Genomic DNA, 280166 nt, shown 5'->3' with positions numbered 1-280166 from the left:
AGTTTATTAATCCTTCAAGAATTTTCTTTGTAACAGCAATGGGGATTGAACCCAGGGCCTTGCACATGTTAGGCAGTATTCTATCACTAAGCTACATCCCTAGCCCTCTTTGGAATTTTTAATTTTCAGTTTAGGAAAAGTGATAGCTATTAAATTTTTTATTCAAGGACTTGTTTATGGTCTTCTGTTATTCTGATCTTTTATGTATTTCAGTAAAGCTAGTCACTCTATTGTATAAATCTTGCATTATTTTTTACCAAGTTTATTGCTTGATACTTCACTTTTTTTTTTTTTTTTTTTTTTTTTTTTACCAATTTTGAAAGGGATTTTTGTTGATTTTTACATCTTCTAATAGGTGTGTTGTCTGTATGCGAATACTTTGGTTTTCTTTGTTTTGGGGGGTGGTTTGGTTTGGTTTGGTTTTGGGTACCAGGGGTTGAATCCAAGGGTGAGCCACATTCCTAGCCTTTGTTTGCTTGCTTGCTTGCTTGCTTGCTTGCTTATTGTTTGTTTATTTGAGACAGGGTCTCACTAGGTTGCTTACAGCCTTACTAAATTGCTGAGGCTGGCTTAGAACCTGCAATCCTCCTGCGTCAGCCTCCTGAACCATTGAGATTACAGACATGCGTCACCACGCATGGATTATGTAATACTTTGTTATATCTAATCATCTTACTGAACCCTTTTTGATAATTATTCTAAGTTTTTCAGTTGATTCTTTTTTATTTTCTAAATATGTAGTAAGTAATCTACATATGAATTTTTCTCTTAGCCAATATTTATGCCTTTTTATTTTTATTTTTCTGCAGCATAGACTGCCTGAATGGCACTTTGTTCTTGTTTTTTATTTTGTGATAGAAGTTAGAAACATTTTTACATAACTTGCATTAAAATTAAGATTAAATTTAAGATTATTATTGGCCAGACTTTTGGGTTCTTATTTAAATGTAAAGCCTAAATTACTTTAAATTTTTCAAATTATTCGGTCATACCTGCAATTCTTTTCTTTTTTCTCTCTTTTATGAACTGAGCTTTACCACTGAGCTATATCCCCAGCTAAGTTTTCCAGACTGATTTCAAATTTGCAATCCTCAGCCTTTGGAGTCACTGACAGGTGTGTACCACCACATCCAGCTCCATACCTGAAATTCTGCCATTAAATTCTACTATATCATAATGTATTCTTTTAGTTCACTACTGGATTTCATTTGTTAAGTCTACTCTGTTTGGTTTGTTTGTGTTTGTTTTTTGTACACCTTGCCTGGTTTGGATATCAGAATTATACTACTCTGGCAGAATGCTTTAGAAAAATCTTTCACTTTTTTTCTGTGTACTAAGTAACATTGGCAGTATCTGTTTACTGGAGCCTTGTTGGTACAACCCCAAGAAAATGGTCTGGTATGTTTTTGAGTGAGATGCTTTGATTTTTTTATGATATTTCCATTTAAATTTTTTAATGCCTTCATAAGTTTTTTTTAATAATTTATAGTTCTGGGAAGTATACATTCAATATTATTTGGGCTTATTAATATAAAATTAGCAGATTACCTTATGGTATTTGCTTTCTTTTTTTATTTTGAAATAATTTATGACAAAAAAAAATTGGAAAAAATACCACAAGAATATTTGTAAGCATTTAATTCATGTTTTCAAATGATAATATTTATCTCAGAACTATTCAGAAATAGACCCATAGTTATCTGCTATCACCATAATGTTGCTATATTTATGATAGTACATACTGCTATTTAATTTGGGGTGTGAGGGTGCTAGGTATTGAATCTAGGGCCTTATGCAAGCCAGGTACATGCTCTACCACAGAGCTACATCCCCAACCCCTTAATTTTTTTTTTAATTCAGCTAAATATTTTTTAAATTAAAATTGATTTGTAAAGGAATTTCAAATATTACCATAAAAATTATGCCTTTAATATTTTATACTAAAAGAAAAGTGTATTGGGCTGGGGCTGTAGCTCAGTGAAAGAGCACTTGCCTAGCATGTGTAAGGCCCTGGGTTCAATTCTCAGTACCACATATAATAAATAAAATAAATAAAGGTCCATTGACAACTAAAAAATATATTTTTTTAAAAAAAGTGTATACTCATTACCTAAAAGAATGCTACATTCTACACTTTAGGAAATGAGTGGGTGGGAGCTAGGAAATAAAACATGGTAAGCTGTGTACACTTGACCAGTATAAGTTATCACAGGAGAAGATGCAAGTGGAGGAGGAATTTCCCAAAACAGATTGGGATAAGAGTTTCCAAGAAAGGAAAGAGCATTTAATAAGACACAATGGCAAAAGAAACCCAAGGATATTTAGGTATCAGTTAATGTCGAATTCACGGAGAAACTGCTAACATTGCAGCTAAAGAGGAAGCACAGGCTCCTATTCCAAACTGAGGAATACTGGCTATAGCCTGATCATAGTAGGAGTTTTTCAGGCTTTGGAACTTGGGAAAACCCAAGGACTGTATGTGTATCTCACATACACACACACACCAAAAAAAAAAAAAAAAAAAAAAACTTTTAAATGAATAGAATAAAAACCTAGGATATTGAGTTTTTTTAACAGACTTTGGCAGAACCCATAGTAGTTCACTTCTGAGATTAGGATATAAAAAACCCATAGCTCCCACTTGTGTACTGATATGCTCTCTTAGATTGCTCACCCTGGGGGAGGCCAACTTTCACATAGACCCTCTTGGTGAACCACTGAGGCCTGCAAACAACTATAGGCATGAGCTTAGAAGTGGATCCCTCACGAGTCAAGCCTAGATGAGACTCAGCCCCAGCAAACAGCTTAACTGCAAACTCACAAGGGGCAGTTGAGTAGACAGGCAGCTAAGCTGACCCACAGAAACAGAGGTAATATGTAAATATTGTTTTAACCCAGTAAGATAGGAATAATTGGTACACAGCAGCAGAGAAGCAATACTATACAATAACCAAGCTAAGGAGTCTGCTAGGTTCACCTGGTTGACCAAAACAAAATCTGAGTTTGGACTTATCATCTGTGTCTGACTGATCAAGAATATAATTTCTAGATAATTGGTGAACCATTGTTTCTTTACTCTTATTTACACTTATATCTTTTTTGGGGGGTGGGGGGGTACTGGAGATTGAACTCAGGGGCACTCAACCACTGAGCTACATCCTCAGCCTTGTTTTGATTTGCTGAGTGCCTCACCATTGCCGAATCTGGCTTTGATCCTTTTGTCTCAGCCTCCTGAGCCACTGGATTACAGGCATACACCATGGCGCCCAGCTTACACTGAGATCTTAATTTGGGCCACCCTTATCTCTGGCATCAATTTCCTTTTTTTGGTACCAGGGATTGAACTCAGGGATGCTTAACCACTGAGCCACATCTCAAGCCCTGTTTTATATTTTATTTAGAGGCAGGATCTCCCTGAGTTGCTAGGGGCTTGCTAAGTCACTAAGGCTCCTTTGAACTCTGATCATCTGTCTCAGCCTCCCAAGCTGCTGGGATTACAGGTGTATGTCACTGCCCCCAGCTTCTGGCATCTATTTCTACCATGGCCACTTAATTGTTCTTGGGCTGTTTGCTGTCAAACTGTCTTCCAACTTTGCAGCCAGAGCAAGAATATTAAAACTCTTTTAACTGGGGGTCTGTCTCTGTGGTGGAGCATATGATTAGCATGCAAGGTTCAAGCCTCAGTACCAAAAAATAAGTGAGCTCTTTAATGACTACTCTGTCCATCTCTTTGCCCAAGTGAAAATGCTCAGTATTACTCCTGAATCCACCTTCAGATTGCTCTCATGGTAGGTTAAATGTCTTCTCAAGGCCTCCTCCTGTGCTAATCTACTGCCGTCAGTTCCCCATCAATTGTGCACAGGCTGCATCCCCTCAGCTGGAACGCACTGCCATGAACCGCACTACACTGCTTGACTCTCAAGGCTTAGCTCCATCTCAATTCTTCAGTAGACCTTCCTTGTCATGTACCTGTCCCATCTTCAAACTTCTGTGGGGTCGTCCTTCCCTGAGATACTGGGGCTCCCTGTACTACCCACCAGAACACCTCCCACACTGCCCTATGACAGTTTATGGACTGCTGTTTCACCCTGAAGCACTGAGCAGAAAATCAGCTAAAATATAAAAATCCTGAATTAATTACAGCCTTTCATAGTTTAACTAGGAATGTTATCGTTGTCCTTTTTTTTTCCCGAAAATACACCAAAATAGCAAAATTTTTTCTTCTTACAGATTGCTCCAATACATGGCAAGTACGGTAGCATCATTAAATTTTTCAGTTTAGAGAAATTGAGGTTAGCCCACAGTCACATAACCAATGAGTTCCAAAGTCAAGAACAGTCCACACAATTATTTAATCTTTGCCTTCTGCCCTGAACTCTTAGGAACACTTTCTCTCGCTTCTCATGTTCATCTATCCATTGATTTCTCCTTTCTGCTTATGAGAAAGGCAACACCACCCAGCATTACAAACACCATATGCCATGGTGCACACCTGTAATCCCAGTGACTCAGGAGGCTTAGGCAGGAGGATGGCAAGTTTGAGGCCAACCTGGGTAATTTAGCAAAACCGTCTAAAAAAATAAAAAGGCTCAGATGTAGCTTAGTGATAAAGTGCCACTGGGTTCAATCCCCTGTGCCAAAACAAAACAAAACAGTACTTATGCCTCAGATATATGCTTGATTGGAAGTCTTAATATTTTTGCCATATTTAGAAAATTCATATCACAGAACTCAATTTACTTTTCCTATCAGTGAAAAAAAATGATTTTGAAAAAGAGTTTTTCAATCCCTGTGTGTTTGATATTTAAGAGACAGTTTGAGCTTGCTTTCTAGTATTCTATCAGATTTTTCACTGCTCATGCCTGAAAAGAGAATTTTAAAGATCAAAATGTACTACTTTTGAAATAATTATAAAATTTACATTAAACTCATTGGCTTATTTGTTTGTTTATTGGTACTGGGAATGGAACCCAGGAGCACTTAACTACTGGACTACATCCCCAGTGCTCCTTAGTTTTTATTTCGAGATTGTGGAAGCTGGCCTCAAACTTGTAGTCTTTCTCCCTTAGACTCCCAAGTTTTCATTTATGTTTTAAGTAATTTTTTAGTTTTTGAATTTGTAGAAGCCTGCTTTATGAAAAGTGTTAAAAGCTGCTTCTCTGTCATTTTTTCTAGAGGAAAATTACCTACCCCTATTGAAGAACTGAACTATAAATCATGAGAACACTATGTAATTGAGACTGTTTCATCACATGGGAAAACACAAAATGCGTAAAGCAGTCTATAAACATCCAGAGAATACTTATGGCAGCAACTATATGTTGTAGCCATTAATATCTGTGTAGTGCTTTCACAATTCCCCATCTATCTTCACATAGCTGTCTCACAGAGATCCCAGGAAGCTGAGATCACTAGGTCTTACACATGCACAGGCACTGAAAGTTATCAGGCCCAGTTGCAAAAACACAATTGGAGACCTACATACAGCATACCTTTCAGTGAGTGTTTCCAGTGGGTGCTGTGTGGCACACGCTAAAGCACAGGGCCAAAAGGCCAGCTCTGAGAGCAGATCTGTTATCAAAAGCTAGAGCAACAGACTAGGGGTATACTCAGTAGTAGAGCACATGCTCAGCATGTGTAAGGTGTAGCTTCCGTCCCCAACACCACAAAAAAGGAAACTAGAGCCACAACTTCAGTTCACATCTTTTTAAAAAAACATTTTTTCAATATTCTTTAAGTTGTAGATGGACACAATACATTTATTTTGTTTGTTTATGTTTATGTGGTGCTGGGGGTCGAACCCAGTGTCTCACGCATGCTAGGCAAGCGCTCTACCACTGAGCCACAATACCGGCTCTTTTTTTTTTTTTTTTTTTTTTGGTACTAGGGATTGAAGCTGGGGACACTTAACCACTGAGCCACATCCCCGGGCCTTTTTTATATTCAGACAGGGTCTCTTGATAGTTGCATAGAGTCCCACTAAGTTGCTGAGGCTGGCTTTGAACTTGCAATCTTCCTGCCTCAGCCTCCCAAGCTGCTGGAATTGCAGGCGTGCACCACCACACTCAGCAGTTTACATCTTTCATTTATTGATTGATTTGTGGGCGTGTGTGTATATGATGCTGGGATCAAACTCATAGCCTTGCACATGCTAGCAAATTGCTTGACCACCAAGCTACACCTCCAGCCCAGTTTGGGTCTCATCCAACATTAAGTTTCTGAATCAGATTTTGTATTGTAGGCAAAGGGAAGACTCATATCAGCATTTGAATTAATGTGCCCAAAATCAGTGACTTATAGGTCATATTTGGGGACATTTTCATTTAAACTGATTTGTCATTTCCTAAATTACCCTATGAAGTACAATGTACATAATTTTGTGTTAATAATCCACACACACCTATAAACCCAGCAATTTGGGAGGCTAAGGCAAGAGTACCATAAATTCAAGTCCAGTAATTTAGCAAGACCCTCAGCAACTTAGTGAGACCCTGTCTCAAAATGAAAAATAAAAAGGACTGAAGATGTAGCTCAGTGGTAAATCACCCCTGTATTAAATACTCAATACCAAAAAAGTAAATAAATAATCTGCATAGAGGACATAATTAGGTGGCTGGCAACCTAATTATAAATAAATAATAAATAAATAATCTTCCATAGAGGACATAATTAGGTGGCTGGCAACTTGCCTCTTTCCTGTGTTTCCCTACCATAGGATTTGGATGGGTGGACCTTGACTTCTGTTCTAATGATGAGCCCTAAGTAGCCAGAATAGATCAGTGTAATTCCATCTGCATGTCACCATGATTGGATGGGAAGTCGACACACAACCCAAGTCACCTTGGTCAGCAGGAAGGCAGGACTCCTATGTGGTGAGAAGCAGCCATCTTGCCACCATGCATAAGCCACAGCCACAGATTTCTAGTCCAATCATGCCTACAGCACACTGTTGATAAACTCTACTATTAGTAATAAAGGCCCTTTATTTATTGTTGAAGTAAACTGGGTTTAATTTTTTTATTGCAAATGAAGGCCCCTTAACCAACTTCCTGTACCTAAGACTGTGCCTGTCAACAGTGGGAGACTGAAAACAACTATCAGGGATGACTGTAATTCCATAATTTTATGTGGGAGAAAGTCCCAAAATATATAGATTAAAAACAAAACTTCATTGGAAATGGAGGGGACCACAGAGAGGAAAGGGGTTTCTACCTTTTGCACCTTACTACTCTTTTTTTTTTTTTTAAGGATTACTTATGTCTTACTGAGTGTGATGGTGCACACCTATAATCCTAGCTACTTGGGAAGTTGAAGCAGGAGGATCACAAGTTCAAAGCCAGCCTCAGCAACTGAGAACTGTCTCAAAAATAAGAAGGGCTGGGGATGTAGCTCAGTGGTAGAGTGTCCCTGAGTTACATCTTCAGTACCACCAAAAAAAGGATCATTTATGTCTTAATGACTTCCCATTGTTCCTGTCTTGTAATGTTTATCCCTTTCCTCTTCTACTGCTTTCCTGCCCCAAAGTCTATGCACTCTCCCCCACAGATTTGAGGAGTCTTTTTTCCCCACAGGAAAAGCAAAGGAAAATGGTCTATTTAAAAGTGAAGAAGATACACAGAAGAAAGAGAAGAAAAAAGAAAAGAAAGTTGAGGGCAGATGTCACAGGAATCAAAGGAAGACCCATAGAGGAAAAGAACAAAGTTTGGGAGGCAGGGGCAGGGGAGTGCTGGGGAGTGATATTAGCCAAATCATATCATTGTAGTGTGTGCATGTAGGAATATGTAACAGCAAACCCCATCATTAGGTACAACTAATGCACCAATAAATAACGTGCAGAAAATACTCAAAAAAGAAATTAAAGAGAGGCAGGGAGAGAAGAAAAGGGACAAAGGAAAAAATGGAGTAGAGTATGAGGATAACTTGTAACTCATATTCATAGTTCTTGTTTTATATACACACAAAATATTGAATGATTCCACTTATAGGAATTATTTTGAATACTCAAATTCATAGGGACGGAGGGTTGCCAAGGAGTAGGAGAAACTGGGAACGGAGAATCACTGTTGAACTAGTACAGCATTCATGTTGGGCATGACAAAAAAGTTCTGGAAATGGATGGTGGTGATGTTGACACAATCTTACGAATGTTCTTATTGCCAATGAATTAGGTATTTTAAAATAGTAAATTTTATCTGTATTTTACCACAATAGAAATGCAACATACATACACATATATACACACACATATCTGTATATGTGTATATACACATTTATGTGTGTAAAGGGTGTATCTGATCCCCCACTTAGGGTGATTCTACTTATAATTTCTCAACTTTACTATGGTATGAAAGCAATGCACATTCCATAGAAACGTCACATTGTGAGCTTTGATCTAGCCCAGTGCTAGCTGTATACAGTGTGACCTCTTTCACAATGCTGGGCAGAGACAGCAATTCACAGATACGAGGATGCCCCACAGTCATGAAGTAAATAATCAACACTCTACACTGCATCACGTTGCTAAGCTCGGATGTCCTATAGGTTAGGTGTGTTCCGTGCACATTTATTGGGATATAATCCCATGGTAACTAGAGAAGCATCTGTGCACACCCACCCACACACATCAATATATAGTATTTAGTACATAATTATACAATTATAATTTTCAATCTGGCTTGGCCTACATCACTTCCTCATTAGGTCCTTTTGTCAACTCAGCCCTTACAGGGACCTGACTAGAGAACATAGATAACATTGGCTCAAGCCATCATCAGGCAGAAAAATGCAGCTCCGTGAGACAGATTGTACCTGTAGTGAGACTGTAATAACGCAATATGCACAACAGGCAGAAACTATTCTCAATGCTCAATGTTTACCCACTTAACACACATAGAGCTCTATGAAATCAATAGTATTTTGCTTATTTTTGCAAAACAAGGAATGAAATACTGAAAGATAGTCTGTGCAAGTTTAAAGAGCTAGTAATCCAACTAGCCAGGATGCAAACCCAGGTCCTCTGTCTTCAATATCACTACATTCCTCTGCCTAAATGAGACAACAAACTGATAAACTTCCATGCCCTAGATCTGTGGGGATACAGAGATGAGTCTTAAAAATAAAACCTCCTTCTCAGTGCGTTAGTTTCCCTATCTGAAAAATGAAGGTAATAATGACATCCATCTCATAGGGTGGTCTTGAGGGTTACATGAGTTTATGTTTGTAAAGTGTTCTATGTATCTCATCCATGGTAAGCACTCACTAAGTTTTAGCCATTCTTTTTATTTTTTTTTTCCTTTGGTACTGGGGGATGATCCTGGGGACACTTTGCCACTGAGCTACATTCCCAACCCTTTTATTTGCTTGTTTGTTTACTTGTTTGTTTTGAGATAGGGTCTTGCTAAGTTGCAGAAGCTGGCCTTGTCTTATGATCCTCCTTCCTCAGCCTTCTAAGTAACTAGGATACAGGCATGTATTATTATTATTATTATTATTATTATTATTTTATTGAAAACGAATCAAAAATGGTCATCAGAGTGCTAGGGGAAAAAATCTTTCCTTTTCATTATATGAAATTATATTCTTAAGAATTTTACAAATGAGTGAAGTCAGAGGGCTGTATATTAGAATTATTGTCTTCTCATTTCTGACCACATTGGTTGTTTAATTTTTTTTCTTTCTTTCTTTTTTTTTTTTAACATAAGGTCTCTGTATGTTGCCCAGGCTGGAACTAAACTCTTGGTCCCAAGAAATCCGCCTGCCTCAGTCTCCCAAACACCTGGGACTAAAGCCATGAACTACCAGGCCCAGTTATGATCACTTAAAGAAGTATTAAGCCCTTTTCTTCCCTGGCTATCTGAGGATTGGCCTCCACCATGAGTGATAGACTAGGAAGTTCATAACTGACTTTAGAGGAAACAAATAGTCATTGATGTCCTTCACCCCAGAAAGACAATGGAATCTAAGGCAGAAATTCAGAGAAAACTATCCAAATTGTACAAAACAAAACTAAATGTCATTCTTGTATTTGGACTCAGAGCCCATTTTGGTGACGGTCAGACGTCTAAAAGTGAACCCAGACAGACTTTCAAGACATGGCCTATAGGAGAAGAAAGAGACCTCAAAAAAACATTGAAAGGAATACAAGAACAGAAGGAGGAATGTCAGGGGGACAGCAACCCCCAGCGATGGTGCTAGCCAAAAACAGGAGTGCCAGGCACTGCGGAGCCCACCTGTGATCCCAGCTATTGGAGGGGCAGAGGCAGGAGGGTCACGTTCCACTTGTGCAAGGCCTGCATGAGCAACTTAGTGACACTCTGTTCCGTACACATTCTGCGGTGATTGTGCAAATTTTTCAAGAGGGTTTACAAACTGTAAAACCTTTTAAAGAAGGAAGGAGGAAGTATTGATATTGGACTTGGGGACACAAGATGGTGGTAACTGATTCAATTTGGACACTTGCTGCATGATTTTAAGCAAATCACTCAATATTTCTAACACTTTGCTCATTAAATTGGAACTAATAATTTCTGCTTCACAAAACAATCAGAAAGATAAATTGCGACAGTGTAGTATGTAGTAGTTGCATACCTGTAATCCTGCTTTTGGGGAGACTGAAGCAGGAGGATTGAAAGTTGGAGGCCAACTTGAGTGAGTTAGTTTTTTATTTTCAAAATAAAAAACACTTTAAAAAGAGCTGGGGTCTAGCTGGGGATATAGCTCAGTTGTAGAGTGCTTGCTTTGCATGCACAAAGCCCTGGGTTCAATCCCCAGCACTACAAAAAAAAGAGGGCTAGGGAATGTAGCACAGTGGTAGATTGCTCCCAGGTTCAGTCCCCAATTCTGAAGGGAAAAAGAGAGAGAGAAATAATGTTGTATAATGGTGAAATTTTCCAGAGTCATTCATGCCCTTGTTTAAAACCCAGCATCTACCTAAACCTGCTTTGCATAAACTGTGAGATGCAGCTGATGAGGGAAGTGTATTTCATAGGGTTGTTGTTGAGCAGAGAGGCCCCAGATGGCCTCAAAACATAGGAACTATTATTAAAAGAACGGTGATGACAGTGGTGCTGTAAGAAAACGAGTTATTATTTCTGTTGCTTCCTAAACAACTCTTTCAAGAAATGAGACGCAAGCCAGGCACAGTGGCACACACCTGGAATCCCAGCAACTCTGGAGGCTGAGGCTGGAGGACCACAAGTTTGAGTCCAACCTAGGCAACTTAGCAAGACTCTGACTCAAAGTAAAAAATAAAAAGAGCAGTGATGTAGTTCAGTACTAAAACACCCCTGGATTTAATCCTTAGTCAACTGTGGGGAGAAAGAGAAGAGAGAGAGAAGGGGGCGGGGGGACGAAGGAAAGTGGGGAGAAAAAGAAAGAAATGGGACTCAGTGTGGAGCCCACCGTAATGTCAGTTATCATTCTGAGGCAGCTTTCCCATCTGGGGAAGTCTCCTGGATGCCACTGTATCACTCAGTGTGGAAGGACCCCAGGTGTCCTCTCCTGTGGCGCCCTCAAATAGAAATGTGAAAACAGATTCATTAATATCGAGCTGCTGCTTTTTTAGTTTCACTACCGGAAAAGCCTACTTGAATGGAAAGATCTCATTTGCCATGCTTTTTGCCTTTTGGTCTGGTTAGCATTGTAAGCAGGTGTTTTTTCATTCAAAACATGTTGTGGCCCTTGTTGAAAGCCATCATGCAACAAGGAGCCATGCAACCAGGGGACCCAACAGTTCCATACTCACTGTGGCCATAGCCAGTGTCTAGAATCACTCGAAATGAGAAACTTCACCCCTGGCTGGTGAGCTTCCCTTGCACTGAGCAGCTGTTCTTCAATTTCCTGTAACTAACTGGAGGGTAGCGTGAGTATTTGAAGTTTCTCAGTTCTAGGTTAGGGTTTAGCAAATGACAGCCTGTGATCCAAGTGTTATTCTACCTCCTGCCACTTTTTTTTTTTTTTTTTTTTGGTGTGGCCTGAAGGCTAAGAATGGTTTTTACACTTATAAGAAGTTAAGTAAAGAATAATAATTTGTGAGGTGCAGTGGCACATGCCTCTAAGCCCAACCACTCACTCAGTAGGCTGAGGCAGGAGGATCTCAAGTTCAAGGCCAGTCTCAGTAACTTAGCAAGACCCTGTCTCAAGATAAAAAATAAAAGTGCTGGGGATGTAGCTCAGTGGTAAAGCACCCCTGGGTTTAATCCTTAGTACCAGAAACAAATAAATAAAATTAATTATGACACATGAAAATTCAAAGGTTAGTGTCTATAAATAAAGTTTTATTGGAGCACAGCCATTTAACGCACTATCTGCAGCTGCTTTTATTTTTCTTGGCAGTACTGGGGATTGAACCCAGTGGACTTTTACCACTGAGCCACATCCCCAGCCCTTTTTAGTTTTTATTTTGAGACATGGTCTCACTAAGTTGCAGAGGCTGGCCTCAAACTTGTGATTCCTCTGCCTCGGCTTCCCAGCACCACTATGCCCAGCTTGAAGGCGGCTTTTCTGACCCAAATGCAAAGTGATTAGCAAGTCCATTTCCACTTTCGTCTTACAAAAATGAATAAAGTAAAAATAGGGAGTCCTACTTTTTTGTTTGACAAATTCTGAATTTTTTTTTTTTTTGGTGATTCTATAAATTGAAATTTATTTTCAAAATTTAATGTCAACATTTAGAGGCTGACTTACAGAGAAAAAGTATTACTATTCTGTAAATAATAATTTACATTCTGTCTCATGACTGTCTCTGAAACAGTCAAAAAGGAAAGAAACGATTGTTCTAGAACGGGCATAAAGCTGAACTTGATACTGGAGAAATGAGATGAAAGGTGTCAGGTAAGACACTTGGGATTTTAACAGAAGTCATTTGAATATTCCCTGAATTCTGTTTCACTTTGGGACAAGGCATGCTGTTATCCAGACCAAAACCCATGGCATTCCAAAGGCTTTTCTTTCCCACGCGGCTGATGCAGTGCTAACCTTGGGTGCATCCACAGTTCCTTGGATGTCTCCTGAGCTGTATCAGGCTTGGGTGTTCCTTCCGCCCATGACCCCATAGAAGACACCAGTCATTAACTGTGTGTGCTTGTGTATGTGTGAGAACATGTGTGTAATGGCCACATGAGCTCAGCAACTGAGTATAATCCTGACAGCTAAACACCAGGAGAAACCATCAAAGACATTGTTGGCCCAAAAAGCTCAGGTCTCAGAGAACTTGGGTCCCCATCCCCCATCCCTTCAACCTCCATATTAGGGATAGAATCCGGGGGCACTTTACCCCTGTGTTATATTCTCAGCCTTTCTTTCTTTTCTTTTTCTTTTTTTTTTTTTTTTAAGACAGGATCTCACTAAATTGCTGAGGCTGACCTTGAGCTTGTGTTCTTCCTGCCCCGGCCTCACAAGTAGCTGAGATTACAGGCGTGCGCTACCAAACCCAGCTAGAACTTTGCATATATAGACAGCCCTTCATATTCAACGGTTCTGTTTCTGTGGATTCAATAAACTCGGATCAAAAGTTTATTTTAATTGCATCTGTGGGCCAGGGATGTAACTCAGTGCATTTATCATGCTCAAGGCCGTAGGTTCAATCTTTAGCACCAATAAATAATAAGTAAATAAAAATTATGTCTGGCCAGTTGTGGTGGCACATGCTTATAATCCCAGCCGCTGGGGAGGCTGAGGCAGGAGAATCACTAGTTCAAAGCTAGCCTCAGCAAAAGCAAGGCGCTAAGCAATTCAGTGAGACCCTGTCTCTAAATAAAATACAAAATAGGGCTGGGGATGTGGCTCAGTGGTCCAGTGCTCCTGAGTTCAATCCCTGGTACCAAAAGAAAAAAAAAAAGTCTGTACTGAAAATGTACACTTCTTTTTCCTTGTCATTATTCCCTAAACAATGCAGTTTAACAGCTATTTAGGTAACATTTACAGCACACCAGATATTGTAAGTAACCTTGAGATGATTTAAGATATACAGGAAGATGTGTATAGGTTATATGCAAATACTATGCCATTTCCTATAAAGGATTTGAGCATCTGTGGATTTGGGTATCCAAGAGGATACTGGAACCAATTTCCCTTGGATATTAAGGGACAACTACAATCAGAAAAGTCAGACTACAGGACAGTCAGAATTTGAATTCAAAGCTAGGTACACTGGTATGCACCAGTTACTTGGGAAGCTGAAGTTTGAGGATCACTTGAATTTAGAAGCTTGAGACCAGCCTGGACAATATAGTGAAACCCAGTCTCAAAATTATGAACTTTAATGTAAAATAAAACTCATAATATAGATGTTCACTGGAACACTTTCTGGGGTAAAGAGTTGAAAATGGCCTAGATGTCCAAAAATAGTGGCTTTCTAAACAGATTGTGGTACATCCACATAGAGAAAAAGTCCATACAACTGTCATAGTGATATTATGTAAAATTCAGAGGAGATGTCTCATTGCAGCCATATGACATTGTGACAGAAGTGAGTCTATGGATATGTTGTCCTCAGTTTCAGGGCTACCTCTAAAATGAGGTTCCTCACCCCAAGTTTCCCTCAATCTCTTCTGTCCCTTGGTTTAGCATTCCTTGTCTATACCAAGTGATACATAACATAGCCCGTCATAGCCAAAAGTCTCCACAGGGGCTGGGTTGTAGCTCAATAGTAGAGTACTTGCCTAGCAATTCCAAGACCCTGGGATCAATCTCTAGCACTACCAAAAAAAAAAAAAAAAGTTTCCACAACCAAGCTGGGCACAGTGACACATGCCTATAATCCCAATTACTCAGGAGTCTGAGATAAGAGTATCACAAGTTGGAAGCCAGCCTCTGAAATCTAGTGAGACCCTGTCTCACAAGGGGTGGGGGTGTGTGGAAGGTATAGTCTGGTGGTTGAGGGCCCCTGGGTTGAATCCCCTCCCCCACCAAAAAATCTCTACAACCTGCAGGCCCTTCCCATTTTAAAGGATTAAAAATGGAAGAGAGGGGAAAGATGAATAAACATACTGTTTTGCTAAAAAAAAAAAACAACTTTTTTTTTTACAAGGGAAGTAGTGAATTCAAATAATTATTCAAACTCTTGTCAATTTGAATATTTGATATAATATCCAATAGCCATAGAAGTAAACCAGGGATTTTATTGAACTTATTTAACTAGAGTATAGTAAATTATTTAAATAGCATTAGTTTGCAGACTACCACCAAAAGAACCAAAGAAAGACTTGCACATGTTAGTAAATCCTTTTTGAGCCAGGAATAATGATGCATGCCTGTAATCCCAGCTATCCAGGAAGCCGAGGCAGGAGAATCAAAGGTTCAAGGCCAGTCTGGGCAATCTAGCAAGATCCTGTCCCAAAATAAAAAACTAAAAAGTGGTAGGCATGTAAGTCAGTGGTAGAGAATGAGTATGCATGAGGTCCTGGGGTTTGATCCCCAGTATCATAAACAAAACATCTTTTCTTTTATTATTTTCGTTATTTTGGGGTATCCTGGAGATTGAACAGAAGGGCATTTTACCACCAAGCTACATTCCCACCCCTTTATTTTTAAAAAAAAAAAAAATTTATTTTTTAGTTGTAGTTGGACACAATATCTTTTATTTATTTTTATGTGGTGCTGAGGATCGAACCCAGACCCTCGCACGTGCTAGGCAAGTGCTCTACCTCTGAGCCACAACCTCAGCCCTGATTCCCACCCCTTTTTATTTTGAGACAGGGTCTTGCTAACTGCTGAGGCTGTACTCCAATTTGCAGCTGACCTGCCTCAGTCTCCCAGATTGCTGAGATTACAGGTGTGCGCCACCACACCCTGAACAAAACATCCTTTCTGAACTTACTAATGGAAGTACCTTTGCAGCCCATCAAGAAATTCCCTGATAGCATCTAAACTCCTGTCTACACTATTAGTTGGTAACTATTCTAGGCTCAAGTGTGTACCTGCCTCCCCCGCAAATATTTAGTATCCCAAAATGTGACTATTTTTTTAAAAAGGGTTTCTTGCCCTGCATCTCTCCCTGTACCCTCTTCATGGATATGGGACCTTTGAAGAGATAATTAAGATAAAATGAAGTCATAGAGTAGCAGGGGCGGTGTTAATCCTTACAGTTGGCCAGTGTCCTTATATAAAGAGGAAATTAGAACATACATAAAGTACATGAAGACACAGGAAAAAGATGGCCCTCTACAAGCCAAGGAGAGAGGCTACAGAGAAACCAAGCCAGCTGACATCTTGATCTTGAACTTTCAACCTGCAGAACTGTGAGAACATAAATTTCTAATGCTTAAACCACCCAGAGCCAGAGTGGTGGCCACACACTTGTAACCAAAGTTACTCAGGAGGCTGAAGCAATTTAGCAAGACCCTGTCTCCAAATAAAAAATAAAAAGGACTGGGCCTAATTGAAAAAAGATATATTCCATGCTTGTACAATTTTATCAAAATGGATTCTATTATGTATAACTTTAAAAAAAATTAAAAAGGGGGGAAAAGAGGACTATGATTGTAGCTCAGTGGTAGTGCATCCCTGGGTTCAACTCCAAGTACCACAAAATAATAATAACAATAATAATAATAATTAATAAAAAAATCATAAATATCACCCAGTCTATGGTATTGTGTTATGACAGCTCTGGAAAACAAAGATAGTAATTAAATCATGCAAACAGGGAGAGAGGCCCCATCCTTATTTATTTATAATTTGACAGAAATACCATTTTAAAATGTCTAATATGTTTATGTTTTTTCTCACCCCCAACTAGATGTTGAGTTTCCTTAAGGCACTTCAACCTAAACCTATTTAGTTCAGTGTAATATGTAAAACTACTAGATGTTGATTAATTCCATGTAATGGCAAAATATGTAACTTGATTCTATGAAAAAGAAGAAGTGAGAAAAGAGAGGGGAAAGTTAGTTTGGGGGAGACATTGACATTCTCTGAGTGATACTTTCAGCCAATAGTTAATAAAGGCCTAAAATGGTGCTTTAAACAAACGTTACCAAGTAGTTTTCAGGAACCTAATTTCACTTAACTCTTCACAACAGCCTACAGAAGAAGCACCATACAATTTGCAGAGAAGGAAACTGAGCTCAAAGTTGTCAAAACAGTGGCAAGTTTACCCAGGAACAGAAGTAGAGCCAGGCTAACTCCACTGTGGGATCTAAGGCCTCTCTTGCTAAATTGCATCTACAGAGCTCACCCACGCCTTCCTTCAAAGCCAAGATAAAGGCCAGGCATGGGAGCACATGCCAGCTACTCAGGAAGCTGAGGCAGAAGGTTCACTGAAGCACAGGAGTTGAAGATCAGCCCATGCAACATACAGAGACTCCATCTCAAAAATAAAAAGTCCAGGGATGTAGTTCAGCATTGAGTACTTGCCCAACTTGCCCAGCATGTCCCAGGCCCTGGGGATTCTCATTTCCCAGGACCCCCCAAAAAAAAACACCAAAATGAAGAGGACTTACAGATCCCTTTCCTTTCTCAACAAAACCTTTTATAACACTCAAGACACTCAGAACCTTGGGGCCTAACAGGGAGGAGGTCCCTGCAATTAAAAAAAAAAAAGAAAGAAAAAGAAAGTGTGCATGTGTTTTAATTCAGGCAAGGAAATTGAGCTCTGGCCCTGATATTGTTCACTCATTTTAAGTTGTGAAAGGGTTTCTCAGGGCAGTTTTTCTTTTTCCACTCGCGGTTTTCCGGCCACGGTCAGGTTGGCTGTGCACTTAGCTACGTTCTTTCTCACTTCTGCATTCGATGGGCTTCCTCCTGAGTGACCAGCTGGCTAACAGCTGGCTGGCTCTCTGCAGGCCTGATAAGGATCCCCAGCCAGGAGGAGGAATTGTTATCAGATTTAGCACTGCTCTCTTCCTGGGGAGGTTGGAGGGCTACAGAGTAGGTTCTCTGGGGTCCCCCTGGCTTTCTTGGAAGTTGAAGCCCTAATTTTCTCTCTTTCCAAACTCTAACGGATTGGGTTATTTGGTGGTGGTGGTGGTTTGTTTGTTTGTTTTGGGTTTTTGTTTTGTTTTTTTTTGGTGTTAAGTTTTTTTGAGTTATTTGTATATCCTGTAAATTAGCACCCTGAGATGCAGGTGGCAAAGATTTTTTCCCATTCTGTAGGCTCTCACTTCATATCTCTCTCTCTCTCTCTCTCTCTCTCTCTCTCTCTCACACACACACACACACACACACACACCAATCAATCAATGGGAAAAGGAACTAAATAGACACTTCTGAAAAGAAGAAATATGGGGGCTGGGGTTGTGGCTCAGCAGTAGGGTGCTTCCTAGAGCATGCAGGACACTGGGTTTGATTCTCAGCACCACATAAAAATAAAAAAGAAAGGTATTATGTCCAACTACAGCTAAAACAAGATGTTTTTAAAAAGAAGAAGAAATATGGTCAACAAATATATAAAAAAAAATGTTCATCATCTCTAGCAATTACAGAAATGTAAATTTTGACTACACCAAGATTCATTTCCAGCCAGAATAGGAATTATCAAGAATACAAGTAACAATAAATGTTGGCAGGGATGTGGGGAAAAAGATACACTCATACATTGTGAGTGGAACTACAAGTTGGTGCAACCACTATGGAAAGCAGTATGGAGACTCCTCAAAAAACTAGAAATGGAACCACCATTTGACCCAGTTATTCCATTCCTTGCTATATATCCAAAGGATTAAAAATCAGCATACTACAGTGAAGCAGCCACATCAATGTTTATAGCAGCACAATTCACAATAAATAAGGAAATAAGGTATGGAGCCAACCTAGGTGTCTCTCAACAGATAAATGGATAAAGAATAGCTTTTATATATATATATATAACTTAGCCACAAAGAAGAATGACTTAATGGCATTTGCCAGAAAATGGATGGAACTGGAGACCACCATGCTAAGTGAAGTAAGCCAATTCCAAAAAAACAAAGATTGAATGTTTTCTCTGATAGGTGAAAGGTAACCTACAATAAGAAGGGGAGGGAGAGAATAGAAGTTCGGAGGGTTAGACAAAGGGAACTGAAGGGAAGGGTGAGGGAATGGGAAAAGGAAAGACAGTGGAATAAATCTGTCGTGACTTTCCTATGTGTAATATGAATATACCACAGTGAATCTCGCCATCATGTATATCTACAAGAAATTAATGAAGCAGACATTCTTACTGCATGTGTATATGAGACTGCATGACCAATATGATTCTGCAACATGCGCACTCCGAAAAATGAGAAATTATATCCTATCTATGTATGATATATCCAAGTGCATAAATGCCTTCTACTGTCATGTATAACTAATTAAAATAAATAAAAAATGTAGAATAAGTGAATGAATTGTAGCCAAATTACCTAGACTGACTCAATTCCAACTCGGTAAATATGCCACGTAAAATCCCACACACACAAAAAAAAGTGGTTACATAGTGGAGCTTGAAATCAACAGAGATGGTAAAAATCAAGAGAAAAACTCAAAGTCAGAATGGTGAACAAGACTGAAACTGAAATGGCCTAGGATTCTTGGATCTTTGTTTAAGTCCTAATAGCTGAGGGGTGGTCTAATAGCTGAGGGGTGGTCTAATAGCTGAGGGGTGGATCTAATAGCTGAGGGGCGGTCTAATAGCTGAGGGATGGTCTAATAGCTGAGGGGTGGATCTAATAGCTGAGGGGCGGTCTAATAGCTGAGGGGTGGATCTAATAGCTGAGGGGCGGTCTAATAGCTGAGGGATGGTCTAATAGCTGAGGGATGGATCTAATAGCTGAGAGATGGATCTAATAGCTGAGAGATGGATCTAATAGCTGAGGGATGGATCAAATAGCTGAGGGATGGATCTAATAGCTGAGGGGTGGTCTAATAGCTGAAGGATGGTCTAATAGCTGGGGGGTGGACCTAATAGCTGAGGGGCGGTCTAATAGCTGAGGGATGGTCTAATAGCTGAGGTGTGGATCTTTGATGTCTGTAGGGAGGGAAGGTAGACCAATGGCTTTACGCTCTTCAAAGGATAAAACTGATCCTTCCAGCACCGATACAGGTTCTAAGACAAGTTCACTCACTGGTCCAGGGAAGCAGAAAGGAAGTCTGACAGCCACCAGACAAGAGCAAAGTACTATCCACAAGAAGTTGGAAGCTTCTGTCTGTACCATGTAAATGTATGAAGTCTAAATTCACAGTATATAAATTCTCTATTACCCCCATGCTATCTGAGAAATTAACATAAACATGGATTAGAACCCAGGACACTGGACAAGAACAACCACCCAATCACCATAGGCCCCTGGGGCTGCCTCTGAAAGCAAGCTCCCTTGGAAGTTGACTTTCTAATTCAATATTACAGATAATGCAAGATAAAACAATATCCTGGGGAAGAATCAGCTGAGGCAACTATTGTGCAGAAACAATAAAACCATTTGAAAGAAACCTTAAAATAATTTTGATTAATGTCTTCAATATATTCAGGTAGATATCCTATAAAACCAACAAAGCTAAAGCTCTAGAATCTCTCACCCGCAGTCTCATTCCAAAACCCTGGCAGAGACCCTGGCAATGTACGTACATGACCTTTTTTTAGAATAAATTTATAAAAATATGTTTTGACCTTCATTGCTTAAAATCATCGCCCATTTCTATTCTGATTTCCTATTTTTATTTGAAGGTACTGGAATGGCAATGGGCCTTTGGGGGGTGGTTTAAAGTTGGAGATACATTTAGCTTAGATGTAGTGGGACTTTGTAGTCATGTCCATGCAGCAGCAGGGGGTACAGAGGTTGTATCTCAGTCTAAACTTGTCCAGTAGTACTCCACACCACAAACATGTAGAGAAGGAAAAAGCTGAAATGTATAGAGCCAAAAGTCCATGGGTACAGTGTCTTCTAATTCGTGTTGCTATACATAGAAGAAATCTGATAAAGCTTTCCCAAAATTGACAACGATTATAAAATGGTATGATATCACCAATAACTATGTATGAAACTGAATCTAATTTTTCTCAACAACAAATAATGAGATTGTGATCAAATATGTTATAAAAAAGACTGAACTATTTTCTCTATAGAAAACAACAAAAGATCTTGTGAAGAAGTAAAAAAATAATAATAAAAATAAAAATTAAAGTTACTATGGGTAAATTGTAGAAAGATCCATACAGGGAAGGAAGCAGGGGATGGGGAAAGGGAGGAGGAAGGAAGGCACTAGGGCGCCCTATTTAGAATAAGATATATTCCATGTTTGTATAATTATATTAAAATGGATTCTATTGTCATGTATAACTAAAAAGAACCAATAAAGTAAAAATAAATTCTCCCCAGATATGGTAATAGCTGCTTAACACAAGGAATAGGAAGGATTTATATGCTGACAAAGGGATTTTTTTTTTCCTCTAATAGTTAACCAATTGGGAAAATATATTAAAATCATATCTCTAGCTGCGCATGCCTATAATCCCAGCGGCTGCAGAGGCTGAGCCAGGAGTTTTGTGAGTTCAAAACCAGCCTCAGTAACTCAATGATATCCTGTCTCTAAAAAAAAAAAAATACCAAAAGGTATGGGGGTGTGGCTCAGTAGTTAAGTGCCCCTGGGTTCAATACTCAGTACAAAAAATAAATAAATAAATAAAGGTTATATCTCTGCTCAGGAAAGAGATCACAGAAAGCCCAACCCCACCCAGAGGCACTATGACCTTGTGCCACACCCCCTCCTCTCCCAGCCCAGAGGTGACACAAACTAAGACAACACCTCTGGTAGGGTAGGCACCTAGAAGACTAAGAATGTTCTACCTTGATGAAAATAATGTAATGCCGCCGTCTGGCTGGGCACAAATCATGAGCCACTGAAGCAGGAACAAACTTTATTTCTGAACTCCACCAGCACACTCCACACACGCTCCCAGGAACTCTCCCGAACACCACCCAAGCGGCTCCTCCCAGAACCACCAACCGGAAATCCCTCCTCCGGCACTTCCCCAACCAATGGGAACTCTCCGGGAATCCCCGCCAGAACTCCAAAGTAGCAGGCCGAGGTGGACAGCAGGGGTCTAATATACACAGCTTAACATAACCATTATCATCTCAATGGCTTGCTGGCGTCACCTCTCAACCACTACTTCTGGCAAAAATGTCATGCGTCATCCCTACTCGGCTGTGGCCCTCAACAATGTAAGGGCTTTCAAAGAACTATCAAATCCATTCTCCTATTACCTAGGTTTGCTTTGTTGTGAATTTGGATAAGAGCCTTTGGTTATCATTAAATTACCTTTCAGAGTACAAACTTTAGTCTATATGATCTATTATTGAACACTTTGAGAGTTTCTTAAAAACAAAAATCTTGAGCCAGGTGCTGGGTGCACCCTTGTAATTCTAGCTACTTAGGAGGCTGAAGCTGGAGAATCTCAAATTCAAGGCCAGCCTCAGCAACTTAGATCCAATCTCAAAATAAAAAATACAAAAGGCTGGGGATTTGGCTCAGTGACAAAGTGTCCCTAGGTTCAATCCCCAAAACTGCTCTTCTACTTTATATTCCTAATGCTGTCACTTACCAAGAACATGTTGCATACTTATCTAGATATATGTGTCACATAGCAGAAAACCTACCCTCTTTTCACCTTGTCTAGTGTGCATATTTAATGCTCTACCTACAGGGACTTCCTTTTGGTGGCTGAAGAGCTGGCTTCCTGGCCAGGTGGAGCTAACAGGTCATCTTTCTGTCCCCAGTGCCTAGCATTGTACCTCCAACAAAGTCGTACTCATGGAAGATGCTGAGCAAACAAAGTCCTCTGAGCAAGAAATAAGTTGGCATGGGATTCTACCAGAGAATCTCATGTCCCTGATGCTCACTGTCTGTCTCCGGGGTCTCCACAGTCTCTTTGTACAGATACAGAACATTCTACACACATAGAAGTAGACAGAACTTCGCATAGTTAAATGAACTGTATGCACACGTACCTGAAATGGTAGCACTATGTTTTCATGAATAGGTAGTTGCAGAGTCTATTTTTAACCTCACAGACTCAAGTTGAGGCATGAAGAATCCAGGAAAGGCCTGGAGAGATTGTGAGGTAGAGATAGTGGCTCCAACTACCACTCGGATGCTCTCTCCAGAGAAGCCGCTGATGGCTTCAAGGGACAAGTAAAGAGTGGTGTAGGATCCCAAATGCCTTTTGTGTAGCATCCTCTTCTCCCAGAGATCTTGCCGATTCCTGGTTTTGGTCACAGACCTTAGAATGATTTCAAAGGGAAACCTCAACAGCATATCATGGTATCCAAATCACCCCTACAAACTTCTCATTGTGACTCTTTGAACAAGGCTCTGTGGTTCCCCCTATGAATCTGAACTCAGTAGAGATATGCAGAAAGAGAGAAAAACTGCTCCCACCAAGAGAAGCTTCCCCAGGGCCAAAGGCAGAACACTGTCCTTTGTCTGAATCTGTGATCTTCCTTGTAGCTTTGCAGGAAAACCACTGACCAGCCACTCCTACATGGAAGCCCAAGAGCAGGTCTCAATTTGCCCCCAGGGGACCTCCTCCCTGGATAGGAACTTCTGAGCAAGTTGCCACAGTTCTAAATTGCTGTTTTTCTTAAAAGTGCTCTAATCCCAACACCTGCTCCCCAGGAGCACTTGAAATGACTGTTTGCGCAGTTTATGACGTTTTTTCAAATGCCTGGTCTGCAATGAAGTTTGGACACAAAGTATTTTCTTTCTCAATAGGATTATATTTTGTCATTAATACATTTTTTTATACATTACCTAGGATATAGTTTTCGATTACCAGGAGATGTCAACAGCTTTGCCCAAACAAATTGATTAGTGTAATTATTTCCTTATTGCCAATGGTGATCATCCTAGGTGTTTTATAAACACGGGGCCACTTGGGATAGGTGAATGGCCCAGAAAAGTTCCCAGGGCCATTCCTTTGGGTGCAGCCCTGCAAGAGGGTTTCTTCTATCATAATTATTGATCTACTCTTTTCTTTCCAGTAGTTTGAAACACACTCTGAATTACTCGTGCCACACGGAGCTGCAGTCCCAGCATGTGACTTCTGTCGGCTTTGGGTGACAAACCAGCTTGGTGTTTCTGTGTCTTTATCTTCCATCTGGCACCGTTTACTGCACTCCCGTTCCACTTCATCTTTGTCTGTTTCTGGCTCCGCATATCAGGAGTCCCTCGAAGAGCACTGGCTCTACTGCTTTCCTGGATGTCAGCAGAAAACACTGGAAGGAAAAGTTCTAAGTGGGCAGGGGAAGTGCAAACCCCTGGATGAAGATTTGTGTCCTTGTACGTCTCTTTTCTGATTGCCTCATCACCCATCCTACATGTCCCCTATCCAAGGCCACTTCTCTCTCTCTCTCTCTCTCTCTCTCTCTCTCTCTCTCTCTCTCTCTTTCTCTCTCAATACTAGAAATTGAACCCAGGGGTGCTCTACCACTAAGCTATATCCCCAGCCCTTTTATTTTTTGAGACAGAGTCTTGCTAATTTGTTGAGGCTGGCCTCAAATTCTCAATCCTCCCATCACTGGGATTACAGGTGTGTGCCACCATACCTGGATCCAAGGTCACCTCTCTTTACAGCATTATTCTAAATACAGTCATGCATTGCACAATGATATTTTGGTCAACATCAAACTGCGTATACAATGATGGTTATATAAGATTACAGCCGTCTTGGTTTGTGTGAGTGTACTCTGTGATGTTTGCACAATGACAGAATTTTCTAAAGATGCATTTTTCAGAATGTGTCTCTGTCTTTAGGCAACATGCACCACCTTTTGCCACCATGCTCTGGCTCATTTATAAAAACATGGCTGTTAGAACACTTAAAGGGATGGGTGTCAACTGGGTGCAGTGACACATGCACTTAATCCCAGCTACTCAGAAGGCCTAGGCAGGAATATTGCTTGAACACAGAAGTTTATAGCCTGCCTGGGCAACATAGAGAGACCTCATCTCAAAAGAAAAAAATATATATTTCCAGGTGTGATGGCACATATCTGTAATCCTAGTGACTCCAGAGGCTGAAACAGGAGGTTAGCAAGTTCCAGGCAAGCACCAGCGACTTAGTGAGATTCTCAGCAACTTAGCAAGACCCTAAATAAAAAATAAATAATAAAATAAAAAATTTAGAAAGGAACCAGGGATGTAGCTCAGTGGTAAAGTAACCCTGGGTTCAATCCCCAGTGCAAGAACAAGAGAGAGAGAGAGAGAGAGAGAAAGAGAGAGAGAGAAGACAAGAGGTGTTATATTTCTGTTGGATGTTGCTTTTCAAACAATGGCTTTATCTCCTGCCACGAAGGCGCCTTCTCCAGGGGAACTTGCCTATTTCCTCAAGCACAGGGACAAAAATTCTCTAATTGGGTCCTCTACCTCCATAACCCTCCCAGTCCATTCTGCTCTTCAGTCCAAGACAGTCACCTTATTTACAGATGGTCAAATGGGCCATGGCAGTTGGGCCTCTGCAGATCCTACCTACCCTCTCTGTATTCTACAGAATGTTCTTTCCCCTTATAGGCCAACTTCACCTTTCTATAATCCAAGGCCCTACCATCAGAGTTTCAGAATATCCTTCCCCTGCCACACCCCCACATCCATCGCAGATATTTTCTAAAGAAAAGGTACCATCTAGGCTGTGAATTTGTTGTCGAACATTTAAGACCTCTGAGAAAGAAAAAAAATTATGATAGTTTAGTTTAATTGATTTTATTCTAGAATTGTGCAACACTGCACTCCATAAAATAGGAATAAATGTTTCCACAGACTGAGCAGACGTGGCTATTTATTTATTTATTTATTTGACCAGAGATTGAACTCAAGGGCACTCGAGCCACATCCCTAGACTTATTTTGTATTTTATTTAGAGACAAGGTCTCACTGAGATACTTAGCACCTTGCTGTTGCTGAGGCTGGCTTTGAACTCGAGATCCTCTTGTCTCAGCCTCCTGAGCCACTGGGATTATAAGTGTGAACCACTGTGCCGAGTCAGAGGCAGGTTTTATAAATAACAACAACAAAAAAAAAAGGCTCAAGAAAGCAGAAACAAGGAACAAAACCCAGACTGGTCATTTCAAAGTCACATTTTTTGTAAGGTGGAGACAGGACAATAGAAAATTAATTAGTTAATATCAGTTTCCTGAGATTACTTCTTCTGTGGATTAAGGAGGAGGGAACTTCTTTATCTCGCCAATTGAAACTGTATTTTTTGGGAAATTTGGCTCTCTCTCTAATTTTGATTCCTCTGAAGGTTAGATAAATGGTGATGATGTTTCAGCTTGGCGATGTGGAACTTTAGCATGAATAACTCTATTTTGATTCTTGGCCCTGTCCACTGGGACCCAGTTCAGGAAGTTAGTCCAAACAATGGCCTCTGGGATTTTTTTATTTGACAGTCCATCCTATAGACACACACTCTACATGTTTCCATATCTCAAGGGAGGAATCACAGGTTTCAGGATACAGTCTTTTGCCATATGAAGGCTGTGTCCTATCCAGTACCAAAGAGTTAAACAACACTGAGCCCAAGAACCAGGCATCTCAGTGCTTGTCTTGTTTCGATTCCTATTCAAATTCCTAATTCAAATTCTTTTAGTGCCTATATTTTATTTTATTTATTTGCTGTGTTGGAGATGAAGCCCAGTGCCTTGTACATGCTAGGCAAGTGTTCTACCTCCGAGTTTCACCCCTAACCACTCCGGGTGCCTATAAAAGAGGAAAGTTAACTTCACATTCTTTTGATGCCAAGTATGGTGGCACATACCTATAATCCCAGCAACTCAGGAGGCTGAGGCAGGAAGATCACCAGCTACAGCAACTTAGAGAGAAACTGCCTCAAAGATAAAATAAAAAGGGTTGGGGATGTAGCTCTGTAGTGAAGCACCCCTAGGTTTAATCCCCAGTACTAAAAAAGTAATTTCTCACTGACTTGCTTGTGGGATAAGACTTTCCTGGGTAAGTAAAGAGAGACAGAGAGAAACAACAAGCTCTTCAGCCCTGTCTACATCATGCTGAACAGGTTGGTGTCTGGAAACATCGAAATGGCCCTCTTTATCTACCCCCTAAAGTCTGGTGAACAGATTAAATGCTTTTTAATTTTTCATTCAAACGTTTGGACCTGGCATAAAGACAGCAGTAGATTTATGAAAGTTGTGTAATCACCCAAAAATGCTGTTAGGAAAGTAGATTTACACTGACCTCTGTGATAGCACAGCATGGGCTGCGTGGTTCCTGAGCACAGAAGCGTGAGGAAACAAGCAGAAACACCCAAATGCAGATGGCTCCTGATAATTGACCGGCTGCTTTCCAAGTGGCCCAAAGTGTTATTTCCGAAACAACAGCACAGAGCAAACCATCTGCTCAGGTTCTGGGAGAGGATTCAGCTGGTCTTCCATGGAGAGCAGAGCAAATTAGCCCTACCTTGAGCACAGGAGAGAGACATGTCAGAGTCACCCAACCATCAGGCTGATGGTGAGTGGCACTTCTCAGAGCTGGGGGCGGGCAGAATGTGGACACCTCCCAAGAGGAACTGTGGAATATCTGCAGTGTCTGAGGGGGGGTCTTACTGCCAGCCCTCTGTTGCCCTGTGTGTCTTGGGGACACATTACCTTGTTATCTATTTTCAATCACCAGAAGGCTATGGCTTTGATCCAAAAATTGTTTCTCTAAATCCAATTATATGAGCAAATATACCCCAGGGATGGTTGGACAAGGATCGTAACATACAGTGAGTTAATGTTTAATTCTCTAAAGGTCTGAAGGAGGTGAAGCTTTTCATCTCAAGTGTAAAATTCTGTCTTGAAATGCTTGAAAGTCCGGGGTGATCTTCTTAAATACACACTGCACCTCCCCAGGTCAGACCAGTGGGGCCTTTGAGCTCTGTCCCCTCACTGATGATGCCTCTGGGTGTTCTGGGGGTCACCTCCCTTCTGGACGTGCCCCTGTCTTGCTAGTGCCCGAGGCACCTGTAGAGTCTAACTATTACACACCCCAGCTTTGGTGCCACCAATCTTCATGTGCTTTCATGAAGCTCATTATAGTTTTATCTTCCATGAATGGAAGTTATAAAGTTATAAAGATTAAAAGTCTCGCTTCACATAATACTCCCTTAATTGGTTTTGATCATCCCTGGGATTTCTAAGGGTGGTACTGTGGGCCCTTATTAACTCTGGTGGCCTCTGGTTTATGTGTCCCAACCCACTATCATCTATTGAGAAACTAATGTGACTCCATTTTTAAAAATAAATAAATAACAGCAGCCTCTACTTCAAGGCCTGTCCTAAGGAAGGGGGCGTGACCCTTGTCCTTGGAAAAACCCACAAAGCACTCCTAAGCACATATCCACCCTGCTGAGTTGTTTGTCTGTAAATAACAGGAGAGGTCTGCAGTGCCAGGTGCCCCTGACTCAGTTAGGTTAGATGAGGACCCATAGCAACCCCCTAGCAACATCCAATCAGCATGAGACAGGGAAAATACCTGGGATGCCAGATGACCCCCCAGTAGTTTATGGTGGTTGATAATGTGTTGGGAAACCATGTAGTTCAGCACATACACCCCTCGTGGCCTAAACCAATCAGTCCAAATGAATCCCCCTCTTGTACTAACCAATCACCCCTACCCAACTTGTTCCCGCCAGTGAATGTGCTAATCAATGTTAAGAGTTGTTGTTTGACTTTCCCGCAGTGTGGAATGATCTGCTGTGTGATGTTGTGATGCATAGAGTATCCCCCCAAAACCTATAAAATCTCCCTGGGACCGCTGCGTCGGGAACGGTTGTGAGTCCAGGCTCGAGCTTGCAATAAAGACTCTTGTGTGATTGCATCGGATTCGGCTCCTGGAGGTCTATTGGGGTCCCACAAATCTGGCATAACACTATAAATAGTGACAGACGAGGGAACAGCATCCCCAGCAGATGGTTCCATGAACACAGGTTTCCTTTTCCTTTCCTCAGCATCTCAGAACATCCCTCCCTTCTTCTCCTTCCCTCGCCCAGGGCATCCTCAGGATCAGTGGAGAGTCCATTGGTGGGAAGGGAAGATGAACGACCCTCACCAACCATCCTTTCCCTTCCTCCTCCTCCTGCCTCAACACGGGAACCATCACAGCGTCCTTACCCCTTGCCATCCCTTCCCCATGAAGACACATGGTTAACACAGATGGTATAAATGGAGTAGAAGTGCTGTTCTCCTCCATTCCATCTCACATAAATCCAATGACCAGATTCTCCTGAAACTCCTAATTTAAATTTTTCCATTTGCCAGCCTCTAACTCTCATTTTAGATCCACTGGCCACTTTTTCAGTACAGAAACTAATGGAAGGCTGCAGGTAGCACTTCCAAGAACATTCTGATTTTGGACTTTTTAGGGTCTAAGACCATGTCAAGTAGCAAAAGAAGGAGGAATAAAATACAGATTGAAGGTGTTTGGATTTCACGTCTGATTGCTCATACTTGCTAGAAAATCTCGAGAATGTAGTGGACTTTAATTTAGGAGGAAAATACAAGTCATAACACCAACCCAACGCCCATATGAACAGAAAGGACAGACAGTTTAATCGGAAGCACCAGAAGTTAACTGCCCAAAGCGGTCAGCAAGCCTCTCCTTTCACCCTCTCTCTTATTCAGTTCACATTTGGCTCTTGCTGTGTGCTGGAATGTTTTGAAACCTTGGGGAATGCAAAGTGCAGATTTTCCTCCTTGCCTCCTAGCAATTCAGTGTAGTGGGGGAGTGGGGTACAGCTGTGAATCATTCTCTCTTTTCTAGTTTAAAACTATCCCTAAATGTACAGAAAAATTGCCAGTTTGATACCAAGACATTTTCCCTCAAGCAGCTGACATTGAGTTCCTGCCCTTTATCCCATCTGTATTAACCATGTTGCTTATTTCCTGTATTCCCATGCTTTGACATCTGAGGTGTTGCTGGCTGTAGAGGGACTGTCCCTTCCGGGGTTAGCCAATTCCTAGAGATAGCAAGCAACTCACCTGGCAGCTTATTTGTCATATTCAAACTAGTTAATCCAGAGTCTACTCCCCAGACTCACTCCAAGGGCCACTAACCTCCCCCACCCCGCCTAATCACCCCAGGCCAGGTCCCAACTAGGGCCACCCCCTCGTCCACAAAGCCCACTGAAATGACTCAAACCAGCCAGGCACACGCCCACTTAGCCTGCTTCACCTGTTCCCTACCATGGAAATTACAATAAATGTCGTTGCACACATTTCCCCCTCTCCCTCTGCCTCCTGACTGACCCTGGGGCTTCCCATGTGTCCTCTCAGGCCCTGTGGTAGCAGGGCATGGCCCCTCCTCTTGGGAACTGCAACTGATTCTCTTTTCAATGGCCTGATCTGTTGGCCTCATCATACTTAAATAATGATAAAAAATATTAATATTAAAACACTACCACTGTTTCACACTTGCAAACGATTCCTACATAATTAACAGAGAAACTATAAAAACTGGGAAATTAGAGCCAGTCATGGTGATGCATGCCTGTAATCCCAGTGACTTGGGAGGCTGAGGCAGGAGGATTGCAAGATCAAAGCCATCCTCAGCAGTTTAGTGAGGCCCTAACCTTGTCTCCAAATCAAAAGTTAAAAGGGCTGGGGATGTGGTTCAGTGGTTAAGCACTCTTGGATTCAACCCCCAATACCAAAAAATAAATAAAATAAAAATAAAAACTGGGAAACTAGGGGCTGGGGATGTAACACAGTGGCAGAGTGCTTGCCTAGCCATGCACAAAACCTTGGGTAAACCAGGTCGGTCCCTGGAACTGGAAATCTAATTTAAAAAATAGACTCAGAAATTAATATTAATACTTTAGGCAACATACATCTGTAATCCCACCTATTCTGGAGGCAGAACCAGGAGGATCACAAGTTCAAGGCCAGCCTGGGAAGTTTAGCAAGACCCTGTATCAAAATAACTACAAAAAAGTTTGGGTAGCTGGGGATATAGCTCAATGATAGAGCACCCTTCTGTTTAATCCCCCGTACCAGAAAAAAAAAATACATACGTGTGTCTGTGTTTGTGTGTGTGTGTGTGTGTGTGTGTGTATGTGTGTATGCTTCACTTTCACCTAGTCTTCACATCCCCTTTGAACCTTGCCAGTTGTCTCAAGAATGTTCTTTAGAGCAGAAAGTTCCAGATCAGAACCAGGTACTACATTGACTAAAGTCTCTACCATCATTTAAAATTGGAACCGTCCCTCTGTCTTTCCTTACCTCTCATGACTTTGATCCTTTGAGGGATTACAAGCCTTTTGTAGAAAGACTCTCAATCTGGGCCTGTGGTGTTTCTTCTCACAGTCACACTCAGGCTTTGGCTCTGCAGATATCACAGCTGTGATGCTGCATCTTTCTGTGTGTCCTGGAGGATCATTTGGTCCCCAGTTTGCCTCATGCTTTGATGCCTTGATGAAATTGACATCTGCAGGCTTTCCCCACTAAACATGTTTTTTTCCCCCTTTGTGATTAATAAATTACCTTGTGGATAATTTAAACTTTGAAACTATGGAAACATTCTGTTCCTCATCAAGCACTAAACTTTCCATGTATATATCACATAATCTCACGGTTTCTCTTTTACCCTAGAGGTTGTGATCCATTATACTTTGTTCCTTTCCCTATTTTATATTCAAGTTGACCCAACTTTGGCAAGAGGGAGCCCCTCCTGGCATTATCCCCATCGTGTTTAAAGCATTTTCTTTCTGTTTCAAGAGGGGCGCTCTCTCTTTGTCTGGATTACTTTCCCGGCCCAGCCCTGGAATGGGCCACTTCTCCGTGAGTCCTGGGTCTTTTTGGAGGAGAATGATACTTAGAAGCCAAGATGTGGGCACTGGGTGTGCTCATTTTGATTGCAGTGTTGCTCCTCCCAGGGTCTCTGGGTAAGCAGAACAAGGAGATATGTTTGCATACATGTGTGCACTTGTATACACAGGCAGCACACTATTTCTCCAATGAGTGATTCTATCTGGAGAGAAGGAGATGCTAGGAGAGGTGCTGCCACTAGGATTAGGATCCTGAGCGTCTGGTTCTCCCATGACTTTTTGCTTGTTTGTTGGTTTATTGGTCTATTAGTCTGCTGAAGTTGCCACAGCAAAGTGTCACAGCTGAGTGGCATGAACAACGGAAATTTCTTCTCTCATAGTTCTAGAGTCCAGAAGTCCAAGATCAAAGTGTCAAGAGGGCTGTTTGGCTTCTCAATAGTCATCTTTTGCCTGTGTGGTCACATAATCCTCTGTGTGGTTGTGTGTGTGTGTGTGTGTGTGTGTGTGTGTCCTAATTTCCTCTTCTTGTAAGGACATTAATCATATTCTGTTAGAGCCCACCCTCATAACCTCACTTTAACTTTATCATCTCTTTAAAGATCCTGTTGCCAAATATAGTCACACTGAGGTCCTGGACTTTTCTGACTTTGACATGTAAAGTTTAGAAGGACATGATTCAGTCATAATAGTTTACCAGAAAAATCAATATCCAATTTGGCAAAAGTCTATGTGTTCTAAATCAAGAGAAGTTAAGCTTAAACAAGACCAACAAGTAATAATAAAGATTTATGAGGAAACAATCGAGATGGAAGTTCCCATTCTTGTTAGTGGGGAAGCCCAGTCTAAACTGGGCAATGGGCCAAATCTGCCCTCAGCTCATGACCTCCTTCATTTCAAGGCATTTGCACGTCCAAGGGGAGTTTGTTCTCCCTGGTATTTATCATGTGGTTATTTAAGATGCATTACTTTTGAGAGTTTTTTGTTTTGTTTTGTTTGGGGTATTGAGATTGAGCCCAAGACCTCGCTCAAATCTAGGCAGGTGCTTTACCACTGAGCTACCTCCTCAGCCCTTTTAAAATTTTATTTTGAGGCAGAATATTGCTAAGTTGCCCAGGTTGGCCTCAAGCTTGCAATCCTCCTGCTTCAGCCTCCTCAGTTGCTGGGGTTACAGGTGTTGGCCACCCTACTCAGCTTAAAATGCATGACTTTTAACCTTCAAGCTAAGCAAATACGGAGAGTTTTGCCTGTTGAAACTTTTATTCTTGTTTCACAGAATTGTCAGTTCCACTGACAATCAAAAGATTCACTTTTTTTTTTTTTTTTGGCACACTCATACATTGCTGGTGGGATTGCAAACTGGTGCAGCTAATCTGGAAAGCAATATGGAGAATCCTTGGAAAACTGGGAATGGAACCACCTTTTAACCCAGCTAACCCACTCCTTGATCTATACCCACGGGACTTAAAAACAGCATACTACAGAGACACAGTCAAATCAATGTTTATAGCAGCACAATTCACAATAGCTAAACTGTGGAGCCAACCTAGATGCCCTTCAGTGGATGAATGGATAAAGAAAATGTGGTATATATACACAATGGAATATTACTCAGCAATAAAAGAGAATAAAATCATGGCATTTGCAGGTAAATGGATGGAACTGGAGAATATAAGGCTAAGTGAAGTTAGCCAATTCCAGAAAACCAAATGCCGAATGATGTCTCTGATTTAAGGATGCTGATTCATAATATGCTGTGTTGTGGGGGAGGGGAGAGGATTAAATGAACTCTAGATAGGGCAAAGGTGAAAAGGGGAGGGAGGTAAAGAGAAGAGGCATAGGAGTAGGAAAGATGGTGGAATACGATGGTCATCATTATCCTAAGTACATGTAAGAAGACACGTATGGTGTGACTCTACCTTATGTACAACCAGAGACATTAAAAATTGTGCTCTATATGTATAATATGAATTGTAATGCATTCTGCTGTCATATATAACAATTCAAATTTTTAAAAAAAGTAAAAAATTTTAAAAAGATTCACTTTTTTATCATTCAAACTGAATTAGATCAGAAACAAATTTATCACCATTTATTTCCATCTCATTCCCTCCCTCTCCTCCTCCCCTCCCACTTTTTTTTTTTTTTTGCAAATATTCATTAGACTGATACCAACAACCTCAAAGCCAACTAGAAAGCTATTTTTAGTGGAAAATTTTTTTCATCTTATCATGAATTTAGAAGTTGATCTTATGGTTAACCAGATTTTCATTATTTCCTTTCCTACTCTCTTTTGTCTCCTTCTTGTGGCACAATGTTTGAAAAAGATCAGAGAGTTATTTCCTCTCACCTGGGTTTCAGTATTCTAATGAGAGCATTGGGGGGGGGGGGGGGCCGGAATGTTAATATAAAAGTAGCTCCAGACGTGGATTGTTTAGGCATACCCCATGCTCATTTCCATTTTGCCCTTTGTAAAGCAATGTGCTAGTTGGCCTTCCCTGGTCAAGGTTGATTCCTGTTTGCCGGGAGAGATTTCCCCATTGCTTCTCTGCACAGGAGCAGCCGCCCAAGCTGGGGAAGAGAGAGTGTGCAGAGGACACATCAGGCTGAGAGCTGGGCTCACCACCGCTGCAGGGGCATTTGGGGTGAGCTGCTGGGTCTCAGAGAGATTCTGTTTCCTTTGCTATAAAATGGGGATCATCTTCACCTGCCAGGAAACCTAGCAGATAGCAAACGTTCAACAATAACTGAACGTTGAATAATTATGTGAATTAAAAAGAGATCACCTGAGCATATGCTTTAGCATGTTGCCTCAAGGATGCAAAAATTTTTGCAATGATACTCACTAGCCCAAGAGTAGAATCAGAAAGCAAGGCAGTTTTAAAAAAGAGAAATAAAAGGCAAATTTTATTTTATATAAATGTGTGTGTGTGTGTGTGTGTGTGTGTGTGTATAGTGTCTTTGTCAGTTCAGGCTGCTATATAAGATTTCCATAGACCAGGAGGCTTATAAATAGCAGAAATTTATTTCTTACGGTTGTGGAGGCTGGAAGGTTGAGATCAGTGTGTCAGCATGGTTGTGTTCTGGCAAAGGCCCTTGCCTTGTTGTGGTTCCAGTGTCCATCCCTAAGGTTCAATTGCAAACGAAGGCATGGTCTATTGGTTGGTGCTACTGGGAGGGAGTAGAACCTTTGGAAAGTGAGGTGCAGAGGGAGGTCCTTTGGTCATTGAGGATGTTCCCTCACAAGGTAATTCTTTCAAGACCCATTGGTTGAGGTCTGAGTTTGGCCCCACCCAGCCCTCTCGACTCCTTAGTTGAAATGTGGCCACTTGCCGCACCACGTGCCCTTGCCACTGCCACCCACTGTCTGCCATTCACCAGGAGGTCCTCAGTAAAACCATTGCTACAGCCATGTCCCAAACATCCAAAACTGTGAGCTAAATAAACCTTATATCTTTTTAAAGTTAGCTGCCTGGCTATTTTATGATAGTAATACAAAGCTGGTTTATACAGCTCTCTTCCAGGCTTCAGACTTTAGATTTCTTCCTGTATCCTCACATGGTGGAGAAGAGATCAAGAGAGTAGGAGCAAGTCTGCTCTGGTTTCTCTTCCTCTTGTTATCAAGTCACTACTCCCATCGTGAGAGCCCCACCCTTATGACCTCACCTCACCCTCATTACTTACCAGAGGCCCCCACCTCCAAATACCCTCAACATGCAAGCCTGAAATTAAGTTTCCAACACATGGGCCTCTGGGGATGTAAGGGTAAAAGAAATTGAAGTTAAAGTGTAAAAGACCGGGCTTTGTAAAGTTTCTAAGCTGCAAGGCCTGAGTTAAAATGTAAAGGACCAGGCTTTGTAAACCTGCTTCTAAACTGCAAAGCATGGGTTAAATTCCTGGGGCAGTTAAGACAATGCCCTACTGGCCATTTAGTTGATTTATAGCCCAAGATCCTGTGCAGCTTGTCACGTAGGCATTCAGGGCCCGAACCAATCAGTTTGAATGTAACCCCCTCCTTAGGAATGACCTATCACTCCAGGCTGACCTGTTCCCGCCAATGTATGTACTAATCAAGTTTAAGAATTGTTGTTTGACTTTCCCGCGGTGTATGGTGATTTGTTAAAGGAGACTGTGATGTATGTAAAGTCCCCGCCCTCCCCCAAAAAAGTGTACTTAAGCAGTGCTCAGCCCCTGCTCGGGGCTCTGGGCTGCTTTCCCTTCCTGAGTGAGCCTGGAGCCTCAGCGCGCTGAATCGGATCCTCAATAAATCCCCTTCTGCCAATTGCATGAGTGGTCACTTGGTGGTCTCTTTCTCCGACGCTTCGCCGGACCCTTACAGGGGGACATGTTCAAACTATAGCAAACTGCACCCCACTTCCTGTGGATGAACCACCCTATATCATTCTTGTACTGATGTGGCAGATGCCACAGGACATCACTTATTTCATTTTGCATTCTGGACTGACATCCAGTCGTCCAAACCCAGCTCGTCACCCTGAAGAGGGATTCTGTATCCCCCACGCCCCCACATCTTGGTGAGTCAGCCTTGCCTGTCACCACAGGAAGAATCAGTTTGGGTGGACAACACTTCTCACTGGTTGGCTGGCACACACTGTCCCACATAAATAAAAGGGCACGTCATCTTCTTCCTTCATGGAGCTCAGATGTGAGTTATGTTGAAAGTGCTGTTCCCAGCAGTCTGGAAGTATTCCGATTTTTGAATTCGACACAGCAGAAATGGTTTGAAAGGTCGGAATATAAATAGGTTCTATTATTTCTCAAGCAACATGAAACACTCCCTGCAAGTCACTGTATTTTCTTCTTTCTCTTCTACCTCTTCTATTTCATGCTTGAAAATTTTTCACAAGCCAAGATATGCTAAGTCATTTGTGTGTAGTATCTAATTTAATCTTCAGTCCAGTTCTACGAAATTTTGGTCTTTCCAATTTAAAAATCAAATACTTGGGGCTGGGGTGTATCTTAGTGTAGAACATGCACTATACTTATTAGTGTAGATCATGCACAGGGCCACGGATTCAATCGCCAGCACCCAAATATGCACGCACGCATGCGCGCACACACATAAACACACACACACAATAGTTATAACATTTTTAAAAATGAACATCAGATGTCCAAGTTTTAGTGAGTTCAATCATTTCCCAAGTTTGTGATGGGGTGGAAATTTAAGTCCAGGCCCTTCTCAGCTGTGGTCCCTGGTTGAGGAGAACCATGCCCTTGTCCTCTCAGAGGGGACCTCTTGGGCTCCCATAATCTGGATCTTTACCCTCCCTTTCCCTGGTACTTGCCACCAGGGCCATCAAATCCAACTTAGTCCACCTGGACAGCCGCATTTCAGTGATTCTTTAGACTGTTCCTATCGTTCCCTCCAACTCTCCACTGTTTGTCCACAGTCTCAACTCCTCCCTTGGTTCTGAAGTCTGTACCATCCAGCCTCAGCTACCCTCTCGTCTTTATTGACTAATTTCACATTTACTCCTCCCCAGAGCAGACTCATTTTCACAACTTTTCCCCCAGAATACTCCCTACACAGGCACACACACACAGGTATATGCATGTATACATACATATGCATGTAACCCCCCCCACATGCCTGCACACCCACACTCCGACATAAACACACACAAGCACTTTTACATACAATGCACTCCTAGTATGTACCCATAGCCACACACTCATCTTCAAATGCAAACACCACACACACACAAACATGCTGCACATACAAACATGCTACACACACACTCACATCCTTAACACACATATCTGTGTGAATATGTTCCTATACACATGATTCCCTACATACATACACCTCTGCATATGTACCTATGTACACACACAAAGCACATACTCCTCCACACTCACCCTAAATACATGCTCTACCTACACATACATAGCTGTGTAGAATCCCTACTGTACACACACACACACAGGCACAACTGGGTCATATCTGTTTGAAAATGGATGAAAGGTAGAAACACTAGGGCCAAATTTTATCGTTGAACAATTCCAGTGACTGACGGAGGGAAATTTTCTCTTTATGAAACTATTTTTTTTTTAATAATATGATTTGGCAATACATATATACTGAAAGCAGCAAAATCATATGAGGTAATGTGATCAAGAAGTTCTTGTGCAGAGGAGACGTTTTAGACTCTCTAAATAATTAGTGTAAATAACTGCTATTTATTTTTAAAAGAGGAAGAAATTGCCTCTGGGTGTTCATTTTGTTTTTCAGTTTTTTGTTTGTTTTTTTTTTTTTCTCCAAAGGATTACAGAATTGAATGCATGGATTTGTTTCTAGTTGGTCACAGTGAGAAAGTCTTATGGTCCCTTTTTATGCAAAGCTGCTTTTCTTTTTGGTATTATTATTATTATATTACTGTTGAGTGTTTTTTTGTTTTTTGTTTTTTGCCAGACATCACTTGGTTTGGTTTTGTTTGTGATGCTGGGGTTTGAATACAGGGCCTCAAGCTCACCGGGCAAGTGTCCTACCACTGAGCTACACTACAGCCCAGGATACTGCACTTTTCTGAGGGTGAAGAGCTGAATGAGAAGTTTTTAGTTGGTCAAGTGCCACCCAACCTTTGCAAGATAATGGCAAACACTCAGCGATTCTATCAAGAGACATTCTCACACTGTTGATCATCATTAACTTAGGAAGGGGGACCTGAGGAAACTCAAAATACTTGAGCCTCCTTGAACTTTCTGAGTGATCACCTACATGTCTAACGCTCCTTTCACCTCTGCCAGGCATGGTGGTGCATGCCTGTAATCCCAGCTACTGGGGAGGCTGAGGCAGGAGAATCCCAAGTTCAAGGCCAGCCTGGGCAACTTGGCAAGACCCTATCTCAAAATTAAAAATTAATATAAAGGACTGGGGATGTAGCTCAGTGAGTATGCCTAGTTTCAATCCCCAGTACCACAAAAACCCAGATAGATAAATAAATGAATTAATAACATGAAATGAAAACAAAGTTTCACCTCAAAACAAATTATATCAGAAACCTTTATATTAGGACAAATATAACTTGTTATCCTCAAATCAATGTGTTTAATATTTATGGGGAGAGAAGAACCCTGCACAATAAAACCATTTCCGATGTGTCAAATTTTATAGTGAGTCATGGGTCTGTCCTACCAGATAAATGTAACAGGACATCCTGTAGACGCAGTGCAGTTCCAATGCTTTTATTTTTTTTTTCCCTTTTCTGGCTCTGTAAAAAATACAGAGGCAGCTACACATTAATCTAATACTAGAACACATTATAACTTTAGTTGAAATTGCACTCAAAAGGAATATTAAAGACACTTTTGAAAGATTACTCTTTCTGATAACATCCCTGACTTGATGGATTGATTATTCTGGAGATTGAACCGAGGGCTTTTTGCATGCTAGGTCGGTGCTCTACCACTGCACTACATCCCTTTTCACTTGTTAAATTTTGAGATAGGGTCTCACTAAGTAGCTGAGGCTGGCCTTGAACTTATGATCTTCCTGTCTCAGCCTCTCAAGTAGCTGGAATTAGAGATGTGTGCCACTGCACCTAGCTTTGATAGTTATTCTTTCCTGCTATTTACTGACTGTGTGACCTCGGGTATTCATTCCTTATCCCCTGTGAGCCTTACTTCCTTATCTGCAATCTAGAGATTGATTAGGCAGATTGCAAGTCATTTTTATGAAAAGCAAATACAAAAATATAAAGCAAATATTCTGCCCGATGTGTAATGAAAATGAAGCAAGAGGCAGGTGGTAGGAAGACCACAAACTTTTGAGTCAAAAAGCCTGTGTTCCAGGGATGAGGACGTAGATCAGTGGTAGAGCGCATCCTTATATGTGTCTGTAGTCCCAGCTACTTGGGAGACTGAAGCAGGAGACTTTGCTGGATCCCTGGAGTTCAGGGGCAGCTCTGGGCAACATAGTCTGTGTTCCATCCTGGAACCCCTGACAAGTTTAACAACATCCAACCAGGATTATTCATTCCTTTGTGCTTTAATTTCCTTACAGTGAGATATATAACAAATATGACCATGTGAGTTTTAAGATCGCTTGGGAAACCTAGCAAGACTGTATCTCAAAAAAATAAATAAAAAGAACAGGGGCATCGCTCAATATAGTAGAGCACTTACCTAGCATGTGTGAGGCCCTGGGTTCAATCCCCAGTACTGAAGATTTTAAAAAAATGCACATGAAGCTTCCAATCTGGATTGTTGTGCCTTTTCTGGTTCTTGTTCTTTCTATTTTTAGTTCACAGTATATGGGATTGAACTCAGGATGCTCTAGCATTATACTTATACATTATGTATAACCATAATGTATTAATAAAAGCATTAAAAATAAAATTAAATAAAAGAACTAGGGGGAAGAAAGGTCCAAAGCATAACATACATCCTAAGGCAGGCTGTACATAGACACAGTTATGGACTTATGCATATAAATACAAATATAAAATTATTATTTCTTCAACTTTTTTGTTTTATAAATTATGCTAAAATTTTAGTTTTCCTCCTTGATCTGTTATTTTTTAATTCCTTATTCTCCTAGTTTCTTGGGAGTAAGCACAAGGAAGAATCTTGCTATGGCTTCAAAATAGCAATTCCATTCCTAAGTCTAAACCCAAAGTGACTGAAAACAGGTATTCCAACAAATACTTGTACACAAATGTTCATAGCAGCATTATTCACAACTGCCCAAAGGTAAAAACAACCCAACCCAGATATTGATCAACAATTAAGTATTTGAATAAACAAAATGTGCTCTTCAGTCATAAAAAGAAAGTATTCATACATGCTACAATATGGATCACCAGGCATGGTGACTCATGCCTGTAGTTCCAGCTACTCAGAAAGCTGAGACAGGATCACTTAAGCCCTGGAATCCCCTTAATCTGTCTTTACCCTGATATGTTTAAATTACAGTAATTAACATAGCCTATTTGGTTAGTTTTCAATCATTATCCGAGCCCATTTGTCTGGTAAATCTTTCTATTAGATTTGCAAACTGGGTTCTGCCAAAGGAACCAATAAGAATTAAAAAATATTCTCTTACAACTATATGTACTCTATCAGCAATGTACCCTCTTTAGCCAAGCTTGATGGTGCATGCCTGTAATCCCAGTGATTTAGGAGGCTGAGGCAGGAGAATCAGAAGTTTGAGGCCCAGCTTCAGCAATTTAGCAAGACCCTGTTTCAAAAAAAAAAAAAAAAAAAAAAAAAAAAAATATATATATATATATATATATATATATATATATATATATACACACACACACACACACACATACACACACACACACACATGTGCCCTCTTTGGCCAGGTATTTTCAGGTTTGGGTCTCAAAATGTTCTTACTTAAATGAACTTAGCACATTTAGTGTTGATTTTCCAGACCATCACAAGCTTTTGTCTTTCTGTTTAGCAGAGGCATCTAGTTGGACTGGTTTGTAAAAGCTGGTGGAGGTCAAATATCCTTCCTGGGGGATTTTCTTAGCACTTCTCTTGTTGCACTCGAACCTCGTGTGTTGCCTTTATTGAAATAAAAAGCTCTGAATTGCCCTAAGCAAAAATATTGTTAAAAGAAAACAGTCTGGTACCTACTGACAAGCTAGCCACAGAGCACTATGACAATGAGGAAGAGGAGGAGGATGAAGATAATTAGGACCTGAAGAGGACATATAGGACATGGACGAAATGAATGACTGAGTTACTTGGTAATGGAGAGGTCACTGAGCTTCTTGTCGAGGTGCACACGGACAGCAAGGGACAGGATGGGGACCAGTGAGTGATCTAGGTAGACAAGGCAGAATGGCCGCAGGGCAAATCCAGGCCAGCACAACCTATTCTATATCCCCGCTGCAGAACCAGCTGATGGACACAGCGCCTGAAAGTTCTCTCTTGGGCACCTTCTCACCAGGATCTGGTCTCCTTGACTCCTCCCAGGCCATCAGTGTGTCCTTGAATCCCCAGAGCCTGATCCCACCCCACTTACCTGGCCAGTGCCTCATCCCTTGGTTGCCAGGTCTGGCTTCTTTCTATTCCTCTTTAATAAAGATACAGGACTGATTCTCTCCCTACAAAGAAAGAAGAAAGTTTTCATTCATTAAGCGCCAAGAGAGATTGTGTAGTAATCTCATTTTATTTCCAGTCTTTATTGTTTAATCAATACTTTGTTTTATTTCCAAATACTTTGTTTTATTTTTTAATCAATACTTTGTTCTATTTCCCTATAGTTACAATAAAGATACAGAGAGTATTAACTACCATACTATTGCAGTACGTTGAACGGTATAAATCTGAACCTGTAAAAAAAGGCAATGACCTTTCTTTCCTGGGCCGAATGAGCTGAGTTCCTGGGGCACATCATCCAAGCTCTCTGAATCTCAGGTCCTCATGCCTATGCTCCTCATGACGATGTCCCATTCCTTACTCAGAAAGAAGAACCCTGGCCTCACCCCCTATGCAGTAAAGGGCTCTATTCTAACCATGTCTCCATGACTCCTCTTTCTAGAAAGGAGTCTGTTGGATTCATACTCTCTTAAGAGAGGGCCCATGTACCCTTCCAGACCATGATCCAGGTACCATAAACCTCAAAGTCCTTGTTCATGTGTTCCCAAGCAAGTCAGGCATATTGTAGATGAGATTAACCTTTCATGCAGTAGATCTTATGTAAAAAAAAAATTAATTGCTTTCCATGGTATAGGTTGGTCATATCCAATCACTTGAGGCCTTCAGAGGAAAAGACTAAGCTTCTGTGAGGAAGAGGGAATTCCACCAGCAGACTACTCTTGGACTTGGTTTGCAATATCAACTTTTCCCTGGATCTTCAATATGCTGACCTATCCTGCAGATAACAAAATTGCCACCTTCCCTAATCCCATAAGTCAATCCCTTTAAATTAGTCCTTTTCTTTTTCTAGATAGAAAAATAGATATCAAGAGATTTCCTATTGATTCTTTTTCTCTGTTAGAACCTTGAATAATTAAAAATAATTCAAAAGGATCAACCACATTTTATTTGTCACTTGATTCATAGGGACTAGACAGGTGGTATTTGGACCTCCATTTTTACTGTCATAAATGGTTCTATAAGTATTAGTGCTGAGCTTGAATACTTTCATAATTCCCATTCTATGGAATGCAGAAGACCTATACATGTGTGCTCTGTGGGTAGCTATCATTATCACTGTATTATTGGAGGAGCTTCTTGTTACAGGATTATGAAACCTTGACATGAGACTCAGAGAAACACCCTTATGACAGAAGGAGGGGAGGAATGGAAAGACACCGTGGAAAGACCACAGGCTAGCTTAGCTAAACCTAGACTCTTAGTCAAACCTAGACTCTATCTCTCACTAGCTGTGAGCAGTCTGTGTGATCCAGGAAAACTTTCCTAAACCCCCTGTGACTCAGTTTTGCCAAACAGAAGACAGGGTTAATGGCATGTGTCTCAAAGATGTCTATGAGCATTATATATGTAATGTACACAAGTGTTTGCCCAGCTGGAGATTCAACCACCATTAACAGTATTTTTCCCCCCCACAGGCAAAGTGTTACCTCTCTGAGCACCCACACAGCAGTAGTATTCTCTCGTTTCACACTCATCTGTCATTCAGCAAACTCACTCAGTACCTTCTGCTTACATGCACTGCCCTTAATACTTAGGATTCCAAAACAACAAAAGAAGAGTTCTGAATCCCCTCCCAGGTTCACTGCCCAATGTAGAAGCTCTGTGTAGAGAAAAAAAAATAATGAAAATAAAGGTATAAAATGATGAGTGTCAACATGTGGTAAAGGCACTTTTCCACAGGACTTCAAGGAAGCAATGCAAGGTAGCGGGGAAAAGATTTATTTGATAATGTGACATTTATACTGGTCCTTCGGTCCTATAAAGATAAGAAAGACTTGGCCACATGAAGATAGAGGGCAAGGGCAGCCTGTAAGTAGAAAGAAAGATGCAAGGGTATCTGCTAGGGCCTAAGCCACATGAAAATGTCCTCCATAGCTTGAGTACTCAGAATATTAGTTGACCTCTTTTTCTTATCTCTTCCCCCACGTCATGTCACCAGCACATTATGCATGGATTAGGGAGACTGGGTCATTTGACTATCTTCATAGGACTTGTACCAGCTAGATGTGACTCACCTTATAGATGAACAGAGTCAAATGAAATATAATTTATCCAGAAAGAATTTATTTTGACATCCATGGGCCATGTAAATGAGTCATTTAGTTTCCAAATCCTATTAGTTCAGACAAAATTCTCCTCATTGAATAGTAGGGCAAATAAATACAGCTTTAAATTCTAACTTCATAAAAATGTTTTTCTTCTTGTAACACTGAACCATCTGACTACAATCATATCTGAAGAATCCCTAAGAGCCAAATACCGTATGTCATAGCAGGGTGTATTTTTAGGATAGTGGTATTCTCAGAGCTCAACAATAACTGATCAAAACAGACAGGACTTCCGAGGAACAGACACACATAAACTATTTACATCAACCAAAAGACACACCCAGAGGAAAAGAAAACCAGATGCCCACCCTGGGATGAACTCTGTCGTTTATCAGGTGATTGATATTTTACTGAGTGAGTTAGAGGAACGCTCAAAATTTCTGAAATATTCTTCTGGAAGTAAGGTATGGAATGAAAAATGGCTATAATGAAGACATAGAGGTCTCCCTAGCATTTTAGCTAGGCACATGACATCATTAGCTTTTTGGTCTGACATCTTCTGGGAAGATAAGACACTAGATCCATGTTAAAGCACACCACCACCTCTTCACACATAATTAGAATCTACAGATTTTTGCTATGAGATCATTCTCATTCCACACCAATGGTGGCCATGTACAAGAAGTCATAACCAAGGTTCATTATCAGGCTGGTTGAGCAGTTGAACTGCTGATGCCTCCTACCAGGACACAAAGGAGAAGTAGCATTTGAGGCCACTGAGAAACTGGTCACTAATCAAACACATGCATACATAAAAAAGGATGAAGTTCTGACCAATGCCAATAAAGGATGTTACCAGAATAAAAAATCATTATCAGCATTACATAAACATCCTCATCAGGCTATACCTTCACCTGATGGCTGCCATGAAGTTGCTTTTGTAGAATTGAATACAGCACCCCTGTTGCTGCTGGCACAAGAGAGGTGCTGAGCAAATGGAAACAAGGGCTGACTGAGAGGGTTGGTGGGTGAATGATGAATGAGGGGCAATGGCATTAGCCAGAACCCAATGGTCTCTCATGGTTTGTGATGAAAGGTTACAATGGGTGAGTTGCATTCACACAGGGTACCAAAGCTTAGGGAAGGAGGCGGGGCTTGTTTTCATACTGGAAAGGGGACTTAGACACCATGTGTATCACTTCACGCTCACAGTTTAATTTAACTGTCCATACCAGTGGCCAAGGCAGTAGCACATCAGTGAGCACAGTGTCAGTGACCTGTGACAATCCTGTCGACTGCTGGGATGTCCGCAGAGACATTGCTGCAAGACAACAGTTTATGAACATCAAGCATTTCTGAAGTTGAACCATCTCAGTAGGTGGCTCTGAGAGGGCTCTATTCACATGAAGGGCTGTGTTTTCCCCTGCGGGTCCCCAGGGCATCTCTCAGCACACCCATTACCTTGGCAAACCTGTTGGGACAAACACACACTTAGCGTCTTCACCAAGATCCACAACATCACTTTGCTAGCCAGAGCTCTGTGACACTACGTTCAATTCAAATTCCCCAATCCTATTTGATCCTGGATACCTTTTCCACTTAATAAATAATACTCAGTCAATGTTTGAAAAATTTTGTTTGGTAGTAATGTATGCATAAATAATATTGTATAATAGTTATTAACACTTTTCTGTAGCCTAAAGATTTCTATGAATTTTCTTTCTTTTTTTAAAAAAATCAGTTCCCTAGTATCTATAATCATTTGTGCTAAAGTTCCTCATTTTCCCTGGTAACACAGGTTTAATTTTTTCAGTCCTTACTTTATTACTTTATAATGTATACATACATGATACCCTCTTTCTCCCCCTTTTTTTAAAATACATTCTACTCTCTCTCTCTTTCCCCCCTTTTTGCAGTATTAGGGGTTGAATCCAGGAAAGAGAGAGACAAATACAAACCCCAAAGGCATGCCTTCGGTGACCCACCTCCCTCAGGCACACCCTACCGGTCTACAGTTACCACCCAATTAATCCTTATCAGAGGATAAATGCACTAATTAGGTTAAGGCTCTCATAACCCAAACATTTTACCTCTAAGCTTTCTTGCATCGTCTCATACATGAGCTTTTGGGGGATGCCTCATATCTTCATAATACTTCCCTTGAATGACAAAAATCCAATTGCAGAAAGTTTTTTTTTATTCAAAAAATCATGCATATAGCATGTTATGGTTTGGATATGAGGTGGCCCCTAAGAACTCACGTGTGAGACAATGCAAGATGTTAAGAAGTAAAATCATTAGACTATGAGAACTTTCACCTAATTAATCATTAATCCGCTTGAATAGATTAACTCGGTGGTTAACTGTAGGCAGGTAGGGTGTGGCTAGAGGAAGCAGGTCACTGGGGGCACTTTGGGGGTTTATATTTTGTCCTTGGTGAGAGAAGCACTCTCTTTGCTTCTTGGCTGTCAGGGCCTGAGCTGCGTTCCTCTCTGACATGTTGTTCTGCCTCACCTGGGCTCTGAGCAATGGAGTTCATTCACCATGGAATGGACCTCTGAAACCATGAGCCCAAATGAACGTTTCTTCTCTAAGTTTTCTTGTCGGGTATATTGATTATAGTGACACAGAAATGACTGAAATATACCATTTGACCATCAGCACAGTCATCTTTGACTCAGGTAAGAATTATCCATGGATGCTAATATTAGTGGGCAAAGGTTTGATGAAAAACAGGAAACTTACAGTATCAGATTACCTCCCTACAAGATATTGGTTACTTATTTTTTTAAATATTATTTTAGTTGTAGGTGGACACAGTGCCTTTATTTTTATTTACTTATTTTTATGTGGTGCTGAGGATCAAACCCAGTGCCTTACCCGTGTTAGATGAGAACTCTACCACTGAGCCACAACTCCAGCCCCAAGATATTGATGACTTATTAAAGGAAAAACAGTGACTTCAGAGCAGAAAAATTGAGAAGACATGCCTTTAACCAAGTGATCAAAGTTAACCTCACAAATGATGGCAGAGATAGAGCCCCTGTGCCTCCTGATACACTGCATCCAAAATACAGCAACACAGCACACCAGAGTAATGCTAACCAAAAGGTATAACCTGACGCTGTCATGAGGAAGTATCACATAAGCCCAAACAGAGAATTCTACAAAATAACTAGTCTATGTTCTTTTGAAAATGCTAGCTGGGCATGGTAGTGCATACCTGTAATCCCAGTAGCTCAGAAGGCTGAGACAGGAGGATCACAAATTCAAAGCCAGCCTCAGCAACAGCGAGGCACTAAGCAACTCAGTGAGACCCTGTCTCTAAATAAAATACAAAATAGGGCTGGGAATGTGGTTCAGTGGTCGAGTGCCCCACAGTTCAAATGCTTATATCATATCATGTACCACAAAGACAGATCTGTTATAAATTAAAGACAAACTAAAGAAACATGAAAATCAAATGCAAAGTGTCAACTGCAATTTTCTTTTACTATAAAGCATATTATTAGGACAATTGCCAATATTTGAATAGGATTTATAATTTAATTGTCACATTCATGTTAGTTTATTGATAAATGTGTATCAATTTTTAAGAAATATACACTGAAGTATTAAGGAGGTAAAGAATCATTATGTCTGTAAATGTCATACAAGAGTCCACATAATTTATACATAGATGGAGAAAGAGAAAGAAACAGAATATGTGCTCATGAATACAAATTGATTAAATGTGAACAAATAGAGAATCTGAAGGATATACATGATTTTTGTGTTTTTTTGAGGGGGAAGTACTGGGGATTGAACTCAGGGGAACTCGACCTCTGAGCCACATCCACAGACCTTTTTTATATTTTGTTTAGAGACAGGGTCTTGCTGAGTTGCTTAGGCCCTTGCTAAGTTGCTGGTACAGGCTCATGATCCTTCTGTCTCAGCCTCCCAAGGTGTTGGGATTACAGGCATACGCCATTTTGCCTGGTTGTGCTATTTTTAAAATATTTTCCTGTAAGTTTGAAATTATGTCGACATCACAAGTTCAAACATGAGTTCCCAGACACCATAAAGTCCACCTAGAAAACAGATTTGGCACTTTCAGAATTCAAACTGGGTACAGAGCACATACTAGGATCTGAGTCAAGCTTGATTTGAGGAGCTGGACATCCTTGCTGAACAGTAAAAGGTGGAGGGAGGTGGAACTGGTCCCAGCCTCTCCTTTAAAAAGAAGCAGAAATGAAGTCACAGTGATGTTCCCTTTTACCTTCTGGACATTCCCTAGCAGACACCAGAAATCTCTAATCTGACTGTATGAGACAATTCTTAATGAGCAATCTACTATTTTGGTCTAATTACTACACAGCACAACTTGACATATCATTGAATGTCAGATTAACTTTGTTGTAAAATAAGTTTCAAACTGTAATTATGCTATTATTGTTACTACCATTAGTATTTGGCTCCATTTTAATAATTTATTGATCCGGTAGCTTGTTTATTCCTTTACAATGGCAAAGAATTGAGAAGGACTCAAGCTAGATTTTACCATGTTTGCTTTTGGGAATGCCATGCCGTTTTTCTGGTATTTCGGGCAGAGAAGTCGAACTTCATAGAAGTCATTGCAATGTAAGGATACAAGCTTTGATGTCAGAAAGAACAGGGTTCAAACCCAACCCATTCACTTTGGTGAGGTGAATTTGGGCAAGCCACTTGCCCCTTGTGAGGCTTTCCTATCTGAAAAGTGGAGGAAAATAGAGCATGGTTATGAGGATTGAGGTTTTAAAATAAAACTACCTGCCCAGTGTCTGGCTGGTGGTGGTTATGAGAGAAAGCCACTAAGATTATCTTCTTTCTAACAAAACTTGCACAAACCAGTGCTTCCAATTCCCTTTGTAAAACAAATAGGGGCTTGGGTTGTGGCTCAGCGGTAGAGCTTGCCTAGCACATGTGAGGCACTGGGTTCAATCCTCCAGGACCACATAAAAATAAATAAATAAAATAAAATAAAGGTGTTGTGTCCATCTACAGGTAAAAATGTATATATATATATATATATATATATATATATATATATACACACACACACATATATGTGTGTATATATATATATTTTTTAATGTGTATATATATATATTTTTTAATGTGTATATATATATATATATATATATATATATATATATATATATATATATATATATTTAAAACAAATAACAACAAAAGACTGCTTCCTTTCTTTCAGCAAAGTGAGCCATGTACTCTCTGGAATACTTCTTTCCAAAGTCATTCTTTTTTTTCCAATGCCAAATGTGACTGTATTGCAAACAGGCAATTTAATAACTATAAACTTAAAAAATAGGAGTGACAGAGTTGTTTCTATATAAAACCAAATTGAATATTTGGAAACAGCCATAGGAAAATGGTAAATGCAAATAATTCTGCTAAATTAGCAGAATGAAGCAGAGGTGAAACAATAGAGATCGTGTGAAGAGATGGCTTTACAGCCTCTTCCCCTACTTCAGCAAATCTGCAATTGGAAATCAGAGATAAGGTATCAGGATGTGCTCTAGGTAACCAAAATGACAGAGTGCCAAGTTCAGGATTCATGCTTAGAGGAAACACCTCATGCTTAGAGGAAACACCTCATTCTTACACGAATCATTGGCAGTAAATTAATGCACTTAAGGTTGAAGTTTAAGTAAAATGTTTGACACGCTTATATCATTTGTAGAATTTCCCCACTTTTAATATATTAGTCTCCAGTGTTTTAATATATTATATAATATTTAATATATTAGTCTCCAGTGTTTCAGATGAGGACTTTTTTTTATTTTATTAGGAATGTTGGTGACATATATATTGACATTCCCCTCCTTTTAATTTTTGGTAAATATACCCCATACTCTCCCAAGATGTTTGGTTGAGACTCTTTGCCAGTGGTTCCCAATCTTTTTATTTTATTTATTTTTTTGGTACTAGGGATTGAACCCAGGACCCAGTGGTGCTTAACCACTGAGTCACATCCCCATTAGCTTTTATTTTGAGACAGGGACTCACTAACTTGCTTAGGGTCTCACTAAGTTGCTGAGGCTGACTTTGAACTTGCAGTTTTCTTGCCTCAGCCTCCCACGCTGCTGGGATTACAGGTGTGTGCCACTGCACTTGACTATGGTTCTCACTCCTGGCTGCTCACATGTACCTATGGAGCCTGAGAATCTCTGATGGGTTCCCCTCCATTGACTTTGATTTCATTGGCCTCCATAAGGCCTGGACGTGGGCATATTCTAGCAGTTCAGCTGATTCTAACCTGCTGCCAGGGTTGAGCACCTCTGTTCTGTTTCCTATTTGGGCCACTTGGGGCTTGTGGATATGTTGGCAAGAGTCAGAGGAAGACTCTTTGGATCAATCTTGTCTTCCCCAAAGGGAAGCCAGAAAGCTTGAGCAAAAATTCTCAAGAGTCCCTGCACTGGCCTTAGGAGTCTGGACCCCTAGAGGGTGGCTCCCAGAAGAATGGCAGTGGCACCAGGGAGAGTTCACAATGTGGCAGTGGGATGGGCTGGACATCAGGTGATGTGAAAGGATACATTGAGAATGCCCTATTCTAACAGAAGCAAGCACCATGATCAGGCATGTGATGAGGATGAATGGTCATCACATACAAGAGAAGTTTCTTGAGGTCATTTCATTTTCCTGCCAATAGATGATGGGATATTCTCATAGTTGATTCTCATTATTTGTGTTCTATGTTATGTTCTATGAACTTACTGTGAGCACTGAATTAGTAAATCCCGAGCCATTGCTCCTAGAGAGAAATATGGAATTAGGTTCTTATGAATCTCTGGCTGCAACGTTTTCATTAACTTATTGATACCTAACATTGTTTTACGTATGTATCTGCTTAATAATATCTTATTTAACATACTGCATTAACTTAGAATTCGCAGCCAACAGTACTATGACTCATGCCTGAGTGAAGCTTATCTAACACACATATTTTCTCCATAAGGCACATCCCAGCCTCTTGTGCCTGGGAACACTAGATAGAAATTCAGTGCTACGATTGGAGACCATTTCCAACAGCAAAATCACCAATCTTAAAAGGCACAAAAAGGTGGAAAACATGGCAACACGTCAACTTCAAAAAAGATACTTGTTTACAGTATGAAAGTAGAAATTAAAAAGGCAGAGTATCATCTTGCTCATCTTAGCTGGGAGCATGGAGAATGGAAGACTCAACATTTTCACTATTCTGCAATATGCATGTCTACAAATGAGCAGGCTAGTGTTGATCTTGGGCTTATAAATAAAATATAGGAAGTAGGTGAATTCACAAATACAGTACCTACAAAATGAGGAAACACTGCTCATAGCCGTGCATTTCCACACTTCCTCCTCCATCCTGTCAGTCATATTCCTTTTTTTTTTTTTTCTTTAAAGTCCTGCCTGACCTGTCAAGGCAGCCTTTGTTGATCTGCATCCTGCCTCCAATCATTCCATTCGGGGCTCACTTTAGAGAATACTGTTTGGACAAATCAGCCAATCAATTAACCGTTCAGTGGATATTAATGGAGTAGTTTAAAGCCTTCTGCAGAACTTTGAGGATGCACAGTGGGAAATAAGTATGTATAAGAAGGAGTGTCTTCCCAAAGAAGAGCTACTATTTACTTGTTTTTGTTGTTCTTATTGTTGCTTTGGGGTACTGGGGATTGAATCCAGAGGGGCTCTACCACTGAGCTACATCCCTAGCCCTTTTTATTTTTATTTTGAATCAGGGTCTCCCTAAGTTGGCTTGGTTGGCCTGGAATTTGTGATTTTCCTGCCTCAGACTCCAAAGTAGCTCAGATTACAGGTGTGTGACACCATGCCTGGCTATTTACTAGTATTTGAGAAGAGAAGGCTACACATGAAAAAAAGGTGAACAATGCCAAAGTACTAAACTTTAAAAGGGTCTACTTTAAATGAATTGCCTGCTATAAGTAATATAAATGTCTAGAAAAAAAAGGCTACTAGTAAAAACTTTAAATAAAGCTTTCTTGAGAAATGGGACTTTCGTTGGACCGTAGGGAGAAAAGACAGATATATGGAAAATCCGTATTCAAGATATATGAATAGAGCTTGAGAAGTGTGAAGGGAAATGGTTGTTGCTTCAAAATAAGAATAAAACCTTAGGTAGGATGCTTGCATGTGAGGAGGTAAAGCAGGGGAGCTGGGTGCAAGCTCAGGTGTGGTTGGTGCTTTATTCCTTACTCTGAGACATTTTACCAAAAACACTGACAACATTCCAGATGGATATTTTCTTTTCTTTTATTTTTCTAATTTTTTATATTGTGGATGAAACCTAGAGGTGCTTTTATCACTAAGTTACATCTTCAGTCCTTTTTATTTTGAGTCAGTGTCTCTCTCACTAAATTGCCAAGGCTAGCCTGGAATTTGAGATCCTCCTGTCTCAGCCTCCAAAATCACTGGGTTTACAGGTTTACACTGCAGAACTGGGCTTCCAAGGTAGATTAACATACAGAAGATATTTTGTATCTGTTATTTTTTGCCACATGCCTTTAGCCAGCATCTCAAGGACTCATTGGTAGTGGTAGATAAGGCAAAGTATTTGAAAGATTATTCTAAAGAAAAGTACAAGATATGGACCCCAGGTAATGAACTGCTTCACAGGATCCTTGATAGATTTAACTCATAGGCTCATCACCTTCCCAACATAATCCACCCACTACTCTTTAGCAAAAAACTGACTACATACCAGTGACCATTATAAGTGTAGATATCCTGTTTTTTTTTTTTTCTTTTCATTTAAGGAAGTATAGTCAAGTGTGGCTTAGCAATGGGGACATGTCCCAAGAAGTACAGCATTACATGATTTTGTCTTTGTGTGAAAATCAGAGTGAACTTACTCAAACCTGGATGGTATAGGTCAACCACTAGACATGGCCTCTTGATGCAATCAAGAGATGTGGTAAGGGGCTGGGGCTGGGGCTCAGTGGTAGTGCACTTGCCTGGCATGTGTGAGGCACTGGGTTTGATTCTTAGCACCACATATAAATAAAATAAAGGTCTACCAACAACTAAAAAAATATTTAAAAAGAAGACATAAACATCAGATGGAGAAAGCTGGTGTTGGCTAACAGAGCACACTGTCAACTTTTCTTTTCCTAAATTTATGCTCTAAAATAATAATAATAATATAGTATATTCATAAACCACAACATAGTTATTTATTATCATTATCAGGTGTTTTATGCTGTACATAATTGCAGAGCAGGTTGGTCGATATCATCACAAACATCTGAGTATTGCCTTTTGCTACAATGTTGCAGGACTACAATGTCATTAAGGTATCAGAAATCTTGTCAGTTTCTTTATAATCTTATGGGACCACTTTCATGGTTGCCCAAAACATCAAAATATACAGCCTAAATGACTGCGGTAGGCAAATTTTTGTACTCCTTTACTAATAACAAATGATTTGCTATATGGGATTTGGTACAAGGTGGCTGCTTTGACCAGTTGGACTGTAGGTGGGGCCAACCTCTTAAGAACATTGTTAAGAAAAGAAAGCAACCCTTTAGAGCAGTGTCTGGCACTCATCTAGCCTTAAGGGTTTGCTCTTATTAGTACAAAGGCCAAGTTTCCTATGGTGTCCCAGTCACTTCCTTGTAAATTCTACAAAGTAGTACAATCCCAGGATCCCAGGAAACAGGAGCTGGCTTGGAACAAGTGGGCATCCACAGTGACTGAGCCTAATTGTACGTTTGGGATGTGTAAATGGCATTTATCCAGTTGAAACATGAGCTTGAATATGCAGTCCATTCTTTCTTTCAGCAAGCACTGGTTAGGCATGAGTTATGTGCCAAGCGCTGGGATACCTGTAGGCATGCAGAGTTAGCCTCAACTACAGCACCCTAGGTAATGTGAGCCCTCTACACAAGGCATTTCATGAGAGTTAAGCGTTCTTCTCTTCATTTTCTAGGGAGGGAACTGAGGCTCTCAGAAATTTTTAGTACTTGCCAGGCATTTAACTCAACAGCTATCCCCACTTCCCCCTCCACCGCCCCATCGAATGACCTGGATATGTCCGTGAACATTCTTAAGAAACTTACTCTGTATTGATTAAAAACCAAAAAAACAAAAACGCAATGAGACCCTTAGTAACAGTTCTGCTCTCTTTCTCTCCAGAGAACTCCAAACGTTGAGCGGGGTCAGAGCATGCCCCCCCTCTACTTACAGGAGCACCCCACTTCTAACACTTTGAGCAGTTAGATCCGAAAGGAAAGGAAAGGAGATGCGAGAGCTTTCGTTGCCCCTTTGGGTCCTTGGGAGACCTTCAGTCTATCCCTACTTCAGACTGTAGGATCCAAGGCTACCAGGTTGCACGGTGGGTCGCTAGGTTTCTTTGCTTTCAAAGCTCTGCGCGACGGCCACACCAAATACCAAACGGTCACTTCCCCGCCCTCCAGGCGCAGTATGCAAATCCGAGCACCAGGAAGTAGCTGGGACCTCTCGGTGGAGCCCAGCAACAGCCAGTTCCTCTCCCACCGTGCCGGCCCGCGCTGCCTCTCGCTCCCCTGCGGCGGAGCCTTTGGGCCCGACGCGCTGCAGCCTCCTGACCGCTGCAGGCGGGGCATCGGTCACTCCCGACCCCGAGCCTGCAACCCCTTGGCCAAGTGTCCCGCGTTCTCTGCCTGCAGCCCCTCACCAGGAGGGCTCCTCTGGGCTGTCCTGTCGCGCTCCCAGCTTTGAACTCAAGTCACCGTGGAGCTCCGCCGCCGCAGACCCGAAACTTTCACCGTGAGCGGGTGAGTCTCCGGCTTGAGCTCGGGGAGGGGGGCGGGCAGAGCAGGGGCCTGGAGGGACTGGGTGGGATAGCGCTGTACCACCGGTTGTAGCCCGGGTTGCGGGTTTAGCTCTGGACCCTGGGCTTCGGCAGGGGCCGCGGCAGCAAAGATCCGTGCGCCGCTTCCTGGCCTCCCCAGCGCCCGCCCCCGCTGGTGGAAGCACACAGATGCTTTAAACCTGTGGGTGACCTGCCCCATAGTGGGGACAGGACGTGGGCGCGGGCGACCGCGGGCGGCCGCAGGTGGCCGCAGGTGTCAGCAGCGCTCCCTCCCGCAGAGGTGCGGTGGAGGTGTGGGCACCGGGGCGGGTGAACCGCGCACTCCTCCAGTCTAGGGCGCCAGGGCCGGCTGCTGTCTCGGTTCCGTCCACTCGCAGTGCGCCGCGGGGAAGCTCCTGTCCACGCGAGTCAGCACGCAGCCGGGATCCCGGGGGAACTCCTTGGATTGAGCGATCGGGTCTCACCACTGGGGCCTGGGGCCCCAGAGGTGAGGAGTGGGGTTCAGAGCGGTCCCTCTTTCAGACCTGCGGAAAACTGCCCTCCTTAGCGGCCCCTGGGAGGATGGTGACGTCGAGCGGCTGTGGCGGAGACTGGTGCTCACTCTCCCACAGAGCCGGCTCCTCTCCCCCTGCAGCCTAGCAGTCCGACGCTCTGGCTGGAGGAAGCGAGAGTTATTTTAAGAATTCAGGGGTTGCCTTTCCTTCGCGTTGGGGGATGGGTGTAAGCTCCAGTCCCCACTTTCCTGTGATATCTTGACCGACTGCGCCGGCTTCTTGAAGCTGTGCATTTGTAATGTTTCTTCTAACAACAGCCCCATTGCCCTGTGGACTAATGGTTGTGACTTTTTAAAAAATTATTTATTTTATTTTTATATATCCGTGGTGTGTGTGTGTGTGGTGGGGAGGAGTTTTCATCAAACTTCTCCGCTATCTTAGAAACCCAAGTTGGAATATAGGACTTGCAATCTCCCAGCTGTGCATGAAGGTGGCCAATTATTGAAACTCCCTGTTTGATTTTTCTCCTCTTTTACAAGTGCCTACCTACCTCCACAGAAAACCCCTAGTAGGTACGTGGCATTCCCTAAATGGTATTGTTATTGTTATTTATTGCAACTAATTCTATTAATAAAAAAACGAGACTCCTTGGTTCTTCAGTTTGTCTATTTTAAACCTAAGACTATACGTCTGGTTTAGTTTCTAACCTTACTGGTAAGTTGCTTAATAAACACTAGAAGACTTTACTGTCTCAAAACAGGCCCAGAGCTGGGCATGGTGGTGCATGCCTGTAATCCCAGTGGCTCAGGAGGCTGAGGCAAGGAGGATCTCAAGTTCAAAGCCAGTCTCAACAATTTAGAGAGGCCCTAAGCAACTCAGTGAGACCCTGTATCTAAATAAAATATAAAAAGGGCTGAGGATATGACTCAGAGGTTAAGCACCCTTGGGATCAACTCCCAGTACCAAAAAAAAAAAAAAAAAAAAAAAAAAAGAAAGAAAGAAAGAGCAGTTTCAATAGTCCAATGCACCCTAAGAACTAGCCAGTAAAGATGTTTGACCCTTGTGTTTTCTGCCCCTAGGGGGCTGTAGGGATGTTCTCTCTGTGTAGTCAACACCTATAGCATTGCTTAAGGAATAGACTTTGACAATACATGAGCTTATGGAATTCTTCCAGGGTTAGGGTGAACCCTGATGGGAAATGGGCTGAGGCAGGGGATATCTAGTTGTTTCTCCATTCTCATTTGGAGGTAAGAAAGTAAGCATTTTGAGGCTTCAGAAATTTAATTGGATCCCAAGAGCCTTTGATGACTGAGCCTCTTTGGCTATAAATGGGGTGACCCTCTTGCTGAGTGAAGGGTAGAGGGCAGTGGATGTGAGGTAAGAGAAAACAGGAGCCAGGAAACCTGAGTTTGGTTTCTTTCACAGTTTACTGGAGCTGTGATTTGAGATAAACCAATTTGGCCATTGAATGAGCCAGTGTTTCCTTCATAGCAGCAATTAGTCATACTATGGTTCATCCACATGTTTATGGGCTGTATTCTCCACTAGAATGGAAGCTCCACAACAACACTTTTGTCTGTCTTGTCCAAAATGATAGCCTGGTGCCTGGCACATAGTAGGTATTCAGTAGAGGTTACTTGGAAGAAGGAAGGAAGTCCTGCCAAGAACATCCGGAGATGAAACAAAGCTAGTCCCTAAGGCATTTGAAGCCTTCTGGGAGCTTTCTGTCCAGGAATTTGAGGGACTTTGTTGAGCAACACTGGTGTTCTAAATAGAAATGTCTGTTCAGGACCGGTCTTCTCTGCTGTATCTGTGGAGTAGCAACATGCCCCCTGATAAGGTAGTTGGGCCAATCTCTTTATCTTAGGATCTTCTTTGTTGCAAAGGTATGCAGAGACTTTGTATATCCAGAGGCTTTCTTTTCTTTCTTTTTTTTAAAGCAGAAAAGTGGTCTGGCATCATGTTGTAAATCAATGTCTTTCAGTTCTACCTGTATTTGTATTCAGAAATAAATCACCAAAACACCTGAGATTCCAGCTGTTTCTCATGAATATGTAGAATTGGCACTTAGCAATATGAAACCATATGACCATTTATACAAACCTGTGCTAATTTTATAAATAAGAATATAGCATATGCATGCCCGTGGCATGGGACATGGTTGCTGCTGCTCACTGGCACTGAAGTCTCTGTGATGCATGGATTAATGCAAACAGTGAAGGGCCACCATGGTCAGTTGGACTCTGGTCAAGGACACACTGAGAGCAAACATGTCCTCAGATATTTCCTGGACAGGTCTTGACAGTGTTGGTGCTACACCTTATGCTTTTCCAAGGTGTTGAAGTTTTCTGAACCCTGACTTCATTTGAACCTTTTGGCAGAACAGATAGGGAAAAGGAGATTCAGGAGCTGGTTCAAGATCACAGGCTAAGTGGCACCATTGGGTGTAGTAAGTGTGTTCTGGCTGTTCCCTCTTGTCTACCTTTGGACCTGTAATAGGTACTTAAAAGCAAAGAAACAAACTTATTATTTAATATATATTGTAGAAATGGAGAAATAGGGAATCATGAAGTCATTGTCTTTTATCACTGGGGATTTACCAGAACCAAGTAGGTAACTGCTCAAGACATAGAAGGAGACCCCTATTAAGCTGAGCACTTAAGCTCTCCCTCTAGAAATGAGTTTCTGTGTCTTTCAGCACAGCCTCCTGTGTGGGGGTATGGGTAGGGCATCTCCAAAAACTGCTAAGGTGACACCTATGTGGCTACTCTCCAAGCAGCTCTAGTGACTGTCTTGGTGGCTGTTAAGATGTTTATTGGTTAATACAGAAATGCCCAAGGAACATTAGGCAAAAGTGCTATAAAGTGCTTCTCCAAGAACCCTACCAGCCTTTTTCTATGGTTGTTATAACAATCAGAGCATCATTCAAAGTAAAAATATAAGGTTAGAAGACAGGGCCTATAGAATGCATGGTATAACACACATCCCATTGTATGCTCATTTGCTATGTGCAAGACATCATTCTAAACCAATATTCTTATAATACATATTCATTGCCTTCCATCCTTTAAGTTTGTTCATGGAAGAGGAAGTCTTTTTTTTTTTTTAAATAGTCAGAGATACTTACAGTTGCTTAGTTTCCTGATACTTTAAATTGTGAAACTTTGAGTTCATTCTATCATCATTTCTAAAATTTATTTTGAGTAATTTCCCATTTGAGGGGAGACACACAAGGGTAAAAATTAGCATGGAAAGCTGCCAAGTGAGGGATGAGACATTGTGTAACACAGACTTTCTCTTATCTTTGCCTTAAATTAGCTGGAAGAATTCTCTTGAAATTTAGAATAGCAATAGGTTTGTCCAAGGTAACAAGTGTAGGGACCTGTAATAGCCCTTATTCTTTATTTTTGGACTTTTTCTTCATTTTTGTTCTACACTTCATTTTCCCTTCTTACTGAATAAGCCATCAACATTCATTATTTGCCACTAAGTGATTTCTGGAAAGTCATATTTATAATCAGGATATAGTTTTCATGGGGACAGATCTCTCTCAAAAATGTTGTTTGTTTTACTGTGTTTTATTAACACTTGATATATTTCCAATTCCCCCTTCTCTCTCTCTCTGTTCGTCAGCTCTTTTTCTCTCATCTAACAAAGCTTCTTTCAAACCAGGAATAGATAGGACATGAGTTTGACCAATTATGGGAAGAGATTATCAGTTAGTCTCATTATTATAACTTCATTACTCATAATTCTGAGATCGCTCAATGGTGTCTGACAAAATGACACTAATGGGGATAAAATATAGCAATTTCCTAATGGTCTAGATTCTGGTTTATGGAGTTGTAGAACACTGGGAAGAAGTCTTTGTGGGTGTGTAGCTCGGAGTCTTTTAGTTTGCTTCATTTCTTTTTGTACAGTTAGTACTTCAGACAAAGTCAAATGCTGCTCTGGCTTTGAGCAGTCTCACCTCTCTCTGAGCATCTACAGTCCCTCTTGTCATACTTTATTGACCCCAAATGGTACTGGTTGGAAACTCCTTGAAAATGTGTTCCAAGTTCCCTCCCTCAGATCCATAGTGGTGAAACTTTGGGTGGGGAGCTAGGTGCCTTTGGGCTTCTCTTGGGTGCTGGGGAGAGTACATAGGGAGTCTATGGGTCTGTGTTCATTCTGCCTCTGCTTGAAGCAACCAGGTCCAGTCTGCTTGGTGTTTGGACCTTGTGGGTGCCTCACTCTTCCTGTAAATGTTAACCCCCCCCACCCCAGGGAGGGGAATGGAGAAGCTTGTCTGTCAGGGGGCCCCTGGAGAAGGAGGACCACTTCTGCTTTCCACGGGAAAGCTGTGTCACTTGAGAACAGAACTGCAGCCTGAGGGAGGAGCTTGAGGGAGGAGGGGGCAAGGAAGTGATACTTCCTCCTGCTCTGAAGCCCTATGCCCAGTCATAGCCTGCAGCCCCACCTTGGCCACCAGAGTTGCTTTCCCCGTAGCATTCTTCACATCACCCCTTTTCTGTCCGTTTTTCGTTTGTTAGGCAGAAAGGAAGAAGGGGGGGATGGAGGGAGAAATGAAGAGAGGGGAGATAAATCCACAGTCACCAGTCTACATCTCTCCCAGGCAAAGGCCACTGTGGCCATACTTGATTTTTTTTTTATTTTTAATTTTTTAAATTTTTATTAGAGCTTTATGGTTATACATAGTAGTTGGATTCATCCCAACATGTGTGCATAGAAATCATTTTCAGTTCATGATTCTGCCCTTTCCCTCCCCCTTTTTCTTCTATTCTCCCCACCCACATGCTTGATTTTTTTTTAAAAAAACAGCAACAGAAAGATGTACATGTTGGAATTCCCCATCATGGAAATGATTGCAAAACTCTAAGTAGATATTTTGCAATCTTTTAATGTTCAGGCAATATCATACTTTCTTGATCCTAACCACAATAGTTGAGGGCTATTTTGAAAATTACTTGAGCTATAGCCCCTTATTAAATTCTTGGGAAGGAGCAATGGCTCTCAGAGTCTGGAGCAGTCCTATGAGCCAGGCTGGTGAGCTGCACCATTTTTCAGGGTATAAAATACAGAAGTGAGCACAGATATTGCACAAGCCCTGTCCAGGAAAGAGGTTTGTTAAAACAAATATGAATTAAGATACAGCCATACAGTGGAAGAACCTATAAATGTCCTCAGAGGTAGCATTCAATTATACTTTTTTTTTTTTTTTTTTTTTTTAGTTACTTGGCTTTGAACTCAGGGGCACTTTACCACTGAGAAATATATCCAGCCCTTTTAATTATTTTATTTTGAGACAGTATCTTACTAAGTTGCTAAGACTGGTCTTTAATTAGTGATCCTCCTGCCTCAGCCTCCTGGATTGCTGGAATTACAGGTGTACACTTCTGTGCCTGACTCATCATACTTATTAATATGAAAAAATTTTTTAAAAGCTGAACATTAACTGATAAGTAATACTCTGATGCCATTTCTAAAATAAAATATTCATATATAAGACACAACCTATAAGCTCTCTCTATAAAAAATTTATACTGAAGTTATGTTTTGTGTGTGGGGGTGGTGGTGGTGCTGGGATTGAACCTACGGCCTTGTGTATGTGAGGCAGATACTCTACCAACTGAGCTATATATCCCAGCCCCAATACTGAAGCTTTAATAGTGGTTATTTGGGGGTGAATGCTGATTCTTTTCCCATTCATCCATCCATCCATTCATACTCTCTCTCTCTCTCTCTCTCTCTCTCTTTCTCTGTTGGGATCCAACCTGAGGCCCAACACATATAGAGAAGTATTCTATCATTGAGCTACATCCCAGCCCTTATTTTTATTTATTTATTTATTTATTTATATATTAGCTGTGGTTGAACAGAACATCTTTATTTTATTTATTTATGTTTATGTAGTGCTGAGGATAGAACCCAGAGCCTCGCATGTTCAAGCTGAGTGCTCTACTGCTGAGCCACAACCCCAGCCTCCCTCATTTTTATTTTATTTTATGAAAAAAAAATTTATATATAAATAAATACATATTTATTTATTTATACTTTAGTTGTAGCTGGACACAATGTCTTTATTTATTTTTATGTGGTGCTGATGATCGAACCCAGTGCCTCACACATGCGAGGTGGGCGCTCTACCTCTGAGCCCCAGCCCCAGCCCTCATTTTTATTTTTAAAACAAAAAGTATCACTTGTGATTTTAAAATGGCAGGATAAGGAGCAATGAAATGAAGCTAAGCTGGGCTCAGTGGTGCACTCCTACAATCCGAGCCACTGGAGAGGCTGAGACAAGAGGATCATAAGTTTGAAGTCAGCCTCAGTAATTTAGTGAGACCCTGTCTCAAAATAAAGAAAAACAAAAAGGCCTGGGGATGTAGCTCAGTGGTAGAGTACCCACTCTTGGGTTCAATCACCAGTGCCATGAATGAATGAATGAATGAATGAACAAATGCCTGTGTGACTTCAGAGGGGCCTGTAGGAGCAATCAGGCAACTTTGAAATCAGCATGGCCAGAATGATGCTCATATGTATATACAGTTGTCCCTGGATATTCCTGGGGTATTGGTTCTAGGATTCCCTGAGGATCTAAAATTCTAGAATGCTCATGGTATTTATATAAATGTCATACAATGAGCATATAACCTATACGCTTCCTCCCATACACTTGAAGTCATCTCTAGGTTACTTATAATCCCCAATACACTGTAAATGCTATGCAGGTAGTTGTTAGACTGTATTATTTAGGGAATAATGTAAAAAAAAAAGTTTGTACATGTTCAGTACAGATGTGTGTGTGTGTGTGTGTGTGTGTGTGTGTGTGTGGTGCTGGGGTTGCAATCCAGGGCCTCGTGCATGCTAGACATGTGCTGTACTACTGAGCAGCTTCACCAGCCACAGATGCAATTGTTTTCTGTATGGTTTTTTGTCTGCAGTTGATTGAACCCATGAACAAGGAACTCAGGGATACAAAGGACCAACTTGTAATTTTAAGCAGACCTGCCCTAGGAGAGCTAATGGGCCAGGAAAGTTGTAAACAGAATTTTTTTTTTTTTTTTTTATACTGAGGATTGAACTCAGGGGTCCTTTACCACTGAGCCACATCCCCATTCTTTTTTATTTTTTATTTTGAGACAGGGTCTTGCTAAGTTGCTTAGGGCCTCGCTAAGTTGCTAAGGCCAGCTTTGAACTTGCTGTCCTCCTGTGTCAGCCTCCTGAGTTGCTAGAGGCATACAAACATGCACCACCATGCTGCGCAGAATGTTTTCTTAAAGAAGCTTCCACTGTTCTGTTTAGTGTTCACTATAGAAGCTCTTTCCTATGCTATTGTTATTGTTATTGTTTGTGGTGCTGTTGGCTGAGCTCGAGGACTCACTTCCTCATTGTAGGCACTGCTCTCCCATTGAACAGCGTCCTGGGGTACCACCTGTGAGTCAGACACAACGTGAGGAATGGGGTACAAATCTGCATGTGTTGGTGGGAATTGGGAAGGAGAGGCCCACATGTAGGGAAGAAGAACCTGACTGAGAAAGGACAGGATGGGATCGTGCAGGGAGCAGTGCTGGGATCTCTCAGTGCCACTTCAACTTGCTCTGGGCAGCTGTGATAAGGCTTAACAGGTAGGCTTGGAGAGTCCTTGGCAATAATACCGATGATGGGTTTGATCCCATAAATGAATCGAATCACCAGAGCCTTTTAATGAGAAGCCATTAAAACAAAAGGCAATTTCTTACTAGCCTTTTTCATGACAAAGCATTTATGATGTAGCCAAAGAATGAAAAGACATGGACACTCCCTTACTTCTTTATAAAGGTAATTAAGCAAGAGACTCCAAGGGACTTCCCCAGAGATTGTCTGGGAGCTATGAAATAACATTTATTGCTATTTGTCATGAGAAGCAGAGGCTTAGTCACATAACGGTCACCTGCAAGTAGGTACCTGAAACCTGCCCTAAATAATGTTGATCTTGCCCTAATTTTGCTTAAAACTTCTTGGTGACGGCAATGTTAGTGAAGAAACATGCCATTTGGAGTAGGGTGTCTACATTTCTGGAGGATTACTAGTCTTTTCCATTCAATTTGAAATAGGAGAATATACTGGAATATATCAGATTGGCATTGGAATTATTCTTATGGTTTAGAGTTTACTAAAAGCCTCACTTTCACTAGAAATAGCAATATTTGGTTCAAACCAAGCAGCCAGCTGCATTTCAGGCACAGCATATTGAACGTCTACCATGCTCAATGCCTGTGTGAGACAAGGAAAGATAATATATCAAAGAAAGTGGTCTACTAAGTTATATCTGAATTTCTGTCTAGGCTTTACCAATTTATGACTTTGGGCAAGTTAGTTAGTCTCATCCTTTCTTCCTTTAAAAGAGGATAATAATGCTACATTCCGTAGTGCATGGCTATAAATCCCAGACACTCAGGAGGCTGAAGCAGGAGGATTTAATTTTGAGGCCAGCCTCAACAATTTAGCAAGACCTTGACTCAAAATTAAAAAAAAATAAAAAGAGCTGGGGATGTAGTGGAAGAGTACCCCTGGGCTCAATTCCCCAGTACCTAATGATAATAATAGTAAGTATAATAAAATTATTATTATTAGACACTAGGGATTATTATTATAAAAATCTCCAGTGGCATTGTTTCTGGTGCACAGTGGGTGAGCTGTATTTTATTTTTTTATCTTCCATTTTTATTTGTGTGAGAATTCCAGGGTTATATTTGTCCATGGGATGGCTGGGCCATACACTTAATTACTGGACCATACACTTATTTTATCAAGGATAATAGTTCCCAGCATATAATTAATACTTTTTCTGTTAATGTGTTGCCCACTTGTACCTACATCCAATTTGTGTAATTTGGTAAGTACAAATATCTGTGTCCTTTTAAGAAAAGAAATATGAAGAGCAAAACAGGAATGTCCCATAGCAAAGATGATACAAAAATAAATCAAAAAATATTTAGGAAATTGAGAAACTGTTCATTTTGTAAGTTATTTATGTATTTTCCTGGTACTTAAACCTTTGGTAAGTTTTCAAATTCAAATATAACATCCTTGTGTGAGAGAAGATAAATATTAGTCATGGTATCAGTAATAACTAACACATAATACTCATTTTTAATAGTGAAGTAAATAAAATGAAAGTTCTAATGAGTGATTTTTTTCTAGAGGTATTATCCAAAAAAAGAAATATCTTAGTCTCCCTACTGAGAAAGTTCAAATGTTGATCTAGGGAAATATAATGATTTCTCCATTTCATTCTGAAATGTCAGGGTAATTAAAGAGACTTTAAAATGGAAGTTTAAGATAGCCACATTGAGGAGAGAAAGGGAGAGAGAAGGGAAATTGCATGGAAATGAAAGGAGACCCTCAGGGTTATACAAAATTACATACAAGAGGAAGTGAGGGGAAAGGGGAAAAAATACAAGGGGGAGAAATGAATGACAGTAGAGGGGGTAGAGAGAGAAGAGGGGAGGGGAGGGGAGGGGAGGGGGGATAGTAGAGGATAGGAAAGGCAGCAGAACACAACAGACACTAGTATGGCAATATGTAAATCAATGGATGTGTAACTGATGTGATTCTGCAATCTGTGTACGGGGCAAAAATGGGAGTTCATAACCCACTTGAATCAAAGTGTGAAATATGATATATCAAGAACTATGTAATGTTTTGAACAACCAACAATAAAAATTAAAAAATAAAAAGATAGCCACATTGAACTGTTTTAAAAACCCACAATGTGGTTTGGGTTAGGCCTTACACTAAAAAGACTAACAACTGCAGTAATAAGATGTAGGCTTTAAAACTGGCTTTGAACTGTGAAAGGGTGAACTAGAATAGTTAAATTTCCATAAAATTAAATCAAAGGATTGAAATAAGCTAAAATCAAAGTTATAAAAAAACGTGGTGACCTGAGTCCAGTGAATATATAGTAAAGAAAATGGGATACATATTTTTAAAACCCTGCAAAATCTTCTGGGCTAATCTAATACAGTATATTTAAAACTATTTTTTAAACAGTGATACAAGAGATATTCTGAAGTCATATGTAGGTTTAGCATTCATGGATAAAGATAACAGGATGTTCACACTTAAAAGTATGTGGACATACTATGATTAAAACAATGAGACCTTTTGTTGTAAAATCTGATTATTTAATTTTAGCATAATAGTGATTTATTATATATTAATATTTCAAAAATATACTTTTATGTTTAATAAACCACCAAATAATTCAAGATAATGTCCTATATGCATGCTTTTGCTCCATACACCAGACTGCTGTTGCACTGAAGGCAGTGAATTCCATCACGGGGATTATAAGATCCAGGGCTGCAGATCACACAGCATTCAGGACATTTTGGATGCTTCAGAGTATTCATTCCATACCCTGGAAAGCAGCGATTGATCCAAACCATTTGGAGAGTACCTTCAATGTAGTATATTTCAGGCAATGGATCTGAACGTCTGCCTAGAACTTCTACTTGTTGACTGAAAAATCTCTCTATGAGATTTTTAGCCATATACAAGATATTTTAGTTGAAGATTTTTAACAGTTTCTTCCACAGTAGGTTTATACTCAAGAAAACATGTGTAAACTCCACTCATAGCCTCCTCGAAGTTCTGGAATATAAGGCTTCCTGTGGATGTTACTTGTGCAGTGCTGTTTTCTGGAAAATGTGATGATCCCACTATTTTCACTGACTCTTGGGTCAAGCGAAAAGTTCTTGGAAATCGAACCAAATATTCAACTGACGGGGGCGCCCGCACAAGAAAAGCGGAGAAGAGGAGGATGGCGGCTCGGGAGAGCGGGAAGCCCGAGGCCCGGGACCGCCGCCAGGTCCGCCACGCCCGGCCAGAAGCCGAGGCCTCCATCAATACGCCGCCGCCTGCCTACCATGAGCTGTATTTTACTACTTGACTGAGCACTTCCGCCTTGGAATGGGGGAATTCTGTTCCTTCCTTCCATTAATAGATAGGGAACAAGAAAGGTTCAAAGTCTAAAGGGGGAGGCATCACCATCTTGCCTGGGAAGTGCTGCAGTATTAGAGAGGGCACAGGGACATCAAGAGTGTGATCAGTGTTGTCCTAGATGTATGTGTGAATATATATGTATGTGAGCAGCAATAAAGGGGTCTTGGGGCCGGGGTTGTATCTCAGTGGTAAAGTGTTTGTCTAACACATGTGAGGCACTAGGTTTGATCCTCAGCACCACATAAAAATAAATAAAAACAAAGGTATTGTGCCCATCTACAACTAATACACACACACACACGTTTATAAAACAATATGTATATTGAATAAAGGGGGGGTGTCTTGGTTGGTGATGGCGCAAACATGGTTTTGTAAGGGGAGAAAGAATTTTCCAGTTGCTGCCTGTAAGAGAAAGGCAAAGATTTAAAAGCCCAGAATGGCTGGAGCTTCATCCATTTTAAATAAGGAGGGGCTTCATGACCTGGGGAGTGACAATCACATTTGGTAATGGTCACATAATGCCTAGCTTCAAGTGAATTTTTAATGCAGAGTAATTGAAGGTGGCACAGTTACAGTTGTTTTGTCTTTCTGGACCACATTGATCTTTTGAATTGTTTGAAGTTGAACAGATGTCAGAGGTATAAACAAGAAATTTTAGGGTAAGGTGAATTTTGTAATTGTCTGTAAGCCTTTGTGGGTGAGTGTGTGTGTGTGTGTGTGTGTGTGTGTGTGTAATATGATGCTAGAGATTGAACTCAGGGCCTTGCACCTACTAAGCACATGCTCTGCTCCCAGTCCCTATGTATCTTCTACTCTATGGTTTTCAATTATTTTTAAATTTTTAAATGAATTAAGGTAACTACTGATGAAGGGCTTAATTGTAATTTTCCTTAAATTCCATTACACATGAATAATCTTGAACTTTAACTTTCAAGAATTTAGTAGAAGAAAATAATTCTCCATTGCTTTGGTGAATGACTTTTTATATACACACACACACACACACACATATATATATATATATATATATATATATATATATATATATATATGTATTTTAGTTGTTGATAGACCTTTATTTCATTTACTTGTATGTGGTGCTGAGAATCGAAAACAGTGCCTCACACATGACAGGCAAGTACACTACCACTGAGCCACAGCCCCTGGTGAATGACTTTTAAATGTTACATTGTTGTTGCTTTGATGGATCATTAACAAAAGCTCTTCTGGGTACCCTTTGACAAGTGATTTGTCCCCTTCTGTGTCCAGGATCAACCACTGGGCTTTCAGAATCACCTGTGTTCCTTGCTGGCCAACATTAGAATCACAGAAATTTATAGAATGTAGAGATTTACAGAACATATTACACAGTCACTCCATGGAACTCTGGCCCTCAAAGGTAATTCTCATGCAGGTGACAGAGTTGACATCGGGAGGACATGCTGACAGGCATATTACTGGGGTTACCCAAAGTGGCTCATTTCATTTTTGGAAGGTATCTTTCCATTTTTTTCTGTTGCAGTAATTTTGTTACTGCAACAAATACCTAATACTGAGTTGAGTAATTTATAAAGAAAAGTGTGTGATTACACTCCTGTAACCCAGGGACTGTGGAGACTGAGGCAGGAGGATCCCAAGTTTAGGATTAGGCAGACTTTGTTTCAAACTGAAATAAAAAGGGCTGGAGATGGAACTCAGTGGTACAGTGAGGCCCGAGTTCAGTTCTCAGTACTGCAAAATATCAGAAAGAAGAAAGGAAGGGAGAAAAGAAAGGGGAGGGGAAAGGAATTTACTACAGTACTGGAGGCTGTAGTACTCTTCCAAGAGTATGGCACTGATATCTAGTTGGCATCTTGCAAGGGCTGCCATGGTGCCTGATAACATCACATGCCAAGACAGAGCAGGTGTGCTTGAGACAGTTCCCTTCTATTACAGAGCCACTCCTGCAAGAACCCACTGTGGATTGACCCCCACCATCTCCCGGAGGTCCCACCTCTCAGTACCATTAACATGTGACTTTGGGCATTCATTTTCCTAGGCATGAAATTTAGGGTATTTATTTATTTATTTATCTATCTATCCATCTATCTATCTATCTATCTATTTATTTATTTATTAGTTTTTTAGGTGGACACAGTATCTTTATTTTATTTTTAATGTGGTGCTGAGAATCGAACCCAGTGCCTCCCGCATGCTAGGCGAGCGTGCTACCACTTAAGCCACATCCCCAGCCCTAGGGCACATATTTAAACCAAAGCAGAAAGCTGTGGATGTAAGCGGGATGCTTTTCCTCTCAAGCCACAGTCTTCTGCCCTTGGAATTTCTGCGCCTTGGTTCTAGTTCTGCCCTCTGGCAGTTCCACACTTTTGAAGTCAGCCCCTGCCTTGACCAAGTAACCACTCTGTGTGGTTTTAAGTGTAGATGTGCAGGGATATTACTGACTGCCCGCCCAGCCCTCTTGCCCTTCCTCCCCTTATCACAGAACCCAAGCTTCATAGGATCCATCTCCCTGGACATTTTAGTAGAAGTTTTCTCCATCCTCGTGCACAGGATGCCCCTGACTGGCCAGAGTTCCTGTTCCTGTCTGTAATTGGTTTGTGAATGGATATACTTTGGATTAATCTGTAAAGTCATGTTCCATAGACGGTCCTGAACTATAAGAATAAAAGGAGTGGGGGAGGGAGAGAAAGAAAGTGACAAAATAGAAGGAGGAGAAATAAACAGAGAAGTGAATGGACAAGCAAGGATTGGAGGAAAATCCTGCAAGTGATCTTGGTTCCTACTTCATGATATTCAAGGTGTGGCTGTCCACTCTGTGCTGCGTCTACTCACACAGATTGGTGTGGGGTTAATGATAATTGGGCTCCATAACCACAGTTTATTTAAAAGTGTGTGTTTTTATTGAGCACAGTGTGTTGAATGCTATTGGGTGCTTTGGAGAAGTAGGAACGTGTGAGGTCCTGCCCTAGTCTGTTGTGCTCTGTTCTCTCGGGGTTGTTCACAAATCCAAATGCTGAGAAATTAGCATTTGGTTGCGGGTGGTACAGTTCCCGTCTTTTCATCTATATAGTAAAAGGAAGGCAGTGCAAGGTAGTGGGTAGAGTACAGGATGCGGAGTTGGTCACACTTTGAGCCTCAAATCTCAAGTCTGTCCCTTCCTAGCTGTAGGCTGCTAGCAAGGTGCTGGACCTGCTAGCCTCAGGGTCCCTATATTTAAACCTCAGACATTGGTGGTGAGGGTTGCAGGTTGTAATAGGTTACAAACTAACCACATAAGAAACACATGGTTGATGGTAGTCATTGTTATTATGGAAAGAACTAAAAAAATAAATATTAAAAAATTCTCTCTCTCTCTCTCTCTCTCTCTCTCTCTTTAAAAAAAAAGATTACTATAAAAAAAAAACAAGGGGTAGTGAGGATATGGTGAAATTGGAACCCTTGTACATTGCTGGTGGGAATGTAAAATGGTGCAGACACTAAGGAAAACAGTACATCGGTTTCTCAAAAAATTAAATATAGAAGTGTCACTTGATACAGCAATTTCACTTCTGGGAATATACCCGAAAGAAATGAAAGTGAAGTCTTGCCGAGATAGTTGTACTCACGTTCATTGAGAGTTATTTACAATAATCAAAGGATAGGAACAACCAAAGTACATGTAATAGATAAAACAAAAGGTAGTATATCCATAAAATACAATATTATTCAGCCATAAAAAAGAAGGAAATTCCAACACTTGCTACAATATGGGTAAACCTCAAGGACATTATGCTCCATTAAATGGGGGTAGTCACAAAGGACAAATATCATTCTTATATGAGGTCCCTAGACAGAAGTAGAGACAAAAAATAGAATGGTGGCTGCCAGAGGCTGTGCCAGGGGCTGTGACACAGACAATTATTGTTTAATGAGCCCAGAGTTTCTGTTTTGCAAAATGAAGAGAGTTCTGGAGATGGATGGTGGTGATGATTATACCACCGAATTATAGTCTTAAAAATAATTAGTATGTAAAATTTATCGTGTGGGGGGGTGGGGGTTGTGGCTCAGCAGTAGAGTGCTCGCCTTCCATGTGTGAATCCCTGGATTTGATCCTCAGCAGCACATAAGAATAAATAAGTGAAATAAAGGTATTGTGTCCAACTACAAATAAAAAATAAATATTAAAAAATTTATCATGTGTGTATTTTAAAAAATGACTTTAGAAGAATGATGTTGATGAACTGAAATGTGTACAAAGAGACAGGAATGATCTTGAGCACATTTCATTAAGTTTGATAAAATGCCTTTTTCTGCCTGGGGATTCGCCTACCAAGCAGACTAGGGATCTGTTTTTAGCTGAGGGGTGGGGGGTAACAGAGTCTCTCACTAAGTCACTTAATACAAGGACTGTGTATTTCTAATTGACAAAGTGCCAAACTGGCGGTGATGTGAGGTAGAGCGAGATGATGGAGAGATTTACGAAGGCAGAGATTTGGGGTCAGAAAGTAAGGAGGAGCTTTCTAACAGATCAGGCTGCCTGTGGGGAACTCAGCTGTGGTACAGAGGGTGCTTGTGCATCCTTGGAGGTCTTTCAGCACAGGATAAGTGACTGTCCTACAGGGCTTCTTAGAGAAGGCAGGGTGAGTTGGCTTAAAAAGCATTCTCTGATTTGACAATACAATACTGCTATTTCTAGATGTGTAATCATGGATTCCATTTTTTAATTTAAAATTTAATTTTATTATTTTCTTATTAATTTATTTTCTTCTTATTATTTTTAGTTGTATATGGACACAATACCTTTCTTTTATTTATTCACTTTTATGTGGTGCTGAGGATCCAACCCAGTGCCTCACACATGCTAGGTGAATGCTCTACCACTGAGCCACAACCACAGCCCCTATTTATTTATTTTGCTGGGAAATTGAATCCAGGGCCTCTTGCAAGTACTGTTGAACTACATTCCCAGCCCTGGAAAGAATATTTCTCATGGAATTGTTCCTCATAGGTTTTTGAGTTGTTGTTGTTGTTTTTTAAGTTTTCTTACTGTGGGAGTTTTTTTTTTTTTTTGTTGTTGTTGTTGTTTTTTAAAACATACACACACACAGAAAAGTACAGAAAACATTGTAAATGTTAAATATATTAAAAAATATATGAATATATAAATAAAAACATATAAAATAAAAAACATATAAATAAAAAACATTTATTTATATATGCTGCTGTCATATATAAGTAAAAAAAATTAATTAAAAAAAAAGAAAGAAAAGTACAGAAAATAGAAAAGTCCAGGTCAAGCCACACCTTCTCATAACCACTGGCAGATCCCCAAGCAGAATGAAGGGGGACCCCTTGGTGCCACCTGAGCCATGCTCTCTCCCCAAGGGCATCTACCACCCTGCTTCTACTTTTAGTTGAGTTTTCAAGGTAGGCTTTTCAACACAACAGGGGAAGCAGTTGAAAAGCACCACAAAGCCAGTTGGTTTGGCAAATGAACCCCTTTTCAAGCTGTGGGTTCGGCTGCATCTGGCATCTCTGCGTTGGATTTCCTGACATTCCACTGTGAAGGGAGTCCTGGTCCTGCTGTAGACCCTAGCTGTTCGGTTGCTATTTCTCACACTCGAGTTCGACCTGAGCCTTATTTAAATACCTTTTTATTCATCCTTTAATTAGTAAAATTATTTGGCAGGAGCCATTCTTAGCTTGTTTTTCTACCCAGGTCTGCATGACTAAATACATTTATAAATGCAAATGTGTGGGTGTGATGGGGTGTTTTCCACTGACCCACAGATAATCAGACATCCTGCTGACTGACATCAAGCCAGTCTCTGCACAGGCATTTGAAAGCACTAACTGGCGCCATGCGTTCAGTGATGCTGTATTCAGTAAAATAGGACTTCTTTTTTCAGATGTTAAGGACCAGCTCCTTTCTGACTGACGGATGGTTCAGCTTTGCTTCATGTAGTTTTGATATTTATTTTGGTTGGGGGAGAGAGAGGAAGAGAGACATAATGTGACCTGTGGAATTTGTTAATCCATGAAGTAATGCTTTATTTATTCATCATTCAGAAAACATTTCTTGGATACTCACTACTCATGAATATGCATGGTTATGGCTTACAGTTATATCCATTAGTTCTCAATAGCAGAATTGTTCCGTATATATAGTTGGCCCTTCATATTCTTGGGTTTTGCATCCTCAGATTCCACCAAATTTGGGTCCAAAATATTTAAAAAAAAGTTATGCATGTGCCAAATATGAACAGACTATTTTTTCTTTTTCAGTCTAAGCAATACAGCTATTTACATAGTGCTGACATAGTATTGGGTATCGTAAGTCATCCAAAGATGATTTAAAGTACATATGAGGGGCTGGTGCAGTGTCTCACATCTATAATTTCAGGGGCATTAGAGTCTGAGGCAGGAGGATTTCAAGTTCAAGACCAGCTGGCACAACTTAGTGAGACCCTATCTTAAAACTAAAAGGCTGGGGATGTGTATCAGTGTGTTTGAGCACCCCTGGGCTTCATCCCTAGTACTGCAAAAACAAACAAACAAACAAACAGGTAAAATAAAAAAACACGTGAATAAAAATAAAGTCTATGGGAGGATATGTGTAGGTTATATGCAAATGCTATGCTACTTTATAAGTGGACTTGAGCATCCATGGATTTTTGTATCCTCAGGGCACACTGGACCTACTCCCCCATTGATATTGAGGGACAACTATGCTCAGAAAGTTAAAACATATTAAAAAGTAAAATGAGGAATTTAAATTTTTGTTTCACACAAACTATGAAGAACATACCAGGCAGTGGAGTATCAGGGAACCCATCTTTTTGTGAAAAAGTTCCAGGTGTGATTTGGAATAATCACACCCCAGGAAGACAAGCTGAGCCTGTGGTCTGACTGTCTGAGCCCCTCGATCTCCAATTTAATACTGACCCCCCCCCCCAACCAACCACAGTTGTTGATATTTGGCATCTCTGCGTTTTCACTGCTGTCTCTGGGAAATCATGGATGCCACAGAGGATTTGAACAAGGAGATAATCCTGAGAATGGAGAGAAATGTTAGACTCTAGAACCTCACCAGAGCAGAGTCATTTCCAAGTGAAGAAGTGAGTTCCCCAGTTGAAAATCAAAGAAGAAAAGATGGGGAAATGACTTGGCCAAGTTGCTTACTCTTCTTGTCGGACATGGGTTAGCATCAAGATAGTGCCTGGTGAGATGTGCTACACTGTGAATTTTGGGATGTTCTAGGTAGTAAAGGGATGTCAGAGTTACTGGCTGAAATTCAGGAATTGGGTTCTAGCCCACTCTATTGAATACTAGTCTTGGGACATTAGATAATATTCCTTAAATCCTCCAAGCCTCATTTTCTTATTACACAAACTAGTAATAACAGCTATTACATTCATCGGCTTCGTATTACTATAACAAAATATCTGACGTAATTTATTTAAAAAGAGAGAAAACTATTTTGGCTTCTGGTTTTAGAAGTTCCTGTTCAGGAATGAGTGGCCTCATTGCTTTGGGCTTCTGACTGGGCAGCACATCATGGCAGGAGCACATGGTGAATCAAACTAACCACCTCGTGAGCCAGACACAGAGAAAGAGGAAAAGACCAGGTTCCACAGTTCCCTTCATGAGCATGACCTAAGGACCTGGGGTCTGTAACTCCCAACCTCCTGTTAAATGCCTCTGTAGCTACATTTTTGCCCAACTTCCTGAAGGTCTATAGTACATCCCAATATCACTACTCTGGGGACAAAACCCTTAACACATTAGAGACCTTTAGAGATCACTTATACAAACTATAGCAATACCTGAGAGTTCTTTGAGGGATTTAGCTCATTATACAACTTTGGCTGTTTATTTATTCATTTATTTATCTTAATGTGTTGCCCAGACTGCCTCAAATTTGCAATCCTCTTGTCTCAGTCTCCCAATTTCTGGTATTAACGGAGTGCACGACTGCACCTGACCTGCAAATTCATTATTTTTTTAATAGTTCATAATATATTTTATTAAATCTGATAGACCCTATTTTTAAAAAATTTGTCCTAATTAGTTATACATGATAGTAGAATGCACTTTGACACATCACACATAAATGGAGTGTAACTGCTCATTCTTCTGGTTGTACATGGTGTAGAATCACACTGGTCATGTAGTCATATATGCACATAAGGTAATACTGTTCAGTTTATTCCACTGTCCTTCCTACTCCCATACCCCCTCCCCTCCCTTACAGTGTTATGGCAAAAGGCGAAGGGAAAACATTTTTTTTTACTGTGAGATGATCCTTAAACATCCTATGGAGGATAAAGCAGTTTTTGGTTTTTTGAGGAGGATAAGTGACTCTGAATATCAATGAAGTCATTTTTTTAAACCTGAAAGACTGGTTACCCTGACATCATATAAAACAGTTCTTTTTTTAAAAAAAAAGCCAATTTTATAGATATAGAAACAAAGAACAACAATTTTTGCCTAATTTGGTAGAGGTGTTCCCCAGACTCCTTGCATCCATTTAAATGGTGAGGAAGTAACTGCCATCTAATTGGCTGGATGGAGAACCATGCTACTTGAGAAAACTGGCTTTGTACAGGTTCAAAGTCCACGAAGATCCTATGACTAACCGCCCACCAACCTTGGCCCAATGTCTCTTGATACAGAGATGAGGAACAAGTATCAGTATGTTAGAACTTTGATTTATATGACTCTTATCATGCCATATAAAAGAAAAATCAGGTTTTAGATTAAGGAAAGTAAAGTTCTCTGTATTGTGTTTTAAAAGGTATGCCCCAACCCCACTGATAATAAATTACTGGCTAAGTTCCCCTGTCTAAAATTCTTGGAACCAGAAGTGTTTGGATTTCGGATTTTTTTTCAGATTTTGAAATATTGGCATATGCAAAATGAGATCTCAAGAGGGGACCTTACTCGAAACACGAAATTCATTATGATTCACATATTCCTTATACACACAGCCAGAAGGTAATTTTATACAGTATTTTTAGTGTACTTCTGTTTTGACTATAACCCATCCCATGAGGTCAGGGGTAGGATTTTCCCACTTGTGGCATCATGTCGATGTTCAAAATGTCTTGGATATTGGTGCATTTCTAATTTTTGAATTACAAATGCTCTGCCTTTCCATCCTTCTCTAAGTCTAGGTTAAAGAAGCCTTGAGAGCAGGAGTCTGCATTTCAATGCTGAATAGACCTCTGTCTTCCTACAAGATGATTCTGGGGGCTTCACTGCAAAGACCCTAGAGACCCCAGTTTGGCTTGGAACTCTGTTCTGTCTCACACTTCAAAATTTGCTTTTTCTTCCTTTTTTTTTCCCTCTTAGTTGAATGGAAAACCTACTACTTCACGCATATACCAAAATATTTCAACAATTTAGTAAAGGAATCTAGTACTCTAAGCCTTCAGATTCATCAGTTTATTAAGGTTAGTAAACAATTTTTTAAATAGAACTTTATAGTTATCCATAATAGTTAGGCTCGTCCTGACAAACTCATACCTGCATGGAACCATTTTTTTTTCTTTTGAAAAGAATAGCAAAATGAAAATATCCTTAATTTTAAGAAAAAACTTTTTTTGGTCTGATTCTGTTTTGTCAGTAGACTTTAATTTTTGTTGTACCAGCTACACATGGTGGTATTCACCTGTAGTTCTAGCTGCTTGGAAGGCTGAGGAGGGAGGATCAGCTTGAACCCAGAGTTCCAGATCAACCTGGGCAACATAGCAAGACAGTTTTAAAAATTTTAATACATGTAAACATTCATGTGACCACCATTGTAATAGGGATCCAGAACAGTTCTGTTACCCACCAAAAAACTCCCTTGTGCTCCCCGCATCCCCATCCCTGGGAACCCCTGATCTGTTCTGTCACTATTGTTTTGCTTCTTCCAGAATGTGTCATGTAAATAGAAACATGCTGTTTGGGACCTGTTTTTGTTGTTGTTTTTTCTTCAATAATGGCTTTATTGAGATATATGTCACACACCATAAAATTCACCCATTTAGAGTTCACAATTCAGTGTTTTTTTAGCTTATTCACAGAGCTGTGCAACCATCACCACAATTTTAGAACATTTTCATTACACCAAAAAGAAATCCTGCACACATTAGCAGTCACTCCCGGTTTCCCCCAACCCTTGCTTTCTCCTTGCCCTAGCCAACCACTCATCTGCTTTCTGCCTGGACAATATGTTCTAGGCAACTGTTTTTAATTTTTTTTCTTTTGCACTGCTGGGAATTGTACCCAGGACCTTGCACATGCTAGGCAAGTGCTCTACCACTAAGCTACCTCCCAGTCCTTTTTAATAACATTTTGTACATGGCTTTTGATGTTTCCCAGACTGAACTGTTTCCAATTTTACTAATTTAACTTTGCAGAATTTCAAGGTGTTAGAGATAATGTGATTTTTCTAAAGTTTAATATTGTTGGATAGGAACCATTATTATATCTTTAATCAGGAACAGTACTGCAATAAAACACTTTTTCTCTTTTTGATCTTCTACTGGAAAAAAATAAAAATAAAGACCTTCTTCATAGGACTCCTCCAGGATATAAAGCCCAGCATTGTTTATTCCTGGAATGAACATTCATTGGAAGGGAGTCTCTGAAAGCTGAGTCTTACACTTTCACACTTTTTTTTTTTTTTTTTTGTAGTGTTAGGGATCAAACCCAACATCTTGGGCATATGAGGCAAATGCTCTATCACTGAACTCTACCTCTAGCCCTGAAAGGTAAGTTCTAAACCTGAGGGTCACACTGTGGACATTTTCAATTGCCACACTCTGCTGGCCACCCATCCTTGCTGCCTGAGATGATGGCGTGCCCTACCTCCCAGGTTTACTTTGGGAGAGTCATTTCAGTGAGCCCCAGCTCCCTAACTTAGAGAATAAACAAAATTACAGCTTCTCAGGGTTCTCCCAAGGTTTGATGCATGCATGCTTCTTAGCCATTCCCTCTTGATGAAAGGAAGTGTCACGTAGGACCAAGCGTAGGGTCCAGTCACAGGACCTGGCTCCATATTTGAAGATAGATTCCCAATGTTGGAGGTATATAATCTTCAGCAAGTCACTTAGCTTCTCATTGTCTCCCTGTGGCCGTCTGTTACTTGGTGAATAATAATAGGAGGTCATTTTGAAATTTCACTGTGTTCATTTGTGTGGACGTACTCCAAATACAACAGAGACTTGATAAAAATATAAACTTTTTTTTTTTTTTGGGTAGTGGGGAACCCAGTGGTGCTCTACCACTGAGCTAAATCCTCAGCCCTTTTTATTTTGAAACAGGGCCTCATTGAGTTGCGCAGCCTGGCCTTCAACTTGTAATCCTTCTGCCTGAACCTCCTGAGTCTCTGGGATTACAAGCATGTGCCATTACACCTGGTGAGGCTTAATAAATACTTAATATTTGCTTTTCTTTTTCTTAAAAGTCATACGATATTTAGGCCCTAGGAATTGTTAAGGAGCTTTTCCTGTGCAACTTTGTAGAAATTAGTGGAAAGTGATTCCCATACTTTTGTGGTGGTTTTTGTTTGTTTGTTTTAGATCTTGATGTTACCTAAGCTGGTCCCGAACTCCTGTGCTCAAGTTATCCTCCTGTATCAGCCGTCTGAGGAGCTGAACCCAGCTCCCATACTTTTAAAATTTGCAATAAGCAAAGCTTTTGACAAGATCGTGGTCTTCTGAACTCACATGCCTGCTTGGGCTTGAGCCAGCACTGCATTTTGTGATGTTTGCAAAAGCATAAAATCAAAGTGTGTTGCTAAAAGGGAAAGAATGTCTGGATGAACAAAGATAGACAGTGGAGAAACCCACAACAGGATGATTTGTTTTCCACACATTGTTTGGTCTCCGTAGAAAGTAAAATAAACTTTCTGGCTCATAAGCCCCGATGTCCTTCCAAGGAGGAACCTAAGCCTTCTGAGAGTGCATGATGACTTGTGCCTCCTAACTGAACATTAGCTGATGGTGAGCCACATGACCCGATCTGAAGTTCTTTTCTTTAGATGAAAGATTAATCTGCGGGGACCAAGGAGAAAAAGAAGCTGGGAAATGATTCTTTTGGTCAAAGAAGGGAAAACAAGTTCCTTTCTTAGTGGAAATTATTTTTATAATGGTGCCATCATAGTTATTATTTGTTTTACTTTTATATCCAGTAATAATTAACTTTCACATAAAATATAATACAATTGCAATTGTGTATTGAATGCATGTCCTCTGTAGAAGATCAATTCCTCAGAATCTGAGGCACAGAGATAATAATTTGCTTATTTAATGACTAAGTAAATGGAATGTGAGTCAGCCTGCTTCCCGAACTGATTTGCTTTTTTTTTTTAACTTTGAAAGGTTATTTTTAAAAAAAAAAATCATAATTATAATATGTGGACGGTAATGTCCCTGACTTTAGTTTTAATCAAGTTGACTTCTGAGAGATTAATAATGAATATCATACTGCAAATATTTATTGAGCACACACCTCATTCCTACATTATTCTAAATTCTTGCCAAGTTTGGATTCATTTAATCGTCCCAGTGACCTTATGATATAAGTACAATTATAATCCCTTTTATGCAAATAATATTGGTCAATGAGGTAGAGGTGGAACTTGAACCCAGGAAGCCTGGCTTTGTTTCAACTTAGTTCTACATCTACATGAATCCAAAGTGCAGCCCTCTGATGTGAGAAGACAAATCTAGACACTGCAAACCCAGGTAGGATAGCCCCAGCAAGAGAGCCTCCAGTTCTGCCAATTGGGTGCACGTTTTACTGTGACCACAGCTGACAAAAAGAAATGAATTCATTGCCATTGCATGGAGGATTTAAGCATTAAATCAGGAGTTTAAATCATGATCTGGTGGAGCCATCGTCTGCATTAACTTCAACTGACAACTCAGTTCACCTCTATTACAACGGTCATTATTTGTTGGTAACAGTTTTCCTCTTCTGGCAAAACAAAGTAAAGCAACTGATTTGTTGTTATATTAATCCCGATTGAATTGAGCCTTCTCTTCATTCTTTCTTTCTCTCTTTTTCTCTCTTTGCTAAATATTTATCTAGCTTGTGTTTTTCTCCCCACTAGACAGTAGTTCTTTGCTATTTTACATTTTTATAACTCTTTCCCTTAATATGCTGCTACCTTGGACTTTGAAAAGCTGTTAAGGTTTTAGTTAATAGATTACTAACAGCAAATGGAGGAGTATGTGATTGAGTGAGTCACTTGGTCATTCCCTTTTAGTTTCTTCCTGGCATTTGAGGCAACCTGTCTCTGCCTGAGCAAACCCCGTTTATTACTTGGGAATTGATGGAATCTCTCTGGCCACTGCTTTCTCTCAACACTCAGCACTCTGTGGCTGAATGTCTCTTGTGTGGTATTCATAATATTCTATATGCATTTTTCGATGATAGCTATTTTAATAGAATAGCAGTTTTTAAAAAATGGGTAAGAGTTCAACTTTTCCTCCAAAGAGGAGGATGTCTGCAGATTCCTGACTTCCTTTCATTATTCAGAGTGTCAAGGTGATTCTTCAAGTAAAACCCCTATTCTCTCTTGTTGTCTTATCCTGATGAAGTCAGTGGAAGTGGAAGTGTTTTGACATTGACTTGAACTTAGAAGAAATTGTTTAATTGCACCATTTAATCTCAACACCAAGGCTTGCAGCCTTGTATTTATTCTTGGGCTCATGTGCAAGATTTTTTTTTTTTTTTTTGTATAACCCATAGTCTAACTGGAACTACTTCTGGTACTTTTCTTGGATTTAATAACTCCCAAACATAGCCATTTAAGACTTGGCATTGGGTAGAGGTGGTGTGTTGTTCTTGCTATCTGTGTGGTTGGGAGAAGAGCTGGGGGTACAGTCTTCTTTCTATCTATCTATCTATACATTTTTGTACCTATGATTGAACCCAGAGTCACTTACTCATTGAGCCCCCCCCCTTTTTAATGTTTTGAGACAGGGTCTCATTAAGTCCTTAGGACCCCAGCCCCCCCTTTTTTAATGTTTTAAGATAGGATCTCATTAAGTCCTTAGGACCTCCCTAATTTGCTGAGGCTGGCCTCAAACTTGCAATCCTCCTGTCTCAGCCACCCGAGTTGCTGAGATTACAGGTGTATGTCACCATTCCTGGCTGTACCAATATTTTTTAATGCTAATTCAGAAGGATTATGGGGCAATTACCCACCAGGGTACCTGAAGTTAAACCATCCCTGCTTTCTGTTGCTATGATTTGCAATTTTGAGGTGCAGATCAGGGGTTGGGTAAGGGTCCTTACACTATTGGACTATGCATTTCATTCTTTTGCAAAAGCAGGGAAGGCTGGAGCCTAGTGGGTTTCACTCAACTCTGAATGCTCATTCGAATCAACAGGGAGCAAGCTGGCTGCAGTGGTGCATGACCATAATCCAAACAACTCAGAAGGCTGAGGCAGGAAGTTTGCAAGTTCAAGGCCAGCCTCAGAAGCTTAGTCAGAACCTCAGCAACTTATCAAGACCCTATCTCAAAATGAAAAAGGATTGGAAATGTAGCTCAGTGTTACAGCACATATGGGTTCAATCCCCAGTGCCACAAAGAAAGAGAGAATCTCAATGGGAAGCATGGCCGTTCTCTCCCAGGTCCTACAACCCAGCCAAGGCAGTGCTGTGTCGGGGAGTGAGGCTGTACTGGCATAGTTCCATCATAACTACATCACTTAGTAGGTTCTTTTTTTTTCTTTGTTTGTTTATTTCTTTTTTCTTTTTTACATGTAAGAAATAATTTGATGTGTTCAAAAATGGGGTACCTGGTTAGTCAGGGGCTGGGATGGTGTGTTCACCCTGTGAACTCTGCTAAGGTACCTCTTCTGAGTTGCTCTTTGTCCATCTATTAGGATGCCTTTCCAGGATTTAATCAGGATTAGTTGTGAAAGACTGGAAAAGCACTGTGTTAAAAAAAGGAGGAGGAGGAGGGGGAGGGGGAGGGGGAGGGGGAGGAGAGAGAAAGAGAAAGAAAGAAAGAGAAGGAAGAAAAGAAGAAAGAGAGAAAGAGAAAGCAAGCAAGCAAGCAAGCAAGAAAGAAAGAAAGAAAGAAATGAACTTTATGTAAAATTCCAGCTTTGAAAGTAGTATAATCCAGCCTGCCTGAAAGGGAAGGAGTAGCCCTCGAAGAAGCCAATAACCTGCCCCTGAGAATTTTTTTTCCCCTCTTTCTATCACAAATACTTGCTCAGTGAGACATTGCTATCTCTCAACAAAAAATGCCTAATGCTGGTGAGGACGTGGGAAGACCAACGTGCAAATAGGTACAGCTACTGAAGGAAGCCTTTAGACAGTTTCTTGTAAAACTCAACAGATGTCTCTGTCACAATCAAGGAATTCCACTCGTAGGTGCTTATGCAAGACAAGTGAAAATGGATGTCCACAAAAGAACATGTACTTAGTCATACTATTAAAAAAAAAAACAAAAGAAAAGAAAGAAAAAGCAAGAAAGAAAAGAAAAAAGAACTGTGGAACTATCCAAAATTTTCTTGGTCAGTAAATTGCTTAATTAAAAAAAAAAAACCTGCTCAATGAATTTTGATATTCCAATATAATGAAATACTACGACTCAGCTACAGAAAGAGCTGCTGCTCTATGCAACAACTGGTTTCCTCTCAAAAACATTACATTCAGCAAAAATAATCCAGACAGCAAAGGCTATAGCTTGTATGAAGTTCAAGGATGGGGACCTGTGGGGGAGGTGACTTAGAAGGGGGCACAGTGGTAACATGAGGGGATAGGAATGAGGGTCTTATTTTGGAAGATGGGTATATGTGGGGGTACATCTATCAAAACTAATTTCAGGGAGAGTTAAGTTCTGTGCCTTTCACTGTATATACATTTTGGAGGATAAAAAAAATCCATTTTTAGAATTTTTTTTCATTGTTGTAAACATAGAATGTACCATTTTAACTATTTTTAAGTGTGTGGTTCGATAGCATTACATGCAGCCACACTGTTCTGCAAATATTACCACCATCTGTGTCCAGAACAGTCTATCAATATTGCCTCAGTGGAAAAAAAAAAAAAACAACTAAGAATAATGTCAGATGAGGAGATTCAGTTAGCCTGAACTGAGAGGCTAATCTTGTGCTTCCATCAGGCTGATTCTGACATTTGGCTGTCTGCTTTGATCTGTGGCCCAGAGTGTGTTGATGTACCTCTGTGGTTGCACATGCTGTGTCTCATTAGTGTTCCCTTCAATTTACCTGTTTCTCTTGCTGTTCCCTGAGCTCTTGAGGGAGGAAGGTGGACAATGTCTTGGGCATCCTCCTGTCCCTGGCTCTCGGTGTGAGGAAGGAGTTCTGAGAAGCATGCTGAATGTCAGATGATCCCAACAGCAGAAGTTGACTTGCTGTATTTATGGTTTCCCTAGAGAAGGTTGTGTGCCCATGTTTTGCACAATTACCTGTGTGAAATGGCTTGACACACTTTGAGAATTTGGAGTCCTGAAATCGGAGCATTTAGTATAACATTTCTGGAACTGTTGGCTTCTGTATATCATATTGGTTTTGTCTCCCTACCCCCCCACTTCTTGCAGGACTCAGCTTATGAGATCCAACACACAAAATCACAACTTATAATCTTCCCTTCCTCCTGTGCCTGATGGCTTCCTGCCCTGTCTGAAAATGGTCCATCTAAACAACATCAAGGGCTGGATGACCACTGCAAAGTTTTTATTCTCTTATCTCATAAGAGTTGAAACTAAAACTTCAATTTTTACTTCTTTAGAGGTTCCAACATTTCCCAGAAAAATAGGAGGATTATAAATCCTGGATTATTGCATGCTGCTCAAGGACCCGGTCACATGGGTTTTTAGCTGTGCAGTGGTGATTCACAGGCAACTCCTTACCTCCTAAGCCTGAAAGCCAAAAATAGAGTTACACATGATAAGGGCTACCATTCCCTGTCAGCTAAGCTGTTTATACCTTATAATTGTAGGTTCAAAGTCAGACATAATTTTCAATATATGTTCAGCATTTTATCCTTGGTCTTCATTTTTACTTCTTTTCTTCACAATAAAGCTATCAGTTTAAGTTAAAAAAGTGTTTTGCTTAAGACAAACGGGCCCCTTCTTTCAGCTCACTTGTGATTTTTAGCTTGTTGCAGTTGAATTAGGTTTATGGCACCTCTGCATTCATACCAACACCTTGGTTTTTGGCTTTCTACAAGGTTTTTCAGATTGCAAGGTTAAAATACAATGAAGCAGTGCTTGCTTTGGCAGCACATATACTAAGATTGGAATGATACAGGGTAGATTAGCATGGCCTCTGTGCAAGGATGACACCCAAATTCATGAAGCCTTCCATATTTAGAAAAAAAAATACAATGAAGTAGGGGCTGGGGTTGTGGCTCAGTGATAGAGTGCTCATTTCGCATGTGTGAGGCACTGGGTTCCGTCCTCACCACCACATAAAAATAAATAAAATAAAGGTTTTGTGTGCATCTACAACTAAAAACATATTTTTTAAAAATGCAATGAAACACTCAAGTAATTAATTGCATCATCTATCACTTCTGTGCAGACTTGAGATGAGGCTTCTGATGATTTGGAACTCTTAGGAATGGCAGCACCACCAGGCAACGGGTGGAAATTTGCATTCACTACTTGGTGGAACTAAGTCTGAATTTGGTGCAGGAAAGATTCTTTAGGGATGTCAGCAGATTACTTTAAAAATTGGGCATGCAAAGGGAAAGAATGTTTAGAATTTCAAGAAATCTGACTTTACAGATGGGAAACTTAGTTATTAATTTATCAGCCAATAGATATTGAGAAGTTCTGAGTTCTCTGGAACAAGAGTCACTACTCTGCTATGATGTGCATGCACTGCCAGTGGCAATGCAAAGGCAATATACGAATAAATACTCAGACTAGATTAAAGGGTCTGAGGAATAAAGTCGGTAAAGGAATAGAGGGCATGTGCGTGTTGGGAGGCTACTTAACTTGACTGGTAGTGGGGGCTTTGAACTGTCATCTCAAGGAGGAGGAAAGGGTTCTAGACCAAGGGCACAGCAAGGTCCTGAGGAGGACTAAAAGCTTGGACATCTTTAGAGAAGAAAGAATGGTTTGTGGCTGAGGTCAGAGGGTGAGAAAAGTTGGAGAGGTAAGCAGGGCCCCTGCCATCCTCTCTCACCCTCTCCATCCAAAGACCCTGATGGCTTTGATAAAGAACTTGAATCTTATTCCAAATTCTGAAGAAAACCATGAGGGGTTTTATTTAATTAATTTACTTATTTTTTGCAGTACTGGGAATTGAACCCAGAGCCTCAGGCAGGCTAGGCAAGTAAGTGCTCTACCACTAAGCTGCATCTTCACCCCTTGGGAGAGAGTTTTCATTAGTAGAGGTTCAGACATGCAGGGAATGCGCGAGCATCTGTCAGATTTAGCAAATAAAAATACAGGCAGCCAGGTTAAACTTAAGTTGTAAGCAACAGATTCCTTTTAGTATAATTAACTATGTCTCATGAAATTTTGGGGATGTATGTACTGCAAAATGATTTGCTGTTTATGTGAAATTCCAGCATATCTGAGTGTCCTGTATTTATCTGACAGTCCTCGGTGCATGAACAGCTGGGCAGCAGAGTTGAGGTGTCAGACTGGGGTTTAGTTTTGTATGTGCATTGAATGACTTTGCTGATAAGTTGGTTTTGGAGAGAAGAGAAATCAAGGAAGATTCCTGGATTTTAAACCTCAGCAGTTAGTGGTGCCTTCCATTGAGAACGAGGAAATGGGAGGGAGTGGATGTGAGTGTGTTGTGATTTGGACAGGTCTGATGTCAGAGGTGTAGATGTCCAAGTGGAGATTTGGAAGTTTGATTCTTCATAGTCTGATCCATTTCCATCGACCTCTTCTAGTAGTCTCCTCTCTTCTTCTACTAGTGTTTTTCTGGAAGGAGAGGGGGAATTCAGAGCACAGGGTGTTGGGGCCAAACAACCTTCTAAACAGACATTCAAACCCAGCAAAGCTGCTGTTTGGGAGAGAAATGGTGGTTAAAATAAATATACTTCAAAGAAGTTGGACTAAAAAGTATTTTGGTGTATCACCGATTTCTCTGTGTGTTGCCTTTTTTGCAATATATCTTTAAGGATAAATTGCTGAACATAAGGGTACAAAATTTTTTTCAGTGAAGTTATTATGCAGGCAGTCAAAGAAAGAAGAGAAATTAGTCTCAAAATTAATGACAACATTTACAAAATCCAACACAATTAGACCACACCAGGCCTGCACTTAAGTATTTTTTGAAATTTTAACCCAAATAAAAAATTTTTTTCTTTATGGGGGGAAAAAAACCCAGGTGCACATAAGCACAGTTGTAATGTTGCATTCCCTGATTAAAAGAGAGACCTTTTTAAAAAGTGGACTACAGATATTATAATTTATCTTTAAACAGCTTTGTGTAAAATATCTATTCACCTTGACTTTGTTCTTATATAGTAATAAAATTCCATATTTAGATCTATACCTTGTATTACCAGCATTTAACCACCAGAAGGACAGACTTCTTAGACATTGCATAGCATGTGGTAGAGTTAGTGAAAGATCTGCCTGTGGGAGCCACTTTGTTAGGTAAAGATAAATAGTTTGATTACGGAGGTTTTATGGATGTAAAATTGACCCAAATTCAGATAATGTTTTGCAAAAATCAAAACTAGACACGTTCCATGGTGTTTTCTTTTTCTGTACCCCCTTCATTAGAAACTTTTTAGCAAGGGGTTTTGGTGCACAGATCACATTAAGCTATAAGTGGTTAATAAAATCTGTCATGTTGCTGCTTTTCCTTAGGAGACAAAGTGTCCTCTAAGTCAAGTCCATATAAGAATTACCTGTAGATGGTGGGGGTGTAGTGCAGCTCAGTGGTTGAACACTCGTCTAGCATGTGTGAGGACTTGGGTTCGATCCCCAGCACCCCCAAAACAAGCAAGCAAAACAAAAACAAAAATACACTACAGAGTTGGAGTTGTAGCTTAGTGGTAGAGCACTTGCCTCGCAAGTGTAAGGTACTGGGTTTGATCCTAGCACCATATAAAAAAACAAATAAAGGCATTGAGTTTATATATAACTAATATATATATAGTAAAATTACACATAAAATGAACTATCTGTAATCCTTGCTGTAAACAAATGCAAAGGGCTGGGGTTGTGGCTCAGTGATAGAGCTCTCACCTAGCATGTGCGAGGCCCTGGGTTCGATCCTCAGCACCACATGAAAATAAAAATAAATAAAATAAAAGTACTGTGTCTAACTACAACTAAAAAATAAATATTAAAAAAATTGCAAATACCGACAACTCCCATATGGGGTCCAATTCAGGATACTGCCTTGTGTAGGGCCCCAAAATCTTTATTTGTAATGTACTCCCTGGTCATTCTTGCAAACTGGTAAATATGGATAACCCTGGCTTGAGCAAAAGGATTAAAGTTGTCAATTGTTGGATCTCATCTCTATTAAAGATATGAGTGAAGACGACTTTAGAGGGGCTAGAGGAGAAATAATTGCACAAAAAATCATTTTACTAATGAAATAATACATCAAGGTGTATGGAGGGGCTGGGGTGTGTCTTGGGCAGCAAGACACTAAGTGAATACAGACTAGTGACCCATCCTAAATAAGCAGGAATGTGGGAGAAGGGATCTGTGATGTCGCCTGGGGACTCAGGACAGTTTTCAGAGAGGATGTGGCTTGTGACATGGGTCAGTTGAAGGAAAAAGGAGGTTGTTTATATGGGGGGTGGGTATTCCAGGAAGTGAGCAGGTGTCACAGCACAGCCTATGAAAGACCTAGAGTCCTAGGTTTATTTTTTTTTTTATTTATTGATTTTTTTAAAAAAAAACAAATGGCATCGAAATGCATTACAATTCTTATTACATGTATACAGTACAATTTTTCATATCTCTGGTTGTATATAAAGTGTGTTGACACCAATTCCTGTCTTCATACATTTACTTTGGATAGAGTCCTGGGTTTCCATATGGCCTTTTTCTAGCATGGAGTGGAAGGACATGAGTAGCTTATAAATGGGCAGGAAGATAGGCTGTTATGGAGGAGTTACATGCTAGGCTCTTTTGATGGAGCAGCAGGCAGTAAGAGCGACAAGTCCGTAGTTGTTTGGGGAAGATAACTGGAATAGCAGTGAGAGGGCGGAGAATGGGGCAGGGGTTGTGGGTGGAGAAAGAGAAGGATAATGGGAAAACAAGAGAAAGGAACACCAGGTCAGAGAGTTTGAGGTACAACCTGCGGAGGTGTCAGGTATGGCAGGGTCCTCAGGCAAGCCTATGGAAGGAGAAGAGAACTGACCCCTAGGAATGGATCCTGAGAGGAACCAGGGTATAAGAGGAGGCCAGTCCTGCTGCTCCCCAGAAGCATTTTATGATTTGATATGACATATGCAGAGATGAGATCTTTTTTTCTGGGTCTTGATTAGATATATAGATAGATGAGAAAATTATTTACTGTATATTTCAAAACCTAGAAGAAAGGATTCTGAATGTTTTTGTCATAAAGAATTAATAAAGAAATGTTGGAGGAGATAGGTATGTTGAACCTGATTTAAACATTATACAATGTATTGAAACATAATGTGGTTTTTTATGTGTTTTACACATCAGTTAAATAAAGAAAAAAATAAATATACTAAGACAACCTTCATACTTTAGAGTGTAAATGTGTGGTGAAGGTGCCAGTGGAAGAAGAAAATACGAAAATGTTCTAATTGGCTAATGTTGAGAAGTGTTGGTTCCTTCTGTGCTCAGAGAGGCCCCAGGCAGGGGATCAGGCCTGGTTAAATCACAAGCCCTTCTGCCATCTGTATGTGCTCCATGACTTGTTCAGTGGAGATCAGGGAGGAATCTTAGGTGGGAATTCAGACTGCAGGATCACTTTGTTGGTTGAGTTCCTTCTACCTCGGTGTGCACCAGCCTCACTCTTTCCTTCCTCTTGTGAGAAAACACTATTTTAGAACCAGATCCTGTAGATTTACCTACTTGCTCCTCCTGTTCATTTTATTTATAACAGTGGAGCCAAGCTCCACACAGATGTAGAAAAGGTATACAGTGCTAGAGGGTTTGTTTCAAATGGGAGTCAGGGTTGGCTAACCTTGAAATTGGCTCTCAGCCATCTGTTTGTGTGCCTGGGTTTCACCTGCTTTGAATTAGGATGATATCATGGTATTCAATTAGACTGGGGGGAGTACAAATGGTTTTGTTAATTAGATGAAAAAGTGACCTTTTATAATACTTATCAGATTAGCCATGGGTTCAAGTCTGCACTCTGTAAAAGCCTTATTGCTCCCTGTCCTTCCTTTTGGAAATCTATCTTCCTGCTTCATTTCCATCGTGCTGTGTACAGCTGCCCGGTCTTTCTGGCATTTTGGAACTGGGAGCTGCTTGCCTTTCCTACTGCTGTTCTTCTGTGTTTCTTTGCCTGATGTGTTGTGAATATTCACACTGCATTTATAGCTATCATTTCTCTGCTCCCTGGGTTTAATTATATTATCTATGGTTTGTTTAAATCTATTGAGTTTTTTTGGAAGTAGATACTACTGTGAAATTAGAAGCAAAGAAGAAGATGTCTTTGAGATCCTGGACTAAGATCTTAAAGACTGGAATTCTTTTTTTTTTTCCACTTTGCTATGTCTGAGCCACAGCACCTTGAACATTACTCTCTTGTCTGTAAACTGAGGAGGCTAGAACTTGAACTTTAGCAGTCTCAGAATCCCCTGGAGAGTTTGCTCAAACACAGATTGCTGGCTCCATCCCCAGGGAGCCTGATTCTGAGGGGCAGCTTGAGAATCTGCATTTCTAACATGTTCCCAAGAGATGCCGATTTGCTAGTCAAAAATGACTCGTTGAAGTCTTTAATTGCTCCTAAATATTGATTTTTACCTTCTTCTGTTAGGCATCAAGGGAGGACTTACTGAAACATTTCTATCATGGAGTTGGTATTTCCATTTCTTCCCTCATCAGGTGTATCTATCTGTAATATTTCTCTTGCTCTCGCAACCTTTTTGCAGTCTCACTGTCATAATTCTGTTTTTCTGCTCCGACAGCCCATCCTACCCACTCAGAAGTCCTCTACCTGTTAGCACACAAAGGCAGTATCATGGGCTATTCACAGGGTGGAGCCATTCTGGGATGAACAGCAATGGACGTGGGTCCTCCTTTCAATTGTGCAGTCTGAAGTGTTGTCTCTTATTTTAATTTTTGCAACACTCTCTGAAGAACAAATGGTGCTTACCCAAGAATGTGCATCTAACTCTGGCTCATTCCTCCACCCTCAGTCTTGTTGGGAAAGTAGTTTTATCTTCTTAAGCCTCAATTGTCTCATATGTTCAATGGGTGTAAAAATAGCATCTAAACAGTTGGTTCAAGGATTGAATGAAGCAGTCATATAAAGTGCTTAACATAACATCAGATACATAGTAAGTGTTAAAATAATATTATCAATTACTCTCACTGGCAGTGTTTGAATTGCAAAACAAGGTCAGAGATGTTGATAACAATTTACCTTAATAAACTGTGTGCCAGGATTTTCAAATACTGTTCATTTCACTGTTAAATGGGAAAAAGAACATATGCCTGCTTCTTACTCAAGTCTAGTAAAACTTATTTTAATATTAACTGAATTTTCTCCACTTAAAAAGAATGAGAAAAGTTGGACATGTAATTCAGTGGCAGAGTACTTGCCTAGCATGTAAAAAGCCCTGGGTTCCACTTTTAGTACTGGGGCAAAAAAGGCATTTATGGATAAAAAAAGAACAGAGATTATGATCTCTAAACTAAAGAAATGAATATTGAGTTAACACATTCTTACTCTACATCATGAACTCTAAGAGATGAGTATTTTTACATTTTAATACCTCTAAACTCACAGTTAATGATACCTTAATATTTTAAAAGGTAGTCATATAGTCATACTTTTTCTTTTAAAAAAGTGGTATATAAAATAATAGCATAAAAAACAGTGGTTCAAAGCCAGGCGCAGTGGCACATGCCTATAATCCCAGCAGCTCTGGAGGCTGACGCAGGAGGATCACCAGTTCAAAGCCAGCTTCAGCAAAAGTGAGGCCCTAATCAACTCAGTGAGACCCTGTCAATAAATAAAATACAAAATAGTGCTGGGGATGTGGCTCAGTGATTGAATTCCCCTGACTTCATTCCTTGGTATTGCCCCCACCCTGAAAAAAACCACAGTTGTTCAGTAAAATATAGAACTTTGAGTAAGTCAGTTTGGTAATGCTACTTTATAGTAAATTATCTCTTGTGATAGTCTCATTTGTTAACTAAGTCTTCAGAAAAAAATTTTACCGAGTTGATCACTGGTGAAAAAAGTAATATTTTATTGGTTTTGAAGAAACTCATTTTATGTTGTTTTTTTTTTTTTTTTTGAGGAGAAAGAATATTGAATGTGTTCAGTGTTAACATTTCTAATGTCAGTCAGTTGGAACTGGTGAGGTGTGTTTTCCATTGCAAACTATTAAATAGCTCTATTTTCTAACTTAGAAGTAGTATTTCTGAGGTGAAACCTTCTACTTCTGGACTTTGTCAGATTATGGACTTTGGGTAATTCTAAAAGATCACCCCTGATCTCTGAACATGATCATGCTCCAGATGATGTGTGGATGTAGATCACCAACACCGTGAGGACAGTTATTTGCATCTGAGAGCAGCTCTGTGGTCTGGGATGCTGGGAGGGTTGTTCTGGGTGGGTATCCTGTCTTTGACAATGATTTCTGAGTGCCAGATGTGAAGGAAGATATAAATCGCTCGTCATGTGCCAAATTTCACAATAGTTCTCCCACCCCCTCCACTGGGCCACCAGTACAGTCTGACCTCTGTCTGGCTCCCATCCTAGAGGGATGTGTGGGAATGGTGACATGGCTTTTTATTGCTATGTACCATACTGAAAATGTCACCTTAGATTGAGTGTGTGTGCTGTGGTTTGGGTATGGTTTGAGAGTGTCCACCAAAGCTTCCCATGTTGCAATTTAATCCCTACTGTGAGATATGGAGAAGGTTGAGGTTTAACCCCACTGTGGGGTCATGAGGTGGGGCCTTTAGGAAGTGATTAGAATTAGAGGAGGTCCTCAGGTTGAAGCTTTCATGACTGAATCCTAGTGGCTTTATAAGAAGAGGAGGCGAGACCAGAGGATAGACACACACACAGGTGTGCCCTGTGATGCCCTAAGCCATATGAAATACCTTCACTCTGAAAGCAAGAAGGCCACCAGCCAATGTGGTCTATTGACCTTGGGACTCCCAGACCATGAGCCAAAATGAACCTATTTATAAAGTGACCCAGACTCAGGTAATTCCTTATAATGATGGAAATGGACTAATATTTTATGTGTATGTCTGTGATATCAGACAAAAAAATAAAACATCAGATTTCTGTTAATTTGGGGGTGATGACTGAAGTCAGAGAATTCTTTCACAACTTGTTTTTCAAAGATTTTTATATCCTGTGTACATACCAACAATATGTTGTTAAAACTCGTGGAGTGAAGAGAGGGGAGAAGAGAAATCAGTGCAAATGAGCTGCTACAGAGACTGAAAAGAAAGAAGAATAAAGTTTTCTAAATACCTGCACACAGGGGTCCTCCATGAGCATGGAGTTTTGAATAGACTCAGCACCTGTCTTGTAGGTATTTCCTCCTCTGGTTGTTAATCTTGTGATATGTCCAAGATGCAGAGATACATAGAATTTGAACTGGAAGAAATGGATATTTTGCTTGACCAATTTGTTTTACAAGGGAGGAGGAGATAATAGGCCCTGAGAAAGCGAAAGGATGTGTTTAAGATGCTTCCTGGTAGATGGTGTGACAGATTTCTCCTGACTTCCCAATCTGTTTGCAGATTGCATATCTGTTTGCCAAATATGATTACATAAATGGAAACGACATGACGTGCTGTACCAGTAGACATTCTTTGGGTTTCTACGGAAACCTCCTCTTACTGGCGTCAGCAAAAAATGAGGAATTTATTGGAAGGAAGCTGAGGTATTGCACACAATTGCACAAAACTGAAGGAAGAGCTGACCAGGCAAGACTGCAATGGGAAGGAACCCGGGGTGGGGGTGGGGGGGTCATGGCAGCAGTAGCTCATAAATCTGAACTCAGACTATTCATCACTCCCTATTTCTCTGATCCAAATAGGAGACTCTGCTGTTTCCTCCCACAGAGGCTTCAGTGGAAGCAAGATGTGCTTATACTGGCCTCCTGGACCCACACTCTCTCTTGTTACTCTGCTTCTATTTCTTTATTGCCCATAAGTCTATGTTCACTTGCATCTCCGTGAATATCTAAAAACACAAAGGCTAAGACCTAACCCCCAGAGATTCTGATTACACTGGTCTGAGGTGGGACAGGGGTGTGTGCGTTTATCTCAAAAGTCCCTGTGTGGTTCAATTGTATAGCCAATGGTAAGAATTCTGGCCTTCTGCATTTTGATGGGAAAATTACAGAATATGTCCCGATACCCACTGCAGCTGAAAATGTGTTTAAGTGAATTGAGAATGACAGATCTAGAAAGGGTTGTTCAGGAACAATAAAGCATTTGTGGGTCACCACACATCGGTGACGTTGACCAGAGTACTCCCAGGCTGAGAGTTTGGTAGGTGCTCTGAGTATATTATCTCAGTTTATCCTAACTATGGCCTTGTGGGTTAGGTAAGCAATATCCTCATTTTCCAAATGTGTCAACTGAGCCTGGAGGAGAAAGTGATTTCCTAAAGTGGACCAGTAGCTTGAGATTCAAACTCAGCCCATGCCCACAGTTCTTTAACAAAGACAATCATGGGGCCAGCTGACTGTAGAGGGATTCTGACCACTGCTTCTGGGGGATGCCCACGAAGGGTTATGCCAGAGCTCTGGTGAAGACTGTCCAGCTGCACTGAGGTCAAAATTGGGGTAGGTGGATCTCCACAGCCCAAATGATGTCAGTCAGACATTCCTGACTGCAAAGACTGCTATGTGTCGGGATGTAGTGCTAAGGGAGTAAGAATATTTAGCAGAAGTGATAGGAGAGAAAGAGGATCTCTGCTATTGCAAGAAAAGCAGAACTTACTTCCCCACAGGGAAAATTAGGGGAAATATGAAGAATGTAAGTGTGCAAGAGTCTGAGCCCATATTTTAAAAAAAAGAAAGAAAGGAGGAGGGAATGAAGTTTTTTGATTTTTGTCTTTTTAGGAAATTGAGATATGACTAGTGTTTGCTTTGGAGTTTAGGTGAGAAGAATAGAAAACATATAAGTACAAATGAACTGGTAATAGAGTGTTTTTCATAAAAGTAATGGAATAGATTTGGGGTGGTTTAGCTTAGTGGTAAAGTGCATGCTTAGTGTGCACAAAGTCCTGAGTTTCATCCCCAGCAAACCCTTCTGGGTAAGAAAATATCAGTGGACTAGAATAGGCTTCACTGAGAAGTCTGAAAATTCTCTCTTCTGTTAGGGCAATTTGGAAATGCACTGATTTTAACATGAAGGGGTAGGATGGACCACAGCTGTGAGTTTCTGGAAGAAAGAATCTCTAATCCTTTTGGGCTTAACCATTAGGCAAATTTAGCTTCCTGGTTTCAAAAAGAGAAAACACACCCACAAAAAGAAAAACTCAGGCCCGTGGGAACAAGAAACTTCCTCCTCTGAAGGCTGCTTGAAAAATCTTAATCTTCCTCCTGAGAGGCCAAGTCCTCTTCCTGCTCAGCGTGAGGCAAGCTGGGGAGACATCCAAGAGGCAACGGGGTGCTAGGGAGAGAGGATGTGCCAACCAGGTCGAGTCACTGAGGTGTGAGGCTTGGAAAATGGTTTTGTGGGTAAAAGAGGCTGCTTTGTAATTCTCCATCCACCTGGGAAAACCAAGGGATTGTGTGGCTTTGCCCCGTGTCCCCCATTCTTTCCTTCTTTGTCCCTTCTGTTTCCATGAAACATGACTCGAGGTGGAAAGAGAAAAAACGTGAAAGCCAATTGAAAAAGAAATATCTGCAGATGAAGAACTCATTTTCCTGCCAAATGTGGTGTGGGCCGTACACTAAAACTGTGGGGCCAAATAATCATAGGGAGGCCAAAGTTTGAGAAGATCTGAAATCTGAACTTCTTCAGTTTCAATAAAGTGAATAGAGAGCTGGAGATGAGGAGGGGTGCATTAGAAATTTTCTGGAGTGGTGCAGTTGTTAGCGGAATCCACACTCAACAAAGGTTCTGCGGCAATTTTTATTTCAGTAATTTTGTTTGTACCAAAGGTCGCGGGAGGGAGCCTTTCTTCACTTAAGTATGGCAATGTCACTCTAATCTGGCTTCCTTGTCTTATGGGAGAGGAAAGGAAATTGGTAAGTAACACATTGTTTACTTGCTTTGAGAAAAGCATTTAACATCTGCTATTTCATTTAATTCTCACAGCAGCCCTTGAAAGAGGAGCATTATCTGCATTCTACAGAGGAGGAAAATGAAGTCTGATTAAGTAACCTGCTTGATGTTTATATGGCTATTAATAAATAGAAGAACCAGGTTGGGTCCAATTTTCCTCCTGTTCCAAAGTCCTTTGAGACTCAACTTTAAGAAAAGAAAAAAAAAAATTAATTGATAGATTTTCAGCACCAAATTTTTGAAAGCTCATAGATTCTCAGTGAATATGGGGTGATGGTGTAGATATGTCTGAAACCAAAATAGTTTTGGGAACTGATGTTTATTGATCATTTGTTATAAACCTAGGAGATTGTGGCTAATATATCTACTTACATAATTGCTGCTGACCACAAAATATAGTCCATAGAATTTCTAACTCGCTTTCATTCAGCAAGTGGTGTTTGTTGCTGATTTGGTACTGTTTTAGTCAGCTTTGCATTGCTGTGACCAATATACCCAACAAGAACAAGTTAGAGGAAGAAAAGTTTATTTTGGCTTGTGGTTTCAGAGGTTCAGTCCATGGTTGGTCAACTCCATAGCTCTGGGCCTAAGGTGGAGCAGAAGGGTGTGGGAGAAGGAAGCTACTCAGTTCATGAAACACAAGAAGCAGAGAGAGAGGTGAGGGAAGGAGGGTGCAAAGAGCCAGGGACAAGGTATAGTTCTTCAAGGGCATACTCCCAACCATTCATCCAACTTATTAATCCATCAAATGAATGAATCCACTGATTGGATGACAGCTCTCATAATCTAAGCATCTTTTTCTAAATATTCCTGCATTGTCCAACACATGAGCTTTTGGGCCTACCTCCTGTCCAAACCACATTAGGTACATGCATGTTTTGGTGGTGTAAGTGGGGTGGTCTACAAAGAGGTAGAATAGATGGTATCTGTCCTTCAGGAGTTATGTCTAGTTGAGAAGAGAGAATTGTACACATGTTCACAGATAAGAGCTCTGCTTTAGTTTGTGTAAGTGTCCCTCAAAGGCCCATTTGTTAAAGGCTTGGTCAACAGCTTATAGTGCTATTGGGAGATGGTGCCCAGCACACTTAGGGACATTGGGGACATGTCCTTGAAGGAGCTATTAGAACTTCTAGGCACACACACCCTTCTGTCTCTCTCTCATATTCTCTCTCTCTCTTTCTCTCTCTCTCTCTCTCTCTGTTCCTAGCTACTTTGAGTGAATATTTTACTTTGCCACACGCTCCTAGCCATGATATACTTGCCTTGCCACAGGCCCGAAGGGGACTGAGCCAAGAGACCACGTACTGGATGCTCTGAAACCATGAGCCCAAATATAACTGTCTTCCTCATAAGTTGACTGTCTCAGGGATTTTAATAGAAAGTAGACTAACGAAGCTCCATAGCAGACATAAAATCATACCATAAGATCTGTCTTGGGATTTGTGACTCAAGTCCCGGGTGGACCGTAGAGAGAAGAAATCAGAGGGAGAGAAAGAGTGAACTGTGGGAGACCAGGCAGGGCCGGGTTTGGGTTACAGTTGGGGGGACTGGTAGGACTTGCCTAAATGGGAAGAGCCTACATGACTAGACAGGCTACTGTGTTAATTAATAGAAGTGTCTGTGACAGAAGTCTTAAGGACAAAGCCACACAGGTGATGGCACAGAGGGTTGGTAAGAGGCTGGAGTAGCAGGTTGACTATTTGAGATATTCTACTATTGGCAATGGCAGTGGTGTTTATTACAGTATTAAAGGTGATAGTAAAATAATAATAATAATAATAATAATAATAATAATAATAATAATAATATCATCTAGTGATTATTGAGCATTTATCCCACTTTATTCAACAAATGTTTGTAAAAGTTTCTGAGTGTGAGCACTATACCTTGTACTGGCAAAACACGGTGTTCAAACTTGGCAAAAATCCCTGATCTCAGGGGCAGATGATAAAATAGATTATTCTTCAACTACTAAGAGGGTAGTGGGTGGGAAGGGTATAGGGTAAGAAACATCATAGTCTCAAAGCCTGGATCTGTGTGTCATCGTATTAACTCATCAGCTGAAAGACAGAAGGCAGCCTTTGAAGAATTTTGAATAGAAAGTAACCTGATGAAAATATAATCTTAATGATAGCGTAGCAAAGAGTAGGGAAAGACGGATGCTGTCAGGTCCAGTGAGGAGGCAAAACCATTCAGAACAGTTATCCTAAGATGGATCTTTTAATAACTAATATCATGGAGGGGTCTAGTAGGAAGAGAAGACCAAAGTAAGGGAAAAAATAAAAATTTACTATTTTTCTGCTGTATGCTTTCTTGTAAGCCTAGAAACCAGGCATAATTATATTGCAAAAGTGATAGGGCTTGATGGTTTTTGTTCTAATGAATAAAATGTAACATAGAGTTGTCAAAGATGACTGAGGTTTTGAGACTTGAGTGACTAACACAATGAGAAAAGTAAGACGTTTTCGATGAGAAAAAGGGAAATTCAACAGAATTTTCTGACAGGCTGTTTAAGTAATTTAAGAATTTCTGAAACATTTGATATATTACACAGGTATGAAATTATAATGTATTTGATTATACTGTTGATATTTTCCATGGTAACATTATATGATCACTTGAAATGTTTACTTGTATCTTCATTTTCCTTAAATAATTCAAGTGTTGCATCTTTTTTAAAAAGTGTTCCCTTATAAGGGAAAAAAAAAAGTTTTTGAAACCAACTGGGTTGTCTTCTAAAGGATTAATCCTTTTTGAAAATCCATAGTTTCTCCCTCCAGTGGTGTAGGCAATATGGAAGCGGGGGGAGGGGGGGGATGGTGGGTCATGTGGTGGGGAGCTCTGTTTCTCCTTCCTGGGGTGCACTTTACCCCACATGCTGCTGCCTTTCCTCCTCACCCATCACGCCCCAGTGCCCGACTGCCCCGTCCTGACCCACTAGCTGCTGCTTCGCATTTTTGAAAATGACTGGCTCACGGTTTCTCAAGCACTCTGCTCACAGCACTGTGAATGTACGGCTTTCAAGGCGACCCTAAAGCAGAAGAAGTTCCATTTAGTGAGTAATGAGGTCCAGCAAACCTTAGTGAGTTTTGGGTATAATGATATGGTACATTTGAAAAAATAATAATGCACATGGGAAGAAAAAAAATCATGTTTTTATATTATTATTAAATGACCACAATTGCTCACAAATGGGATATGTATACCTTCCATATTTCTCAAATAGGGGACACATACCAGGCATGGCCACCTGCACTTTTTTGCTCCATGTTGCTTTCCAAGTGATACTTGCCCTTTTTTTTTTTTTTAATCATAGAAAACACAGTCAACCCAATTTCACAAAGATATGATGATGCTGAAAGGGGCATATCACGATCTAGTGTCGAAATGGAACAACCTTGAGCTAGAAGTGCCCAGGCTGTCTGATAGAGGTCTTTGCCTTTCCCTTGAAAACACGGAAGATCCAGGAGTTCCCCTGAGACATCACTGTTGTGCCCTGGGATGCCTCCACACACAGTTTGAGAACCACTGTACAGGCCTGTCCACCAACAACTCTTTTTCTCTCCTTAATCTTATGTCACTTCTTGATCATCCCCATTTTGAAGAAAATAGCTTTGGATGCAGCCATGTCCTCCAGTTTCCTCCTTTCTATCTTTAAACTCCTGAGATTAAAGGAACTCTTGGTCACTTCGTTGCCCTGCACTGTACTGGTCAGCCACTTGGTAAGCCATGGCTTTGGCTCCCAGCATAGTCCCCGAAAGGTTTCCAAATCTCCCTCCACCTCATTTCTTTGGTGCTTAGAACCTTGGCCCAGGTTCAAATCATTTGCTTTGCTTTGACCATCTACTTTACCACCAGCTCATGTATGTATGTGCCAAGCTTGAGAGAGAAGAATGTTCTATCCCTTTGGCTTCTTTCAATACATTTACACTCCAGCACAATCCCCAGAGGATGCGTGCAATTATAAGCTCCATTCGTACAAGAGGGAACAGGCCAGCCTAATGCCAGGACATCAGAGGGAACCAAAAGACACCTGTAGGCATGTCTTGTCTCCCAGGTTCTGGGAAAGTCCAAGAGGCCTTGTTTGGTGTGGGTGATAAGTTTGACTTGATATGTTTGACTTTCAACTTTTATGATTTTATTTTCATAAAGGTAAAATATTTGCCGTTAATTGTAGATACTTTCAAAACACAGGAGAGAAAAATAAAAACGGATCCACTGTGGAAGCATAAATGTGTTAAAATGTTTATTTCAATTTAATTTGATTTTGAGAGTCCTTCCAAATGTTTTCATGGAAACATAATTTATATAGAACAGCCTTTTCGCAAAACTTACATTATAAATATTTTAATTTAATTAGGTAATTCCTTTAGCCATTCTTAAAAAATAAATTCTTTTTAAAAATTTTTTTATTTTTGTTTTTTAAAGAGAGAGAGAGAGAGAGAGAGAGAGAGAGAGAGAGAGAGAGAGAATTTTTTTAATATTTATTTTTTAGTTTTCGGCAGATACAACATCTTTGTTTGTATGTGGTGCTGAGGATCGAACCCGGGGCGCACGCATGCCAGGCGAGCGAGCTACCGCTTGAGCCACATCCCCAGCCCCCAAAAATAAATTCTTACATTACACAATATATACATGTATTGAAACATACAAATATATATAGTTTCTGTGTTTAATATATTATTAATTTAATTAATGTTTTGGTGCTGGGGACCAAACCCAGGATTGTGCACATCCTGAGTGTAAACTCTATTACTGGGCTATCCCCCAAGTACATCTAAAAATGATTCTTATCACTTTCAAGGCAATAGCTTTCACATAATTTTAAAATAAAAACAACTAAAAAGCTTTAACGTAAAATAGCAGGCTCCTGTCCTCCCGCCCAGATTTTCTCACCAGATCCAACTACTTTTACAGTCAATTTTAATAGTTCTAAAATAGTCCATTGGATGATATTATATAGCTTATGTACTCACTGTCCATCCCATTTTTACCTAATTAAGTTATTCAATGTAGGCATGTCTTGTCTCCCACATCCTGGAAAAGTCCAAGAGGCCTTGTTTGGTGTGGGTGATAAAAAATATTAAAAGTAGTGGTTCAATTAGATTACTAATTGTTGATAAAGGTCTATTCACTATGCAAATTTATAGAGATATTGTGTGTGTAAACTCAGGGATATATTATCAGGTGTACTTTGCCTTGCTATTTTATAAGCCTAATCTTATTGTACATGTCATTTATCGTCAATACTCTGGGCATAGTATTGGGAACAATGACTTTATCATTAAACATTAATAGATCTTCCAGCTCTTACCAGTTACTTCCTCAAGCTAAAACTGTAGAAGTTTGGGAGTTGAGCCAAGAAGTTTTAATGAAATTCTATTATATTTACTCTTTCTTCTCCTTTTTAAATACATGGGGTCTTGCTATGTTGCCAAAGCTGGCTTTGAACTCCTAGGTTCAAGGGATCTCTAGCCTTCTGTTGTATTTTAAATTATAATTTTTAATGCAAAGCAGGTAACAGCCTATCCTGGATAGTTGTAAAAACTACTGAGAGTTAAGAGGCACATCATGTGAATATGTTTATTTATTTATTTTTTATACTAGGGATTGAGCCCAGGGGTGCTCTACCACTGAGCTACATCCCCAGTCCTTTTTATTTTTTTATTTTGAGACAGAGTCTTGCTAAGTTACTTAGGGCCCTGCTAAGTTGCCAAGGCTGGCCTCAAACTTGCCATCTTGTCTCAACCTCCTGAGTCACTAGGATTGCAGGCATGTGCCACCACTCCTGGCTGTGAAATTTTTCTTGCAAAAATATTTTAAGGTAATGGTGTTTTCAAAATTGAGAATTCATATTCTGAAATACTAATTTGAAAGTATGTGGATTGCTACCTATTCTGTCACAATACACTTTTAAAACATTAATGGACATTTTACAAGTGGTTTTAGATTTACAAATAAATTGAGCAGATAGTACAGAGTTCCCATATAGCTCCCACCAACCCTTCTCCCCCACCAACCAGTTTTCCTTTTTTTTTAAAACATTTATTTTTTTTTTTAGTTGTAGGTGGACACAATATCTTTGTTTTATCTTTATGTGGTGCTCAGGATCGAACTTGGTGCCTCATACATGCTAAGCAAGCACTCTTCCTCTGAGTCACAACCCCAATTTTTCATATTATTAACATCTTGCATTAAGTGTGGTCTATTTGTTACAACTGATGAGCCAATGTTGATATATTATCATTAAATAAAGTCCACAGTTTCAGTATGGTTCACTCTTTGTCTTATATATTCTATGGATTTTAACAAGTGCTTAATAATATGTATTGATTATTGCAGTGTCATACAGAATAGTTTCAGTACCCTAAAATCTGTTTTGTCTGTTCATTTCTCCTCCAAAACCCCTGGTAACCATTCATCTTTTTATCACCTCCATAGTTTTGCCTTTTCCAGAATATCTTATACTTGGAATCATACTGTATGTAGCATTTTCAGATTGGTTTCCTCCACTTAGTAATATGTATTTAAGGTTCCTTCTTCTTACAGCTGTATAGCTCATTTTTAAAAATGTATTTATTTATTCTAATTTGTTATACATGGCATTTCAATTCATAGTACACATATAGAGCATAATTTTTCATGTCTCTGGTTGTACACAAAGTAGAGTCACACCAATTATGTATTCATACTTAGGGTGATGATGTTCATCTCATTCCATCATCTTTCCTACCCCCATACCCCCTTCCTTCCCCTCCTCCCCTTTGCCCTATCTAAAGTTCCTTCATTCCTCCCATGTTCCCCTCCACCCCCATTATGGATCAGCATCTATGTATCAGAGAAAACATTCATCCTTTAGTTTTGGGGGATTGGCTTACTTCACTTAGCATAATATCCTCCAACTCCATTCATTTACCTCTAAATGCCACAATTTTATTCTCTTTTATTGCTGAGTAATATTCCGTTCTGTATATATACCACATTTTCTTTATCCATTCATCTACTGAGGGACATCTAATTTGGTCCCTCAATTTAGCTATTGTGAATTGTGCTGCTGTAAACGTTGATGTGGCTGTGTCCTTGTAGTATGTTTTTTTTTTTTTTTTTTTTAAGTCCTTTGGATATAGACCAAGAAGTGGGATAGCTAGGTCAAATAGTGGTTCTATTCCCAGTTTTCTGAGGAATCTCCATACTGCTTTCCAGAGTGGTTGCACCAATTTGAAGTCCCACCAGCAATGTATGAGTGTGCCTTTTTCCCCACATCCTCACCAACACTTATTGCTGTTTGTATTCCTAATAGCTGCCATTTTGACTGGAGGGAGATGAGATCTTAGAGTAGTTTTGATTTGCATTTCTATAATTGCTAGAAATGTTGGACATTTTTTCTTATACCTGTTGATTGATTGTATATCTTCTCCTGAGAAGTGTATGTTCAGGTTCTTGGCCTATTTATTGATTGGGTTATTTGTTTTTTTGGTGTTAAGATTTTTGAGTTCTTTATATACCCTAGAGATTAGTGCTCTATCTCATGTGCATGTGGTAAAAATTTGCTCCCTTTCTGTAGGCTCTCTGTTCACCTCATTGATTGTTTCTTTTGCTGAGAAGAAGCTTTTTAGTTTGACTCCATCCCATTTATTGGTTCTTGATTTTATATCTTGCACTATAGGAGTCTTATTAAGGAATTCAGGGCCTAATCCGACACAATGAAGATTTGGGCCTACTTTTTCTTCTATTAGGTTCAGGTTTCTGGATTAATTCCTAAGTCTTTGATCCACTTCGAGTTGAGTTTTGTTCATGGTGAGAAATAGGAGTTTAATTTTATTTTGCTGTATATGGATTTCCAGTTTTCCCAGCACCATTTGTTGAAGAGGCTATCTTCTCTCCAATATATGTTTGGGGCACCTTTGTCTAACTTGGGATAACTGTATTGATGTGTGTTTGTCTCTGTGCCCTCTATGCTGTACCATTGATCTACAAGTCCATTTTAGTGCCAATACCATGCTTTTTTGTTACTGTTGCTCTGTAGTATAGTTTAAGGTCTGGTATAGTGATGCCACCTGCTTCACTCTTCTTGCTAGGGATTCCTTTGGCTATTCTGGGTCTTTTATTTTTCCAGATGAATTTCATGAATGCTTTTTCTATTTCTATGAGGAATGTCATTGAGATTTTGATTGGAATTGCATTAAATCTATATAGTGCTTTTGGTAGTATGGTCATTTTGACAATGTTAATTCTGCCTCTTCAAGAACAGGAGAGATCTTTCTATCTTCTAAGGTCTTCTTTAATTTCTTTAGTAAGCGTTGTTGTTGTTTTCCACCATTGTCTGCATGTACCACAATTTATTTATGTATTCATCTATTGAAGGATATCTTGGTTGGTTACATGATTTGGCAACTATGAATAAAGCTACTATAGATGCCCCTGTATAGGTCACAATTGCTGTGTCCTGTGGTAAGAGTGTGTTTAATTTTTAAAGAAACTTTAAAATTGTCTTCCAAAGTGGCTGGACAGTTCTATTTGTCCCTAGCAATGAATGAGGATTCCTGTTACTCTGCATCTTTGGCAATATTTGGTGTTGTTAGTATTGGATTTTTGCCGTTCTAATATGTGTGTAGGAGTCTCGTTGTTGTTTTAATTGGCAGTTCCCTGATAACATATGATATGGAGAATCTTTTCATATACTTAGTATCTGTTAAGGTCCTTGGCCCATTTTTAACAATTGGGTTGTTTGTTTTTTTATTAATGATTTTTAAAGAGTTTTCTGTATATTTTCTATACCAGTACTTTATTAGACAGATATTTTATAAAGATTTTTTATGAAGATTTCCAAGTTATCTTTTAATTTTCTTAGTAGTGTCTTTTGCTGAGCAGTATGTTGTTGATGTACTTTTATTCTATTTATTTATTTATTATTTATTTACTTATTTTATTTATTCATTTATATGTGATGCTGAGAATTGAACCCAGTGCCTCACACATGCTAGGCAAGTGCTCTACCATTGAACCACAACCCCAGTCCTTGCTGAGCAGTTTTAATTTTAATGAAGTCCAACTTAATTTTTTTTCTTTTGTAGATCATGCTTTTGATGTTGTATCTAAAAAGTTGTTACTAAACCAATGGTCATCTAGCTCTTCTCTAGTGTTATCTTCTAAGAATCTTATAGTTGTGCATTTTAAATTTAGGTCTGTGATTGTGAATGGTGTCAGATCTGGACCTAGATTATCATCATAATCATTGTTATTACTTTTTTGAATGTGGATGCTCAACTGTTCCAGCACTATTTGTTGAAAAGACTGTCCTTTGTTTGTTGAATTACCTTTGCTCCGTTGCCAAAGATATGTTGATTATATACTTGTGGTTCTATTTCTGGGCTCTCTATTCTGTTCGCAATATCCTTTTAAATAAGTTTTTGTTGTTTTCAGTGAAAATAAACTCTACTAGTACCTAATCATGATTTGACCCTTAGTTCTCTTGTGAGAGATAGGATAGATCATTTCTCCTATTGCTTTCATCTTTATCTTGTGAGAATAGTTTATATTTAAGTAAACTGTCCAGATGATGACTTCCTTATAAAAAGTTCCTGGGTCTGTTTTAACAGGCAGCAGTCTGCGTGTGTGACTTAGTGTCTGTCTGTGTCCAGGCTGAGTGGTAGGCACCTAATTAGGCGTAATTTCTGATTATGTCTCTTACATTTTATAATGGGATATTAAATCTATTTTTCATTGACAACTAAGAAAAAATATTGTTCTGCCTCAATCTGTAACAGCATATGAATATTTGAGGTTTTTACTAACAATTAAAGCATCAGGATTAACCTGGTGCAGTGGTACTTGTGTGTTATATCAACTACCCAGGAGCCAAGGTAGGAGGATTGCAAGTTCAAGGCCAGCCTGAGTAACTTAGCAAGACCGTGTCTCAAAATAAAATAAACAGTGCTGGGGGCATAGCTCAGTGGTATAGCACTCCTGGGTTCAATTCCCATGCCTACCCATGCAGCTTTTATCAGTGGACATTTGGCAATGAGTAGAGACATTTTTGGTTGTCATAAGTTGTAGTGAGGGTAGGAGGGTGGGATGAGGAGTTAAGATTCTGCTAAATATCCTGGGCAGCCCCCACAACATATAATTTTCTGGCTGGAATGTTAATAATACTGAGGTTCTAAAAGCTCTTTGTTGAGAAGCATTATTTATTTATATCCACGGACGGGGTTTCCTCTCTGCATTGGCTTCTAGATAAGCTAAACTTTACATAAGCTGGACTTTAATAGATTTGCTATCTACCTCTACAATTGTGCAGAAATTTATGGTATGATCTAATATGCAGCAATTGGTTAGGTGTTTTGAGCTTAGTTTCACTTATTCCTGAATTCGTAATAGTTTCTATTATGTTACATGCATTTACTTAACATGCTCTAATTTTTAAAGTGAGACATAAATATGTAATTATATATATTGCTGAACATAAATGGCCAGATTTTTGGTCATAAAAGCCTGAGTCTGGAACCAAAGTTGATGTTTAGTAAGTCTTCTTGGTTGTATATATTTAGGTTCTGCTTCTGATTTCCCCTTCATGTCCTTTAAATGGCCTGTTTCCCTATCATGCATAAGTTTCCATGAGCTCATCTTGTTTTCATAGTGTTCCCTTTTATTGTTAAGAGAAACAAAGCCAAAGAGAGAGAGAGAGAGAGAGAGAGAGAGAGAGAGAGAGAAGAGAAAAGAAACTCACTTGTTTCAGCAATCCACTCTTGTCTTCCTCTGCTTGACATTGCTCAACTAAGTATTATGTAACAGGATGGGCCATGTAGTAGGGGCTTTATCCTGCACATTAATCCTGGGTAACTGGCACCTAGAACTATCATGGACTTGTTGACAGTTCTCCTCTCTTATAGGAGGTCCCTCTGACTACTTCTGTGGCTTGATTCACTGCAACCTCCTAGCTCCCTCTCTGTCTCTCAGCTCACTACTCTTACAAGATCTTTGCATGGTGGCCTGTTTCTTCTATCTGGTCCCCCTTTGAGATGCTCACCTATTATCCAGAGCATACTCAGGCTCATCTCTTGGATGTTCAGAGGTTTTCCTTACACCTAGTGAGAATCTTCATGATTGACGTTTTATTTTCTTTTAAATTCTGACTCCAGCTGCACCTTCTCTAAGTTCCTTACTCCCACAGACTATCAGAGTTTGAAAGGCCTTGGGCCATGAATTCAGGTCCTCTTGTTTAAAAGTTTTAAAACATGTTTTTCATTTTTGTGTAAGTTATATATATATATGTGTGTTTGTGTGTGTTATGTGTATGTGTGTGTATTATATAAACATATTACATGTTTTATATATCACAAAATTTTTCTATATTATATAGTATATATAGTATAATGTATATAGTATTACATAATGTATTATACTTGCTATAATATTGTATATGTTGTATTCTGTATACACATACTATATTTATTTACAACCTGTATATGTTTATATTATATTTATATAATAAAAATATATTGTATACATTCATATATATATGGTAAAAGTAGAAAACATTTTAACATTTTCAGAATAAGGGGAACTGAGTACAAGACCTAAGGGACTTTAAGTTCACATACTTATGATGGGAAAATTTAGAAATTTGGAAAAACAAAAACACAAATATCTGTAGTCCCATTACCTATAGATAAAAATGATCATATTTGGGCATATTTATTTCTAGACATTTTACCGTACAGATTTATACCTTTTTCCCTGTCACAAAAATGGTATTATTTCATATATATTCACATATATATGTGGCAAACATATACACATGTATACTGTTTTCATCTTTTTTTTACTTAAATTTACTGTGAATCTTTTTATGTCAACAAATATATTTGTAAAGTATTTTAATTGAAACACATTATTCTTTAGTATTGCAGAATCATGCTGTGGATAAATTTTTCAAAATCTGAAGGACAATTTTATGGTTTATCGAATGTTCCAGTTTACTAGTGAACTTATTTCTTTTAACTACTTGAATATTGTTTCTATTTTTTAAGAAATTCTATCATTTTCATATCCTAATGCTATTTCTTCAAATGGCATGTCAGCACTGATGTTTGCTTCTGCAGTAAAAAAAAAAAAAATTAAGTTTATGTTTAAATTTAAAATTGGAAGTATCAAAGAGAAAAAGGAAATGATCAATGTATTCCCAACACATGACATGCTTAAAATTTAGTTTGTAAGAAGGAGAAATTAGGATGTGTTATTTTGGCAGCTGTTTGCAAAAGCATTTGATATTAAGGATAGAACCATTCTGAGGTGTGGGGAGGGAGTGAGGACATGCAGATCAAGATCAGAAAGAAGCAGAACACTTGAACTCAAATGTGCTAAAAAATATGCCACCAAGTGGAAAAGATTAAAATTAAAGTCCTAAAAATGTAAGGGTGGGTAAGGTAAGAAACAAATAAACTACAGAAATAACCATATCTCACATGAACTGATAAGAATTATTACTCATGCTATTAAAACAACTCCAACTGATACAAGCCATTATAAACGTATGCTGTTAAAACAATTGCATCTAATATGAAATTATATAAACCTCACAGATGGTTAAAAGGTACAAATTTTGGTGAATTGATCAACATACAAACCAAAACCCCAAGAGAACTGGCTTTTAGTGAAGTTTGAGAGCTGATCTGCACTTATATAACTAGTGACCAGCATGCCTTTTTCTGTATGGTATTTAAAATAGTCTCACATAGGTATCCTTTTATACAGAGCTTTGAGTGTAAAGTAATTTTCTTAGAAACAATTTACTCCTAGAAGTGTTGGTGGTGTGTTAAGAAGGGCATACATTCTGAAGAACTTTAATGTGTATTGTCACTTTAAAGATTATATCATTTGCCCTCCTGTACCAAGCCCAGCAATTTCATTTTATGGTGAGGAAATTAAGAGTCCAGAAAAGAGAGTGGTTTGTCTATAGTTATAGGACTGTCAGGCTGGATGCAACAGCGTGACTTCCTGATTCCTACTTCCTGATTCCTACTTATCCTGTCTGTCCCTTCCAGGCCAGAGACAAATTACTCTCAGCTTCACTGTATAGACACTCAGCTCCCAGGCATTTGTCTTTATATACTTCATTAAATGTTTTACAGTTCTTTTCTGGACCTATTCTAGTAAATGCTGTGATTAAAAAAAAAAAAAAACTGTACCTAGTGCTATAGTAAGGTTCTGATATGGACAATTTGCTGTTTTATGAGTCATTATTTCAGAATATCTCAGCAACAAGTTAGCCGTATGTAATTTGTGCTAACCAGTCACATCATAGCTCCGCAACCCTTGGATCTTCTTGTGGCTGTGCTACATCTCTTATGGCAGAAAATAAAGAAGTGGCTTCAAAGCAGATACCTGCAGACATAAATGAAAATGTGCAAGATTTGGAGTGCAAAGGCATAAAGAAAATAAAGAGGAAACCATTGAAAATATATATATATATATATATATATATATATATATATATATAATCTTTATTTGTTAATTGCATATATTTGGCATTGTTTAAAAGAAGTAAAAATAAAGAGGAAACAAACTTTACATGTCTCTCGTCTTTAGGGTGGATGGCATTTTAAAGATTAATTTTTTATTGATAAAGTCCATATGCTGTAAAACTCACCATTTCAAAATATTCAATTCAGTGGTGGGTGTTTAGTATGTTCTTAATGTTGAATACCATCACTACTATCTAATTCTAGTACCCACTGCATTTTATGTGTAGTGATCTGGCCGAATTTATATACTACAGCACAATTTTGGAAAACAGCAAAACAAATACACACAGTCCTCTGAATAGCAGGCGGGGGGGACCTCCCTCAATTGCCAATAGGGTTTTGCTATTTCTGGTTGAAATAGACTGCTTCCCACATGATTCCATTTCTTTAAGACAGAGCTCAATCCTTCACATTTCTCCTTCATCACTTAGCTTCATGACAACATTGTAGGGACAGAGCTGCTCTTTCGCTGTTTGGGGAGAGAAGCCACAGATTCCCCTCACATTCCATGCTCATCTGTGGTCTCACTGGGTTGGTCCTGGCTGTAACTAGTTGCAGAGATTGCACAGGGCTCTGTTGTTTTGGGGTAGTGTTATATGGACACTGAAAAACTTCTAGATCCCCCCTCCCCCCCAAAAAAACCTTCCGCAGGCTGAGGGAAGGGAGCCTCACACAGCCTCTGACCTCCCTCTTGTGTCTAGGGATATGCACCCCATACCTCTGCTGCATATACTTGAAGCCACTTCCCACACCACCATCCCCTTTTCCATTTGACCCCTAATAAGTTAAAGTGGTGGGACTGGCAGACACACTGGATGCAGGTTCAGTCCCAATACTCTTCCCACACTTCTTCACTCTGCTTTCTCACTTCTTATAAGTCAAGAAGTGCTTTGCAATTTTAGGGTTAGGAGAAGGGGTGGGCTGAGGTTCTCGATCTCAGTCTGACCCCTGTGGTTTTAATCGGTAGCTGGGAGAAAGCTAATTCTTTCATGGACTTTGTTTCTCTTATTGGAGTCTCATTTCTGAAAGTGAAGTAAGAAGGAAAGCAATTGGCGCATGTCTAAGGGTTTCTATGTTGATGGGCAAAGGTGAATCTCCTGAGCTACAGACTTAATCCTGGAATGCAAGTGTGAGAACTGGAGGACACTGTTACAGGGTTGAATTCCTATCAATGACCCTTCCATCAACTTGAACCTGCCTTTGAAGTTCAAGATCAAGTTTGGTTTGAGATAGGTACCCCCATCTCTGTTTCCTTGGGCTTCCTCTTCTTCCTCTTATCTTTCTAAGCTCCTTAATTAGGAAACTGTTGGAGATGAATCTCACCCCACAGAGAGGCGAAGACTTGGGTGGATAAAGAAGTGCAGCTTTGAAGCCAGGAGGGCCAAGATTCAGTTCTCCCAGACACCTGGATTACCTGGTTCAGAGTCCTCTTTGGGCTTTGCTTTCCTTGTCTATGAAATGCCAGGCACAAAAGAGGTAGCTTCTTATTCATCTCTTTTCTCCCTCCTGAGCCCATCATTTACACACCCTCATTGATGATTGTGGTTACTCTGTTTGCTTTAGGTGAGTGACCAGTTGCTATTGCAAGGTCAGGAGAGAGAAGATCAGACTTCAGAGCCCCCAAGGAGCCTTTGGATGAGTAATTCACTTCTTGTTGGGAAAACTTAACTCCATTAAAGCATTCAGTGTAGGAATTTGTGGCAAAGAAAACAAAGAGATTTTAGTTTCTTTTTGGTGGGTGCTGGAATAAAGGCAGAAAATGTATAAGTTACAATAAAAACAAAACGTGGTACCAACACAGTGTATGTTATAGCTCTTCATAAAGGCAAGATGTATAAATCATCAGGGGTCAAATCCTAGTAATTTCCTTTTTCAAAATTAAAAAAAAATTTGGAGAGGGAGGGTTCTTAGGGATTGAACACAGGGGCCCTTTACCACTGAGCTATATCCCCAGTCCTCTTACTTTTTAATTTTTTTTAATATTTATTTTTTAGTTATAGGTGGACACAATATCTTGATTTTATTTTTATGTGGTGCTGAGGATCGAACCCGGTGCCTCACGCATGGTATGTGAGCGCTCTACCTCTGAGCCCCAGCCCCAGCACCTCTTTCTTTTTTAAGAGCAGCTGAGTTACTGAGGCTGGTCTCCACCTTGAGATCTTCCTGCTTCAGGAGGGATTATAGGCATTCACCACTGTGCCCAGAGTAATTAACTTCCTTAAAATTTTAAGATTTAGGAATATGTGGACCAATTATAGAAAAATATTGTAGGATTCATAAGAAGAGAAGTCTGAAATAGTCAGATTTCATGGGGGGAAAGTGGCATCCAATTTCCTAGTTTTGATTCCTTTAAGGTCTGCTAAGATAAGTGGTATATAATTGAAAAATCTTCGTGTGACAGACAAAGAGGTGAATAGATGTAGGTAGGAAGACTTGTCAGTTTGCCCTAATTTCATGAAAGATCCCCTGTTGGTGAATATTTGGATGGACCCTGTTTATAATATAAACAATATTAGTGTGAATATTCTGGTGCCTTTTACACTGTGGCTACAGAACAGGTTCCCAGAAGCAGAATCCAGATGCACAGTTGTTCCTTTGAATATTAGGCGCCATTAGGCATTTGTGCAGATCTTACCTGAGGCTGTAGAATGGTACCAAGGAGTTGTAGTTGTTATCCCAGACTACAACTCCTTGGTACCATTTTTTTTTAATCACTCTTTTAATAGACTAAGGCCCTTAAATGAGGATGAGCCACCCCTATTGGATATTTTTCCCCATGAGAGAAATTTTTGCAAAGAAAAGTCACCAGTCTCCCATTTTTTTTCCTTCCTTCTTTCCTTCCTTCCTTTTTTTTTGCACTGGAGATTGAGCCCAGGGACATGGCAGCTACTAGCTGGCTCCCATTTTCTGTGGGTGTTGGTCTCTGTCCCTTAAACCATGCAGTTGAGCTTTTGCAAGAAACATCTCAAGAGTTGTATTTGCATATCAAACCCTTAGTGAGTATGACTATTTTTAACCAAGTTTCTTCATATTAAACACGCCTTTTATTTACAGTTAAAAATGGTACTGGGGGGGAAACATTACCAACAGTATCATCCACAGCACTTTTAAGTCCATTAAATGCAACTTAGAACTTTTATTGGGGACACAGTTCTCAGTGAGGAGCCTGGTCCATTTCCTCTCGCCTGCAGTGACTCACGCTGCCCCCCTGGCCCTTCCTGCCAGCAATTCAGGGCAAATGTGCAGTTCAGTTACACCAGATCTGTTACCCACAGTGTAACCACGTTTGCATTCTCCTCTTTTCATTGGCTCTGGTTTTCTGTTTTCATTTTATTAACCTTGTTATTGATTCCTTTGTGGTAAAGCATTTCATATCCTTCTGAGCAGGAGGCAGGCTATGAAAATAATGCCTGTATTTAGCATTGTTAATGAAACATGAGTTTCAAAACAGTCATCATATGACAAAATGTAAAAGCACAGTTTGTGGAAATTAGCCTGCATATTAGATTTTATTTAATTTTTAAATTTTTGTTCTGGGGATCACACCTGGGGTGCTTTACCACTGAGCTACATCCCCAGCCCTTTCTTAAAAACTTTGAAACAGGGTCTCGTTAAGTTGCTAAGGATCTTGGTGAGTTGCTGAGGCTGACCTCAAACTTGTGATCCTTCTTTCTTAGCCTCCAAAGTCACTGAGACTACAAGGGTACACTCCCACACCCAGCTGTATTAGGTTTTTGACCAAAGTAGTTTGAGTGAGGCCCAGTTCCAGCGCTTACCAGCTGTATCTCTGGGCCAGTCATTTAACCTTTCTGAGGCTCAGTTTACTATCCTGTAAAGTGAGCACAGTAATACCTTGGGCACAGGGTTTTCTCAAGGATTAAAAGAGATGCTCAGCCCATTCTGAATGTTTAATTAGAAAATACTAAGGTGCAAATCATTGTATAGTGTAGTTCATATCTCTTGGAAATGTGTAGTACCACTTTCAAGTTTTTGTCAAGAGCAGACTGTATTTTCTGGTCCCTTTGCCCAGTATAAGGAATTGCAAGACCTGGTCAGAATTTGGCATGCTGATTGCCATGTCATAGGAGGTGCTCTTGGAGGTGTCTTTCTGAACTGCAAGGCGCCAGACACAGCTCGGTATCAGCAGGAGTGAGCAGAGGCTGGCTCCGAGCCATGAGACCATGCTAACTCTCCATATGGAGTGGCGTTTTCAGTTTTGAAAATCTACAAGATGTAATTTGGTTCTCAATTATCCATGGTGAGAGGGAAATACGTAAAATAAGCATAAGCAAATGACAATCTCTTGATATGGTGCCCTGGGTTGACACCCGCCCACATCCACTTGCTTTTTGCCTTCACCCTGCCTCTTCTCAAGGTCACCGCCCTCAGACAACTGGCCATCTTGTCTTTTTCTGGATTTCTTTGGCCTCTGGGGATAGATTCCCCCCTGCTAGCCTGTGCTCACCTTCTTGCAGAATTCTCTCTCAGAAGCAGAGTTCTCCACACGTCATTCCTGCTCAGAGAATTCTCTGTGGCTTCCTGCTAAAATGAAGCCCACACTGTATGGCAGGCCACATAAAGAATGCCTGGTAACAAACTTCTCTGATGACGTCTCCTGACTTCATGTACGCACACCAAAATTCTAAGCATTTTCTAAATTTTTTTAAAATGGTTTTTGTATAGTTGTTCGTAATATCCACTTATTTTCTCCCATCCAATATTTAACTTTGAAAATTTCAGATCTATAGCAAAAGATGAAAAAATATGCCCTTTCCCTAGGTTGAGCAGTTTTCAAATATTTGGACACATCTGCCCCTTTTCATTGTGGCTGAAGTGTTGAAAGTCACAGAGACCTTAACCCTTACTCCTGCTCATCTCCGCCTACATCTCCAAAGATGTGGACATTCTCCTTTGTATCCACAGTACCATTATCACATTTGTAAAGTCTAACAACAATCCCCTAGTGTCATGCTGAAATCAACTGAATTTCCCCAATTATCCTGGTTGTGCATTTTAGATCCCCCTGTTCTCCCAGGATTCAGTTAAAATTCGCATAGTGTTCCTGTAGCTTTTTCTCCTTCTCCTCCTTTTCCTTCAGTGCTGGGGATTGAACCCAGGTCCTGGCACACATTAGGCAAGCGCTGTCTCACTGAGCTACACACCCAGCCCTCTAGTCTCTTTTAATATGGAATAGTCCTGCCCCCTTTCCTTTCTAGTAGAAGTGTCCCGGGTGGCTAGTTGTCTTGAGAATACAGCAGATTCTGGATTTTTCTGATCATCGTATTCCTCTCTCCCCTGTATTTCCTGCAAACTGTAAGTTAGTTCTAGAGATCTCTGCTCCACTTGCTGCATCTCCATCTCAGAAACTTTAGCCTATGAGGCGAAAAAAATGTGCTGTTTTGAATTAAAGAAGTACTTGCTTCCCCTTTATTTTGGGAACTACAGCTCGCTAGTTTCAGAAAGAGGTGTGGCTGTCCTTCAGAGGGTTGTCCCCCAGCTAATGAAATGATAAACAAGTCCAAGTTCCCAGACCAGCGGGAATCCTGCAGGACAATGTGAGAGCTAGGCCCCTGGCAGCCAAGGGGAGTGGGGCCGAGTTCTGAGAGGAGCTCTGGAGGTTTCTTAGCACAATTCCTTCCCCGTGAGGTACTGTCTGACTCACACGGCCTTTCCCCCAAACTCAGTCATCTTGCTCTCCTCTGAAGTTCTAGCACCTGGCCTCAAACTTTGGCAGCATTCCAGAATTACACAGAGAGAACCGTGGCCCCACTGGACCCCAGAATAGTTTTCTAGAATGTGTCCAGTGAATCTATTCTGTGGGAATCACTGCTCTGTAGGACCTTCTAATGGAGATGATTTTGCTTTTAAAGTGTAGTTTCAAAGGTATGCTCTAAGGCAAGAGTCACCTGGTTCAAATGTTCCAAATCTTCTCAGTATCCAGAGTGCTCTGTGGAGTACTCTGCCCATCCTAGAATTAAGTAAATGAAGCAATGAACAGCTTTTTATGTCAGAAGCATGGCAATGTCATTCTGCATGGGTCAACAAAAGCCCTCCACTCACTGGGATGGCTTTTACTCCAGAGTCCCGTCTCAATCCTGGCTTTCAGTGCCATAACTATGTCATTTGTCAGCTGGTTTCTAGGCTCAGATATCTTTTTTTTTAAATTGGTGTATTATCATTATATGTAACAGTGGAATTCATTATGCCATATTCAGACATGCACACAACATAATTTAGACTTGATCATCCAGATGTTCGTACAAGCATCTTTTCTACCATACCTGTCTCTTTTATTTTCAGCCTTGGGGAAGGCCACCACCATCTTCCTGGGTCCTAAGCCACATTCAGCTGGAGCCAGGCTCTATATACTCTAACTCTTACTCACACCTGCCTTGAAATCTCAAGCCCTCTCACCTTCACCTTGCATGCTACAATATAGATGGCATATGCCACTTGTCTTCAGGATAAAAATGCACTGTACCAGCATGTGCCTCCTCTCCAGCCCTGGCCTTCCTGCTCAGTCCAGGACTAAAGGTGTAATTTTGTTGAACCAGTTTGAAGGGGTCACGCTATGTTGAGGCTACCGTAGTTGCATGTGAAGTTTGTTCTTCCTGGAAACCCTCTGCTGACCTTTCAACTGGCCAACATCCCTCCCAACACAGATCATTTCCTTCGGGAAGCTTCCCAGACCGGGTGCTTTTCCTCTTATCTGAATTACGTGTCCTCTCTTAGGTCTTGTGCATCCTCTGTCATTGACCCACCCCATTGTGCCATAATTCGAATTTACACATTTTTGCCACGAGACTATGAGCCTATTTAGAGGAGGAATTATGTCTGGCTGATAAAACATTGATGTTCAATAAATATTTTTGAATGAACGAATAAATGAATGAGCAAGCAAACCCATTTGCGAACAGTGTCCACATTTGAGTATATTAATCTAAGTATGATGAAGAAGAAAAGTACTTCCTTTTATTCTGCTTTAGCGAAGAGATTTTGGAAGCCAGTTCTGGAATGGTAAAATAATGTCCTTGCTTTTCTATTCTGACAGGAAATATGGGATGTATAAAATCAAAAAGGAAAGACAATCTGAATGACGATGGAATAGATTTGAAGACTCAACCAGTACGTAATACTGACCGAACTATTTATGTGAGAGATCCAACGTCCAATAAACAGCAAAGGCCAGTAAGTAGATAGTCTCAGGGAGAATTCCCACAGCAGGATCCAAGCATGGCTGCATAATTTTAACCCCAATCTGTGATATGTGCATGCAAAAAAAATCACATTGATTTCTTGGGCCTCAGATAATTTTTGATGTGCTTTGTGACTTAATCCTTTGAAGAATGTGTAAACCTTTAGAGATGACCAGGCCACTTAATGGGCAATAAACAGGCCTTTAACCACATTTTTATATGTAGAGGAAAAACAACTTTTATATCATTGGTGAAGAGACCCCAATACATATATAGGCTGTATGACTGAGGATAGGTAACAAGATCAGCAGAGTGGCGTGGAAGCACAAGAAAATTCTGGATTCAAGTCAGAAGCTAAAGTAGGTGCTCATGTCTTTTGGTGTATCACATTTTATCCAACTGATTCAGAAGAGTATAGATATTAAAAGAATCATGATTTGTTATAATGAATTAAAGGATTAAGAGAAGCTCATCTAATTCTGCCTCATCATTGACACTGATAAGTCAGAGTTAGTTAAAAAGCAGTGAAGGGCTGGGGTTGTGGCTCAGTGGTAAGAGTGCTCACCTGGCATGCGTGAGGCACTGGGTTCAATCCTCAGCACCACATTAAAAATAAAATAAAGGTATTGTGTGCACCTAAAACTAAAAAAGAAATATTTTTTTAAAAAGTAGTGGAAATGAAGAATGACTATATAATACTATTAAGTTATCGTATGTTTTCTGGATAGATAAATTAACATGTATTATGTAAAATTACATTTAGAAAATAAATTTACTCAAATGGTATAAGATTATTAGTAGCTTTAATAATTTAGTGATATATAAACATACATATAAAATTTAAGAACATACTACATAAGTGTGTAGTGATATAGGACTATATATTACATAAATGTGATTAACAGAAAATAAAATGAGGAATTGGAGTTACAAATAGTTTTCTTATAGACTCCACAACTCTCATAAAAAGGATCTGTTTGTTTCTGGCACTAACTGCTGCAGAATTTATATGCTTTAAAACTCACAATTTTTTGGTCTGTTTTATTTTTAAATGATGAATGAATATGTCTTTTATTCAGAAAAGCAGGGTAGACTCATACAAAATTACATGCCCATTTTCTCCTCTTGTTCAGAGTCAGGGAAATTAAAATCAAGTTAGAAAGCAGAAGTAGTAAACATGTTTGAAATCTTTCAATTCCCTCATGTATACCATAAGTATTTTAGTCCTTGCCTTCTGTGGTCACAGATGCCCTCACTTCATGAGCCAGTTCTTTTGGCCTCATTCCATGGCCATAAATAACACTCTCAGCCTTGCCAGGTGTGCCAAAATGCTCGCCATGAATTGATTGCAAGGGGAGTTTGATGAGGGGGGTGAGATGGAATTGATGTGATTCTCCAGTACTCTAAGAATAGCTATTTTAAGGAAAGATCTAGGGCAATGGTGTAAGAGTTGCATATATGTGTTTTAGTCTTAGAAAAAGTGTATTCGAAAGGGCTGGTGGCATATGCCCTGTGGTCTCAACTACTCAGAATGTAGAGGGAATCACTTGAACCCTTGAGTTCAAGACCAGTCTGCAGGACAACATAACAAGACCCCATTTAAAAAAGTATATTAAAATGTTTGTACATTAACACGTCTGATATTTTCCAATCAGCTTGCTACTTTCGGAACTACTTAGTTTCTTACCTAATTATTTCCTCTAAATCATATGAACTAGATCCTGTTTGCTAATTATGCAAATCAAAATGACTGACAAATCAGTGTAAAATTTCTTGAAATTCTTGAAGAATAGCGTGGACCCACAGATTTTCTGATACCTTGATGAATCATGTTCCCTCCTTAATGAATTAGAGATGTTATGGGCTGACTTTCATCAGAAATTTAAATTTTAGTACAAATCATTTTGGTCCCATTCCGTGAAATCACTTTAATCAAAGAGAAATGGAAACGTCACATGGTTTGCAGTGTAGTCCCTTATTATATACCATCCTTAGAAGAGGTCATGAGACCTTGCTTAGCCTCATCATGCATTGTGAGAAAAAAACTTTTGTAATTGAGATGGCCTTTTATACTACTAGTCCTTCCCAATAATACACCTCCCAGGTACAAAGGCAGGGGATGCCATCTGTCCTCATGATGGAGTTGAGGTCATCCCAAGAAAGTCTGGATCAGTTAGGACATGTTCTAAGTTGCTAGTGACAGCCCTGACTGTGTTTAAACAAATCTGGGAAGCATAGAAATGGGATGATGTGACAATTCTGCAAAGTCACCAGGACCTCAGCCACTTTCTTATCTCCCTCAACTGTCACTGGCATTTGGTTTCTGTGGCTGCTGGGACTCCAGCCTTCAATTGCTTCTAGGCAGAAAGAAGGAGGCAAGAGAAAAGGTGAGGCTTTGCCAAAGCCCTACACAACCATTGAGCATACAGAAATGCTACCTCCCAGTTCTGTGTAAGGGGCTGGAGGGTTGGAGCTAGGCGAAAATTATGAGGGTTGTGTTATCAGATAAAGGCAGAATTACAATGAGGTGAGCATATAGCAGCTCACTGACCCAAGCTCTGATCACTTCCAGCTAGCCTGGGCGAATGACAGCTTTTAGAAAGAAGATGGGTTTCACTGAGCCATGTAGGCAGTGGTATTGCTCTCCAGAATTTCCTCTCTGTACTGCTCTTCTTTCCAGCTTAATAAACCAGCAAATCCAAACCACATTTGCTACTGTTAGAAAAATGATATACCCCACTAACATGAGCAGAAAAGGCTAAGCATAATTTTTTTCCTAACAAATATTCTCTCATAGGTTCCAGAATCTCAGCTTTTACCAGGACAGAGGTTTCAAACGAAAGGTATGTTTTCTTATTAACATAGTTACTGTTTTTTTTTTCTTTATGTTAGAGTCTTTATAAAGGAGTTGCCCTAGAAGTTTGTATTTATTTTTCAATGTGGAAAATAAATACACATTACATCTTAACAATTTTAACCATTTGTAGAGTTAAATGGTGGTCGGCACATTCACAATTTTGTACAGCCACCACTCCCATCCATCTGAGAGCCTTTTGGAGGACTTTTTCCTCTTCTCAAACTGAAACTCTGTACCCGTTAAACACTAATTTTTCATTTTCCACTCATGGCTGCTCCTGGCAACCACCATTGTATTTCCTATCTCTATGAATTCAATTATTTTAAGTACCCCCATATGAGTGGAAATATAGTATTTGCCCTTTTGTGCCTGGTTTATTTAACTTAGCATCATGTCCTCTATTCATCTATATTATAGCCTGTGTCAGAACCTCATTTCTTTTTAAAGCCAAATGATATGCCCTTGCATTTATGTGCCACCTTTTATCTTTTTCGGGGGGAGGGGGTACCAGGGATTGAACTGAGGGGCACTCAGCCACTGAGCCACATCCCTAGCCCAATTTTGTATTTTATTTAGAGACAGAGTCTCACTGAGTTGCTTAGTGCCTCGCTGTTGCTGAGGCTGACCTTGAACTTGAGACCTTCCTGTCTCAGCCTCCCTAGCTGCTGGGATTATCTGCGCGCCACAGCGCCTGGCTACCCTGTATCTTTTCATGTATCAATGGACATTTAGGTTGCTTTCACTTTTTAGTATTGTGAATAATGCTCTTAGGAACATGGGTGTTCATAACTGGAAAGCAGGACACGTGGTTGGAGGTCAGTATGCCTTGCAGTAACGCATACTGTACCCAGTATGTACACCACGTTGTTTTGCAGACCTGGAGTTCTGCTAGGTAGGAAGTTCACATGCTCATCCAGTTACCCCTCTTCAGCACTTCTTCTCCTTCTTTGTGCCCCATGGGGATTAAAAAAATTTTTTTTTTCTGCTGATGAATTCTTAAAAGTCTTCACTTGTGTCCTTCATTTTCAGATCCAGAGGAGCAAGGCGACATTGTGGTGGCCTTGTACCCCTATGATGGCATACACCCTGATGACCTGTCTTTCAAGAAAGGAGAGAAGATGAAAGTCCTGGAGGAGTAAGTGTTCCCAGGCCACAGCTCAGGTCATAAGCTCTCGCAGACTGCCCCCTGGTTTTCTTTCAGGACCAGAGTGACACCCAAACCCACTTCTTGCAGTGGGCACGAGGTCCCTCAGCCCTTCTGCTGCCAGTAGCCCTCAGCATGGGAAAGAATAGGTTCAAAGTATTTCCCTTTGAAGTCCAGCTGTGAGCACGCTCTGGAAGTTTCCCTTTGAGAATAGATCCTGGTGTAATTCTTCACCCGGCTGTGCCACCTTAAGAAATTTGAGTCTGTGTAACACCTGCATGGTCTTTAAGTGGTCATTTTTATTTGGTTGTATTGCCAGATTCAGATTGGGTTTATGGGCCAGTTGATTTGGTTTTCGAGGTCATGGTACTACAGAGCCCTAGTGTTGGACTAGCTGTGCTCATTAGCAACAGCATTTCTATAAAGATGCTTGGACAGTTCATTTCCTTGACTCCTGCGTTGCTGACTCAGACATGTGGCCCTTGTCAGACCACAGGGGCACCGGACAGTGAGGAGAATAAGGAACTCTGAACATTTTATGCTAGCTTGCTTCTCCTATTGATTTTGCATGAAGTGTCTCCCAAATTTGCCAGATAAGACTCAAGGAGGGGGAGATTCCCTTATTAGATGATTGAGAGCAGGTTTACTATTGGGTTGAACATGAAGTTGAGCCTCAATTTGGCCCTTCCTCTTGATAGCTCTGTGACCCAGAAAAGGCACTCAAAGTCTATACTTGGTCATCTTTGCTTATGAAACTAGAATGACTGTATATATCTCATAGGGTGTTGTAAGCATGGCATGTGTATGTCTATGTATACAGTCCCTGGGTATCCATGGGGTACTGGTTCCTGGACCCCACTTTGATATCAAAGTCTGTGGATGCTCAAATCCCTTATATTAAATAGCTCAGAATTTGCATATAACCTCCACAATCTCCTGTTATACTTTAAATCATCTCTAGATTACATATACTACCTAATACCATGAAGAATACTATGTAAATAGTTCTTAGACTACATTGTTGAGGAAATGATGATAAAAAGAAAGGTCTGTACATGTTCAGTACAGGTGCAAATTTTTTTAATATTTTGGATTTTTGGTTGGTTGAATCTAAGGATGTAGAACCTGTGGATATGGAGGGTCAGCTATATGTGTAAATACAGGATAGGAGTGCAGTAGGCATAGTGGTAGTTGTAGTTGTCCCTCATGCATCCCAGATAAGGATCCTCCAGGGGCATTTGAAGATGAGCAGAGTTGGGACTTGCAGAGAGACCCATTCTGTTCCTCCCTCCTTCATGGGGCCACCTGCTCCTGCCATTGCTGGTTAGGGCTGTAGCACGGTGATGAGACTTGTTTTATGGGCTTTTTTTTTTTTTCTCTCTCTCTCTTTTCTTCTTGGCATCTGTCTCCGTGGAAACTACATGTCTTAGCAAAGAAGTTTATAACACTTGAACTATGACCCATTATTCTCTTGTCTCCCTTTTCTGTGAGGATTCTGAACATTTCATAGCTATCCTAGGGGAAATGACAAAATATTTTGCTTCTGCAAGATGGGAATCATTTTTACCAACTATTTTTTTCTGCAGCATCTAGCACAGAAATCCACATTTAGGTTATAAGGCCATTTTCCTTTGCTTTCATCCCTAAACATATTTTTGTACCATAAAGGGGAATGAATTTTCCCATTGGATTCTGAGATTCCAGAGATGCTCCCTCCTCTTCCCTCATCCCACAAAATAAACACCGTGAGATGATGGCTGTTTTAGTTCTTGAATCTTACACATAAACCATTTCTGATGTGTGTTCTTATTCCAGGCATGGAGAATGGTGGAAAGCTAAGTCCCTTTCAACAAAGAGAGAGGGCTTCATCCCCAGCAACTACGTGGCCAAAGTCAACACCTTAGAAACAGAAGAGTAAGTTCTTATGTCGTCACCCCCAGTGGTGGTGTTAGCTGCACGGGGTTGCTTGTTCTTTTATTCTCCTTTTCCTTCCCTGGAACATAACAACTATGAAAGTGAAAATGTCTCCACAGGTGGTTTTTCAAGGATATAACCAGGAAAGATGCAGAACGACAGCTTTTGGCACCCGGGAACAGTGCAGGAGCTTTTCTTATCAGAGAAAGTGAAACATTAAAAGGTGGGAAGTGACTTAAGACCTCTTTTAAAACACTACTTAAGAAATCATTTTTAGGGGCTGGGGATGTGGCTCAAGCAGTAGCGCGCTCGCCTGGCATGGGTGGGGTGCTGGGTTCGATCCTCAGCACCACATGAAAATAAAATAAAGATGTTGTGTCCACCGAAAACTAAAAAATAAATATTAAAAAAATTCTCTCTCTAAAAAAAAAAAAAGAAATCATTTTTAGAAACTGCTAGAACTACTAAAAAAAAAAGTATATACTAAATTCTGGTGGTGAAATGTTGATAGTTTGAAAACAACAAACTCAAATGATTCATTTTAGTAGTAAAAATAACAAAAGCAGCCACAGTTGTGGCCGGGGCTGACCACACTTCTTGCTTGCTGATTTGTCTTATGGTTCTTATTTATAGTAAATCCTGACGTTTTAAGAAAAAGAAAAATCAAAGTAATTTTTCTGTTCAGCTAAAATTTTTTTCCCAGTAATTACCTAGGGGTAATTTACCACTGAGTTACATTCCTAGCCATTTATATTTTGTATTCGAGACATTTTATATTTTGCTAAATTGCCTGGGTTGACCTTGAACTTGGGATCCCCCATCTCAGCCTCTCAAGTCTATGGGATGCATCACCCCACCCAGCTCAGGAAAATAATTTTTTAAAACTGTCACAGAAAAGGAAAACGGCATGTTGGCAACTTGCACAGCAAACATAGTACTAGCTTCATTTGTCAAGTAGAATTTTTATAGGACTTTTCAAATCATATAAATAATTGGTTGTATTTTATATATTTTATGGCAAAATGTGTACCATTATTTGCAAAATATAAACATACACTTTACTTACACTTTTTCCCCCATAGGAAGCTACTCTCTGTCTGTCAGAGACTATGACCCTGTGCATGGTGATGTTATCAAGCACTACAAAATTAGAAGTCTGGATAATGGAGGTTATTACATCTCTCCACGAATCACCTTTCCCTGCATCAGTGACATGATTAAGCATTATCAAAGTAAGTAAAACCTGGGGCTGGGGATGTGGCTCAAGCGGTAGCGTGCTTGCCTGGCATGCGTGCGGCCCGGGTTCGATCCTCAGCACCACATACAAAACAAAGATGTTGTATCTGCCGATAACTAAAAAATAAATATTAAAATTCTCTCTCTCTCTCTCCTCTCTCTCTCTTTAAAAAAAAAAAAAGTAAGTAAAACCTGTAGGTGGAACAAAACAGAACATGTTCATTATGATAACTATAAGGTATCAAATACTATTTTTGTACTAAAGCATTTTATTTATCTTTTTTTAAAGTTGGCAGATCATATTTTATAATGGATTCTAAATTAAACTATAATTAAATATACAGACACTCCCTTATTTATGATGAAGTTATGTCCCAATAAACCTATTATAAGTTAAAATTGGTATACATTGAAAAATGCCTTTAAATACCTAATCTACCAAATTTCATGGCTATGCTTAGTCTCTTTTAAATATGCTCAGAACACTTTCATTATTCTGCAATTGAGCAAAATCTTCTCAAACAAAGCCAGTTTTATAATAGAGTGCCTGGAAAGCTCATGTAAAATTTTTAGCACTGTATAAAAGTGAAAAACAGAATAGTGCATGGGTGAGCTTTCACATCATCACAAAATAGAAAAATCCCAGGTTGAATTGTTATGCACTGAAGACTATCTGTACAAAGTAAGACTTGATCTTGGTGAATGATCATTCCTGCCTAGTCCATGCTACTTAATATTCAAATTCTGAAATTGCTTAGAGAAAAATATATATTATTTTTGTATCTTGTCAATTTTACAGTGTGTCCAAATAGGTGAAATAGAAATGCAGATCTGTATTTTTGTGTGTGTAAAAGTAATGTATACTCTTGGTAGAAGAAAACAAAACTAATACCACAGACATCTTTAAAAGTAGCAGGTCGGTATTCTTTGTCTCTAGTGTCACTTTCCAGCCTGTGAAGCCTGTGCTTATGACCTTTAGGTCCTTTGCCTATGTGACTGATATCAGGTGCAGTGGTTGTCACTACTGCTTCTTTCCACCACCTGCTCTAAGAGAATGCACATGGAAGGTTTGCTCAGGTCCCAAAAGATGAGACAACAAGGGACCTCAGATTTCGTGGAGTCCTTCCTCCCTGTTATTCCCATTCATTTAGGGCTTCTAGCTAAGTGCTGAGGGCTTACAGTGCTCTGGCCCAGTTCTGGGATTGGGGGAGGTGACATGACAACATCCATACCTTTTTATCATGTGCAGCTTATGTGGCCTCAGGAGTCTGAACACTTTCTATTAAGTATGACAACCTGTCAGCCTTTGTTTACTATATTGTCTGTTTACTATATTGCTTTTGTTTTTGTATTTTAGGAGTGAATGTGCAAAAGATACCTCTTTCGGCATTTTAGGTTTATAGGCTATGGCAAGTTAGATATTGTAAGATAACAGTTCAAGATTTTCTTTATTAACATTAGCAAAGTACAAAGTATGTACTATTGGTTCTTCATCTTTGGTGGGGTGCTGCTAGGGATTGAACTCAGGGGTATTTGACCACTGAGCCACATCTTCAGCCCTATTTTGTATTTTTTTATTTAGAGACAGGGTCTCACTGAGTTGCTTAGCAGCCGCACCATTGCTGAGGCTGGCTGTGAACTCGTGATCCTCCTGCCTCGTTCTCCTGAGCCACTGGGGTTACAGGTGTGCGCCACCACACCCGGCCTACCTATTGGCCCGTCACACCCACAAGTCCTACATCCAATAATCCAATCATCTGAGGATCAAAATATTTTTTAAAAAATTTGTATCTGTACTGCATTCATTCTAACTTAATCTTGTCATCATCTGCATAACAATACAGTATAACCATTATTTGCATAGCATTTACATTGTGTTATGTATTGCAAGTAACCTAGAGGCGACTGAAAGTATGTGGGAGGATGTGTATAGGTTATGTGCAAATACTATGTCATTTTATGTAAAGGACTTGAGCATTTATGGGTTTGGGTATCCACAGGGGTTCCAGGAACCAATCTCTCATGTATTGCATTTCTTAATCTTTGTTTTCATTTCAAATTAGAGCAATCAGATGGTTTATGCAGAAGATTGGAGAAGGCTTGTATTAGTCCCAAACCACAGAAGCCATGGGATAAAGATGCCTGGGAAATCCCTCGAGAGTCCATTAAGTTGGTGAAAAGGCTCGGTGCTGGACAGTTTGGGGAAGTCTGGATGGGTAAGTATGGCTCTCTGGGGGTGACATCCTCTCTACAGGGGATGAGAAAGAAGGGCTGAAGCCAGTTTCTTTCAGCCTCTGAGCCAGACACTAGATTGTGTCAGAAGCATCATTTCTTTTACTTTCCTCTGTCCACTGGGGGCTGAGAATTGCCTTGTGGCATCTATTGGCTTCAATTCTTGCTCTTCCTTCTGATTCAGTATTTTCTTCATGTTCATAAGGAAAGGAGTGGTGGGTGTTTACGTGAGTGTTTCGTTTGCTCTTTCATGATCCTCTCATTGGATTCTCTGGATGTACATTCGCATCCACTTAGGTTTAGAATCCACTGGCTTAATAGGAAATTTCACATTTTTTGCAGTTTGAGGGTCAACAAGAAAGTTTCCAGAGCAGAGCACAGTAGCACACACCTGTAATCCCACCTACTTGGGAGGCTGAGCCAGGAGGATCTCAAGTTCAAGGACAGCCTGGGCAACTTAGTGAGACCCTGTTTTAAGTTGGGCATGGTGGCATACGCCTGTAATTCCAGTGGTTCAGGAGGCTGAGACAGGAGGATCCTGAGTTCAAAGCCAGCCTGAACAATGGTGAGGCACTAAGCAACTCAGTGAGACCCTGTCTCTAAATAAATACAAAATAGGGCTGGGGATGTGCTCAGTAGTTGAGTGCCCCTGAGTTCAATCCCTAGTACCGAGAGAGAGAGAGAGAGAGAGAGAGAGAGAGAGAGAGAGAGAGAGAGAGAGAGACCCTGTTTTTATTTTGAGACAGGGTGAATAGCTATTTCCATGGTAGAGTACCCCTGGGTTCAATCCCCAGTACCACCAAAAAAAAAAAAAAATTTTTTTTTTTAAATGCTCAAATTCCCATCATTTAAGAGTTCTTCTTTAACACTAAATATATCCTTCTCAGCCTGGCAAGAAGTGCATCAGTACCATTAATTAGAAAGTTAGTGGCTTTCTCCAATGAATTCTTTTGACTCGTGTCTTTTTCTAAAGTTTTTATAGTGAATATGAGTTTGTTTTGTAATAAGAATTAAGCAGGGTTGTTTTTTTCTTTTCTCTGGAGTCTGTACACATCTGACTGGATCACTTTCTCTGTGCCAGCTTTGTGTTAGTGAAAGCAAAAGTGATTTCCAAGCAGAAGGGGCAGCTGGCATTTAAAACTGCTCCAGCCCCAGGTGAGCAGGGACTGAGAACTTCCAGCCTACTGCAGCCCCGGGGTATGTCACTGCCGAGCAGAGACTGTGAGGGAGAGGTTTCCCCTCCAAAACCCCAGCCCCTGGGACCATGGCTTGGTATACTTTCTCCTGGAGCCAGAATGTCTTTTAAATATGGGAGTTGCTGACCCAGCCTGTAATTATTGCTTACTGCACTGTAAATCTGAGTTCACAAAATTGGTAGAATTCAGATGACTCATAATTGTATCACTTCACATTCTTCGTTTTGGTTGGTTTGTCTCAGAACTGGCTGGGAGTGTCCATTCCATGAGTGCTGTTGGTAGAGGTGGTCCCTTCCCGCATCACCATATCCTCCTCCTTACTTCTCTCTTTTTAAAAATTAACATGAAATTAACAGAACGTAAAATTAATCGTGTTAAAGTGAGCAATTCGGTGGCATTTAGAACATTCGCATACTGCGCAAGCTCCCGCTCTGTGTAGTTCCAAAATAGCTTCATCAACCCCAAAAGAAACATCATACTCATTAGGCAACAATTCTCTGTTCTCCCCTCAGCCCCTGGAAACCACCATTCTACGTTATATCTCTATCGATTTGCCTATTTGAGGTGCTTCATATCAGTGGAGTCATAGAGTGTTTGTCCTTTTGTGTCATTTAGGTTATTTCACTTAGCATAATGTTTTCAGGGTTCATCCAGTTACAGCATATATCAGAGTTTCATCCTTTCCTATGGCTGAGTAATATTCCACTGTATGGATATGCCACAGTGTTTTTATCCATTTATCTGTTTATCCACTGATGGACATTTTGCTGCTATGAATGTCTATGTACGAGTTACTGTTTGGACACATATTTTCATGTCTCTTTGTTTTATACAAGGAGTGTAAATACTGGATCATACTGGATTTGTCTATGTTGAACTTTTTGAGGAACAGCAAAACTGTTGTCTGCTCATTTAAAAAAAATGATTTGCCATCTTCTTTTTACCCCTTGAAAGATTTTTATTTATTTATTTTTCCAAATACACAGAAATAGGGGCAGGAATAGTATAATGAACAAAATATACTGCTCACCTTGATTCACGAGTTGTTCATACATTGCTATATTTGCTTCATCGTGTGTGTGTGTGTGTGTGAGTGTGTGTGTGTGTGTCTGACACACATGTTGTTGAGCCACTTGAGACTAAGTTGCACACATGAGGACTCTGTACTCCTAAATTTCTTAAGCATGGGTTTCCTCAGATCAGGGCCATTATCTTATACAACACTGTGATCACATTCAGGAGATTTAACATTGATACATACTACTATCTAACATAGAGTTCATATTCATATTCAAATTTCTCCTATTGTTCCAATAATGCTGTTGTGACTGTTTTCACTAACCTCTTTTCCTCAGTGTATTTGCACTTAATTGACATGTCCTTAATCTCCTTTTTTGGTTTGTTTGTGTGGTTTTTTCCCCATTGTTGTTTTTGTTTTGGTACTGGGGCTTGAACCCAGGGGCGCTTTATCTTGTCATTGTCCTTTAGTTTGAAACAAGGTCTCTTTAAGTTGCTGAGTTTAATTTCCTTTAATCTGGAACAGCCCTGTGTCTTGTCTTCATCTTATGACACCCACATTTTGTAGAACACCAGCCAGTTGTTTTGTAGAAGGTCCCACAATTTGGATTTTTCTAGTGCCTCTCCTGGTGTGGCTCAGGTTGTTCCTTGGGGAATAGGATGCTGTGTTCTCTGTGATCATCAGGAGGCACAGAACACTGTTTGGTCCTGTTCTTGCTGATGTTCTATTTGGTTTTAAGGCGGTCCACCAGATTTCTCCATGGTGACTTGTAAGTCCCTTTTTAAATTAATAAATAATCCACGGGGAAAGTCTTCAAAACGGTGTAAAAGGAACTTTCCCCAAAGAGCTTTAGCACAGCATGCTCATTTTTAATTCTCTGCCCTTTTAGAAGCTGCAACATCACTCTAAAGCTGCATTCTTTCCTCCTTGCTTAGCTCCCTAAACATACCTGCTCTGACCTCAGCAGCTCACATTAGGAGCTTCCTCTCCCTGGCCTTTCTTTTCAAGGGTTACCTCTTTATTGAGAGTTCTGGCAGGAAAACACATTACCCAAACTGCCTTTAATCCAGGTCTCTGCATGCTCCCTCCTCTATGTTCTTAGTGCATTTTTGCATGTTTGACTCTAAGTCTGGGCTGTACAGTGTCCTCATGCTCTATTCCAGGTGCATTTTCATTGGTTTTCTGACTTAATGCAGTAGCACTATAAAAAAGACATTGTTAGCATCATAAAAAATGATTTAAAAAATATTTAAAAAGTCACCTCAGGTCACTCAAAGCAATGAGAAAGCCAGGCTGTTCTGGCATCTCACTGTTCTGGACTCATTCGTTTCCTAAGTTATCTACAGGTGAACTTGACTTCTCTCACCTTGGTTTCCATGTCAGTGAAATATGCAATCAATCATCTCATCAGCTGTTCAGAGGAGCCATGAGATATGTATCTGAAGTGTTTCCCAGAGTCTGGCTTTGGGTGCTCCGTTTTTATTATTTTCATTTTTGCATGCTTGACTCTAGTCACTGGAAGCTGTATTTTGATGGATTCTTTCCAGTCTCGGTCATGAAATCAAACTACAAATAAGGAAATTAGACCGTTCTGGGGATATTTGTCCATGAAGGAATTGCATGTCTACCATTAAGAGAAATGTAGAGGAATTTAACGGGGGTGTCTTCATTCTCCTGAAGGTAGTCGTCCTGCATGTAAAATGATGGTTTGGAATTTCATTCCACCTTTTCAGGTTTAGCTATGAAGCCAGGATAAAGGCAGAGAACTGCATGCAGAGGGATAAATCACCTGTACCTGAGAGATAAGTAACAGGAAGCCAAGTCCATGCAAGTCCAGTTGCTTGAATGGATTGTGTGTGTATGAGTTGTATCTCAATTAATGCCATTTTTAAAAGTGCAGTTGCTATGTCAGAAATGCTATTGTCAGCTGCGTGGTCAGTGCAGCTTCCAGAGGGTACCTGGTGAGGGTCAGGGCAGACTTTATCTCGTGCTTCTCTGTACCAGTCAGGGTCAGAGAGTGTTAGAAAACTTAAGGGGCCTCAATAGTGAAACAGGAAATTGGCTTTTTCCAGGGGATTCTTTTGGCTCATCAATCTTTTTCTAAAGTTTTATGCCCTTCCTCCCCTGCCCCGCTGATCTGGGAAGTTATCAATTTGAGGGGAAGAGATTAAGATAATCCTCTTGTATTTTCTTAACATTTTTTTTGAGGGCTTCTAGCAAATAGAATGATAAACTCTCTACCAGCTCCATGGTGGTAGTGCCCAGATCTGACATTTACCTGCCCAACTTGCCCATTCCAAAGAAACCAAGGGTTGAACCAGCAGAAAACCAGAAGCAAGACTGGGGACAGGGGAGCAGCCTACACTGAAGTCAAATCATGTACAGCCCAGTTCTGTCTTCAGGACTCAAGCCTGTGCTAAAATTGTGCACCTGGACTTTGGCCACATGTGACTGAGAAAATTCTTTGTGTCCACAGCTCATTCCCCCTGTCCACTCCTCACCCTTTCCTGTTCATGGGCTTTCACTGTGCCATATGCTAAATGTTTGCCCTTTGATTTTAGAGAACTTTAATTTAGCATGCTCCCAGGTGCCTGGGAGAAACTGGGGTTTAGAAGAGAGGAGTGGCAGAGTGTTGGAAAACATGTAATTTTCCTACCCAGTGTGTTATTTTAAAATTATTTTTAATGGTACATTATTATGATACATAATGGTGGGATTCAGTATGCCATATTCATACATGCACATAACATGATTTGATCATTCTCATTCCCCAGTACCTTCCCTTTCCCTCTCCTCCTCCCTCCCCGTTTGTTTATTTTATTCTACGGATCTCCTTTTTATTATTATTATTATTATTTTAATTAGTGCACTACGATATGATTATATAGAAGCAGGGTTCATTGTGTTCTATTTATACTTGGACATAGCACAACTGGGTAGATTTTGTTCTCCAGTACTCCCCATCCTCCCATACTCTAGATTCCCTTCATCTACTCTCTTAAGTAAAGAAAAGGGGCAGGGAAATCACAGATGGAGTCTCATGAAAATAGAGTGTTACTTTTTATTTAAACTGCCTGAATGACAGCGAAAATCTTATGAAAAGGCATTGGATAGATTTGCTAATAATGATTTTTTTAAATTGTGGGAAAGTACACATGCAACTTATATCTTCACCATTTTTAAGTTCACAGTTCGGTAATTAAGGACATTTGGTGTTGTGCCCCTAACTTCCAGAATTTCTTTTCATTTTATGAAACTGTATTCATTAACACTAACTTCGCACTCTCCCCTCCCACAACCCATCGGCAACCGTATGCTACTCTGTCTCTATGAATTTGACCGTTCTGAGAACCTCAAATAAGTGTCATCTCACAGTATTCGTCTTTTAGTGACCATCTTATTTTGTTTAGCATAGGATCTTGAAGGCTCTTTACATTACAGCACATGTCAGAGTTTCTTTCCTTTTCAGAGCTGAATAGTGTTTCCTCCTATGTGTGTTATCAGTTTATCTATTCACCTGTCAATGGGCACTCAGGTTGCTTCTACCTTTGGACTATTTTGGATAATGTCGCTATGAACAGGGATATATAAATGTCTCTTGGAGACTCTTTCAGTTATCATGGGTATGCACCTGGGAACAGAATTTCTGGATCTTACGATCTTCTATTTGAATAATTTTGAGGAATCACTGTACTGTTTCCCACAGTGGCTCCATCAGATGACATTCACTTTGAGAGTGCACAGGGGTTCAGATTCCTCTACATCCCCACAACCACTTGTTATTTTGGGGGTTTTGCAGGGATGGTTTATTTGGTTGATTGACTGGTTTTTTTGTTTTTTCTTTTTTTGACAGTAGCCATTTCAAGAAATGTAACGTGGTGAGTGTCTCATTGTGGTTTTTAGTTGTAAATGGACACAATATCTTTATTTTTATTTATTTATTTTTTTACATGGTGCTGAGGATCGAACCCACGGCCTCACACATATGAGGCAAGCGTTCTACCGCTGAGCCACAACTCCAGTCCTCATTGTGGTTTTGATTTTTATCTTTCTTATGATTAGTGCTACCAGCACCTTTCTGGGCATACTGCTCATTTTTGTGTCTTCCTTGGAGAAATGTCTATTCAAGTCCATTGCCTTTTTTTTTTTTTCCTAGTACTGGGAATTGAACTCAGGGGTACTTTACCACTGAGTTACATCCCCAGTCCTTTTTCTGCTAGACAGGATCTTGCTAGTTGCTGAGGATGACCTCTTACTTGCAGTCCTCCTGCCTGAGCCTCCTTAGGTGCTGAGATCACAGGCATGCATCTCCACACCGGGCTTATTTTTTAGAATCTTATTGCTTATTTATACTAGTAATGTTTTAAAAGAGAGAGGTAGAACAGCTTTATCCAAAATGGGGCTAAAATAGAATATAACATATTGTAACCTGTGTACTGTTGAATGAAATGATATGGATAAGCAGTCTAGTTGGCCGCAATCAAAGAATGGTAATTATTAAATATTTAATATTATTATAAAGAAAATATGGTAAATTAGTATAAGAGCTATAAATAGAAAAATTACCTAGGATTTTTCCCTGAACAAAAGTTATCTGTGTCTTTAAATCATCCTTTTTTAAAATTTTGGGATAATAGTGGATTTGTATGTGACACCAGGAAATAATACAGAAATGAAAGCACATGCTTACACAGAAATTTATACATGAATATTCATAATACCATTCATTATTGAGAATAGCCAAAAAGTGGAAACAAACCAAATGTCTATCAAATACTGAATGGATAAACAAAAGGGGGTACACCTATTCCAGGGAGTAGTCAGCAAAGTAGAGAAAACAAAGAACTGGTGCATTCTATGGCCTGGGTGATTTTAAAACTCTATGCTAGGGGAAAGAAGCCCGCACAAAACAGCCTGTATTGTATGTTTCCATTTATATGAAATATCTAGAACAGGCAAATCTATAGAGACAGAGAGCAGGTGACTAGTTGCCTAGGGGTAATCAGAGCACAGTGAGAGTGACTAATGAGTACCGTGTCTCTTTTAGGGGTGATGAAAATGTTCCAAAGGTGATTGTGCTGATGGCTGTACAATTTTATACTTCAAATGGGTAAACAGTAGTATATGGATTTCAATAAAATTGAGATATATATATATATATATATATATATATATATAGAGAGAGAGAGAGAGAGAGAGAGAGAGAAGAGAAGAGAAGAGAAGAGAAGAGAAGAGAAGAGAAGAGAAGAGAAGAGAAGAGAGGGCGCAGTGGGCTCCCAGTTATCAAGAAAAGAAAAGGAAAGAAGAAAATTTGACCTGAGATCTTTTCCCAATAGGGTCTGCAAGTTTGGCTGTCAGCCAGGAAAATCTCTTCTTAATTACTGAAATAATTTCAATCTGTTGAGCACAGGAATACTGGGAATAAAAACAAAAGAGTAGTGATTGGTGATGCTATTGCTGTGTGTTTCTATTTGACCATCCAAGGGTTGATGGTAGAGCAAGTTCTCGACAGTTTCTAGCTGTCAGAAATTGGTTTTTATTTCTCATGTAATAAGCAGGCTAGCTTTTCTCATTAATAGAAAAAAAGCAACCAATTTAAATCATATCATCGTCAGCCAAGTGAGTTCATTTTTGTCAAGCATGAGGAATTGTTCGTAGGCTACCTGTCACATTTTATGGCCTGATTTTTTTTTTTTTTTTGGTTTGAAATACAGAGAACAAATACTAGGAAGTGACCTGTCCTCTGGGGAAAGAGGTTAGGTGGGGATAAAAGAAAGAGGTGTCCCTGCCGCAAGCTGTTTCCTCCTGTTTGTGTGATCCTCTTGACATCTGACTTGGGCGACATGTTTCCTCTGTGGATTCTTTTATTCCCAGGGAACTGTCCAAGCAGTGAGGAGATGGATGCTGTTTCCTCTTACCACTTGGTCTATGAAAAGACTTTGTGGAAGAAGGGAGACCTTTTAAGTGGCATTTTGCTTGATACATTCTTATTTGAGCCAACTACATTGAAATTAATTACCTGCCAACTTCCAGTCAAATGCATACATTTTTTTTTTAAAGCTGCCCTCCACCTTGTGGTATGTGGGCACTTTGTAACAAGCCAGTCATGGCTGGAATTGGGAGTTTTCTCAAGTTGTCACATCATCTGTCTTTGTGGCCAAGTGAAACTCCACAGGAAGTTCTTTACTACTTTGAAAAATATTATTTTAAAAAAGCATTTTCATTCTGCAACAACAGCTCAGATCTCCAGATCTGCCCTTCATGGAATCTTCAACGACAGGGGAGTATCTCGTAAGGTATGATTTGATCCTTGTGCTGAATGGAAACCCTGCCTCTGGAGCAAGGATGAAGACCCCGACTGTCTTCAGTACTGCAGCCTGAGAGATCCCTGAGCAGAAGCTGCTGCTCTCTTTGAGCTGCGGGACACAGCTGTTTAGACACTGTTGGTCTCCAACTCCTTATCAGCATTTTTAATGTCTTCAGCAGCTGCAGTATTTCCTGGCCAGTTTTTCCCTTAACCCTTGGAATGCACTTTTTTTTTCCTTCATCCTTTAAAAGTATGTAAATGTCTCCATAACCCCCATTATTTGTAAGATGACAAAAGAAGAGCAGTCTTGTTTCTGTAACTTTTATTACCTTGCAATGTAATGAGAGGACAGGAAAGTGCATAACACACAATATTCAACTTCATGAATATTCACAAAATGAAAGCCTGTGTGCCCACCACTGAGATCACAGGGAGGAAACTTGCCAGGCCCCAAATGTCCCCTTACCCCTCCCCAATCACAGCTTTGCATGTTCTCCACAGATATCTGCTACTCTGACCTTTGCTATAAAATTTCCTGGCTTTCTTTTTCTTTTTCTTTTTTTTAAATGCTGGAGATTGAACCCCGGGCTTTGTGTTGCTAGGCAAGTGCTCTACCCCTGAGCTATGCCCCCGCTGATGTTTTTCTTTTTTAAATAGTTTTACTACTTTTATATTGGTGACATATGTATCTCTAAACAATATGGTCCAGTTTGGCTTGTTCTTGAGCTTTATGTAAATGAATTGTACTGGATGTGCTCTATTACACCTGGCCTCTTTTCCTAGACATCTTTGTGTATTTCTTCATGTTTTTCGGTTCAGCTATCGTCATAGCTATATGGTGTTTGTTGTATGTGTATTCTGGACATGTAACAGTTTGTTTGTTCATTTCACTCTTTACTGTTGAAACTGGAGTTATTCCCAGGTTTTGGCTACTAGGCACAATGTGCTTGGAACAATTTTTGTGCTGGTACAGGGTGTGTAAGTTTCTCTAGGGTGACTTGGAATCAATTTGCTGGACTGTAGGGTACAGTCAGCCCTCCATACTTCCATGTCCACAGATGCAAGCCAACTTAGATGGAAAATATTTGAGGAAAAAAATTGCTCTTGTATTGAATAGGTACAGACCTTTTTCCTTGTCATCGTCCCCTGAACAATATATGAGGCATTTACATTATATTAAGTCTTACAAGTAATCTAGAGATGATTTAAAATATGTGGGAGGGGGCTGGGGTAGTGGCTCAGTGGTAGAGCTCTTGCCTCGCATGTGTGAGGCAATGGGTTCAAGTCTCAGCTCCGCATATAAATAAATGAATAAAATAAAGGTTCATTAACATCTAAAAAATATTTTTAAAAAAATATGTGGGAGGATGTGGGCAGGTTAGATGCTAATGCTATGTCATTTTATATAAGTCAGTAGTCATTGTGTACTTTGACCCTCCTCAGATTTTGGTATCCTTGAGTGGTCCTGGATTCAATTGCCTGAAGATTACCTAGGGTTGACTATTTATGAATCTTCAACTCTACTAAATACTGTCCAGACTTATTTTCTAAAGTATTGGTCTCAGTTTAGATGCTCACCAGCAATGTGTAAGAGTTCTTAATAGTTTCTTGATTGACCAGTAGAGTTATACCCAGAAGGATGTGGTCAGAGCAGCACAACTGGTATGTGGTCCCTTGGAAGGAAGCTACAGTCAGCCCCTTGGGCCCCTTGGGATATCATTGCAAAAGTTTGCAATTCAATCTCACTGATGCACGGAAAAGAGCACAGAAAAGCACCTAAGGAATCTGTCCCAGGGTCTTCCCATGGGCAGGGGCTCACCAGCAGTTGATATTGTCAAGCTGGGCAGTGATTTTTTTCTTGTGGCTTTATTTGCATTTCTCTGATTACTAATAAGATTGAGTAACTTTCATATGTCTGTTAGTCACTGGAATTTCTTTTTGAGATGCCCACCCAAGTCTACTGATTTTTCTGTTTTACTTACTGTTTTATAAGAATCATTTACAGATTCTGGACATTAGTCTCTTTTCAGTTGTATATGTTATGGAGAGTGTGTTTTCTGGCTATGTTAGGCCACTGATCTATTTATAAATGAATAAAAAAATTGTAAAGGAATCTCCTCAATTCACATATAATTTTAAAGGGCTTTTGTTGGTGGAATTTACTTTTAAATTACCTTCAAGATCGGTAGAAAAGGCCACATTGCTTATAATCGTGGGTTTAGATGGCAATTCAACTTAATATGTTCATGATTCTGTTACTTGACGTAGGTTGTAGCTTTTGAACAGGATCTGGACAGTTTTATTTTTTCCCCAGCTTTCTATTATGATCTTCTTCTTATGTTCTAACATTTATTTTATACTGAGTTCTTCATTTTCCTATAGGGTGCTATAAACTATTGCTATGTATAAACCAAAGTGGAACAAAAAGGAAACATTTTAATAAGTAAATCAATCTCCCCCCCCCCCCCCCAGTACTTGGGATAGAACCCATGACTCTGCACTAGCTGTACCACTGAGCTACACCTCAGCCCTGAGAAATCAGTCTTCATGATCAGGGATGACTAAATGGCTGAAAACTAATACGTTTTCTTGCCCATTTGAGGGTTTGAAATTAAAAATAACTACTTTTATTTAAAAAAAAAGATTCAGTCTCATTGACAAATTTATTTAAAGTAGAAAAGAATAAGAGAAAATGCAAGTCATCCCAAATTCTACCACCCAGAGGTACTCCTGGTCTGACTGAGCCTGCTTCCTGTCATCTCTGTTTATTATACACATACAGATGTTACTGTGACCCCCAAAGGGGAATTACCACTTCCATGACACCTTTTTTAGGACAGGTACTTGCAAAACTTCAACACACCAGGTAGCAGTAACCCATGGGAAGATTCTAGGGTATCACCAGCAGCACCTCCCTCCTCAACTTCAGTTTTTACTCTTCCAAAAGAACCATGGAAACCGAGACAAAAGGGAAGGGCATAGTGATCATTTCTATTTCCACTTTGCCAAACCACTGAGGAAAGGTTTTCCCAAGAGAAAAATCAGAATTAAAATTCGGCTCCTTTCATTGAGCACAGAGTCTGCCTAGCTCATAAGTTAAACCATGCTGGGTTTTCCCCCCTTTCATTTAGAATAATTAAAAATAAATAAATGATAAAGAACTCCTCTAAAAATATAAAATAGTCCATAGTTGCACCCTTGGAGATAGCCAGTATTCATTGTATACTTTGGCATATTTTCTTCCACATCACATGTGTGTGCATGTGTGTGTGTGTGTGTGTGTGTGTGTAAAGGATTATAAAATACATAAAGCTTTTTGTTTATTTTGGTCTTGGATAACATTTTTTGATATTTATTGTTTAGTTGTAGTTGGACACAATGTCTTTATTTTATTTACTTATTTTTATGTGGTGCTGAGAATCGAACCCAGGGCCTCATGCGTGCTAGGCAAGCGCTCTACCGCTGAGCCATAGCCCATCCCAGCCCTTGGATAATATTTTTTAATCAGAGGAAAATATGAGACCTCATGATGGAGTGCAAATAGATTCATTTTTTACTATTATAAAATCCTTTGATTTTGAGTAATTTTAGATTTTTCGTAAAGAAAGTATGAGAATTCCCATGTGTCCTTCACCCAGCCTCCCTGATTTTAATACTGTCTAGTGTTTTATCTTGGGCTCTCTCTGTCTGTAACTAAATATTTGTCTAACTCTGCCTCCAAAAGGGAAGTTTTTAAATTTACCATTTGATGTGGCATGCCCTGCTGTCTTTTCGCTTCCTAGGTTACTATAACAACAGCACCAAGGTGGCTGTGAAGACCCTGAAGCCTGGCACCATGTCTGTGCAAGCATTCCTCGAAGAAGCAAACCTCATGAAGACTCTTCAGCACGACAAACTGGTGAGACTCTACGCCGTGGTCACCAAGGAAGAGCCCATTTACATCATCACCGAGTACATGGCCAAGGGTGAGTGGTCCCAATACCCAGTGCTTCAAAGGATATCTGATCCACAGTAGAACGTTCAGATGCTCAGAGAATACTCAAATAATTTCAATTCAAAAACAGCATGTTCACTACTGAAAATCAGGAAATATTTTTTAAAAAAGCATTTCATAGGCCTATTCATCATAAGTAATCCATGTTATCAAATTGGTGCATAGTCATCCTGTTTTCTCTGCATCTGCCTACATATGCCTATGAGCCCAATAATAATATCCTACACCTATCCTCTCTCTTAAGACTGCAATAAACAATTGTCAAATAAATGAACACACATTTCAAAGAAGTCCTTGAAATTCTAAAACTAGCTCATTTTTTTTCATTGACATTATCTAGAGATGTTCAAGGTGTCACTTAAAAATTTTTAATAAAGTGTTTGGGGATTTGGCTTCATGGTAGATTGCTTGCCTGGCATACAAAAGAAAGTTAAAATTGAGTTGAATTCTTATGCAATCATGGAATCTCTGAAAAAGAGGTTCCAAGCAACCTTCTTTTCTTCTTTTGTTATCACCTTCAGATAAAGGACTTTATATTACCAGCTTTCTTCCTTTATTCACCTCTGATTCAGTAGAGATACTAATAAATTCTCAAATAATTTTTAAAAATGTCCTCAGAAGTAATGAATGAAGAGAAGAAAGTAATATGAACAATAATCCAAAATTAAGTCATCTCATACATGGTGAACTTTATAGTGTGATGTCATAGCCAAATAGGTTAGAAAGATGAATAGTGTATTTTCTTATTTAATATCTGTTAATATTTCGGCATAGCAGTCAGAGTCCTTCCAAAAATGGACATTGTTAAACAAATAAAACCAAACTAAGCCTATATGGCCTGGGTTGCTATAGCCCAGGAAATAGGCTCAGAGCCAGACATTTGTAGGAGTTCAGCAGATATTATCAAACTAATTAACTAATAGCATTCTAAGTAATATATATACATACAACTTTTCCTCATAACAATACCTAGCATTTATTAAACACTTACTATGTACCAGATGGTTCTGAATACCTTGCATGGGTGATCTCACTCAATCTCTTCAGAAATATGAGGGCTAAGAATATTTCCTATGTAACATTTATTGAGCCCTTTCTACCTGCCAAGCACCACGCTGAATGCTTTAAATCTATCCCAAGTACATCCTCACAAGACCTCCAGTATGTGCCTATTTTATGGAGACTTTGCTAAACTCAGTAACTTGACCAAAGCTACCCAGGAGGTTAACTCTTATAAGTACAGGGGAAAAACAGGTCTTGTTTTAGACATGATACCACAGGAAATAAAAGAGTTTTTCTGTTGACACACTCCTGTTTGGGTAGGCCAAATATCTTTTTTTTCAGGGTAGAGTTCATTTATCAGATACTCTTTTTTTTTTAAAGAGAGAGAGAGAGAGAGAGAGAGAATTTTTAATATTTTTTTTTAGTTCTCTGCGGACACAACATCTTTGTTTGTATGTGGTGCTGAGGATCGAACCCGGGCCGCACGCCTGCCAGGCGAGTGCGCTACCGCTTGAACCACATCCCCAGCCCCTCAGATACTCTTTTTAAAAAATTTATTTATATATGGCAGTTGAATGCATTACAATTTTTATTTGAGGGTCTATGGCATGTACAGAGCTCTGTACCTTTTGTCAGATACAGACAGGTACACACCTATAATCCCAGCGGCTTTGGAGGCTGAGGCAGGAGGATCATGAGTTCAAAAACAGCCTTAGAAAAAGCAATGTACTAAGCAACTCAGTGAGATGGTGTCTCTAAATAAAATACATAGTAGAGCTGCGAATGTGGCTCAGTGGTCGAGTGCCCCTGAGTTCAATCCCTGGTACCCGAAAAGAAAAAATAAAGATATAGATGAGGGTGAGCCTAGCCAGGTGTCTGCTAAAGGCAGGTCCTCTATGAGGATTTACTTGCCAGCTTTCTATTCCAGAAGAGCCCACTAAAGATCAGGTGGATGTAGCAGCCTCATGATGAGGGCAGATACTTTTAAATGCATTGTTTCAGACACCTAGAAAGAGAAAAGCAGTGTCGGCCATCCTCCTTTCTCCCCTGGATCATGCACTATGTTTAACAGATTGGAAGGGACTGGGTTTGACCAACATCAGGAAAAGGCTTATAACCATACAGAACTGCAAAGCCAGTCATCTGTCAGTCTTCCCCGATATCATTGAATTTTGCCTGGGTTTTTCTTCTTGCATGTTTGAACTATACTGCCTTGTTCTTCCTCTGTGAACAGGCAGTTTGCTGGATTTCCTCAAGAGTGACGAAGGTGGCAAAGTGCTGCTCCCGAAGCTCATCGACTTTTCTGCTCAGGTAAGGTATTAAGAAGCCCACTGTGTGTGCAAATTTGGAAAGACCTTACTTCTTTGAATTCATGATGAAATCACTATTCCAGGGAGAAGGAATTTCTGGCAAATAGTTCCTAGTAGTAATTATGAGAAAAAGACCTTCCAAAGTACACATCCTTGGAGATAATAATGGGACTTTTCACATATGTCCAGATTTGACTTAGATATCATTTTTTTTCCTTTCTGTTTTTTTTTTTTTGGGGGGGGGGGTGGAATATCATCTTTTATAAGACAGATAAACCTCTTTATGCTTATATCATTTCCCCACAAATCATAGAAAGAGTGCTAAATCAATCAATTTGCTTAGCTTTTTGAAGAGGCAATTCCATACAGTTAAGAGCAACTTCTAAATCATGCGTGTTTCTTTAAGTTCTAAATCTAAGACACTGATACTTGTAAGTCCTCAGCATTCTTGGAAAAGCAGGAACTATGATTCCTTCTCTTTTCCTGCTCTTTCTCTTCTCACTCTTTCTTGTTGGGCTATGTTGTAAGGATTCTGAGAAATATTCATTGGTAATGGTTTTAGTACTAACCTAGAAGTTGCCCATTTGTTCACTTTGGAATCCCATGCATCCTGGAGTATATTTAAGAGCAGAGGCAGATTACCCAGAAACAGAGCCATTGTGCCTGGTACATCAAGGAAATGCACATATGAACAATTCCAGCTATTGATTTTTAATAGTTTCATCATATCTCTTAGTCATATTCAGTAATTGGCTTGATTTATTCCTCAATGTTGGCCATGGGTTGCTTATTCTGGGAAGGTCATGTACCATAAAACCCAATGTATGAAGCAAAAGAGACTTACAGACATCTAGGAAAGGATAGGTGGCCTTTATGATCTTCAATTTTAAAATCTTATTAATTTTTTTACTGGTACATTATAATTTTACATAGTAGTGGGATTTATTATGTCATTTTGTGCATGCACATAACATAATTTGCTTAATCTCCTTCCCCAATACCTTCCCTTTCCCTCCCCCAATCCACTTACTCTACCAATCTCCCTTCTATCATTATCATTTTAATTAGTATATTATCATTATATACGTGAGCAGGATTCACTGTGGTCTGTTTGTACATGAACATTGCATAATTTGGTTGCTTTCATTCCCCTATACTTCCCCATGCCCTCTCCTCCTCCCTCCTGCTTGGTCCTCTTCCTCATTTCTGTTGGTCTGTCTTCTATTTTCATGAGATCACTTTTTTTTTAATTCCTTTCTTTCTCAGCTTCCACATATGAGATAAAACACTTGACCCTTTTAATTTCTGAGTCTGAATGATTTCACTCTGCTTGATGTTTTCTAGTTCCATTGTTTTACAGAAATGAGATAATTTCATTCTTCTTTATGGCTGAGTAAAACTTCATCATGTATATATACCACATTTTACTTACCCACTCATCTGTTGAAGGACACCTAAGTGGATTGCATAACTTGGCTATTGTGAATTGTGCTACTGTACACATTGGTATATACTATAGTATGCTGATTTTAGTTCCTTTGGATAAATAGCACATATTATTTATTGAGTCTAACATGCTCAATCCCCCTCTTCTATTGGTTTGTGATCTTCCTTTCTTATTCCCATTTTTTTTCCCTTGGACCCGCTTTTATTTGGACAATCTTTGAGGCCTTCTTGGGAAGATGAGATCAAAAGAATGAATGGAGCACACAGGGAAAGCACTTCAAGTCTGCTTGAACACATACTCTGCAATATTGTAGGCAGACCTGGAATTCAACATCCGGAGTAGAGTTTGTGTCCTGGATCTACGATTCTGTAAATAGCTGTACCATTTTCAGGAAGTCCTTTGCCTCTTTGGGTTGGTTTATTTGCCTATAAAACAGAAATAGTCATTCCTACTCTGTGAAGATGTTGAGGGTCAGATCATGTGAGCTGATATGGAGGCAGGTGCCTCAGAGCTTGTCGGTGGATGCTGGGAAAACCCTCCCAGTAAAGGTCTATGAGGAAGTTACCCTGCTCAGTCATCATCTCAATTGCTGGAACTTGGCGAGCTTTATAGCTTCATACTTCATCTGGGTGGGAAATCCAAATGTGATCTAGAATAGCACCATCTGACATAAACAAATTATTGTGGTGAAGCAGGTTGGGGCGAGGTGGGGGTCTGTCATCCCTGCCTTCTTAACCCTGAACTTGAACTCCCTATGTTGCCCCGTGAGCATTTCCACGAGACTCCAGGGTTGCCAGGTTTGAAGACCACTGCTCTGCAGCAATAGGAAGGGTAACATGTTTGGGTGCAGCTCTGGATCCCATGTAGATAATGAGGCAGGAAATGAAGAAAGCAGAAGTCTGATAAATTTGTATCACATTTGACACAGATAAATGAGGCCTCTACTTGAGTGGTGGCTTCGATGTCTCCTATTGAATGAGAGCCTTGAGGAGTACAGTAACAATTTTTCATGCTGGACAGGGATGTCCAGGAGGCCTGAGTGGTCCTCACCATTCGTTCCAACTGTCTAAGGGTCTGATTTGTGCCCACAACACTACAAGGTAGAAACTGCACACCTCAGGATGTGTACTATACCCAGAGAATGACTTCTTTTGTTGTGTGGCTGTTTTGTGTTTGATTTTTGCATAGGTTTTTCTCATAAAATGTTATTGTGGCATAGTCAAAGTTTTCAAGGTCCAAGTCAGGTCTTCATTAAAATCATGTTTAATTAAGTTAACAGAATATGGATGTTTTAACTGAAAGATCATGTTTTAACTTTGCAAATTACCAATATAATCAAACAATAACTTTTTCTAACTTAGAAACAAGTGGGGGAGGTCACTTTCTAATCTTTCATAGCTTGCAAGGAAGATGATCAGAGTCTGGCATTGACCATGACCTTCAGACTGTGGATTTCATGCAGCCAGAATGGACTCTGCTGTGATAGGACTGAGCCTTCCTGGTGACAGGAGGGACAATCAAGCCATCAAAGCTGATCTCCATCCAAGCCAGTTGACCAAATCCAGATACTTATTTTTCTGTCCCAGGGTTTCTTTCCTGGCAGTGGCCCCTGTGTAGAACTGATAGGACATGGTGGGGCATAGAGAGCAGTTTCAGTGAATGGATTGTTAATATCAGTGGGAGATCACAGGTCAGCAGCAGCCATGAAGACCTGGGTACGTGGAGTTAGCACAAAATTCATTCTTTTTTCCTTTCTTCCTTCCTTCCTTCCTTTTTTTCTTTATTTTCTTGAACCCATGGCCTCATGCATGCTAAGCACATGTTTCACCTCTGAGCTACACCCCCAGCCAAAATTCATTTTCTTTAAAACCAAACACTAGCTCTTTCTGAGTTCATCTTTGTTCAAGGTGCAAACCCCACCTAAACACTTTCCCAGTCCTTCCCTAAAGGTGGAGCTGGTGAGATCACCTTTGGCCCTACCCTGAATTATTGGCTTCATGTACTTGTGACTTTTCTTCTTATAATACCAACATGAGGGGACCTACCTTTGACGACAAGCAGTTGGGCTTCTCTGCTTCAACCTCAGTCTCAAATCACATCCCTCACACATCCACTTTCTGTTAACTGTGCCTGACACCTCACCCAACTCTAATACCCCCAATTCCCTTTATACCTTGTAAAAATTCTCTATACAAAAAAAAAACTTTGTACTTTTACCTCTTCCTCTGCATCATGAGTCACTAGTTAACTTTGTCACTTTTCCATAGTGAATAACTTGAGAATAGTTAATATTCATAAGGCTGGCCCGTGCTGATAGCTGGTGCCCAGATACTTAGATAATCCAACCTATTCTCCACATTTCCCCATCCTACTCTTTAGGGTAGAAATTTAGGGATAAATCAGAAAAAAAATGGGCATGTCCTTTTGACATTGGAGTCCTAAATGAATAATTGGTAGGTTGTACAATATGTTAATGCTTGCTTTCTTTTATGTAAGAAATTTCTTTTATGTAATAGGATCCAGAGTTGGAAAACTGAAAGTTCACAGCAGAATATTGCTAAAAGTCAGCCATTTCTCACAGCAAAAAAAAAAAAAAAAAAAAATTGGTTACTGGGAGTAGAAATAAGTAGGTTTACTTAAGTGCATCCTCAGAAGAAGAAGGGGACAGACTGAGGGGCAGAGCTGGGACTTTTCCCACTGTTTCTGTCTGGCCTCTTCCTCCGTTGTCCCATGACCCACTTCCCCATGCTCTACTTTTCTCTCCTCCACCTCCCTACATATCCACTGAGACAGGAAGTGGCTGGGTGCACATGACAGCCTCCCAGTTCATCTGAGAGCTGATGTCATCACTTCCTGTCTCAGGATGAGTTCTGAAATGCTTGTCAGAGCCTAAGCATAATCTGCACCTCCAACCATCCCTGTGCTTACACTCCTTCTGCATTTGATGGAGATGAAGAAAGTTGGACTGGGTCAGATTTGCCCACGGCTTTTCCTCCTTGTACAAAATGAAGCAATCTTGTGCTTTTTTTTCTGTATTGAAATAAGAAAATCGCTCCTTTGCAAAGTATGTTTGACATTTCAGAGTAGAGACTGCGTATCCCTTTCAGCCTTTACCCCAGGTAAGAGAAGAAAGCTGAATTTGGAAAGGAGGGAGTTGGAATTGGTGGGAATTTCCTTTACCAGACATGAAGATGGAATCATAGACTTGTAAAACTGAAAGGAAAATGTAGTGCAGAATTCACAGTGACACATGGAGGTCAGATAAATCATCTTGTTATTCAGGCCAAGTGAATCAAAGCATTTGTTGCTGTTTAGTGGCAATATCTCTGAAGTGCTGACATGACCGAAAATGAAACAGACAATTATCTTTGAGCAAACTGTAATAAAAACTGCAAGAGGAGAATAGTTGCTATAATCATGGCAACAAGTAAAACTGATTTTGAGTTCCTTCAAGTTAATAAAGCACTATGCTGACATTGTCTAATTTGGGCAAATTATGTTATTTAACCTATTTTTACAGATAAGGAAGTAAACTTGGACTTGTCCAAGGTTATAGAGCTAGTGGGTAGAATTTCTGGGACTTGATCCTACATCTTCTGACTTCAGACTTCTGGCTCTTTCTCTCTATCTGAATGTTATCCCATGATCAGAGCTGCTTCCGTGATCATTTTGCACCTGACAACACTGTGATAAGCATTTCCCCCCTTTTTAAATTTTACCTATCAGAGTTAATGATTTCCTCAGCCTTTTTAACCCCAAATATCTTTATTGTAAAGATATAGATCTTTCTATCCTGCAGCAGTCATACTTAGGATATGCCACATTTGAAGTTGGAAATTGGTAAAACAAAGAAGGAAGAAAACCTCAGTCCATCCATGTAACTCTCTACCTTTTTGAGTAGGAAGACCTTTAAACATCTGAGCTTTTAAGTACATCCTCATTATTTAGATTGGGAATCCTTTGTCATAAGTCCAAGTTGGGACTTCCCCAGTCCCACATTAATGGTTGGTAGTGAATCTGGCCTGAAAGATCCAGAGGTGGATGTTCTCGAGACATTTCTAGAGTGTTTGCCAGCATCATCCGATGTGGGACTCCTCAGCCTGTCTCCTTGTAAGGAACCTAAGAGATAATTTAGGTTTTCATTTTGTCTGCTCAAGGCTATTCTCCAACATCACCTCCCCATCACCTCCACTACTCCATAATATCTTGTTATATATTCATACCTGAACACAATATAACAAAATATATATATATATATATGAATATATATATATATGAATATATATATATATATATGAATATATATATATATGAATATATATATATCCTCATCTTCAGCTAGTTTGTTTTCAAAACCTTTATTAATATTAACCTTTGATTGATAATGTCCCATTTAGTTTAATTAAAGAAAGGGAGAGTTGCATTGAGATATTTTATGAGACTCAGTGGTGGGTGGAAACTTCCTGATCAACCTAGGTTCTTTTTCCACCAAGAGACCTCATCTCCTCCCCTCTCTCTTAATCTCACCTCTTGACACAAGATGTTCAGACATGCTTCTGTGTTAATGTCCCTGCACTTCTGTCAAACAAAAGGGCCTCCTCAGAAGGGAAAAAGACTGGCGCTAAAGTGGAAATCAATTAATTCCATAACATAATCTGAACTGGATAAAGGGGCCACATGGCGATCAGGACATTGTGTCCCCTTAGTGTGCATCATTAAGGAGCTGTTGCATGGAGACCATAGATTTCCCAGCATATATCTTATACAGCAGATCAGACCTTTTAATTTTTTCTTTTAACAGAGTGTAAGAAATATTGCCATGATTTTGTAAATGGAGCTATAGATGATGTTAGTGGTGGAGAAAACACTGTGCAGAGAGCAGGAATCTTCCTTCTGCCAGGGAAAGTCATTTCAAGGGCCCAGAGTTCTCATTTCATCCTTAAAATGACAGGCAATGTCAGGTTTCTAGCCTCAATTCTACTATTCCATGACTGAGAAAAACCTTCTTTTACTGTATGGGAATCATAATGATTTTGAGCACATTCAGATGGCATCAATATGAGATATGTAAGTTACACTCTAAATAAAGGAATAAGAATGTATCATATTAATGTAGTGCCCAGATGGCAGGCATATGGGTGATTTATCTTTTTTTAATCAACATATTTTAACTGATGTATAATGATTGTACATGTGTATGGATGCAGTATGATATTTTGATACTTGTATAAAATGTGTGGTAATCAAAACCAGGTTAACTAACATTTTCACCTCCTTCCTTAAATTCTTACTTATTTGTGGTATGAACATTCAGCATCCTCCCTCTTACCTATTTTGAAATGTACAATTAACTATTGTTAATTATTTTTTTCAACTTCTTTTGTCTTTTTAAATTTTTTTTATTTTAATTAGTTATATATGACAGTAGAATGCACTTATATACTTCGATATATCACAATAGATGAGATATAATTCTCATTTTTCTGAGTATACATATTGTAGAATCACATTGGTCACACAGTCACATATATAAAGTAATCATGTCTGTTTCATTCTACTATCTTTCTTATCCCCACATCCCCTGCCTTCCCCTCCTTTCACTTCCCTCTACCTAATCTAAGGTAATGCTATTATTTTTTTTGTATTACAATTCTTAATACACATATATACCACAATTTTTGTATCTCTGTTTGTATATAAAGTATGTCGACATCCAATTTGTGTCTTCATACATGTACTTTGGATAATGATGTCCATCACATTCCACCATCCTTGCTAATCCCCTGCCCCCTCCCTTTCCCACCCACCCCTCTTCCCTAACTAGTATTCATCTATTCCTCCCATGCTCTCCCTCCCTACCCCACTATGAGTCAACCTCCTTATATCAGAGAAAACATTCGGTATTTGTTTTTTGGGGATTGGTTGACTTCACGTAGCATTATCTTCTCCAGCGCCATCCATTTACCTACAAATGCCATGGTTCTATTCTTTCTTAATGCTGAGTAAAATTCCATTTTGTATATGTGCCACATTTATTGTTAATTATAGTCACCCTACTATACTATAGAGCACTAGATTTTTTTTATCCAACATATTGCAATTTGGGACCTGATTCTATTTATCTGTTTTCAATAATAGATTTGTCTTTGACTTAAATATTGGCCATGAAAACTTATAAAATGGACATGTGAAACTAGAATCAATTTCACAATTACAAAACTGCATGCAGTTTCTTTCTGAAAAATGGAAAAAGAATAGGCAATTTTCATTTCAAAATAGTATAAAACAGGAACTCTTTTTTTTGGGGGGGGGTAGATGGGACAAGATAGCAAACAAGGCAGAAAAATTTGTTCTTGTTTTAATTTTGATTAGGAAACTTTCTAGCACCAATAAGAAACTTTTAGCTAATATACAGGAGAGATAGTAGTATTTTTGGCCTTTGTGTCAAATCTGCCTCTTATCCTGATGTTATTTTGCCCAGAGTGGCAATTTCTGGTCAATGCTAATGTAAGTTACAAAACAGTTTCCCTTTGGGAAATCCTGCAAGGCTAAAATTAAATTAAAGTAGCTTAGAGATTGGCAAAGGTCATTACCAGCTGCTCACATAGAAAGTGGAGGTGAAGGCACTTTGAAGCAATCAGCAGTGTCAATTCCAACAAACCTTTGTTTTAAGCCTGTGGCTTGCTCGCCCTGTGTCCCCCCACCCATGCTGTGGTTTTCTCCCTCCCACAATGTGCACTGAGCACAGCCAGGCTCTGCTGGGAACAGGATGAACAAGACACATCCCCGCCTCCAGGAGTGAGTGTGGGTTGGCGTAGGAGGCAAGAAGATAACAGGAGAGATGGTGGACTGCGGCCAGAGCTATCCGGGCAGGCCCTGGAGGCCACTTTTAGAGCACAGGGGAAGGACAGAACCCAGAGGGGCAGTGTCTCAGGCAGACAGCAGGCTTCCTGGAAGAGGTGATCCTAAGAACCAGGCTCAACCGCCCTATCTTAGGACAGTGGGTAGACAAAGACAGAGGTCTTACATTGCAGGAACATAAGGGCACAGAAAAGGGGACTCAAGGGGTTGCAAGTGGGAGCACATGATGAGAATGTCGGGTGGGAGGACACCAACGGAATAGATGTGGACGTTAAGGAAATTGGAAGCATCATCAAAGCTGAGTTATAGAGGAGGAGTTGTGAACTCGTTCATGGATAACTCCACTTTGAAAGTGATCATATTCAGCAAATAGTCTACAAAACTTATAGTAGTTTCTCTCTTTCAGTTACATTTTACCTTCAGTAACTAGTCAATGCTATTTGGATTTGGATAATATGTATTTATAGCCACCCGCCCCACTGTCCTGCCCCGCCCCGTGCACGGACACATGTTCTCTTTGGAAATTGGTCTCTTTTGACTATTGGGGAGCTTCAGGCTCTTTGCCTGTTGCTCTTCTTCAGGAATTCATTTTTTTTTCTTTTTATTGGTGCATTATCATTATAATAATCTACATAACAGTGAGATTTCTTGTTATATATTCATACCTGAACACATTATAACAGAATAATTTAGTCGATTTCATCCCCCAGTATCTACCCTTCCCTTTCCACCTCCCTCTCCCCTCTCCCCCTCCCCCATTTTTGTGATAAAATATGTATAACATAAAATATATCGTTTTATCATGTTTAAGTATAATACAGTTAGTGGCATTCAGTCCATTTACACGGTTGTGAAGCCAAACCATTCATCTCTAGAACTCTTTCATCTGCCCCAACTGAAACGCTGCACCTGTTAGACACTAGGTCACCTCGTGTCCTTGGCCCCTGACAATACCCTTCTAGCATCCATCTCTATAAATCTGACCACTCTGTGTATCTCACCAATTGGATGGTTTTCATCCCTTCAGTGAATTCCCACCATACTTAGAAAAATTCTGGATGGTCCATGGGTATGACTGGCCCCCAGCACCCTGCCTTCTTCAGCTGTGCAGCTCACCAAGCTCCTTCCTGTCTTGGCAGCTATCCCACACCCACTTCCTAGAAGCAAACACCCATCACTCCATGCCATACATCCTTCCTGTCCAGAGATGACTCCCCTTCCCTTCCCACTGAAAGCAATTCCATCCCAAATGCCCTGCCCACTGCATTCTTCTCTATCTTGACACCTGTCCATTTCTCCCAGAAATTCCTTCCAGAAATTTTTTTTAAGTCCTTGTTTACCTTTGTATCCCCAGCACTTAGCACAGGGCCTTATATTATAGTAGGTGCTCAATAAATATTTGCTAATTAATCAACCACTTAAGATAGGGACTGTCTACATTTAATTTAAAACCATAAATTTTTAATTCTCAGCCTCATACAATTCTGAATGAGTGACTAGAACACATGTTGTTTTAAAGGTTCTCTGGGTGACTTCAGGTGTGAATAAAGCATGTTCTTCCTTGTTCTCTAACCGTGGGTTTACTTTCCTGCACAAAACTTCTTATTGGTCAAAATAAAGTGAGACGAAAAGAAGGAAGTAGAATATGAGCATCTGAGCCACTGAGAAAAGACAAAGAGTCACTCTGTTTCACATTCCTTGTGCCATAAAGGACACCAGGAGGTATGAGGAATTAAAAATGAGATCTTTGACTCTGAGGCTAGTGGTGGCTGCATTTAATTTGAAGGAAAGAAAAACCACACCGGAACAGGTTTTTCCTCCCTTTGTGTCACTCCGGGCCTTTGGTGGCCTCTTCTTGGTGCTGAACAGAGCCTGACTCTGCAATTCCCGGGGTGAGGGCAAGGCCAGGATTTCTAGCCCTTGGGAATTTTTCCACCCCCTTCCCCGGCGTCTACAATGGAATGGCCCAGGTCAGAACCAGCTCCTTGTATGTTTATTGATTAGGATGCTCTTTGGAGTGGGTGTTAGTGGTGCAGAGTGCAAACCAGGGTGTGTTTTAGCTGCAATTTCCTTGCTATATTACAAGAAATTGCACTGCTTGATCCTCTTTGCCAATTCCCATCCTCTACCTCACATCCCTGGGCTCCTCCTTCAGCTCTGTGACTCAGAGCTGTGACTCAGCTCTGGCTCACCCCACACAACCCCTGTCATCATCTGTAGTGATCTATATGTTCAAACTCAGGCCTAGATCCTTGACTCCCTTCTCCCTCCCCACTGAGCCACTCCATGGTGTGACCAACAGCTCTGCCCCCGCCATTATTTCCATCTCATCCCATCACCTCCCTTCTGTTTGGTTCACCCTCTGGGACTCTAACCCACCCATCTAGCATCTGTTCAGCTCTTCCAGTTCCTCTTGTCCCATACCTCCACCTGCCTCATGTCATCCTTCCCTTCTTCCCCAGTTGATACAGACCTCTTTGCCTCCTCTTTGCCATGTGTGCCTGATAAAATCCCAACCTGTGCAAGCCCAGCTTTCCACCTGTTTGGCCCCAGGTCCACCCAACAAGTGTGGTCAGGACTTAGAGGACAGTTGGCTTTTTGCTCTTCAGATTCAAGACCTGAGGTGCCTAAGCATCCCACAACACATTTCCAGTGTGAGAGACCAACCTTGCACGTGACTGGGTCACACTCCCCGGCTGGATGCTGAGGTGCTCAGTCACAGAAATGTGGCAGAGCTTTCCCCACCCTTCTTGGGTTCGAGGGTCCATGTCTTGCTACATGGGTGAAGCTATGCTCACCTGTTCCTTTGTAATATAACCCCTTGCCCTGTTTAGGATAGAATCTTCCATGGAAGTGCCTTGTGTGTGTCCCCTCCTCTTACTGTGCCCTTGGGTGTGGCCTACCCAGGTGTCAGTCAACCTGCTGACAGTGGACATCATGAAGATAGTAGACTCAGCCCCCTGAAACTTGACCCCTTGCCTCATTTGAATAGCTTCTCCTCAATAAAAGGGGTCAGCGCATGCTCTCGCTCTGTCTTCCTGTGGCCCCTTAAAGTCAGAGGAGCCGTCACAGCGACCCCAAAGAAAAAGGTATTTGTGTCTCTTGTGTGGTTATTTTGCCCAGTTCAACTGGAGTGACCCCTGAGCCTTTTAGTCGCGAAAACAGAAACCCAGCATTCCAGTCCATTCCCTGTCCCTCAATCCTAGGCAACAATCTCCCTTTCAGCTTCTCCAACCCCATACCTTTCACTCCTCCAGAGTTCCCAGTGGACTCTCTTGCTGTCTCTTTCCCTGAGAAAAGAGAGGTCAGCAGCAGAGAGCTCCCTTCCTTCCTCCGTGGCCTGCTCCTTTCCACCCTGCTTTATGCCCTGGGTCCTGTCCTCCCTAGATGATGACGTTGGTGTCTCTCTCCTCCCTGACACATATTTCTTCACTTGGTCTCATTCTCTGCTCTCCCTCTCGCCTCACTGGCCAGTTCCTGTTCATTTCCCCAACAATTAAACATAAATTCAGAATTCCGTCCTCCAACCTCCTCTTCCTCCACACTCCACACGTGGTGAGATCTCCTAAGTGATCTCATCTTTTTCCTAGGGCTGCCAGAGGGCTTAAAATAACAGCAGTTTGCCCTCTTATAGTTCTGGAATGGATTCTGGAAGAAAGATATCAGCAGGACTGTGAGACCTACATAGACTCTCAGGGGAAATCCTTCCTTGCCTCTTTCAGCTCCTGGTGACTCCTGGCTGTCCCTGGCTTGTGGCAACATCACTGCAATCTCTGCCTCCATCTTCACATGGCCTTCTCCTCTGTGTTTCTCTTAACCTTCCCACCAATGACATGAGTCATTAGATTTAGGGCCTACCCTAAAACCAGGATATAATTTTATCTCAGGATCCTTAATCAATCAAACCGGCAAAGACTTCATTTCCAAATAAGGTCCCATTGTGAGGTTCCCTCTGGTCATAACTTTGGGGGCACACTTGATCCAGTGCAGTGTCTACACTCTGACCACTCTGAGGTTGACATTTCCAACTCCAGCCACTGCCTTGAGCTGACTGCTTACTGGGTTTCTCCATGTGGATGTGGACCAAGCACGTCAAACTCAACGCACCTAATTGAGCACCTCTTCTTCCTCCTCCAAAACCTATCCAACCCATAGACATTCCCCCTACCATTGATGGCTATGCCATCCTTAGGATTTCCAGGCCCCAAGTCTTGAAGTTCTTCCTGACCCTCTTCCTCTTATATCGCTTCTCCAATCCTGCAGCAAGTCTACTTCCAAGTAGATTCACACTCCTAACCCCCCACGGCCATCACTCTGAAATAGTTCCAACTAACACATTCTCTCAAGGTGAATTACCCAGTAACTGCCTAATTAGTCTCATACCTCAGTTCTTACCTCTCCTGAGCCCAGAACACTGCATTTAGGACATCAGTCATATCAACACCCCATTTACTCTTTGCCTCATTCAGGACAGGGCTGAGGGCCCCATGATATTTGCCTGCATTATTAGTTACATCACAGATTAGCTTCCAGAAATTACTTCTTCCCATAAGTTTGTATTCTCTTCTTTGTGTGGAAATCCATGTTGCCGGGTTTCACATACTTATCGTGAGGCTCATCTTAAGTTCTCGTTTAAAAATCTACAAATTTCTGGATCTGGTTATCCGTGACTAAGTAGCATCTAGGACAAGCCACAGGAGTCTTATGAGCTTGGATGAGTCTGGGAAACCCTGCTGTCAAGAATTGGCTGAATTGAATGAGGGATCATTTTCCTAAGTCATAGCTTACAAGTAAGTTTCTTTTTCTCATCATAAAACTACAGTCACTGGGGAAGAATTATTCTGTCACCACATTTTATTACACCCAGTAATTAGCTGCCCAAATTACTGGGCGCAGATGTGTTTTACCTGGTAGGCTGACGTCTTCTTCCTCAGATTCAGTCGTTCCTGATCCCAGGCTCCAGTCCCTCCTGATTCCATATTTTTCAGAAAGGGAAAATTCAGGAAGGAGCAGCCACCGGGGAACCTTACAGGCTCCATCCATAAACACATGTTATTTTGAAAACTCACATCAAAAGAGTTGAAACATAAATAAAGATGATTGCAAATCTGTTTCAGGTGTATTTGGAATTTGTTAGATCTCATTACACTTCCTTCAAGTCCGTCAAAGGGTAAATAAGTCAGGGATTGTTTTCAGAGTTTGATGGCTGGCTTGGCATGGGAATTCTGTTTAGCCTAACAAAACTCAAGGTCTTTCTGTTTTAGTTGAAATACAGCATAGGTGCTACTATTTTTCTTTTTTCTTTTGTGTGTATGTGTGTGTGTGGTTTTTTTGTTTGTTTGCTTTGTTTTGTTTTGTTTTTGGTGAGGGGGATTGAAACCAGGACTTCTAATTTTTTTTTTTTAAGTTTGAGCATTGATAATACTTCAATGATTAAAGAGGAAAATGTAATTACACTTGTCATTGATAAACTAAAAACCTTATTATACCCTATCTGCTTGGACCCAATTTTAATAATTCTAATGCATGTTCCCAGATACCAGCATAGATTGTGGACTCTTTTCCCTGTAGATGGTATTTATACAGTTCATACAATATGATTTATGTTGCAACTCGATAGCTTAATTCATCTTGATCATCTTTTCATATCAATACAAAATGGTCTCTCTCATTTTTTTACAGCTGCTTAGTATTCTCTTATAGAGCTGTCCTATGACTCATTTAACGATTCCCTTGTGGATGGATATTTTTGTTGGTTTTTTGTTGTTGTTTTTGGTGGGATTTTTGTCCTTATTGTGGGTTTTTTTTGTTGTTGTTTCTGCCATAATAGTATATACACATACATGTTTGTATACTTGGACAACTATATTTGAAGGATAAATTTTTGGTTGTAGATCTACACCCAAAGTGTGTACACATTTTAAATTTTGATAATTTTTCCCAAAGTCTTTCAAAAAATGAGAGTGCCTTTTACTTCATCTTCTTGTCAAACTAGGCATCATCATCTTCCTCGAACGCAGTCCAGTAGGTGACATTTTTCATGCATCATTCTAAATAAATTGTGTTTATTTAACAAGAATGAAGTCAAGCTTCTTTTCTTGTCTTTATTTGTTGTTTACAGTTTATTTTTCTGGAACTTTTTATTTTTATTTTGGGGGAGATGGTACTAGGGATTGAACTCAAGGGCACTTAACCACTGAGCCACATCCCCAGTCCTATTTTGATATTTTCATTAGAGACAGGGTCTCACTGAGTTGTTTAGCAACAGACTCGCTTTTGCTGAGGCTGGCTTTGAACTCGTGATCCTCCTGCCTCAGCCTCCAGAACCACTGGGATTACAGGTGTGCACCACCGCGCCCGCTTGTTTATGTGGAACTTTTTGTGTGAGCCCTATCCAAATCTTTTCTATTAGCACTTTGCTGTCCATCTTTTATTATTTAAATTACATCGTTTTTAAAACTATACCTTAGGCTTATACTGTATGTGATATTACACATTTATATGTATTTAACTGAATATGACAGCTTTTCATTTTTTATTAAAAATTCTATGAACACGTATGTACCTTTTACAATTCCAACGAGCATATCATCATTTCCTTAATGTTCCCTTAGAGACAAACATTTAGATCATCTCCAGTTGTTTGCTGACATAAATAACAGTGCGGATCGTTTCCATGGACAATCCTCTCCTTGTTTTGCTGTGTTTCCTCTACCACTGACCCCCCAGTCTCCAGGTAACAAGATCAGAGGAGGAGTGTTTTTACATTTCTTGAGAGTCGCAGCTTATTTTCACTGAGCAAAACTTGGCTTGAGTTGAGTGAATTGTTTGTCACTTTGAAACATTTTGCATTACCTGTTGGGTCAGTTCACATTCCACATCAGAGAAGACCATGATTCAGCCCGTCCTGCCTGTCTCCAGTGGTAGCAAGTACGCATGAGCCAACTGCTCTTCTCTTGTTTCCTCCCTCGCTGGGATAAGTTGAGAACATTTTACTTCCTTCTCCTTTTAAGTGATAAGCGCAGCTGATTAGCCACAGAGCAGGGGTAACTCACTTAGATTGTTGCAGTGGTAGCAAAAGAGATTACTGATCCCAGAGTGTCCTTTCCTCACTGTCCGGTCCTGTGTTCAGAACTAGTGAGTCTCTTTCATGAATGGGAGGGAAGGGAGTCATTGCAGATAGTCTCCTTTTCACCTTCATGAACCTGGTACTATATATAAGGGAGCCTCTTTGGGCTGTTATTAGAAGCAGAGTCTAGAACCTTCTCCTGAGGTTGACAGCAGTCAATCAGGAAAAAGAAGATGGTAACCTGTCAACCTGCAGACACATCCGTGTACCTGAGATTGGGTTCGTGTGCCTCTCTGTGGCCTCCCCCTATCCCTAGGCTCTGAAAGATCAACTCAATCCTTTGACATTTCACAATTATGAACCAAATCTTGACTTTTTTCTTTTTATTTTAAATAATACTATCAGAGCTGTGGCAGAGCATGTGCTTAGCACATACAAGACTCTGGTTCAAATCCTAGTACTACCCACACATGTACACACAAAAACTTACAATTCAGAAAAAAAAATTAATAGTATAATAGTAATAATTAGTTCCATTTTGCTACATGGAAAAGTTGAAGCTTGGGATGGAAACTTGCCCTGTTTTACATAAACCCGAACACATTCCACAGTCCCTGATGCATAGCCCCAAGTGTCAAAGTCTGAGACGTAATTGGTAATCTGTCTGCCTTCTACGAGAACCAGACTATGTATTAACATAGTCAGGTTTATGTCCAGAGTTCTGAGTCTAGACTTAAGAGCCAGCTAGTGGGAGGAAGTTACAGGAGAAGCCTTTTAGCCACTTCCTCTTTGGCTGGGTCCTACTGTAGTGTGGATCAGGCCCTCTCATGCAGCCTGCCGCCCTGTGGGGTTGATAAGCTCTGACTTTTCTCCCTGTAGCCAGTATCCTTTGAGAGGTTCTGCTCCAGCTGAAAGCTTTCAGCAAAGGTTTTTCTTCTTTTTTCTTTTTTTTAGTTGTAATAAAATATACATAACATAAAGTGTACCATTTTGACCACTTTTAAGTGTACAGTTCGATGGCATTAAGTACATTTACGTTTTTGTACAGCCATCCTCACCATCTGTCTCCAGAACTCTTTCCTCTTCCCCAACTGAAATTCCTCAACTAACTTCCAGTGTGCCCCCTCACCCAGCCTCTGTAAATTAACCACCCTTTTGCTTCCTGTCTCTCTGATTGACTATTTGAAGTACCTTGTACAAGTGGAATCTTAACCGTTTTTGTCTTTTTGAAACTAGTTTCATTTATTCTAATATCATCAAGACTCACCCATGTTGTGGTATGTATCAGAATTTCCTCATTTTTATGGCTGAACCTGTTCCATTGTATGTACATACCACATGTTCTTTATCATCCATTGATGGACTCTTGGGTCGCTTGCACCATTCACCTATTGTGAATAATGCTGTTGTGAACTTCAGTGTACAAGTATCTGTTCACAGGTACTTCCATTTATTTTGAGAGTTGGAATCAGTGGAACATACAGTAATCCTATTTTTAACTCGAGAAACCATCATCCTGGTTTTAAAAGCAGCTGCACCATTTGACATGCCTACCAGCAGTGCATGGGTTTCTAACTTCTTCACATCCTCCCATTTGTTATTTTCTGGTTTTTGATATAGCCATCTTCATGGATGTGAAGTAGTCCAGTGTGTTTTACAGAAGAGAAATTCTATGAGGATTAGTTAACAGTTTTTTCTTCTTTTTAAAACTTTTTGTTAAAGAAGGTGATTCTCTTTCATGGACACTTAACTAATTTAAATATGGTTATTTGATGAAGCTATCTTTTTAGAGATCATGTCTCCCAGAAATCCTTGTGTGTTGTTAGATTGACTGCATTATGATCCGTTGCAGGAAATCTCCACCAGCTCTAATGTTTTGAAAATGTTTGCCCATGCCAAACTGCCCTCATCTTTGAATTGTGAAGGTAGGCTGCCTGTGAGGTTTAACTTGGGCAATTGTAAATGATCTAGTTCTTTTTTTGGTCTTTTTTCCTACTGTTAATTTAGGGAGCATTCTATTTTTAAAAGCAGCAGCCAGTTTGGATGACTGGTTGAAAGTGCAGATGGGGGGACCAACCAGTCATGGATTCAAATCCTGGCTTTTCTAAAAACATCATAAGTTCTCTAAAAGAGTCAACCTCCTCATACTATGAGTAATACCTATTTCATAGTCTTATTATTTGGGGGAGAGGGGTGTTGAGGATCAAACCTAGGGCCTCATGTATGCAAGGCAGACACTCTACCACTGATCCCACAGTCTTATTTTAATGAACATAAACGCCTTATGCAGTGCCAGGGTAAGTGGTATCACATAGTAACTAACGTCATCATCATCTAAATATAAATATCACTACTTCTTGGCATTTTGCTTGGAAAATAATAATATTATAGTAACCAAATACAGGTAAAACAAGAATTTCAAGAAATTTTAATCCCCCAAAAGATAAGAATGCAAACATGGCAATGAATGAGCTCTTTTTTCTATCCTTTCCTCCATTCAAGTTTCAGAGTGTAGTGATCCAGGATGGGGAATCAATTAATATTAATAGAAAAGTGTTTATATGCTATAAAAGATGCTGTCATATTTGGTATGGTAGAGGAGATAGGTGCTTACTAAAACATTCTTTTGTAAAGTCCCTGTTTTATGTTGTTGTAATTAGATAGTCCTTTGAGATTTGGGATCAACCCCGGGGGCTCCGGATTAGAAAAGAGCCCTCAAAAAAGACTGTGGGTTTACTCAATTGCTATTCATTTTTCACTTCCAACTTATAAATGTTATTATTTCACAGGCTCCCTAGGGGTTTTGAATGTAATTCATTATATGAAATTCTTTTTCTCAAGCATAGGAAGAAAATATATGGAGAATAAAGCAAACAGTGCTGTAAGAACAGGCAAAGCGACAGGAAAAATCAGATTTTTATTCTTTCCTGCTTTTTTGGCAGATTTTTTTAATTTAATCTTTCTCACTGCTTGTCTTGATGACAAATGTTTTCCAGCTAGCCAATTCGAAGACAGGTTACATTTTCAGTTCCAGTTTCTCATTTGGGCTGGAATTTCCTGGGGTAGATTTTAGCTTTGCTTGAGAGATCACATTCAGCTCCTCCGTGAGGTTCCTTTGATTCCTTTTTTTCCCTCAGTCATTTGACTCAAATGTGGGTGCCTCTCATTAAAGGGGGGCAGGGGGTGCTCACCAAACTAGACAGCCTGTTATTTGCCAATTTCTCAGGAAAGCCATAGTAGTTAGAATGAACACAAGAGCACTCAAGCAAGACTTCCAGAGCCAGGTCATCCACACAACACTTCATTATTTGTCTAAAGCATCACGTAGCTTCTCGGGTGACAGCAGCCAGGTCTGTGTGCTGAGCCAACAGTCCACAGAGCACATGCAGGACAAGCCAAATCATGGCTGGGAGCCAGAGCCATGTGTGAGGGGAGCTTGCTGGAGGCTGCACTGTCTTGGGTGCTGGGGTGGACAGACTCCCCCTAGGACATTTGGGGAAAAAAGGAGAAAAAGATGAATGACTTGGGTGGTCATCATTAGCAAGAAAGCCACTTGCAAGGGGGGATTATTTGAGCTTTGCTTAGGTTTGTAAAATGTAATTGAGATTTCTCTCTATAGTCAAATTCCTTGCAAAAGAAGTACATGTTGTGCATCACCAAGGGCCTTCATTGTTAGGTATTTCCCACCCAACATCACTGTACTATAAGCCCCCAGCATGCTCACAGGAAATTTGCTTCTCAGAAAGTGTAATGATGATATGAAGTCCAAGTTCATTAGCACAGAGGGACCAGTGTAGTCTTCCTCAGAGCAGTGCTGCATGGGAGTATGTGGGGAACTTGCTGAGACCACGCAAAACGTGTACTCCTCATTTGGGGAATAGGGACACAGACTCTATTTAAACATTCATGGACAGGAAATTTAAATGAGTTTGCTCAACCAAGATGCTTCCAAATCTCTGGTCTGATTTAACATTTTCTGACTTTATATCCTGAGGGAAAAAATATTTTCAAATAAATAGAACTCTAGAGTTTGTGTTCTGTTCCCTTCCTGCCCATCACAAGAGTGTGTCTCTGTAAGGATGAGGGACAGGGGTGGTAGAAAGCAATGGGCAGCGAGCAAAAGCTGTGATGCTGTAAGAGCTGTTGAGAGAGAGACCAAATGCAGTCATGCTCTGCATGACAATGTTTCTGTCAACGGATAGCTGCATATACAACCGTGGTCCCATGTGATTATATTGCCTACTGACATCGTAGCTGCCTTAGTTTGTGTAAATAAACTCTATGATGTTCTAACAATGACAAAATCGCATAAACACACATTTCTTGGAACACGTCCCCATTGAATACACCAAAAAATAGAGCCGCTGGCAGCATTACCACGTAGTTATGCAGCAGCATGTCCAACGGATGCTCAACAGAGTCCCAGCTTTGATCCAGCTCACCCACCAGCCCTGACAGTTGGGTCTTTCACCTGAAGAAAGCAGCACATTTTTTCACCCACTGTAGGAACTTGAGAGTGTCTCTGTTGGAGGGTTGGCCCTTTCTGTTTCAGAGCTCTAGGGTTGGGATACCTACCTTTAGCCTGTCTCTGGCTGCACAGGTTACCTGTGACCCTCCTGCTGTGGAAGCGCATATGTTCAGCTGATGGGCAGCTGATTGGTGGTTGAGGAAGAGGCAGTCCAGGCTGGCTCACTCCTTTCCTTGTCCCCATGCATTGGAAAGGCCTCTTTGTGTGGGACCCACTGTTTTATAAGACAGGAAGTCTATTTATCTAGCATCTAACCAGATGAGGCTGTCCTTTGACTCAGGAAACATCATTATTGTGATCTTCTAGAATTTTTCACTGGGTATCAGATGCCAGGAGTTTCACCTGCCCAGTCTGGGTTGCTGGCTGGTGTGGACCCCTGGGGTTCGCTGTCTTATCTAGTAGTTCTGTCCTTCCTCCCGGGGCTGCAGTGTGCTCAGCACAGGCGTGTTGGGTGTGTTCCACATCATTTGCTTCAGTCATAGGCATCTTCAGGTGACCGCCATCAGGCTCTACACTCACAGCACGGTCATTTTGCACCTCCACAGTCTCCTTTATTGATTTGCTCAGTAAACTAATTTTTTAAAATAAAAGTGAACAGAAACATCAAAGAAGAAAATGTCACCTTCATATGTTTTCACTAAAAGTACAAAAAGAGGAACTAAAAATGTGTTTGCCATGCTAATTGAGCAGCACATCTCAACTACATCAGTTGACTTTAAACCCAGAGGGTGGAAACCTCCCTAACAGTAATCTTCCTTCATGAATATTCTCACTGCAGGTTGTGGGGATGCTTTTCTATTTCACCTTTCCAGTAAATAGCTTCACCCATAGACTGAGAGGGTGTTAAACATCAGCACAGGGGGAAAAGAAACATTTTGAAAGACTTCTTGAGCTTCTGTTGGTAGGTGGTTTCGAAAGTTGGGGTTTTCTTGTATTTGTATTCCACTGGGCCTGGCATGGTGAAGCTGGCGTGGCCCAGGATGGAACCTCTTCAGATATTTGGAATCAAAGGGTTGAATCAGTTCCCCAAACCCTCTAAGTAATGGCCAGAATGCCCAGAGCCATGACATGGGGGAGGTGCTAAGGTTCTTACTCTACATCTCCTATCTCTGACCTATAAGGTTCATGGGGTCAGGTTGTAGGAAAACCAAAAGCTCAAGCCACCTGTTTTGTTGACATACTAGGAATTCTAGTAAGTTATTCCCAGCACCTTAATCATCCGCCACCTTGCCTCCCCAAATTACCTCCTTTTCCTTAGCCTGGGCTCTTTAGGATGACCATATACATCCTGCTTGCTGTTTTATTTATTAGTAGTAGTAGTAGTAGTGGTAGTACTGGGGATTGAATGTAGGGCCCTCAACCACTGAGCCATATCCCCAGCCTTATTTTGTATTTTATTTAGACACAGAGTCTCACTGAGTTGCTAAGCACCTCGCCATTGCTGAGGCTGGCTTTGAACTCACAACCCTCCTGACTTTGCTTGCTGTTTTCTTACACCAACTTGCACTGGGATTTCCTTCCCAAGCATTATGAGGACAGCAGTCCACATGGGACAGATGTTCATTGGCAATATGTTGAAATCAAGATTTTGTTCCAGTTCACCTAGAACTTTAAATCCTGAAATAGCATAAGCTCATGAACATACAATCTGGTGCAATGCTTCTCAAACTTTAATGTGCTGGTCATGAACCAGACTTCCTGTCTCAAGGACTTATAGAGGTTCTTAGCCTGGGTGCATGTCTTGATTCCCCAGGGAGGTCCCACTTCTAAAGATACAAGTTTAATTAGTTGGGGTGGGGCCCAGAGAGTGATAATGTGTAAAAGTTTCCCATGTGATTTCAACACACAGCCAAAGTTAAGAAATACTGGCTTAAGAATTAACATTTAATTTAACTGTAAAATGCACAGAAGGGAAATTAAATTCACTTCCAAACCATGGCAATAACCTGTAGCACGATTCTGGGAAAGTAATTTCCTTTTGGCCCCATCAAAGTTCCAAAGGGAATGACAGCTATTGCTTTTTTAAGACATATAGGGCTATCTGGATGAAAGGATATTTAACTGCTTAAATTTATTTTATTTTATTTTTAGTTGTGGTTGGACACAGTGCCTTTATTTTATTTATTTATTTTTATGTAGTGCTGAGGATAGAACCCAGGGCCTTGCACATGCTAGGTGAGTGCTCTACCACTGAGCCATAACCCCAGCTTAATTTTTGCTAGTTGTTTTCATTGTGATCTCATCCTAGCCAAGAATATGTCATTCATGCATATCATTTCTCTCTTTTGATTCATAGGACAAAACTGGTTTTAAACAATCTTTGTTCCCTTAGCATCTTTAGGCAATGTGTCTTAATTCATTAGTGCCGCTATAACAAAGTACCACAAATTGGATAATTTATACAGAACAGAAACTTATTTCTCAAAGTTCTGGAGGTTAGAAATCCAAGATCCAGGTGCCAGAATTTGATGTCTAGTGAGGTCCTCTTTGTCGAGTTTTCACATAGCAGCAGAACTCTGTGAAACTTCTTTGATGAAGACTTTTATTCCATTCAGAAAAGAGGAAGACCTCATGACCTAATCTCCTACATACTATTGCACTGGAGAGTGAGTTTCACAAATTTTGGGGTATGCATTCAGACTACACTTAGGTACTGGGGGAAAATCATCCCCAAGTGAGAAAAAATTGGTTCTTTAGAGGTAAAGAAATCGTATTACCATGTGGCCCTCCAAATTTCAAACATACTTAACACAATATTATTTATTTGTGTTTAATTTCTCCTGGTAAGAATAAATTAACTTTATTTTAATTAATTTTCAGTCTTGGGGATTGAACATAGGGCCTCACACATGCCAGGCAAAGTCTCTCCTTCTGAGCTACATCTTTAGCCCCAATTTAAGTTTTAAAATTAAATTTTTCTCCATAGGAGAGTGATAATGGGGGAAAATATTGAGAAACACTGTTCTGGATTGTTCAGACAAACCAGGCTTTGTATGTACTTCCAAGTTGAGTATCCTGAACTCCGGCTGGGGAGAGTTCATGGTGCCATTTCTGAAGGGTGAAATGTGGGCTTACCAATGGTTGAATTCTAGGTGGAAACCTCAAATGTCTTTTTGTCTCTTCTCAATAAAGAAGTAGTCTCTCCATGAAAACTCTGGGTTCCAGAAGCTTCTATAACCAGATTGTCAATAACCAGATTGAACTCTCTTACACATGTGACATTGTGGAACATGGACTTGGAGGTCAGACACACCTGATATAAATGGTGCTTTCACTCTGGCTTTTGGCAGGTCCCTTGATTTCTCTGAGCCTCATTTGCATCTGTTTGGTGAAAATAAAGCCTAGCTGATAGATTTTTTTTTATTAAGATGAAACATGAATTGGGTATAAAGGATAGAAGACAGGGTCTAGTACATAAGAAGTGCTCAGTTAATATCTACCTATCTACCCATCTACCTGTCTCATCATCATAGTAAGATACTGTGAGCACAAAACCATAAAACTGTTCTGATTCCAATAGATTCTTTTCTCATCAGACTTGACTGACTCTACATACCTCCCACACCAGGGGTCTTTCTGAGCTACTGGAACAATAGGAAGAAGGAGGCCAGGGCTCTCAGCTGGCAGGGTCCCCATAGACAGCAGAACTTTGGTTTTATGTATTTATGTGAGGGCTCTTTCTGCTGTGCTAATTGCTACATGGCCCTGGGGAAGGAAGAAGGAATTTCATGAAAGAAGAGTTGATCCTAGATTCATTAGCCTGATTTCTTCCTGCTATTGTAAAGTGGGGCCAAATTTACTTTAGCCAAAAGAAATACTAAAACCAAAAACATAAAATTTAAAAATTAAGGTTTTTAAAAAATAAACCAAGAAGAAACAATGCATACAAATCAGGGAAATAAAGACAATGAACTAATTTTTATGCAAGAGGAGAGTCGCAATATTTATGAACCCAAATGCAAGACATACCTGAACGCTTTTTATTTTGCTCCCGTGTCTCTCATTTATTCAACTTGGCTAATCTATTGTTTTGAGTCCTGTCTTGATAAACACTCTAATTATTTTTTTGGAAGCTGAGCTCCTTAAAACCCTGTGGTGCAGAAAGGAAAGCCAAAGTAAACACACACTTGTTGCAAGTCTATTGTTATTTCAGAGAATCATTTTTATGTTGTCTCCTCCTTTTTTCTTTCTTTCTTTTTTTTTTTTTTGTTTTCTTTTTTGCTTTGGTATTAAGGATTGAACCTGGAGCCACCTTACCATTGAGCTATATCCCCAGCCCCCTTTAAAAAAAAATCATTTTTTTATTTGCAATTGGACACATACCTTTATTTTATTTATTTTTATGTGGTGCTGAGGATCGAACCCAGGGCCTTGCACATGCTAGGCGAGAGCTCTACCGCTGAGCCACAGTCCCAGCACCCCCAGCCCTTTTTAATTTTTGTTCTGAGGCAGAGTCTCACTCAGTTTCCCAGACTGCCCTTAAACCTTGAATCCTCTTGCTGCAGACTCTTGAATGGCTGAGATCATAGCCCATTTTTTAAAAAATTCATTTAGATGTTATGTAAATGCAGAACTTGGGTAGAAGTAACAAACCTTATCAACAAATTCCTGGAATGCTCCTGTGTTTTATCGGCCAATCACTGAAATCCATCACCATCGATCACGTCCATCAAGGATGTGAGTTCTTATTGTCACATTTGTGGGCTCAGTCCATGCAGCCTGCTGTGTGTTGTGTGCTATGTGGAGAAGCTTCCTGCACAGGTTGCTACTGTCAACTTCAGTGTCAGGGCTAAGCTGAGATTTCAGCCAACTTTGGGGTTTTGTTGTTTGTTTGTTTATTCCTGGACCAGTTTGTATATAATTACTGGAATGTCAGATAAGTCAAGTAAGAAATTCAAAAGGCAGAATCACCAAGGAGCACAGACAGAGGCCCAGAGAGTGTCAGCAGCTCCTACCCAGCTGTTCATCTCCTCTTGGCTCTAGAACCAGCTTGGGTTAATTTCAACCAGGCCTCTTGCTCTGTCTCCCAAAGCCCAAACATTCAGATCCATTTTATTACAATTGTATCCCCCCATTCTTTCCCATGTGGTTAGTCGGATCTTAACTCTCCACTTTTCCCAGTTTTGGGCTCTCTCTAATAAATCTTGTTGAAGTTAAGGTACAGCAGACAAAGGGAATCAGAATGCACAGCTCCTTCATCCCAGCCTCCACCAAAATCACCCACTGTGTCATCACCCATTTCAGGAATGCCAGTTCCAAAATGATTTAGCCATGAACTTCTCCCTGTCCTTGCTCCTGTACAACACCCCCACTGCAGATGTGCTGCAGTTCTTCCTAGAGAAAGTCACAAACTCCAGCAATGCTCTACCTTCACCTGGGTTCTCACTTTTGCCCACCTTTTTTATTTTTTATTTTTTTAGTTGTAGGTGGACACAATGTCTTTATTTTAATTTATTTATTTTTATGTGGTGCTGGGGACCAAACCCAGGGCCTCACACATGCGAGATAAGCGCTCTACCACTGAGATACAACCACAGTCCTTTTTGCCCACCTTTTGTGGACTTCCCATAGAGGCTTTTTGAGTATTTTCCAGAATTAGATAAAGATGGCACATCTCCTGAGTGCCAAGGGCTTGTGAGTATTGGGGGGAAAGGCAGGAGGCATAGTCACTGCCATCCAGACCTACCTACTTTTCCTTCCTCTCCTTTCCACCCTGCTCAGCACCTGTCCCACTTCTAAGATTCCTTACAAGGACAGGCTCCCAGGTCATTATGCTTTACCCTGTGCTCCGTGCTGAGATACAGGAATAGATACACCCTACACATGGTTCCAGAGGGTTACACGCCTGCAGTGATTGAGGACAGGCAAACCAGTGAGGACTGGGGATCCCTGGTGATGGAAATATGAGGGGAGAGGGGTGCCACAAGGCTTCTCAGAGATGTGCCATCTCAGCTAGGACCAGCAGAATGAAAAAGGCAGGTATAAGGCACAGGGAGCAAATGTCCCAAGCAGAGGCTGGGTATGTAGAAGCTAGGATACCAGAAAGGGTGGTCTTGGTGAGGAGCTGGAAGGCTAATCAAGGGCAGATCCTGCAGGTCTTTACAGTAGTGCTAAGGAATCTGGACAGCATTCCTTGGTACCCATCAGAAGTGAATACTAAGATGATCAGACTTCAAGAGGGGAGCTAAACAAACTTTATAGGAAAGATTTTTATAATCACAAAAATAACACTTGCCAAATTCCTGCAGCAATGTGCTAACAACATAGTTTTCTGATAGTATTTAAACACTAGTTCATTTTCTGAAGAGACTTAGTAACAGTGTTGAAGTTTTAAGTTGACACAAGCCAGAAAAGATATAAGGTGTGACTTTTGCCCTTGGTGTATTTCTCTTCTGGTTGGCCTAATCATAAGCACATTAAAGAGCATAAAAATAATGATAAAACTACAATCAGTAGCTGGAAATGGTTTTTATGCAAACTGACCATCTAGGGTGAATAAAGAGAAATTATGGAAGAGGACTTGAGGGAAGGAAGGTTCACTAAGCAGAGGATGAGCTCAGGTAGTGGACCAGAGGGGAATGAAAAGCAAACCTGGAAATAAGGAGCTGGTCCTTTGCTAAGCAATAGGGCTTGGAATTGAATTTGATCTGCATGATCATGCAGGCTACTGCTGAGGACCCGGGAAAGTCCACTCTTGTGAGCTGAGCTGCAGAATTGTTTCACTGTGAAACAAATTCTAATTACAGTTTTCTCTAATTGTTTTAGCAGTAATAACTAAATGGTTCATTCTTTCTCCCACCCCACCATTCTTCCCTCCCTCCCTCCCTTCCTTTCTTCCTTATCTTTAACTACAATTTTTAAATGTCTTTCTTAAAAACCTGATTTTAGAGCCATGCCACTTTTTCTGTTCAGCACTGAGTAGTAGTTTCTCATACCCCTTGTTCTTTTTAAATCTTTGATTCCTTCCCACTGTCATCTCTGTTGTCAAAGTGAATCTTTCTGGTCATCCTGGAGAGACTGTGCCCAGAGAACCTGGAGAGCCGGTTCCGTGAGCTGTTCATTAACTCAACAGAGGGGATGTGTTGACCAAGGACAGACATCCTGTTCTTGATATCCTGTTAATTTATTTGTATTAGGTCACTTTCTCCAGCTCCATTGTCTTTGTGTGGGCTGCTACAACAAAATACAATAGAATGGGTTGCTTGAACAACATATTTAGTAGGCAGGCGTGGTGGCATGTAATCCTAGATGTTTGGGAGGCTGAGGAAGGAGTTTTGCAAGTTCGAGGCTATCCTGGGAAACTAGTAAGACCCTGTCTTTAAAAACAAAACAAAACACCAGACATAATTCTGGGGACTTTGAAAGTCCAAGATAAGGCAGCAGATTCAGTGTCTGGTGAGGACTCTCTCTCTCTCTGGTTCATAGACAGCACCTTCTAGTTATATCCTTGCTGATGGAAAAGCCCAGGCAACCATCTTGTGTCTCTTTTATAAAAGCACAGTTCTGTTTATGAAGGATCTGCCCTTGTGACCTAACCACCTCCCAAAAGCCCCACCTCTTAAAACCATCACACAGGGGGTTAGAATTTCAACATATGGATTTCAGGGGAAACAAGCATTCAGACCAGAGCATGTGTTTTCTGATTTGAAAAGTTGGATAATGACATCTGCATATCAACATGTGAGGATTTAGTAGGGTCTTAAAAAGCTTCTCCACACATTAGTAAAGTTGAGACATATTGTTATTAAAAAAAATTTTAAAAAGGGACCTCCATTATTGGAGACTTGGTTGGGGGCATGGTTATTTCAGAAAATATTCAAATAACAATTGTGATTTACCCACTGTCTTTAAAACTTGAACCTTTAGAATAATATACACGAAAAGGTTTCAGGCACTTAATATTTTTTTTTCCTTGATGGTCCACTATGCTAGCCTACGCTACATACAAAAAGAGAGCCTGTTTCTGTTTTCAGATTGCAGAGGGCATGGCTTACATCGAGCGGAAGAACTACATCCACCGCGACCTGCGAGCAGCCAATGTCCTGGTATCTGAGTCACTCATGTGCAAGATTGCAGATTTTGGTCTTGCTAGAGTCATTGAAGACAACGAGTACACAGCAAGGGAAGGTGCGTTCTGACAGCCTCTTTAAGTGTTTGGTTATTGTCTCATTTTAGTTTGCTTTTGTCTTTAACAAAACAGTTACAAAAAATCATTATTTAAAAAACAACTGGTACAATATTCAAGATATCTGTGAATGGTTCTATTATAATTATTTTTAAAAAGTCAGTGATCTCCATGATCTCCATAATTAACTTCATCAGCACTATCATTTGTATTTCAATTAAGCAAAGCAAAACAAAAATAGATTCCACAAGATCAATAGTCTTTTTTTTTTTTTTGTATTATATGGTGGAAGTTTTTCACTCAAATCATGAAAGATATACACTTTTCTTAGCTATAGAGAAAATATTTATAAGAGCAATTCTGGGCTTTATATCTGGCTTTTTTATTTTTTTCAATTTGGAGATGAATTTAATTTGGCAATGATTTTGTTAGCCTTGCCCCCCCACACATGCATACACATATTCTGGCCTTTTAAATACAAATTAAAATATGGACATTGTCACACACCCAGAACCAAAGGTAATACCCACAAGAATATTTTGCTTCACTTTCCTACATTCCAATTGTATGTGAGAACAAAAAGTGTGTAGAGAGTTGTACATTTCCCAGTCCGGGCGTATGGTTTTGCCAGGCACACGGTTGGGGATCCACTGGCCTTCCCTATGATAGGGTAATCTTGTTGCACATGACCTGGGCATTCTGATGCTCTTGCCCCCAAAAGTGAAGTGAATATTTTTGCAGTGCTACCGTCTTACAGTGAACCAACTGCTTTCTTAATTTTCCTAAGCATCATTAAACAAGGATTATTTTTATTTTAACCAAGTTATTTCTGGAGGATAATCCTAAAAGTTTAATGTTTTGTCCTAGCAACTGAAAGAATAGCTCATTTCTGCATGGAGTAGCATCTGAAATCTCTGTGGGCTCAGGCTTAGCTATAGTTGTCCACAAAAGCGTAACAATAATTCTAGCTGGGGGTGTAGCTCAGTGGTAGAGTGTATGCTTAGCACACATGAACCTTCCCTTCTATCCCCAGTGCCAAATAAACAAGTAAATAAAAATAATATGTAATAAAAGATATGTATATCCCATGTAAACAGCATAAAATAGAAAAATGGAAATTGTTCATTAGAGAAAAAGTGAAATTCTTTTCTTTTTTCCTTTTTTTTTTTTTTTTTTTTTTTTGAGATAGGAGTCTCCTATGTTGCACAGGCTGGCCAAGAACTCCTGGCTCAGCCTCATGGGTCATTGAGACTCAACATCATGCCTGGCTCTAGAGAAAATCTGAACACTAAAGATCTATGCTTTAGAGCCTGGTTTTTAGGAGCATACAGAAACCTAGAATAAATTTCTTTATATTCCCTATCATATTCTTTTATGTTTCAAGTAGGCTAGATATAATATCCCTGGGAGATGACACAAGAAACTTTGCTACTAAATTGAGAATCGAAAGAAGATGCAAACATTTTTATACAACATTTTGCACCATCTCCATTTTATAACATATATATGTGTGACCTGTTTAAGATAAATAATATGAATTTTTAAAAAATCAAAAGGGCAAAATGTGAGGGTTCCATGTCCAAGACTTGTTTACGTTGAGATGCTCAAGTAAGAGTCACCTGTCTTCGTCCCTAGGTGCTAAGTTTCCTATTAAGTGGACAGCTCCAGAAGCAATCAACTTTGGATGTTTCACTATCAAATCTGATGTATGGTCCTTTGGAATTCTCCTGTACGAAATCGTCACCTACGGGAAGATTCCCTACCCAGGTACTGCTTACACACCAATTCCATTCAAGTAGTATACATGAGAATAGAGTCAAATTTATGAAGGCATCTACTTAAAAAAAAATTTAAAAATAAAGTAAAGAATAAGCACTTTGTACCAGAACTTGGCTTTCACTGTCTTCATTGCCAAGACACTTCTCTGCCTTCTTTGGGTGCATACTCATTTTTCACTAATTAATTCTACCACTTCTTCAGTGCCTAGAGCAGGCCTGGTACTGTTGGAGGTGTTGAGATGAGACTGGATTAGACACAGGTGCTCCTCCAAGTCGGTGCGCCTCACAGAGGAGGAAACAGCAAGTGAGGATTTCCAGTGCCTTCTGACTCGTTTTGGAACTGAGGTTTTGTAATAAGTACTGTGGAGTCTTTTCTTGTTCAGAAAATGACTGCCAACATTTATCAGTGGACCATCCTGCTGATCTTTAACTTATGGGTGTCAGTTGGAACATGATTCAGTATCTCCTGCTGATTTTTAACTTATGGGTGTCAGTTGGAACATGATTCAGTATCTCCAGATTCCTAACACCTGAAGCCCACAGAGCCAAATTCTTCACGTCTCTTCCTTTCCCCTGGGTCTGTGCTGACGTGGGTAACAGGGATTTCTCCCAAACCTTCACTTTCTTTTTAATGTTTGACTTTTAACAAAATCTGTAGATGAGTTAAAGTTACACCTTTAGTATTTCAAATTATTCTTTCATGAGCTGGAAGTTGGAGAAGGCTTTAGGACCTAAGAACCATGGTGGATGTGCTCCAGTCACTCCCACTGCTGTGGGGATGGGCCACAGAGAAGCAGGGACAGGGACTACACCTGGGAGCAAAGAATTTCAAAAGGCAGAGAAGTGCCTTGGCACTGAATTCAATGAAAGTCAAGTTCTGCCTGCAACAGAGGGCCAGTGGTCTCAGGAAATCCCTCTTGTGCCAGCATTTTGTATTCCAATTGCCCCTGGCTCTAGACACTCAAGTTAATAAATTAACACTGTTGTAAACTAGGAAATGTATTTCTGATGAGCCCTGATGTCTGGCATTATATTTCTATATCTCTCCTTAGACCTACATCTGTAGTTATATCTGTTTGAAGTGAGAAAAAGATTGTATATTCAGATTATCTAACTGATCATTACCTGATAAACAATAACCTCACATAATAATGTAATGTAACATATATGCCATACCACACATGACGCTCAGCAGAGGCCTCTTAGGTTCAGAGACCTCTGACTGGTAGCAGAGCTGCTTCCAAACTGAGACTCACATGTCTCCTAAGACTTTCCCCTTACCCCATGTGCTCCGTGTCCAGGATTTGGAATATTTGGGGTGCAAATAATAAATATAAAATAACCAGTAGAAAAATGGGTAGAGTCACAAAAAAAGTATATATGGTAGAATTAATCAGAAACCATTGCTTGGTCTGTTCTCCAAATAAATTAACCTATGTAAGGATTAGGTATGTGAGGTACCTCCAGGAGGTCTTCATTATCATTATTCCTGATTATTCAATCAGGAGGACATCTAGCATTGGGAATGATGAGAAGAATTGGCCTATTTACTTAACTATCAGAGGACTTGATTTATAGATATCACAGAAATTGGTGAACACTGCCAAAATATGCCATTTTCCACCATTATAATTAAAATGCTCCACCATTATAATATGCTCCCCTCATATGGAGTTATTTAAAAAGACTTTCTTTGCACAGAAAAGTGCTGGACATTTTAGTCTTTTAAAAAGTGCTTTAGAAGTGATAGGCCCAGTTTTGTAAAACTAAAAACAAAAAGGAATAAAAGAAAAGAAAAAACAAAACAAAAAAAGAAATAATAAAGCCACATAAAAAGTGAACACATAATTATGAAGGAAAAAGACTAAAAGGTGCAATTTACCAAAATGATATTATCCTTGAGCAAAAAGATAATAGGTTATATTAGTTTTCTCCTTGATAAATTTCTAAAGTTTCTAATTTTTTTACCATGACATTTTTATTAAATAATATTATTCTATCTAAGTAATATATACACATTAAAAAGCCAGTTAGTGAAAAGAGGCTTCTCATGAAAAATCGCCACAAGCCCTCACCTGTTGATGCTTCTCAAAGAGAATCTACTTTTAGGAGTTTTGGGTTATTTATTCTACTATTTGTGGCTCATAGTTCTAAATTATTACACAATCAAATCTTGAGTAAAATGAGTTCCTTTTCCCATTTTACTTGTTATTAAATAAGAATATAGTCAAGGTCCTTCCATGTTATGGCCTTTGCCACAGGGTCTCACTTTTTCGTTTTTAACCTTTCTTCTCATACCCAGTCTTCTGTCCTGAACTCCCCCTCCCTGCTGGGCATGGAGCTTCTCCATTCAGTTTGTCTTAGTCTCTTTTCTGTTGCTATAACAGAATACCTGAGAGTGGCAACTTATACAAGAAAGAGGTTTATTTTGTCTCTTAGCTCTGAAGGCCGAGAAGTCTAAACATAGCACTAGCATCTACTCAGCTTCCAGTGAGGACTTTGTGCTGCTTCAACTCATGATGGAAAGCAGGAGGGGAAAAGAGCTCATGCAGAGGAGATGAAACAGGAAGGGTGGCCTCACTAGATAACAAATCACTCCTCTGGTAACTAGTGCAGTTTCTCAAGAATGAAGAGGATGTACTCCTATGAGAAAGTCATCGTTCTCTCTTCATAACCTAATCACTAATGACCTACCTCCCAACACCATCATAAAGGCAACCAAATTTCAGGGAGTTTCACAGGGAACACACCATACTCAACCCATCGCATGGTTTTTCCAACATTATCTCAGATACCACCAGGCAGGCTCTGGGTACCATTCTCCCTGTGGCCACTGTCTTCACCCTCCCTTAAGGGGTTCTGGGTTCTGGCCACTCCTTTGGGAGCCCTCCCAGTGTTTGTCCCAGTGGGCCATCCTGCCTGTTATCCCTCTCTGTGGGTATTTTATACTTTCTTCCTCTTGGCTCAGATCACTCTACCTCTGGCTGCCAGATGTCTCCTAGTTTCATCAAAGATGAAGTTTAAGTTTCTATTTTTTGTTCTCTATTTTGGGGTGAAGAATAGGGGGAAAAAAATGGAAGGGGAGGCAAAAGATCCTCATTCCATTATCTTAAAATCAAAACCTTGATTATATATTTCTATATGAATTTTGTAAAAAGAAAAAGTCCCTGAGTGCAGGGTTTTGATTTGCTTTGCTCATATAAAGAGAAAGGAGGTTTGAAAATGACAGTGTTCTGAAGCATTATATCTTTTCTAGCAGTCTTCTGCCATATGTACCTAGCATCTTAATGCCATGTGTGCATCAGAATTTAAAAAATCATCCTTGTGAATTTACTACAAGAAATTCTCAGCAGAAAAGAGAAAAAAGAATAAATAAAAATAATGGTTTGCCTTTTTGGAAAAACTATTATTGAGTAGACAACTATGGTTAAAAGGTGGCTGGTTCTCATTCTCATTCTCTCTCTCTCTCTCTCTCTCTCTCACACACACACACACACACACACACACACACACACACGGGAACCCTGTATCTTTAAAGACTATTATAATCTGTGGAACTACTGGGTCCCCTCTCCTGTCACTAACCCCAATTCCTTTCTAACCTCTGTTGAACCACATTTTCTTTCTTCCTGTGTATCTCTGCCAACTTGTAGTATCTGCTAATTCCTGATCACTCCAGATACCACTTCCTGCCCCCACCACCTAGGATGTCTTCCCCATTGGGCTGTGTGTCATTGATATTGTCTCTGCTTCTCTTACAGCCTCATGCTTTCTTATAAACTCTAGTGATTATCAATAAGTAACTGGTCAAAGACTAAAGGATAGAACATGAAATTGCTTGTCTAGTAAGGCAATTATCAGCTAATGGGTGTTTGCCTTCTTTAACCAAACCACAGACCAAGTGTTAACTAACAAGTTTAATCTCAGGGTCTAATGGAGGTCTCACTCCCCATATTTTTCTTTCTTCTACAAAGACTTGTCATTTAGTGATTTGTTTGGTTTGTTGACTTATTTGTGCATAAAAAGAGTTCAGATTCTTTCCACTTAACTCCTTTTATCAAGTTAAATTCTCCAGACAGAATGGAGTATGTCTGGCCTTTATCTGCATCACTGACAGTTTCCTTCAGAGTTAGTGAAGACTTTGTGCTCACTAATAAGGATACAGAAGAATAAGGAAGAAAATATCTGTGGTAAGGTTAGGGGGATCTGGCAAGGTTTATCTTCTGTGGGCATATTCTGAACTTTTATGCAACTGGAGGTTTTCACCAAAAGAAGTGAAAGAGATATTCCTAACCAAATTTGCAGTTCCAGTTCCTGTTTACATCGTTCCAGAGATTACCTCCATCACGATGCCAGAACTTCACCCAAAGTCCATGCTTTGAAGGATGCTGAGATCAAAGCATAAACAGAGTTGGTTTTATCCAAGTCCTCTCTGCTTGACTGGTAGATGGCAGTCTTGTCCCTGTGTCTTCATATGATCACCACTCTGGGCCTGTGTCCTAATCTCCTCTTCTTAGAAGGACACCAGTCGTATTTGATTAGGACTCAACCCTGACCACCTCTTTAAAGGTTTATTTCTAAATACAGTCACATTCTGAGGGACTGGAAATTAGGACTTCAACCTAGGAATTTTAGGAGGATACACTTCCACCTGTATATTAATAAAACTTTTTTCAATCACGGGTGCAGGATGTAAATAGCAAAAAGACTCCTGTAGTGCATGCGTGCCCCTCTTGTCAGGTTTCTAAATGTCTTTTTTTTTTCCCTTTGGCCTTAGGGAGAACCAATGCTGATGTGATGACTGCCCTGTCTCAGGGTTACCGGATGCCCCGCATGGAGAACTGCCCAGATGAGCTCTATGACATTATGAAGATGTGCTGGAAAGAAAAGGCAGAGGAGAGACCAACGTTTGATTACTTGCAGAGTGTCCTGGATGATTTCTACACAGCCACGGAAGGGCAGTATCAGCAGCAGCCTTAGCACTCAGGGTGACTTGTCCCTCCATCAGGAATGGCTGCCTCATTTGGTGAAAGAAAGTGACAGTCACCGGTTGCACCAGTTATCTCACATGCTGCGATCATTTGCCATGCCTGATTCCTGAAAGTAGAGGCTAAATTACTCAGGAAGCTCACAGTGAACATGGAAATGTATTCTGTTCTCTTGGACTAATGCCCAGCAGGATACAGCTTGGACCACACCTTAGCTGGTCACCTTGCTCTGCTACCAACATCAGAATACAACCTCTTAAGAAGAAAACACCTGTTTTCTCCAAAAGTGCTCCCACACCAACCCTGTTTACAATTGGATGTGTAAATCAAAGGTTCAGAGACCATTGCAACAAATCCCCAGTAAAGCAGAACTATACTCATTTTTAAAAAGCATAAATAACCAGATGCATAGCCTGACATTTTGTATTTTCTTTGTGCTTTGCCTTACTTAAAAAAAAAAAATTACTAATCCAACCTGTTAGATATTACAGATGAAGTCAGCAACTTAAAGATGTCTTTCCCAGACTTCAGTGTTTTTGGTTTTGTGAGGTTTCCTGCCCAGGAAATCTTAGACCTTTAAACATTTTTCTTTGATGAACGCTGATCAGATCCGAGGCCTATGGCAACCCCAAAGTAGCACATGCGTTCTGAGCGCCCCCTGCAGGAGCGCCATTGACAAGCACTCACAGCAACTGAGCAGCCCATGGAATCCCAACTTCACAGAGCTGGCCCAGACCTCCCAGGGCCAAGGGGAGAACCTGGGAAACTTCTCTCTCTCTCTCTCTCTCTCTCTCTCTCTCTCTCTCTCTCTGTTATGGAGGAATATTTTTAACAGTGTAGCTTTTTCAGTTCCATGATTTCCTAAATAAAGACTTATTTGACAGTGCCCTTTGAAAAACAAAATTAAGATTTTAATCTTTGCAGAGCCTTATAGGGTTTTCTAAGACATAAGCATTTCCTTTGTTGTTTCAGATGATTTGAATATCATTTTAAGAATCAAATACTAATTTTAGTTGTACTCTAGAAAGTAAAAATGCCATATTTGGGGCTATTTTTGTGGTTAAGCAATCTTAATTGTATAAGATGTGTGTGAGACTATTTATACGTAAAGATATGAAGGAAAATAAGTGACTAAGGAAGCTCTTTGAGCAGCTGTGACAAACCACCCCAGATGTTTTGTTTACTTGATTTTTGTACTCAGCTTTGGACAGAAACTGCTGTGTCACTTCATTTCACTTATGCTGTTATGTATATACCTAATAATTCTATTTTTTTGATTTTAATATACCTGGCCCAACAACCTCTTAGGCTTTTTTTCTTGTGTTTAACATTTCAACTATTGCCATTGTAAAACTGAGTACCAGTTAGTAGGAAGGGGGGAGAGAAATAACTCCATATAAATATGTGATAAAAACTTGCAGAAGTTCTACCTCCATTCTTTGAGCATTTCAGGTTGGAGAACTGAGGAACTGACCGCTTGGATGCCTGAACATCCCATGATGGGGACCAAATAAGATGTGTCTTCAAATGGGCTTTGCGGGCACCATTAACATTTTGCATGTTTTGTTAGGTCCTGGTACCTCAGGGAAGGAATCAAATATTGTACTTTTCTCTTAAGTTTTAACTTCTGTTTTTCTTCTGCGATTGTTTAAATGTCCCTTCTAAAGTATTCTAAGATTCTTCATTCACAAGTGCCATATTCACAAAGACAGAATATTATCATATTTGCACGGCTAGTCACAATGATGATTCACAATGGTAAGTTTTCTACCTATACCCAGCCTGTTCACATTTTACTTCAGAACCACATGTGATTCCCCAATATATTACATAGAGAGGAAGTTTAAAGTATCCGTAGGACAAAAAGAAGTCTCTAGAAAATTACTAAAAATTTGCCTTCACTTTGTTCTGCTTTTTACAATTTGGTGAAAAAAAGTGACAGTCATTTTTTATTTTTATTTCTAATTTTTTATTTGGCTTTCCCTCTCAATCAAGCATTCGATTCTTTTCTCTTCTGTCAGGAGCCATCAGAGATACACACTTCCTCTTCTCAAGAAAATACTATGCAATGGAAGTAGGCAGGCTGTCCCTAGAGTTTATCAAAAGTTAATAAAAGGAGGAACTGTTTACACAGTGGATAGATCAAGATTATAATTATAAATTCATTTGCAATTCTGCTAGTGGTGCCTAATTTCCCTTTATTCTTCCCCTTGCTCTCATAAGCTACATCCGCTACAGGGGTGGTAACTGTTAAAATGTTCTTAGCACTGAAACACCAGCTTCTGATACATTCAACTGAATTAAACAAAATGCTCCTACTGCTGGGCTACCCAGCGCTTCTGATTTTAACCACTGTGTTCCATAGCCAGTTCATGAACGTTTCCTATTTCCCAGCTAAAAGCATGTCACAGATGAAATCAAACTTCCCACTTTTCCTCCTCAATGTCTCCTTTATTGGCTCCTGCCTGGTGGAACAGAGACCCCACATTTTTACTACATGAAGTTTTTAGATTAAGTGAAGCTGAGCCTTGCCGTTCATGCTGATGGAAAGTAGTGAGTATAAACACATGAAGATACTTACACATCTACCAGGACTCTCTTTGGTGCTCTGGCACTTTATAAAAATTATCTCTTATACAATACACTGGAAGATCTGACAGGCTATCTGTTTCACAACTGAGAAATAAGGTTCTTTAAAGCCACAGAAAGAATAGGTTAGCTTTGCTTCATATTGTTTTCTTGTGAAATAAAACTGGTGAAATGATTTTGGAGCAGACTCGCCCTGACTCTTGGGTGTTCTGAGTCAACAAAGGTATTACAAGATGCTCCACTGGAGTCCACATAGATGTGAAGGAAAATGTTATTAAATCATTTTTGGTGTGGACAAAATGTCACAGAAGAGCTAAACTCACCACTTACACTTTTAAATAATTGTAGGGACTACATTTTTTAATAAAATATTTTGATAATATTTTTGCTTTATTTCATGAAAGTATATTAAAACTGGTTAAAATTTTATCTCAGCAAATTCTAGCCTGATACATGTATAAGAAGTAAGTCTTCTGATTTGATTTCCTGTGTTCTTATGAGTACATTAAATACTTCTGGTGGAGAGCTGAAAATGTCACAGAGTTCTCAAGAGTATTTCCCTTCAGTGTGGAAATGACGAGAGCAATCTCAGTGGCCTCAACCTATAAGTGTTAGGGAAACATTAAGAAATAATCTAGATTGAATGATGTACAATCTTAATACAGAACTTCTAGAATCAAAAGTGGCCTTATCTATAGCACCCAAAAGCAGATGCCATGTCACAAAGCAAATAAATTATCTGTGAATTTTGTTTATTATTAGCTTTATACTATGCATGGACAATAGGTCCTTGTCTGCTACCCTTAGGGTCAGATGTGTTTTTAATTTGATTTTTAAAAATTATTGAGTTCAATCCCTGGTGCCCCCCCCAAAAAAATTATTGATACAATTAATGTACTGAATATTTAGTGGCAAAATTTCAGTGAACACTAAAAACACATAATCAAATAAAACATTCCTGCAGAAAAATGCAGGAGTATTTACACTAAGTGGGATAAATGTAGCCTATAAATAGATTTAGGTCAATTTTTGTCATCAAATGAGTTCTTTAAAAATCTTTTGGCTTGTGGAGTATGTGTTTCAGAATTGTGGAATAGGGATGTAGACCTGTACCCTGACAGGTTAAAGAATGAGCGGGACCTTTTATATATCTGCAGTACATTAGATTCAAATGAAGCACATTGAGTGGGTGAGTGCTCAAAATCCATTTTAGTCTTCATTCTATTTATTTTTAATTGGTGCATTATAGTTATATGTCTAATTGGAATGAATTGTGACATATTCATACATGCACATAGCATAATTTGATCAATTTCAATAGAGTAGAGTAAGAGGCTTAGGGAAGGAGGGAAGACAAAGAGAAAGTGCTGAGGATTGAAATGAAGAAAATTATGTTATATGCATTTATGAATAGGTGAAAATGAACCCCACTAGTATGTGTAACTATAATGCACTAATAAATTTTTAAAAACCATTTTAAGCAGCTATGTTCAAAGATATAAAATATTTATGCTTCTCTTTCAGTTATTAATATAACCTGATCCAATATTGCCTTAGAGAAGTCGGGGAAATCTGGGTGTTTTAGTGGGCCCCAAGGTACCTCTGGGAGCCACGACAGTTAAGGAGTACAGTTATATGTAGTTAGAGCTCAAAAAAGCCACACACACCCAGAGATGCTCTGTCATCACATGAGGTCAGACCACACAGGGCATAACACTACCCTTGGAAAGTCACTTTGGGGTAGGTAATGGAAAGTAACTGAAGGGTCAGGGAGCCATTGAGAGCCACAGCACAGACGTTTCTTGATTTGATAGGAGGTAACAATGGAATCTTTTAAAACCATTTGCTCTGTCAAATGATTGTGTTCTGAATTGTCGTGGTAAATTTATTTTTCCAAAGCAATCGTCCCTAATTTTTTCAATCAAAATAGGTTCTCTTTGAGCTAATAATAATCATTCAATGCAATGCTTTATGAAGCCCTTCCCTGTTACAGGAATTGCAGTGGAAATGTGATGGACATGAATATTCAACCTTAAATTTTCTACTTTATGTGACAAGTACAACAATGACATAAGGTAGAGAAAGAAAACTGTTATGAGGGAGCAAAAAACAGGTATAAAGCATGAGGAAGATCATTCCAAAGAGAACACAGAACAGTTAGAAATATAGGACAAGGTAAAGAAAAGAGGCTTCCTAAAAGTGAGTGATGAGTGCCCTGATCCATCCTTCAAGTCAGGTTTGGTCTTGAAGGATGGATCTGGGTACTGGCAGCCAAACAGGACACTGCTGGGAGAAGCTTCAGGAAAGGTGCAGCATGGGAAGAGGCAGGGCAGGAAGTATGGCCACATCAAGGGACAGGGCACTCAGACTGGTACAAAGAGAACGACAGCTCTCAAGCTTTGAGTGTGCCTCAGAATCTCCTGAGAGGCTCTTGACAGCAGATCACTGGGACCAACCCTGGGGTTTGGGGTCTGGGGTGTAGGTCTGGGATAGGACCCAAGAGTGGCAGCTGATATTGCTGGTCCTGGACCACATTTAGAGACCCACGGAATATAATGGTTCTTAAAAGCAGGAAAACCTGCTAAACCAGAAAAAGGTCACATCTTGGAGAAAACAGGGAGTCCCAGATGAGAAGCAGATCTTAGACCACACTGGTGGAGCACAAGATGATTGAGAGAGCCTCCTAAAGGGGAACACAGTCTAAGGGGTGTACCACGGATTCTGGGGCCACATTTCCTGGATTTTTTCCCCAGTTCTGTTCATGCTCAGCTACAAAGTGGGGATTCTAATTATATTTACCTCATAGGGTTATTATGAGGAATAGATGTAGAAATATTTCATTAGGAGCTAAGACATAGTTTAGACATAGCTAAGTCAATATGTTTATGAAATATAAACATGAAGTCAAGATGTGTTGAATCACAATGTTAAGTGCAATGTCAGAAAAGCTCATTATGAAGTCTAATCAGCCAGTAAGTGGTGTGAGAGACAGATGGACAGGAAAACCAATGAAGAAGCTATTATGGCAGTCCCCATGGAGGAAAAAAAACAAAAGCCTGAATTACACTTGGGCCTGCTATGGGAGACACCACAGTAGCAGACAGTCCCAACAGGCAGATGAGATTTCTCTAGATTTGGAACTAGGTGCATAAATCTACTTGTGCTTTTTAAATTTTTATTTTATTTTTTTACTTTTTGTAATGCTAGGGATCAAACCCAAGGTTTCACACATGCTAAGCAAGCATTCACTCACTAAGCTACATCCCAGTCCTGTTGGATTTATTTTTTTTAGCTTTTCTATTTTTACCTTTGTGTTTTTAACGCACACTTACACACACCACCTATAATATTGATTTAAGTATTTCAAATTATAACCCTGAAGAAAAGTCAACCAGAAAATTGGATTTTGGAGATGACAGATATCATAGGTTGAATTGTGTCCTCCCAAAATGATATGTTGACATTCTAGGACCTTATCATGTGACCACATTTGGAAATAGGGTTGTTAGAGGTGTAATTAGTTAAGATGAAGTCATACTGGAGGAGTATAAGCCTGTAGTCCAATATGACTGGTGTCTTTATACGAACACCATGTGAAGAGACATGCACAGAGAAAAGATGATGTGCAGACACCAAGGAGAAGATGGTCATCTATAAGCCAATGAGAGAGGCCTAGAACAGATCCTTCCCTCACAGCCCTCAAAGGTAACCAACCAAGACAACACTTCCATCTAAGATTTCTGGCCTCTAGAACTGTGAAAAAATGAATTCCTACTTTTGTAAGTCTCCTTATTTTTGGTACTTTGTTATAGCAGTCCTAGCAAACTAATGTAGCAGCCTAGTGAAATCATAGGAGTAGCTGATTAAAGAGAAATTTTGTAGAAAACAGAGAACTAGGGATAATTTGCAGTGAGGATGAGCGTAGCTGGGTGCTATGATTTGGAAGTGTTTCCCAAAGGCCCATGTGTTAAAGACTTGTGGCCAGCCTGGGGCACTATTGGGAGGTAGTGAAACTTTTAAGAGGCATGTCTACTGAAAAGAAGTTAGGTCATTGGGGCGGGTCTTAAGGGAATGTTAGGACCCCAGCCCCTTCCTGAGGCTCTCCTCTTGCTCCTGGTTGCTGTCATCTGAGCAGGTACTCCTTTGGCATGCATCCTTGCCATGATATACTGTACCACCATAGGCCCAAAACAACAGAGCCAAATGACCATTTACTGATACCTCTGAAACCATAAGCCAAAATAAAACTTTTCCTCTTTCTAAATTGATTCTTTCAAGTATTTCATCATGGTAAGAGAAAGCTGATTAGCACAGTGGACCAGAAAGAAAAAAAATGATATAAAAAGCTTGCTAAAGCAGAAAGCAGGAAAGCTAAGATGGCATGTTCTCTAGGGTTCTGGGGATAAGGGCTGCATGGAGGAATGGATGGGCAGCAATGTGTTTTTTAAATGTAGGATTTTATTATTATTCAAGTCTGGTACAGCCAACAGATCAGTAGACACCTGCCATTGAAAAGACAGCTTATTACACACAGTTCTCAAAAGAAGGGGTTGCACCATGCCATGCAGGGTCACATGGAGAAGCACCAGCATTGGTCATAAAGCAGAGGGAGTAAGGGGAAACATGAGCAAGGGCCTTTCTGCAGGAAAGGCCAGGCAAGGCAGAGCGAGCAGGCTTAGGACTGACTAATATGGATCTTTTCCATTGCCTCTGGTACAGAGGGACTATCCTTAGCTGTCTAGTATACAACCCTCAGTGCGCTGAATCCAGGAGAGCTAAAAGTATCCAAGTCTTATTCTGGATAGCTGCTCAGTGTGTATTAGGAAAGGAAGTATGAAAAACTTAAAAATTCAATTAAAACTCTCAACTTCAAAGAGTTGGATAACAAAAATTTTTTTCTTATTAATGAATAATGTAACACAATATACCTTTATGAAGAACACACACACACCTCTAGAACAAAGCCTATAAAAAAATAGAGCCATCACAGAAGAAGAGATATGAATGGTCAAAAAATATATGAAAACATGTTAACATCTCTAGCAATTAGAGAAATGCAAATCAAAACTACACTGAAATTCCATCCCGCTCCAGTCAGAATCACAATTATCAAGAATTCAAGTAATAATAAATGTTGGCAAGGAGATAGGGGGGAAAGGTACACTCATACATTGCTGGTGGGGCTGCAAACTGGTGCAACCACTCCAGAAAGCAGTATGGAGGTTCCACAAAAAACTTGGAATGGAACAACCATTTGATCCAGTTACCCCTCTCCTCAGTTTATATCCAAAGGACTTAAAATCAGCATATTACAGTGACGCAGGTACATCAATGTTTATAGTGGCTCAATTCATAATAGCCAAGCTATGGAACCAACCTAGGTGCCCTTAAACAGATCAATGGATAAAAAATGTGGTATATACACACAATGGAATATTATTCGGCTGTAAAGAATGAAATTATGGCATTTTTCAATAAATGGATGAACCTGGAGAATATCATGCTAAGTGAAATAATACAATCCAAAAAAACCAAAGGCCAAATGTTTCTCTGATATGTGGATGCTAACACAACAAGGGAGGATGGGGATAAGAACAGAAGTCCATTGGATTAGACAAAGGGGAATGATGGAAAGTGGGAGGAGATGGGAATAGGAAAGACAGTGGAATTAATTGGACAAGACTTTCCTGTGTTCATATATGAATACATGACCAGTGTAATTCCATATCATGTACAACCACAAGAATAAGATCCTAATTAGAATAAGTTATACTTCATATGTGTATAATAAGTCAAAATACACTCTAATGTATAGCTAAAAGTAATGAATAAAAAAATAAGAAAAAAAAAGCTAGGGTCATTTTCTTAGAACACAGCATAATCCTGACTCTGAGGAAGAAGAAAGAATTTCACACACTCTTCAACAGAGAATTTGGGATGACTTCCCCCAGATATATATCCTAAACCAACATTTAACAGTGTGCATAAGGTTTTAAATCTGAATATAAAATCCCAGAAATAAACTCCCATGTTATTACATCAAGGGAGGCAAAACTAGGATTGAACTTCTCTCCCTTAAGAACAAAAATAGTTTTAAAACAACACAAGAAAAAATGATAAAATTTGGTTTTGTTCCTTTAACCTAAGCCATGCCTAGAAGCAAGAATCTAGCTGCTGATGCTCTGGTATTTTCAGGCATCAGTTAATTTTGTGATGAACATTTGGGGTAGTATGATTAAGCAAAAGTCTGAGGGAGATCCAAACCCCTATAGAAGGCTGTTGCTTGGCCTGCCACTGTTCTGTTCACTTATGGAGGTAGCAAGGGCTTAGGTGACCAGTACTGCCTAGAAGATGGATTCAATTTCTCCTCTTGTCTTTATTGAACCAAATTGGATTAAACCAGTGGCACAGTCTTAGCACAGTAGTAAGCATGGGTACTGAGAAGGGCATAACCGGGCTGTGAATAGACTTACCATTTCTGGGGAAATTTTTACTTTTCATTAATTGGCTAATTTGTTTAGATTTTCAATCAGGGACCCCTTCGCTTAGCTGCATAGTCTAGACAACATCTTTTCTTTCTCTTGGTTAATATCATACTATTCACCCAATTTTGAAAAAATTTGAATCAAGAGCTTTAAAAAATATTGATGTTACTATTAGACCAAACTTAACTTCTAGAAATCTTAAATATGCAAAATAATGTAAAACTGTTTAAATAAGTTTAGACTCAAATGTTCTCATTTCCTCACTATTCAAAAATATTGAAAATGTGCAATGGTGCATGCCTATAATTTCAGCTACTTGAGAGGTTGGGCAGGAGGCAAGTTCGAGGTTATCCTGGGCAACTTAGTGAGACCTTGTCTCAAAATAAAAAATAAAATAAATTAAAAGGGTTAGAGATTTAGCTCAGTGATGCAGTGGTAGATACCCTTCCCTGGGTATTGTTTAAAAAAAAAAGACACTCTAGCTAAGGGTGCAGCTCTATGGTAGGACTCTTGCCTAGTATGCACAAGGCCCTGGGTTCAATCCCAGCACCACCACACACATGCATGCACATATGATAGAAACTTTGTAAATGGCTAATTCATTCAGCTATTGTTTTATTCAAGGTCTGTATTTAGAGTTATGCAATGCACTGAGAATACTTATGAGTCAATTTTATTCAATTGTAAAGAAAAGGTTAATTGAATTATGGAGAACACTTTTTAAATGATATGTGTGTGTGTGTGTGTGTGTGTGAGAGAGAGAGAGAGAGAGAGAGAGAGAGAGAATGTCCATGGTGTATTATTGAGTTGAAATAACCAGAACATTCCATTTTTATAAATGATTAGAACCTTTAAAAAAGAGAATGTCTGAAAAGTATGAAAAATACTAAAAGTGAAAGAAGCAAAGAAGAAAATAAAGTACTTCAAGAGAACTCACTGAGATCACAACTAAGATTGAACAAAGATTATTTTTTCTTTCCACTTTCATGTGTCTTTCAATTTTCATTATTATAGATTACTTTAATAATGGAAAAAAGAAACACACAATAATGCAGCTAAATCTTACTTGAAGAATGAACAAAATCTATTAAAAAGTAAAGAAATAGAAGCTCACAGTGACACGGGTGTGCCAAAGCAACATGAGAACAAGCTGAGAGAGCTCCTGAGGGTCAATACTAGAACAACTGAAGTAACAAAATAAAGTAGTGTTGGATTATAACCCAGAGTGTAAATTAAATATCCAGAGTCTAATAGGAAGGAAGGGAGGGAGAAAGGGGAGGGGAGGGGAGGGGAGGGACAGAAAGGGGAGGAAAAATTTTTCCCAGGCAGAAAAATTTTAAAAATTTATATAGATACACCATTCTTCAAAGAGCTGAAGCATGATTCCCACCCCTTCAGTGTTCATAATGCACTTCCTTCCAAAGAACACAGTATGAAAAGGAGAGAAAAGGTAACTTCACGGCAGAAAAAACTGATAAACAGTTCCTCAGCAGGCCATTAAAGTCAATATCAGAATACTTGGTTTTACCAAGTATTCTAGAAAATCTGAAAAAAAAAAGTCAATATCAGTATGCATATGTATAGTATGTAGCCTTGATAAGATGTGGTCCTTCATCTCTGTGGTCTTCATCCTAAGCACCTCATGCTAATCATGAAAGGAACATCAAATTCCAAGAGCAGAATATTTACAGTAGAGCACACCAAGAACTCTCAGAAGTTTCTAGTTTACTCAAAACAAAGAAAGTATGAAGCAAGAGGCAAAAGAGACAAGATAGTTAAATGGAATGTAGTACTCTGGATGGGATCCCAGGATAGCAAAAAGGCACAATTTACAAACTAAGAAAAGCTAAATAAAGAATGGACTTCCATTAATAACAATGTATTCCTATCGTTCCTTTGTGTGACAGACATACTATGATTGTTAGATGTTAAGGGCATATAGAAACTCTCTGTACTGTCTTCATAATTTTTCTGTAAATCTAAAACTGCTCTATAAAATCAATCTTATTAACAAGTTTATTAACAACAAACAACAAAAGTCAACATGTTTCATGGGTTAGCTCCTGTACAACGAAGCCATAGATTTACTATCATGTCAAAGACCTCTATTCAACATCTCACTTAAAGTTACCTTATTAGCTGGGCTGGTAGCATACACTTTGTAGTCCTAGCTACTCAGGAGGCTAAAGCAAGAGGATCCCAAGTTCGAGACCAGTCTGGGGAACTTAGCCAGACCCTGTCTCAAAGTAAAACTTTAAAAAGGCTCTGGGTTCAATCCCTTGTATCACCCAAACAAAATAAAACAAACAAAAAATCACCTTATTTAATAGGTCCATGTTCATTTTAATTGTAGATGCTATTTATAAAGTTAATGACAAAAAAAAGGTAAAAGGAATAAAGGATTTTTTTTTTCTCACTTTTGGAAAGCACCTGGGAAACCAAACCTTGAAATAGGCTTTAAAGATCTGTATGCTTGTCAGCTCCCCCAGGGAACAGCGCCATCTAGTGTCCTATCACATAACAAACAATGCATAACCTAAAATTCTGAAAAGAACAATAAATTGAAACCATGCCCAGCAAGAAAGTACATTACCCTGCCGGTGTGGTGGTCACGTGACCCCAATTGGAGTGGGGGTGGAGCGGAACCACCGCCCATGCCGGCAGGGTGAGCAGACCTGTGACCAACCTGCAGATCAGGCCCAGCGGTCTGCAGGCGTGGTAGGAGGGGCAGGGCAGAGCCCCCGCCCGCGCCTGCAAGGTAGGCAGACCTGCGACAGACCAGCGGATCAGGCCCAGGAGCCTGCCGGTGTGGTACACACATCACCCTAATTGGAGTAGGGGCAGAGCAGAGCCACCACCCGTGCCCGAAAGGTGGGCAGATCTGCGACCGACCAGCGGGACAGGCCCAGTGGCCTGCCGGTACGACAGACACGTCACCCCATTTGGAGTAGGGGCAGAGTAGAGCCGCCGCCCGCGCCTGCAGGGTAGGCAAACCTGCAACCGACCGGCGGATCAGGCCCGGTGGCCTGCCGGCGTGGTACACTCGTCACCCCAATCGGAGTAGGGGCAGAACAGAGCCTCCGCCAGCGCCCAGAACAGGCCCAGTGACCTGCCGGCGTGGTAGTCACGACACCCCAATTGGAATAAGGAGAGAGCAGAGCCTCCGCCCGCGCCTGCAGGAAAGATACGCAAGCAGTATGAAAAGACAAGGAAAGAAAGGACCACAAGCAATGCAGGACAATGCAACTTTAGAAGAGGTAACAGCTGCAGCAGATGGAATATCAGATAAAGAATTCAGGATATACATGCTTCAGATGATCTGGAGTATCCAGGAAGACATTAGACAGCAAAATCAGACAATGAAAGATCACTTCGACAATGAATTACGCAAACAAATCCAGGAAGCAAAGGATCAACTATACAGGGAGATAGAGGTTATAAAAAACAAACAAACAGAAATCCTAGAAATGCAGGAAGCAATAAACCAACTTAAAAACTCAATGGAGAATACTACCAGCAGAGTAGAACACTTAGAAGATAGAACATCAGACAATGAAGACAAAGTATTTCAACTGGAAAAGAACATAGACAGCTCAGCAAGACTGTTAAGAAACCATGAGCAGAACATCCAAGAAATATGGGATAACATTAAGAGACCAAACTTAAGAGTCATTGGGATACAGGAAGGTACAGAGCTCCAAACCAAAGGAATGAGCAGTCTATTCAATGAAATAATACGAGAAAACTTCCCAGACTTGAAGAATGAGACAGAATCCCAAATCCTAGAAGCCTGCAGGACGCCGAATGTGCAAAATCATAAGAGACCCACACCTAGACACATTATAATGAAGATGCCCAACATACAGAATAAGGAGAGAATTTTAAAAGCTACAAGAGAAAGGAAGCAGATTACATTTAGGGGTAAGCCAATCAGGATAACAGCTGATCTGTCAACACAGACTCTGAAAGCTAGAAGATCCTGGAATAACATATTTCAAACACTGAAAGAAAATGGGTTCCAACCAAGAATTGTGTATCCAGCGAAATTAAGCTTCAGGATGGAGGATGAAATTAAAACCTTCCACGATAAACAAAAGTTTAAAGACTTCGCAGCTAGAAAACCATCTCTTCAAAACATCCTCACCAAAGCATTACAGGAAGAAGAAATGGAAAATAACAATGAAAACCAACAGTGGGAGGTAGGACAGTAATAATCAAAGAGGAAAACAAACCATGTTTAGTAACAGAAATAAACAAATATGGCTGGAAGAACAACCCATATCTCAATAATAACCCTAAATGTTAATGGCTTAAACTCACCAATTAAGAGACACAGGCTAGTAGAATGGATCACAAAACAAGACCCAACAATATGCTGCCTACAGGAGACGCATTTGATAGGAAAAGACATACATAGGCTGAAGGTGAAAGGTTGGGAAAAATCATATCACTCATATGGACTTTGGAAACAAGCAGGAGTGTCCATACTCATATCAAATAAAATAGAGTTCAAGCCAAAGTTAATCAAAAGGGATAAAGAGGGACACTACATACTGCTTAAGGGAACCATACACCAACAAGACATAACAATCATAAATATATATGCCCCAAACAATGGTGCAGCTATGTTCATCAAACAAACTCTTCTCAAGTTCAAGAGTCTAATAGACCACCATACAATAATCATGGGAGACTTCAACACACCTCTCTTACCACTGGACAGATCTTCCAAACAAAAGTTGAATAAGGAAACTATAGAACTCAATAACACAATTAATAACCTAGACTTAATTGACATATATAGAATATACCACCCAACATCAAGCAGTTACACTTTTTTCTCAGCAGCACATGGATCCTTCTCAAAAATAGATCATATATTATGTCACAGGGCAACTCTTAGACAATATAAAGGAGTAGAGATAATACCATGCATCTTATCTGATCATAACGGAATGAAACTGAAAATCAACGATAAAAGAAGGAAGGAAAAAGCATACATCACTTGGAGAATGAACAATAGGTTACTGAATGATCAATGGGTTATAGAAGACATCAAGGAGGAAATTAAAAAATTCTTAGAGATAAATGAAAACACAGACACAACATATCGGAATCTATGGAACACATTGAAAGCAGTTCTAAGAGGAAAATTCATTGCTTGGAGTTCATTCCTTAAAAAAAGAAAAAACCAACAAATAAATGATCTCATACTTCATCTCAAAATCCTTGAAAAAGAAGAGCAAAACAACAGCAAAAGAAGTAGAAGGCAAGAAATAATTAAAATCAGAGCTGAAATTAATGAAATCGAAACAAAAGAAACAATTGAAAAAATTGACAAAACTAAAAGTTGGTTCTTTGAAAAAATAAACAAAATTGACAGACCCTTAGCCATGCTAGCGAAGAGAAGAAGAGAGAGAACTCAAATTACTAGCATACGGGATGAAAAAGGAAATATCACAACAGACACTTCAGAAATACAGAAGATAATCAAAAACTATTTTGAATCCTTATACTCCAATAAACTAGAAGATAGTGAAGGCATAGATAAATTTCTTAAGTCATATGATCTGCCCAGATTGAGTCAGGAGGATATAGACAACCTAAACAGACCAATATCAATTGAGGAAATAGAAGAAACCATCAAAAGACTACCAACTAAGAAAAGCCCAGGACCGGATGGGTATACAGCAGAGTTTTACAAAACCTTTAAAGAGGAACTAATACCAATACTTTTCAAGCTACTTCAGGAAATAGAAAAAGAGGGAGAACTTCCAAATTCATTCTATGAGGCCAACATCACCCTGATACCTAAACCAGACAAAGACACTTCAAAGAAAGAAAACTACAGACCAATATCTCTAATGAACCTAGATGCAAAAATCCTCAATAAAATTCTGGCGAATCGGATACAAAAACATATCAAAAAAATGTGCACCATGATCAAGTAGGATTCATCCCTGGGATGCAAGGCTGGTTCAATATACGGAAATCAATAAATGTTATTCACCACATCAATAGACTTAAAAATAAGAACCATATGATCATCTCGATAGATGCGGAAAAAGCATTCGACAAAGTACAGCATCCCTTTATGTTCAAAACTCTAGAAAAACTAGGGATAACAGGAACATACCTCAATATTGTAAAAGCAATCTATGCTAAGCCTCAGGCTAGCATCATTCTGAATGGAGAAAAACTGAAGGCATTCCCTCTAAAATCTGGAACAAGACAGGGATGCCCTCTCTCTCCACTTCTGTTCAACATAGTTCTCGAAACACTGGCCAGAGCAATTAGACAGACGAAAGAAATTAAAGGCATCAAAATAGGAAAAGAAGAACTTAAATTATCACTATTTGCAGATGATATGATTCTATACCTAGCAGACCCAAAAGGCTCTACAAAGAAACTATTAGAGCTAATAAATGAATTCAGAAAAGTGGCAGGATATAAAATCAACACGCATAAATCAAAGGCATTCCTGTATATCAGCGACAAATCCTCCGAAATGGAAATGAGGACAACCACTCCATTCACAATATCTTCAAAAAAAATAAAATACTTGGGAATCAACCTAACAAAAGAGGTGAAAGACTTATACAATGAAAACTACAGAACCCTAAAGAGAGAAATAGAAGAAGATCTTAGAAGATGGAAAAATATACCCTGTTCATGGATAGGCAGAACTAACATCATCAAAATGGCGATATTACCAAAAGTTCTCTATAGGTTTAATGCAATGCCAATCAAAATCCCAAAGGCATTTCTTGTAGAAATTGAGAAAGCAATCATGAAATCCATATGGAAAAATAAAAGACCCAGAATAGCAAAAACAATGCTAAGCAGGAAGTGTGAATCAGGCGGTATAGCGATACCAGACTTCAAACTATACTACAGAGCAATAGTAACAAAAACAGCATGGTACTGGTACCAAAACAGGCGGGTGGACCAATGGTACAGAATAGATGACACAGAAACCAATCCACAAAACTACAACTATCTTATATTTGATAAAGGGTCTAAAAGCATGCAATGGAGGAAGGATAGCATCTTCAACAAATGGTGCTGGGAAAACTGGAAATCCATATGCAACAAAATGAAACTGAATCCCTTTCTCTCGCCATGCACAAAAGTTAATTCAAAATGGATCAAGGAGCTTGATATCAAATCAGAGACACGCCGTCTGATAGAAGAAAAATTTGGCTACGATCTACATTCGGTGGGGTCGGGCTCCAAATTCCTCAATAGGACACCCATAGCACAAAAGTTAATAACTAGGATCAACAAATGGGACTTACTCAAACTAAAAAGTTTTTTCTCAGCAAAAGAAACAATAAGAGAGGTAAATAGGGAGCCTACACCCTGGGAACAAATCTTTACTCCTCACACTTCAGATAGAGCCCTAATATCCAGAGTATACAAAGAACTCAAAAAATTAGACAATAAGAGAACAAACAACCCAATCAACAAATGGGCCAAGGACCTGAACAGACACTTCTCAGAGGAGGACATACAGTCAATCAACAAGTACATGAAAAAATGCTCACCATCTCTAGCTGTCAGAGAAATGCAAATCAAAACCACCCTAAGATACCATCTCACTCCAGTTAGATTGGCAGCCATTATGAAGTCAAACAACAACAAGTGCTGGCGAGGATGTGGGGAAAAGGGTACACTTGTACATTGCTGGTGGGACTGCAAATTGGTGCAGCCAATTTGGAAAGCAGTATGGAGATTTCTTGGAAAGCTGGGAATGGAGCCACCATTTGACCCAGCTATTCCCCTTCTCGGTCTATTCCCCAAAGACCTAAAAAGAGCATGCTACAGGGACACTGCTACATCGATGTTCATAGCAGCACAATTCACAATAGCAAGACTGTGGAACCAACCTAGATGCCCTTCAATAGACGAATGGATAAAAAAAATGTGGCATTTATACACAATGGAGTATTACTCAGCATTAAAAAATGACAAAATCATAGAATTTGCAGGGAAATGGATGGCATTAGAGCATATTATGCTAAGTGAAGCTAGCCAATCCCTAAAAAACAAATGCCAAATGTCTTCTTTGATATAAGGAGAGTAACTAAGAACAGAGTAGGGACGAAGAGCAGGAGAAGAAGATTAACATTTAACAGGGATGAGAGGTGGGAGGGAAAGGGAGAGAGAAGGGAAATTGCATGGAAATGGAAGGAGACCTTCAGGGTTACACAGTGGAGGGGGTAGAGAGAGAGGAGGGGAGGGGAGGGGAGAGGTGGGGAGGGGGGATGGTGGAGGATGGGAAAGGCAGCGGAGCACAACAGACACTAGTATGGCAATATGTAAATCAATGGATGTGTAACTGATGTGATTCTGCAATCTGTGTATGGGGTGAAGGTGGGAGTTCATAACCCACTTGAATCAAAGTGTGGAATATGATATGTCAAGAAATTTGTAATGTTTTGAACAACCAACAATAAAAAATAAAAATAAATAAATAAATAAGAAAGTACATTAAAGCTCAAATGATTTCTGAGTAATCAAATATAAATAACTGTTAAGTTTACAGCTTAATCTTAAAATCTGTGTACAAAATGCCTATTTCTGTTTTCAAAAATTCAATCTAAAAATAATGTGCACGAAGGAGATTTTATCAGAAATACAAACTCACAAAAAGTATAATAACATAGTCACATTTTTCAAGCTGGAAAATAACTTAATCTTTTAAAAATAGCAGATCTCAATTCCAAGTGTCAGTTTAAGAACCTATAAAACTCTGACAAGTGAACATTGTTATTTAACTTTAATCCAACACTTATATAAAGTTCCCTTGGTGGATAAGTTTATATTTGTTTTAATATCAGAATGTTATTTATAAAGTTATATTTTTATTAAGAATAAACAGTAAAAAGGAAAAAATGGACTCAATTAAGGTCTAAAATGTCTCAAGTAAAAAAACTAAAAAGTCAAATAATATATATTATTTTTGAACCTGAATGACTTTTCAAAATGTGTCATAAAAAGAAAGAAATACAGCTGAAATAACTGACACCTTTCAATTGCAAATAACCAACATAGCAGTTTGCCTACAATATAAATGGCCAAAATGTACTTTTCCCCCTTATTTCCTATATACTTGGTGTAGAAAATAGGTGGGGGAAACCATACTGTAGTTATTGAGTATCACTTCTTGCCTTTTTCTTTTTTTTAATACCCTTATTTTATTTATTTATTTTTATGTGGTGCTGAGGATCGAACCCAGTGCCTCACATATGCCAGACAAGTGCGCTACCACTAAGCCACAACCTCAGCCCCAACTTCTTGCCTTTTTATGACCATAAAGGATGGGCCTTGAAGTGATTATTCTCATCACATCTTGGATTAAGAGGCATATTATTGTATTTAGACATCATCCTCTAGGTAGGATTAATTCTTTGTTTTATTTTTCAAGATTTCACTAAGATTTAGCTGGTAGAGAGCTTACAGGCCCTGATGGCAAGGTATCAAGGTTCTAATTCATTCTAGCTTTTGTGAGTTTGGCTTTTCATGTAAAAACTATTTTTAGGTTTGGGCCCTAAAAGTTTTCCTAAAAACAAGAAATTTGTTGCCCAACTTAAATGATGATACATAAGGTATATATGATGTGTCTGCTGATGATTTGCCCCATATCCAGCTATTTTTAAAAACAATGAAAGCAAGAAAATAGAAAATGTTCTCAAATGCAAAATGCATAGTAGAAAGTTGAAGAATATTTTTTCCTAAAAACTATAAAAAATATTCCTAATTTTTTTTTTTTTTTTTAGCCTCAAAAGAACTACAGTAATACCACAGTCCAAGAATTTGGACATAGTGATTCCACAGCAAATGTGGTGACTACCAAGAACTACCCCTCTTCAACTGTGCCCTTGCCCTATCTCTCTTCTTACCTGGAAGCTTGTAACTTGTGCCCCACTCAGGGATTACTCCTGTCATGTGCAGATCCACATGCAGTCAAGGCTTCAAAGGAACAAGGGACAGGAGAGCTCCCCAGAGACAAGTGCCTTTTACTCTCCACAGCTCCAGGTCAGTGAAACTCTGGGTCTCATTTTTATTGATGGAACCACTGACCAGATGACACAAACAAATTTGGTTTTCCCTGGTATAGGGGAAAAAAAAGACTGAACATTTTCCCATTGATAGAAATATACAAAAAGTGACACAATATAAGAAAGTGATGACTCTCAATAAGAAAATAAAAGTTTGTGACAGTTGGTTATCTGGACTGATTAGCAATGGCTCTAATGTGTACTGGGAGCCTGTGCTGAAATAATTTGCAGCAATTCACAAATCTCCTCTGGAAGACTCTAAAACAGTGCAAACATGGAGAAAACTACTGCCAAGGCTACACGTAGAATGTGACCAGTGTTTTAAAAGAAAAGTTTTAGAAAATTAAATTTAATAGTTCATTTTAGCAAAGAATGATTCATGAATCAGGCATCAAACAGAACCAAACGAGGTCCATAGACCTCCATTTGGAAACAGGGACTATGAGTATTTATAGCAGGAAATAAAAGTAAAGTATAGAGACAGCTTGATTGGTTATAGCCAGGCCTTGTCTTAGATGACAGCCTGTGATTGACTGAAGCTAGTTGCTTGTGATTGGCTGAGATCCTCTATATGTTACAAAGACTGACACTCCTAAGTTAGGTTTTGGTTCCATTGGGTACTAAGTTAGCTTGCATCTTGTTATGTGGAAACTTAAAGCAAGGAGATAGCCTCCAAGTCAATAGCCTCTTGCTTATTTAATTTAACATCTACAACAAGAACATCAGGCAGAAGGCCCCATCCAGTAAAACTTCCCCAAAAATCCCGGGGAGCAGAAGTATAGTGTCTTCCTCCTGCCAACTTATATTGGGTCACAATTATTTTAGAACATTTCAGAAACATTTTCCTTTTCACAGCATGAGTTCATCAGAACAGTTGGCATCATTTGATCCCATCACTTTCCTTCCTGATGAGGCAGGGAAAGGCATAAGCCGAGCAAAAGTTCAACAGAGCCAACAACTCATGTGAGGCACCAGAAAATATCTCATGACCTTCTAGGACTCAGAAAGTGAACAAAGCCTGGGTTTTATGATAACCAAAGATGGACAGATTCTTATTTTATGAAAACACAGACTTTATGATTATGAAGATTTTGCTTTTACCTTCTCAAATTTCAGAATGCAACAAAGAAAAATTGGAACCACTTATGTATCATCAATCTAAAAAAATTGTGGGTCATGGTGCATTTCTTTTTGTGTCTGTGCTATAAATGCTCTATACTCAGATGGTTTTCACAGATTTAAGGGTTTCCAACCATCTTGAGACTTCTTGGTGTCAAGGATGCTAATATTTGGAGAGAGGAATGAAAATAAATCTCTTCTTTTATTCCCTTATCATGTAACACAACATATATTTATATCAGTATTTAAATATTATTAATTTTTTATCTTTTATTTATTTATTTTGTATGTGGTACTGAGGATTGAACTCAGGGCCTTGCACATGCTAGGCAAGTGCTCTACCGCTGAACCACAGTCCCAGCCCCTTAAGTATTATTAATTTTATGTCATAGTATTTTAATTATGGATAATCAAGAGAAGAGTCACCATCTTTTTAGAGCTTTACTTCCTCTTCTGGGGAAGGGACTAGTGTGTTTCCAGTTGTAGGCAGGATAGTTGTGTTATGTAAGGCAGAAATATGACATTAGAATTGTCAATTTCAGAGATTAAGCTAGATTTAAAGAGATGTAAATATGTATCAAGTTGACAAGGGATGGGCTTATGACACTTAATTTTAGTTGTCTACTTGACTGGGCTAAGAGATACTCGGAATTTTGGTGAAACATTTCTCCATGTATTTGTAAAGATGTTTCTGGAAGAGATCAGCACTTGAATCTGTAGATTAAGTAAAGAAGATCCACTCTCACCAATGTTGGTGGGCATCATCCAATCCATTGAGGGCCTACATAGAAATAAAAAGCAGAGGAAGAGCAATATGCGCTCTCTTCTTGAGATGGTACATCTATCTTGTTCTGCCCTAGGACATCAGAGCTCCCAGTTCTTAGGCCTTCAGACTTCAGGACTTGCACTGTCCTCATTCCCCTAGGCAAGCTTTCAGCCAACAACCTGTGACTTCCATGATTGTGTGAGCCAATTTTCATAATAAATGTGTGTATGTACATGTGTGCACACACACGCTTACATACATGCTATTGATTCTGTTCCTCTGGAGAACTCTAATACATCCACTAGGCATATTTTGTCAGGTGTTAGGTGGGGCTCGAGCCAAGTGAAATATGACTTCCTCCTATGAGGCAACCAAGCACAGTTAGACCATGATATGGGAACACTTTTCACTCCTCACCTGTACCTTAGACCCAAGCCAACTCACTGTAAATGTCCTCTCTTCTGTGCTGAAGGCCCGAAGGACACCTAAGGATGCTTTCCATTCAATGGTGCTGCCACTAGGTCCCTCAAGTGGGTTTTCATCTTGTGAAACAGGGTTCTCCTCAGCTCCCACTTTCTTGATTTCTCCAAATATGACTATAAGGCTCTATCTGCTTTAAGATTTCTTACTATAGAGAAGAATATTAGGAAGTAAAAAGTCACAAAGTTCTGGCATAAGGGCCACTGGTCTGTAGTGTTCAAATCCTGACTCAGCAAATAGAAGCCCCAGTAGACTTGAGACTTCCCTCTGTGGTCTCTTGAGCAAGTGAGTTTTTAGCATGTATACCTCTTCTTCTCTTCCAATATCAAAAGGGACAGTGGGCTTAGTAGAATGTTCTTTGAACAATAAGGACATTTATGAAAGGACATATCATGTCCTCTTTCATAAATCAAATTGTAAATTGATTTAAAAATAAACAATAATAGACAATAAAAACATTTTCTAATGAAAATGACATATTTCAACATTACAATTCCTCATTTTTGTGAGTTTATTGTATAATAACTTAAAGAACTATTCACTGATTTTGCAAAAATTTATACATAACTGAAATTATAAAAATACCTCTTAATAATTGGGTAGATTTAAAACATGGTAATGACTTTCAGTGCCATAGGCAGGTGAGTCAAGGTCACAGAGATTTATAATTGAATGAGGTCTGGGAATACCTCACTGCAGGTGTGAACACATGCCCACCTACTGCCCACACAGATTAATGACCAAGAAGTTATTTTATTAAATTTTCAAGGAAAAAATGCCCCTCAGGAATTTCTTCAAAGTTGAAATTAAATTGTGTAATGATTTTAATTTGCTCTAATAAATTTTATATCAATCCTAAATCCCTGTGATTAATAAAAGCATATAAAGGAACATTGTGCTATGTTAATTCTGGGACCTGATAAAGAACTAAGGAGACATTCTCAAAGAAGTGGGGTGAGTGGAGAAGGCAATGAAAGTCCTAAGAGCTGGTCTAATGCCATTACTCCCTACAGGTGGTCAGGGAGTTCCAGGGAAGGATCCATATTCTCCAGTTCCAGCCAAATAGCAAATGAGAAAAAATGCCATAGCATCCTGTTCAGAAGGACAGGGGGAAATGAAATTTGAGACTTTGGATATGATTCCCCAAGGTTCTCCAGAAGATCTGAGAAAGTAAAGAAGAGAGATGAACTCAATTCCGGATTTCCTCATTACAAAGTATTATCAACCTCCATAGCATCTTAGGAGCAAAGCAAGAGAGACAGAGAAAATACACAAAATAATGTGCACCATTCCACAGAGCTCCTCTTGGGTGAGCATCCAGGACATTAGATCACAGATCTTGCATGAAGGATTCCAGGGACAAGGAGATGCAGTAAGGAAATCAGATGTAGTCAATTCAGTTTGTTCCCTTGGCTCTCCTATCTGTTTTAAGGTGAGAATATTTCACATTGTTGTTTTTTTTTAAACTCAGCTAATTATTGATGTATAATCTTAAATGTTCAACTCAATGAGTTATGATATGTTTATACCACTATGAACCATAAGTATAATAAAGATGTAGAACTTTCTGAGATGTTCACTTATGTCCCTGACCCCGCTCCAGGCAACCATTCATTTAACTTCTATCACTGTAGTTTTGCCTTTTCTAAAATTTCACAGAAATTGAATCATATGGCACAAAGACTTATTGTTTTTAGAGAATGAATTACCTCATGGACTTACCTGTCCCTTCCTGGGTCTCTGTAGCCTTGAGTAGCCACCTCGGGGCACAAAAGCTCTCAGTTAGAAATGAACCTTGCCCCTAGTGTAAACAATGGGTGGGGAGTCTTGCATATTTGTCAGAAGGGATTAACTAGAAGATTGCCTTTGACTATCATATCACAGGTTAACTTGAACAATTCTTCACTCTGACTTTCCAAAGTTCTCTCACCTAGCCAGGTATGAGGAGGGAAGGAGAAGATTGGTGTGGGGCACAGGAAACCCTGTCTGACCCCATATTGGGGCTCTGAAAATCACCCATGATAAGGTCAGAAATATTGTGTGGTGAGAGGGAGGGGAAAAACCCCAGCACACAAGTTGGGCTTATTTGTTTGCTTCCCTCCCCAACTCTGCTAAATTTCACATCAACTTATGTTCTCTTCAGCTAAAGTGCTTTGTAAAAGACTTATCCTGAGTGAAGAGAATGGGAGGAAAACTCTTCCTCAGAACTGAGTTCAAAAACTGCGGAAACTGAACAGTGCTCATTTAGAGGAGAGCACTTTTGACAGCCAGGATTGGCCAAAGAGAGGTCTAATAGTCAGGGCTCCCACCCTTCCCTCCAAGCAAGAAGAAAATATGCTTTGGGTTGAGATATGGGCCACAAGTGGGAATCATGAGAACCACACAAAGGTTTAGAAAGAAAAGCCCTCTAACCAAATCAGATTGTTCAGATTCTTACCAATGCCCCGCCTTCAAGAGGGAATTAATAGAACCAGAAAGTAAGAGGGTTGGCTTTTGTTTTGTTTTCATCTCCTCTAGAGAAAGGGACAGAAATGCAAAGTTGTTGCTCATCCACTGTTAGCTGCTGTGTTGTTGAGTGTTTTATATCGATGTTTTCATCAAATAGAGAAAAATGAATCAAAAGTGTTTTTCCTCTTTTTTTTTTTTCTTTTTTGGAGAAGGGAACAGCTGACATGGGTTAATTATAAAAAGTGAAAGAGGGAAGAATAAGGAGGGGATAACAAAAACTAACAATTTATCAATAAAGGTAGCCATGTTATAGAGAGCATGTTCTGGTGATCTACCATCTTTAGGCCAAATGAATTATATAAGATCTATTGATGAGTGCTTGAATTTTGGAATCCAACAAAAGAAGATGGAGTGTTCTCTGGAGTTGTTAAAGGATATCCAGGATTAGTCTAGCAAGTCAACCTCAGAATCACCAGAGAAAGAAAGAGTCATAGTAAGCCAAGAAAGGAGAGATTTGGGGAAATTAAGGGCATTCATAGGTGAGGGGAAAAGAAAGATTATGGATAACATCTGTTAATGCTATTTATTTAATGGGAATTGCACTTAATTACAAAGATAGTATCCTTGTACATAGAATAATATTATTAACTATTATCCTCTGTGTAAAATATTTAGGCTCTCTTATTTCATCTGAATGTACCGACAATGGCCTGGTCATTTGTAAGCAGGTCCATAAGATATGAACTATCTGTAAAGGATTGGGGAACATTTGAGTTCTAACACATAAACTCTCCCTGTATATTTAGCTCCCACAAAAAGTGAATACTTCTTTGGCACCTTCTTAGCCTGGCTCAGTTCCCTGACTCTTGTCACACAGCATTTCAGTACAAGTAATACATCATAAGAAAAAAAAAAGAGTGCTGAACACTATTCTGTTTCCATATTTGAATCATTGCTAATGTTAGTGATGAAAAGGGAATTGCTTTTGCCAGCCCTTTCATTGTGAAAATAAACACATTCCCCATCCAGTTCAGCAGGTCATCCACTTGTTTGGATGCCGTTGTTTTCATCCTTATTCTCCAGATCCTATTAGTCTCTGGGAAAGTTCATGTTACTTCTTTACCTTCATCTTTAACACTTTTATGCATGCACATCAGATCTAAATGCAAAACAAAATCACATTATCTTTTCCAACCTAATTAATGCCTTATGCTGGCAGATGGGAAACTTAAAAATAATTAATTATTTTTACAGTCTAATGGTTTATGCTGTAAACTGGAACCTTAAATTACAAAGGATTGTTTAATTGCAAAGGATTACAAAAACCTACACATATCATGATACTTGTGCAATGGCTTGATAAACCCTTATCCTATCTCAAAGTAACAAAAATTTGTCTAAAATTACTATGCCCAGCTATTTTTTATTAGTGTTAAGGTCACTATAGTAATTTAGTAGTTACCTTTCTTCATGCTTTCCTTTTTTATGCATCTGAATTAAAAAAAAATAGTGTATTGATAGAAAAATATTAGATACACAAAGGCTAACAGATTAGGAGATGATTGCCATTGAAAGGATGATTTATTACAGTTGACAAGAGGAAGAGTCATATCATGCAATGAGGGGCTCTAAAGGAAGCTCCATGTCAGTCAGGAGGCAGAGGGAAAAGGGGAAACTGTGGTCAAGAGCCATTATTGTAGTCTCCATAGAAAGAAATGGGTAAGGCATAATAAGGAGGTTTAGGATTGACCAGTTTGAATAATTTTGGTGGACTCTGGGGCATACAGCCTGTCCTACTTTTCTAGTACCTGGCCCTTTGGTAATTAGAGCAAGGGAACAGTGGTCTGGGATGTGAAATCCTGACAGAGGAAGGGGAGAATGTGGGCTCTGGATTTGTTAGTTTATATTTGAAAATCACAGCCCCAAAAGGAGGACTCCTCCCAAGAAGTAGGAGAGTGGAACAGACGCTGGAGACCAAGGCAGCCTTAGGCATATTATATATTGTTCAGGACAAAGCAGGTTCAGCTTATATAGGTAGAGCAGATGTTACAGCATCAAGTTCACAGAACTGGAAACATGGTTAATAAACTAAGTTTTAATTTTTCAAGGGGGTTGGGTATTATCCTTTTAATCTAATCTGAAAATCTTTTAGCTTGTATCTTTTTACTATTCATAGTTAAAATGAGTAAATATAATTGGAATAAAATTTACCATCTTTATAAATATTTTCTATTTGTTACATTTGTTCTTTTCTTCCTTTTCTCTTATTCCATCTCTGGTTTTAATTAAGCATTTATATCATTCTGTTTTATCTCTCCTCTCTGGTACTATTTATATTTGTTTTTAAAATACATTTTAGAAATTGCCCTATTTCACAATATACTTTTACAGCTAATCGGTCTATCTTCAAATATACTGCTACACTGCCTCATGTGGAGTACTGACACTTCATGACAGATTATTCCCCAGTTCCTTCCTCCCATCCTGAGACATTGCTTCCATTCATTGTACTTATCTGTATGTTAAAATACCCAACATGTTATTATTTTTCTGAGCATTTATATTTTAGATGTTTCAATTAAATAAAAGAATTCATTTACTCTTTGTCTCATTCTCCCTAGCTTTATGTAGATCTGAGTTTCTTACCTACTCCTCTCCTTGTGACCTATTTTCCTTCTTCCTGAACACCATTCTTTGACTTTTAAGGGTTGATATGCTGGCAATAAATTTCCTCAGATTTTGTTTATCTGAGAAAGTCTTTATTTCCGCTTTCTTTTTGAAAGATAATTTTGCTGGATATAGAGTTCTGAATTTATATTTTTTTCTTTCAACACTGCAAACATTTCACTTTGTTCTTTTCTTGCTTCCATAGTTTCTGAGAATTCAGCTATAATTTCCATCCTTGTTCCTTTATGGGTACACTCTTCCTTCACCCCAACATACCTCATCCCCAGCATCTTTCAGGTTTTCTTTGCCTTCAAATTTAAACTGTCTGCAGCTTAAATATGATTTGCTTAGTTGTAGGTTTATTGTAGATACTTGATGTTATCTAAGGTCCTTGGATTTGTGATTTGGAATCTGTTATTAATATTTGAATTTTTTCAGATATTATTTCAGCTATTTCTCCTGCTCCATTTTCTCTTTATTTTCTTTCTGTTGTTCTACTTATGTATATGTTACACCTTTTATAATTCATAGTTCTAGGATGTTCTGGGTTTTTCACTTTGCCCTGCAATTTGAAAAATTTCATGACCTATCTTCAATTTTACTGATTCTTTTCATCTAGTGTATTATTAGATCATCAAAGACAGTGTTTATGTTACTGCAATTTGACTCTGGCAATTCCATTTGGTTTTTCCTTAGAGTTACTATCTGTTTATATTACCCATTTATTTGTACATATTATCTACTTTTTTCTATTAGAGGTTTTATCATATTAATTATTTTAAATTTGCCTGCTGACAATTCCAATATCTATGTTATATCTGAGTCTGGTTCTGATGGCTACCTTGTCTTTTTGTCTGTACATTCTTTTCTATGGCACAGCTTGCGAATTTTTGCTGAAACGGGGTGCATTCTTTGTTAAGTAATATGAACTAAGGAAAAGGCATTTTGTGTGAGGATTTCTTTTCTTCAGCTAGAAGTTGGGCTATGTTGTTTTTGTAGCAAATATAGATAACAGAGGCTTCAGAGTCCTCATCATGCTTGTTTTTCCTCCCTCCTGGTTTTGAGGCTTCCCTTTGATCTGCTATTTTTGCAACTCTCTTGGCGTTTCTGATCCACTGTTACTATTACTATTAGTGTAGTGGGAGTTTTGGGTTGTCCTGTCATAGGACTGTGGCTTTCAGAAGTGGGAAATATTCCAGAATCTTCCCTGTGAGAACCAGGTAGGAAGGATTCCTCAAGGAAAAGCCTATAAAAGTGTGGAACTCCTTTATGGCTGCAACCTCTTGTAGCTTTTTACTCTCAGGCCAGTCAGCACTCAGCCCCAGAAAACTGTCAAAAAATTACTGTTCAAATATTCCTTCCAACCTTTAGAGTCTGGTTCTCCAGGTATCTTTCAGTTGTGCCAACTCTCCCCCAACCCCACACCGGGGTGGTGGTTTGCCCTGTGATTCAGTTCTCTAATGGGTCCAAAAAAGTCTTCAATTTTCAGTTTGTTCAGTTTTTTTTTTTTTTTTCCTTCTTGTTGTAAGGAAGACAGAAATGACTTCCAAGCTCCTTACATGGAATAGCAGAAAACTACTTTAACATTTAAATTGGAATCCTACTACAGATTTGGCTTTTAACAATGCTACAGCTAGGAATGAAAAGTCTCTTTTCCTGAATTCAATTGATTTTCATAAGGCCCATCGGTAGGAGTAAAATATTTGAGAACTAGATAAAGAATATATTTAAAGCAGGTTTAGGAATAAGGCAAATCAGAAAGGAATCTATCAATAGTAGGGCAGTCTTACTATTAACATCCAAACTGGGACACTTTTGAGAGTATAAAAGAGAGATTTCACTCATTGCATGGAGGAAACAGACATAAACTAGAACTGTCCCAGAAAATTGGATTTCTGAAGCAGCCTTACTTATATATATTCTACATAAAAATAATAAAGATCAAGATATTCATTTGAGGGAATTCACTTCTATTTTCATGCTGATTTTTATTACTTTTGTAGTTCTGTGCATCTTATTGAATTTGAGAAACTATATACATTTATTTTAAAATGAAAAGTAAGTTAGCATCTATTATGTACTAGAACTTTCTAACAAAAAAATCTTTCTTTTATTGAAAGTTACTAGATTCTTTGTTATAGCAAAAATAAAAAGAAATTCTAATACTTCTCCAAGCTTGTTAACACTCAAGTCTTTAGGCAGAATTAAAACAAAAGGAAATCTTCTTGTAATTACAGAGCATCGCTTCTACTGATATTTTATAGATAGAAGAGGAAGGAAAGAGCTACACATAGAAGCACATGCCTATAATCCCAGCTATTTGGGTGAAACTGAACAGGAGGATCATAAGTTCAAGTCCAGTCTGGGCAACTAGCAATGCCCTGTCTGGAAATAAAGTTTAAAACAGGGCTGGCATGTAATTCAGAGGTAGAAGTGTTTGCCTAGCAAGCTTGAGACCCTGGGTTCAATCCCAGTACTGAAAAAAATAAAGAGGAAGTTAGTACATTCATTTAAGGATCATGGAAGAATGATTTCTCTTCAATACAATCAGAAGTCTAGAATTTCAAAGTCAAAGGGCTACTGATATCATTTAGTCTAAATCTTTATACAGAAGCAACTGAGTACCAGAAAGGATAAATTATTTTCTTAAGAATAAACTCGAGGAAAGAACAGGAACTAGAATGTACATCTTTCACTGCGAAGTCCTGTGACTTTTTAACGCCATGTTGAGTGTTGATAGAAAGAAAGCCAGGTAGACATACATATAGCTATAGATATATGAAATCACAATTTGAGTGCTGCCATTATGAGATTATCAACAACCACTTTGACTATCTCTCATGCTTCCAGAATATAATGATCAGAACCTGTCTTCAACATGCATCTTCCTTTTATTCATTGATTTCATGGCTCATCACTTGATATTATTCTTGATAATATTCTCCACTACCAAAGGTGGGTGTGGTGATGCATGCCTGTAATCCCAGCGACTTGGGAGGCTGAGACCAGAGGATTGAAAGTTCAAGGTTAGCCTGAGCAAGCAAATTATGGAGGTCATCAGCAATTTAGTGAGACCATGTCTCAAAATAAAAAATAAAAAGGACTGGAGATATAGCTCAGTGGTAAAGCAATCCTAGGTTAAATCCCCAGTACCCTCCCCCAAATAAATATATTTTTTTCCTCCACTCCCTTGTCATATCTTCCACAATTGTTATGCTCTGATAAGCCTTGATTCTTTATCAGTTAAAGCAATTTGCTTACCCAGTGTCTAAATCTTGATGACCATGGGCAACTAGAAGAAAAAAAAACAGAGCACAATGACTTGTGTTAGTGCCACTAACAAGGTCTTACTACCCCAATAATTTTTATTGTTTTTTTTTTAATCAGTTCTAGCCTCTTCTGTTCTCCCCAAACTTTTTCAAACATTCTCTGTTCTCTTTCAGCTTGAGATCCCCCAGATTCCTTTTACTTTGCATGTGATACTTTCTCTTATTCACAAGGAATCATCCTATGGGATTTTACTGAACTCTGGGCACTCAGCAAGTAAACTGCCTTGCCAGCAAGCCTTGTCCTTGCCTCTTTGCCTTTTAGTTACAACAGTGAAGGGAAGAAGGGTTCCTGCTCCACTCCACATTCAACTCTCAACCTGTGTCCAGATTCCATCCCTCCCACCTGCTCAGGAGCTTCATTCATGACTTGCCACTGCCTTCTACCTTCTTGCTCCCCCTTGCCTCTTTTCCACCTCCCTTCCACAAGCTCATCTGGGAAATACCAAAGTCCCCTCTCCACCATGCATTGCTGTCCTCTAGTTCTTGCTCTTTTACCTCCTTTACAACCAAACTTCCCCAAAAGCTTTGTGTGTGCAATCTCCATTCCTTCCTCTACAGACTACCTCTCACTGCTACCTCCTCTTTACATACATTTTTACTTAATTTAATGGGCTCTTTTATTTGTATTTGTCCCGTGGATGATACCTTCCTCATTCTTGAAACACTTCCCTTGGCTTCCCTCATTCCATAGTCCTGTTTTTTCTTGATCACACTTATGGGTTCCCTCATTCTCAGGACTGGCATCCTCCAGGCCTCCACACAACCTCTCATCTCACTTGATACCATCAGTCTGAACCTTTCCTCCATCCCTCAGACTGTCATTATCAACTATGTGCTACAGCAATTGCTATATTTGCATCTTCATCTCAGATTTCTCTTAACCTTTAAATCCACTTTCTCTATCTATCTAACAGGTATCTCTACGTGAACATCATATGGCCACTTCAAATGTGTTCAATCCAGCCCCCACACTCTCTTCAGTGGTCTCTGTAAATGTTCAAACACTTCATTGTTCTTTATTTATCCTTCCTCAGATTCAACCCATTTCCAAAGATAGTAGATTCTACCTTTGAAAACTTCTCATGGTAATAGAGCTGTCTCCATTATGATGTTCATGTTCAAGTTGTTCCATGTCTTCCCTGACTCCTGCAATGCCCTCTCCTCCATTGGAATGTTCCCTCCCCACCAATTCATTCTTAATGGTCTATCTGATTATTTTATACCTCTAAGCAAAGTCCTCTGTGTTCTTCCCTCATCTGAAGATAAAATCTTTCTATCTATCTATCTATTTATATGGGGGGGGTACTAGGAATTGAATACAGGGTTGCTTAACCACTGAGCAACATCTCCAGCCCTTTTTTATATTTTATTTAGAGACAGGGTCTCACTGAGTTTCTTAGGGCCTCGCTAAATTGCTGAGGTTGGCTTAGAACTTGCAATCCTCTTGCCTCACCTCTTGAGCTGCTGGGATTACAGGCATGTGCCACTGCATCCAGCTAAAATCTATATCCTTTAACATAGAGTAAATCTGATGCATGATCTGGCCCTTCTTTTCTCTCCACCCATATGAACTCCCAATCAGGAATCTATCTACACTTAACATCGCTCAGTTCCTTTAACAAGCAACACTCTTCATCTACGAGCTAGTTTCTCTCCTGTTCTGCCATTTGGCAACCTCCCTCAACCTAATTAATTCCTTCTTATATTTTGCATTACTAATGAGCCCTTGGAAAAATTCTAAAATCCAAGTTAGGTAAAATAACCAGCTTTGAGTTAAAAAAAATTACTAATTAAAATGAAAACATATTTTTATCATAATCACATTGAAATTTACAGAAAAACATATGATTTACCAAATCTTGCCTTCAAACCTTAGCTTTCTTCCTCACATAGAACCAAAAGTTTAATATACTCTCAAAGAATTCAAGTCAAATGTAAAATGAAATAAAATGACTTCCAAACACTTGCAGGGATAAATCTTCAGATTGTGTTAGAAATCACAACCAACTGAAAGTCTGAACAGTTTATACTAGGAAATAGAATCATTTTTCTTTAGATAATAGTGGTAGCTAGAGGACAAAGCATTTTCTCCCCACACTGGGAATTGAAGCCAGGGTACTCTACCACTGAGCTACATTCCCTATTTTTTTTTTTTTTTGAGACAGGGTCTTGCTAAGTTGCTTACGGCCTTACTAATTTGCTAAGGTTGACCTCAAACTTGCAATTCTTCTACCTCTCCAAGATTACAGACATGTGCCACTGCACTTAGCAGAGCATTCCATTTTTTAAAAAACATAGAAATATGGCAATTACAATGATTATTTCTTTAGATAGGCACATCCTGAACTCAAGTGGGGGTCATGTTTAGAACTTTTTGTTTACCAATTTGCTGTGCTCCTAGTATGTCCTGAAATATCACTTTGGTTGTAAGTGCATCTTTACTTTGTGCATTCATGCATCATTACTCTTTTGGCAAGGAACTTTTATATCATATTTCCAGAATTATTCAAGATTAGGATCAAATCACTTACCAACTGGCAAATGGGAGCTGTTCCCTTTGTTTCTCGAGGTCCCTCACACTTATAGCACTTAACACTTTATAGACATAATCTGACTTTATTATTTATTTATTTATGTGGTGCTGGGGATTGAACTCAGGACTTGTGCATGTGAGGCAAGCACTCTACAAACTGAGCTATATCCCCAGCCCTGATAATCATACTTATTGAGATAAATATGAACATACACTTTATTGAGAAAAAGAAATACAGATGATCCATAAACAATATATTGCAAATGGAAGTCTTTAAGGGAATAAATAAAAAAGTACAAAATGAAGTTTTCACCTGTTGTACTGGAACAACTTGTAGAGGGAGTGAGGGAGGGAGGATTTCCCAAACATTGTGCAGAGTCCTATGTACAAAGATATGCAGAACAACATTGTGATGGAAAATAACAACAAAAAAGAAATGTAAATATCTACCAATGGAGTGTCTTAGTCTGTTCTGCATGCTCTAACAAAACAAAAGAATGAATGGCTTAGAAACAACAAAAAATTATTTCTTATAGTTTTGGAGGCTGAGAGTCTATGAACAGGGTGCCAGCAGATCAGGTTCTGATAAATGCCCTTGTCTTAATTGCAGACTGAAGTCTTTCTTGTGTATCTTCACATGGTAGAAAGAGGACAAGAGAATGCCCTTGTTCTCTTCTATAAGGTCATGAATCCTACCTCATTTTCTTAGGAGTTAGAGGGGTAACATCCCAGCCTATCACACCCTCTTTTGTCCAGAAAAATCAGACATAAACATGTAAATATTTGCCTACAACTTCAAAGTGAAGTCTCTGGAGCCTATCAATAGATTTCTAGAAATCCAGAGTCTATAAGGCTTTGTAAAGGAAGAACTCAGGAAAAACAGCTAAACCTGGATAATCATGCACATTCTCCTGTGTTTAGTAGGTTTGTAGCCCCTCAGATATAGGGTAGTCCTCCTTTATTCATGGGGAATATATTCCAGGACTCACAGTGGGTGCCTGAAATCTTACATAGTACTAAATCCTATATATACTGCTTTTTCTTATACATACATACCTGTGATAAAGTTTCAAAAAGTACAGTAAATACATAAATCAATAATACAATGATTTATTATTATCAACTGTTGCTCTTCATTTTAGTGGTAGTGTTGTGAAGTGTCCCTAATATAGCAATTGGCTTCCTATGGGTGTACCACATGTCCATGCATGTCCTCCTGGAGCAGCATAAAAGCATACAGGAGAATCAAGTCTATCTGCATAAGGATAGGGAAAATATGGACTAGTATCCATTAAAATAAAACAAAACAAAAACCCTTAATTCTTAATTATGATTAGAATAAAAGATTCTCAGATAAATACAGATTATAGCAGTTTCAAAGAGGCCAAAACAGCCAATTGCTCCTAAAGAATTAGGGATGATACTAAAACAGTCAGTCCTTACTTTTCAAGGTTCTGATAAGCATGAATTTCAGTTCTAAGAGTTTAGGTGAATATAAGTCCTCCAATAACACAGTTCAAAGATTGGTCACCTTGACTTATTCATTGTAAGTAATTGCACAAAGTACAAACTTTATTGTTAGCTATTTAGTCCCTAAGTCACTAAGTAAATAATATGCACATAATAATTAATCATACCACTTCTTTCAAAGTTTGGTAATTGGTCATTGCACATCTGTTATTCGGTTCTTGCAGGAACAGCAAAGACAGCTATGGGTAGTTGCGTTGCCTCTTGTATTTCCCAGTGATAAATGCACAGGTAATTTCAGAACAGGAAATCAACCAACAATCATGAAAATGCATCAAGGAAGTACATAATAATTCTAGAACTGAAATTTAAATCAGACATAAATGGAGTTATAGAAGAAAGAGTTAGTTTTGGGCATGTCAACCCTTCCAACATTCAAAAGACTTTAGACATGCAGGGGGACTTTGTGGAAGCAAACTTAAAAAACATGAATGAGGAAAAGTACAGTTGGCTATACATAGCCATAGGTTCACATCTATGAATTTAACCAACTGCAATATAAAAATTTTCAGAAAAGATTGAATAAGTACTAAATATGTACCAATTTTTCTTACCATTATTCTGTAAACTATACAGTGTAACAATTCTTCATATAATATTTTTGTTATATTAGGCATTACAACTGATCTAGAGATGATTTAAAGTATATGGAAAGAAGGTGGGAATATAGTTAAGTGATAGAGCACTTGCCTAGCATGTGTGAAGCCCTGAGATCCATCCTCAGCACTGGGGGAAAAAAAAAAAGTAAATAAAAGACTTAAAGAGTATACTGGGAAGATTTGTATAGGTTAATGCAAATACTATATCATTTCATATAAAGGATTTGAGCACCTGCAGATTTTGGTGTCTGTAGAGAGTTTTAGCACAAATTCTGCGTGGATAATGAGGGATGATTTTAGTTGTGACAAAAAGAATAAAGATGTCCTGAAAATGATATCATCAAAAAAAACTTTATATTAATGAAAATCTAGAAATAGTTCATGACATCTAAAGCAAAAGATAAAATGTTGGAAGCTGATTCAAACTCTGAAGAACTATAAACATTTGTCAAGACAGAAAAACATGCTTATAAATTATATGATGTGAAAAAGAAAGTAAGCATTGTTCAAACTATGATAAACTTTTTCAACAAAGAAACAGAACATTTAAATTCTCAATGTTACTAATGCTTGGGATGATAGTACATTAAATATTAGTTTTACTTTTTATTATTTTTCATTTATAATTAACATTTATCAGTAATATTTATAACTGACAGTAGAAGACATTTTAATGTTTGATAGAAATTTTATGGGTCATAGAACTATCATAACTCTTCCCATTAATTATTGAGATCCTTTTGCATATTTTCAGCTTGCCTGGTCATTTCGGTCTCATGCTACTCTGCAAAGGATTATCTTTTTTCTGAGAGTGTGGGGGAGCAGGGGGGAGGGTTAGGTAATTGAGAGTGAATCTAAGACACTTTACCACTGAGCCACACATGTCCAAGTTGTCCTTATATCTTTCTTAGATAAAATGGGAACTACCAGTTTAAAAGACATTTAAGAAACACACCAATGAATCTGATCCTGATTCAAAGAAATAAGCAGTAACGAATAAAACAAGAAAATTTGAACACTACTTGATACTTAATGATATTTATGAAATTTCTATTTTTAGGTGTGATGGTAGTATTTTGTTAGGTTTTTAAAAAGTTATTAGAATGACATCAACCCAATATCAAAATAGGAAACCCCAGCCTTTGTTTGTCCCTGGAGAAACTTTTACTTAACAAAAATATATGGACAGCATTGCCTTTGTGAGAATTTCAGAAACCAGTGAAGATGTTGCTGCACCCATATGGGTATGAAGTCAAGAAGAATCACAGGGCTGGGGATGTGGCTCAAGCGGTAGCGTGCTCGCCTGGCATGCGTGTGGCCCGGGTTCAATCCTCAGCACCACATACAAACAAAGATGTTGTGACCGCCGAAAACTAAAAAAATAAATATTAAAAAAAATTCTCTCTCTCTTTTAAAAAAAAAAAAGAAGAAGAAGAATCACAGTAAGGTACATAGGAAAGTGTATTGCATTTGCCTACCAGAATCCTTCCCTGTGTCCCTCATAGCATGGAGTAGTCAGGACAAAACTCCCAACTCCTGCTTCTCTGTTAGGAGGGAAAGAGAAAAGTGAAACATAAAAACCAACATTCTGGTTTCTGTTTTGCCTAACCCAGAGAACTGAGAGGGATAAGCATGTAGTTTGGATGCTTTAGGTTGGGGACTGCTGAGGACAAGGGTGCATGCCATGTGAACTAATCCAGGGAGACTGCAGTAGTGAAGACATGAGAGAAGGATATTATGACTTCTGAGAAAACAAGGGCAAGCCTCTTTTGACTAGTACAAACACTGGCCCAAAAAAAGATACATTCCCAGTAAAGATATGAGAGGTCCTGGGGAATATGCAGTCAGGCAGACTGATGAAGGGTCTTTCCCTTTATGAAATCAGTCCAATAGAATAGAAGATATGGCTGTTTTTCAAATATGCAAATTCTAACAAAAGATCACAAAAGCATACAAAAAAGAAAAATGGCCTAATCAAATGAATAAAGCAAGTCTTCAGAAACTAACACTAAAGATGTAGAGAACTATAAAGAATTCAAAATAGGGCTGGGGCTGTAGCTCACTGGCAGAGTGCTTACCTAGCATGTGTGAGGCTCTGGGTTAGATCCTTAGCACTGCATAAAAATAAACAAATAAAATAAAGGCACACTGTCCATGTACAACTACCAAAAAAGTTTCTTTAAATTTTCAAAATAATCATGATAGAGAACCTCAATGAGCTAAATAGAACACAGACAACAAAAGTCAAAAGAATGGTGCACTAACAAAATGAAAATATCAATAAAGAGATAGAAATTTATAAATTATTTTAAAAGGACAAAATAGAAATTCTGGTGTTGAAAAATACAATAACTGAAAAGTTCACCAAAGGGTGGATATATAAAGGAGTAGAATTTTTGTATATGATTGAAAGTTAAATTCTACAAATTATTGTAATTTTAAGATGTTTTATGTAAGATGTTCCCCATGTTAACCACAAAGAAAATACTTATAGAAGATACGGAAAATGAAATAAAAATGGAATCAAAGTATGTCACTACAAAAATCATGAAATACAAAGTAGGCAGTCACAAAAAAGACAAACAGCTATGAGACAAACAGAAAATAATGAAATGACAATAGTCATTCATTGTCAATAATTGCTTTAAATGTAAATGGATTAAACTCCCTTCTCAAAAGTAGACATTGGATAAATGGATTGTTAATAAAGATCCAACTATATGCTGTTTAAAGGAAACTTTACTTATTCATTTATTTACTTATGTATGTATGTATGTATGTATTGGGAATCGAACCTGGGAGGAGAGGAGTGCACTGAGCCACATCCTCAGCACTTTTTAAAATGTTTTTTATTTTGAGACAGGGTCTCGCTAAATAGCTGAGGGCTTTGTTAAATTGTTGAGGCTGACTTCCAACTTGCAATCCGCACGTGCCACCATACCTAAGAGACTCCCTTTACATGTGAGGATACACATATGTTGAAAATAAAAAATGGAGAAGATACTTTATGCAAAAGGGAACCCAAAGAACAGGGGTGGTCCTACTAGTGTCAAGCAGAACAGAGTTTGGTTATATTGTAACAGGAGACAAAGAAGGTCATTAAAAAGTACAAAAGACCAATTAAAGATGTTATAATTATGAATATTCATGCATGTAACATCAGGTTCCTAAGTAAATAAAGGATACACTGACAGAATTGAAGAAAGAAATAGATAGCAATGTTATAATAGAAAACTTCAACACCTCACTTTCAGTAATGAATAGAATAATCAGAAGATCAATAAAAGGGGGCTGGACTAATACCATAGACAAACTGGACCTAACAGGAACATACAGAACACCACACGCAACAACAGAATATATATTCTTTTCAAGTGCATGGAAAATTCTCCAGGACAGACCATAGATTAGGCCATGAAATAAGACTTAAGAAATTTTAAGAAGAACAAAGTCATAAAAGTATCTTTTCACACCACAATGGAATAAAACTAGAAATCAATAGCAAAAGAAAAATAAGAAATCCACATATACTAAGAAATTAAACACACTATTACACAACCAATGGGTCACAAAATTCAAACAAAAATCAGAAAATATCTTCAGCAAAGGAAAATGAAAACTTAACATACCAAATTTATAGGATATAGCAGATTCAGTACTAAGAGGGAAAATTATAGCTTTAAATGCTTACACTAAAAAGAAGAAAAATCTCAAATACACAATATGAACTTACAAGCCTGAGAACTAGAAAAAGAAATAATTAAACCCAAAGTTAGGCGAAAGAGGGATCAATTTTATTTTTTCAGTATTATCGGGTATTGAACTCAGGGCATAATGCATGTTACACACCACAGAGATCAATTTAACAGAAAATAGAAACAATACAGCTAAGAGTTTTCTTTCGGAAAAAAAAAATACTGACAAAATCTTAGCTAGATTAACTAGGAAAAAATGAGAGAAAACTAACTAAAATCAGAAGTGCAATATGAAACATTACAACTGATACCACAGAAATAAAAATGATTATAAGAGAATACTATGATAACTATATAATTGAACTGTGAATAACATATACCATTTGATAACCTAAAAAAATTTAAAAATTCCTGGAAATATAAAACCTACCAGAACTGATCCAAGAAGAAACTAGAAATTTGAATGGATTTATGATTAGTAGAGAGATTAAAGTTACAAAACCTCCCAACAAAGAAAAGCCTAGAACCAGATGGTTTCACTGAAGAAGTCCATAAAACATTAAAAAAAATAATTAACACCAATCCTCCTCAAATTCTTCCAAAAATTTAAAGAGGAGGAGACACTTCTAAACTCATTCTATGAGATCAGCATTACCCTGATACTAAAGCTGGACAAAGCAACAAGAAAACTACAAACCAATATCACTGATAAATATTGATGCAAAAACTTCAACATTATACAGAACTATATAATCATAAAAGAAAACTTCAATAAAAATCGGCAAACCCAATTCAATAGCACATGTAAAGGACCATATACCATACCATGTAGGATTGATCTGTGGATGCAATGATGGTTTGAAATACAAAAATCAATCAGTGCAATACGCCAAACAGAATAAAGAACACAAACCACATGATCATCTCAACTGAGTCAGAAAAAACATTTGGAAAAATCAATAACTTTTGTTAAAACATTCATCAAACTAGTAAAGAAAGAAATTACCTAACTGATAAGACCATAAGATTAAAAAGCCCATAGCTAACATCATATTCAAAGGTGAAAAACTGAAAGTTTTTCCAATAAGATAAAGAACAGGGCTGGGATTGTGGCTCAGTGGTAGAGCACTTATTTGCCTAGCATGTGTGAGGCACTGGGTTCAATTATCAGCACCATATATAAATAAATAAATAAATAAATAAAGATCCATCAACAACTAAAAAAATATATTTTTTTTTAAAAAGATAAAGAACAAAGTAAGATGGCTAGCCTAGCAACTTCTGTTTAACATAGTACTGGAAATACTAGCCAGAGATATTACATAAGAAAAAAAAAAGACATCTGCATTGAAAAGGAAGTAGTAAAATGGTCTCTGTTCACAGAGGATGTGATATAAGAAGTATAGATAATACCAAAAAAACCTGTTAGAACTAAATTGCAGTATACAAAATTAGCACAAATATCAGGTACATTTTTATATACTAACAATGAACAATCTGAAAAGATGACTAAGGAAACATTCCTGTTTACGATAGTACCAAAGGGAATAACATACTTAGAAATAAACTTTAGATGAAAAATTATACATTGGGCTGGGGATGTGGCTCAAGTGGTAACGTGCTCACCTGGCATGCACGGGGTGCTGGGTTTGATCCTCAGCACCACATAAAATAAAAATGAAGATGTTGTGTCTGCCGAAAACTGAAAAATAAATATTAAAAAATTCTCTCTCTTCTCTCTCGCTCTTTAAAAAAAATTATACATTGAACTACAAAATATTGTGAACAGAAAAAAAGGAGACACAAATAAAAGAAAAAAATAGGCCATATTTATGGATTACAACTTAATACTGCTATCACTATTAACCAAAGCAATCTATAGATGCAGCATAATAATTGTCAAAATCCCAATAGTATTTGTTTCGCGAAAGTAGAAAAAAAATCATCCTAAGATTCTCAAGGGACCCCAAATAGCCAAAACAATTGTAAAGAAAGACATACACACACAGTTGGAAGATTCAGTCATCTTGATTTCAAAGCACAAAACCACAATAATCAAGAGTGTGGTACTGGCCTAAAGGCAAACAAGTAAGCCAATGAACAGAATAAAGCACAGAAGTAAATCCTGTGTATATGATTATTTTCAACAAGGTTATCAAAACCACTAAATGGGGAAAGGAGTCTCTTTAACAAATGATGCTGGAAAAACTAGATATTATATATGAAAGAATGAAGCTGGCCCCTTGCCTCACACTATATGCAAAAATTAACTCAAATGGATTAAAAAAAAAAAAAAACCTACTTGTAGGGCCTAAAATGTTAAAGACTTCTAGGGAAAAAAATAGGGAAAAGCTTCACAACATGAGACCTGACAATTATTTTTTAAAATAACACCAAATCACAGGCAACAAAAGCAAAAATAGACAAATAGGACACATAGCATTTAAAACATTTTGTGCATAAAAGGACACAATCAATGGAATGAAAATAAAACCTAAAGGAGAAAATAGTTTCAAATTATATATCTGATAAGGAGTTAATATCCAGAATATATAAAGAACTCATATGTCAACAATAAAAATAATTTTAAAATAGACAAAGGACTTAAATAGACATTTCTCCAAAGAAGATAAAGAAATGGCCAATAAACATGAGAAGATGCTCAATTTCATTAATCATTAAAGAAATACAAATCAAAACTACAAGATATCCTCCATTTGTGTACAATGTGTCAAAATGCATTCTACTGTCATGTATAACTAATTAGAACAAATGAAAAAAAAAATAGAAGTGAGACCAGTAGAATGAAAGAAGGTGAATGGGGGAAGGAGGGGAGATTAAGGGGAGGTACTGGGGAATTAAATTGATCAAATTATACTCTTTTATTGTGTGCATGTATGAATATAACAAATAAAAAAATAGCTAATAAAAAAACCCACAAGATATTATCAGATACCCATTAGGATAATAAGTATAAAAACAAAATAAAACATCAAGTATTGGTGTGGATATGAAGAAACTGGAACCCTTGGTAGGGATATAAAATGGTGTAGCAGCTTTGGAAAACAGTATGAAAGTTCCTGAAAAAATTAAAAATAGAAATACCTATTTGATTCAATAATCTCACTTGGTATATATATCCCAAATAATTCAAAGCAGGATCTCAAAGACAGCTGAATTCCCATATTCACTGCAGCATTATTCTCAATAACCAAGAGGTATGAACTGCTGCGCCCCTCCCCTGACTCAGGCAATGGCAAGGCCCTACTGAGGTGGATGGCGCAAGGCATCCATCCTCTGGAGGAACACAGTATGTTTCTGGGAATGGGCTGATTTGTTTTTGTATTCCTTTAATAAGTATAGTTGCAACTTCTCATATGACCATTAAGTATGAAGGAAAAAACATGACTTTCCCAATTAATGCAACTACTTCTAAAGAATAGATCTGTTTGCTCTAAATGCAATGATTCAGCTGTGGAGCGTAAATTGTTAATGTCTAATGAAAAACTCCCTGTATTCCTGTCAAGGAAGTTTTTGAGAAATTAAATTAAAATCTAGAGAAGAAAAATTAATGTTAAGAAGACAGATTAGTGCTTAGTACTGGGCAACTTGTTCTTATTCCTGTGCACAATGGTTTGTGCTCTTACTCTTGTTTGATTAAAATTAACAACAAGTCAACCACTTGCCGTAACCATGGCACCGGTTCCAGTCAGTAAGTCAAGAAAGAATAGTCAAGGTATAGGCCAATAGTTTGGGACATTTCTAACTATTATTAAAAGTTAACTAAGCAGAAACAGCTCAAAGCAAAACGCGAACTGAAAGTACAAATGCTTGCTTATGCATAAGCCAAGATACATTCTTCTATTCTAATTGTAGCTACGTAATATTTTGTTTCTTTGAATAATGATTCCTGTTTTGTAACCACAAAGTACTGTGAGCCTGCCAAAATGAAAAGTATATATGATCAGCTTCACAAGTAAAGATTGGGATCAACACCTTCACTTTGGTGTCTGTGTTGTTTCTCCACCCCTCTTTCGCCGACTCCTCACCATCCGTTCGTCTCCTGAGACCCCCTGTTGGAGCTGGTCTCCGACATGAACAACCAAAATTTCCACCAACTGAAGAATTGATTTAAAAAATGGACATACGTATAATGGAAAACTACTCAGTCTTAAAAAAGAAAGCTCTGCCACACAGTACAACATGGATGAACCTTGAGGACATTATGTTAAATGAAGTCAAGTCATTCACATCCAAAAATATTCCATGATTTCACTCCTTTGTAACATTTAAAGCAGTCAAACTCATACAAACAGAAAGTAAAATGGTGGCTGCCAGGGGTTAGGAGCAAGGAAAATAGGGAATTGGTGTTTAATGGGATAGTTTCAGTTTCATGAGTTGAAAAAGTTCTGGAGATCTGTTCCTTTGCAATTTGAATATGCTTAACACCACTAACTTTTTTTTTAAAGGCTCTGTTTTTTAGATTTAGATACTAAACTAATATATAGTAAAATATATATGTCTGGAAATAATATGTCTGGAATTTCCTTCAAAATAATCTGAGGGTTGTTTAGAAGAATGTGCAGAGTTATACACAAGGTCAGTATTAGTAGTTGACTACCCTTAAAGTGGAGTAAGTGGGTTCATTACACTATTTTCTCTACTTTGGGTGTTTATTTGAAAAAAAAAAATCAACCCAAGATTATCAAATTGGAAAATAAAACAATAGAAGTACTAGAAGAAATCAACAGAAGTACTAGTCAAGGAAATCTCACAGAATGTACGATGAAAAAAACTAAAAGAACATGTGGAAGAAAGGTAAGGGAGATATAGAATTTTTAGAAGGTCATGCAGTCAATAGGAGTCCCAGAAAGAGAAAATTGATAAATAAAGGGCAGGGCTAAAATAATGAGGTATCTTTTGTACATCAGATGATGTTATTTTACTCCTGATAGGAATATAAAGGGGCACAGTCATTTGAGGGAAACAGTTTGGTAATATAACTTAAAATTAAAAAGTCCCATATCCTATGACCAAAAACATTTGTTTAAACCATTCCAGAAAAACATTCATATGTGCAACACTTAGATGCTTGTTAAATGTTCTTAAATAATTCTTTTCATATCGGTCACTATATATATATACACACACACACACTCACAATGTAAGCCATGATTCAAAAATTTAACTTCCAGGAATACTTCCTATTGTTATAGTTGTACAGGTGAGAAAAGACATTGAAATAGTGCTTTTAATAGCAATGAAACTTGGTATGTCTTAAAGTCCATTAAAGAGGAAGCTGGTTATACAACAGAACAATTCATTGGAAGAATGAGAAACATCTCCCAGTTATAAAAAAATTTAAAGCATATATACAGAAGAATTATTATTCAGCCATAAAAAAATGAAATTCTTTGTTATTTGTGGTAACATAGATGAAACTGGAAGGTATTATATTAAATAAGTCAGGCACAGAAAGACAAACACTGTATGTTATCACTTGTTTGTGGAAGAAAGAAAGCTAATTTTAAACAAGGCAGTGGTGGAAATTTACAATCCCAGTTACTCAAGAGGCTGATGTAGGATTGCTTGAGTCCAGGAATTCAAGACAAGTCCTGACAACAGAGAGACCCCCATATACACACACAGATAAGCTCATTTAATAGTAGAGTAGAATAGAGGTCACTACAAGTTTGGAAGGATGGTGGGAGGTTGGATAACTAATACCAAAATAGTTACATAGGAAGAATGCTAATACTTCTAATACTTTTTTCCTTTTCCTAATACTTTACAGCACAGTAGAGTGATTACCGTTCACAACTTACTATATATTTTATAAAGTAAAAGAGGAATTCATAGGTTCCCAACACAAATGATAAATGTTTAAGGAGGTGAAAATGCTGATCATCCTGATTTAATCATTACATACTATATGCACAGATTGCATTATACTCATAATTACATGTAAGACTAAACAATCAAAAATTAATTTACAAAATACTTGCTTAGCATTGTTGAGTTTGTATTGTTTTTAAAAATATTGTATCATTTGTATTGTTTTAAAGAGATAGGTTTTTATACCTAAGTAGTAAACTAGAACACAGTATATTTTGGGAGGTGGGATTTTTTTAAATGAATGAAAAAAAATAACCATAATATGTAAATCAAAAATAAATGTTTAGAGAACAAAATGTAGGATTCAATTCTCTCATTATGAGAATTTAATTTGCTATGAAAGTGAAATATACTATTCTTAGATGAAAGAAATAAAGATTAATTTAGCTCCTTTTACTTTCAAAATATAAAACTTTGGCTTTACACGGTTCTCTAATAGAGATGGGCCTGCTTCGTCACTTCTATGTGAAGGAGAGTGTAGATAGAAAGACCATGTCATTGAGATTCAAATACATATCTCAAAATAAACTTACAATTTAACCCAATACCACTTGTCAGCTTGTACACTGGGTCCTATGGGAACCAAGGTCCAAGTACAAGAAATTCATGCCTTTAGAAAACTATGATTTAATTGTAAAATGTCTCCCAGAGACGAGATAGCATATATGCTTTTAATATAGATAACTATTAGTATCTTCATTTGGCACATAAAAACCAAGGCTTAAGTCATCAAATAACTTACACCCAAATAATTAAATTTGGAACAATCTGACTGCATAGCAGGGCTTTTCACGTTTGCATCTTCTTCCTATTCATTTTCCATCCAGAGCACACACAGATCTTCTGAGGACGTCAGATTAAGAAGTCTGATCCAGCAATGAACAGTCACGGTGGTTTTAGTTTCCATGGTAATTGCTAGGTCATATTTCTAAAACAAAAGCAAAGCAGTATTCTAAATCCTAATGTGACTGACTAGAGAGGTTCCCATTTTAAACCTTCCTTTAACTCCCCCTCCATACAAAAACCTGTAACGTTCTAAAACCCTGGGCATCCATGGAAAAATGAAATTATGCCATTTATAGTAAAATGGATAGAACTAGAGACCTTAATGACAAACAGAACATCAAAGACAAACAGAAGATCAAAGGTCATATGCTATCTCTCAAATGTGTAAACTATAGAGGAAAAAGAAAGGTGGAGGGGTCAAGGATCCCATGAAACCAAAGGGAGATCAGTAGAGAAAAGGGATCAGAAGTTGGGAAGCAAGAGGCAGGTGCTGGGGAATGATACTGGCTAAAGATTGTTAAATTGTGTGCATGTACCAGGATGTAACAACAAATCTCATCTTTACCATAATGCACCAATTAAATAAAAAATGAAACCAGATTTATATATAATGGGCATCATTACAATTGAACCCATCCTTCCTTTCTTATACTCCTAACCCCTGCAGGGATTGTTTCCAAGTATGCATTTTTAAATGTTTTGAGAAATTGGTAAACAGCAGTTCCCAACATTTTAAGTGGTGTATTTTAACTGACAGGATTCCAAAAGTATTACCTAAAGCTTTAATCCGACTCCTTCACCTATTTGTGAAGAAATTCAACTGCTAAAAACTCATAACTCCATAGAAGCTGTAAAACTGTTATCTTAGGATTCACTGAAATATTTTTCATTCTACTTTGGCTCTAAGTGGCTAAGTGTTTTCATGGAATTAAGATTTTTTAATCAGTTCTTAGGAGACTGAACAAATTTCATCACTTTCTATATTGCAATATACTGAACATTGTTAAAGCTGCTTCTGCTGGGCATGGTGGCACATGCCTTTAATCCCAGCTATTCAAGGATGAGGCAAGACACCAAAGTTAGAGAGCAGCCAATTTACTGAGTACCTGTCTTAAAAAATTACAAAAGGCCTGGGGGTATAGCTCACTGGTGTACTGCTTGCCTAACAGGCTCTAGGTTCAACCCCCAATACCAAGAAAAATATAACAAAGTCTCTATCTACTTGAGAACCTTCCATAACAAGGTATTTAAGTTTTTAAAATGACCTAACTGAGCTCTCTAGCACTCCATACTGCTTAAAATTGGGCTACCTATCTGTAGGTTTGATTCCTGGTCTTTGATTAATGAGAATCCTTTTTCACTTTTTCTAGAAGAGCTAACCAAGTTCAGGTTTTCTAATAAAACCAGGTCATTGCTTTCCTCAGGAACCTAACTACACCGTATCACATAACTTCCAGAAATAGTTATGGTTCAGTTTTGACTATTCCTCAAGCTGATAATTTGTTGAAATCCACTGAGTTATAGCTAATCTCAAAAAAAAAAAAAAAAATTATAGTTCAAATTCACATTTAAAAATATTGAATTTTGGGGCTGGGGATGTGGCTCAAGCGGTAGCACGCTTGCCTGGCATGCGAGCGGCCCGGGTTCGATCCTCAGCACCACATACAAAAACAAAGATGTTGTGTCCGCTGATAACTAAAAAATATTAAAATTCCCTTTCCCTCTTTAAAAAAAAAAATATTGAATTTTGGGGGGCTGGGATTGTGGCTCAGCGGTAGAGCACTCGCCTAGCACACACAGGGGGCCCTGGGTTCAATCCTTAGCACCATAAAAATAAATAAAACAAGGGTATTATGTCTGACTACAACTAAAAACAAATATTAAAAAAGTAAAAAATTGAATTTTTTAAGTCTAGTAACTTATGACATAGCTCCAGATTTATTTCACTTGAAACCCTAATAAGTCTGGTTTGAAAGATCTATTTAGACATGTCTACTTTTGAGCACAGTTGGATGTGCATAGGAATTTCAGCTTAAGGTTTGATTTGAATGTCACTGTTTAAAAAAAGCAAATCATTTCTTTTTTAAGGATATCCACTGATAAGCATAGATGCTGGAATCCAAAACATAACCAATATCGATTCCCAAACATTTTGAAAATTAAGTACCAACAAACCGGCAAAGCCAGGACTGTAAATTATTTCTTCATTTTCCCAATTTACTACCTGCCCACTATAGCTTTATATTAGAATCCCCCTAAAGCTTTTTCCTAGATTAAAGCACCCCATACCAATAAATCAGAATAGGGATTGATGCTGTGCATAAAATTTCCAACATGTAACCAAAGTTATGAGCCACCATGTTACATAGAACTGCACAATCAATACAGTTTTGTTTTCAGAAATCAATTTATTAAAACAGTTGACTTAGGCATCTGCAATGGTGACTTCGACTTCGACTCCTGGTTCAATACTGATGGAAGTAATCTGTTTAACAATCTCAGAAGGGCTGTGCAAGTCAATGAGTCGCTTGTGTATTCTCATCTGGAAACGATCCCATGTCTTGGAACCTTCACCACAAGGTGTTTTTCTTGTAGTGATCCTCAAAGTCTGCAACAAAAGACAAAACCAAGTGTTTTTTGCATATCCCTGAGATGTCTGGACAAATTAGTACTTGGAAGTAGAGTTGTGCATTTGAGAAGGCATTATTTCTTTACAGTGACAGGTTTCCAGATACCACTATTTAAAAATACAACTGTTTTTACCCCGCCCTTTACAGTCTGTGTCGATAAGGACCAGACTGTACCCCAAGACTGTCACTTCAAACACTAGACGCTACAAACCTAATTCCACCAGTTTTTATTTGAATCTGTGGATCCATAAACAACTACTTCCTGTTATTTATTTTACCTTCGTAGGCATGCGAACAGGTCCTTTCACTTTGAGATTCTTTTCCTTTGCGCCTCTGATCAAGTCAGCACACACTACAAGGAAATACATGCACCTCTCAGTTCATTAAAATCAATTAAAACCCGTTTAAGAAACTTCAATCTAAGTTGGCTCAGAATAGCGTATAAAAACTATCACCATAATTCAACACGGTAGGTATCTCCTCATCGCCAACGGTTTAAGGTACGAAAAGCAACGAATGTCGAACAGTAAACCAAATACATTGCTTTTCCTCCAAATGCCTCGCTCCCAAACGATTCAACCCACCTTTCTCGAGCGACTTCACGTTGCGGCTGGTAAGGGTAATTCTGATTCGATGAATCGCCACCTCTGGTTCCACGGGTGTCTTTCCGGTGTCTTTAAATGCCTGTTATCACACATACGAGATAAAAAACGAAAGAATAAGGAAAAAAAAAAAACACTCAAACCTCAGATTTTCTCCATTGTTTCACCAGTAACATCCCCGGATCCCACACCACAGCAGAAGCCCTATGCCGGCCAAGTGAGACCAGGCTTTCGCTGCCTCCTAGATCCCGGCAACCACTCCAGCATCCCACCGGCCCACGGCTGAGTCCCACTGCCGCCCAAAGCCGCGCTTCACGGTTCCTCGGCTCACCATGGTTGCGGCGCAGCTTCCTGACCGACTTGTTCCTCGGCAAGAGTGAACAGCGGTGAGTCAGGAGCAGAAGCGGGTAGAGGAATGCTCCTCCTCACCAACAACCGCGTCGCTCTCTAAAAGAACGTCGTGAGGCTCGGGTGGCGATTTTATAGACCACCTGCATCCGGGTTTCTCAAGCCCCGGAAGCGGAATAGATCCGCGCGCTGAAAAGGATACCGCGCGAGGCTGGGCTAGAGAACCCGTAGAGCTGGCGGGAAAAGTGCGCCTGCCGTCGCCCCCTGCTGTCCAGGAGGAGCCAAAGCCCCTCGAGGTTGGGTCCTGGCTCACATATCGACGCACGTCCTCTGGCCACCTGGCAGAAATGACGGGCGACGCTGAAACCTGAGAAACTACCTCTGGGGCGTTCTCCCTCGCCCCCGGCTAAAAGTGCAAACGACCCCTGCGGTTTCTGCAGTGCAAATTTTTGTTTCTGATACAAAGCCAACCAACTCACTGTTGTGTGAACTAGTAACTTTTCTGAGTTAGTAACTGACGCGGCGTTTAGAAAAATGAGTCTGACGAGTTAGATCTGTTACTTTGGGTGTGTGTGTAGGGGTGTATGGGGAGGGAACCCAGGGGCCCTCTGCCACTTGGTTGTAGCCACAACCCCCTTTTGAAGTTTTTATCTTGAGGCAGGGACCTCACCAAGTTTCCCAGGCTGGCCTTGAATTGGGGATCCTCCTGCCTCGGACTCCCAAGTGGCCAGGGTTTCAGACCTGAGACACCAAGCCCTGGCTGAGATGGGCTGAGATACAGGACAGAAGGAAGAGGAGATAAACTCATATTATTTTACAGGTGAAACTCCCAGCGAAAGGAAGTATTTGTTCAGACCCACCGAACAGGTGAGGGACACAGCACTGACCTCTCTCCCATCAGAGCTCTTTCTCCAAGTTTCCTCTTCTGATTCTTGTGGGTAAATTACATCTGAAACTTTCATCAAATAATAGCGTTGACTTACTTGCTTGGTGGTAAAATTAACCTGAATAATAACTCGGTTTTGTTTTGTTCGAGTCAAAAAAAAATACACACACACACACACACACACATTAGGGTTTGCTGCAACTTAACAATAAATTTAATGTTAAAATTTGCATACTTTCTAGTTCCAATATTTTTTAATGTAAACTATTAGCTGTAACTATTCTATTGGTAGAATGTGCCACTAAAAATCTGAAAACCTTAGTTTGGAAGCTATCTCTCACATCTTTAGGCTTTAACTTATTGATATGTTTATCTGCAACAAATAGACAAAAATGCGATTGCCTAGCTCCCTGGGATATGAAAAATCACCCCTATATTTACTACCAAAGTTGAATGTAGATCTTCAGAGAAGGTGTACAGTGACATTCATGTTTCATACAAACGTGAGCTACTTATTGAAGGAAAAAGTAGAATTAGCAGTAGCAAAAAATAAAAAGGTGCATAATTCCATCATTCTGAGATCACCACTGTTTACATCTGCAGATATATAAGTATCTTTTAAAAATGGGCCCCTGCCCTATGTACAGTTCAAGTCACATAATGTTTTATCAGAATAAATATACTTAGAGCAATATCTCTTTTCATGACAGTGTCATCATGAATTATATAGATGATTCTTTCATTTGTTGAACCAGTCGTCTATTTACAGACATTTTTCCATTTTTCTTTCTTATGAACAATACCATAAGGTACATGCTGGTAGATTAGGGTTTCTCAATATCAACCCAATTGACATTCTGAGGCGGATAGTTCCTTGTTTTGGGGGGCTGTCATGTGTATTGTAGGATGTTTAGCAACATCTCTGGCTCCTACCCACTAGCTATCACTAGATAACCCTTCCTTCCAGTTGTGAGAATCAAACATGTCTCTAGACATTGTCAAATGTCTCCTGTAAGACACAACTACTCTGCCCCATTGATCTGCAGTGTTATAGAGATCAATCTTTTAGCTCCTCGTTGGCATCACATAATTACTAGATATTCTTGTACACTGGATGACTTAATCAAAGAATAAGTTTTTAAATATTTAAGCTTAAATTAAGTAAGTTGCCCTCTGGGAAAATTGTACCCCAAAACATATTTCTCCCAGCAGTATAAAAATTCAATAAATTAAATATTTATTTGATTTTAACTTTAGAAATATTCCTAAGACCATTATGAAACATATACTTTCAATCTCTCTCTCTCTGTAGCTCTTCTTTACTAATCTTATAAAACCTGTATACTGCAGGGTGGGTCTGTAGATGGCCACCTACTGGTATTTTGCTGCAATGACAGTGTCATCCTACACTTTTTTTTTTTTTTACAGCCATAGAAATGATTTCATTCATGGTTAGATTTATGAATGAATTAACAAAGGCAAGTTGTCACATGAATGTGGATCAGTCTGTTTAGACATTATATTATTCTGAATTTTGGATATAAATATAATTTTTCAATGTTTGAATTTCTTCAGTCTGAAATTTAAGATTAAAAGTGGGTGCAAGTTTGAAACTTTCTCTCGTGATTGCCCATTTTGTATTGGTCAGGGAATGGACAACGGAGGTGATTTCTCATGGTTTCCTAGGATGAAACGTGAGGACTGAGAACACTACTCATCCTGTGATAGCCAGCACTGTCAGAAGTATTCTTCAGTCACTCGATCTTCATATAGACACCCGGAGACAAGTACTGTTATTCATACACGATTCATGAAATGAAGCTAAATAATCTGTCCAAGGTCCCAGGAAAAGCCAGTGTTTGAATCCATGCTGTCTCTTTTTTTAGGCTCCGCAGTCAACCCATGTGCTGCACTCTCAGATATTTTAGGGCCCATCTTTATTAATAGTGGCATTACATCTGAGACAAGTAAAATCCTATTATATTAACCAACATGTCCTAAAGGACTTTATGTATTTCACTATACAGTACTCCCCACTTACCTGGAGGGGATATGTTTCAAGACCCGCCCCCCCAGTGGTTGCCTGAAACCTCAGATAGCATAGAAGCCTATATATATTATGCCTTTTCCTATACATACAGATATACCTATGAAGAAGTTTAATCTATAAATTAGGCACAGTAAGTGAATAACAGCAAGGCTAATAGTAAAATATGATAATTATAATTAGAAACTGCATCAAAAGTTTGTGAATGTGGTTCCTCCCCCAAATATCTTTACTGTACTGTTCTTGCCCTTCTTCTTGTGATGATGTAAGATGATACAACGCTGATGTGATGAGATGAAGTGAGCTGAATGAAGTAGGCATAGTATTAGGTCACTGATGCCCTTTGGATGACACATTGGGAGAAGTGTTAGGTGATCCTGGCTAATTTTCCACTTAATATTTTTGGATTTTTTTTTGTCATTACTGACAATGGATAACTGAAAAGCAAAACTGCAGATAAAGAAACCACTATAGTTGAAATCAGAGATTACTGAATTATTAAGTGCCCCCATTATGAGGTAGTTTGCCCATTTTTTTTTAACTCACTCATTCTTTTGTTTGAAGTTCCATGAATAACCAAGGCCAGTTAACTCTATTTGCTTCTAAAAATCATTTTACTAAAGTAAACAATGAAAAAAAGAATGAGGGACACAGTAAGATCTTTTTTCAAGCATGAATCATCTGGAACACGGGTTAGGTTGACAATTTTTAGTCATAATTAACCACAGAGCTCACAGAATTCTCTGGGGGTGGGAGTTGAATGTCTTCTCTAGGCACCCTAGTTCCTCTTCTTCCCTCTCTTGTTCTTCCTCTCTGGCCTGCATACATCTGAAAGTCATCCGTCTACCTCTACTACACAGTGTGGGTTCCTAGCTCTAAGATGACTTTCAGAAGATTTCTATTGCCACGCTTTTGTGATCCTGATCTCATGCAGAGGAGCTAGAGATATTCATATCTCTCAGTCACTCTAACTAGGCTTGTGTTTTTCATGTTGTATAGAATGAATACCACATTTTAGAAATCATGTCCACCACTTGCTTTTCTTTATGAGAAGATTGAATCTGTGGCCCTCCTCATACACTGATTCTGCCACTTGCTCTTGTGTGGTAGATAGGTTCAAGCATGGCCACAATGATCCCACCTCCTGTTATTTCAGGCCTTGTGTAATTCTCTCTATATGGGAGCTTGTGACTTGCTTTCAAATACTAGAATTTGGCAAAAGTGCTGGAATGTCACTTCCATGAATAGAATGAATCAGTTTTTGACTTGTCTTGCTAGCAAATTCCTCCCTAGCAACCTGCCCTAGGAAGCTGCCCTAGGAAAAGTAGGAATTTCCTACTTAAAAGTGAAAGAGTGAAGGCTTTTCCCTTCAAGATCAGAAACAAGATAAAGGTGTCTGCTCTTGGCACTTCTATTCAACATTGTACTGGAGGTTCTAATCAGGGCAATTAGGCAAGAAAACCAAACCAAAGAGATCAAGATTGTAAAGGAAGAAATAATACTATTTCTAGTTTGTACATAAGATTATTTTCATGTATGGAAAATCCTAAAAAAAATACACTAAAAACATCTATTAGAACTGACAAATGAGTTCAGTAAGGTAATAGGACACAAAAATCAATTGTAGTTCTATACACAAGCAATGAACATTCTAAAAATAAAATTAAGACAACTACATTTATAATAGCATCAAAAAGAATAAAATAGTGAAGTAAATTTCACAAAAGGAGTCCAAAACTTATACTCTGAAAACTACAAATCATTGTTGAGGGAAATTAAAGAAGACATAAATAAATGAAAATACATCCTATGTTTAGGGATTGGAAGACTCAATATTGTTAAGATGATAATGCTACAAATTAACCTACAGATTCAATGCAATCCCTATCAAAATCCCAGAGTTGACTTTGCAGAAATTATCAGGTGATCCTAAACCTCATATGGAAATTATTAAATAATCTTGAAAAAAGCAAAACAATTGAAGGACTAACAGTTCCTGACTTAAAAACTCTTTAGAAAGTTAAGCAATCCAGTGTAATCATGTCATTAGGACTGATGTATAACTAGATGGGTGGTATAAAATTGAGAGTCTGGAAATAAACCCTCACATTTATAGTCACTTGGTTTTTAAGATGGATGCCAAGACAATAAGGGGATGAGGGAATAGTTTTTCTACATGATGCTGGAACAACATGCAAAAGAATCAAGTTGGACCCCTACCTCACACCATAAGAAAACCAATTCAAAATGGACCTACCACCTCAATGAAGGACTTAAACTGTAGAAGAAAACATAAATTTTTGTGACCATAGATTTTCCAATGTTTTTTTAAATAAGACACCAAAAACATGAGCAACAAAAGGAAAAAACATATATATTGGATAACATCAGAATTAAACACTTCTGTTTAGCAGTGGACACTCAGAAAGTGGAAAGACAACCCACAGAATAGGAGAAAATACTTGAAAATCATATCTTATCAGGGACCTATATATAGAATATATAAAGAACTCTGGCAGTTTGATGAAAACAAATGATCCAATTTAAAAATAGCCTAAGAATCTGAGTAGAAATTTCTTTAAGGAAAACATAAAAATGCCTAATATGCACATGAATAGATGTTCAACATTATTAACTATGAAAATGAAAATTAAAACCAAAATGAGATATCACTCTATACTCACCAAGATGGCTACATAAAACTCAAAAGACAGATAATCTGACAGTGTTAGCAAGGATGTGGAGAAACTGAGAACCCTCATACAGTGCTGGTTGAAATGTAAGACAGTACAGATATTTGTGAAAGCAATTTTTTCAGTTTCTCAAATGCTAAAATAGAATTACTGTATGACCCAGGAATTCCACTCCAAGGTATATACCCTAGAGCAATGAAAACATGTCTACAAAAATCTTAGAGTATCTGAGTGTTCATAGCAGGATTATTCATAATGGCCAAAAGATGGAAACAACTTAAATATCCATCAACTGATGAATAGGTAAATAAAATGTGGTGTATTTATACAGTGGAAATAAAATGAAGTTAAGTACTAATGCATGTCACAACAGAGTCTAAGCTTGAAAACATTAAGCTAAGTGAAATATGACAGTTAAAAAAGACTATAAATTATATGATTCCATTTATATGAAATGTCAAGACTAGGCAATTCTATAGAGACAAAAGTAGTTAGTGATTGCTTAAGGGCTGGTGGGAGGAATGCAAGTGGAGTGACTAGTACAGGGAATTTGGGGTGGGGTAATGAAAACATCCTAACATTGATTGTGATGATGGCTGTACAACTCTGTGGATACACTGGATGCCACTGAATTGCATACTTTGAATAGGTGAATGGCATGTATGTGAATCATATAAAGCTATTATTTAAAAACAAGAAAAACAAAAGTAAATTGAGCACCGATTTTATAAAGTGGAAGCAGCCAAGGAATATTTATATGAAATGTTTTAAGAGAGTATTGGAGAAGTTTGAAGTTTGAAGTGGAGACAACTCTCAAAAACCTTTTCTTTAAATAAGAACAATTTAATTTTTTTTTGTTTTTGCTTTTTATACCTTTATTTTATTTATTTATATGCAGTGTTGAGATTAGAACCCAGTGCCTCACACATGCTAGGCAAGCACCCTACCACTGAGTCCCAGCCCCATAGCCTTTTATTTTTGACTTCTAATTATAATAAAAATGTAGCATAAAAGTTATCATCTTAACCATTTTTGAGTGTGCAGTTTAGTAGTGTTAAATATATTTGTATTGTTGCAAAACAGACATCCAGAAATTTTTATCTTGCAAATGTGAAACTCTATACCATTAAATAATAATTCCCCTTTCCTCCCAGCCCCTATTAACCCACATCCTAATTATGAGTTCAGCTACTTTGGATACCTCCCATAAGTAGATTCATCCCTTTGTGACTGGCTTATTTCACTTAACATAATGTTCTCGAGTTTCATTTATGTTGTAACATGTGACAGAATTTTCTTTCTTTTAAAAGTAGAATAGTATTCCATTGGATACCACACTTGCTTATTCATTCATTCCTTGATGGACATTTTGATTGCTTGTTCTGGGAGTTTTATAGTTTTTGTTCTTATGCTTAAGTGTTTGATCTGTTTTGAGGGGTCTTTTTGTTTGCTTGCTTTTTGTTTTTGTATACGGTATAAGATAAGGGTCCAACTTCAGTCTTTTGTGTATATAGATATTCAGTTTTCCTGACATTATTTGTTAAGAATACTCTGCTTTCCATGAGATGGTCTTGGTTCCCTTGCTGAAAATAATTTGAACATATATGATGAGATTTGTTTCTGAGCACTCTATTCCACATTTTGCTTATTCATTCATCCTTTAAAGGGCATTTTGATTGCTTTTACCTCTTGGCTATTGTGAATAGGGCTGTGATGAACATAGGAGTGCAAATATCTCCTCAAGACCCTGCCTTCAATTCTTTTGGCCACATATCCAGCAGTGAGATTGCTTGATCGTGTGATAATATTATTTTTAATTTTGTGAAACTGCTATTCTGTTTTTCATAGTGACTCACCATTTTACATTCTCATAACAGTGCAAAAGTTCCAATTTTTCCAAGTCCTTGCCGACACTTGTTACTCATTTATTTATTTACTTTGCTCATTTATTTATTTACTTGCTGTATTAGTAATTGAACCCAGGGCCTTGCACATGCTAATCAAGCACTATACCACTGAGCTTAGTACCACTGTACCATCCTAACCTTGTTTTTATTTTCATAGTGATTATCTTAATTGGTGTGAAGTGATATCTCACTGTGGTTTTGATTTGTGTTTCTCTGATGATCTGTAATGTTGAGAATCTTTTCATACGCTTGTTGACTGTATATCTTCTTAAGGGAAATGTTTCTACAAGTCCTTTGCTCATTTTAAAATCAGCCTACTTATTGTTGAGTTCTAGGAGTTTTATATCTATCATCTATCTAAATATAGAAACAGACATATGGAGATACTCATGTAGATAAATTATGGGTGTCTTCTTATAAGAGGTATGATATGTAAATATATGCCTTAGGTTGTCTTTCACTATCTTCATTCTGTCCTTTGATACACAAAAATTTTTAAGTGCAATGTTAGTCCATTCATTCATTTTTGCTTTTGTTGTGTTGCTTTTGGTGTTGATATCCAAGAAATCATTGCCAAATCCCATGTCATAAAGTGTTCACCCTTTATTTTCTTCTAGGAGTTTTAGAGTTTAAGGTCTTATTGTTGGAACTTTAATCCATTTTGAGTTAATTTTTTTATGTGATTCATCTTTTCACATGGGATGTACAGTGAGCCCAACAACATTTGTTGAATGAGTCTTTTCCTTGTTTGAAGATAACATGACCATGTGCATAAAGGTACCCCTATGTCCCACCTCTGTATTCTGTTCCATTGGTCTTCTTGTCTGTTTTTATGCCAGTTCCACACTGTTTTGATTAAGGTGGCTTTGTAATATATTTTAAAATCAGGAACTGTGAGTTCTCCAACTTAACTCTTTCAAAATTGTTTTGGTTCTTCAGGATTTCTTGAGATTTCATATGAATTTTCAAATAAAATTTTCCATTTCTGCAAAAAAATGTCACTAGAATTTTGATAGGGATTACACTGAATCTGTAGATTTCTTTGAGCAGTATGGATATCCTTACAATATTAAGTCTTCATATCTATAAACACAGAATATCTTTCCATTTATTAATACCTGTTTTATCATCTTTCATCAGTGTTTTCTTGTGGTATAAAGTCTTTCACTTCCTTGTTTAGTTTATTCCTAAGCATTTTATTCTTTTTTGATGTTATTATAAATGAAATTGTTTTCATAATTTTCTTTCAGATTGTTCAATATTAGTGTATACAGACACAAGTAATTTTGTGGCCATTTATTTTTTACCTAGGTGTTTATATGATAAAGATTTATAGAAATCAGAAAACAAGTTTAAAAAATGAAAAGAGATATTCACAGTTCCTCAAATAATTTCAAACAAACAAAACTTTGTTTTCATTCCTCTCTCTCTCTCTCTCTCTCTCTCTCTCTCCCTCTCTTTTCTCCCCCTTTTCCTTTTGTGGTGCAGGGATGGAACCCAGGGACCTTGTGCATATTAGGTAAGTGCTCTACCTGTTCTCAGCCCTCTCTGGATGTTTAAAGAAAAATTTATTGAATTTCAAATTGTAATCACACTGAATAGATGATTCTGTACTCTGCCCCATTCATTTAGCATTGTAAAGTAGCCATTTCTATGCTATCATAATCATCATAACATTTTGAATCGATTGTTCTAATTGATTTAATATTTTGGGGCATTTTTCTTTTCTTTTTTTTCCAGAATAAACAGCTCTTGGTGACTGTTTCATCAATTAAAACGTTTACTGGGTAGTGTTTCACAGGATGGATATTCAGAAGCATAATTACTGAGTCAGTGAACATAAACATTTTTCAGGTTCTTGACAGACTGCCAGACTGCAGTTCTTTCCCAAAAGTTGTAGTAATCTACATTGTTACTAACCATGTATGGAAGATCCAGCTTTACTACACCTTAATTAGCATCAAGAATTTTGTGCATGTATTTGTGTTTTTCAAGAGCCCCTTATTTTTAATGTGCAAGTTTTCAAGTACTTTTGGGATGACATCTTCCTGTTTTCCATGTTTGTCTCCTAAATGCATTTTCCTTGCTATGAATTTACTTTTCAATATTTTTGTCCCCTTCTCTTTTACAGCATGATTAATTTCTTCATTTTTATTTGTATGTATTCTTTGTATAATAAAAACATGGACCTGTTGTTACATTTTAACCAAGTATTTTTCTCAGTCTCTTGTCTGTACTTTACTCATATTTTAATATTCAGGTTATATCTTCTTTTGTAATTAAATCTGGCAGTCTCTTGTACAGTTTTCCACTGCTTTTTGCTTAGAACTTCTTTCTCTCCAAATTTATAATAACTTCTCAATTCTGTTTTCTTCCAGTTTTACATATGCTCTCTAATCCATCTGGAAGTGATTTTGGTATGTGGTATGTAAAGTATTTATTGGAAAAAATATAATTTTAGTAAAACTAATGGTGGTAGGCTAGAAGCTCTTTGAAAACAGGAAGCATGTTTATTCACTCTTGGGTTTCCTCAACTTTCCCAGACAGAAGCATGACTACACCCAGCCTCTGTTTCCTCAGGCTACAGCAGCAGCCATCAGGAAAGATGACTCCTGATGCCTTCCATCTTTTCTCTCTGCCAGGAGACATTAACCACCCTGACATCTTCTCCCTTGTCCACATCTTCCACCCTAAATCTGCAGAATTAGAGAAAAGGATACCTTTTGAGGGGACTCTAGAGATCAGCTGAGGCCAGCAGCGCCCCCTGGTGCCTGTTTCATTTTAATTGTTCCTAGGACCTTACACCCTCTGGACTGGTCATTTTCCAGAGAGGCCTTAAAAGATCCTTCAGCCCCGGGTAAGCTGAGATAGTTTGCTCTGACATTCTCTTCAGGGAAACTTCTCCACGTATACACCTCCTCCTCAGTCAAGGAGAAGCCATTATTTTCTGGTTGCCTTTTGGATATGGAGATGTGGGGCCCAACTATTAACCCAACTTTCTAGAGATTGTTTATAAGAAATCTTTGAGGCTTTGTACAAATAAAATTCCAATGACATCTTCCTGCTACCCCACTAATGCCTAAAGTTGTGAGTTCCAACTTCTGGGTTGACTCTGGAACTCTCAGTATAAAGTTAAAACACACACATACACACACCCACACCCCCCCCCCCCCCCCCACACACACACAGTGTTATCATTCAATTTGTTGCCTAAGGAGGAATTCATAAAACATGAAGAGTCGGTAGAGTTCAAAGAAGTAGAGCCTAGAAGTAGTCTTCAAATCTAATTAGAGACAATATGTGATAGTGGTCTTCTTAGAAAAATAAATTATTAAATGTATCTGCCCCCTTTTCTCTTCTAACACCCTAATGAGGTGTTAACAAATACTAGAAAAGCCAAAGCATGGATGACAAGAAAGTCAAAAGATAAGATCCTCACCAATCCACTAACCAAATACTGAAACCTAAATTCAGCTGACTTTCTATACAGAATGGTCCCAGTGCTGAATCATTCTAGCTCAAGTTACAATAGCAGGAGACTATGAAATAAAGATACACTCCAATAGACCATTAATGGCAGTTGTATGATCTACCATATAGACTAGTAGGATCCTTGTTACATTTGAGAAATATGAGAGAAAACAACAGGTTAATTTTTTTGCCTTTTTTTTTTTTTTTTGGACAATTTATTCTTCAGATTGTTTTGTGGCAGAATCCAAATTTCTTAAGGGTTTAAAGTAAAGATTACTCAATGTTTGACAAATGTTTGGTCAGACGGACTGTACAATGTGTTCTAATATGATTCACTGTTCCTGAAAGTGGGAAAATCTACTTCCAGTTCTTAAGTCAGGAAAATTCTGTAACTTGACCCCTCTGTGAGGGGACATGCTTCTGGCATTGGTTGCCATTATTCCCTCAAGTTTTTTTTTTTTTTTCTTCCCTCCTTTCTCTTTAAATTTCCTCTGGCTGTGCTCTATTATTCCATAGACCTTTAGGTTTTCCCTCTTTGTAACCGGACGCCCTATTCAGCAGTGTGCAGGAAGCTGTCTCAATTTACTTTGGTTCTTCTCAGCTGCCTCTGCTTTCCTGAGCTCAATGTGTGTCTTGTTTCATCCTCTAAATTTTCCCTTTTGAGGGCGCTTGTACTATTTTAATATTTTTTTGTCAAGAAAGTGTGGTTTTTTTACATAATGAGTTGATTAACAAATATCAAGGTAATCAAGAAGAATATTCAATCTCTTTTATAGTGTTTCTTAAAACTCATTTCACAGAAAAAAATTGAAATACTCCCTATGACCTACCTAAGTCACACACATGCACAAACACGCACATATACTAATTTTCTTATTTTTAAATTTTAGTTTTAATTTTTATCAATTATACATGAACATTAAAGAGTCAGATAGTGACACTAGGATTACTGCATTAAAAAAAAAGCAGGCCTCAAGGATGCCAGACCAAGACTCTTGGAGTCTCCTGGATATTTTAAACTTCATCTTGCTGTTGTTGGTTTTGGTATATAAAACTTCATCTCCAAGTAGCATGCTTATGTGGATACTTCTTGGGTTTTTTGTTTTGTTTGTTTTTTTTTTTGTTTTAAGGCATGACCTATTACCTTTCCTTTTTGGAAAATGAAGATTTAATTTTTTTTCCCACTCTCATCCTTAGTACATCGACTCAGTTCACCTCCATTCATCCTTTCATCATAGTTACATTGAATGAAACTCTGGTTGGATCAACAATGTTGCATCATTTTATCTATATAAAGCGATTTTACTTTGTACCATTTGTTGTGTGATATTTGCTTTTCTTTTGTTGCTCAAACTTTTAGTTTCTCCTCACTTTAATAAATGTTTTGCTTCCTTTGCTTTGTTTTTTTCTGGGCTCCAGTTAAGTTAATGTCAAATTCTCTTCAAATTGTGGAAACATTTTTTCAATCCACTCAAAACACAGGGATTCTTCCCTAGTGCCCCCCCCCCCCGCCATCTCCCACCTTATACCAATGTGATTCTATAACATGTACAATCAGAAAAATGAGAAATTATACCCCATCTGTGTATAATATATCAAAGTACATAAATGCATCCTACTGTCACATATAATGAATTAAAACAAAAAAAAATTTAAAAATAAGGATTCATCAGTTTCATTTCCTTTGAGTCATTGGGACTGCTCTAATCTGTGCAGGTCCATAATTGACAGTCTCTGTTCCTCATTCATTTTTATCTTAGGGAATTCTCTTTGTTTCTCTGTTGAGTTATATCTGTTTCCTGGATCCCATGTTTTCTTCTATCATGATTTATGCTCTTGCCCTGGAGAAATACCATCTCAAGTAGCTTCTTGAAACGGGGAACACAGGAGTAGACTTTTGAGATCATGCATATCTGAAAAAGACTTTAGTCAACCTACACATAGAATCAACAGTTTGGCAGGGTATAGAGTTCTAAGTTGGAAATGATTTTCCTTCAGAATTCTGGATTCAGTGGCCTCCATTGTCTTTTAGCATCTTTATCTTTTGCCTATGACCTAGTATTTTTTTTTTCTAACTTCTGGAAACTTGTATGACTTTGCCATTGTCCCCACTGTTTTAATATTTCATGATAATATGTTGCTATAGTTTGGATATGATTTAATTATGCCCCCCAAATTCCATTGTGATTGAAGGGTTGGTCTACAGAGTGGTGGTTTTGTGAGGTTTTGTAACCTTTCCCCAGGTTAGCAACATGCAGTATTGTATTCTTTCACAATGCTGGGTAAATACAGCCAATCCCAAGTCCCAGTCAGCCATGAAATCTCAAGGAGAAACAGCTAACACTACACAGTATATTGTGCTGATAAGCTCTGATGTTTGGTAGTTGAGGAATATTCAAAGTATTTTCAACATATATTTCTTTCTACCCGCCTCTCTTGTCCCCCAAGGCTGGGGATCGAACCCAGGGCCTTGTGCATGCTAGGCAAGTGCTCTACCACTGAGCTACATCCCTAGCCAGCCTGCCTTCCTCCTTCTTCCTTACCTTTTCTTCTCTCTCCCTATCCCTCCCCTCTCTTTCCCTCTTTTTTTCCTTCCTCCTTCCCTCTTTCCCTCTCTCTTTTATGGTGCTAGAGATTGAACCCAGGGCATCATGCAGGACAATCAGGCTTACTACCACTGAGCTACCTGTTCCCCCTTCCCCAGGCCAACATACTGTGTTTTCAGTTTCTGGTGATATATTGGGACATAATCCCATTGTAAGTCAAGGAGCTTCTATATTTACAAAGTCTTAAATTTAGTGTCATATGACATCTTCAACTAGAATATAAAATCATATCTTGGATCTATGTGTTTTTGTTTTCACCACTGTGTCTGGCATGGTGCTAAGGATGATAAATGCTTGCTGAATATGTGAATACACGAATAAGAATTATTTTATGATCAAGCTTATGTAAAGAAAAAAATAAGTATACATTATAATTGTTTCCCTTTTTTCCAGTCTTGGGCACTATATTTCTTATGTGTCTTTTCTGTCTCAATTACACTACTCTAATGCCTTCCATAGTAAATTTCTTTATGAATTAGATAAATTGTTCAAACATTTGAAATAATGAAGCTAAAGGTACGGTATTTCCTGTCACAACACAATCCCAGGTGGTAGGGTATAACAGTTAAAGAAGTAAGTTCTGCCCCCAGCACTTGGCTGTGTGACTCTGTGCAAGTTACTTACTCTCTCTGGATCTCAGTATCCTGATATTTAAAAAAGAAATAATAATAGTAAATAAGTTATTTGTGAATATTTAACCTTATTACTTATATAAAACACAGTTCTTGGCACATAAGTCTATCGATTAATTAAGATCATTTGTATTTCTATTTCAGTGAACTAATTGTTTATACTTTGGTCTTTTTCTTGCCAAATTCCAGCTTTGATGATCATGAAAAATTATGATTTTTTTTTCCTGAGCAATGAAGAAAGTAATTACCAGAGTGATAAATGCTTGGAGTGCAGTTCAACAGAAATGTGTGACAGAAGGCTGTGACTTGAACTGGGCACGTTTTGGTCTTTTCCCTTCAAAGGCCATGGCCCTGTCAGCTGTACTCTGCTCTGAACCTGAGAAATCAGTCAGAGGGGAATGAATTTCGTGGCGTGGTTCAAAGCACAGTTGCCATGATTCAGGGGGCTTGAGGGAACCTGGATGAGTGAAGGACCAGTCGTGTGATCTACAAAAGACAGGAGCAGCAGGGAAAGTGGATTCAAGGCGTTTCAAGGTAAACAATCGCAGACTTCTGACTTTTTATTTAAATATTTGTTATATTAAATGTTACTATTTTTGATCAGGCAATATGTTGATATGGTTAAAAAGTCAAATTAATATAAAAGGCATGCAGCATAAACTCTCATTCCTGTCCTTGCCCCTGGGTGTTTCTTTTCCTTATCATAGAAAATGGCTTTTACTTTGTTTAGAACTTCTTTCTAAAGTTCTCATGCAAATGCAAATAAATAGGAATATATATTCTTATTTCTCTTCTTTTTGCACACTTCACAAAAGCATAGTGTGGCATATCCAGGTGCATTCACTAATCTTGCACCTTGCTTATAATAGAAATATTCATGCAGATTTTTCGGTAATAGTCAAAGGTTTATTCATGTGCATATAATGTTTTCTTATATAACTGTGCCATAATCTGATACTTTTTTTTTTCTTGGACTGTGTGTATGTGTGTGTGTTATGTTTGAACCCAGGGCCTCATGCATGCTAGGCAAGCACTCTGCCACTGAGCTACATCCTATCCTTTTTTTTTCTTTTAATTTTTATTTTGAGACAGGGTCTTGCTAAACTAGCCAGGCTGACCAAGAACTTGTGATCTTTCTGCTTCAGTCTCCCAAGTAGCTGGAGTTATAGGCATGTACAACCACATCTAGATATCTTAGCCAGTTCTTAATGATGGGTACTTGACTTGCTTCTAATCTTCTGCTTTTACAAAAATGTTATCATGAATACACTTGTTTAGATATCTGTGAACATAAATTTCCCAGAAGCATTATTGGGTCACAGGTAAGTGATTTTGTAATTTCAGTAGATGTTGCCGAATTATTTCTCCTAAAGTTTATAACATGAAGTTCTACTAGAAATACCTGAGGGAACCTAGTTTCCCATGCCTCACCAATTGTACTTGTCAAATTTTTGGATTTTAGCCACCTGTTTTCCATTTGGGAAATGGTGTCATGGGGTAGCTTTAATTCTCAATTCTCAATTCTCATATATTTAAGATCATTTCTATTTCTATTTCAGTGAACTAATTGTTTATCCTTTGGTCTTTTTCTTACCAAATTCCAGGAGCTTTTTTCAATGTTAAGAGATTAGCCCTTGCTGTGATATGAGGTACAAATAATTTTTCCCAATTTGTTATTTCTCTCTTGACTATATATGCTGTTAATTTTTTTACATGCAGATATGTTCCCTCCTTTTGTAGTCGAAAGTATCAGTTACTTCATTTATAGCTTTAGGAGACTTTCCCACTCTGGTATTATAAAGGAATTCACTCTTTCCTTTTGGTACTTTTTATAACTTCATTTTTGACTTTTAAATCTTAAACCCATTGAGAATATACTCTGATTGTATAATGTGAGGTTTGGTTTTAACTTTGGTTCTAGTTGGCCAGCTAGGTGTCCCAACATAATTTTATTGAAAAATCCATCTTTTTTTCCCCCACTGTCATGAGACACCATCTTTATCTTATACAAAATTCCCCTTTGTACTTGAATCTTTTCTTTGGACATGCTTTTCTGTTTCAATGGTCTCTCTACTTAAACAGAATTCCCAATATTTTCATAATTTAGGTTTTATAGTACCCATTAATATCTGATAGAGTTACTGCTTTCTGGCTACCTGTTTTTTCTGAATTTCCCTGGCTTTTAAAATTTATTTTCCATACAAATTTTATACCAGCTTGTTATGTTTTCGAATTAAACTTATTTGTAACTAATAGATTTAATTGGAATTGTTTTAAATCTCTAAGTTAATTCAAAATAAATAGCCATCTTTATGGTGAATATACTTATTCAATAAAACATTTTTTCATTTGTGTGCTTATATACTTTATTAGAGCATTTCAAAGTTTTCCCCATAAAATTCTGCATTTTTTTAATCATTTTGCCTAGGTATTTATATTTTAATTTTGTACTTTAATTTCAAACTTACAGAAAAGTTACAAGAATGATACAAAGATCTCTGAAATCCTTTAATTCAAGCAAGATCCTTTAGTTGTTAAATCTGACATTAATTTTTATCTTGTTACATATTCTGAACCATTTGGGAGTAACTTGCAGCCCTGCTTCATTGCTCTTTTAGTATTTTAAGTGTTTGCTGAAAACAAGGGCATTCTGCAATGTCCTTTTTCATTGTAGTTACTGGAAATCAAGAAATTGATATAATACTACCATCTAATCCAGCAATGCTCTTCAAATAAATTCATCAGTTGCCCTAATAATCTTATTTTAGGGCTATGATCCTATTAAGGCTGTAGTGATGCACATCTGTAATCCCAGTGACTCAAGAAGCTGAGGCAGGAGGATCATAAATTCAAAGCCAGCCTTAGCAATGTATCGAGACACTAAGCAACTAACCAAGACCCTGTCTCAAAATAAAACATAAAAAGGGCTGGGGATGTGACTTGGTGGTTAAGCGCCCCTGGGTTCAATCCCTGGTACCAAAAAAAAAACAAAACAAAATAACCCATCAAGGATTAGGTGTTGCCTTGGGTTGTCAGGTCCTATATGCAACAGTTCTCAGTCTTTCCTTGTTTTTTATGTTGATAATTCACAGGACAATATGGGCTTGAATATTGTTTCCTTATGATTTGGGTCAGGTCACTTATCTTTTGTAGGTCTACTACATTGTATCAGAATGCATGTAATGTCGATTTATCTCATTACTGGTAATATTAACTAAGATTTCTATCTGTGTATTTATTTACATCACCTGTAAGATAATGTTGGCAGGACATCTCCCTTGAGATAACTAATAAGTATTTTGTACTTATTATATTAGTTCACATTCTATTGTAAGACAGCACTTTCTTTTCTCCCATATTTATTTATTTAATTATATCTGTATGGATTCCTATTTCATTCACTATGACTATTTTTTCCTAATTAATTTACTATCATTTATTATTATTTTGTTGTTGTTATTTTGTGGTACTAGAGACTGATCCAGGGAATGCTCTACTATGGAACTATATTCCCAGCCCATTTTTTTTTTATTTTGAGATATGATCTTGCAAAATAAGCAGGGTAGGTCTATAATTTGCCATCCTCCTGCCTCAGCCTCCTAAGTAGCTGGGATTGTAGGCATTCATCAATGCACCTGACTCTTTAATAATAATTATATATATATATATTTGTACCAGGGATTGAACCCAGGGGTACTTAACCCTGAGCACATCCCAAGTCCTTTTTAATATTTTATTTATTTATTTTTTAAAAATATATTTTTTAATTGTTGATGAACCTTTTTTAAAAATTTTATTTTTATATGGTGATGAGAATTGAACCCTGTGCCTGTAAAGATGGCCTTAGGCCTGAGCCTAAGCAACTCCATTTTAAAAACTCCAGTTTGAAACCTGCAGTCTCACCAGGCATGCCTAACAGAGCCCTCCAGCATGGCCCTCCTCGCCCCAATAAGGGGAAAGGCGAAAAGATCAGGTTGGGATCACCAGACCAGACGTTTTAACCCTAGGGTAAATGATGTCACTGACAGATCTGGTGGCAGCTGATAAGGATTGAAAGGGGGGGTCAAAAGCCCCAAAATTTGGTATAAATAATGGAGCAAATGATCAGACATTCAGGCAGCTGACAATAATGCCTTTATGCAGAGAGCCCGATGTGGACCTGGACTGACATCCCAACACTTTTCATTGTTTGCTGATCCTCTGCATTTTCCTCATCACCCTCAAACTCTACAGCCACATCTTGACCCTGGTGAGAGCCACAACTTCTCCCTAAAACCCTCTCCTCAACCCGCTGTCAGCTCCTCCCTAGGAGAAGCCTGCCTTGGTTCCTGACCTGATCAACTGCTATCTGAGTGAGTGTGCATCTGCTGGACTTATAGCCTAAGGCTTGAGACTTTTGATCTGACACTTGAACTTAGCATGCAGAGGGAATGTCTGTCATGAGCCTGTCATGATTAAGTGTGTTTGCAGTGCTCAGAATTAGTCTAGAATTGTTTGCTGTGAATTGATTACGTCTATTGCAATGCCTAGCATTAAGGATTGTCATTTTCTTATTAAGAACCTATAGAGTAAAAGTGTATTGAGTGATTTGAGTGAATAAAACATTGACAAAGGCAGAAGTGCATGGACATTCTTTATTTCTCCCCCTCAACTGCATAAGTCGCACCTTTTGCCATCGAAACAGTTCCTCACACATGCTAGGCAAGTGCTCTATCACAGAGCTACAGCCCCAGCCTTTTTTATATTTTATTTAGAGACAAGTTCTCCCTTAGTTGCTTAGGGCCACGCTAAATTGGTGAGGCTGGCTTTGAATGTGATCCTCCTGCCTCAGCCTCCCAAGTCACTGGTATTACAGGTGTGCAACACTATACATAGCTCTTTAATAGTTTTAATACTCCAGTTATCTCAAGTTTGGCCAGTGGAAGACTCTCAAGCTAGATCCTATGTCCTTTGATATATTACTATCATTCCTAGACATTTCTTTATTTGGAGACATAAAATGTTATAGGTTCATTTTGTACTGTCTGGAATCAGTCATTTCTCCAAAGAAGCCCTGTTTTTTTTTTTTTTTTTTTTTCTGTTGTGGATAATTAAGAATTCATAAACTAAAAAAATATCAGAATTCAGAAACTAAAATCTGTGCTAAGTCTACCCAGAATGTGGTTACTTTAGGCCCTGTTGAAGAATGGAGCTAGGAAACATTTATATGAACATACATTCATGTCTATTTCCATCTCTACCTATATCCCTCTATCCATCTGTTTTTATTAAAAAATATGAGTTTATGAATTTATCTCTCTGACCATGGTGTCTTCAACCACATAGGCTATGGCTGTGTCAGAGAGAATTTTTCTTTTTTATTGCTATTATTAAAAAAATTCTCTTCTTTTATAAATTCTACCTGGTTTCTGTATACATATTAAAGTTTGTTTGTTTCTGCAGGTTAATTTTTTATCCTGCTATTGTATGCAATTTCTTACAATTTTGTTTTTCTATTAATTCTGACTTTTTTTTTCAAATATACATCCTAAAAATAGAATCTGCAAACAGATTTTTTTCACTCTCTTTACAATTTTTTTTAGTCAAGTTTATCTTTTAAAATATCATTAACCAAGAAAATGTTAAACAATAGCAGTAGTAATGGACATTCTTATATTGTTCATGACTATAGTGGTATGTCTCTAGTGATTTTTTTTTAATTTTTATTGTTGGTTGTTCAAAACATTACATAGTTCTTGATATATCATATTTCACACTTTGATTCAAGTGGGTTATGAACTCCCATTTTTACTCCGTATACAGATTGCAGAATCACATCAGTTACACATCCATTGATAAGATAGTGGCTATTGAAGTGTATGTGTATTTTAAATCAGGTTAATAGAGTATCCATTGATTCTTCTTTTTTAGTTTCTTTTGTCAAATATCCCCTTATCACATTTTTATTTTTCTCTTTTTTGACCTATTAATGTGGTGGATTAATGGATTTTCTAATAGTGAACCATTCTTGCATCTTGGAAGAAACCCATATAATTAAATATATTGTGTGCATGCTTTTAAAAGTTGACTATGATTCTGCTTGCTAATATTTACTTAGCAATTCTAAACTGATAGTTTTAAATAAAAGATTGATCTGCTTTCTTTTTTAAAAGCAGTCTTTTATCAGGCTTTGATATAAATCTTGTTCTTAAAAGAGGTTTTTAGAATAATTTGAATAGCATCAAGATGACCTGGTCTTTATTGGTAGAAGCTAGTGGAACTTGGGTTCTAGTGTTTTATGGGGTACAGATTAGACAACTCTCTGTTTTCTTCTTTAAAATTGGTCTGTTTCTACTTTCTATCTTCATTGGGGCTACTTTTGGTGAACTGTAATTTCCTAGAAAGTTATATATTCTTCAAGGTATTCAAATTTATTTCTATAGTTATGCAAATTTTCTTCTAAAATATAAAGACAATCCCTGTTTCCATCATACTTTATGTCTAATTTTATGTATATGTGATTTAGTTATTTTAAGTTAGCTAGTAGTTTCCCTGTTTTGTTGATAGTCAACAAAATATTCATTTACTTATTATTTGAAATCATTGTCTGCTTTAATTCCTGATTTTAAAATTTCCCTTAGTTTATTTTTTGGTCCTTTCCTTAACTTCAAAGCATGTGCCTTATTCATTTATTGTTTTTTTTAATTCATAATACTACTTAGGACTATGAATTTTCATCTCCTTTATTTTTATCCTATGTATAATAATATGTATTTCATTATTTTTGTTCTCAAAAATTCCTAACTTTTGGTTACCATTTCAACACATAGTTGTTTTAAGAGTTCTAAAATTTTGAGGTAAATAAACTTTTCTTTTCTAATTTGTGTAAAATTTCTATTTTATTTGTGTGTTTTTTTTTTAAAATTTTGGGTATCTGTTGTATTTTCCATATATTTCCTTAATCCTAGACAATATTTATTTGCTATGAGCAATGGAGAAATGCTATCATTGATAGCTTGTGTCTCTTCCCCACTGTAATTTAACTCAGTCTTAATTATATTTTTTAGTATTTATCTTTATATGGTAATTTTTTTTTTTTTTTTTAACTTCTGATTTCATGTGTCAGTCTTGAATAATGGCCCTCAACTCTTAGCTATCGCAGAGGGGGCAGTCCATGTGCTTTCTCTACCCCTGTCAGGGTGGTCTTCTTATAACTCAAAGACTTCCTTCATCTGCTCCTTCCTTTCAAACATGGCATTTCTGTGGGTTTCTCCTTGAAGCCACAACTTTTTCTCTCCCGGAGCAAACCGGGCTCAGGAACCTTCTGAGCCTCTCTTGTATTCCTGCCCCCTCCCACCAGGGTGACCCTCTCATGTTCAACAGTTGAGTTTTATTCTCCCTTTCTGAGCTCTGCCATGGCTGGATCCTCCTTCACACCTTTTCTTCCCTCTTTCTACCAGCTCTTGGAAGCTCAGCTCTGTTCTCAGGAGTTTCTTCCTCACCTTTTGCACTTCTCAGTGGCTCCTGTTCTTTAGGGTATTTCATTTGGCAGGGCTCTCTGGGACCTGTCACTGTTGGGTCCCACTGTCCTCCATGAGCTTCTACTACTGCTCACTGCCCTTTTCCTATGGGCTCAGTCACGTCTTTGGCATCACTGATTGCATCACTGCATGTGTTCTGGAGTTTGTCTCCTAGTTTGATTATGGGGGTTACAGTTTTGCTCTCCCTTATTCACCTTGACATTGTGTGGTTTCCAGGAAAAGGGAAGCTATTTAAACCTAAGCTGTGGGTTCAACTGCATTTGAAGATGCATTTTATTATACTTATCCTATTAAACATTATAGCTTAACCTAGATTACCTTAAACATGCTCAGAACACTTTCTTTACCTTTTATTTGGGTAAAAATCAACTAAATTAATGTAAAGTCTATTTTTAATAAAGTGTTGAATAGTTCACAGAATTTATCGATACAGTTATCCCTCAATATCTTCACAGGATCTATTCCAGGACCCCCTGAAAATATCAAAATCTGTATCTGAGGATGCTCAAGTCTCTTATATAAAACAATGGAGTATTTTCATATAACATGTGTATGTCTTTGTATGTACCTTAAATCATCTATAGAGTACTTTTCTTTGATTCCTAATGCATTGTAATTGCTGTGTGAGTAATGGTTATACTGTATTATTTAGGGAATAATGGCAAGGGAAACTGTACAAGTTTAGTACAGATGCCATTTTTTTCCTGAATATTTTAGATTGGTGGTTGAACCTAAGCTGTGCGCATATTCTCTCTGAAAGATAACTTTGCATTTTTTTCCACCTTTAATAGGCTATCCTTATATAGCTCACTGACAGTTTGTTAATGAGGTATATGGATGTGAAACCCCACAAATACAACTATACCTGTATCCAGAGAACCTGGCAACACAGTACACTGTAGAGTGTTGATTATTTGCCTCACGATTGTGAAGCTGATTGAGAGCTGCAGCTTGCTGCTTCTGCTGCCCAGCACAGGGAAAGGTGATCAGACTGCATATCACTCACCCTGGAGATCTCAATTCAAAGTACTGCAAAGTGCCTATCACTTTCACACTATTATGAAGTCAAACATCAGAAGATAAATAAACCATCATCCGTTGGTGACAGCATTTGTCGGTCTCACTCAAGCTCAAGAGTGAGCAGCATTCTGTCCATACTACCTGGCCATAGAAAGCTCACTTTTGCTTCCCCAGAACAGTTTTAAACTGTAATTTTCCTCTGTAGAGCCCCTACCATTAACAAATCTATACGGTGGTGAGTTTCCCCAGCTTCCCTGTTTCCTACTTGTAAATTTGTCTATAGTGGCAGTTGGGCCATTTGCCTCAACTCCCATCTATGGGAAGAAATGCCCTCTTTCCAGGACTATAGTCTTTCCATAGCTACTGCCGTCTATGGATTTTTGAACTCTATTATTATTATCTTTGTCTCCTCTGCTTTCTTCCACAAACATACTTCCTGCATCCTATAACTAAACTAAGCCAAACATCCAAACCCATTTCTGTCTCTTGCCTCTTTTGAAGAGTTCTGTTGTCCTTTCTTCCTTCACAGTCTGTGTACCTCCTCCATTTCACCCCCTGCCATGAATTCTCCCAGTCATTGTACCAGCCCGGCCTGGTACCATGCCCCAACACTGCTGTCACTAAAAGAAAGTTTGTCAAAGCTGTCCCAGGACAAGATCCAATCACCTTCTCCAAATCCTACATATAGCATCCATTATCTTGACTTCTACATTGAAAATCTGATTCTACCTATTTGTTCTGTCAAATGTTGAACTTCACTATTTCTTAGGGATATCACAATTTTTTTTTTCCTCAGATCATCCTTGTCATCTACTTCTGAGCCCAAATTCCAGGTTAAAAAAAAAAAAAAACAAGTTAGCAATATTTTACCAAACTTTTCTGTTCATGACAAAGTACAAATTAAAATATTATAAATTATTCCTTTAAAAATAAATTTACTCACTGGGCATGGTGGCACATGCCTGTAATCTCAGGAAGGCTGAGGCAGGACATTTGCAAATTCAAGACTAGCATCAGCAATTTACTGAGGCCCTAAGCAACTTAGCAAGAACCTGTCTCAAAATATAAAAGGCTGGGGATGGGATTCAGTGGTTAAGCACTCTGTGTTCAATCCCTGGTACCAAAAAAAAAAAAAAAATTCAATTTGTTAATTTATGTGTTAAGGTCATTACAAAGTTTTTTTCTTTTTTTTTTTTTTAAGGGGAGAACAGAAAAAACATTTTAAAAAAGTTTTTACTGATTTGGTATGGGAACAAGTAAACTTCCTAGTATGAATTTAGGTGATAAGGAAGGGACATACCAAATTCATTAAAAAAATTTGGTATTTCTGCAATGGCATTCTGTTTGAGACGAATTGTTTTTTGTTTTGTTTTGTTTTTTGTTTTGGTGTTTTTTTAGTCAAGAACAAATTTGAGTAAGTACAAGGCTATGGAACTGGCAAAGTAAGCACCTGGACTCTGGAAAGCAAAGCATAAACTAAAGAAAGGAAATAAGGTTAGTTATAACAGTACAATAATGACAAGCTTTGTAGCTCTATTTGTCTTAGAAAAAGCACTAGAGACTAAAAGAGTTTCTAGTACCTTTATTTTCTAAAAATCTGTCCTGCCTATATGTTTTCTTCTACATGTCAACTTTTAAAATAAATAGAAACAAAGAGGAAAGCTTATCTTGACACAGGTTTGGAGTCAGCCCATTTCAGCTTTTAAAGAGTTCAGGTCCACGGAGAGGAGTTCTGCATTTGGCCTCTGCAAAGCACTGGCCCTCCAGCAGCATTTGATGATGCTTTTAAGCCTCTGCCCAGGGACAGAGTCCATGAAGACAGCTGCTTCAAGAGATGGGCGGAGATTATATGCCACCACAGCATAGAGCACGTACTGCCGCTCCCCAGAATAAGGCACCTCCCTGGTAGTCATTTGCCAGAGAGTGATAGCAAAAGAATAGATGTCAGCTTTGGGTGTTACCATCTCTCCTTTCAGGAGCTCTGGGGCTCTGTGGGTGTACGTGCCTCCTACGTGATAAGGGGGAACCTGGAAGCCCCGCAGATCTTCCAGCTTCTCAGAGCAACCAAAGTCACCAATTTTACAGACATCCTGCTCACTGATCAAAATGTTTGCCGGCTTCAGGTCCAAGTGCACAATGCTCTGAGAGTGAAGGAAACAAAGGCCATTCACAACATCTAGGGAATACTTTAGACACTTCCTCAAACTCAGTTGCTCTCCATCTAAGCAGTGGGACTCCCCAGCCTCTTCCTCAGAGTAGCTGGTGGCACCATAGATGACTTGGTGTAAAGTGATGTTGCCCCCAAACTCCATGATTATAGTACCTAGACTATTGGAGTCTGCAGGCGTCCGGGTACTTGCAGCCACAACCTGAACTATGTTGTCATGGTGCAGCCTTGCAATGTTGAGCTCAGCCCAGAAGCTTCGCTGGGAGGCTCGTCGGTTCTTGGTGCACTTGTTCACTTGCTTTACAGCCACAGGAACACCATGGTAAGTCGCCTTGTACACGGAGCCAAACCCTCCAGCTCCCAGCCTTTGTAGCAAGCACACCTGTTCCCAGTCAATGGAGCACCAGGCCAGTCGGGTAGGCAGCCTTGGGGCCCGAGGAGGAGTGACTCCCAGGAAGAGCTTTCCCCCTTTCCCTGGGAACTTAGAAGGGCTGCTGCAGGGTCGAGATTCCAAGGAAGGGGACAGCTTACCAGGGAGGTAGCGTCGAAGAACTAGAGGGGAGGGCATCGCACACTCCTAGAGGAGACCTGAGATGCTCCAGAGTATGAAAAGACCAGGAAAAGCTGCAGGAGTTTGGAAGCATAGGTGACTACTCCTCCCTCCACCTCAGTGCTTTTCTTCTCTTCCTTGTTTTCTCCAAATGAGCTATGTCTGCGCTATCACTCAGCTAGGGTTTTAATCACATGGGGGGAAATATCCAAATGAAGCCCCATAATCCCTTTCAGATGAAAGAATTGCCCTTCCACCCTTAAAGTGAATTCTTTTCAAAGCAACCTCTCACCAGATAAATAGCACTGAGCTGCCCCCCAAACTCACCTTTCTTTTACAAAATTTCTTTAATCATAATAAAATGGGCTTTTTTTCAACTCTGATCTGATGAAATTTATCAGTCTTTGGACAAAATTACAATGAGATTGTTGCACATTTTGCAGGCTATAATGATCATTAGTGTTATTCTACAGCTGCATTCAATCGCTTCCAGAAGTTATTGGCTCCAAGAGTTGAAATAAAAACAGCAGATATTTGTTGAACCACTTACCAGGATAATTAGGTGCAACATTCATATGAATTAAAAAATTGCAAGCTTGAAGTAATTAATCCTAACAGAACTACTGATACAGGTCAAAATACACACCACCTCAATTCATCAAGGGAAAAGAGAATTCTCCGATACTCCCTCCAGTTTATACAGCAAATCAGTAAGGCCTCTTAGCACACACTGACTTCCTAACAACCCTTCTTTTCCTTTAATTTAGCCCACCCAGTAAGCTGACTTGCAAAGGAGATTCTAGACTTCGAAGCAAATTAGTTACAGAAATTTTGAAGTAGAGTTGGGGGAGAAAAAAATAATAAAAATAATTGTTAGTGATGATCAGAGCTTCACATAACAAATACGGAGCAATTGTAGGAGAAAAATCCAAAGAAATAAAAAGAATCACTGGTGTCTGTTTACAATGTAATAAACTAGATGTTGACATTAAATTCAGGGTCCAGACATCAAACTATAAATTATTCCTTTCTGATTATTATGATAAAAATGAATTTTCATGCTATATCTTTGGAAGTTTAAAGGGTTAACAGTATTACACAGTTTGTTAAAACAGTACACACGCACAATTGTTAGGACCTACATTTTTCAAATTAAATGATAAAGTTCCCTTCTTACACATAGGTGATGTATAACCACATTTTTATGATAACAGCCATATGCTTCAGAAGTTGGTTCTGAGAAGGTAAGTCAACAAATTTCAGAGCCATTTTTATAAGCTATTCGAAGTACACATAATCCTAAAAGAGGATTTCTATTCTGTGCTGTGTGGCTTAGTGTGTCACCTAATGTATATTTAAACTTGTTTGACCCTCAATCTTTTCATGTAAGAAATTAGGATAATAACACTTATTAAAATAGACATTATCTTGGAATAAAACTTGGAGAGTTCAGTCCAGACTAACTCCAGACTAACAACACCAAAAATGTAAAATAAAGTACTAGCTGGTGTGGTAGCAATTATCTGTAGTTTTAGCTACATGGGAAGCTGAGGCAGGAAGATCACTTGAGACTTCAAGTTCAAAAATAGCCTGGGGATAGAGCTTGGTTGGTAGAGTGCTTGCCTCAAACACCAAGGCCCTGGGTTCAATCCCCAGCACTGTGCCCCCCCCCCCAAAAAAAAAGCACCCAGCCAGGACAATGTAGTGACTCTCATCTCAAAAAAAAAAAAAAAAAAAAAAAAAAAAGTAACGGGAATATTTTAGTAAAAATACAGTTCTTTGTAATTGCACCAAATCCCAAATACAAATTGATGATAATGAATAGAGAAAAAAAGCATATTAAGCTTATATTTTTGTAATAAGTCTGTTGCAACGTTTCTTCATTAGTTGAAAGCAGGATCTACGTCCTTTATTTTTTTCTTCCCTGTGAGTTTTTACTAAAATTTAATGTTTAATCCTGGTTTTGTTACCAATTATACACGTGTTATACAATATTTTGGATCTTAGAAATGGATAAAGCCTTAGCATGGTGGTAAAGAGCAAAAGCTCTGGGGCCAGATGGCCTAGGCTTCTTGCCATCCCCCTGCCTTAGTTTCCTCACTTGCAAAATGAAGAAAACATGCCCACCTTAGCATTGTTGGGAAGATAAACAGCTTCAAATTCTACCAAGGTTCAGATTTATATTAGGAAACACCTAAATGTTAATTACGAAATTCATAAAAATCCTTATGTTTATACCCATAGGAAACATTGACTTGTGAGATGCTATTAGTTGAAAAGTGTCCTAAGGGGGTTGAAGCAATTTATATTTTTATAAGTTAAAGTTTTGAGTATTTTCTGCTCTTGTATTTTGGAATTAAACACATAATGGCACTTTGGTATGTATCAAAAGGCATGGTTGGTATGTATAAAAAGTGTGGAGGTTTAACACTAATCTGATCAAATGCTGTAAACCTTTGTGATCCCCAAAGACAAGAAGCAAAATTTGTGGTGGTAACCGGATCGATTCTAAAACAACACCTAGAATTGTAAAAAAGCAAAGGAGAAAAGAGTAAAGAGGCATTTTGCACCTCCTGATGAGCCTCTTAGCTTTAAGACTACATTTTTCTCCTCCTTTATTAACATTCTTCAGTATCCGGCAAAAGACGTGACAACAGATACCATAACTGATATCTCACTTATTTGGATTTTAATCAAAGAAACCGAGGAAACACTGATTGTTGGAGAGAGTCATCTTTGGGGGGAAAGCGGGGGAACTTGCTCCGAGCTCAGCGGAGACTTGCTCCCGTTCTCGGGGTTCCTGGAGCTCCTGCCCTTGTGGCGCAGAAACGGAGGAGGTAGCTTTTCCTTCCTTGATTCCCAAGCACCTGGAAGTTGAGCTGTTTCGGTTCAGGCAGCTGGACCAGCCGAGGTCGCTGCCTCCCCTGCGCTGTGCTCGGCTCCGGAAGGCCCTGGCTGCTGGGGGGTTTGTGGGTCTCCTCGCCAGCGCATTCCCGGGTCCCAGGGAGCAGCAAGCTTGTGGATGAGGCCGTCGTGCCCTTCAAAGACCACCAAAGGTGCGTCCAGCTTCCCTTCTGCGTACACAGTGACTTTTCATTGCAATTCAGAGTCATCACGTAATCTTTTGGAAGACATTTTTAAAAGGCTATGAAACTCAACAGGCGTTCCAACACCCCACTGATGACCGCAGGGACGCAAGTGGCTACGACCATGTTTGCGCAAGCGCATTGCATGAATCCCGCGTCACCACGGCGGGGACTGCTTCAGTGATCTCAGGTTACAGCCCAATTTCAGGATGGTGAAATTTGAAGGCGTTCTTATAGTGCAGCGACTGTTGATCTGTGGCATTACTGTTTGCAAACATGAATCAAGGTGAATTCTCTCTTGCCTTTTTTAGAACTAAAAGATCCAAATGTAGGTGAATACATATTTATACTAAAAATTCCAATACAAAGATTATAGAGTCAAACTTGAAAAACATCTCTCTCTCTCTTTTAAAGTATCTTTCTATTTATTGATATTACTTGGAAATTTGAATTTTATACTTACCGATACAACATAGATCTGTTTCCCTGTCAGTAAAGTGCTTGCAAAGTTACTAAAGTTTTCTGTGATCAACATAACATGTCACACAGATCCAAGTTTTGTGGGACTGTGGATTGCATGAAACGTGTCCCAGGACGTAATCTGTGCATGCTACCTAATTCTGGCTGCTCAGGGAGGTTGGTTGCTGCCATATGGATTGATCACTTGGATTTTGCATATATATATAGAAAGATATATAATTTTACTTCTCTAAATACCTTTTAACTTGAGAGGATTTTAAGACATTCAAATGTCTTTCAAACTGGTTTTAGAGACCTTCGAATTTAAGATATCTTGCAGTTTTCTCATATGCTTGATCATAACATGTTCATGGGTGTTTGCAAATGTACTTGATTAAAATTTGTTGTCTTGAATGACTGGTCACAACTTATGGGATCATTATATTGGCATTCTCCCTTAAGCAAGAAAGTGCTAACTTATTTAATATGTATTAAATTCTGTATTTTTTTTTTACTGATAGTAAATAAGTCAAAATAATGGCATATTTGATTAAAGTATTAAAATAATGTAATCTATTCATCATCTTTACTCATGTTTATGAACATTTTTGTCCTGTGTATCATTGAGTCTATGTATCATGGTTGGACTCATGACTTTTTATAGATTCAATGTGATCTAATCAACTACAGTAATTATTTTTTATTGCTCAGAGTTATACTTTGGCCAGTGGGTGTACCCTGTTGTATTCTTTTGTTTGTTTTTGGTGATATTGGGGATTGAACCCCCTGAGCTACATTTCAAGTCTTTTTTATTTTATTTTTTGAGACAGGATCTTGCTAAATTGCTGAGGCTGTCCTTGAACTTGGGATCCTACTACCTTAGCCTCCTGAGTAACTGGGATTACAGGTGTGTACCACCTTGCTGTGTTCTTTTGACACACAGTCCCATTGATCTGAATTTTTTTTTTTTTTGTATTTTGGTACAGCAAACTGTCCCGGGCTCATAACAGCTCATAGAACTGAGCATTTATCCAGGATATTCTGAAGAGAAGACAGTAGAAACCATGATCTCAGCATTAAATTTAAACATTAGATTTTCCCCCCCTTTTTAGTTATAAATGGACACAATACCTTTTATGTGTTGCTGAGGATTGAACCCAATGCCTCATACATGTGAGGCGAGTGCTCTGCCACTGAGCCACAATCCCAGCCCCTAGATTTGTTTTCTTAAAGCCTTTGTTCCTACCTCATTTTAGCAAGCAGAATTAGAAACCATTTTCCCTCCTGCTTTCTCTTAGACATAAAATATTTATTTCAAATTAATATAATAACTTGTTTTGTTATCTCACAAAATTATTAATTAAGGTTTAAGGTTTTCTACAGTTATTTTTATTTTTACACTGCATGCCACTAGGAACGTGTAGTCAAATTACTTTTTTTTTTGTAGAGTCATTCCTAATAATGCATTCTGTAAGACTGTATTACTATATAACATATAATTAATTGGTTTCAAGGACTGGGAAGTTATCAATATAACAGCGGGCAGTTTTCCTAGAAGGTAGTGGTTTTCAAGATAGCCTTTTCAACAAATGCTGCTGGAAAACTGGAAATCCATATGCAACAAAATGAAATTAAACCCCTATCTCTCACCATGCCCCAAACCCAACTTAAAGTGGATCAAGGACCTAGGAATTAAACCAGAGACTCTGTGTATAATAGAAGAAAAAGTAGGCCCTAATCTCCATCATGTGGGATTAGGCCCCAACTTCCTTAATAAGACTCCCATAGCACAAGAATTAAAACCAAGAGTCAATAAATGGGATGGAATCAAAATAAAAAACTTTTTCTCAGCAAAAGAAACAATCAGCGAGGTAAATAGAGAGCCTACATCTTGGAAGCAAATTTTTACCCCTCACACATCAGATACATAACTAATCTCTAGGGTATATAAAGAACTCAAAAAGCTAAACACCAAAATAAAAAAAAAAAAAGAAAACAAATAACCCAATCAATAAATGGGCCAAGGACCTGAACAGACACTTCTCAGAAGAGGATATATAATCAATCAAAAAATATATGAGAAAATGTTCATCATCTCTCTCAATTAGGGAAATACAAATCAAAATTACTCTATCATCTCACTCCATTCAGAATGGCAGCTATTATGAAGACAGACAACAATAAATGTTGATGAGGATGTGGGGAAAAAGGCACACTCACACATTGCTGGTGGGACTGCAAATTGGTGCAGCCAGTATGGAAAGCAGTATGGAGATTCCTTGGAAAACTGGGAATGGAACCACCATTTGACCCAGCTGACCCTCTTCTCAGTCTATACCCAAAGGACTTCAAAACAGCATACTACAGGGACACAGCCACATCAACGTTCATAGCAGCACAATTCACAATAGCTAAACTGTGGAACCAACCTAGATGCCCTTCAGTAGATAAATGGATAAAAAAATGTGGCATATATACACAATGGAATATTACTCAGCAATAAAAGAGAATAAAATTATGACATCTGCAGGTAAATGGATAGCATTGGAGAAGATAATGCTAAGTGAAGTTAGCCAATCTCAAAAGAACCCAAATGCTGAATGTTTTCTTTGATATAAAGTGACTGACTCATAGTGGGGTAGGAGGGAGCATGGGAGGAACAGAGAAACTCTAGATAGGGCAGAGGGGTGGGAGGGAAACGGAGGGGGCAGCAGGTTAGCAAGGATGGAGGAATGTGATGGACATCATTATCCAAAGTACATGTATGAAGACACGAATTGGTGTGAACATACTTCATACACAACCAGAGATATGAAAAATTGTGCTCTATGTATAACAAGAATTGTAATGCATTCCACTGTCATTTATGTTAAAAAATCAGTTTAAAAAATTAGGCAACAATTTTTAAAAAAAAGAAGGTGGTGGTTTTCAGCCAAGAGATTTTTAAGTTTTGTGATACTCAGTCCCTGGAGGATGATAGATAACTATTGTCAGAGCCATCCTTATAATATGAAAGGTGAAAGGAAAACCAAGCAAATGAACTTCCCATGTTCTGTATGAAAATTTCATTTAGCCATCATCTGATCCATATATATTTATCAAGTGTAATATTATGTTTAAGATTCATATGTACAATTTCTGGATGGGCAACCAATTGTCTTTTACTGTTCCATTTCTGGTAATATTAGGTCCTGAATAGTTCCATGTTTCCTTAAAGTTTAATTTAGTAAATATTAAATGGCATTAAAGACATTAAAATTTATTATTATTAAAATTTTTTTTTAGTTGTAGATGGACACAATATCTTTATTTTATTTATTTTTATGTGGTGCTGAGGATCGAACCTAGGACCTCACAGGTGGTAGGTGAGCACTCCACCACTGAGCCACAATCCCAGCCCTAAAATTTATTATTTTATCTTTTTAAGTTTTCTTTATTATATGCAGCATTTTCCTAACTTTATATTATCATATAATACTAAGCTTACAATTTAAAAACTAAAATGGTGCTCTCAGTTGATTTTTATCATAATCCAGTGCTAAAATCTTTAATATTCCTCTCTCTGTATAACTTTTTCATATGTGTGTGTGTGTGTAAAATTTAATCTGCTTCTTTAACAGAGTTTTTTTTTTTAAATACAATTTCTTTCTTATTTGGAGCCTGTAATCTAGATTTATCTGAGGAGAGATTAACTAATCTTCATCTATTTTAAAATAGTCAAATATTCTGCCTAAACTAGACAGGAAGTATTCTAATTATTTTTAGGGTGTGCCTTCTTAATGGCGTGAGGATTTTAGTGTAAGTGCTTTGAGGCTTAATCTTATACGAGATCAAGAGGCACTTTCCAGTGAACCTCCTGGCATCCCTAGCTGGTATCTTTGCAAGGGGAACACCAGGAAACTTGTTAGGATTCCACACAAGGCAAGTTTAGGTGACCCTGAGGACAAAGGAGGAAGAACCTAGTTATTACATCTTGAGCTCTTACTGAGGTGGGGAGGCTGAACCATTTTTGTTATTCATACTTGAGCAGGAGATGGAGAGACACCTTTTGGAGGGTGTCTCCCCAGTGTTCATCTCAACATTTTCCATGAGGTTTTGGTCACTTTCTTGGCACTTTGTGTCAGAACTTTATCTTTCTATCTATACCACCAATTAACCTGGTTAGCATGGTGATTTCCTTTAGCTGTTTCAGATTATCATAGTTCAGGATCTGTAAATGGCAAATTAAATTTGGTGTCACCCTAGTATACCTAGAGCAGATTTTACAGACCATTCACTATGATGGTCCAGCACAAATTGTGGAAGGCTGAAAATGCCCTCCTGACCTACAGACAGCGAAGTGTTTATGTTAGACAGTCTAGCCCAGGGAGGAACTTGGAATATTAAATCTTTTATTGGATGTTATAGGAATAATATAATGGGGGGTGTGAAACTGAGGCTCTACAAAAAAGACATAATTTACTTGAGATCAGAGCCTTCTGAACTAAATAGAGTTGAGCCTAAACATGGCAATCAGAAGAGCAAAAGGCAAGTGAGGAAGGGAAACCAAAAGGAAGACAAGAGACTAACAAAGGTCAAGAGACTCATTCTGTAGCCTCTTGACTGAACTCAGGTTTCATGTCACTCCAAATTCTGGTGGAGATAAAGATCAGAGTTTCAAACTTTACATTAAGACTTTGTCATATACTGTTGTGCATTGCAAAAGTGGCATTTTGGGTAATGACAGACTTTATATACAATGGTGGTTCCATAAGATTATAATGCAGCTGAAAAATTCCTGTTGTCTAGTAACATCTTTAAATATATATATATTATTTAAATATATATATATATATATATATATATATATATATATAGAGAGAGAGAGAGAGAGAGAGAGAGAGTAGTTGGACACAATACCTTTATTTTATTTACTTATTTTTATGTGGTGCTGAGGATTGAGCCCAGGGCTAGGCAAGCTCTCTACCGCTGAGCCACAACACCAGCCCCTCTAGTGACATTGTAATGCAATGAATTACTCATATGTTTATGGTAAACAACGCTGGTATAAGCAAATCTACTGTACTGCCAGTTATGTAAAAGTATAGCACATACAATTATGTACAGCACATAATACTTGATAATAAATGACTATGTCACTGGTTTATGTACTTGCTGTTATCATTTTTATTATTATTTTAGATTAGTCTCCTATTTATAAAAGAAGAGTTTACTGTGATGTTTTATGTATGCCATGTTAGCTGACAGCAGCCTCATCCATCTCATATTGTGTTTCTTGATGACATCAAGAAGCTGTGTTTCAGGATCGATCTCTACCATTTAGGTTTGCCTAAGTGCATTCTCTGATCTTTACACAAGGATGGAATGATGCATATATCAGAAGCTGTTCCCATCGTTATGCCATGTGTGATCGTACTAATGATCTGCATACAAGAAGAAGAAATGGAAAGGTTTATAGTCACCGTCATTTAACTCTCCTATCTTCTTAGGGTCTTCAAGTTTTGTTTTGTCTATTAATATTGTGTTTGTAAGACAAATAAGACCAAACATGAGAAACTTAGTAACTTTAGCAACCCATTTACTAGGATATCCAGATCACTTCTGAGAATGACTTTTCTCTGTGCAGGGGTTTCCTGTAAAGCAATGCAGAGTGTGGGAAAAGGAACCTGTGTCATAGTGGGGCTGTGGACACTTCTGAGAGGGATGAATGGACTCTTCATGAAATGATATCTTTGAGTCTCAACCGAGAATACCAGTACACATTTTGCTACACATTTCCCTCTTATTCACAGAAACATTTGAGTTAGGCTTTTGTACTTACTAGATTACTATGATGTAATTTTAAGCTACTATAGAATAGTCTCTTGCCAGCTGCCCACGCTGACGAGATGAGCTGGGTTCAAAAGAGCTGGCTGCAGGCTGGGATTGAGGCTCAGAGGAAGAGCACTTGCCCAGCATGTGGTGAGACTGGGTTCGATCCTTAGCACCACATAAAAATAAAAATAAAGATATTGTGTCCACCTGTAACTAAAAATAAATATTAAAAAAGGAAAAAAAAAAAAACAAAAGAGCTGGCTGCAATATTAAGATAAGAAAACGTTGAAGAAATCATGCAACACACAGACATGAATTTCTCAGATCGAGGGTAGAATGGCTCTGCGACCTTAAGGGTCAACTGGGAAAGAAAGCATGCACCTGGAATCTCTTTATTTTTATAGGAGGGACCCACCAAGGAGATTCAATAGAATGTTCCTCACCAAATAAGACAGGGATAAGATTTCAAATGTGGAGTCTTGCTTGGTGATGTCTTGTGGTCAGCAGATTGATCGACATCTTGGCAAGTCACATCCTCTCAGGTGCTGTGTGGGATCACAGGCAGAGCTAGAGGAAAGGCACACTTACATCGCACAGCCCATCAGCGTGCAATGCCAGACCTGTCCCCTCTTATAGCTCCAATGCACAGAGCTCACACACACATTTACATTAAGACTCTGTCATATACTGTTATGGTTCGTGACAATAGTCAGCTATTTGTGGTTTATATATTCTAATTATTATTAACTGTTGTAGTTTGGATCTGGAATGTCTCCTCAAAAGTTCACACATTGAAAACATGATCCCCAAATGCAGCAAAGCTCAGAGGTTGGGATTTAAGCAATGATGGGGGCCCTGATCTTATCAGTGACTTAATCCATTTTCTGGATTAACCATTGGTAGATTAATGGGCTACTGGATGATAACTGTAGGCAACGGGGGCATGGCTGAAGGTAGTTCGTCATTGATGGTGTGGTCCTGAGGAATGTATCTGTTCCTGGCTACCTTTTTTTCTCTTTTTCTCTGGTTTCTGGCCACCCTGTGCTGAGCAGCTTTCCTCTGCCATGCCCTTCCACAGGCACGATCTGCTTTACTCAAGCCCAGAGCAGTGGAGTGTCATGACTTTGGACTGAGACCTCTAAAACTGAGCCAAAATAACGATTTCCTTTTCTTCGTTACTCTTGTCATGTATTTTGTTCATGATGATAAAAAGCTGACTGAAACATTGACGGGTTTTTAAAAGTGATATACCAATAGCCAAATAAGAGTAGATTGATTCCTTCCACAATTGAATGCAATTCCACCTAATCCAGCTTTTGCCACCACTAGTATTTGGTATATGATCAGATGTCACTAATAACTTGAGTTCTTTCTGGTCCCCACTTGCAGCCCAACCCAAATGTGGGAGAGCTATATAGTAATTTGCTTCCATGGTTCCATAGGAAATAATAGACATTCTATAACTTGTGTCATTTTTCCACCAAAAAGAATAAATATTGTTATCATAACAACCAGCTTGTTGATCCAGCAAAAGTAGAATGGCGATTCCAGTTTTGAATAACAGCCAGCATCAAAAAGAGACAAGGGACAGGGATACCTGCTATAAGATATGAAATTACTTATAAGTCACCATGTTGAAAGACTTTGGGCTTTAGGTTGTATTGTCCCTCTACTTTCAACTTATAAGTCTCTGTTCTTTCAGTTGTTTTTTGTGTAATTAGCTTCCACCTTGTCTGCATGTTTTTATCCTCCCCCAATGGATATTTTATCAATGTAATGGGTGATTATAATATTTGGATCTAGTTTAGGCCATCAGTTTAAATTTCACTGCACTACATTATGATATAAAGCCAGGAAGTGTATAATTCAAATTATTACTGATTGTTGATGATACCAACAAGGAGAGAGAAGATTGCATTGGCCTGATTTCATCAAAGTTTACAAAAACTAGGCAGGGATTTAGTATATTCTGTCAATACGGAAACAAAGTCAGGCACAACATCAATGGAAGGAGCATTACCATTTAAAATCCTCTAATACATAGTTAACCACTATATGACTTAAGGTTCCTAGGTTCCCATGACAGAGTTGAAAAGAACCCTAAGCAACCTTAAGCAAAGAGAAATTCATTGGAAAGATTTTGCAGCATCATAGACTCAGTAGGAAACTGAAGAGCCGTGGCTAGAAGTGGGCAAGGACTGAGACCCATCTAGAAAACTACAGAGCAGAAACCACTGTAACAGTCCCAGTAGATTAGTATGGTCAAGATGCCACCACTGGACTGAATGTCCCTCAGTCATTTCTTTAGTCTCAGAACAGATCAGTCTCCAGGCCAGCTCTGTTCACTTTCTGACTCCCTGACTGTATTCCTTGGTGGGAGGCAGGCACTTGGACATTTCAACCAGACTCTGAATATTTGTGGAGAATTAATTTCTCAAATGGAAATTGAAGACTGGGTAATGGGCATCCAAAGGTAATAAATGTTGTCTACACTCACCTGGGGACTGATCTCTGGCAATGACCTGGGCAATGGAGTGAGTGGAGGTGTAGGCTACTCTAGTGTATCTCATTCCTAAATTCAGCAGCAGTGACTTTCAGTCCTCTATGTCTCTCATTATATTTCATGTTTACAGTTTGGGTTGAGGTAAAGAATTTCAAAGACTCCTGTTTTGCATGACCTAGTAACCGTCCCTTCCAAAATGTGCTCTCTGCTCATTCAGACACTTTCTCCCTCCGTCTCTCTCCCTTTCCCTTCTCCTCTCCTGTTTTCTTTCATCTCAGGACCATAATGAACTAATTCTTATGTCATTTTTAGAATGGAAAAACTATCACAGGCTCCTTCATGGACCTATCTGGTCCACCAGGGTGTTGGTGAAAATCAGTCATTTTGGACATAAACTTCTCTGTCAGTTCCAGAGGTTAGGAACATCTTCATGTTTATTAGGGTCTCCAAGACTTGCTTATCATTATGTTCTCTTTCTTTAGCCATAATGATTGGCTCAGTGTTTCTCAATTGCAGGAGGTTTTCTAGGGTAATGAAAAAACAGTGCTTTTGGGACAGAGTTTGCCTGAGAGTGAAGTGAATGAAGGAGAACGCAGAACAAAGACTTTGTAAAAGAGAGATGGATACTTACTTTTCAACTGTGTTTGAATTCTTAGAATTAATTCTGCATAAAGCTAGGGCTTATGGACAGAGAAGGTCTGTGATCCACTAAAAACAACAATAACAAAATACCTTTGGAGAGATGGTGGGCATAGTGAAGTCCTGACAGTGATTGAGATGGACTTTCCCCACAGGTTAATGAGGTATGTGCCACCTTGCTAACCACCATCTCCCTTCCTAACTAGTTCTTACTGCCCATAGCTAACTATTTTCCATTTTCTTAGCTCTGTATTTGAGTATTTACCTTCTATTTCTACACCTCTGTAGTTCCTCTATTTCAAAGTAGATTGGTATTCTAGCCAAACACATAGCTACCCTCTTGGGGCTTTTCTTTATTATATTCCTTGAGTTCTCTTAATTTCTTTCTTGGTTTAGATCTACTTTTTCCTGAATTCCACTTCTTCCTCCCATTTTGTTTATTTATTTATTTATTTTTGTTTTGGTGAAGCACATCTTTCAGTAGTTTACTGAAAAGGGGTGCATTGGATATGTCTTATTTTAACCCCTGCATATCTGATAATGAATTTTATTCTGATATTTGATGAATTTGGTGGGTCAAAATTGTATATTGAAATTAATTTCCCTCCAGTTTTAAGAAGAGCTATTGAGAAATCCAATGTTTTCTTTCTGATGCTTTATCCATAGTTAATTTTCTTTGTGTGAAAGATTTTGGGTTATTCTCTGGATTATATATATCTATTGTTGCATCACAAATTACTGTGGAACTTAGTGGGGGTTATGTTTCCCATTTATTACCTCATTTTTTTTAAGTGGTCAGGTTTTCAGTCTAGTTTAGAGTGAGGCCCTCTGGCTCAGGGATCTCACAACATGGAAATCAAGATTTTGGCCGGGACTGCAGTAAAGCTCTTTATAATTAATATGATTTTCTTTTGCTTTCATAAACTTCTTATCAGAACCTATGCAAGCTAGAAGATAATGGAACAATCTTTAAACTCATGAAAGGAAAAATAAGCACCAGCCTTTTATTCTTTAGCAAAAAAATTGTACAAAAATGAAGATAAAATATGGGGCTGGGGATATGGCTCAAGTGGTAGCGCGCTCGCCTGGCATGCGTGCGGCCCGGGTTCAATCCTCAGCACCACATACAAACAAAGATGTTGTGTCCGCCGATAATTAAAAAATAAATATTAAAATTCTCTCTCTCTCTCTCACTCTCTTTTAAAAAATTAAGATAAAATAGACTTCTTGAGGCAAACAGAAGCTGAGAGAATTTGCCTGCAGACCTGCACTATCAAAATGTTAAAGGAAGTCCATTAAAACGAATAATGATACAAGATGGAAACATCCAACACACGAACTTTGAGAGACACACTCAAACCATAGTGTTAGGCCTTATATTTTAGAAGGCAGGAGTCAGAAAGAACAAATGGAAAATGACTCTGGTATCCAAGAGCTGAGTTTTCTCCTAGAGCTGATATAATAGGGCTGGGCCAGTTTGCTGTACTTATGACCTTTCATGGTGGCTAGGAAAATACCAGACCTTCGAAACTTAATGGTTATAGAGAGTGTTCTTAAGAGACCCAGTGTTTATTACATAAGAGGCATCTCAGCACCTTTCTTCATAGAGATTGGAAATGTTGGGCCTCAATGGCTTGATACTGGGTTATGTGATTAGATTGGAATTTCCCAAAGGGATCCTGCAGATCAGCAAGGAGATAATGCCAGAGTTGCTCATCTAGCCGGGGAGGCATTGGTACGGTGTTGGCACCAACTAGAACAAGTTTCAAACTTTTAATAGTGCTAATTCAATAATGTGGCCAGCAGGCAGGTGCTAACCATCTGGCAATCTAGACCCTTCCTGTTCTGAAAGCAAGTATAGGAAGTTAAAGGCTAACCTGAAGCCCAAGTCCAAGGGCTTCAATTTACAACAGTCTGTGGTTCTCAGGAGTAAAAGGAGATTACAGATAAAACTCTAATCTGGAAGATTATTTTCTCCCTCATGACTAAAAAGCGTGTTTTCTTCAAGTTGCTGAATAATAACTGAATTAAATTTCCTTGGACATATTAAAAATGTTTTTGGATTTTATTTTATTTTTTTATTAACATAAGTTGTGCATATTCTTGGGGTTAAGTGTGAAATTTCAATACAGGCATAGAGGTTTGCACTAGTCAAACTGGCCTTATTTGGTTCTTAACTACCCTCCTCCCCAGACTTCCCAATCGCTAGTAATCATTGTTCTATTTTTTTTTTGAGAAGCCTAGAAAAGAATGTTATTTGAAGTCTAGCACTCATGAAATTTTATTAACCTATTTTGTCTCATCATCACCAATGTGGAACACACATAGAGCTTAAATATAGTATATAACATATATTACAAGTATATAATATAATTATATAATAATATTAGTCAATATTAATTAATAAATATTAATGATATTAGGTAATTAATATTACTCAATACTGACAATACAAAAAGCTCTAGATTATGATTTCCAACCTATTTTAATGCATCTGTGTCAATTTTATTAAAATATTCACAGAATTGAAAACTTGGGACCTAATGAGTTAAAGGGAAGTCAACTAATGACATAAAATAATAGGGATTGTATCCATTCCCCTCATTCTGCACTGAAGTGATGAGGAAGAATTTAGGAAAATGACGAATGTGCATAGACCTTTGCACTCAGCATTGGAGCCTAGAATAGACTAGTGCAGTGTGCCTACATACAAGATGCATTGGCCAGTTTGTTATTTCTCGTTGTTCGACTTGATGAATAGTATAATCAGATATGTGGGGCAGAGAAGGGCAAAGCCAGAGTTGCCTTCATGTGACCCTTGTGATTTTAAATTTTGATTGAATGTCCCAGGATATTTCTGGGGCACCTGCCAAATTCCAGCAGTTAATGGAAAAGTGATTGGGGCTATTATTTGTCTAGAATTGTTGATTTAGATGACAACAAATTTTGGCACAAGAAGCACAAAGACTGAGAAGCTGAATCTCTCGGGGTGGGAGAAGTGGATGTGCAGTTGTCTGTGGACAAACAAATTCTAAAATCTATGGGATACATGGGGTGTTACTTCATTCACTGAAAGCTGATCCTGCAAAAATTGCTGTCACCAATTATTCCTGAGTGCTATTAATTACAGGAAATGTATGATTTATAGCAATTATAAGAGACTCAAAAAGGATTATTCTTCAAATTTTAAACCACTCAGCACCTTCATTTGATTTCATCACACAAAGGCAGTGACACTCTAAGCAAGTAGTGCATACTACTAGGGCCAACTCTGCTCTCCACTGTGGTCTCTTGAACCCTTTGAGGTGAGGTAGCGAGGGGGACATGTAGAATAGTCATAGCACAGTTTTTTGAATGCAAAACCCAAATTTATCCTCCCTTACTCTGTTATCCATATGGATGTCATCTTTGGTCCTACAGGAGTTGTTCTGAACTGAGATGAAGAGAAAACAAAGAGAAATTGCATTCACCCAAGTAGAATCGTGGGACTCCCAAATTCAAATTCCTGTCCTTTTGGGGGCTATTCCCTACATGTTCCCAGATGTGTGAGGTCATGTATTAGTATGGAATGTTTTCTTTTGCCAAGTCACAGGATAGCTCGCTAACTTTGGTTTCATAAAGGTGATTAATTATTTCATAAAATAGAAAATATAGAAGTCAATGGTCAGAGCTGTTGGAATATTTAATGTCACACGAGTGTGCCACTTCATGTTTGGACGATGTCTGTGTGAATTCAGTCAGTGCATCTATATCCAGAGAAGGAAGCTGGAAAGTATGGGAAGATCTAGCTTTCCCAGAAGTAGCTCATCCTATTCGTTTGGTAGTCAGACAACTAGGTCATCCAACTGCCATTAGTTGCAAAGGTAGCTGTAAAAACACAAAAATTGGATGTGTAACTTTTTTTCACTCCAGTTTGAGGCAGGCTGGAGAGTTTGGAAAGAGTATATGATTTTCATTGTCCTTAGTGCCTGCGTTTGGGTGCATTTTCAAGTATGGACCCACAGTAGTGGTCTTTCTGAATTGTACTCATGATTGTACAGGGTACTGTGGGAACATTTAGCAGGAAAGCTGAGCTGGCCCAGGATCTGGGGAAGTAGCCCTGAGGAAATGGCAATTTAACCCCCAAACTGGGGGAAAATAGGGAAGAGTAGCAAGAGTGTTTTAGACTGAGCAGATGTCATCTGTGAAGATTTATGAAAAGCAAAAGATTGTATTAGCTCTATGAACTGAAAGAAGTTTTCTGCTAGAGAACATCAGAAGAGCTGGGGAGAGTTTTTAGAATTGGGATTGGAGGAGAGATGGAGGCAGGATTGTGAGCACCTTTTAAGCCATTTCAATCAATTTTCAGTTATTAAGTAAAATTGAGGTTATATAAATCAAACATTAAGCCCTGAGTAAAAAAGTTTACTAGGTAGGAAAGCCTATCTGTTAAAAAGTCTCAGGAAGCTCTTGCTATGAGGTTTAGGGAGAACTGGGGGTAGGTCTTTTATAGCCAGAAGACCGTAAAATGTCTGTCCCTGGGAAAGATAGCCATGATCAGAGTTGTATTCACTGTCAGGTGACATCTGCTTATGCTTGTGTTAGCATTAGAGTTGTGTGGTATTAGAATGCTGTGTATTTGGCTAGGCATGGTGGTGCACACCTGTAATCCCAGTGGCTCTGGGGGCTGAGGCAAGAGGACCGTGAGTTCAAAGCCAGCTTCAGCAAAAGAGAGGCACTAAGCAACTCAGTGAAACCCTGTCTCTAAATAAAATACAAAATAGGGCTGGGGATTGGTGGTTGAGTGCCCCCAAGTTCAATCCCTGGTACCAAAAAAAAAAAAAGAATGTTGTGTATATGGGGAGCTTGACAACCCCTGCCCCAGGACAGACCCAAGTGAGAACAACTTGCCCAGTTAGGGCTGCTCCAGTGTCAGCAGGAAGGGATTGGCTCAGGGCTCATCGGCATTAACTTCAGGGAATCACAAGCCTTGGAAGGATCTTACAGTACAGATTTGCCTTTTTAGAGTCTTTTGGTAGTGATCAGAGAATGAATTGGATGCAAGGAAGAGTGAAGGAAGACAACTAAGTGGGAGGGCATTCTATTGTCTCCAAACTGTGCTAAACCAGTTGCTGAATCCCAATCCAGGGCTGTGGGACTGTGAGGCACTCCTAGAGGTTTAGAATTGTTTCAGAATTTTGCTGTCCTAGGTCTAGCTGGAAGAGCGTGGGGATGAATTAAAGATGTGAACCCTGACTTCACAGAGTTCTACTCAAAATGGGGTGTCAGGCTTTCTACCCACCAAGGTTACTAGCAGATGGCACATGCAATAGGATGACAACAAGGGTCCTTGAAAGCACCAAGGAGGCAAGCAGGTCAGAAGGGGCCTCTCTGAGCACGTCACTCCACACTGTGGATGGTGGTTCATAATTTTGGAAACTTTTGGGTTTTCAGATCCCAGCTGATGGGGGCTTTTCTGTCATGTGCAAGCTGCACTTTTGGCCTGGGATTTTGTGACTAGTTTATGCTAAAGAGTTTCTGAATGGAGAAAGAGAGGAAGGATGGATGAGGAATTTAGGGAGGAAACGCTGAAATGTCACTGCCATATTCTTTGCAGTTGTAGGGATTCCAAAAGTTAGTATGATGGTCTGTCTGTCACAAGGGTCCTGTCATTGTTTTGCTAGTATTTTTGTTGGCATTAATGATGATATTGTCAACTATTTATTTCTTTAAGGGTAACACCCTGAAGGATAAGAGCTTTCTTACCCCGATATTAAAATTCTTTTAAAATTCTCTTATACATTTCTAAAAATTAATAAACCCATCCGAAGAGTTTTATGTGAATTATAGCTGTGATATTTAGAAATATGTTAGATAAAAAGATTTAAATTTCTATTTATTAGAAATTAAAACTGAAAAAATTAAAAATATGTACAGATACTCCTTGATTTACAATGAGGTTACACCCCAATAAACTTGTTGTAAGTTGAAAATATTGTCAGTTAAAAATATACTTAATCCAAACCTTTCAAACTTTATAGTGTAGCAATATAGTGCACTGTAGAATCTCACTTTTTTTCTTTCTGATCTCATGACTGACCATGGCTCACTGAGAATCTTATTGCACATCTCTAATCCAGGAAAAGATCAAAATTCCAGATTTCAAATTCAGTTTCTATTGAATGTGTGTTACTTTTGCACCACCATAAAGTAGTAAATCCTAAGTCAAGTAATCAAATTAGAGACTATGCTTATTTTGAAATATTTATTTATAAATAAATACAGATATTCAAGTAGTAATAAATCCTTTACATATTAATATGTTATAATAAAAACTATTTTTGTAAGTAAAAGCATTTAGTAAGAAGAGTGGCATTGTTTTATACTTAAAAAAATACCTTTAAAGTTCTAGTTTATTGTTGTGGCTCAGTGGTGGAGCATTTGCCTAGCACATATGAGGCACTGAGTTCAATCCTCAGCACCACATAGGAAGAAGTAAATAAAATAAAGGTATTGTGTTTATCTATAACTAAAAATAAATAAATAAAAGAAAAGACAACTAGGAACTGGGCACACAGTAATTCATGCTTCTACTCCCAGCAACTAGGGAGACTGAGGCGGTAGGATTGCAAGTTGGAGACCAGCCTCAGGAAATTAACGAGGCCCTGAGCAACTTTATGAGATCCTATCTCAAAATAAAAAAATAAAAAGGACTGAGTTGGGTGCAGTGGCCTATGCCTGTAATTCCAGCAGCTTGGGAGGCTGAGGCAGGAGGATTGCAAATTCAAAGCCAGCCTCAGCAAAAGCAAGGCACAAAGCAACTCAGTGAGACCCTGTCTCTAAATAAAATACAACATAGGGCTGGGGATGTGGCTCAGTGGTCAAGTATCCCTGAGTTTAATCCCTGGTACCAAAAATAAAAAAATAAAAAATAAAACAGGGCTGGGGATATAGCTTAGTTGGTAGAGTGTTTGCCTTGCATGTATAAGGCAAAGGGTTCAATCCCCAGCACCACACAAAATAAATAAATAAATAAATAAATAGAGAAAGACAGAAAGAGAGAAAGAAAGAAAGAAAGAGAAAGAAGGAAGGAAAGAAAAAATAAAAAGGACTGGTGATGTAGCTCAGTAGTAAAATACTCCTGGGTTCAACTGGGTTCAATTCCCAGTACCAAAAAAATAAAATAAAAATAAAGGAAAAACCAGATTTTCATGCCTATTTCTGTGTTCATTCTACTGTAATATATTCTTTTGGTTGGACACTATGAAAAAAACTAGTCTCATAGAAATGTAGTTACTTTTAAAATTTGCATTCTCAAATAACTGGGTATTCTACTCTGATATTAAACAACTAAAATCGGCATGTGGTAGTCATGATACCTTCCAGATATTGACATGTTTCATTATACAATGTCAAGAAATCACATTTGTTAATATCACCACTGATCTTTTTGGAAAAATAGTAGGAAGCCATCAAAATCAAGTTGCTGGTTAAACATTTTCTCAAATTTTAGTATTCTCTTGAAAGCTCAGAGTTTATCAATAAACAACACTATTTGTGTTTTTCTAGAAGCAAAGGCACACTTCATTTTACTTTTTTTCTTTTTAATTAATTAATTCATTCATTTATTTATTTTTGCATTACAATTCTTAATACACCATTATATAATACTTCATCATATCTTTGATTGTATATAAGGTATGTTGACACCAAATTCACATCTTCATACATGTATTTTGTATAATGATGAGGGTCTCTTTCACCATTCATGCTATTCCTCTTCTCCCTCCTTTTCCCTCCCATCTCTCTTCCCTGTCTAGAGGTAATCTTCCTCCCTTGCTCTCCCTCCCAACCCCATTTTGAGTCACCCCCCCGCCTTACATCAGAGAAGACATTCGGCATTTATTTTTTGGGATTAAAAAATAAACTTAGCATAATCTTCTCTAATGCCATCCATTTCCCTGAATATTACAGGGACACAGCCACATCAATGTTTATAGCAGCACAATTCACAATAACTAAACTGTGGAGCCAACCTAGATGTCCTTCAGTGGATGAATGGATTAAAAAATGTGGCATTTATACACAATGGAGTATTACTCAGCAATAAAAAAGAATAAGATCATTTTACTTTTGAGAAAACATCCACTAAATACCCAATTATTTTTAAAATTTTCTTTATTTGTTCTTTCAGTTATACATGACAGTAGAATATATTTTGATATATCATATATACATGGAATATAACTTCCCATTTTTGTGGTTGTACATTATGTGGGGTTACACCAGTCTTGTATTTATATATGAATATATCAGGGTTATATCTGATTCATTCTGTCTTTCCCGTTCCCATCCCTCCTTCCTTCCCCCCAATCTGGTGAACCTCTACTCCCACCTTCACTATTGTAAGTCAGCATTCATGTATCAGAGAGAACATTCAATCTTTGGTTTGGGGGGATTGGCTTATTTTACTAAGCATGATAGTCTCCAGTTCCATCTATTTACCGATAAATGCCATAATTTCATTTTTCTTTATGGCATATTCCACTGTGTATATGTACCACATTTTCTTTATCCATTCATCCATTGAAGGGCACTTAGGTCATTTCCATAGCTTAGCTATTGTGAATTGAGTTCTATAAACATTGCTGTGGTCAAGTCACTGTAATAGCCAGATTTTAAGTCCTTTGGGCATATACCTAGGAGAGGGATAAATGGGTCAAATGGTGGTTCCAAGTTTCCTGAGAAATCTCCATACTGCTTTCCAGAGTGGTTGCACTAATTTTCAGTCCCACCAGCAATATGTGAGTGTAACTTTTTCCCATATCCTCACCACCATTTATTGTTGCTTGTATTCTTGATAATTGCTATTCTGGCTGGAGTGAGATGAAATCTTAGAGTAGTTTTGATTTGCATTTCTCTAACTGCTAGAGATGTTGAATATTTTTTTCATGTATTTGTTGACTGATTATCTAAATATCCAGTTCTGATTAACCATCATTGGTCTGTTATTTCCAGTAAAATGATGTTCCATGAAAAAAGAGACTGGTTCACCTTGTTACTTTAACAACTGCCCAAATGTTGTTGCTCAGGACAATAGTCATTCATCAGTGTAGAGTGGATGTGCCTCACACACACTTCCTATTGAATCACATAGAATGTTAAAATAAGATGTATTCAAAAGTTGAGATTCATAAAAGCAAAATATTTTTGTACTTTTTCAGAGTCATTCATAAATGAAATTGCCTTAGTGTGTGTGTGTGTGTGTGTGTGTGCGTGCGCACGCACACGTGTATGAAGAAAACAACGTTTACTGATATAGGTTGGTGTCACCCCCTTGATTTGTGCTAAGGGACCCACAGTTCCACCCCTTTGCTTTTGCAACTTAAATGCAAATATCTACAGAATAAAAAAGACAAATTCAGTTTTGATCTTGTGGAGTTCCTAAGAGGGACCCTCAGAGACCCCAGGGGAGCTATGCATCACACTTTTGTGAGTTGCTGGTGCAGACAGAGAAGAGAAGAACATTAAGCCTAGGATATTTCAACTGTTAGAGGATGAGTGGGGAAAGAGGGTTCAGTGAAGGAAACAGAGAAGGAGTGGCTAATTATATAAAAAAGAAAACTAGGAGGAATAAAATGTCATTATCAGCACGAAAGACATCAGCACTGGTAGGGAAGTAAACCTGATTTCAGTATATTTAAAACAGGATAAGTGTATCGGATTTTTCTTTTGTTTTCTGTATCCTGAAGCTTTGACATCTGGACCTTGCTGACTGTGAAGAAAAGGTTGATCCCAGGGTTAGCCAGTTCCTAGAGAGAGAAAGCAGCTCAGTGAACCTTTCAAATAAAGAGCAACCAATCCAAAGCCTGCCCCCAACAATCAGACTTCAGGTCACTGTCCCCTGTCCATACCCAGAGCCAGCTACCAGATGACTGGGAACAGCTCTGAGCCCCAAAGCTTGATTCAAAACAGCCAATCCTAACCTGCTCATCCTGCCTCGCCTGTTTCTCTCTATGGAAGCCATATACAGGCTCGCACCCAAGTTGTTCCCTCTCCCTTTGGTTCCTGGGAAACCCTGGTGGCTCTCTGTGACATGTTGTGCTTCTCCTTTGGGAACTGTGAGTAATAAACTATTTTTTCAATGACAATTATTTTCTGATCTGTTGGGCTTACCATACCTCAACATTTTTATGAAAATACTACATCTTAAAGGAAACATTGAAGCTCCAGTGGTTTCACTGGAGAATTTTTCCAAAGATTCCAAGAAACTTTTATATCAATTCTTCATAATCTACTTCAGAAAACTGAAGAGAAGGGAACATTTGGTATAGCTAATTTTACCTTGATATCAAAACCAAAGCCACTACAAGAAAAACAATAGCACAAGAGCACTTCAATACCATTCATGAACATTACTGCAATGATAATAATAATAATAATAACTTAACAAAAGAAAATTCATCAATATATACAAAAATCGTATGCCATGGCCAAATGTTTTTTATTGAAGGGATGCAAGCTGAGTTCAATATTTAAAAATAAATGTAATCCACTATATTAACAGACAGAATAAGAAGTCACATCAGTACCTCAATAAATGCAGAAAAATTATTTGAAAAATTTAATTCCCATTCATGATAAAACTCTTTAAAAAGTAGGGCTAAAAGGGCCTTACTCAAGTTGATGCAGGGCATTTATTAAAAATAAACAAACAAACAAAAAACCCTCTACACTTTATAATGTACTTAATGGTGAAAACCAATCCAATAAAGCAAAATATTAAAAGGAAAAGTTAAAAAAATCAGAAATAAATAATAAAACTGTTACTATTTGCCAGTGACAGCCTTATTTATGAAGAGCCCCCTCCATCTACAAAAAATAAAAATAAACCATAGAAAGTATATGAGTTCAGGAAGGTCACATAATATAATATAATACACAAATATAATATAATACACAAAATGCATTTCTATACAACAGCAATAAAGATGTGTATGTCAAAATTAAAAATACAATCACGTTTACATATAATAACTAAAAAATGAAATATCAATACAAGAAATTATAAAATGGAGATGAAAAAATTTAAAACAACCTTGTCATGTGGATAGACATCATATACATGAATTAGAAAACTCAACATAGTAAAGTTGTCTCAAATTGATATTCAGGTGCAACACAATTTCTATCAAATTCTCAGAATTTTTTTTATAGATTTCAGCAAGATTGTTTTTTATAGATATAGACAAGAGTATTCCAAATTTTATATAGAGCTTCAAAGAAGATAGAAGGGCTATAACAATTTTGGAAAAAAATGAAATAGGAAGAATTAATCTACTTCATTCTAAGACATATTCATATAGTGATAATAATCAAGACCATATAGTATTGGTAAAGGAATAAATGAATAGATCAATGAAGCAGAATGGAGAACCCATAAATACATTTATAAAATATGCCTGCTTAGTTTTTGAAAAAGACCCAAAAGCAATTTTAAAAAAGGAAAGCAACATGTTTAACAAATGATTGCTAGAGCAATTGGATTATAAAGGGAAAATAAAATGAAATAAACATTTTCTTAGATCTCACAATTTATACAAAAATTAAAATTGATGAAGGATTAAATTTTTTTTTTTTTTTGGTACCAGAAATTGAACTTAGGGGCACTCAACCACTGACCACAAACCCAGGCTTTTTTGGTGTGTGTGTTTTATTTAGAGGCAGAGTCTCTCTGAGTTGCTTAGTGACTCTCTAAATTGCTGAGGCTGGCTGGCTTTGAAGTTGAGATCCTCCTGCCTCAGCCTCCCAAGCCGCTAATTTTTTTTTTTTTTTTTTTTGGTACTGCTGGGCATGCACTCTACCATGGAGCCACATCCCCAACTGAAGAAATTAAATGTAAAATATGAAACTTGCAGGGAAAAGCATGAAACCTTGGCAAAATTTAAGTTTATACCAAATGTTCTTAGACTGCATACTAATAACGTGACCCATGAAGGGAAAAATTTATATAATTGACTTCATAAAAATGTAAAACTTTTACTCTATTAAAGAACTTGTTTAAGGGATGAAAAGAAAAGCTACAGATTGGGAGGAAACACTTGAAAGGACTGGAATCTAGATTATATTAAGAACTCTCAAAACTCAGCAGTTAAAAAAAAAGAAAAGAAAAAAAATCCAATTAAAAATGGGCAAAAAGACTTGGAGAGACATTACACTGGTGAGGATTTACAGATGATAAGCAATCACAATCAAGTATATTCCATTCGAGAAACTCACCATCATTGTAGATATTCACTCTCTCCCACATCCTGGTTTGCTTTCATTTGCAAATTTATTATCACAATATATATTTATATAGTTATTTGTGTGTTTCTTTATCATCTGTCTCCCTTCAGCAAAACATGGTGGGGAACATGTTTTTCCACTTAAAAAAAAAATCAGGTCCAGAATTGTGCCTGGCACGTGGTAAGCACTCTGTAAATATTTAAGGAATAAATGAATCTACCCTTGCAAGATGGAACTCAGCTATGAGCTTGTCCATAGGGCCCTGGTCTTTTTTTCTTGCCTATAGTAATTTTTTAAAATATATTTTTTAGTTGTCGTTGGACACAATACCTTTATTTTATTTATTTGTTTTTATGTGGTGCTGAGGATCGAACCCAGTACCTCGCACATGCTAGGCAAGCACTCTACTGCTGAGCCACAACCCCAGACCCTTGCCTGTAGTAATTTAAGACAATTTTCTACCACTTGGGTCTTGGTAATTAACATTTTGTTAGAATACTATCCATTTACTCTAAATTTTCAGGTATTTTCCATAGATTTAGATTATTCTCTTTAATATTCTTTTACTCTCATCTTTATCTCTGCCGCAGTCCGGCTGCAGCAAAATAACCGGGGGGGTGACGAGGAACTTGTGTACATTGACACAGCAGGAGTGGGAGCCCTTTATTGTAGGATAGGAGGGGTATATATACATTCCACACAGCTTATCTTAATTAACATAAACTAGATACAGCAGTCAACCAATAAGGAATCTCCTCACTTAATGGCTCACTGGCGTTACTTCACAAACCACTCCCTCTGGCAAAATGCCAGGAGCCATCTTGACTTGTTTACAGACCCTAACAATCTCTCTTTTTCTTTAAAATCATCACCAAATTAATCTACTTAGGATTATTTTTGTTCCAAATAATTAGTTTTGCATTTATTTTTTTAATTGTATTTTTACCTCACTGAATTCATCTTTATTTTATCTATTTACTTTAATCTGATTTATTTTATTTTTTCTAATTTATTAAATCAATATATTAGTTCTGATGAAGATTAAATTGTTATAGCAAAGGGATCCCTAAACCCTGTTGTTGTTGTTCTTTCACAGAAGAATCTAGAATAGATAGGTGGTTCACTCCATAAATTCATTCAGGACCACAAGCACACAATATGACTCTGCCATAAAGTAGAGGTCAGTGTACCACAACAAATCCTACCTGTTCCTGTTCTTGTAAATAAAGTTTTATTGCAAAACAACCGCACTAATTAGTGGCTATCATGGCTTCTTTTGTCCTACAATGGCAGAGGAAGAGACTAGATGACCCACAAAAACTAAAGTTATAGACTCAAGTAGCTTTTCCTTCCTTTCTTTGTCATATTTCAACCTTGGCAGTAGCCACTTCTTTCTATGTCATCAATCTAATTTTTTCTTTGTTTCTTCTACATCTTTACAGATAGTAAAAAAGGAAAATCAATTGATTTTTAATCTTATTTTATCCTCTGTTTTTAATGTGGCTCTTGTAAACAATAAGTATAAGCTTTTAAAAAATCTGTTACAACAATGTGTATCTTTTTATAGGAGAATATCTCATTTATTAAGTTTGCATTCACATGGAGATTCAAACTTGTTCCAAGTTTATGTTTATTATTTGTATCAGGGTTTCCCAGAGCAACACACACACACACACACACACACACATACACATACACACATACACGAACACATTACATACATTTACAATAAGAGATTGACTCACAATTATGAAGGCTGAAAAAAATCCATGATCTGCAGCTGGCAAACTGGAGACCAGTATAGCAATAGTATAAGTTCCAGTCTGAGTTGTAGACAGTATCCAAAGGCAGGAGAAGGCTGAAGTCCCATCTCAAACACAGTCAGGTAGAGATAAAGTATTCTTTCTTACTCATCCTTTTATTTTATTCAGGCCTTCAATGCACAGGAATAATGCCCACCCATGTTGAGGAAGGCTATCTGTTTTACTTAGTCTACTAATTCAAGTGTTTACCTTATCCAGAAACATGGTCATAAGCACATCCAGAAATAAAGTTTAACCAAATATCTGGGCATCTCATGGACCAGTACGCTGGCACACAAAAGTGTCCATCAGAAGTACACTTCTTGTCAACTTGACACCCATATGCATTTCCTTAAACCATACCATACTTAATCTCCAAACAAAGATAATAATAAGGACATAATTCTCCCTAACATGAAACAACTCTCCTGACTATAACCAGAAATGCTCTAACTCTTTTCCCAGCAGAGGAGTTCAAGTTTTAGAATGATTTTACTCTTTCTCTTGATATCTCATACCTGAAGTACTATGATTAAAATGCTTATCAGTACTTAAATGTTATGATATAAATTCAATACATGTCAGGTTAAATGATAAGGGACAAAGAGAAGGAATATCACAAAGGTATTTATACACACACAAACATGATTCCAAGTGAAATAAAAAGGAATGCTCAAGAAAATAACAATCCTTATTTCTGTTACTAGTCACATGGTCATAGCTGGCATTTATCAATACTTCCATTACCCATTCCTGCCTTCAGCAAGTACCTCAGCTGTTTTTGTTCTTAACATGGTGGTAAAGAACCTGAGAATATGGACCCTTAGTAGCCCTTCCCGTAATGAGTTTCAATTTTCAATTGATCTTAATCACAGGGTACGGTGATACTAAATGAAGCCCTAAGAGATCTCCTGTATTTCAGATATTTTTTCCTGTACCTCCATTATGGAGTGGTGGTCCAATTTCCCTTTCATAATCAGAATCAGTCACCTAGTATCTTAGTAGCTCCCTTTTCTGCTAGTTGATTTAGAGGCATGGAAATCCCAAAGTGTCTGGCAGCAGTTTTAACTTCCAATTCCATGGAATCATTGCTGTGTCTCCCAGTAAAAGTACTCCTCCCTTTGGATGTAAGACCTCTAGGCCAGGAGAGCATAAGGTCACAGCAAAAATTTTTTCTAGCAGGTCACTAAGGATAATAATGAGTGGTACTATTCCCATTTCTATCCCTTGATTGTAGGACCCATGTATCCTGTCTATGGAAGAAACAGCATCACATGTTAAACACTAATTCAGAGCTATATTAGATAACTTTCCATTACTAGAAGGAAATAACTGAGGAAATTAACTTATAAGAGAAAGACTATTTAGCTTATGGTTCTCTAGGTTCTAGTCCAAGATCAGGTGGCCCTATTGCTTTAGGTCTCTGGTGAGGCAACAGATCATGGTAGGAAGACAATGAAACAAAGCCACTCACTCACCTCATGGCCAGGGAGCAAAAGAGAGTGAGGAAGAGAGTGGCATCCAACGGTCCCTTTCAAGGGTATGTCTTCAATGATCTAAGGGCCTCATACTATGTCACGTATCTTGAATTTTGTCAGTTATTTCCCATCTTTTGCCATGCAAACATTTCATGTTGTTCCTACCACCTCCCAATAGCACCCTGGGAACCAAACATTTAACACATGGACCTTTGTCTGAGCATATGCAAGAGCATATGCAGTCTAATGGACAACCTTGTCTCAGTTCTACAGAGTCTTATCACCTTACTGGTCGCTATATCTGAGTATTCAAAAGACCTTTCTATCAAGTCAGCTAGTTCAAGATGGTGGGAACGTAGTGACAATAGTGAATTCTGTGAACATGAGCCCATTGTTGTGAAGTGAGTCCCTTGATCAGTAGCAATGGTGGGTGGAATACTGACAGGGAATAAGGCATTCTGTAGTCTACAGAGAGTAACTTTGGCAGAAGCATTGTCTACAAGGAAGGAAATGCGTTTCCATAGTATGTGTCTATTTCAGTAAGAACAAAAACTCTGCCCCCTTCATGAGGGAAGCAGACCAATGTAATTAACCTGCCATCAGGTAGCTGCCATCATTCCTCCCAGGTGCCATACCAGGGACTCAATGTTGGTCTTGGCTGCAGATTAGTCACTCAGCAGCAACTGCAGCCAGGTTGGCTTTGGTGAGTGGAAGGAAGTTCATACTGCAGAATCCATGCACAACCTCCATCCCTGTCACCATGACCACTTTGTTCATGAGTCCACTGAAAAAGGACAGAGGTGGTTGGGAAAGAGGCTGACTGGTATCCACAGACGGGTCATCCTATTCATTTGATTGAACTGATTGACTGAGGCCACACTTTGGTTCACATGAACACAAATCTCTTCACACTCTTTTTGTGCATTCTAAAAGATCTGTCCACATACCTTGTCTTCCAATTTCTCTGTCAACAGTTTTCTAACCATGTTCCTTTCAAATCCCTGGCTACCCAATTTTCTAGTCATGTTTCTTCCAAGACCCTGATGATCTAGCCACACTACTTTCCATAGCCCATGACTTGGTATACAACTGCACGTTTGGCCATTTCTCTTTATAAGCAAAGTACACAGCCACGTGTACTGCTCCAAGTTCTGTCCACTGAGAGCAATTCCTTTCACTATTCTTCAGGAATGTCCCAGAAAGAGCTGTAGTTCTGTAGCTGTCTACTTTCCAGAGGTACTTCAGGCATATTACAGAATTATCTGTAAACTGGACTTAGTCTTCTCTTTCTCTGTCATTGAACCATCGGGAATTCCCTACAAGACGGTAGGTGCAGGCTGGGAGAGAGAAGGTAGAGTAGGAGGAAAGGGGACAGTGGGCATTTGAGCCTCTTCTTAATGTCACTTACTTAAAGCCTTCAGGACCTGCTCAGACCCAGTTACCTATATAGCAGTTTTATTTGATGATAGCATACTGCAGTTTTATTTGATGATAGCATACTGCTGTGCAAGCCCAATTTTATGACTTGATGGACCAGATAACACCCAGATCATTATAGGCAGTTCGACTGATGGTAACTTGCTGGCCCATGGTAAACAGTAAACTTTCAGTCTCTATTAAGGCCCATTCTCAGACTGAGTTGTTTCTCGGAAGGACAGTAGTTACATGCAGAGACTGTTAGGACTTTTCTCCAAAATCACAGGCCTTCCCTGTGATTCACCCACAGTGGCCTATGAAATGTTCTAAATGGCATTCCTATTTGCTACTGATAAGGATCTGATGGGTCATATTGCCCAAGTGGCAGAGCAGCCTGCCCGGCAGCCTAGACCTGTTACTGAGCCTTCTGTTATTCTGACTCCACTCAAAACATACAGCTTTTTGGGTCATTCAGTAAATGGGCTTGCATAACACACCCAAGTGATAAATCCGAAGAGATCCACTAGGCACTGTGCTTCTTTCTCTGTTGTAGGAGGGTACCAATGCAATTATAACATCCTTCACCTTAGAAGACATGCCTCATACTATTGGATCCCTAGAAATTTCACTTAGGTAGGGAGCCCCTGAAATTTTGTCAGTTATTTCCCATCTTTTGCCATGCAAACATCTCATGAGTAAGTCATGAACAGTTGCTTCTTCTTGCTCACTAGATCCAGTCAGCATAATGTTGTCAGTAAAATGAAGCAGTATCTGGTCCTGATCATAATCCCCAAAGAAATGATCCTCAATACCATAATCCATAATGCTGAAATTCTGAATGATTAAAATCCTCAAATTCTAAAATTCTTCAAATCACCATTCTGAAATATTAAAATTCCAAATATTGAAATTCTGAAAACCAAAATCCCCAAACCATAATTTTTTTATTATGAAAAAGGTATATGAAAGGGGTGAAAAGCTGAATTCTAGGGATGGGTTTGGCTTTGAAATACAGCAATGATGAAAACTTCAGTTTTAAAATGCATCATTTGTCTGCCTTGGCATTCCCTCCAGTGAATGAAATTCTAGGAGCTTTTAATAAATGAAAGTTGTGTTTGTCTGAAGAAGGCAGTGAAGTTACAGACTGGTTCCAAAATAATTATGAACGTGGTCGGAGAAGACTCTTCCTCAGTGGTATTGATGTTCAATCACTTGTATTGTTTTCTTCAAATATATGCACGTGAAGTGGAGTTCCACGTGTCCCAGTGTCCCAAACAATAGAAGCATAGAAAGTGGGGGAATTTAATAGGAAATGTTCATGCCAGTTTATATTGAGCCACAGAATAATTTTAAAAGTAGTGCCACATAGAATGTAAATGGGAACGTATTCTCCAAGGAGAGCTATGCCCTAAAAGAAAAGAAAAAAAATCTAGCAATTTATTGTGATTTAAGACTTCAAAATATAGTTAAGGATTGTGAAAGTCATTATTGCCAGCTCTTATGGCAAACCTCTGTGCCAAGACCTATAATATCTCCCCTTAATACACATTTTTGTCCATCAAATTTTTTCTTCTTGGAGTTTTTAGTTTTTTTCTATTATTTTTCTTAAGATTTTTTTCTTCACTCTTTAAATTTCCAGCATTAACTTTTATTTCTCAAGATCTTGTATTTATTTCTCAAGAGCCTGCCTCTTTGGGTAACTGCATACACAGTGGTGACCCACTATGGTTTTTGATTGATCACTTTAAAAGACTTAGGTTGTCTGTCACAGTATTTCAGATGATCATTTATACACACACACACACACACACACACACACACATTTTTCTTTTTGATATATTTCTCTTTTTTGAGTCATCAGCTTTTATTTTTTAATATTTTTTAGTTGTTGACGGACCTTTATTTTATTTATTTTTTGTGGTGCTGAGAATTGAACCCAGTGCCTCACCCATGCTTGGCAAGTGCTCTTCCATTGAGATACATCCCCAGCCCTGGTCCTCAGGTGTTTCTGATTTATAAATATACTGCTTAGTTTCAGGGATAACTGAGAGGAAAATATTTATATAGTTATGTCTGATGTTTAATTAAAAATAATTTTATGTTCATTTCAGGTAAGTTCTTTAACAAGCAAAATACGATGTTTAGTTTTAAAATGTTTTCGGAAAACTCTTTTTTTGCTGGGCATGGTGGTGCACACCTGGGATCCCAGCAAGTGGGGAAGCTAAGGCAGGAGGATCACAAGTTCAAAGGCAGCCTCGGCAATTTAGTGAGGCACTAAGCAACTCAGTGAGACCCTGTCTCTCAATAAAGTACAAAAAAGGGCTGGGGAT

General features: G+C 38.8%; 3 protein-coding genes and 3 non-coding genes across 7 annotated transcripts; 2 read left to right on the top strand and 4 right to left on the bottom strand.

The window, feature by feature from the left end:
* Positions 1–54415: 54415 nt before the first annotated feature.
* Positions 54416–175734, top strand: Lyn (LYN proto-oncogene, Src family tyrosine kinase). Of its 2 annotated transcripts, none has more exons than XM_027932791.2 (13): positions 54416–54695; positions 115161–115234; positions 118103–118148; positions 119192–119297; positions 121122–121220; positions 121340–121443; positions 122303–122452; positions 124520–124672; positions 136992–137174; positions 139440–139516; positions 167394–167547; positions 169181–169312; positions 174101–175734. In XM_027932791.2, the coding sequence occupies exons 2-13, from the start codon at positions 115166–115168 to the stop codon at positions 174301–174303; spliced, it is 1476 nt and encodes a 491-aa protein (XP_027788592.1). In that variant the 5' UTR covers positions 54416–54695; positions 115161–115165; the 3' UTR covers positions 174304–175734. The 2 variants fall into 2 exon arrangements, with proteins under 2 accessions (XP_027788592.1, XP_027788591.1); XM_027932790.2 differs by having other exon boundaries at positions 115161–115297.
* LOC114090699 (U6 spliceosomal RNA) lies at positions 83441–83547 on the top strand. The gene has a single exon (XR_003582396.1). It is a non-coding gene; the product is annotated as a U6 spliceosomal RNA (small nuclear RNA).
* Positions 175735–221681: 45947 nt separating the features above from the next.
* On the bottom strand, positions 221682–222999 carry Rps20 (ribosomal protein S20). The gene is made up of 4 exons (XM_027932821.3): positions 222857–222999; positions 222508–222607; positions 222202–222275; positions 221682–221901 (listed from the first exon to the last, which is right to left on the bottom strand). The coding sequence occupies exons 1-4, from the start codon at positions 222857–222859 to the stop codon at positions 221719–221721; spliced, it is 360 nt and encodes a 119-aa protein (XP_027788622.1). The 5' UTR covers positions 222860–222999; the 3' UTR covers positions 221682–221718.
* LOC114090717 (small nucleolar RNA U54) lies at positions 222346–222413 on the bottom strand. Its single transcript, XR_003582408.1, has one exon. It is a non-coding gene; the product is annotated as a small nucleolar RNA U54 (small nucleolar RNA).
* A 13315-nt stretch (positions 223000–236314) lies between the features above and the next one.
* Positions 236315–236393, bottom strand: Trnaa-agc (transfer RNA alanine (anticodon AGC)). The gene has a single exon. It is a non-coding gene; the product is annotated as a tRNA-Ala (tRNA).
* Positions 236394–247340: 10947 nt separating this feature from the next.
* On the bottom strand, positions 247341–248390 carry Mos (MOS proto-oncogene, serine/threonine kinase). Its single transcript, XM_027932797.2, has one exon. The coding sequence runs from the start codon at positions 248388–248390 to the stop codon at positions 247341–247343; it is 1050 nt and encodes a 349-aa protein (XP_027788598.2).
* Positions 248391–280166: the final 31776 nt, after the last annotated feature.

Source organism: Marmota flaviventris, chromosome 15, assembly GCF_047511675.1.
Source record: "Marmota flaviventris isolate mMarFla1 chromosome 15, mMarFla1.hap1, whole genome shotgun sequence".
Classification (NCBI taxonomy): domain Eukaryota; kingdom Metazoa; phylum Chordata; class Mammalia; order Rodentia; family Sciuridae; genus Marmota; species Marmota flaviventris.
The sequence above is the reverse complement of the archived record's forward strand: the minus strand, read 5'-3'. Positions and strand labels throughout refer to the sequence as shown.

Excerpts from the sequence above, each read along its gene's own strand:
- Lyn (XM_027932790.2), top strand. The coding sequence starts at position 115,166 with ATGGGATGTATAAAATCAAAAAGGAAAGACAATCTGAATGACGATGGA. Across the intron at positions 118,149-119,191 it reads ACAGAGGTTTCAAACGAAAG|ATCCAGAGGAGCAAGGCGAC; the intron begins GTATGTTTTCTT and ends CTTCATTTTCAG. Across the intron at positions 137,175-139,439 it reads CACCGAGTACATGGCCAAGG|GCAGTTTGCTGGATTTCCTC; the intron begins GTGAGTGGTCCC and ends CTCTGTGAACAG.
- Rps20 (XM_027932821.3), bottom strand. Across the intron at positions 222,276-222,507 it reads CGTGAAGTCGCTCGAGAAAG|TGTGTGCTGACTTGATCAGA; the intron begins GTGGGTTGAATC and ends ATTTCCTTGTAG. Across the intron at positions 221,902-222,201 it reads CTGTTCGCATGCCTACGAAG|ACTTTGAGGATCACTACAAG; the intron begins GTAAAATAAATA and ends CTTTTGTTGCAG.
- Mos (XM_027932797.2), bottom strand. The coding sequence starts at position 248,390 with ATGCCCTCCCCTCTAGTTCTTCGACGCTACCTCCCTGGTAAGCTGTCC.